General features: G+C 37.0%; 17 protein-coding genes, 2 long non-coding RNA genes, 1 other non-coding gene and 2 pseudogenes across 49 annotated transcripts in view; 11 read left to right on the forward strand and 11 right to left on the reverse strand.

Annotated features, from left to right (window-relative positions):
- The first annotated feature begins 12,305 nt into the window (after positions 1-12,305).
- LOC131314647 (glucosamine inositolphosphorylceramide transferase 1-like) lies at positions 12,306-18,735 on the forward strand. The gene is made up of 4 exons (XM_058343438.1): positions 12,306-12,839; positions 13,850-13,972; positions 16,497-16,664; positions 16,750-18,735. The coding sequence occupies exons 1-4, from the start codon at positions 12,591-12,593 to the stop codon at positions 18,433-18,435; spliced, it is 2,226 nt and encodes a 741-aa protein (XP_058199421.1). The 5' UTR covers positions 12,306-12,590; the 3' UTR covers positions 18,436-18,735.
- A 12,224-nt stretch (positions 18,736-30,959) lies between these two features.
- On the forward strand, positions 30,960-33,107 carry LOC131314652 (uncharacterized). Its single transcript, XR_009196466.1, has 3 exons — positions 30,960-31,359; positions 32,498-32,524; positions 32,960-33,107. It is a non-coding gene; the product is annotated as an uncharacterized LOC131314652 (long non-coding RNA).
- Positions 33,108-37,620: 4,513 nt separating this feature from the next.
- LOC131315397 (small nucleolar RNA snoR100) lies at positions 37,621-37,723 on the forward strand. The gene has a single exon (XR_009196730.1). It is a non-coding gene; the product is annotated as a small nucleolar RNA snoR100 (small nucleolar RNA).
- A 7,029-nt stretch (positions 37,724-44,752) lies between these two features.
- Positions 44,753-53,622, forward strand: LOC131314645 (linoleate 13S-lipoxygenase 2-1, chloroplastic-like). Its single transcript, XM_058343432.1, has 10 exons — positions 44,753-45,106; positions 47,328-47,599; positions 48,487-48,724; positions 49,563-49,886; positions 50,540-50,625; positions 50,957-51,067; positions 51,346-51,647; positions 51,806-52,072; positions 52,415-52,755; positions 52,960-53,622. Exons 1-10 carry the CDS (start codon positions 44,905-44,907, stop codon positions 53,376-53,378), a joined length of 2,562 nt encoding a protein of 853 aa, XP_058199415.1. The 5' UTR covers positions 44,753-44,904; the 3' UTR covers positions 53,379-53,622.
- Positions 53,623-55,517: 1,895 nt separating this feature from the next.
- LOC131314142 (cyanogenic beta-glucosidase-like) lies at positions 55,518-70,652 on the reverse strand (annotated as a pseudogene).
- Positions 70,653-80,792: 10,140 nt separating this feature from the next.
- On the forward strand, positions 80,793-86,668 carry LOC131314651 (cyanogenic beta-glucosidase-like). The gene is made up of 6 exons (XM_058343444.1): positions 80,793-81,041; positions 81,455-81,524; positions 84,084-84,142; positions 84,936-84,996; positions 85,404-85,481; positions 86,577-86,668. Exons 1-6 carry the CDS (start codon positions 80,850-80,852, stop codon positions 86,666-86,668), a joined length of 552 nt encoding a protein of 183 aa, XP_058199427.1. The 5' UTR covers positions 80,793-80,849.
- A 10,063-nt stretch (positions 86,669-96,731) lies between these two features.
- Positions 96,732-106,079, forward strand: LOC131314644 (linoleate 13S-lipoxygenase 2-1, chloroplastic-like). Its single transcript, XM_058343431.1, has 10 exons — positions 96,732-97,190; positions 99,769-100,040; positions 100,937-101,174; positions 102,005-102,328; positions 103,192-103,277; positions 103,604-103,714; positions 103,991-104,292; positions 104,451-104,717; positions 105,060-105,400; positions 105,607-106,079. The coding sequence occupies exons 1-10, from the start codon at positions 96,845-96,847 to the stop codon at positions 106,023-106,025; spliced, it is 2,706 nt and encodes a 901-aa protein (XP_058199414.1). The 5' UTR covers positions 96,732-96,844; the 3' UTR covers positions 106,026-106,079.
- Positions 106,080-106,445: 366 nt separating this feature from the next.
- LOC131314648 (beta-glucosidase 24-like) lies at positions 106,446-114,064 on the reverse strand. Of its 3 annotated transcripts, XM_058343439.1 has the most exons (13): positions 113,836-114,064; positions 112,445-112,514; positions 112,211-112,269; positions 110,858-110,933; positions 110,431-110,508; positions 110,073-110,160; positions 109,701-109,956; positions 109,490-109,605; positions 109,122-109,339; positions 108,549-108,580; positions 108,129-108,231; positions 107,349-107,463; positions 106,446-106,760 (listed from the first exon to the last, which is right to left on the reverse strand). In XM_058343439.1, the coding sequence occupies exons 1-13, from the start codon at positions 114,034-114,036 to the stop codon at positions 106,577-106,579; spliced, it is 1,596 nt and encodes a 531-aa protein (XP_058199422.1). In that variant the 5' UTR covers positions 114,037-114,064; the 3' UTR covers positions 106,446-106,576. The 3 variants fall into 3 exon arrangements, 2 of the variants coding, with proteins under 2 accessions (XP_058199422.1, XP_058199423.1); XR_009196465.1 differs by lacking the exon at positions 108,129-108,231 and having other exon boundaries at positions 106,524-106,760; positions 113,836-114,054; XM_058343440.1 differs by lacking the exons at positions 108,129-108,231; positions 108,549-108,580 and having other exon boundaries at positions 113,836-114,054.
- Positions 114,065-125,267: 11,203 nt separating this feature from the next.
- Positions 125,268-145,147, forward strand: LOC131314646 (uncharacterized). 4 transcript variants are annotated; one of them, XM_058343435.1, is made up of 18 exons: positions 126,885-126,950; positions 127,019-127,200; positions 127,362-127,554; positions 127,666-127,851; positions 131,631-131,810; positions 132,956-133,364; positions 133,583-133,701; positions 133,825-133,902; positions 134,799-134,936; positions 136,073-136,117; positions 140,679-140,845; positions 141,030-141,108; positions 141,178-141,263; positions 141,698-141,827; positions 141,912-142,044; positions 143,041-143,207; positions 143,726-143,918; positions 144,237-145,147. In XM_058343435.1, exons 3-18 carry the CDS (start codon positions 127,378-127,380, stop codon positions 144,440-144,442), a joined length of 2,493 nt encoding a protein of 830 aa, XP_058199418.1. In that variant the 5' UTR covers positions 126,885-126,950; positions 127,019-127,200; positions 127,362-127,377; the 3' UTR covers positions 144,443-145,147. The 4 variants fall into 4 exon arrangements, with proteins under 4 accessions (XP_058199419.1, XP_058199418.1, XP_058199420.1 ...); XM_058343437.1 differs by lacking the exon at positions 126,885-126,950 and adding an exon at positions 127,250-127,279 and having other exon boundaries at positions 126,998-127,105; positions 127,404-127,554; XM_058343436.1 differs by lacking the exons at positions 126,885-126,950; positions 127,019-127,200 and adding an exon at positions 125,268-125,402.
- Positions 145,148-148,516: 3,369 nt separating this feature from the next.
- On the reverse strand, positions 148,517-150,171 carry LOC131313620 (uncharacterized). Its single transcript, XR_009196250.1, has 3 exons — positions 149,774-150,171; positions 149,540-149,582; positions 148,517-148,854 (listed from the first exon to the last, which is right to left on the reverse strand). It is a non-coding gene; the product is annotated as an uncharacterized LOC131313620 (long non-coding RNA).
- Positions 150,172-150,830: 659 nt separating this feature from the next.
- On the forward strand, positions 150,831-161,601 carry LOC131315000 (5'-3' exoribonuclease 3-like). 5 transcript variants are annotated; one of them, XM_058344023.1, is made up of 23 exons: positions 150,831-151,592; positions 152,718-152,823; positions 153,663-153,739; positions 153,843-154,034; positions 154,140-154,259; positions 154,379-154,447; positions 154,579-154,704; positions 154,791-154,961; positions 155,048-155,125; positions 155,690-155,839; positions 155,977-156,040; positions 156,104-156,138; positions 156,607-156,702; positions 156,821-156,916; positions 157,015-157,085; positions 157,169-157,297; positions 157,402-157,478; positions 157,579-157,619; positions 157,762-157,836; positions 157,944-158,098; positions 158,205-158,285; positions 158,356-158,431; positions 160,719-161,601. In XM_058344023.1, the coding sequence occupies exons 1-23, from the start codon at positions 151,383-151,385 to the stop codon at positions 161,535-161,537; spliced, it is 3,114 nt and encodes a 1,037-aa protein (XP_058200006.1). In that variant the 5' UTR covers positions 150,831-151,382; the 3' UTR covers positions 161,538-161,601. The 5 variants fall into 5 exon arrangements, with proteins under 5 accessions (XP_058200006.1, XP_058200003.1, XP_058200005.1 ...); XM_058344020.1 differs by having other exon boundaries at positions 155,690-155,843; positions 155,984-156,138; XM_058344022.1 differs by having other exon boundaries at positions 155,690-155,843; positions 155,987-156,138.
- Positions 161,602-162,071: 470 nt separating this feature from the next.
- On the reverse strand, positions 162,072-183,383 carry LOC131315001 (beta-glucosidase 12-like). Of its 12 annotated transcripts, none has more exons than XM_058344025.1 (13): positions 166,054-166,613; positions 165,866-165,935; positions 165,438-165,496; positions 165,222-165,297; positions 165,004-165,081; positions 164,365-164,452; positions 163,808-164,024; positions 163,609-163,724; positions 163,272-163,495; positions 163,149-163,180; positions 162,939-163,041; positions 162,507-162,615; positions 162,072-162,377 (listed from the first exon to the last, which is right to left on the reverse strand). In XM_058344025.1, exons 1-13 carry the CDS (start codon positions 166,306-166,308, stop codon positions 162,209-162,211), a joined length of 1,596 nt encoding a protein of 531 aa, XP_058200008.1. In that variant the 5' UTR covers positions 166,309-166,613; the 3' UTR covers positions 162,072-162,208. The 12 variants fall into 12 exon arrangements, with proteins under 12 accessions (XP_058200008.1, XP_058200007.1, XP_058200010.1 ...); XM_058344024.1 differs by having other exon boundaries at positions 163,808-164,060; positions 166,054-166,612; XM_058344033.1 differs by lacking the exon at positions 166,054-166,613 and adding an exon at positions 183,038-183,383 and having other exon boundaries at positions 162,073-162,377; positions 163,808-164,060.
- Positions 169,754-176,616, reverse strand: LOC131315004 (cell division control protein 2 homolog). Its single transcript, XM_058344042.1, has 8 exons — positions 176,525-176,616; positions 172,123-172,147; positions 171,858-172,042; positions 171,617-171,731; positions 170,868-171,041; positions 170,629-170,792; positions 170,198-170,285; positions 169,754-170,055 (listed from the first exon to the last, which is right to left on the reverse strand). Exons 2-8 carry the CDS (start codon positions 172,129-172,131, stop codon positions 169,927-169,929), a joined length of 864 nt encoding a protein of 287 aa, XP_058200025.1. The 5' UTR covers positions 172,132-172,147; positions 176,525-176,616; the 3' UTR covers positions 169,754-169,926.
- LOC131315415 (small nucleolar RNA snoR100) lies at positions 175,577-175,707 on the reverse strand (annotated as a pseudogene).
- On the forward strand, positions 182,770-198,038 carry LOC131315003 (F-box/LRR-repeat protein At3g58900-like). 5 transcript variants are annotated; one of them, XM_058344038.1, is made up of 6 exons: positions 182,801-183,001; positions 183,072-183,155; positions 184,518-185,480; positions 185,588-185,731; positions 197,059-197,334; positions 197,738-198,038. In XM_058344038.1, exons 2-6 carry the CDS (start codon positions 183,120-183,122, stop codon positions 197,786-197,788), a joined length of 1,470 nt encoding a protein of 489 aa, XP_058200021.1. In that variant the 5' UTR covers positions 182,801-183,001; positions 183,072-183,119; the 3' UTR covers positions 197,789-198,038. The 5 variants fall into 5 exon arrangements, with proteins under 5 accessions (XP_058200022.1, XP_058200023.1, XP_058200020.1 ...); XM_058344039.1 differs by lacking the exon at positions 197,738-198,038 and having other exon boundaries at positions 182,770-183,001; positions 197,059-197,590; XM_058344040.1 differs by lacking the exon at positions 197,738-198,038 and having other exon boundaries at positions 182,800-183,001; positions 185,588-185,766; positions 197,059-197,590.
- A 1,129-nt stretch (positions 198,039-199,167) lies between these two features.
- LOC131313667 (uncharacterized) lies at positions 199,168-209,498 on the reverse strand. The gene is made up of 3 exons (XM_058342109.1): positions 209,301-209,498; positions 203,143-203,357; positions 199,168-201,296 (listed from the first exon to the last, which is right to left on the reverse strand). Exons 1-3 carry the CDS (start codon positions 209,377-209,379, stop codon positions 201,240-201,242), a joined length of 351 nt encoding a protein of 116 aa, XP_058198092.1. The 5' UTR covers positions 209,380-209,498; the 3' UTR covers positions 199,168-201,239.
- Positions 209,499-216,811: 7,313 nt separating this feature from the next.
- Positions 216,812-221,708, reverse strand: LOC131313783 (uncharacterized). The gene is made up of 3 exons (XM_058342293.1): positions 221,322-221,708; positions 220,719-221,229; positions 216,812-218,308 (listed from the first exon to the last, which is right to left on the reverse strand). The coding sequence occupies exons 1-3, from the start codon at positions 221,678-221,680 to the stop codon at positions 217,421-217,423; spliced, it is 1,758 nt and encodes a 585-aa protein (XP_058198276.1). The 5' UTR covers positions 221,681-221,708; the 3' UTR covers positions 216,812-217,420.
- A 3,748-nt stretch (positions 221,709-225,456) lies between these two features.
- On the reverse strand, positions 225,457-232,174 carry LOC131313617 (enoyl-[acyl-carrier-protein] reductase [NADH], chloroplastic-like). 3 transcript variants are annotated; one of them, XM_058342019.1, is made up of 13 exons: positions 232,042-232,174; positions 230,218-230,531; positions 229,289-229,398; positions 229,129-229,184; positions 228,956-229,040; positions 228,828-228,875; positions 228,004-228,078; positions 227,778-227,889; positions 227,615-227,666; positions 227,461-227,512; positions 227,300-227,357; positions 226,110-226,208; positions 225,457-225,864 (listed from the first exon to the last, which is right to left on the reverse strand). In XM_058342019.1, the coding sequence occupies exons 2-13, from the start codon at positions 230,492-230,494 to the stop codon at positions 225,710-225,712; spliced, it is 1,179 nt and encodes a 392-aa protein (XP_058198002.1). In that variant the 5' UTR covers positions 230,495-230,531; positions 232,042-232,174; the 3' UTR covers positions 225,457-225,709. The 3 variants fall into 3 exon arrangements, with proteins under 3 accessions (XP_058198002.1, XP_058198001.1, XP_058198003.1); XM_058342018.1 differs by having other exon boundaries at positions 231,913-232,064; XM_058342020.1 differs by lacking the exon at positions 232,042-232,174 and adding an exon at positions 231,909-231,927.
- A 14,531-nt stretch (positions 232,175-246,705) lies between these two features.
- Positions 246,706-249,960, forward strand: LOC131313188 (protein NRT1/ PTR FAMILY 7.1-like). The gene is made up of 6 exons (XM_058341356.1): positions 246,706-246,761; positions 247,019-247,078; positions 247,672-247,801; positions 247,939-248,156; positions 248,262-248,821; positions 248,978-249,960. The coding sequence occupies exons 2-6, from the start codon at positions 247,040-247,042 to the stop codon at positions 249,846-249,848; spliced, it is 1,818 nt and encodes a 605-aa protein (XP_058197339.1). The 5' UTR covers positions 246,706-246,761; positions 247,019-247,039; the 3' UTR covers positions 249,849-249,960.
- Positions 249,961-252,189: 2,229 nt separating this feature from the next.
- On the reverse strand, positions 252,190-257,494 carry LOC131313559 (zinc finger CCCH domain-containing protein 14-like). Its single transcript, XM_058341932.1, has 3 exons — positions 257,183-257,494; positions 256,484-256,544; positions 252,190-253,150 (listed from the first exon to the last, which is right to left on the reverse strand). The coding sequence occupies exons 1-3, from the start codon at positions 257,262-257,264 to the stop codon at positions 252,361-252,363; spliced, it is 933 nt and encodes a 310-aa protein (XP_058197915.1). The 5' UTR covers positions 257,265-257,494; the 3' UTR covers positions 252,190-252,360.
- A 9,207-nt stretch (positions 257,495-266,701) lies between these two features.
- LOC131313551 (nucleolar complex-associated protein 2) lies at positions 266,702-275,093 on the reverse strand. 4 transcript variants are annotated; one of them, XR_009196237.1, is made up of 13 exons: positions 274,896-275,093; positions 274,557-274,741; positions 273,117-273,188; positions 272,467-273,027; positions 271,676-271,978; positions 270,722-271,048; positions 270,160-270,366; positions 269,850-269,936; positions 268,793-268,887; positions 268,567-268,701; positions 267,497-267,775; positions 267,293-267,379; positions 266,702-267,216 (listed from the first exon to the last, which is right to left on the reverse strand). XR_009196237.1 is itself a non-coding variant. In XM_058341920.1 (13 exons), the coding sequence occupies exons 1-11, from the start codon at positions 274,912-274,914 to the stop codon at positions 267,502-267,504; spliced, it is 2,265 nt and encodes a 754-aa protein (XP_058197903.1). In that variant the 5' UTR covers positions 274,915-275,093; the 3' UTR covers positions 266,702-266,816; positions 267,351-267,379; positions 267,497-267,501. The 4 variants fall into 4 exon arrangements, 3 of the variants coding, with proteins under 3 accessions (XP_058197903.1, XP_058197902.1, XP_058197901.1); XM_058341920.1 differs by having other exon boundaries at positions 266,702-266,816; positions 267,351-267,379; XM_058341919.1 differs by lacking the exon at positions 267,293-267,379 and having other exon boundaries at positions 266,702-266,958.
- Positions 275,094-281,990: 6,897 nt separating this feature from the next.
- LOC131315019 (delta(12)-fatty-acid desaturase FAD2-like) overlaps positions 281,991-284,478 on the forward strand; it is a 5,141-nt gene continuing 2,653 nt past the window's right edge. The window contains exon 1 of the mRNA XM_058344061.1: positions 281,991-282,149. The gene's annotated coding sequence lies outside the window, so the exon portion shown is untranslated. The remainder of the gene's footprint in view (positions 282,150-284,478) is intronic.

Genomic DNA, 284,478 nt, shown 5'->3' on the forward strand with positions numbered 1-284,478 from the left:
TTCTAAAATGAGATTAACTTATTGACGAAGCCTCCGTGAACACCGCTCAATCTTGCGCGTCCATTTTGGTTTTGGATAGTCCAGATTTTAATGAAATATTTCCGGGAAAAAGTTTAACATCCGGACCGTCCAAAGCCGAAACAGACGCCTGTAAATATGCCTTGTTTTGTATGGCATTTTGAAAAAAAAAAAATTCAACTCAAAAAACACTCATTTTGTTTCTCCACTCTAGTCATTATTCTCATTTCTCTCTTTATTTTTCTCAACTCATTACCCCTATTTCCAATTATTACACTAATTTCTCTCTTTACTCATTATCCAAAAACCAAACTAAATTTTTTTTTTAAAACACCATCCAAATTAGGAATAAGTTTTTCTGTTCTAAAATTACCCGGGCCGTAACATGTTGTCTTTTCTTATTTCATTTCATTGAGCCCCACAACTTGTAGTATTCTACTACTACTTTAGAGTTGTGGCAGTATTTCTCATCAATTTATAATACTATAAGTCCGGCCCCCATGGAGATGCTGTTTTTAAGGTATCAGAGTAGGCAATGCCTAATTGTCGTTTCCAATTGGACTTTCCTTTGGCCATTAAAAGATGTGAATCGTGCATAGCACCGGTTGGCGGTCAACTTGTTTTCAGCATAGCAACATGCTCCTACAAATTAACAAAAGGTTCTGATCATCTCGCTCAATTGATCGAGTATTCTTTAATTTGTTGAAGATATATAGGATATTAGTCACTTTAATTTGTTAAATGTCCATCCATAAGTTCAAACTTGATCAGCATGCCCTATATTCAGGCCTGCAACTGAGCCAAATTTTGAAGTGTTCGAATTCATCAGATAGTTTACAATTTGTATTGTGGTGTTCGAACTCGGTTCGTTTACTACGAGTTGAGCGCTACATATATAAGAGTCGAGTTATAACAAACTCGTTTACTAAACGAGCTTAAAGCTTGAGCTTGAATTGTTTACTAACGTCGAGCCTCGAGCTGCTCTCCAACAGCCTGCTTTGATTGTGGCCCTGGCTCATTATATGTAAATTTGCTAGCTTCAATAATTCACTCTTATTTGAAATTTTCTCTCCAAGAATATTACAGTCCTCTGAATCAAGAAAACTTGCTTACAACGGTGGCACCACATCATAATGACCAAAACGTTAGACGTAGTCACAATAGATAGATAATGGTGTTCTCCCTTTATATATTACATGCAATAGATAATGCGATAAGCATCGAATTCTTTTAGGTTTGAATCTTTGGTTTCTAAGTTTAATCGAACCAAATGCAGTTGTGTAGGTTTGGCCTAATTTGGTTTTGGTTGAAAACTCTTGAAAGCACAAGACAAGTGTTTGGTTCCTGATTGGCTGATTATTATTATTATTTTTTTGATAAGCTCCTGATTGGCTGATTTACCAAAATAGCAGACCAAACTGATACATACTCATCCTTTTGGGGCCAAAATGGTCATTTGCATCTGTCATATATTGACCAAAAAAATGAAAAACATTTAATGAAGAAATCTTCTCGTTGTTGTAGATCTCACATAATTCATGTAATATTTGATCTTTCGTTATTTAATGAATATAATACTTCTACGGCTAGGCATAAAATTAGAAACTAAAAAAAGAAAAACTTTGAATGCATCAAAGTGAGTTCCACCACATTTGCATTTTGAGGGTCTACAAATGCAAGTTGACCATTGGACACATTTGTATTTTCTTTTGGAGAGAAACTTATTCACGGTTCCACGCAATTTCAGTCATCTGTTTTGGCAATTAATGGTCCGGATTTTAAAAAAACTATTCGCGCTAAGAGTTAAACTCTCCTAGCAAATAATTTTTTTCAAAATCCGGACCGTTGAAAACACATTTGGACGCGCGTGATCGAGCGCCGTAAATTATTTTCACAGCCTTGCCATAAAAAAGTTTTTCTCTTTCTTTTGTCAATATATGCATCAAAGTGAGATCCTAAGTGTTTTTTTTTTTTTTGAAACGGCAAAAATATTATTAATGAAAAACTTGACAGGACCTTTGATTAATCACTTATTTATGATATGATGCATCAGAAGTTTATCTTCATTCGCTTTGTGGATTGTAAACTCATAGAGTCACATTCTCCTTTCCATGGCAACCTTCAACCTAATTTCAGTAGTTTGGCTGGTTGGGCCCCGAGCATGCATGAACCTTGCTCATATATATATATGTGTGTGTGTGTATCTACTTAGGTTCGGACCAACTTATGCGTACTTCAATTAATTCTGTGGGTTCAATCCCACCCCACTCCTGATGTTAGTTTTCCTTGGAGATCCAATATCTTTTTTTTTTTTTAAAGGTGACATGCATGGAAATTTATGTCTCTTTAAAAAGTTAGTTTTTGATTTTCTATCTTATATACCATTCAATTTTCACTTTGCATACTATTTTACTCAATTATGATGGTTAGTCTATGAATATTTGAGTACTTATTTGTTTGACTTTATACAAGGAAAACTAATACGAGCAAAGGGATAATAAGGTACGCAATGACGCAAGTTGAGCATAATGCTATTCAACTCATGTATGTACGTACTCGGATTCAAGTACGGAGATTTTCCTCTGTCAACACCAAAAAAAGAAAAAAAACGGGAGTATAAATTGTACTATAACTAGGCGCACATCACCCTGTAGTACATTGTCGTAAGATGGGACCCCTTGTTCCTAATATTACGGAAGTGATCCAGATATATCAAACGGCGGTTCCGGACCTATTTGTGTCTGGAATCGTGTTTGTGAACTTTTTCAATATAGAATTCTAGGCGTGGCGTAATTAGGCGGAAGGAAAAGGGTGGTCAATCGTCACAGTCTAGCCATACAGTTTTAGCGTAGTTATTAACTGCTTTGGTATTGTTTTTTTTATTAATAATTATGGTAGCAACAAGTAATAGAAGTTGCAATTTCTTACGGTATTAATTAAAGAAAAAGGAAATGATACAAAACTAGTATGTCTAGTTATGCTGTGCTCGATCTGATCCTGAAAAGTTAGGGAAGAAATATAAAAGAAACTGAAAGATGTTCATGTGTTCTTTTTGGAGAAGCCTATATGCATGATATATACACCACCACAAAAGACATTTATAAATGGATAAACAACTCGTACTTTGTTTCACAAAATGAAAAGCTACGTGACTATAAACTGCCTAATATTTGAAACAAAATGCCGAGCAAAAAAAATACTTGAAACAAAATGTGATTTGTTTAATTTACACTTTACACATTTAATGTCTGATGAATCTGATTTTTTCTCTGACATAACTAACTGTTAGTTCTATGAGATGAAGAGTTCTAATTATCGGTGTTGACTCGGGAGTGGGAAGTATGGAGAGCCGGAGAGGAATTGATCCCTTCACCACACACAAGGGGGGGGGGGGGGGGCGGCGCGGTGCGGGGGGTCACTTAATAATCTACCTTCTTTCACAGATTCTATATATGCATGCATATAACTATTAGAATAACTCATGGGCTAGCTAAAGATGAACATGTCTTATGTAAAATATCAGGTAGGTTGAAGCCCAATGATGGATGCGGGATTTGTCTTGAAACTAATGGATGATCAATACCACTCTTCTTCTTCTTTTTTATCAACAAAAGATGAAATTTTATTAAAAACGGAAAAAGAGGAAGGAGATTCAACAAAAAGTTGGATGATACATCACGAGAGCAAAATCCAAATCACCCCTAGGTCTACAAGGGTCCAAAACAAACAACGATAAAGCTCAACCCAACATCTAAATAAAACAGATAAAAGCCCAAACACCCTAAATCGATTCACCCAAAGACCAACCCACCCAAACCCTAACCACTTCAATCTCCACTGCCTCACAAACCACCGGAAAACCAGCCTCACCGTTAAGCCAAGTTAGCCTCTCCTAGATGTAAAAACCGGCGGCGAAAACCAGCCTACGACCATGAAAATCAAAGCAATCAATGCAAAGGAGAGCAAACCACTACCAATCACAGCAAGCCCCAACGTAGCATTTTTAGCTGCAGAAGTAGTAATTACCCTCGTATAATCAATCTTACTATCTAGTATATATAACACCCAATAGAATTCAACCCCGAGGGGTTGGCAAAGCATGCATGAGAAAACAATAAGCGTTTGACCATGAGATTGCATATTCGAATCCCACAGAGGCCAACCATTCCAAATCTTGGGTCTTTGGAGGTTATACCCGGTTGTTACCTTAGAAGTTCCGAAATTAATCGAGATGCGCGCAAGCTGACTCGGACATCCGGTTACCAAAGTAAAAAGACACCATATAAAATTTGGGGCCCCTAATTTAAAGAAAATTTTGAAGGCCCGAGACGCAAACCTTCATCCTCTAGCTAATTCCCTCATGGATGGGCCTGCAATCATGCAAGTTGCTCTTGGTTATTACTATATTTTTCAAGGATGATGAACAACTCGAACAGTGGAACTTAATTTATAAGCCGATCGAACAACTGTATGCAATTCAAAGACCTTGGACGACAGATAATCTCAAACCTTACGTAGGATTCAGATACATATCTCAATAAATAAATATTTATTTATTGCATATAATTATGTCCTTCATTTATTGGTACGGTCCACTGATCTGGTTGATTTATTTTTTGGATCGTGTCCACTCTGGTTGAATGACGTCACCTACAAGCTAGAAGGATGATTATCCATTTTCCAATATTGCTGTGCTGTTTTTGTTTTTCCATAATCCAAAGTCTTCCATTCCGAATGAATCTTATCATGACGAATTGGAAAAAGTGCAACATTATATACTAAAAATAATAAAGCAAAACTTATTCATTATTCTCGTGTGTTCCTTTAGGATTAAAATTATTATTGTTTTGGCTTTGGTGGGAAAATAACCAAGAAACCCCACGTTAGAAAAAGCAAAAGTGAATTAATGCTATTTGTCAAAAAGCCAAATAAAAAACTGAAATAGTCCAATGAATTATGAATTGAGGCCAATTTGCTTGAAAGATGCACAATAAAGCCGTGCGGACCTTATTTCAACAACATTAATTCTTGTGGTATTGTTTTTCCTTTAGATTAATTAGAAGATATTCTCTTTTTCTTCGAATTCTAAAGAATTAATTAGGACTGGTGGAGGCTTGGACCTTGGTTAGGGAACAAGTAGTGTGAAATCTTAAAGTTGATGAATACCAAACATAGGCTTTATGTTTTTTTTCTAGAAAAAAAACATTCACAGTATAAAGGAATGAATAATAACTTACAAAAGCTAATCTGTCAAAAGTGCGAATTGGAGACTAAAAGGGTGGGCACTTTTAGTTCTTGCTTTAGCCCTAAACATCGAGAAATGATAGGTACACACTCATTAATCATACATTCAATCACAATCCTCTTACATGCATGTGGCTCCCTCCATTACGTAGACTCCATATTCTTATGTGTGGGTCCCACATAAATATGAGAGGGGTGGGTGTGATTGGTCCATGGGTGTGTACCTAGCACTCTTCGTAGACACCACATATTTAACAAATGCATCTTCTATTTGAGCGCATATTTATCGTGTGACGCTTGAATAATCTGTCATAATATTGGAATTATTTAGGCTATAAGTGGTATAAAAAAAAAAAAAGTGGTAAAAAAACCCTTGGTTTGAGCTTTTTGGTGGAATACTTGCAAATTTGCAACTTTAGCTTAAGTTAGGAAGTCGTTGTTCGAAATTACAAATCAAACACCCCAAATCGTTTGCTACCTAAAGCTAAACACCCTTCTAGCCTAATAGCCTTTCACTCCGGAAATTCCTTTTCCTGTGGATCGATCTTGGTCTTACCAAAGTTATTGAACTTATTTTTTGTAAACTACAATCAAAGCCCTATGCTTCAAGCTAATTACTATGAATTACAAGGTAAAGTCGCAAGCGTAACATCGAACCATCGGCAGTAACATCACAAACCAGAGGGTGTTACTTTGATTTTTGTGACCATAAATGTTGACTTCGACTTCAAGGCTGAGAATTCAGGCCTTATAGTCGCAACCCATCACGGCAGCACACTCAAACCTCACGGCCGTGAAGTTTGTTTTTCTAGACAGAGTGTCCAGTAGTTCTGGATTTTCACAGTAATTTGTTTTGTTCTGTTAAACCCTCGTACTAGCTGTATTTTACTCTTTATGCATCAAATGTGTTCCTGCGGTGTACCATAACACCACTTTATATTTACTACTAGAATCTTAGAATATGTACCATTGTTACCCTTATAATTACTTGCAAAGGGTTACAGAATTATGTTTAAAAATCCTTGTGGTTATATAAAGGGGAAGTGCTACAACACACACCTATTATTTGAACGTGTATCATATGCACCCTCATTGAAACACACAAAAATGTTATGATTCCCAAAATGTTATGAATCTATTGCTAAAAAGTTACGAATTATATTGATGAAAAATTACGAATTTTTAGTATAAAAGTTACGATACGAAATAAAATGTTATGAATGACCGGTTCTATAAGTAATTTTTTATGAGATGGTACAATATGAACCACGCAATAGGTGCATATGATACACACCTTAAAGAGGTGTATATTGAAGACTTTCCCTATATAAAGGGGATGATCATAAGGCTTAAAACATTTTATAAACCTCAAATAATAGCCATGTACTATCAAATATTAAAATCCTTAAGTTTAAAGGTGAGCATTTTGCCCTGAAGAGTAATGAAAGTACTATTTTACTCTTATGACTACAACAATCAACATTTAAATCGCAAAATATGTTTCTGGTTAAAAGATAAACCCAAATAATTTAACTTTTCGTCCCAGTTTTGGTTTTCCCAGATCCGGTGGTTTATGGTGGTGGGTAATAACTTTAGTTGTTTTTTTTCGATTCGAGTTCTTGCCCTGAATTGGTATTGTGCTCATCCTGGTCTCATGGGTTGTCGGTTTTACCGGCATTTGCTTTCCCACGTCCAGAGCCTGCTATGACAACAAGAGCTTGTCCCGAGGTGGCGTCCATCGCTCGCGGTAGCGAGAGCTTGCTAATTTAGTTAGTGTTATCTTGCGCAACGAGCTAGTTGACGACGCTTTCAGATAGCAGATTCGTGTGGTAAATTGATGATTTCATCTGTGTTTCATGCTAATGGTTTGAGATGGGTTTTCCTTGGGATGCTCCACTACTCAACCGCGGACAGACCCTATGTTGGCACCTAGTGCCGGTCTACTTCGGTAGTACGCGTTGTAAAGTCTGTTAGCCTATAGTGTTTTTTAAATAGCTCATGTCTTAGATTTTGGTATTTTTGGTTCATTTTTGTTTATTGTAATAAAAATTTTGCCTCTAGGCTTTTGAATAAAATAAATTGCTTGTTGATAAAAAGAAAGCTGAATTAAGGCGTATATGCATCACAATTAGGTAAGCTCCGGAACAAATCACTGTGATCTTTTTGGGCCAGGTTACAAGAGAAAAATCACTTATGAATCTCCTAGTCCAGACATGAATGAACTGCCTCTTGACTGTCTCTTTGCCGATTTGGGTAGGGATGCAAGCCATGCCGTACAAACCACCACCAACCCCCCAAACTCCCCACCCCCCCCCCGGGCGGTAAAACTGGTCATTGAATAAAGTCAGGCTTAATGCTACGGTTTGACCATAGAGAAGTGTAAAGACCCATCTTCAACCTTTCGTCTTCTTGTAAGCATTGAATTCCTGTTCAGATTTGACAAAAACTCAGTTTGGTTTCGGCCTTTTTCTATAGCCAGTACCAAACGTGTCATCAAAGTGTGTGTAATGTGCGCTAAATTTCAAAACTTGTATTAGATAACTCTGACGATTTTGTTTGAAAAGCTTCTTATGACTGCATTTGTTTGGATTAGTTCAAACTTGAAATGAGAGTAGTCGAATAAAAATCAAATTGTCCGTAGTTTTTATTCCATATTTATTTTGTTGGTGAACATGTAAAGTTCACAAAATTTGTGACCATGGCCGTGTCCATGTGAATGGGTTGCCTACGTATCCAATTCATCAAGTCCAAAAAGGAATTGAGAGCAAGTTCAATATTGGAATCAAGTCAATGTAGTTCGATGTTTGAGAACGTTTTTTTGGATCACTAGAAATCGCTTTTGGGCAGTGGAATGGATTTTTTTATTTTTTTTGAGATTAAATTCTTTAAACCTTAGATGAAAAATACACAATTTTCACCACATATTGTGGGCTCCATCGTGCATTTGTTGTAGAGATCTGAACCGTTCATATTGTAGAATTTGCAGTTTAGTGTATCCACGCAAAACATATGCTTGACTGAAGATCGGGTGGTGGAATGGAGAATTAGATTAGAAAATTAATTATATTTACTATATCTAAACAAATTATAGTATATGTGTTTGTTATACGGTTCGGATCAGTTTGGAACCAAAACTGTTAACGCAAATTCATAAACCAAACCATTTAACACGATTTCTGAATTTTAAAAATTAGGACCAAACCACATCACTAAAAAACCAAATCAAACCAATCGGATTGGTTTGGTGGATTCACAGTTTGACGGTTATTTTGCTCACCCCTAGGGTTTTCCTTTGGATGCTCTACTACTAAATTGCGGACAGACCCTATGCTAGCACCTAGTGCTGGTCTGCTTCGGCAGTATACGTCGTAGAGCCTGTAAGCCTATAGTGCTTTTTAAGTAGCTCATGTCTTAGATTTTGGTATTTTTGGTTAATTCTTGTTTATTGTAATAAAATATTTGCGTTCAGGCTTTTGAATAAAATTAATTGCTTCTTGATAAAAAGAAAGTTGAATTAAGGCGGATATGTATCACAATTAGGTAAGCCTCGGAACAAATCACTGTGACCTTTTTGGGCCAGGCTACAAGAGAAAATCCCTTGTGAATCCCCTAGTCCACACATGAATGGATTGCCTCTGACTGGACCGGAGAGGAGAATAGTCGAGTTGCGCGTAATCTGGTCCGGACACCCCTCACCGTCGAGAAAAAACCAACAACATATTTTTGTGCCTTAATAGTTAAGTAAGTGAAGGGAAGCTTATTACAAATGGAGAACTTCAGTTTGATCATCTTTATAGTTTATGTTATCCCAGGGTTTTGAATTCCACCATACCTTTTTTCAACGGAAATTTCGTGGCAAAGAAACCTTAAAATTAAAAACTGTAAACTACGGATCAAGTTGAACTTCCCCTTTTTAAATCGGTTTTGCTATTGTCAGTTCACTGGGCTGATAATAAATACACTAGAAAATAAGAAAAACATGTAATTCTATGTATTTTTTGCACCATTTAATACACATTCACACACTTATTATTGTCAGTCCATTGGGCTGATTTTAAAATTTTCCTTTTAAAATTTAGTTTTCCCACTTGGGCAAAGGAAAAAAACAGCCATTTGCCTAGCACTAGAACCGCGAGTTGAACTTATGACATATTCAGCTCTGTCATCATAAAGTACTAGTAATAGTTTGATCTTTGGTTTTTGGGGTTTTTTAAATTCCATCATGTCATTTTACCCAAAACCTATAACATAAAAAAAGTCAAAAATGCGGATCAAGTTGCGTCCTTTATATTATTAGTATATATATAAACTTGTTTGATAACTGATTGTCTTTTAATTTTGCTACGCTACAACTGTTTGTCTCAGTCAAAAGCCACCATCCCCAAGCAAGGCCTTCGCATCATGGGATTTTCCCAGTTAATAGTAGACTCTCAAATGGGATTTTCCCAAGTTGGTGCCTCAAAACTGCTGCAATACCTTGGCATCCTCATCTCGTACAAATAAAGACAGCCTCAAAACTAGTAAACAAATGCAATTCGCAAACAAAAATCCTTCAATACGTGAGTTGTCCATTTCCCCCACAAAACAAATGACCCAAAACAAAAAACAGTTGACCGTGTGTGGGATTTTGAAAATCAAATCAAAAGTCCAGATATACTACCACAACTTTAAAAACATAGCTCCGGATATAACTACGTACGGAGCTATTTGCTGAATGCGTAACCAACGATATCGAACAGTTCCGAACGCAATTGTCCGGAGTTATGTTTTAAAATTGTGCCGGTAGTTTTGCTCTTTCAAAATATCACAAGGCATGCTTTCTTTTTTTTTCTTTTTCTTGAGAAGATCACTTGACATGGGGACTTGTTTGATTACCATCACCTGATATCTTATTTGCTTTATTTTATTTTTGAATCTAGACACATATGTGGTTAAATTCAAACATAAAATAAGAAAATAAAAGACTCATTAATAAGATAATAAAAACTAGTAACCGAACGAACATACTGGGGAAGATTTCTTCCAGAAATAATTACAAATATTCTCCTATTTTTAACACAACCCCATTAAAATAGCACTAGTACGGCTAAAACCCCTTCAATTGTCTGAGCTGTAAATTACCAGAAATAACCCCAATTTGAAACCCCCAGAAAGTGCTCAGGCCCCGTTCCGGAATGATAAATGGGTTTTGTTAACGTATGCCCCCAGGCATATGATAGAAACTAGTATTCACCTTCATTAATGTTTGTTTGTATGGAAAATCTAAACTTAAAACACTAATCATAAACTCTTCATTAATTATTTTTGAAAGGATCAATTTTTTCCATCTTGGACAAAAATACCCCTAATCAAATGAACGTCCAAAATAGCATTTCCGTTAACCCCAGCTATTTTCGTGGGCCCCGCAACCATTAAGTGCCAAATGAGTGAATAATTAAAAGAAAATAACAAAACGTTAAAGGATCGGAATAGCTGCTCGAGAAGGGGAAAGCAGCTATTGAAGAAGAAGATGAATCTCTCCCAGACTTTTTCTCATCATATTACAACCAACTCTTCTTGCTCTCTTGAATTAATCACAGACAAAAAAATACTGTGAGGGAAGTTGTAAAATTTTGAAATCAAACTCTTTTTTTTTGGGTAAATTATGAACTTTAACTCTGAAATCATACTTCAAAAAGAAGAAGATGATGATGAAGAAGATGAATACAAAAAGTCTGTCACTACTTCATTATGTTTTTCTCTCTCTACTCTACAACACACACATTGACTTTTATTCTCTGAGATTGAATCCATGAAACAACTTCCTTGTGTATTTAGATGACGGAACAACAAAATTGCGACGGAACGGCAACAGGCCTGACAACCATCACAACAGTATATAGAAACAAAACGACGATGACAGCGAGAGGGAAAATGGTGACAAGGTGGGTTGCAGCTGGAGAAGATGGTACTTTAATCTTTAAACCCTAAATCCCAAATCTTTATCAAATCAATAAACAACCAATAAACCGATGATGGGGGACGACGACGGGGAAAGGGAAAACGGCGAGAGTTGATCGCAAAGAATTTGGTGGGGACAAACACTTTTGGGAGAGAAAAAGGAAAATTATTTTTGCTACTAATATGCAGAAAGTTTTTGGAGGAAAATGTGTACTCCTATGTTTGAGTGGGGATATTTTTGTCCAAGATGGGAAAATTTGATCCTTTCAAAAAACAATTAATGAAGAATTTATGGTTAGTGTTTTAAGTTTAGATTTTCCATACAAACAAACATTAATGAAGGTGAATACATAGTCTCTATCATATGCCTGGGGGGCATACGTTAACAAAACCCATGATAAATAAGTACTTATTTTTTAAAAAGGTAATTTCAAGTTCAAAAATCACGTGTTTACGCAAATAATTTTTCGATCACTATGGATCTTGTTTGATAGATTTCATTGAGATCTTTAATACGGTGCAAAAAAAAATTGAAAAATTATTTTTTATTTACATTATTTTTGAGTTTGAAAATTTGAAATAAGTATTTATTTTTTAAGAAGGTGTTCTGAAACGGGGCCTCAAACCCAAACCACACCCACTCTCCTTATTTCCCCACTCGCTCCCCATACACGCCACGTGTAAAAAACACTTTGACTTCTTACACATGTCATGAGCTAAAAGCTTACACATGTCATGAGCTAAAAGCGCGTTTCCCACACACACCTACCCATGGCTGTGCGAAACACAACACAAAATCTTCCGTTCAAGTAATGACAAAGAAATGAAGCGATATTACCCATACAGAGTTTTAGCTAATTCCTTTTCAATTCGGTTAAAAACAGGGTATCCGCGTTAGGATTCGAAAAATTACTATTTTCCTTTTTGATTTGGTTAAAAACAGAACATCAGTGTTAAGATTCAAGAAATTACTATTTTCTTACGGTTTCACATCAAAAATTTAACCCAGTTAAATTGTGTAAATAGCAAACTTACCAACTAATTCGAAGACACCTGTGAGCTGGTGCAATATATATATGTGCATCCATGTGTAACGTTTTTCCTCTCAGAAAACTCCACCGCGGCTTTCCTGTCACCTTAGAGAGAGCGAGAGAGAACGAGGCAACCTGCCGGCGGCCGGCACCTCTGTCACTTGTCAAAACCTATACCCACACCTAGACATCTAGATATATAGTTTGATCTGGTTGCATAAACACACACACACACACACATATCCAGAGAGAGAGAGAGAGAGAGAGAGAGAGAGAGAGAGAAGCAGCTGGTTATGCTGGTTTCAGCACGAGGTGAGATCTTATCGGGCGGAGAAGGGTTTTTACCGTTTTAGCGCAATGGTGGCCGGAGCCGCCGCGAACGGCGGCGGCAGGTGGGGCCAATCCGTGGTCTCGTCAACCCTCGTCTACTTCTTTACCTCTTTTTTGGTGTTGGGATCGTTTGCCGCTCTCTACGGTTGGCTAATCTTCACCCCTCGCGTCCGGTCGACTCTCTCTCCTCTCGGGTGCCGAGAGGACAATGAGGGGTCGTGGTCGATCGGTGTGTTGTCCGGTGACTCGCCCTTTTCCCTCAAACCTATCGAAAGTGTAAGCTGCTTGAATTTTTTTTAAGGGTTTTAGGAGGAACCAAAATTCTCTGTGAATTTTCGGGCATTGCATAAAAATTTTATAACATTAAAAAAAAAAAAAAAAACTCACACAATCTAACTACCCAAAACATCTCGGTATAGAAGTATACCAATTTCTTAGTACAGAGGATCTCGGGTGGTTTTAGGATGTGGGGATTCTCTGGTTTTTTTTATTTTTTATTTTTTTTATATTATACTGTACAATGTAAAGGATTTGGGTGTTTGTGGTGTTTTTTTTTTCGGTGCTCTATTTTGCCTTGTTCTATAACTTTACTTCTGGGTTTTAGGATGTGCGTTCATTGATGTGGACGCGTATATATGTCTCTGTTTTCTGTTCTTGTTTATTCTGTGATTTTCTGTGTTTCAGGATGTGGGTAGTTATTTATACTTGTAATTTAAAAAAAAGGATATTGATGTTTAGGTGTTTATTGATTTTTTGTGCTCTATTTTGCCTTATTCTCCAGATTTTTGTGGGGGGTTTATGTATGGCTTGTAATTCTCTGTAATATTTGGGATTATTCTCTTCATGTTTTTCTGGATGGGTTTTAGAGTGTGTTTCTTGGTGTTATAGGTGTTCTAATATGCCCAATTCTCTCTATTTTTTTCTTCTGCGTTTTAGGATGTGGGTTAAATTGTTCTGGGTTTTTGAAGAGTAAAATTGATAATGGGTGTTACTGGGTTATTGTTGGTCATATGCTCTGCTTTTAAGATCTCAATTATTTTCTTGGTTTCAGGATGTGGGTTTGTGGGCATGACAACATAGATGTCTCTGTTTTAGGATATGGTTTTTTGACCTCTGAATGAAAAAAAAAAGGAAGAGGACATGATATATATATATATATATATATATATATATATATATATATATATATATATATATATATATATATATATATATATATATATATATATATATATATATATATTCAATTTTTCCTGACGTTCTCTCGTGGACTGAATTTGGGGCAGGTGGACGTATGGAGAGATGAAACTGCGGCATGGCCCGTGGCCAATCCTGTACTCACTTGTGCTTCCGTTTCTGATGCTGGTTTCCCTAGTAATTTTGTTGCTGACCCGTTTCTTTATGTTCAGGTAACTCTAATCGCAAGTATTTCTTTCCAATTTCTCGAATTTATGTCTTCTAATGTTCATTCGTGATTCCACTGTCCTTCAGGGCTGAAGAAAATTGGTAGAACTGTTTGAGTTTGACTAGTTCGTTTTATTCGGATATATGTTATCCCTATATGCATTTAACTGTTGAAGTTGCATGGACTGTTCCATGAACAGTGCCATTGAACCTTCTTCCTTCCTTAATAATCTTGCTGTCTCCCTCTGTTTTGCCCTTGATGCGGCCACTTTAGATCTTTTAATCCACTTTGAGCTAATTACCAGTTTTCTTAAAAAAGTAATTAATTCTTTTCGACCTTAAGTTGCGGGCCTTTTAAGAGTTGTTTTTAACACAGATCCTATATTTGTAGGTCCTAAAGATACGGATAAGACAATAACTAGATCTGGTTCAGGAATCCTTGAAAAGAAAAAGAGCATCTGTTTAGGAATTATGAAAGTCATGTTCTTTGAGATGTTTATTCTTCTTCCCGGATGCGATAGTTTAGATGCAAATGCAGCAGTCCCCTCTTCCAGTGTAAGAGAATGGGAAAGTTCTCCATTTCACAGTTGCCCTACCATGTTCCAGAGGGCTACATTTTTTTGGAATTGGTTGGGAAAGGCTTCAAAAGGAAAATTTACCCTTGAGAGAAAGTTGTTGCCCAGATACAAAAATCGTAGACATGTATTTGAAGGGGGATAGCTTCTGCCAGCATCACGCAAAATTTAATACTACCAGGGGGGGCAAAAAAGTTTAGTATGGCTTACTTCATAGATTGTTGAATTGTTTCTCCTCCGTTCTACACACTAACTTTCCTGGGACGCACCCAGAAGGTATGTTAGCCACCAGCAATGTGATGCATAATGTAGTTATTCCAGCTACTATTCAATGCGTATGTTTCCTTCCTCTTTGGAAAATGAGATGAATTTTCTGAATTTAAGGGTTGGAATGATGCAACTGTGATGTGTTTTGACACTTGACAATATTTGAAATGGCACTCCTAAAGTCGATCCTCTTCACCAATTTTTGTCTCTTTGGCCTTGGTACTACTAAGATTCGCAGTTGTTTGAAGTTTGAACTTTGATGGCTTCCTTTTATGTGTGGCTTTCTGAGTTTCCGGATATACGATTTTGGTTTGTGCAATTTTTGTATTTTATAATGATGAAATGAACATAAGAAAGAGGATGATAGTAGACAGTTCAAATCTGACCTTAATGATGGTACTGAACTTAGGTTCACCCCAAATGTTAATGTCGGCTAAATTTGAAAAGAATTCGCCCTTGTTCGGTTTCCATTTTAGTTTTCACTTTCATTTTTGTTTTCAATCATTACTCCTATATCTCCCCAATCATTACCCTTATTTTCAATTATTACTTTAATTTTTTCTCTCTATACCTCTCCAACCATTACCCCTATCTCCCAATTATTACCCTTATTTCTCTCCACAATCGTTACCCAAAAACAAAACCATAACTCCTATCCGAACAAAGTCGTCAACTACTTTTTCAACCTATCTACGCACATATGTGCGGACAATAAATAACGAGGTGATACTTTGGATGGAGGCGTCTCATTTGGGGCTATATTGTATTCTACAATTTCTATCCATAAAACAACTTCATTTTGTTCCTTGACTAAGTACAAGGTTTTTTTTTGTTTTTTTTATTTATAAAACTGCAATTCAGATAACCATAATACAAGTAAACTACCTAATTACAATCAAGAAGATCTAATATAAGTGAAATAGGTTATCATTAAAAAAATAGAAGTTTTTTTTGTGGAAAAAGAATGAGATATAATGTAGGAGTTCTTTTCGTTTTGGTGAATTTCACCTAAGAGTGGGCATTGGTTAGCTTCATTCATGCGATTTTAGGATGTAGAAGTTGGAAATTCAACTAGCATCAAATTCTGGGAACGACTAAGTGCTTTCGGATAGGAATTGATGAATTGTTCTTGGTATCTCTTTCTGGACTTGCAACTGTAAAATTTGATCTGCTAAGGTCGCTCAGTAATTAATATTCGACTTTTGATGCTTTGTATTGGCTGTGGCAGGCTGCCAAGTATTGGGGGCCAAAATTTTGTCAATATAAATCATACTTTCGTCCATATACGATTTAGTATCTCCAGTCTTTCAAGTGATTAACAGCATGGACGCAACCTCCGGGGTCTCTCTCTGTTTTTTTTTTTTTTTCTTAAAGCAAACAACCTCTGTTTTAAGGATCTACATCTTCTTTGGGTTAAGTCAAGGGTCTACTTGGATTGCTGTTTTTCAGAATCTCCAGATTATTTACAACGTTGTTCTGTTTACTACTTCCACTTTGACACCAGATCTATTTTCTATGGCTTGGGGTTATCGAAGTCTTGCTGGATTTTGTGAATCATTCTGTCGAGCTGCATTTACAGTTTTCTCAGTTTTTAGACCCTTGAAAGATGATGATCAGTGTTTCCTAATTAATTTTGTATATGTTCAGCATGTCATTCATCTAACGGATATTTGGCAATATGTTTCAGGGCGATATCCTTTACCTGTTTTTCGAAACAAAGAATTCAATCACCATGCAAGGAGACATTGGAGTTGCAAGAAGTACAGATAATGGAGCGACTTGGCAACAATTGGGCATTGCTTTAGATGAAGATTGGCATCTTTCCTACCCATTTGTTTTTTATTATGACGGCCAAGTAAGATTTGAAATTCCTAAAACACGTTTCGGTTGTCTCGGATAGTTGTCCTGATTCTCTCACTGATTACTTTATTTTCCTAAAGATATACATGATGCCTGAGGGCAGCGCAAAAGGAGAACTCCGTCTTTATCGAGCATTAAACTTTCCTCTTACATGGAAACTGGAGAAGACCATCATGAAGAAGCCCCTCGTTGATTCATTCATCATAAATCACGACGGGAAGTATTGGCTTTTCGGTTCAGATCACAGCGGGATCGGCACCATGAAGAACGGGCAGCTTGAAATCTGGTACAGCATCTCCCCACTTGGTCCTTGGAAACCACATAAGAAAAACCCTATCTACAACACAGACAAGAGCATGGGCGCCCACAATGGCGGCAGACCATTTGTGCACAACGGAAACCTCTATCGCGTTGGCCAAGACTGTGGTGATACATACGGTAAACGTGTACATATTTTCAAAGTTGAAGTTCTTACCGAAGATGAGTTCAGACAAGTTGAAGTTCCATTGGGCTTGGATGAACCCAACAAGGGTCCAAACGCGTGGAATGGGGCCCGCTACCATCACCTAGATGTGCAAAGGCTAAATTCTGGTCAGTGGATCGGGATTATGGATGGGGACCGTGTTCCATCGGGAGATGCATTTCGTCGGTTTATTTTGGGCTGTGCTTCGGTTATCACAGTTTCTGTACTTGTTGTACTTGTGGGTATGATGCTTGGTGCTGTGAAGTGCATTATACCCTTGAGTTGGTGCCCCCATAATAGGGGAAAGAGAAGTGATGTTTTCTTGGATTGGGAGAGACCAAATTTGATTTCTTCAAAACTGAGGCAATTATGTAGTCGCCTGAATATGGTGTGTTCTTTACTTCGTGGAAGGATCAAGCTGAACACTTTTGCCGGAAAGTTGATTCTTGCTTTTATATTTGCCATTGGAGTGATGCTAATGTGCTCAGGGGCGAGTTATATCTACGGTGGAAATGGAGCACAAGAACCCTACCCCTTGAACGGTCACTACTCTCAGTTCACCATGGTAACGATGACTTACGATGCTCGGATGTGGAACCTGAAAATGTATGTGAAGCATTATTCTAGGTGTTCTTCGGTTCGCGAGATTGTTGTGGTTTGGAACAAAGGAATACCTCCCAACGTAAGTGATTTTGATTCCCTAGTGCCGGTTAGGATAAGAGAAGAGAAGAAGAATTCGTTGAACAATCGCTTCAATGTTGATCCTTTGATAAAGACCCGAGCCGTTCTTGAGCTTGATGATGATATCTTGATGACGTGTGATGATGTGGAGAGAGGATTTAGGGTTTGGCGTGATCACCCGGATCGGATCGTTGGGTTTTACCCTCGGCTCGTCAACGGGGGACGACTGAAATACAGAGGTGAGAAATACGCCCGGAGACATAACGGGTATAACGTGATCTTGACCGGGGCAGCTTTTATGGATGGTCAGGTAGCTTTTCAAAGGTATTGGAGCGATGAAGCAAAGTGGGGGAGGCAAGTAGTGGACAAGTACTTTAACTGTGAGGATGTGTTATTGAACTATTTGTATGCAAATTCGAGCTCATCGGAGAAGGTGGTGGAGTATGTGAGACCAGCCTGGGCTATAGATATGTCAAAGTTTTCGGGTGTCGCAATTAGTCGGAACACACATGAGCATTACCGGATCAGAAGCAAATGCCTGGTAAAATTTGCGGAAATGTACGGGAGTTTGACGTGGCGGAAGTCGGCCTTCAATGTGCGGAAGGATGGTTGGGATGTATAGTACAGGTAGATGGATTCTAGCAGCAGGCCAAGTTAACCTGTTTCTTGTTGTGAATCCTTCTGTGCTTTTCTTTCCGGTACAATGTTAGTTTTAATTGTACAATTTTTTTTTTTGTTTCTAAAACTTGGCATTCGGTCTAATGTACCGACTAATTCGGGACCAATCTCAACTTCTGCTAGGGGTCCATTAAAGCCGGGCAAAGCCCTAACTTAATGGGGTCTTTTTTTTTTTTTTTTTCGAGTTTTGTAAGCTTGGCAGGTGAAATGAAAATGCACATTGGCTTCTTTGATATTGCGCTTTCGAGTTTTGTGTTGTGGGTAAGAATGAAATAGACACAAGGGTGAGTTGTTTGGATGAAAAACTATTTGCTCCCAGAGCATTTCTCAATCCGTTTGATAACAATGATAGATGAGTGAGATTCGTAAGGAGATGAGATTAGGATTAAGATTAATAATGAGAAGGGATTGGTAATGAGAGGAGATTAGTAATGAGTATGTTTGAGATGGAATTGAATGATGAGATTATCAATATTATGTTTGTTTGAGGTGGAATTAGAATATCATGTTTGTTTGAAATGTAATTAGATAATGGGATTAGATTGATAGAAGAAATTGATAATGAAAATGTGTTGGGTTGAGATTGGTAATACCATCTCTCTCATAGTATTCATAATACCTCCCAAAGCCCACCTTATTAGTCCCCTGGACTAATAGTTCTAACCCATTTTTGATTACCAAACAAAGGATTTGTAGTCCCTTGGGCTTGGGATTGGTAGTCCAATCGTAAGGGCTAATAAGTTTATCAAACGGGGCCTATGGTCTTTTCCTGGCTTGAGTGCTTATTTAATTATTTTTAATATTTTTTTCTCTTTAGATCTTTAATTGTTTTCCATCTTTTGTGGGTAAATAATTGGACAAAGTCTACTTTCACCCATGTGCGGATATCCTCCTCATGGTTTAAAATTGAGCACATAATGTACCTATGGTTTTGAAAATGTGAGAATAGACCCCTTGCCATCATGTTTTTCATCTATATTAATGGAGATGTATCTCACACGCCTCTAAAATGTAATCTGAGTCGTTCATAATATATTAATTAAATACAGAATATAGCATCTCTGTAAAAAATCATCTCAATCGCAGACACTAATAATCCAATATCTAATTTTTAGTAAATTCAAATTTGAAATTTTAATTTCATAACAAAATCGATTCAACCACGAGCTTTTCATTTTTTGATTGACTTGAATTTTGGCATAGATGTAGTACTCGTTAAAATTTACAATATCAACGGTTTGGATTTAATTTTTGGTATAAGGGATATTGTGGTTAGATTTAAAAAAGAAGAAGAATCAAGGGACATGATGAGGATATATCGGTCTTTTAATGTTGTATCTGTTAATATGGAAGGAAAACATGACGGCAGTGGGTCTATCCACACATTTTCAAAACCACATGCAGGTTATGTGCTTAGTTTTGAACCTTGAGGGGATATCTGCACATGGCGATAACCACAGGAGGTCAAAGTAAACTTTGTCCTAAAAAATTGCTTTTCATCGATTTATGCAAAACCAAAAAATTAGGCGACAGAAACAATTAAGCAATTCCCATCTTAAACCCTATCTAGATTGTCCCTTATTAAAGCATCCATATCTCTGTCAACAAATTAACTTTTGGACTTAAGTATAGAGTTAAACCCACCAAAAGCCCCTTCATCAGCCTCTCCTTTGCTTTCCTTCAAAGTAACATTGCTATGGTTGCTCTTTTTCTTCCACGGGTTAAACATTTATTTAATATGTTTTCATTTTAAACTTTGTTCAAAAATTGAGCTGCCACACCTCCAAAGATAGGGCTGGCTTGGTATCGGCAAGAAAAGCTTGAATTTTTTTTATTGTTGCCGGGCCAATTACGGGTCCAACAAAAATGATTTGAACTGCAAATCATTCTTAAAATATTTTTCTATGGATTCATGAAAATAATTTAGTTCAAACCGATATAGGTAAGGGTTGTTTTAGTATTCGTAAGGCACCCTACGAATTCTGAAGTAACCTTTACCATTATGGGATTGAACTATTTTTTATTTCTAGAACCCATAAAATAGCATTTTAAGAATGACTTGCAGTTTAAATAATCTTTATTGGACCGGTAATGGGTCCCACAAAAATCATCAATTTGTTGCTCATTTGTTGTGCCCCAAACAAGGCTCTTGGCAAAAAAAATTTAATTGAGAAAAGAGTGAGAGTAAACAATATTTTTAATGAAAGAATTTTAATATAGAGAGTCTGGTGCAATAAACATTTTAAAAATGAGTAGCTAAAGTAATAAAGTAGGTTTTTAAGCTGTAATTTGGTCCAAACTTTGAATGGCTTGATGCAGATGCTCTTACCAATTCTCTAGAATTTATAACCAGCATGAAAGAAACCTTAAACCCTTGCATAATCTCCCCCCCATTGGTAAGCCAAAAATCATAGAGACGCTTTCGCACTTTCTATAATTTGTTTATATCTTTTTTTTTATTTCTTACAATTTGTTTGTTTATTATCTATGTAATAACCTTGCTTATTTATGTACGTGCATAAACTTAACGGTCTGGAGTGATCCCTTCAATCCAACGACGGAGATCCCAGGACTGGCCATTTTTTGAAGATCCAAATCAATCTCCTCTTTTCTCTCATGTTTATTCCAAATTTAATTTCACTCACTCACTCACTCTCTCTCTCTCTCTCTCTCTCTCTCTCTCTCTCTCTCTCTCTCTCTCTCTCTCTCTCTCTCTCTCTCAAATCAATACGAAAGCAAGAATTCCATAGATAATGAGGTTCTCTATTAATCCCTTTAGGTAAGTGTTGATTGTGAACTTGAGATGGTCAAATCAACTAGATTTAATTACGATTATGATTTATTCAGTAAGGGAAAAAATATTAAAAATACTATAGCCATCAGGTCTTAGACCATGGATTCATAAAGGTGAAGTATATTTGAAACAACCCCAACTTTTTGGTGATTCAAGTTTGTTTGTGAGGCTGATCAATAGTAGGGAGGGCAATTCATTTAGTTATGGATGGGCTATGAAAAATCATATGCCTAAATGTAGTGTTTAATTGCTGCAATTGTGTTTATTGTGGACGATTGACGATTAGGATTCGCAAATGCTTTCTAATTTTTACATCGGACCTTAAGGATTCACAAATGCCTCCTAATTTCTATTGTGGACGATTGTAGTAACGTTGTATACAATCATAATTTAAGAGATTCAGTTATCGCAAACTTATCATCAAGTTGCGTTGGACATTAGGGTATGTGCAATTCGAGAATGCATTAACATGAGAGAATGCGTCAGTCACTGGTGAAGGTATATAAGGGCCCTGGGTGGCCCCGGCCCCTCCCGACCTTTAAATATTTAGCTCATTTTACATGTAATATAGTTATTATTTATATAATTAGTATAGCAACCTCTGACTTATGATATATTTTGATTTGATCTAGCCAAAAATTTAAATTATTTTATATTGTCATGTAAAATTTTCTCAAATTCTTTCATAGATGAAAATAATTGTTAGAATATAGTATTAGAAGTAATATAGTATTAGTAGTAGTTCCACATTGCTTAGTTTACTTATTTAATATGCGAGTCGTCTATATAAATAAGATTGTTATGTGTTAGGGTTATTTAACACCCTATATACTTTTCCTTCTTTCTCTCACAACATGGTATCAGAGCGGGATCTTAACCTAATCCTAAACCACCACAGTCCTAACCTAAACCCTAGCCTCCGCCCTAACCCTAACCCTAACCTGAATATTCATCACCACAGTCGTAGTGAAGTGTTCGTCGACATGAACAGTAGTGAACAGTGCTCACAGTCGTAAACAGTACCAAAAACCCCTCCACTCTTGTCTGATCTTCAAAACTCAAAATCAGTACCTTCAAAACCCAAAATCAGTGCTCGAAAACCCTAACCTAGCCTACCCAATTGTCGATAGCCCTTCAAAACCCTACCCTGCTGTTGCTGACCTCCAACACAGCATCTTCAAGTGTCGACAAGTCTTGTAGTCTTTTTTTTTTTTTTTGTGTTTTCCAATTCCATTGTTCACTAAAAAAAAAACAGTTTTGCCGACAAAAATAATAGTCGCCAAATGGCTGTTTTTAGTCACCAAAACCTTTCCGCAACTAAATTTTTGGTCGCCACATTGGTCGGCGACACTTTGTCTGGGAAAGTTTTTGCCGACTAAAATTTTTTTGTCGCCAAAGCTTGTTTTTCCCCACAAAACACTTTTGTCGCGAAAAGTATTCACGACTAACTTTAGTCGCCATATGTAGTTAATTCAAACCCCTTCGAAAAATCATATTTACAAACGGCGACCAAACTTTTGGTCGCCAAATCCAACTTTCCCCGACTAAAACGAATTTGTCGCCAAATGTCATGCGAAATAAATAATATTAAAAAAAATTTGAGTGCCACATGGCCCCATCTTTGAACTGTCACGTGGATCATTCTGGATCTTCCACGTGGCACGCGTGGAATAATGCAACTTCATGCCTTTGCCAAGAATCGAACCGCCGACCTCCTATGCCTTATGAGGACGCACAACCATTGGGCTACACGCTTAACTTGTGCTTTATTCCTAAAGATAATATATTTATTACATAAGAAAATAAAATAAAATATATAAAACAATATTTATATAATATAATATATTAAATATTATTTGCGAAAAATTATATATATAATATAGTTATGTTTATTATGATACAATATATAGTAAAAACATGGTTAAATTAATTACATTTATAATTTACCCTTAAATAGTCATAATTAATTTTTAACTTTATGCTCTCATATTAGTGTCATATGACCAAATGAAAAATATATACTTAATTATAAAAGCCCTAGAAAAAATATTAATTATGGCCCTTTAGCATAAAATGATCAGAAATCCTCTTCGTATATTTTTCATTACTGATATAACTATTTTTTTTATTAAAATTCAAAAATTCCTAAGGACCTAATCTAAATTGATACTCCACCATCGCAAGACCCCAACCAAAATCCTTTCTTCTACCAAAAAGGACTCTCTAAAACACTACCTTTGAGTCTTCGACATCTAAAAAAAACTCTAACTTCTAAAAAAAATTAGTCTTGCTTTTTTTTAAAACGCTTCATGGAATGCATTTTTAATTGTAGAGAAGAATATTTATTTTAATTTTAAATGGCTGTGGACATGTGGTTATATGTCTTGCTAATGGACCTGGAAAGCATAAATTAAATTAGTGTTTAATTTTTTTAGTGCCTTAGTAGCATAGGAGGATTTTTTTTTTCATTGGAGTTAAAAATGGAGAAACCATGGCCAGATAGAGATTTGCGAAGTTCTTCATAATTCTTTTTTTTATTTTTTATAATGGGGTTTTATGACGAGAATTTGTGCAATGTACCAATGAGCATCTTAGAAAAACTAAATAACCCACAAACGGCATATTATTTTCATCCGCTCAGGTACATTTTGTAGATGCGCCCTATTTGATTAGATGATGAACGTGGATCTCCTCCTGGCCAGATAGGAGGATTTCCTCCAACCTCAAACACACGACAACCTTTCATTCGCCTAAGCTAGCTCCTTTCTCCTTAATCTGCCTAACCTCTACCTAACGGAAGTTAGGCCAACCCATATTCCACTGTAGGGAAATTAATTCTTTTCACCATTAACTCCAACAATTCAATGTCCCTTTTTTTTCATTCATGAATTAGTTATAAGGCTAGACAATCTTTCTTTGTCTGAAAATATAACAGAGAAAATCTAAAAAGACCAATAAAAAAACACGAAACAACACATATCCAACAGGTGAACGCGAACGGAAAACCTTAAAAAAGAAAAAATTAGAATATCTAATTTGAACGTTCAATCAAATTCAAAAGAGTCCGGAGCAAAAATGTTATTGCCATTTGAATTCCAACAATGTCATGCCGCAATTGAAAAATATTTTCATCGGTGTAGATGAGAAAAATAATATCGGTAACTCATTTTGTAGTGGCTAGAAGTTGGACTATATATGATTCATTGAATAACAAGATTATTCAATCTGATTGATTCTTGTAAAGATTAGCGTAAGAGTTAATTGGATAAATTTTATTAGATTTTTTCTTTTCCATATTTTAAATGAAGGTTTTCTCCATTCATAGGAGCATTTTTTTTTTTTTTTGCTTTGTTGAGAATACATGGAACAAAGACAAACTGAATTTTTTTTTAAAAACAAAGTGTAAGGAGAAAAGTGAGATTTAATTAAGGAGCATTTTTTTTTATTTGCTATGGTAGCATTTAACATTAGATTTAAGGAGTTGCCATTTAAAAAAAAGTGAGATTTAATTAAGGAGTTAATGGTAAAGTACGGGTAAAACTTCGGTTAAGTAGATGGAATAAATATATAAGTTTATTATGATATAATATATAAATTTTCGGCGACAAAATGACCTTTGGTAGCCAAATGGCAGCCTTTTGCCGACTAAAGATGTTTTAGTCGCCAAAGGTTCAGACAAACGGCGACAAAACGAATTTAGTTGTCAATTGGTAGCTTTGTCTGACTAATATTTTTGTTGCCTAATGTTTTTTTTGCCGACTATTGGTTGGTCGCCAATTGTTTGTTTTCAGCGACCAAATTATCGTTGGTAGCCAAATGGTAGCACTTCGCCGACTAAAAATGTTTTAGTCGCCAAAGGTCTACAAAATCGGCGACAAAAAAGAATTTAGTCGCTAAATGTCTACAATCGGCAACCAAAAATATTTTAGTCGCCAAAAGTTGACAATCAACGACAAAAAATAGTTTGGTCGCCGAAAGTTGGTCGCCAAATGTGTTTTTTCTTGTAATGGTTCATGGCTGGTTAGATCTGTTCTCTGGTTCTTCCTATGGTGTGTACTGCAATCTGGTAATCGTCTTTTGACTTCCTATTTGCATTTCTATGCTAACACCAAAAGTTGTTGGTGTTAAACTATTATTAGTATCAGTTGTTGGTAGTTGTTACTGCTCGTTGATTTTGTTGGGTTTTCTTGACTGATTGTTAATTTGGTGCGATGGATTAGTCAAAGTCTGGTTCTACATCTGTTTCTAGTTCCACTATTGTTGGTAGTGTGTCTAGTTCTTCACGGTTTCGAGAGAAACTGTCTATTAACTCCACACCTTTGAATGGTAAAAATTATGCAGTTTGGGCTAAAACAATTGAGGTTTATTATTTGAGTCAAACACAGTATCAATATTTGATTGATGACCCTCCAGCGAAAACGGCCTCTACATATCAGGCATGGAAATCTGAGGATGCCCGAATTCGATCTGAGTTGTGGAATAGTATGGAAGAACATATTGCCAGTACGCTTGTTTTCTTAGATACTGCCAAAAAGGTATGGACACAGGCTCAAGAGATGTATTCTGGTGTTAACAATCTTCATCGGACATATGATCTTCATTAGTCCTTCTTTTCTATATCCCAGGGTGATTTATCTTTGGAGGCTTACTATGCCAAATTTTGTGGTATTTGTGAGGAACTCAATATTTGTGAGCCTATTTCGTCTGACATTCAGGTTATGCGACGCCAGCATGAGCGTATGTAGGTTGCTCGATTCATATCCAGTGCATCCACTAATTTTCGTGGTGTTAGCAATCAGCTCTTAGTATCTCGGAGTGCACCTTCTCTCAGTGAGGTATCTAGTCGTCTTTGTCAATCATCTGTGTCTGAGTCTGTGCCATCTCTTGATCGTTCAGCATTAGCGTCTGTTGTTTCTGGCCTTTCCTTCAGCCGTGGTCGTGGTCGTGATTCTGGGTTTGGGAGGTGGCAGTGATTCTAAGTTGTGTACTTATTGTTGGGGAACCAATCATACTGTGGAGTATTATTATCATCTTCATGGGTTTCCTTAGGCTAATCAGGTTGTTATCTCTTAGGATTCTAGACAGCTTACTCTGCCTTCTGCCGACAATGTGGTGACTATCTCTGTAGAGGAGTACCAGCGTCTCCTGTCAACTCAGCGTCCATCTGTGGGTTCTTCCACCACTGCTATGCTTGCTCAGACAGGACCTCCAAACGGGGAGGAAGATTGGTGGAGGTGTTGAACGTGCTGGTCTATATTCTTTCGCCGCCGTTCATTGGTCGTTGAAATCGTTTGTTGGTCGTTGATCGTTGAATTCATTCGTTGGTCGTTTAAAAGGTTCGTTGGTCATTGAAATCGTTTGTCGGTCGTTGAAATTATTTCGTTGAAGTAATTGAAATCGTTGAAGTTGAAGTTGGTTGGTCGTTGAAATCGTTGGAGTCTTTTCGTTCGTTGAAGTCGTTTGTTGGTCGTGTTATTGAAAGTTGTTCCATTATTTTTAACAAGTTGGTTGTTTTTCGTTATTGCTGTTAGTAGTTGAGGTAATTGTTTCGTCAGTTGATATGTAACAAGCTAGAGAGTCTCGAGCTTGAAAGGGAGTGTTAGACTATAGTATTAGTAGTAGTCCCACATTGCTTAGTTTACTTATTTAATATGTGAGTCGTCTATATAAATATGATTGTTATGTGTTAGGGTTATTTAACACCCTATACATTTTTTCTTATTTCTCTCACAACAATAATCACACATGTACGTTATAGTTGTCAACAATAATGCAAAAGATATTATATCTGATATAATGTATTAAGGTACCACAAAGCTACACCATATATTAAGTACATTTTTGCATGAAAGTACTTATCTTATGTCAGAGCCCCTCAGGCCAAAATTCTGGCTCCGCCATTGCCGTTAGTGCGAGCGAGAAAGGGAGCCGGGAGCGTAAGTGCAAATGTGAAAATGACTTTGTAAAAATATCAAACTGTTAACATTCTCGATAACCCGTTCAGAGGGGCACCTTTTCCACAACAAACTAAAAAAATTCACAGTAAAATACAACAAAGAAATACTGAGTACAAAAATTCAAATATTCTCTATTAGAGCATTTATAGTGGAATAACAAAAACCATAGAGTTGCTAAAACTAATAATGTTTTCTCAAAAAAATGCTCATAGTGGCATAACCAAACTTAACAATCTTTTAGTAACTCATCAAATTTTGGTCATTAGATAATCAAAACCAGTAACCTTTTGTCAATAAAACATTCTCTCTCTTCCATTTCTCTCTCTATCTCTCTCTCTCTCTCTCTCTCTCTCTCTCTCTCTCTCTCTCTCTCTCTCTCTCTCTCTCTCTCTTATATTTTTAAAAAAGTTTTTGTTTTTTTTTGCAAAAAATAGTAAAACTGTTTTTTATTAAAAAATATTTTTTAAAACTGTCTTTTTTTTTTCAAAAACTGTTTTTTAACTTTTTACGAAAAGTGTTTTTTATTTCTAATAACCTATTTTTATCAGTTTAAAAACTATTTTTTAAAAATTATTTTATATGGTGACAAATTTTAAATTTTTATAGGTTGAAAAGGTGATGTGGCAAGTTTTAATTATTCAATTTTGATTATGCTATTGTGGAAATCTACATTGCTAACCTTAGCAATCTCTTAAATGAATAATCAAAAGATGATGTGGCAACTTTTGATTATTCCACTGTGGATGCTCTTAGGCACAATGGCTTTTACTTCAAAAGCTTCAAAACATAAGTACAAAAGTCTAAATATCTATTGCCAATTGTTTTTAGAATTAAGCCTGACAAGTTTATAATCATGAGAAATTATTAGTAAATAGCAGATTGCATGTCAAAAATAAATTTATTGAGTTGATCAGAGAGTACTATAAGCTCTACCGAAAAAAACTCTTGTAGATGAAAGTCAACAAGGCAAATCAAATTTTTCTTTGAAAAGCTAGAAAATACATCAGATGGATTAATCAAATATGCCACAAAAAGTAGCAAATTTGATATTTTCCTCGATGAAACGAGCATTTAGTTCTTGAAGGAGTCCATTGATTTAGTTGAAAACCCATGATAACACAATAAAAAATAAACCCAGTACCCAAAAATTTCAATTCTTCCAAAATCTTTTGAATAGGTGTTAAAAAAAAGTAGGTGATAAAATTCCCGAGGGGCATGTGACCCCCTAGGCCTATGCTCCCTTCGCCCCTACCAAGAAGAACATCGATCTATGACCTCACACAACCAAATTCGCAAACAAATCGAGCACAACTTCGACCAACGTAACACCATATATACAACCAACAAAAAAAAAAAAAAACACCCACATAGAATTAGGAAAGCCCCTCAACAAGGGAGAAAATAGAAAGAAAAAAAAAAAACCTAAATCAAAACAGATTATTAATTAATTTGAATCTATTTTATCCACAAATTTAAAATTTTAATTTATTACATTTAATATATGTCTTCCCGTGTATGAAATGGGAACAGCCATAACATGCATCGAACACAGTCCCAAAAAAGTTACTCCCTCCGTCCCTAAATAAGTGTCCGGCGCGGAAAACTAGGCTTTACAAAATATGCATATTTTTTATTAAAAAATTTAATTTTTTTTTCACATTCTAATTGAACTCATTGCTATTTATTGATTTGTGAAAAAAAATTAATTTTTTTAATGAAACAAATGCATCTTTTTTAAGGTCTAGTTTTGCGCTCCGAACATTTATTTAGGGACGGAGGGAGTAAATTATTTTTTTATCAATTAACGTTGTGGCCGTTTAATACACCATGATGTCTTTTTCCCCCTAGTTGTATGTATTTGATTTGTACTGCGATTAGGAAGATGTTAGACTCAGTTTGAATGACCGTAATCTTCAGTAGAAAAAGGAATGTGATTACTAGGAATCCAATTCCTAGGAATTTTATTGAGTGAGAATAGGAATATGATTACTAGAAATGAAATTCCTAGAAATACAATACCTAAAGTAATTTTATTCAATTGTTTGAATTAATTCAGTAATCATATGCAAAAATCAATTATTTTGAAAATTTATCAAAGTCAATATATATATTTTTTATTGATTGAGTCATGAATCTATGATTCCCATGGGTAAGAGAAGGATAAGATTCTCACTCGATCTGGTAATGTGATTCCCAGTCGAATGTGTCGTCATGAATACAGTCCTATACATGTCTCTCCTAAAAATAACATAAGAATCCTAACAGTGTAGCATCACATTCTTATTCATATATTCCTTCTAAACGTTGGAATCATGAAAGTATGGTGTCCCAGTCATATTATCAATCCTCTTTAAGATTTTTTGTCATCCTTAGTAAATTTTGTTTCATTGGGGTTGAAAAAAAAAAAGGAAATATGTAGGAGTGCAGACTTCTTCCAAAACAACACTCCAAAAAATTATTGAACCGACCTAATTTTCCACGTTCAGTTCAGTTGAGTCTATGGGTCGGTTTCGATTTTTTTCTAATTAAGAACCGACTTACATGGAACTGAAACGATAATGTATGTATTTTGCGCCTTGCTGTCCATCAAACCAACTAGAGAAGTAGATATCTGATACCAATGAGTGTTTTTATTTTATTTTATATGTTTTCATCCCTCAAATTATCACTCATTTTTTTTATACTTTGTTCTCAAACTACCAAAATCACTGACTTTATCCTCCAGCTATTTAGTCAAATTGGTAACGACTTTCTCGAATTTGGACAAAAAATTGGACGTATTATCTTTTTCGTCCCCAAAGTATAGCAAACTACCGATTTGGTCTCCATATAGACATTTGTTCAAATTTTACCATCCAGTGCGTTTATTTCTATTTTCTAAAGTTTCCAACGCAATTTTTTACCATCGAGTGCACGTTTACTTCAAAACTTTTTAAGAATTGAATATATTTTTTACTTTTTGGATTCTTCTCCTCGAAACAAACCAAATAATCCATTAAAAAAATAGCGCAAAAAACTAACATATGCGAAAAAATCCAAATAAAGACAAATATGTAATCCGAATAACTTATTAAGCCAAACCTACGGTTGATTTGGCCTATGTAAACCCCTTGGCTTATTTTATTTTTTATTAAAAAATTGCATTTGTTAGTTTCACATCAATTTTTTTTATGAGTTATTCAAAAAATTTGTATTCTTGGCATGTTGTTATTCTTATTAAATAAAATTTTTAGTTTGTATCATACTTTTTACTTTTTTGATTCCCGTCATCAAACGAACAAATAATTCACAAAAATACGACATAAAATTAACAAATGGAACAGAATCGAATAAAGACAAAAAATAAGTTAAGTGGCACCTAGTATGTAAATCGTTGTCATCAATTTTTTTCAGATAAAATTGAAAAACTCTAAATTACGCATAACAAGTGACTTTTTTTTTTTTCATGAAACGTATGACAAAACCATTCTAGTATCTAAGATTTAAATAGGCATTTTTGTGGACTAGAAACAGTAGACTTTATTGCATTTGTTAGTTTTATCATAAATTTTTGTGGATTATTTGTTCGTTTGATGACAGGAGTTGGGAAAGTAAAGTTATGATACAAACTCAAAATTTATTGAAGAAAATAACATGTCAAGAAGAAAGATTTTTTTGAACAATTCACGAAAATTTGATGTGAAACTATGTAGAGACCCATAATTATTTTTCTCAAATTTTAAATGTTTAATATGTGTTTGGATTATCGAAATATGGATAATGCAGAAGATATGAGTTGGGTCAATGTGAGATGACTTGTAATTCGTGGGAGTTGACGTGATACAATAGGAGTGAAAGGGTGAAAGTGTTATTTGTGCTATATAAGTCAAAAAAAAAAGGGAGCAGGAGATTTTTTTCTCTTTTCCTTTCCTTTCTTTTCTTCTTCTCCGGTGTGTCTCTCGGCTCTCACCTCTCTCACCTTCTCTCTTCGATTTCATCGACCGCGAGTGAGATTTTTGAAAAATCCCAAGTACTAAAGTTGTTCTTTGCGACGAGAGCTTTCTATCCATCCAAGAAAATTCACGATCGGAGCACTTCGAAGTTTCCTCCATATTCGGGCTTGCTTCTAACCTTCAAGGTAGGGATCTCCTACCTTCTTTACATGTCTAAGTGTTAGTTTGATGTACAGGAATCAAGTTTGATCATCTATTTGAGTCTTGAATAAACCTATCGTATGCTGAAAATTTCGTGGGTTCTGGTAATCCGTCTTTTTGGAGCCTTTCTGCTAGGAATTAATTTTTGGTGTCTTCATAACTGTTAAAGTACGTTTTAATACGAAGATTTCGGTACCAAGATCATGCAAAACCGATAATCACACAATTAGTTATGGATTTTTGAACACTGGCTGTTTGCTGGATGCGCGAATCTGTGCGTGGCTGTCTTCTTTTAACTTTCTGGGCATGACGAACATTTTGGGTGACTTTGGGTCATTTACAGGAGGTGCATATTTAAGTTAAGAAGAGATTGGCGTTGGAATCAATTAATTTGGTTAAGTATACAATTTTTGGTGAATTTCTAAAGCTGGGTTGGTTGATAGGTGCGAAAATGATTGCGAAACTGTTTTTCTTTTGATTGTTGGGTTAATCTCCTCTTGTTTTTGAACCTGGGATTTTTACTGAGTGTAGGGCTTGTCGTAGTGCAACTTTTGGCTTTGGTTTCACTATTTTTGGGTTTAAGATGAGAGAGCTATGATTTTTCAATCAATTTTACTTATTTTCGCGTAGAATCTGACAGCACCGGCGGACTTTGGTAAAATAGCCATAACTTCTAGCTCGGGACTCGAAATGATGCACCGTTTGTTTTGTTAGAAACTAGACATATAAAGCTTTCCAACGATGCATCCCATGCATCATGGGTATGTCCGAGCGATAACAGATTTGCACACAAAACTGACCCAAATTCTGCTTTGCACCAGTTTCACTGCTACGCTGAGCTATAATCGCTAGGCCATAGTAAGGTTATCCGAACTCCGTTTTTGATGTATGACCTATGGATCAAAGAAAAAGAAGTATACTTTTCAATGGTTTAAGTGTCGTCCTTGAATTAGCGTTGTTTAATTGGATATAGTCTAATGTAAAGGATTTAACTTTGCCAATTTGACATGTGGGGATACAATGGATTGAATTGAACTTAAACACTTTTAGGGCATTGTATTGAGCATAAATAGAATCATTGAGTATTGTCTAAACATGTTTCCATTTGATTGAATGTTCTAGGAAGTTCGAGTCGTCACGTGGATCGAGGTGAGTGATTTAATACTTAAACACATGGTTTTGAACTTGTTTTTCTTATCGAGCTTATTTGAACATGTTTTATAAATTATGTACTCCATGGATAACAATGAAAGGTGGACTTATTTGTGAAATATTTGCGAATCTATTTAATGGCATTCCCAACGTCCGGTCTTGCTAGGGGACGGCTTAATGGCTAGCAAGGGTGTTTGAGGTTGGTATTTGTTTTGGGATAATGCGTAGACGTCTGGCTTATCCACTACTGGGGACGCCCGGTAGCCTTTGAATTTTGAATAGCGGAATGTGCATTATATTTGGCTTATAGTTTTGAGTTCTTTGTTTTGAAATATTATCAAATTATTTTGCATTGTCCATGGAAGGCATGTGAGTTAAGTATTAATCATTCACACGAGCTTTGGCTTAAGTATTTTCTTTTCCACCTTTCAGGAAGCGACGCGTAGTGTGGCAGGGTGTTTACTTTAGTTTGTAAATTTGTAGGTAAGCACAGCTCTGAGAGGTTTATCCTTTTGGTTTGTAAACCTATGTAAGATTTTGGTTTGTTATCAATAAAAATTAACTTTTGCTTCCGCTGTTATGTTTGGCCCCTTTTGATTATCGCTTGTTTGGATGATATTTGATTTGTGATTTGGCCTTAGTGAGAAATCACTGGCATTTGTCATGATTAAGACCTCAAGGGGCGGGTCAGGGTCGTGACAAACTATCAAGTGCTAATTTTCTTATAAAGACAATAAAATAAGCCAAGTGATTTGGTATATAGGCCAAATCAATCATAGGTGTGGCTAAGTTATTCGAATTATATTTTTGTCTTTATCCTGATTTTTTTTGCTTATTTGTTAGTTTTTGCATTAATTTTTATGGAATATTTGGTTTTTTTTGGAGGAAATTCAAAAAGTGTAAAAAATTATGTTCAATTCTTAAAAAGTTTGAAGTAGACGTGCGGATGGTAAAAAAATTATGTTCAAAACATAAAAAATTTGAAATAAACGAATTGAGTGATGGTACTGTGCAGTGGTGTGCGTAGCACCGTGCTGCGCGGATCTCATCTCGGCAATGAATAGCTCTCGATCATTGGTTGCCGAGATAAGATCTGAACCGTCGGATGCACAATCCGATGGTTCAGAGATGCGTAGCACGGTGTTGTGCACCACCATCCCAAAGTCCGAAGTAAAGGCACATAATGGTGAAATTTGGATAAATATCTAAATTGGTAGTTTGCCAATACTTTGAGGACAAAAAGGTAATAAATCCAAATTTCCCGTCCAAATTCGTGGATACTTTTACCAAATTGCCTGAATAGCATGCAATAAGGTTTGCGGACGAACTAAACCATTTTGATAGTTTGAGGACCAAGCAAGGAGAAGAGATCACACACACACACACACACACACACACATATATATATATATATATATATATATATTGTTTGAGGAATGAAACATAATCCTCCCTCTGTTGGGTCCGTGTTCTCTCTCTGCTCTCTCCCTCGTCGCAGTCCATGGTCGCATAGATCTCTAACAACAACAGGTTTCAAACTTCAACAACAGAACTGCATTAATCATCTCAGAGGCTTTAATTATATGGGAACGTCTACAATACACACCCCTTAAAAGGGTGTACCATATGCACCTATTTTGTGGTTCATTCATAACATTTTAAAGTGTTTCGTAATTTTTGTTCTAGAATTCATAACTTTTCAGTAGTACGATTCGTAACATTTTCATTATGATTCATAACATTTTGGTATATTTCTTAACCTTTATATGATTCGTAACTTTTTAGCAATACGATTTGTAACATTTTTCTATAATTCATAACATTTTAGGGGTGCATTTAAGACACAACACACCTAAATAAAAGGTGTGTATTGTAATCTTTTTCTAATTATATATAGACATCTCAGACTCTCAGTGTTTATCGAGACGTTTGGCATTCCATGGCGCTAAGGAAAATATCCTGCACGGCGGCGGCCGCTCTGAGATCAGCCGCCTACTTCTCTCCTCGCTCTCTACTCCGCCGCCCCTCTACCGCGGGATTATTAGTGCCCTCAATCGACTCCACCAAAAGCCGTTTCTCGGCAAAATACCCATTCAATATTGATCTCCCTTGTTTGGTTCCCATCTCATTTAATCTCATTTTCCTCTTTACACATTTCTCAATACATTTTTCTCTCTATTTCTCTCCACTCATTACATCAAAAATAACTTTCAAAAATGAGAACCAAACAATGTGATTATTTTTGGAAAACTCCCTTACTCCACCGTTGCAAAATCATCACCTCCTCAGGTATATACAACTCGTATTCTCATCTCACTACAAGAAAAATGGTCATTCCTGGCATTTTAATTAATGCCAGAAAAGCCATTATTATCAGCGTTTGTTTAAACAAATGCCGGAAAAAGTCGAGTTTTTCGCCAAAATAATACCACTAAACTATTACCGGCATTTGTTGAAAAAAATGCCGGGAAAAATCTCCGTATAATATAAATATTTTTCATTTTGACCCAACATGGTGGCTAGCGCAGTTGGTAGTCTCACATGTACGCGAGGCAAAGGTTACGAGTTTGAATCTTGGGGCAAGCAATTTCTCCACAAAATTTGCGCCCCACGTGGCGGACACGCAGGCCCGACACGTGGCGCCCATGTGGCATTTTTGTCTTATATGGTATAGTTTTTCCCGGCATTTGTACAAGTGCCGCAAATGAGTCCAACTATTCCCGGCATTTATAGAGACCTTTTCCCGCATTTGTACTTTTACCGACACACTCCTAGACGACATTTGTAATAAATGCCGGTAATACTCTTTACCGGCATTTTTTAAACTTTTAGCGGCATTTATGAAATGCCGGGAAAAGCAAAATTTCTTGTAGTGTCTCTACTATTTGTAGCGAGTCTCATGCCGGCATACGTTTTGGTTTGCAAAAATTAGACATGAATTATCAAACGCCAAATTCCTATTGTTGGAGTATTGGGGGATTTTTTTTTCCTGTAAAATTCAATTCAATAGTAAGACCCCGTTCCGCTATATAAGCCGTTTGGCTTATTATTTTTCTCTTTATTAATTTTTTTTTTTGTATTTGTTAGTTTTTCGTCAATTTTTTTGGGAATTATTACATCGTCATGACAAAAGGAATCTAGAAAGTAAAAAATTACAATCGAAACTTATTTTTTTTGAATAAAAATAAAAATAAGCCTAAGCCAATTTTTTCGTCTTTATTAAAAAAAATTGGATTTCAATCTTAATTTTTTACTTTTAGATTCCTCTCGTAATGACGATGCAATAATCTCCAAAAAATTGACAAAAAACTAACAAATACAAAAAAAAATTGAATAAAAACAAAAAAATAAACTAATTGACTCATTTAGCCGAACGGGGCCTCAGTCCCAAACTCCCAGTAGGTCCGTTTGAACGGTGTTCTCAAAAAATGGGGATACATGTCGTGTATGGTTTCTCCAATTTCATTTATCCCACAAAATATTTTATATATATATATATATATATATATATATATATATATATATATATAAAATATAAAGGGAAAAAGGAGAAATTGATCATACACAGGTTTCTTGTCTATCATGTGTTCTGGTCAAAAAGTATCCCGCAATTATCATATTTACTTTCCGCGTAAAATAAAATATGTATTTGCCTCTTAAACTATCCCGAAAAATATTTACTTTTCCTTTCAACAACCAATTGAACATCCTTCTACCTTCAACTATTAAACCGTTGCACACTAAGGACAATTCATCCCTCCCATCCAAATCTTGGATGGAAAAGCACACCTCTCCCTCTCTCTGTTTGGATTAGTTGAAGGTTATTTTAGACTTTTAACCTAAAAAACTCGCTCTCTTTAAAATCAGCGTACAACAGAAGCCAAGTTCCTCTCTGGGTTTCGGTACCTTCCACCCCTCCCCCATCGCCGATCCTTCCTCAAGCCAGCGCCACGTCGCCACCGTGGATACCTCTTCCTCCTAACGTCGAACCTGCCTCTCATCGTCGATGCCACCATTCCCCTGTATTGCGTCGCTTCCCCTTTGACTCAATTTGTAAGCTTAGCCCATATCACCGCACGCGCTGCCGAGTGGCCAAGCAAGTAGGGCCGGGCTCATGAATAGAGGCCCGTGGCTATGTTTGCACTGGATTGGGTTAGGATGGAGCAATCCCTTCTTTGTCCGAAGAATTATTCTGTGATTTAAGATTCAGAAAACCATCACGGGCTTCAGCAGGTTTTAAATGCCCCAATCGATCTACTATCTCACCGTTGTTGCCGTCGTTCCCCTCTCGATCGTGGGTTTCCTGAATTGTTCGCCTCTGTTGTTGCTTTTTTTTGTGAGTTTCTTCAAGATCGTTTTCTCTAAAATTGAAGTCCCAAATTAAGAGGTTGCTTTCGTTATCTTAAAACGAATAACAGTGGTTGATTTGATAATGATAATATCAACCTACAAAGATGGGTTCGTTCTCAAATGAAAATTCCAAATTTCACATACAATCACCAGTTGCCGAAGTTGGAGTTTTCTCTAATTCGTGCGAGTTACAGCTCTGATGTTGGTATTTGCCGGCTCTGATGTAGGTGTTTATCTGATTTTCAATCTAGTGTTCAGCAATGTGTGGTTCGTTTCTTCTCATTACTTCACTCGCACATCATTCTATGCATAATCATGTCTAAAATCCATTAGGTACACATTGTGAGATAGAGGAAGAAGAGGATAGATACATATACATATATGGTAGGTTAAAAGTCTAAAATAGCCTTCAACTAACCCATATAAGGGGAGGTGGTAGCTTTTCCATCCATGATTTGGATGAGAGAGACGGATTGTCCTTAGTCTGTAATAGTTTAGTAGTTGAAGGGGCAAGAGTGTTCAATTGGTAGTTAAAGAGAGAAAGAGTGTTCAATCAGTAGTTGAAGGGTAAGTAAACATTTTTGGGATAGTTTGGGGGGCAAGTACATATTTTACCCTTCCAAAAAATATGTCTTCTTGCTTCTTTTTTGAAACAACTGATGATGTTAAATACATATTTTGAATTGTCTTATGTCATGAATTGAATAGGTATACCCAAATTTATTTAAATGTAACATATGTTTAGATGAATGAAGCATGGTAATGTGCACATAAATTGAATTGGGTCTCTAGGCCTCTCTGATACCATTTGGCTTTGATTTGGAAGCATGGTTCCACAACAAAATAGGTATAGGGGGCCACTGTTTCAGTGGTATTCTGAGAGCAGTCACTTCGTGCATATTGCTAAAAGTTAGGTCTGTCTCCAATCCTCCTCTGCCCATGCCCCCAATGATTGGGGACTACATGGATTCTATTATTGTTGTATTGTTGTACACGTTTAGAGATGCATATCAATTTTATCTGAATGTACAGAATCATACTCCTTCATACGATACATATTGTACCGCTCTTAGGATTCTGTTTTAAAATAAGACAGAATAAGAGATAGGTAGTGGTTTTTGTTGGAAACTTGGTAAGGAAAAGATAATAATACTTTTGTGCACTGGAAAACAGATTAGAAACTAGTATAATACCCTTGTGTGTAATCGAAACAGAAAAGTCAGATGCTAATCAAAACTGTAAGTAACAAACTAATTATTTCAATGGAAAAACAGATTATACAATAACCGTAAAAAGAAAAATACAACTCACGGATTGCAAACACCGATGAAGAAGAAATAGATCGAGTCCAGCGATGGGTCACTGTGTCCTTAAAGCAGATTTCGCCCTCGCCACGGTGCTCACGATTATGGACGTCCACTCCACTTCCCAGGATGCAACGATCTGTACACACGCAAACGCAGCACTTCGAGTTCATGCCCCACGAACAAAACTATGCAGAACTCTCTCGGACTCTATATGCGAAATGTATGTGTGCTCTGTGGATTTTTCGATGTATGAAATGGCTGGAATAAACCTATATTTATAGGCAAATAAGAATCTGTCCCAAGGGGTATGAAACTTGTTCGAAGGGTCACTAAAGAAATGGGTTGTGTCCGTTCCAAACGAACTGTTGCAATGGTTGGAAATCCAACTGTTGCAACGTTCCATATGCACGCACTAGTTCGGTTCAAACCAAATAGCCACACCTGTTCGTTGGAAATTAAATTGGGCTAGAGTAAAATAACTTTGGCCCAAGCAAGCCAAGGCCAATTTATTTTAATCAAAGCCCAAGCCCGAGCGAGACGGGCGGTTCCTTCCATACCGAACGACCAATTTCGAGACCCGATTTCTTTCACATCTTAAAATGGTTTTATGCCCCAAAGACTACAAACAATCTTTCTAAGAAACCATTTTTCTAACAGTTCCTCTATAATGTATCAAACCGTGAGATCCGTGTAGTATTTTTATGAGATTGGAATTAAATCAATCGTTTGGCTTATAGAATTGTCGAAAATAATGTCACCCCAAGATACAAATCGATTGCTTGGTGTATCTCTGTGTGTCTCTGGGATCTTAGAGAAGCCAAGTGGACACAAGATGTGGTTGCTTGGCACCGTTTTAGAAGAAAATACCATGTTATAGATAGAGGGATATGCCTCTACATATGATAATCATGCACTCACATTGTGGTCAATTGTACACACATGCAGGAAAAAAAAAAGGAAAAAAAAGGAGAGAGAGAGAGAGAGAGAGAGAGAGAGAGAGAGAGAGAGAGAGAGAGGAGAGAGAGAGAGAGAGAGAGAGAGAGAGAGAGAGAGAGAGAGAGAGAGAGAGAGAGAGAGAGAGAGAGAGAGAGAGAGAGAGAGAGAGAGAGGGGTAAAATTTGAAATTAAAAAAAGGGGTTATTTTTGTAAATAGTAAAAAATGGGGTTAAAATAATTTTTGTAAGGAAAAAAAGAATTTTATTGTATATTTGTTTATCGTATTACTTAAAAAATTTAAAAGTATTTTTTTGAAGTAAAAAGTAAAGGAGGTTAACGCCTTTCGTTATCTCCATCTGTTACAAATTGATGGAATTGGATGGTTGGGGCTTTTTTGTTAACGACATGGTAAGTTTAGATGTCTTTTTGTCATTAATTAAAGTTCATATATTTTTTTGTAAAGTTCTTGAAAGTTCAAGGGTTTTTTTGAAAATTTTCCTTTGTTATGCAAGGAATCTTGGTGACGGCTACAAAATAAACGATTCGAATCATCGTTGTGGATCTCAAGTGCATTGAAAAAAAAAATTAGTTTACTTAATTGAATACAGGTAAAAAGCTTAATCGATTCATTCAGTTTTTAGTCATTGTGAGTTCAAGAACGAAAATTCGAACCCAAAATTGGTCCTTGCAAAAAATCAGTTTAACCGAACTGATGAGAGCTAAATCGATTCATTCAATTTTTGGTCCTTGTGAGTTCAGGATCGAAAATTTAAACTACTTGATCAAGTTTTTACCGATACTCAATTGAGCTGACATTTTTTAGTTACTATTAAATAATATTTTAAACAAATTGAGAAATCAATTGTGTGGGTCCTTGAATTGAGTTCCAAACAAACCTTTGTACATACCTATACCAAACTGGGTATTCATAATTTTATCAAAATTTTTTGAAACCATGCATCAAAACACCCAAACACTTCCACAATCACACTCACAATAATATAATTTTGTTTTGAATCGAAGGGTTTAAGTTAGGAAAAGGATTTTCACACTTTCCTTTTAGTTTTCTATACTCTCTTTTTTGTTTTTATCCACATGAATTTACAACATTGTCCTTGAATGTGTGAAAAAATTAATATGATCACCAATGAACCGAATCCTTGACTCTCTCTCTCTCTCTCTCTCTCTCTCTCTCTCTCTCTCTCTCTCTCTCTCTCTCTCTCTCGTTCCTCTAAGACCCAGAACCCTAGCTTATATTTCTACATACGGGTATGTATGGAAAACTAACCAAAACCAACGTTCTCTCCTAAATTATAGCTAATTAGTTAATTAGAATTAGATAGAACGTAACACAATTTATAAAATTACCATCCGGTACCACTATTTTATCCAAAATCAATATCACACCCCAAATATTAGAATCATGACAACAATACCCATAACGCTCGCAAAGTAATTAGTTGGGATCCAATCAAAATACCAATTAATAACGGCAATATGACTAATTAAATAAAGGGAAATTTATATAAATTGTCCTCCTAGTTTCATCTGAGTTTTATTTTCATCCTTCAAGTATCAATTACAACTTTTTTGACCTTCAAGTTTGGTTTTCGTACCAAATTGGTCCAATTTTTGTCAACCAAATTGAACAGAAAAAATCTGATTGATGGCGGTTTGGACGTTGCAGTTCGTACCAAGTTGGTCCAATAGATGGCGTTTGCCCTCAATCTGATTTTTTTCATCCAGTTTGGCTGACAAACGTTATCAATTGGACTAACTTAATACGAAAACCAAACTTGAAGGTCAAAAGAGTTGCAATTGATACTTGGATGACGAAAATGGGACTTGGGTGAAACTAGGAGGACCATTTTTATAAATTTCCCTTAAATAAATGAAAATGCTAGACCGTAATAATTAATCTCCCCACGTTAAGATTACAGATACCCGTTGATTAAAATAAGTTACTAACAGTTCTGTGGTTAACTCCTCAGGCCACATCTTCAACTAAGGGAGTACTATTATCAGGCCATATCTTTCTTTCACCTTCCTTGTTCAAGAATTAATAACAAAGTCGCTTCGCTCGCATGACTGGACTATTACCAGGCCATATCCAGCTTTCCTTGCACATTCAAGTCATCGACTGTGAAGATATATATCTGCCTATACAATTTACCGTTCATTTTCTCGTTAACCTATAGGCCAGCTACGGCCATAATGACTTTAACGGCTAGTATCGAGCTATTACGAGCTAGGTGATTGAAGGTATTGCGTACATAGAGCCATACATCGAGGACTCAGTCAAACAAATACGTGTATCATAGTACTTCTTCAAACGTTAGGAGGATTACATTTTCCTTATCATCTGTCATGGCATACCTAAGTAACTAACGGTATGACCGGCCCATAGGAATTCCATTTCATCAAATCCGAACACAGATGCCCTTTGATATGTAGAAGTCCCGCACGTGTGTATTGTTTGGGACTGATGTGTATTGGACAGTTATGTGTCCGGATCTATGTCAAGACATCTATATGTGTTCGTAAACATTGCTCAGAAAAAGAAAAGAAAAAAGAAACCCAAAGTTGCAATATATAAGACTTGAAGTTCTAACATAAATGATTGGAAAAGTAGATAGGGCTAAATCTCGATGGGGTCGGCTTAGTGGTCAGACATGAGATTTAATGAATTGTTTTCTCTTAAGATCTCAGGTTCGAGACCGATCTTAAATGCCATCAATTATTTTGAAGTCAATTCACACAGAGCAGTACAAAGATTGGGATTCCGCAAGTGAGCAGAGAGATTGGAACCCGAGAATTAGTTGATGTGTGCGTAACCCAGACGCCTGAGTTATATATATATATATAATTAGTAGATGGGGCGGCTAGGTTGATCAAGATGCCAGTATTAATAATCTGTGGCTAAGGTACAAGGAAAGCACGTACGTGGGCATTTTTGTTTTCGTTTACTATCACCAAGGAAAGCCGATTTCCTTGATCCGTTTTGGTTGATAAATGTTTTCGTTTATTCAAACTAATTAACATGGTGCAATTCATATCCATTGACAGTTTTGAGGTTGAAGAATCTAACCTAACAGTCAATACGCTTTGAAGCCAGCGTTGATCGATCAGTGAGAATAATGGTGAAGTACTAGAGAATGTTAGATTCAATGGAACTGCATGTGTGCTTTTCATTTTCAGAATCATTAAAAGGCTTCAACTGGCTATGGGTTTAGTCAATTGGATTGCGTATTGGTGTGGGATATAATTGCTCCGATGGTGATATATATAGCTAGTTGTAGTGCTTGAAATTGGGTATTGATTTATTTTTATTCTCTCTGCAAAAATAACATTTAATACTCATTTATTCCACAACCGATATGGGTACGTACGTATGGAGAGCGCAGAAGACAGACCTAAATTTGACTACAGGTACATAACGTGATTGCTCTATTCAGCACTGAAATAGTGGTCCCCATATACTTCCAAAATTCGAGAAATTAAAGGGACCTTGTTGCATCAAACTATGCCCTATCAAAATGAAAGACATCAGATTGGGAAAAGTAAAATTTGGATATATGTAAATTGGATGGCTATTTTATAAATATAAGTAACTACTCATGCCATTCAATGTTCAAATATGAATGGGGGAACAAAATTCAAAGTATATATACCATTTGATTGTTTAGCTCTCATTGTCTAATCAACTTGAAATTAATTTGGAAGTTTTTTTTTTTTTTGTCAAACGATTACTATTAAGCTAGACGATCAATGCTGGAAAACAAAGTAGCGTCATACAGGAAATAACAAAAGGCCAAGAAAGCCAGCAATTAGGCTCAACTTTTATTCTGCATATATTATCCAATTTTTTTACAATATTCTTATTAGAATGCAAAAACCTCTAATCCATAATTTACAATACAAAATCTAACAAGTAATTGGCTACCAAATACCTCTTTATAACGTGAATACACTCTCTTTTTTTTCTTTCTGAAAATGATAGTCTTTCAGCGTTTTAGTCGTGTGTATATATTCAATTAACGTCAAGGATGATTGGGCACTACAATTAGACCATTCCCTTACCCACGTTTGATTGGAAATTTTTCTCTCAAAATTTTAGCATTACAGAAGTTTTTTTTTTTTTTCTTCTTAACATTGTATACATTAGCGGGAGTTAGTGGAGACTTAATAGATTAGTCCACAAAGGGTTTCAGAAACTATCCATAGTCTTGAATCCCAAACGCCCATGATGGGGCTCAAACCCTGACCTCCCACACGGGAAGGACTAGGAGATGTCATGAAATGGGCTAGAACCCACTAGCGAATAGTCGTATTTCGTATTTCTACGCACCGTATATGAAACTCAAGCTCGTTTTTCTTATTCTTTTTTCCCCCTAAAAACATATTCAACGACAAAACAGTGGGTTTTGATTTTTTTGCTTCAACAAGAAAATGATAGTCGTTGGTTTCGAATAAGACAAAAACTCGTATACACAGTATAAAAATTATGAATTCAATTGATGTTATGAAATTGTGCAAAATATGATGAAATGTCATTCAAAGATCATTTTTGTTGAGCGAAAAAGAATTTTATTAAAGCTCGAAGGGGTACATCGAGAAAGGAATTGACATGCATCACCTCCAAGGCAGTCACCCCCATGCCTTAGAGCAATCATCCCAAAATGTCATACAAAAGTATTATGAAGTAAATATTGTTGTTACAAATTTATAATCATATATTTTGAGCTTTTACATTTCTTATAGGTTTTACACTGCATGTGCACACTAAAATTGAAAAAGACATGCAGATACCTATAGCTATCTTCACATCTGATCAGCAACGACTGCAATTTCATTATCTACTTTTTCAGAGGGGATTGATAATAAGAACATAATAATAATTCTAAATGAGGCTTAATTAAGCAGTTAATTGAACGATGGTGATGCTTATGTGGAGGAAATTGACGAACAACGCTATAGAGCCATGTTGGCCAAGGAGGGAAGGACCGACCTGTATCTTAACGAGGTAGAGTTGTTCGGTTTAGTCTTTTGGCTGCCTTTTAAGAGGGTTTTTGAGGTGTGTTTGCCGGCCTCATGCTAAGTTTGTCTTTTGGATTCTGTGCGGCATTTGACTGGCTGAGAATGTGGTTGCCTTTCTTGTTTTTTTTTTTTTTTTGAACGGCAAAATAGTATTTTATTAGAGAGAGAGGGGAAAGGTATCCAACAAAAATTGGAACCAATGCAAAGGGATAAGCCCAATGCAACACCTGAGGGCCTAAAAGCCCAAATATACAATAAATAATACAGAAAATCCAAAAGGCCTACAAGCCCAAATATAGCAATATAAAACCAACCCATAAAAAAATCCTAAACCTAACGCCTCCTCCCTATTAAGAAAAACAATAGCGTGTACACCAAAAATCAAGAGCATATATTGTCTTGTTTTTGAAATTTCTCTTCGTCAAACATATGAAAGAAGAGTTACCTTGTTTTGGGTAATGTTAGGAAACGAGTAAATTCTAAGCCGTACTACTTTTCCTTTTCATGTCCATTTACAAGTATTCTTCACGTGTAGTAAATGTATAGAGACTAGAACTATGAGAAGAATTGTCCGTAGAGACTAGAACTATGAGAAGAATTGTCCTCTCTCTCTCTCTCTCTCTCTCTCCACCACTCTATATAATCATACCTTGTTCCTCATTCAAGTTCATATCTTTCCCATTCCTAGCCATCCACAATCAACAATCCTAATCCAAAAATCTCTCTCTGATCAAGAAACAGAAGAAGATGAAGAGCCATGTCCAACTCTCCATCAAAGCCATAGCGACTTCTGATGAGAAGTCCACTAGGGTAAAGGCAGTTGTTACGGTCAAAGTGATCGCTGGCGGGTTACTATCGGGCCTTGGGTTAGCCGGTGGGCTCGACAAAATCACTGACTTGATCGATAAATCTCTCTTGTTGGAGCTTGTTAGTGCTGAGCTTGATCCCAGTAAGTAGTTACTTCGCATTTCTAGCAATGTTTTATATTTCTTTCACAATTTTTTTTCCTGTTGATTTAAAACTTTTGTTTTTCTTGCAGAGAACTAACGTTTGATATATTTTTACTTATAGTTCCATACTTTATTTTCTAAGAACTTAATTTCAACCTTATGCAAAATATTACTCCTTCCGACGTCCGTTTTTTATAATCCAGTATTCATTTTTGGCGGTCCTTTAATGAATATCTATTTTGTAAAGTTGGTGGTTTCATTTTGCACATAAAAATAGATTTCATTTAATAAAGTTGGTGAGTAAAAGTGTAATGATAATATCTTTATAGAGGGTAAGTAGAGAAATAACTTTTAGAGTGTAATGATAATATCTGCATAAAAAGTTAAATTTACGAAGTGAGACTTTTAAAAAGGGACGGAAGGAGTATATTGATTTCAACATTTTTGTATTGTAGTAAGTTTTTTGATCGGCATTGTATTGTAGTAAGTTGAGAACAGTATTTAGGTTTTTTGTTGACTTGATAAAAACTAGCATCATTATTCAAAGATAAAAAACACTTAAAAAACCCCCCTAATTTTGTACAAAATCATAGAAGAAAACAATATCGATCACCATTGGAGTTGTTGTCTTTCCATTACATGTACATATATAACCTAGTTACCTAAAGGGTAAAATAGTAAATGACTTATTCTTCTTATTTCGTCTTTTAACCTAATTTGTACAAAATCATAGAAGAAAACAATATCGATCGCCATTGGAGATGTTGTCTTTCCATTACATGAACATATATATGTAACCTAGTTACCTAAAGGGTAAAATAGTAAACGACTTATTCTTCTTAGTTTTGTTTTTTAATATATCTTTGGTTTACCGGGAAAAAAAAAGAAAGGGGTAAAATAGTAAACGACTATAAACCAACTTGGGATGGGTTTGGGGTGTGTTATGAGACGGGGTTACAAAATATCAACCTCATTTCAAACCAAAGAAAAATTACTATTTCTTCCTCAAACCTAAAACCAAACCTAAAAAATATATCAAGGATGGAGACCAGACGGTGGGGATGGGACGTATCTTTGTCTTTAATACTGGAGAAATTGTCTTTTTAAAAAATAATTACTTATTTCCTTTTTCAGAACGGTGCCTTAATAGCTACAGTATTTCTTGTTCAAATGGTAACTTCCAACGAAAACATACATCTCTTGTTGTCCGCTGCTCAAATGGTCCCTATGACCAACTTGTTAAAAGGATGAGAATATACGAGGAAAAGGGCTGCAAATGAATGGTGAAGCTAGAAAAGAAGACTAAGAGAGAAAAGCGAAGGTTTTTTTTTTTTTTTTAATTGGCAAAAAGATTTTATTCAAACTCCGCAAAAGGGGATATTGAGGCAATCACAACTCTAGATACGAAAGAGGTTTGGATCATAGAGAAGGCCTGAAAGAAGAGAAAAAGAAATAAGAAAATATATCCAATAAGAGAAGACCTTGAAGCGAAGTTGCTTGCAATTTTTGATAGGAAGGGATAATACAAGTGAATGATTTTGTTCACCCTTTCTCTCATTGGTCGAAATGGTGTAGGGACTATAGAGATTCTTTTGTCCTTGCACCAAAAAGTGGAATGATAAGGAAGGTAACGTTCACCTAAAGATTAGTTGTTTTTTGTTCGGTAAGAGCAACTATATATATATATTATCTTTTTTGTATTAGGTGTTATTTAGACATTTAAATACTTTAGACTATGTTCATTTTGGGTCCTAAAATCCACCCTCTCTCTCTACGCAGGGTCTCTAATCAATTTTTTCTTCAATTATTACCCTCGTTTCTCTTTTTATCTCTCCACTCATTATCCAAAAAAACCTCCCTCAAAATCCAAACCAAAGAAACTCTCGAATCTTGAAATTTCAAAATTTATTGTTAATAGTTTGGCCCCCCATGTTTAAAAAATTATAGATCCATCCCTGCGCTCACCCTCTTTTAGAGAAGGTGAACAAAATCATTCTCGATAATATGAGGGAAATCAAATTGACGGCTATATGACTTACTAGCATTTAATTGTTAATTTGTTCCATTTACTAGTAATAATTTAAATCACAATTACATGGACCGCATAAAATACATTTATCGATATGACTAACTTAATAAGGTTATGTTTATGCACTTTGAACTTGTTTTTTTTTTAATTTTTTTTTCTAATTATTTTTCCATTTAATCTATTAATTGCAGAGACAGGATTAGAGAAAGAAAACATAAAGGGGTACGCGAGCAAGGTGAGCCAAGATGATGATGAAGTGAAGTACGAATGTGAATTTGAGGTAGGAGAAAATTTTGGGGAGATTGGAGCAGTGTTGGTTGAGAATGAGCACCACACTGAGATGCATCTCAAGACCATTGCATTGGAGGGATTGCTCCATGGGAATCTCATTTTCGATTGCAACTCTTGGGTTTCTCCCAAGTCTGAAGCCAATGTAGACAAGAGAGTTTTTTTCACCGATAAGGTCAGTGTCGACACAGTCAAAAGAATATCGATATATCCGGCCATCTATGCTCCATGCAAAAGAGGGAGTTAGATGACAAAATCGAGTACCGTTGTGGGACCCGCATTGCTGAACTTATAATAATGTAGTATTAACTAGCATAGTATACAATTTCAACGGAACCCATCATATTTAGCTCGCATATAGTCTTATGAGTCCCACAACATTAATTAGCTTAATTAAGTTACAATATTACATTTTGAACAACTACATTGGATCCACGAGATTTAATTGATGATCACCATAAAGAAATTGACAGAAGCGTTTAGTTCCATGAATTAGGTTTGAGATTATATCGAAATGGAACTAACTAGGTGCGAAAAACACTGCTATTCGTTTTGCTTTTTGACGTTATATCAAGCGAAAAAAATAACTTTGATAGCAACGGGTGGACATACTCTAATGTTAGTAATTTTATAACTTTCTTTAATTTATCCATTAATCAAGTCAAAAATCTACTACTTTGAACACATCAAAGTTCCGTTTCAAGTTGGTATGTCTATCGCTTGTGTCCCTACAGCTACGTAATGGTCCTGAGTTATGGAAAGTGAAAGGAGAGAGAGAGAGATGATATACAAGAACGAAAATGAAGTGAAAGAACAATACGATACGAAGAATATTCATACAAAAAAATATATCACCGTCTTCATTCTCTCACTAATTATCTGATAAAACCCACCAAACTAGATTGTAGTCGTAAAAATACCATTCACCGGATTGCTGCTCGGGGTTCTGCAGAACTCCAAATATTCTCTTTAATTGTACTTTTTTAAAAATTAATTAATTAGGAAAGGTTATCAAACGAACTGACCATGTAATATTAATTGTTTTTGTGTTTGTATAAGCAGTCATATTTGCCATCTCAGACGCCAAATGGGTTGAGAAGGTTGAGGGAGAAAGAGTTGGCAATACTCCGAGGGAATGGGCAAGGAGAGAGAAAGAGTTCGGACAGGATTTTCGATTATGATGTGTACAATGACCTTGGTGACCCTGACAGTAACAGTGCACTTAAAAGACCAGTGCTTGGTGGAAAACAGCATCCCTACCCTAGACGTTGCCGAACAGGTCGTCCACGGTGCAAAACAGGTACCGTACATATGAAAGAGAAGATCGTACTGCTATCTGTACATGTGCAATTTACATACCATATATATATGGGTTTTGTGAGACCCACACCGGGTACCATAAAAATTATTCAAACCGCTCATTATTTTTAAAACAATTTTTTATGGAGTCCTGTAAAAAATCAGCTTAACCCGATATCGCTAAAAAAAAAAAAATTCTGAATTTGTAAGAGTAAAACTGAGCAATTAAGTAGTTTCGTCCTCATAAATTCAGAAAAAATCCTTAGCAATATCAGGTTGATCTGATTTTTTACATGGTTCCATAAAAAAAATATTTTAAAAATAATAGACTTTTCGAATCATCTTTGTGAGACCCAAGGTGGACCCCACAAAACTCATATGTACATGATATGTACAAACTCATATGTACCCATAGCTTTACTAATTCAAGGAAGACAGTTTCTTGGGTATATTGATTGTTTTAATATTTTTCTGGACACTTTTAGACGTCGCCAAGAACATTAGTCACGCCAAAAATCATGTCTGTTAGGAGTATATATTTATACTAAAACACATTTCCATTGTGGAAAGCAGAAAAAAGTGAGTTTGAAATTAACCCGGAATCGTCGAGAACATATCTAACTAATATCATACCGTGACATATTTTCTCGACGAGGTTTAACAAGTAATTTGTCACGATTATCAAACTGTGCCGGGTCAGAATCCAGAAATGGGCCAGACAAGACAGTAGGAACCGGAAAGGATAAATTTCATCAAAGTTCCATCAAATTTTTGTGGATGTTTGCAAATTGAGCTAGAATTTAGATCGATCGAATAATTATTTTCCACTATCAATGTAGATCCAATGTCGGAGACGAGGAGCAGCGATGTTTACGTGCCAAGGGACGAGGCATTCTCAACCGTGAAGAGCGTAACGTTTTCGGTGAAGACGCTTTCCTCCGTGCTCCACGCACTTTTACCTTCTCTGGAAACAGCAATTATCGACACAGAGCTTGGATTCCCCTATTTCACAGCCATAGACTCGTTGTTCAATGAAGGGGTTAACCTTCCTTCACTCTCCAACGACAATGGGTTCCTGAGGAATCTCCTGCCCCGGCTGGTCAAGTTCCTTAATGATACAAGGGAAGATATCTTGCGCTTTGAGACTCCAGCCATTATAGAAAGTAAGCATATATAATCCGGCTTTTCTTCAGTCGATCTGGATTTGGATTGGAATGAGCAGTCGCATCCCGGCAATTCGTTCTTTCAGATTTATTAAAGATTCTTAGTTTTTACTAGTTTGGTTATACCGGGTCAAGAGTACTCTTACTGGTAAAAATATTTCAATAAATCTAGACCATTACTAATATAGATAGGAGTCGGGATTGTATAGAATGCTTTCTTTGCATGCAATTCAATAACTGGACTTCAGAGAAGCCATGATGATCTAATTAGAAACTCTTCCAACGTTTGGTGTAGTCCCACATTTGGTGTGATCTCGAGGCAGCGTCACTTGGTTGCTTCAGATGCACGTACGCCTAAGAAGTGATTTGCAACTCTCCCATTCACATCTTTACAAATTTTTTTTTTTGTCCTTATTATTATGAAATTACAACATTATTCTGAGTTGTTCAACTTCTTTATATACATATAAAAAGAACATTTCTAATTTTCCCGAAATAAGGACAAAAAAAGCTAGGACTAGTGCAAATAGTAAAACCAGACCGAAAATCAATTAGCAAATTCTAATTTTGTTTGCTTTTTCTGTAGGCGTGTATATATTATCTTAATTATTTATGGATCGATTACCATTTGATAAATTTTCTTGATTCTGCAGGAGACAAATTTTCTTGGTTCAGGGATGCGGAATTCTCTAGACAGACTCTTGCTGGTCTGAACCCATATAGCATACAATTGGTCACGGTACGTTCCTAAAAAAGTTACAACCATGGTACGCTCCCTGATGTATTACTGCAGGGTTTTTTTTTATATCATTATATTGTTCATGATATGGGAACCTTTTTTTTTCTCATAAAAAAAGAAGTTACAACCTCCGCTATATATCTATTTTTGTTATGCACAAAATATTCACAATAATTTAAAAGATATGAATTACACTTTGTTCCTTTAAACTTTTATACTATATGACTATATATGCCTATAGTTTTAATCTTTTCGATCGATTTACTCCTTTGACTTACTGTGCAATGGGAATGCTCTAAAACGATTTATGCATGATTAATTAATATTGCAGGAATGGCCATTGAAGAGTAAGCTTGATCCTAAGGTCTACGGCAACCCCGACTCATTAATTACCGAAGAGATCATTGAGTGCGAGATCAAAGGGTTCATGACCGTTCAAGAGGTAATTAATAGTATTTATGACTCTGCATATATCTTGCTCTGGATGTGAACTAAAAAGTGAATTTGTACCACATTTCTTCTGAGTTCTGTCTGCCCTATTTTTTTCGTTCAAAAAGAAAATACATTTGCCCGTGCGTAATTTTGATTTGACTCATCAAGATCCTCTGTTACTTGTGAAAGTGCTATTATTATGTCATTCTGATTGATATTTTCCTTCTCTTCGACGTACTTTAAATTAAGATCGAGGATTCTCAAATTATAAGTTTTGGAAAAATGCAGGCCTTGAAACAGAAGAAATTGTTCATGCTAGATTACCATGACCTACTCTTGCCGTATGTGAAAAAAGTGAGGGAGGTCAAAGGGACAACACTTTATGGATCAAGGACGTTGTTCTTCTTAACAGACGAGGGAACCTTGAGGCCGTTAGCGATCGAGCTAACTCGACCGCCCATGGACGGAAAACCGCAGTGGAGGGAAGTGTTCACACCAACATGGAATGCCACAGGGTGCTGGCTATGGAGGCTAGCCAAGACTCATGTCCTTGCTCATGACTCTGGTGTTCACCAGTTAGTAAGTCACTGGTAAGCACCTTTCTCTCTTATTGTGCCTGTTTGAATGGGTCAGATTAGACTTGAGGTTTGGAATAAAATTTCACCATAAAATCCCAGGAGGATCAGTAAAGCTAGACTATAATTGTTTAACCATTTGACATCCATATTTTCTTTGTTGAATTTTGCAGGCTAAGAACTCATTGTGCTACAGAACCGTACATAATTGCCGCTAATCGGCAACTTAGCGTGATCCACCCAATTTTTAGACTACTGCACCCACACTTCCGGTACACAATGGAGATCAATGCTCTTGCCCGAGAAGCCCTTATTAATGCTAATGGCATTATTGAGGCTTCATTTTCACCAGCCAAGTATTCCATGGAGCTTAGCTCAGCTGCTTACGACCTTCAATGGCGATTCGATCACCAGGCACTTCCAGCAGACTTAATTAGCAGGTATCTTTTTTATATGTATAAAGTAGAACATTCAGTTGCTTCGTTTTTGTTTTTAAGAATTTAAGCTTTTAGATGAGTTGATAATTAATACTCTAATATGGTACGAGTGCATACTACGTTTTTAGGCAACTCCTATGCCAATCAAAAAACACAAATTCTAATGGTGTTATTCGTAGTTGTGCTTGTTCTTATTTGAATATGGATTTGACTGGGACTAAGTACCCAAGGGCTATAAACTCTTAATTTCGTTTTTATTGCACTTTCATTTACCAAAAAAAAAAAGGGAAAAAAATATTAATTGTTGAAATCTTGCCACATTTTTTGAATATTGCTCATTTACAGGGGAATGGCCGTGGAGGATCCAACGGCCCCACACGGCTTGAAATTGACAATTGAGGACTACCCTTTCGCAAATGACGGTTTGATCCTTTGGGATGCCATTAAGCAATGGGTTACAGATTATGTGAAACACTACTATCAAGATTCAGCCCTCGTTGAGTCTGACAAAGAGCTTCAAGCATGGTGGACGGAAATCCGAACCGTCGGTCATGCCGACAAAAAGGATGAACCATGGTGGCCGAAGCTCAAAACGGTGGACGATCTTGTTGGAATTCTCACAACCATGATATGGGTTACTTCCGGCCACCATTCCGCCGTCAACTTTGGCCAATACGACTTTGCAGGTTAGCTTCTTTTTTGAAAAAAACATAAATAACTTAAAGGGGTTATTTTATTTTAATATAGAGAAATTCTAAGTACAAAGAAGTTGTGACTCGAAATTATTCAAAAAAAATAAATTAACGGTACAGATTTACTTTGAAGTGCATTTATACCATTGATCGCCTATACAATTTATAATCTCTTTGCCGGATTGCCTATATATGCAGGTTATTTCCCAAACAGGCCTACAATTGCTAGAACCAATGTGCCAACCGAAGAGCCAACCGACGAGGAAATGAAGTTTTTCCTAGCAAAGCCAGAAGTTGCACTCTTGAAATGTTTTCCATCTCAAATTCAAGCCACAAAAGTCATGGCGGTTTTGGACGTACTATCGACCCATTCGCCAGAAGAAGAGTACATCGGTGCAGCGATCGAGGGAGTGTGGGAGGACAATCCCGTCATTAAGGCCGCGTTCGAACGGTTTAGCGGGAAACTAAAAGAGCTTGAAGGAGTGATTGACGCTAGGAATGCAAATAGGAATTTGAACAACAGAAGCGGAGCAGGGGTGGTACCATATGAGCTTTTGAAGCCATTTTCTGTGCCCGGGGTAACTTCAATGGGAGTTCCAAATAGCATCTCAATTTGAAGCTAGAACGAGTGGTTTTTATAAGTTTTTTTTTTTTTTTTTTTGGAGTAATAAATATTGAGACTAGACTTGTCAAAGTGGTCTTGGTTTTGTAAAATTTCCCCTGTTTCCAAGGCCTTCCTGTTTGTTTCTCTTCCTTGTGTACTAGTACTTATTTATCAAAATACTGTAAAAGATTTGATGGGATTTGAATAAGGACAAAATAAGAAAAAGTCCAAAAATCTTAATGGAAATTGAGATTTTTTTACGCTTGTCTATTTCATGACCGGGGAGTTACGTAGGGGATAGAGCAAGGAGTATTAGGAATGTAATGTCCTCGTTGCATAGTCCCAGCAACCACATCTGGTGTTTGGGTTAAACGGATTAGCGGATAGGGATCAGATCCGGTCCATTGAAAGTCCTATCAAGAACCATTTCTGACAATTGAAGTAGTAAACAAGTTTCTATTTTGGCTCCAATTGAAGTAGTAAACAAGTTCCTTCCACTTTCACTCCCGCCCTGTAAACCAAATTTGTCATAAACAAAACAAGAGATCGACAAGCATTTTAATTATATAACACGAAAAAATGCTAACTACAAACGAACGAGTGACGGTCATGTGTTGGTTTGTGAAAAGTGTATGGATGTATGTAAAAGAGGTTTGAGACTCGTTAAAAAGATACATACGTATGAATAGACTATGTTTCGTTACTCAACCTAGCATCTTGAGGTTACCCAATAAGGTTCAAAGCGAACAACTACCACAGACAATAGCTTCTTTTTTTTTGAAACATCAAAAATATTATTAATGAGAAACTCGATAATGGATACATTGAGGGGAATAAAAGAGAGAGAAGAGAGAGCCATAATGAAAACTACACGACAGATCATGTGGAGGTTTTGAAAAGTGTATAGATGGATGTGAAAGAGGTTTGAGGCCTGTTAAAAGACATGTACGTATGTTTCATTACTCGATCTAGCATCTTGTGGTTACCCAATAAGGTTCAAACTACCAGAGACAATAGTTGGAATAAAATATGCACGCGCTCGCTAAGGAGAATAAAAGTGAAGCAATAAAATAAGTTAATTTGAGCTCATCTCGCTTACTTCATTGCTTCCAGAATATTAGAAAGATGATCATGGTAGTACTTGACCCTCAAAGTGTCATTCAGAGCCTCCTTAATCGGTATTGGCCTTGTCAAATCATCTATCTGATCAAAACCTACGGTAATAAAACAAGGGAAAATGACGGCCAATGGCGTGTTTTGATAATTAATATACATCAAAGACGTGCTGAGAATATTTGTTAATGCTAAAAATGTCCTTAGCAGATATTAATTATCAAAACATGTCCTGGACCGTCATTTTCCCATAAAACAATCTAAGCAATATACAAACTCAATATAGGATTTGGGTTAGGGCTTGGCCCAGTTTTTGTTGGTCTCTAGCTAATGTTTGGGTCTCGGATAACATTAGGTTAGTAATTTTTCCTTTCAGCCTTTCCTTGTTCTTTTAAGGGTAAACTATAGTTAACCCTCTCTAACTAAGCCTCGCGTGCACTTTGCCCCCTCTAACTTCTTTTTTTGGCACTCTACCCCCTCTAACTAACTGAAATTCAAACGGTCATAACTTCAAACGGTCATAACTTCTTCGTCCGAAATCGAAAACATGCAAATTATATATCAATTTCGAGGTCTTGAAGTCAGCTTTCTAATGACACCAAAATCACATCACGATTCAAAGCACACAGAAAGTTATGATCAAAAAAATAAAGGCTGGTAGATAGAAAGACCGTTTTAATTATAACTTTTTGTGTGCTTTGAATCGTGATATGATTTTGGTGTCATTAGAAAGCTGACTTCAAGACCTCGAATCGATATACAATTTGCATGTTTTCGATTTCAGACGAAGCAGTTATGACCGTTTGAAGTTATGACTGTTTGAATTTCAGATAGTTAGAGGGGGTTGAGTGTCAAAACAAAAAGTTAGAGGGGGCAAAGTGCATGTGAAGCTTAGTTAGAGGGGGTTAACTGTAGTTTACCTTTCTTTTAATCTTTGTACCTTTCAGAGATTAATAAAATTCTTCTGTTGAGAAAAAAAAAATATACAAACTCAATATGTTATGGAATATTCTACATTGAGATATCAGTTAACGTCCGTACGTTTCTTGAATAAACATTGTGGGTGTAAAAGACTTTAGTTTATTACTCGTGCAATTATCCTTTACTCTGAAAATTGAAGTAAAATCAAGAAATGTGCCCAAAAATGTAGTACTATTATTCGTCTAGGGTTTCACTGTAAAAATATACGCATTATTTTTAAGCGGTGTAAATTTTGAGCACTTTTCTTTATCAATATTTCGGGTACAAAAATACCGGAGTAATATTTTTAAACTTATTTAGTGTGAGAAAAAAATTTCGACATGATAATTAATTACCGTTCTCGGTGATGTAAATACGGGGACTGTTATATTTGTTCTTTATGTACATGAGAAGATTTCGAATCCCTTTTGGATAAACATAAAGCCAATTTGAACCAGCCTGCAATAAAGTCAAAGAAGTTAACATATATACCAAGCAATGTTGTCAATTCCGTTCCTTACCGGATATAAAACGGTACATATAAGTATGTGTTCCGTGCCGCCTCAAATACCAGCTGCCTTTAGAGGAAATATCAAGTCGATCCCCATTTGATTGCCGTTTTCGTAATACATGAAAGATGATGAGTACTGCTGTCGTACTGTTTTGGTTTTCAAATTTTTTTTTGTTTTTAGAACAATTTCGCAAATAACAATTTTGCAACCGATCGAATAGGGCCTAAAAGATTAATAACTTGACCATATAGAACTTCAGTTAATTGTACCTGTGCACCAATGGGGACTCCATCCTTCTCATCTAATAAAGCAAGATACCAAGCTAATTAATAAAGTCCAGATCTAAAATTTCATGTCTAAGCATAACTCTACAACAAACACTCCTGTTTGAGTGTGCACGGTATGCACTACGTACCCTTGAATCACCTTGAAGTCATAAGCTTTTTGCCTATAAAATTCATTACATCGGTAGGCATAATTTTTGTAAAAAAAACCGTAACATTTGCACGTTAGCAAATGACAATTAGTTGATGATGTTGTAGGGGTGAAATACCTCCGAACCTTTTATGGTTAATTCTATTTGAAAGCTCCTGTTTTTACCGAAAGAAAAAGAGAATAGCATCAACCCAAAGTTCGCAACATTTTTATGCTAGGAGATTTTTGCTTGATGTAATAAATCTTTACTGTTCTGAATTTTATACAAATATTAATGAACTTCTATGCGAAACGTTATGGACTCGAGATGATTCAAATGTGTGTATAACGTACACGACCAAATAAAAAGTGTGTGTTGTCGCACTCTCGTGTATCGGTAATTAACTACCAAAAGAACATTAGTTTGGACTTACTTGAGAGGGTGACTAGAGAATCTGTGTCATAGCTTAGGTTGATCAAAGAACTATCATATGGTGCATTTGCTGCGTATTGAGCAGTATAATAGTTTATTCCAAGGAAATCAGTTGATCCTTTCACCATATCTGCTTGCTAAGGTGAAAAATTGGGAAGCCGATTTCCAACTGATAAGTGCCAAAATATACATATTTTGGCCCTCCAAACTACATTTGTTATTCATTTATTTTTGTTAATTAATATTTATTGTGTTCTTTTGTTGTTTGTAGGTGGTTCGAGCTCGTTGTTTGAGATTTTGGATTAAAGCGGAAGATACAAGAAACTTGGGGTCTAAATGCAAAGTGTTTAAAGATGAATTATTAGTTTATTATTTTATGAAGTTCAAGGGTCTTTATGTGATTATACCTTTCAAACCCTATAAAACCTTATTACCCTACTGACTGTCACGGCAGCTTTTGAATAGGAAAAAAAAAAGAAAACTACGTACCTGGAGCAGATCTCTTTCTCACGAACAAAGAGAGACGGGGGCTGCCGTGACGTTTCTTTTGTCCGCAAGAGTTTGCGTACTTTCTTGTTTTTGATACTTTGTTTAATTACTCGCAATCCGGTAATCAGTTTTAATATCTGTTTTTTTTTATGAAAATCGTTCGTTTGTTTTTGTTTGGTTTGAATCTCCTGTTTATTTCCGTATCGAATATTAGAAGCATGATTAATTCTAGAATTTTATTCTTTTTGTTTTTAATAATGAGTGAGTAGTCGTTCAGGTAGGGTCGCGGGGTGATTAGCACACCGTGACTAGTTCGGGCACTGCTTCTTTTATCAAACAATGAAAAAACGATTTTAGATTGAAAAATACTTCCCGCGGACGAACCTAGGCATCGTCAGAGCCCATGTGAACGGGAGAATGGGGGTCCAAAACTCATTCTTCGCTGCGCATGGGTATACGGCGACCATAGGGTCTCGCATCTTGCGGGGTATCTTTTTCGACCTAAAATTAAACGTTTTTAAGAACTTCAAACAGAGCAGGTTAACCCGGATTGGTTACAAGTGCTATGAACCCTACGATTTTACCTCCTTTTAATTTTCTTAAAAAGCACATTCAATTTTCTTGTTTTAGTTAATCTCTCACTCAAATCGGAAAAGGGTGGCTACCTAAGAGCCCATTAAACTAGTTAAGCCCGAGTTTTAAGTTAGCACACATCACCGTCTCTGTGGATTCGATTTCGGACTTACCGGATATTATGCTGCGTCGGTCTCCGCCCTACGCTTGGGGCAACCCATTATTTTAGGACTAGGAATCCGTCAAGCATTTTTGGCGCCGTTGCCGGGGACGGTTACGTGTGTTAAGAATTCGGGTAGTTATTTTTTATTTGTTTTCTTTTCAGTTCTTTATTTTTTTTTTAAATTGTTGAAAAAAAAATGGCCGATTTTGCAAAGTGCTATGGAGGTTATACAAAACAATTTGATTGTTCAGTATCACTTCCTATATTTTATGGTTTGGCCTCAGAAAATCCTTTTTCGCATATTGGTAACCTTGAGAAAGCTTTTGCTAGCGATGAAATGGCTCTTTTACATGTATTCCCAAAATCTTTGCGTGGTCGTGCTCAAAGTTGGTTTATTTTTTTGAGTCCAGGATTGACATGGAGTGAAATTGTCATACAGTTTTTCAAAACTTTCAATCCCTCGTATGAGACTCATATGCTTTTACAAGAACTATCAGATTTCTCTCAACAAGATGATGAGTCTTTGTCACAGTGTTGGGAGCGATTTAAATTTGTTGTATTTTCTTGGTCGAGTTTTAATTGTGAGCTTGGCAGTCTTCTGGTTATCTTTTGCCGTGGTTTAAACCTTAAGCCATGCGAGGTGGATTTTAGGTCCACTGACGAATTCCTGGATAAAGCCCCTGAAGACGCTTGGGATTTCTTAGATGAATTAACCCAAAAGCTCCAATTTTATGAGTTGACTGAAAGTTCTGAGGAAATCAGTTCTGATGGGAGAGAAAAAGAGGAAATAGAGCCGCTTCCAGAGGATATTAATTCTAATGCGAGGGAAAAAGAGGAAATAGAGTCACTTCCTAAGGATTCTGATGTGAGAGAAAAAGAGGAAATAGAGCTGTTTGTTATTTGTGAAAGCTATATGCCTTTTGAGGAGTCATTGCCTATAGTTGCACTGAATAATCAAGTACTCTCAGCTGTAGATTGTGCCACCCCTGCTACTAAATCTCCACTTTCGCAAGAGTTTTTAAATGTGGAGCTGATTGATTTTCTTGGTGTTGATGAATTTAATTTAGTTTATCATCCATATCTTGTGGATTTTGTCAACAATTTGAAAATTGATCTAGTTTTGGCTATACACTTGTTGGAATTTAAATGTTTAAAACGAATTCGGCAAATGTGCTACTCAAAATATCTTATCTTGTGGCATGGCCGAGTTCAATTCTTGATAAAAGGTGTAGAATGGAGTACTATGTTCATTGCCTTAGCTCTTGTTGGCATGATAAATGTTCGGAACCCACGTTTGGCTACATGTGCATATTTTTTTTGATGGTCTGGTATAGCCACCCGTTTCTCGCTTGAGAAATAGGGAGAAAAGTAGTACCCGTGTCTTTCGCGTGAAGAAAGTGGATGATTTTTTGTATTTTATTTTTCTTTCTTACCTTGTTTATTTCTTTTAGTTATTTTTCTTGCTGTTTTGGAGGCTAACATTTTGCAGGTTGTTCGATTCAAGTTGGGGGTATCCCTCACTCTCTAATTTACTCTGCTTAGCCCTCCTTTCCGAGGTGATATCTCTCCTCTCTTTTTTGTTTATGTCCGATCTTTATTTATTTTTATTTTTTTTATGCTTTCAATGCGGACATTGAATAGTTCAAGTTGGGGGGAGGAATCACTTTGTTCTTTATCTTGTTAATAAAAAAAAATTGAAAATTAAAAAAACTTGTTGGATCTTTTCTACTTGAGACTTGAAGATTGCAATGTTTACTTGTTGGTTGCTAGTGTTGAGAATTGTTGGGCATTACTTGAATATGATATTGCATGGTAGTTCTTTTTGCTAACTTGGCGATAGAAATTTATTCTGGCATACATTCTTAGCATCTTTGCACTGCACGTTTCTTGGACCTTGACTGCTTGTGAGTTGTGACTTGAGTGCTTTCAATGGCTAGATTAGTGGAGACTTATGCCATGTGAGCTTTAGCGCCTTACCTTCCTTTGGAGTGGTGTCACACAAATTCTTTTGTTTGTCATTAAAAAAAAAGGGAAGTTTAATTGTTGTCGATCTCATTATCTTTGTCGTCAAGTATTGGGACTTAATGCATGCCTATTATATCTTCTTTTGGGAATGGGAAGTTATATGGTTGTATTGCCCCTAGGAGATTATAGTAGGCCATTTTTGTGCTTTGAGCCGGTTCGTTTCTTTTTCTTAAATACTTATCCTTGCGAGCCACATTGAGCCTCTTGCATGAGCCTTTTTCTTGTTAAACTCCACCAACCATATTGTGTCTCAAGAATGGCAAGTTAATCATATGAGAGTTAATTTTTGAAGAGAATGGAGAAAGCGTATTTGAGAAATGTGCTTGAAATGTGGTGTGTTCTTCCTTATAGCTAAAAAGAAAAAAATTGAGAAAATAAAAAAAATAGAGAAAAAGAAAGAAACGTGTGAATTTCACTGGGGAATTGTGTGAAGGGTGAAAAATAAGAGAGATGTGGCGGAGTTGAAAAGAATGATAAGAGGGTGCACATTGTTACACTTGCCCTATGTTGTTATAGCCGATTCTTGGACACTTCTTTATGATTTATCCTAACCTTTGAAGCACTTTTCCTTACCCAATGATATAACCGAATAAAAGTCCTATTTGATCTTTGGGGCAATGGGTTATGGATCAATGGATAGATAGTCTTTAATGCTTGACATTCCTTTCATGAGATCATGTGTCTACCTTAAAAAGCTTTCTATTCGTGTCTAAGTGTGCTGGGTACTTTGATTCTTTATTGCAAAACTTCCGCCCGCACACATTGAGAGTTTATTAAATGCACCTCGTTTCGAGCGTTTTCTTTTGTTGAGTGCATGCATGGTAAGAATTGAAGTCGAGACTCGGTCCGGAGAAAGTACTTGGTTGTGGTTCACTTGTGGTCCAGGTCTTTACTCGCTCACGCTAAGTTTGGATGCCATGATTAATTTCTATGTTTTGATAGCATCTAGAACTACTGTTGCGTATGCTATATTCTTGGCATTGGCGTATCAATGAGTTGCATTGCAGTTTTTTGGTTCTATGTGGACAGGATTCACGGTGTTTTGTGGGTAATCATTGCTGAAAACCCTCACGAGACTTCACTCGTCCCACCGGGGCTGCCTGGGAGTTTAAAAGAACTATCGGTTTTATTTTGTTTTATTTAGTTGCTTTTGTTTTCTTTGCTCGGGACTAGCAAAGTGTAAGTTAGGGGGTGTGATAAGTGCCAAAATATACATATTTTGGCCCTCCAAACTACATTTGTTATTCATTTATTTTTGTTAATTAATATTTATTGTGTTCTTTTGTTGTTTGTAGGTGGTTCGAGCTCGTTGTTTGAGATTTTGGATTAAAGCGGAAGATACAAGAAACTTGGGGTCTAAATGCAAAGTGTTTAAAGATGAATTATTAGTTTATTATTTTATGAAGTTCAAGGGTCTTTATGTGATTATACCTTTCAAACCCTATAAAACCTTATTACCCTACTGACTGTCACGGCAGCTTTTGAATAGGAAAAAAAAAAGAAAACTACGTACCTGGAGCAGATCTCTTTCTCACGAACAAAGAGAGACGGGGGCTGCCGTGACGTTTCTTTTGTCCGCAAGAGTTTGCGTACTTTCTTGTTTTTGATACTTTGTTCAATTACTCGCAATCCGGTAATCAGTTTTAATATCTGTTTTTTTTTATGAAAATCGTTCGTTTGTTTTTGTTTGGTTTGAATCTCCTGTTTATTTCCGTATCGAATATTAGAAGCATGATTAATTCTAGAATTTTATTCTTTTTGTTTTTAATAATGAGTGAGTAGTCGTTCAGGTAGGGTCGCGGGGTGATTAGCACACCGTGACTAGTTCGGGCACTGCTTCTTTTATCAAACAATGAAAAAACGATTTTAGATTGAAAAATACTTCCCGCGGACGAACCTAGGCATCGTCAGAGCCCATGTGAACGGGAGAATGGGGGTCCAAAACTCATTCTTCGCTGCGCATGGGTATACGGCGACCATAGGGTCTCGCATCTTGCGGGGTATCTTTTTCGACCTAAAATTAAACGTTTTTAAGAACTTCAAACAGAGCAGGTTAACCCGGATTGGTTACAAGTGCTATGAACCCTACGATTTTACCTCCTTTTAATTTTCTTAAAAAGCACATTCAATTTTCTTGTTTTAGTTAATCTCTCACTCAAATCGGAAAAGGGTGGCTACCTAAGAGCCCATTAAACTAGTTAAGCCCGAGTTTTAAGTTAGCACACATCACCGTCTCTGTGGATTCGATTCCGGACTTACCGGATATTATGCTGCGTCGGTCTCCGCCCTACGCTTGGGGCAACCCATTATTTTAGGACTAGGAATCCGTCAAGCACCAACCAATGATCGCATGACAGCTGGATAATCACCTATCGTTAGTGGGTCCATAAACCTGCATTTGATAGGTTTCAGAGTTGAACTCGTATAAGAGAACTTTTTAAATATTTATACAGAGATTATATTTCAAAGATCAAATCTAGTAATAAAATGTGGGAGTATTTTGGTATATAATATGGAGTATTTTGGTATATAATATAAATTGTTAAGGAAAGTACGATTAGACCCTCACCATCCAAGTTTGAAGTCAAAAGATGGCTGTCTGGCCTCAATGTCGAGTGATGAATTGGTTAAGGGCTGTAACCACTTACTCACAAGTGTGATACCAATCTCACCCTTCTGTGATTTCTGCGTAGATTGAGAATAATTATATATGATCTGCAATGGTTCAAAGATGATGAAAGTAGCAGTTTTAATTAAGGTTGGATGCGACCTGATACTTGTCCCGATTAGGGCTCTTACTCGAAACCGAAAAATCGATCGAAACCGAAAAAACCTGACCGGACCGAATTTTTTAAACTGGTTGAATAATTTCGATCTGGTTCTGGTTTATAAAATTTTATAAACCGGAAAAATAATTTCGATCCGGTTTATGTGTTCTAAAAACCGGTTGAAACCGGACCGGTTATATATATAAAAACATAGGGGAGGGGTTGAAGTATGGGTTTTTGGTTGATATTTTGTGGTGTATATTGGTCTAATAAATATATTCATTATATAAAAATTGTTTTTATGGGCTTAATTATGTTTTTATGGGGTTTTTTTAATGTATTGGGCTCAAAATTGATCATTTTTTGTTGGGCCAAAAAAAAGGGTTGAATTATAGATTTTTGGTTGATATTTTATAGGTTGAATTGTAAATTTTTTGATGTGTTGGGCCCAAAATATGGCCCATGAATGAAAACCGGATAAACCGGACCGAAACCGGTTGAGCCGGTCGAAACCAGACCGGTTTATTTCAACCGGTTCCGGTTTCTAAAAATCTCAAACTGGATAACCGGTTTCGACCGAAAAATACACCCAAACCGGTCGAAACCGGACCGGTATCACCCCTAGTCCCGATACTTGTTTACAACGACTACATGAGCAAGGAGTTGGTTGAGTGTTACAATATAAGGCTCCGTTCCAGAATTTCCAGCCGGATAATTCAATTTTAGCCAAGCAGAGCATCGACTGGATGCCATAGCACCAATTACGTACCCACCACCGCTAAAGCTCCATGGCTCATTCATTGTGATCCAATACTTCACTCGATCTCCAAATCTCTTGAAGCAAAGCTCTGCATAGTCTCGAAAGTCATCCCTGTATATATAAACGCACACCATTGTTTTAGAGAATTAAAATCAATTAACACGTCTTATTATGCTATGTAATTTATATGGATCATCGATTAGTTCATTACATGGGCTCTAAATGGGTGAAACTTACACAATATTAGTACTCAAGAAGCCATCATACTCATTTTCTAAGGCCTGGGGAACATCCCAATGAAAGAGGGTCACGTAAGGCTCTATATCTGCAATTATTCGACCAAATGAATAACTATATATCTCAATTTTCAAATGTAAACGTCAGTACTATATACTGTGACCGGTCATATTTTGAATACTGCGTGAGTTGTCTTTAGTCCATGGATGGAATATCGGCTCCTCCAGTCATGTGTTTATCAATACCGAAATGCCAACTCACATGGTATCTTAGACATTGTCACCAAATGTGGGTGTCATAGACTCATAGCATTGCTTGCTAATTAATAGTTTGGAAGATGGTAAAATTAATTTTAACATTAATTACCATTGGCTAGAAGTTCATTTATGAGATTGTTATAGTAAGTAATCCCTTCCTCATTCACTCCTCCCCTAATTTTTCCACCTGCAACACGTAAATTTGTATGACAATCAAAATTAAATGAAACTCGAAAAGAGTACGATTAAGGAAAGAAATGAATGTGGGAGCTAGTTGTATTATTAGCTGATAAAAAATTGTCGGAGTTGATTCTCGAGGGATTAGTTGTTACATTATGGTGATCACATAGGCTCCGTTTGTTTCGAAGTAAAATATTTTCCTCACAATTATTTTACCCACTTTGTGATGTTTGGTTGGATAACATCAAGTAAAACATTTTTGGGTGTAAAATGTTTTACCCCATCCAATGCAAAATGTTTTACTTCTGAAATTCCCGTAAGTTGTTTTTGGAAAATTTATTCCCAGCTTCACGCTTGAATTGCGGGAATTGTATATGTCAGCATCTCTCTCTCTCTCTCTCTCTCTCTCTCTCTCTCTCTCTCTCTCTCTCTCTCTCTCTCTCTCGGAATGAACCAAATTGATTTCGAAAACCACAAGCAAGTTAATTACGTGAATAATCGGACACAATGTAACACAAAACTTGACCCAAATCTTGTTTGGAGTCCCATGCTAATAATCGGAGCCGTTTAATTGTTTAAAATATGTTTCTAAGAACTCTTATTACAAAATCAACTCACTCAGATATTAGTATTGGCTTGATCAATTTAATCAGTTTTTATTCTATCAAATTTTGGGACAAATATCTTAAAAATATGTTTTAAGCAAATTGAACTACTCCGATCATTTGCATATGACTTCAAAATAGGTCCCACACAAGATTTTGTGCCAGACGTTGTGTTATTTATTTTTTCCACGGAATAAACATCTTTTTTGAAGTTTAAACTGATTCAAATTTTTGTTCTGAAAAGTAATTTTCAGATGTCAACCAAACACCGGAAAACAAAAGTAACTAAAATAATTTTAGCAAAATCATTTTACAAGGAAAACATTTTTCATTGTAAAACATTTTACATCAAAACAAACGGAGCCATAATGTAAATAGCGGTACGTGCTATATAAAGCTTCCTAATCGGATCAGATATACATAGCTACATGAATAGATCAAACTTTGTGTCGTAAAAATCAAACTGTTGATGTAATGTCAAACGTAAATAAAAAAAAAAACATTTTAGTTTTCTTAATGTGATTTTTTACTTGAATACTTTTTTTTAAAAGTGCTAAAATTTAAACAGATTCAACCACTATCGTAGGCCCGCACTAGACCAAATTGGACTTTCCAGTATTGATGGGGAATAGTATTTCTCTACAAGTTAAGTTCTAATTTTTTTGGAGAGAGAGAGAGAGAGAGAGAGAGATAGAGAGATTAATCATCTTACGGGGTAGCAGTCTTGACCATGAAATTGAAAAGCGGTATGCATCCAGGTTTAATTGTTTCAAATTTTGCACATCCTCCTGTAAACAAAAATAAGGTAACAAATCAGAATTAATAAAATAAGAAAATATTACAATAATTAAAACCAACTTTCTTGCTTTAAAATATCAGAAACGCGGTTGTCTTCTAAATTTTTGTCTTTTCAAATTTGCCCCAATATACTTTACGTGCTACTAGCATAGAGAGGTTCTAACATTATATTAAGTGATTATTCATTCTATACCCAACAATTATGAAATTGTATATCTAACATCCTCTCTCACGTGCAACTGTGCGCTCTTGAGATCTGTTCGTTAGGCATAGCTTCTTTCATGGACATTTTCATGTTCTGAGTATCATGTATCCTAACATTTTTGTATTTTATATATTGTCTAATTAAGATGTAGTATTCCCTCCATCCCGATTTGTTTGTACAATTTAAGGAATCTAACTTAATAAGAGGACATAATCATTATATTTTGAAATTGTACATGTCATATGATCAATTCAATTAAGAAAGAAGGGTAGAATAGTACTTTTATAGGGGTTTTTTATTTTATTTTATAGGTCTTTCAAAACTGAACAAATTAATAATTTGAAATAACGAGAAGTCAAAAAGGTGATAACAAAATTGGACGGAGGGAGTATCATTTTAGTGTGCAATACATGAGGTTTGAAAAAACAAATGAACTTGTAAGGTCTAAATATGAGGCTTCCTCAGTACCACTGTTTCGAATTGGGGGAAGGTGTTGCGTAGCTAGGGATGGCAATATCGGCAGACCCATTCGAATCCGCTCCGTTCCCCGCCCCGAAAATCTCCGAACTTTGGGGATTCGTTTGGGAATTGGGTAGGGTATGGGGAATTTTTTTTTAAAAATTCGGGGATCGGGTAGGAGACAGGGATAGGTCTGTCCCTGCCCCAAACCCTACCCATCCCCGTTCCCCGTTTGTTACCCGCCCCGTCCCCGAATCCCCGAAATATATATATATATATATATATATATATATATATATATATATATATATATATATATATATATATATATATATATATATATATATATATATATTTATATATATAAAAATAAATAAATAACTTATGTGCTGGAATTAGTTATTTTGTGTTGAAACAATGAATAACAGGTGCTGTTATGTGCTGAAAATTGGTAGTATATGCTAAAATTGTGAAATACAGGTGTAGAAAATGGAGGTGCTATTATGTGCCGCAAATACAGGTGCATGCCAATGTGTGTTGCAGAATTCTGCTGAAGCTTTTTCAGTGATAAATATGGTTGTTCCTGATACCTTACTTTATTTTATTTTGTTGGTTTTTCTAATTCTGTTTGTACTAAACAATCCAAGTCCTTTCGGCCAACCGACAACCTATACTAGTACTATTTCCTCAGCCCTTTTCCCTGGAAAAAAAATACAAAACAATCCAAGTCCTTTCGGCTTTCACATGCTAGTATATGTTGTTAGGTGCTGAAATTGTGAAATATAGGTGCCCGAATTCCGAATCCCAGTTTTGGATCCCCATTCCCCGTTTGGGTCGGGGATGGAGGAAAAAAACAAATCCCCATTGGGGATCGGTTCGGGGATGGGAATGGGGTAAGAGATAATGGGTAGGGGTGGAGGTAGTACCCCCATCCCCGACCCGTCCCCATTGCCATCCCTATGCGTAGCCCCGTGTTGCGCAGCGTGCTATGCACAGCAAAACGCCATTGCCCCCGTCTTGCTCCGACGATTGGAAACATTCACGTCGTAGAGCTCTTCGAATAGAACAAGTGTACCAAAAATTAGCTCGATCGAATATCATTAAGTACCTCATCCAAACATTATTATCTTGAAACGAATGGATCTGAAACACTAAATAAAATCCACTATTTTTTTAGAACACTTAATAATTTCAAGATAATAATGTTCAGATGAGGCACTTAATGATATTTGATTGATCTGATTTTTGGTACACTTGTTCTACTCGTCGAACTCTAATAAGTGAACGTTTCCAATCGTCGAAGCGAGACCGGGGTGGAGACATTTTGCCATGCAGAGCATGCTGCGCAGTACGTTCCCCCAGTCCCCCTATTTCTCGGTGTACCCTTCCAATTAAGCTTCTTCTTTTTTTATTCCAATTAAGCTTTAACAATTGTTTTTCTTTGATGGTAACCAAATTGGCAAGTGGGTCGACTAGAAAAGTTGGAGTATTTGCCGTACCTTGTACCGATGATAGGAATCACTGGCCAGATCTCCGTTGCTATGGTCCTTTATTTTCTCCGTTGCTATGGTCCTTTATTTTCTATGATTTATTGATTAAATTCTTTTGTCGAGGAAAATTGGTCAGATGAAAAAATTATTGCATGATATATATAACTGTATATATGTGTGTATCAGAGAGAGAGAGGGAGAGAGAGAGAGAGAGAGCAGGATGGTTATGAGTAAATGTATCCCATATACTTGGACCTTTACCACCCTCATTTGCCGCACCCTCAACCTGAAAATGAAGTAATAGGAAGTTCTCTGAGATCTGAAAATTATTCGATAGGATCGGTCGATCTGGTTTGAAGCCCACCTTGGCTTCTAGATAGATTAGCTTCTAGATAGATTATTTGAGTTGTTTATTTCGTAAGACTCCTATATCATCGATGGCAACAGGCTTTAATTATTTAAACACTGTAGCAATTAATTATGGACAATAAGCTATAGATTAATGTTAATTTTCTTTTCTTTTTTTTCCCGGATGTTAATTTTCTTAGTATATACAAAATTTGGTAAGACAAGGTGATTTAATGTGCGTTATGTTGATTTAATTCTTCAATTCACCAAAATAAATTGGATAAATATTAGAAGAACAAAAATTGGTTTTGCAATATTGCTTTAAGAAAAAAAAATTGTTTCCTTATCATACCATAAGTGCAAATCTTTGAACCTACTTGCTAGAGAGGAGGGCATAATATGGTATTGTAACATTGTCCAAATTAAAAAAGTACTCATACCTAAGTCACATAATGCATGTGCACGTGTGTGAGCAAGGACACGACCTTAAAACCGTTCATCGAAATATCTCAAATGAATAAAATTTGCGAGAGTAATGATTAAAAGCAGCAACATAGATTTGGCGAACTTAGGATTTGTGTCTACTAGGGGTCTGAATCATGTGTATTTTCATATTCGTAATAAAAAAATATTCTAGGTAGTATATATTTTGCTATTTGCAAGGTCCGAAAAAAGGACGATATTGTGCATATGTGCAGAGCCACCGTTTAGTTTTATACACGCAACCTAAAAAATAATAACTTCAAATTTAGGCATTTTTACTCCAAACATATACAATTTTTTTTTTCAGAAAAAATTTCATTCAAGAGACTTGCAGGACCCAATGCCATAGAATTTTTTTTAATTAACCCAAAAGTTAGTACAATACGTGAGGATGTCTAGAGTTGTCTTAGGATCCCCTGCTAGCATATTTCTAAGCCAAGATGTCTTTGGCCCAATCACATCAAAAGTACACTTAAGTGTCACTGAAGTCACGAGTTCACCTCCTCTTTCAAGAGGAAAATTTTTCAGTGCCGGATGGGTACCACATGATGCCTGCTCGGCGCATCCGAGCCATCCATTGCGTTTTTTGACATCTCGGATTTAGAGAGAGAGAAAATGTTAGGGTGAGGAGAGATGGTTTCAATCCGAGCTGTGAATATGCCGAGCGGGTACCACGTGGGATATATCTACCCGGCACCGAAAAATTTCTCCTTCCAAGGAGCTAAAAGTGTCCTTGATAAGCCGAGGAAGCGGCTCCCCAGCGGAAATGAGGGGGAAAACAGGTGCGATTGAGAATGTGGAGGGCATCATCTGGTTCTGCAATACTAGTAATACTCTCCAGTACTGCTGCATTTGCGATGACTAGGAGGCTCAACCCACTTATAATTACTAGGGAGGATAAAAGGAGGTAAGCTTTTATGTGCCCCTCCCCATCGCCCTCCCAGATATCTCTCCTACTTCGCTAAACAAAGCTCTTACTTCACTTGAGTTTGAGTTAGGTTCCGGTGAGGGATCCCTCATTTTATTAAAATGAGGGACTTCCCTTCCCGATTGAATTTCGATGATCCGAGCCGCTCAAAGTGATCAGAACGTGATTTTAAGGGTCCCCATGAGAAATCAGCAAAAAAAATGACCGGGATGGGCTTCATCCGAGCAGTTTTCATTGAACGGTTCAAAAAAAACTGCTCAGATGATGCCCTTCCCGGTCATTTTTTTTGCTAATTTCTTGCGGGGCCCCTTAAAATTACGTTCTGCACACATTGAACGGTTCAGATTTTCAAAATTTGATCGGGAAATGAAAGTCCCTCATTTTAACAAAATGAGGGATCTCTCACTTGAAAATTCCTCTATATATATATATATCTTCCATTTTGTTTGGATAATAATAACTTGAACTTGTGCCCTTCCTGAGTAGTCAGTGAGTGTTTCCGGAGTCGCGACTCTCCCAGACTATCCACCTCCAATTTGAAAAGCAACAAATCACGACATTCATCGTCCAGCTCGGAAGAATTAGAAAAATAAGGGATTCGTAAGTATCGGAGATAATAATTAGAGTATTCCAGTACTGCAAATTATATATCAATACTATAGTATTATACAATATTAGGTGATCGAAATTAGACCATCCACTCTTTGTTAATTCCATGACTTGAAAGTTCTTTTTAAAAGGTCAATGCCAGCAAGCAATTATCAAGGGATTCTTTTATTACCGGTAATTTCCTATCCCCTGAAGAGGTAATTTTCTCTTCCAATAATCCCTGGGAGAGGAATCGCGGTGCAGTGGGAGTAAAAATTACAATTACAAATTATGAAGTTTTGGTTTAGATATATAGACTCCCACAATGTTACTAAATGATCTGCATGTTGATTAATTTACTATATGAAGTGTTAGTAATTAGAAAGCTAAATCTTTTGGAGGAGAGCCATGCATTATTCTCTCCAATGCATCATTTTTACATTCATAATTCTTATAGGAATGCTAAACCGACCCGTGTTACTACGTACTTTGCAATCATTGTTGACGGAGCTAAGATTTTGTTTGCAGAGGCTCGAATTGAAGACAAAAACAATTCGATATAGTATTAATGAAACCTAGGAAGAGTGTGCGACCGCTAGTATAAGTAATTCACATTAGGACCCTTCAGTTCCATGCAGCTTCGGTTTTATTAAACAAACGGTCTAAACTTTGGCCGCTAGCCCAAGAATATCTCCGGTAGGAAGTTTTAGTCTTCTCAACAAAATACCATCATAAAATCTAGTCCAGATTATTGACTGTTGAAATTGGTAACCGAGACGAGGGACAAGAGAGGATGGGAATAAACTTAAATCCACGTGAAAAACGTATGCTCATTGGTCGCCGTCATATATTTACGGGCACAAATTGCCACCAAACTTCATTTATTGCTATTTATGTACACAACTATACAATAATAATAGTACTACTAGGGTGATGGCCAGATCCAGAATTTTATAATACACTGATTTGGTGGGGATGTTTTGCTCGAGTCAATATCTTCTCGTCACACACGATTACTCATGTGATAAAAACGGGATTCATCACGGTCTTATTTTATGTTTGAACCATTCTTTCAGTAGGTCTGAATGTGTTTAATGTCTATTCAAACAGTCAAGTTGATCAGAGATCGGAAAAAATTTGATCGAATAAGATTTTTTGACTATCTTTTTTTCTTATGACAAATATGATTTTATTCAACTAAATACCAATGTTCGATGAATTTGATTTTTAATCTACAGAGACGTTAAACACATCGAGACTTTCAAAATGAATTGTTCAAGAGCCCTGAGTGGACGTACGGTGTGATTGATGTTTAGGATTAATCGCGCATAATTGAACACCCGAGTTATAGAAAAACTTTGGACAACTAGTCTCACCCATTGTTTATTTATTTTTACATACTTGAGATATGTTGTTTCACGTGGTAGTAGGTAATGGCATGCATTTCATGTTGGTGTACGGAATTCGAGTCCATACGAAATTACGTGAAATTTTGTGACATTTAATATTATAATTTTATATCATGAGTTCTGCCTGGATTTATTGATAGCATACCGATGCTCTAAGTATGTTCTCTCCATCAATCGCCTTAAATTTGCATAAAAAATTACAGCATCAATCTTGCATTTATAACTTTAATTTGTATACCAATTCATAAAATTTGGACATAAAAATTCACAATATTTATTTACAACTTAGAGCATCGGTATGCTATCAAATTTTTTTATTTTCTTTCACTAATAGATTTTTGACAAACGCTTGACTTCATATGCGGATGTTATGAAATCTTTGTACAAATGTTAGGAAGTCAGCCAGGACAAGCTAGCTCATGAGCCAATCATAGGTTGGATCGCTGGGTTTAAGGTGCGTGGTGCACACCGTACACACTGAAATTGATGTGTGTATTGTAATTAACCTTAATTTTCCCATTATAACCCACCATTTCCCAAGAAGCCCTCTCATTAATTTGGTCAAAAATTACTTTTGACCGCATCAAATTGCACTTAGTCGCATTGAATTACACTTGACCGCATCGAATTGCACTTGGCAACATCAAATTACTTTTTGCTGCATCGAAAAACACTTGGCCGCATCAAATTACTTTATGGTCACCCAATTCTTTGCGGCCAAGTGCATTTTGATGCGGCAAAGTAAAATTTGATGTGGCCAAGAGCAATTTTTTGCGGCTAGGAGTAATCATGGCCATGAGTAATTCAATGTGGCCAAGAGTAATTCTTCGCGGCCAAAAGTAATATTTTGCGGTCATGAGTAATTTTTTGCAGCCATGAGTAATTCTTTGCGGCCAATAGTAATTCTTCGCATCAAATTCTTTTTCTTTTTAACTAATAGGTAAGAGAACAAAATTGTTGTTCAATACAACTTAAGTTGTTGGTCTAGATAATTTGGAGTTTCATGATCTGTTTGGAATTGAAGATTGTAGGTTTTTTGTTGGAGCCTTTTGGATAGACAGAGTTTCAAACTTTACTCCTTACTTGGTTATATGTAATATTGAAACTATTTAGTTTTTCTATTTTTCTAGGTCAGTCAAAAATGCTTGACCGATTCCTAGACCTAAAATAATGGGTTGCCCCAAGTGTAGGGCGGAAACCGACGTAGCATAATATCCGGTAAGTCCGGAGTCGAATCCACAGAGACGGTGATGTGTGCTGACTAAAAATTCGGGTTGTTATAATTTAAATAGGCTCTTAGGTAGCCACCCTTTGTCGTTTTGATTGAGAGATTAACTAAAACCTAGAAATTGATAGTACTTTTCAGAAAATTAAAAGGAAAGTACGGTCGTAAGATTCATAGTACTCGCAACCAGTCCGGATTAACCTGCTCCATTCAGTATTCTTAAAACGTTCGATTTTAGTGAGGAAAAGATACCCCGAAAGATGCGAACCCTTATGGTCGCCGTTCACCCATGTGCAGCGAAGAATGAGTTTTGGACCCCCATTTCCCCGTTCACATGGGCTCCGACAATGCCCAGGTTCGTCTACGGAAAGTATTTTTTCAATCTAAAATTGTTTATTTTATTTTAAAAATAAAAGCAGTGTCCAGACTGACCACGGTATTCTAATCACCCTACGACCCTACTGTGGAAACTTTATATCCATCTCAAAACCAATTGGCAATGAGTGGAGAGGTCCCAGATGTTATTAAGTGATCACCCATTCCACTCTCAAGCAATGTGGGATTCTATTTCCTTAACATCCCCCCTCACGTGCAGCCGCATTTGAGATCTGTCACGTGTGGCCACTTTTGGGTCCTATCATCGCGCAGCCTTTTTGCTGGTCTGTCATCGTGGGGTGTGGATTGTTAATTTTAAAATGTGGGGTGGAACGGGCCCTGCTCTGATACCATGTGAAAACTTTATATCCATCTCAAAACCAATTGGCAATGAGTGGAGAGGTCCCAGATGTTATTAAGTGATCACCCATTCCACTCTCAAGCAATGTGGGATTCTATTTCCTTAACACCTACCTATACCACTACTCACTAAACATTATGCATGAAATAAAAGAAACCCTAATTTGAATCATGCTTCTATTACGCAAGATGAAAAACAAACAAGAAATATAAATTAATCAAATTCCAATGAATAACTTTTATAAAGAACAGAACTTAAAAAGAATTACCGGAGTGCGAGTAATTTAACACAGAAGAAAAGTAAAACAATATTCGGAACAAAAACATGGCAGCCACCGTTCTTTGTTTCTCGGCCGCCCCGTTTCTCTATTTCGTCGGTCAAAACCTATCCAAAAGCTGCTGAAAATCAGTTGGGTAACAAAGTTGGTTTTATAGGGATTGAAGGCAATAATTACATAGTGGCCCTTGAACTTCACATAATTAAACATTAGCCATTCAACTTCGAAGGACTTTGCATCTTGATCCAAAACTTCTATAAAATCTTCTTTTTACCCAAATTATTGAAAATCGAGCTCGAGCAACCTATAAACATTAAAACACAGAATAAAAATCAGTTAACAAAAATAAAGGACTAATAAATATAAATTGAAGGGCCAAAATATGTATATTTTGGCATTTATCAGTTAAGAAAACAAATTGGATATGGGTGTCACTTTTGTGTGAGTGGACATTCAAAAAATTAAATTCGAGTTGGAATCCCGTATGTTTATAAATTCTTAATATCTCTGATGCTATCCCTAAATGCAACTAATATAATTAAACAGATTTGGTAACATTTGTTGTGTTAATCTATTTTATGAACTTGGTTAGATGGACTATGTTTGAAACTTATCTTTTTTTTTTGCTCGGCTATGTTTGAAACTTATCTTTAAAATGAAAATTTCCAAGAAGTAGATTTTGTTGGGAGAAAGAAATTTTTTCTAATTCACGGTTATTTGTATTGCTCCTCTTACATGAGGTGGGACCAGAACTCACTTAATGTGAGATGACGTTAAAAAGAACCGTTATATCCACACACAAAACTTTCGAAAAAGTGGGATTTAATACTTCATTTAAACTATGTTTAGAAAGTACTGCGCTGTACCTTTAGGCACGGGCAATTACTAGTCAATAAATAAATAAAGATATTATGTACTCCATAAAATGTTATATGAATTTTTCCATTTGGCCGTTAATATCTTCCTTCGGCTTCCTCGTCCGTAGAGCTTGTGGAATTAATAGAACCAAAAATATTATCGTTGCCTACCGAGCGAGGATGCAATTGTCCAAGAGCATGAGTTGGTTAATGATGTGGATAAGAACATTAATTCCGTATTAATTTGGAAGCAAATATTATGGAGTTCTTTGCCGGGGGGACACCATTCGAATGACAATTGCGCCACATATGAGTCCGTCCGTCAACAGGATAGTTTGGCTCCAATGTTTTAAATAGAGAGGTAGCCGACTGCATAGAGGCCAGGGATAAACAATGATCTGGGTGAGGCCACTGGGCTAGCTAGACTAGAGACCAAGCCTGGTGGTACTGTTACCATCCAAGAGACTTCAAATTCAAGCGCGCTTGGCCAACCAAATCAACTGAAAAAATATTACTAGCTATCTCATTTGGCACAATCCATAATCCTTTTCAAATTTAAAATACTAAAACTTGCTCTATCTCATAAGTCTTTAAAATTTTCAGAATGTTTGAAGAAGTACTTTTATCATTACTATTATATATATATATAAAAGAAGCCTTCTAAGTGCAACAACATGGCATTGCATAACCTAAAATTTCTTATCTCCATTTATGTTTTAACTGTTTTAAAATTCATTCGGTCCATACAATAAGACAACTAAGTATTTGAGAAGGATTTGGTTTGTGAGTCGCTTTTCCTAAAGAAAATATTTGTCCTCACGAGATGACATGCAGCGGGTTACAACAAAGTCCTTACTCAAATTAGTTCTATCTTGTCGTTTATTTGCACAAACGCTAACAGACAGCTCACTGGCACGAATTCATGACTACTTCATAGCATCAATATTCAATTTATCCTAACGTTGTATAGCTTAATTGATAACATCAATTTTGAGTTCCAGAGTTATTTAAGTGAATAATTGGCCAGGTTGGTAGACTGAATAATTGATATCTTGTCTTATAATTAATAACTGGTGATTACACTAATAATATAACACATGTATTTTGCTAACGTATCTTTCTTTATCTTGTGATTAAGAGATAAATCGTTGTTTATTTGAAATGGCGATTCACGTGGTAGTGTGATGGTATATATCCATCTGATATTGTCGGTACGTTGTTGGGCGGAGGAGTATGAATCACACACTAAGACCCCGTTCAATTGTCAGGAAAATACATGAAATTATGAGAAAATCAACTTTTCCATAACTATTGTAGTGTTCAGTAGGCAGGAAAGTAGTAGGAAATTTGTTTTTAAGTTTTCCTGCAAGATTTACTTTCTTACAAAAGTGATCCGGCCAAAAGCATAAGATTCTGTGTCACGGGAAAAGTTTTCTCTAAGGCTCCGTTCAGTTGTCAGGAAAGTGTAGGAAAGGATGGGAAAATCAACTTTCTCATAACTTTTGTAGTGTTTAGTTGCCAGGAAAGTAGTGGAAAAAATGTTCTTAAGTTTTCCTGCGAGATTTACTTTCTTGCAAAAGTAATTCGGCCAAAAGCATAGGATTTTGCGGAAAAGTTTTTTACATTGTGGGACAAAAATAATTGGAGGGCAAGAAAAAAAACGAATGACGCCAATACCAAAAAAAAATACGAATTAGGTTCTTAAAAAGACACTTTGAAATTTACGTAAACAATAACAATTTCGACTACTGTGATGTTTTCTAAGATAATTGTTGTAGAAAAAATTAGTAATTGATTTTTTTTTGGAAGTATTTATTTATCTTGTCATTAGTCTTCAGTTTTGTTTTGTACTTACTAATCATCAGTTTATCAATGAGTTTTTGTTTCGGCAACTAATCAAGCATATTTATTTAACATTTGTTTATTTAGTTATCATCTACTTATTTTTTAAGCTTCATGTTAAGGCTTTGTATTAGATAAAATACATTTTCCGGTATGTGTTAGTTCTCAAAGTTACTTTTAGCCATGGAAAATAAAGAAGTTTCTCATAAATGTCTTTTTCCGACAAATGAACCACTAAACTTTAGTTTTCCTGCAAAAAAAATTTGTCAAATGAACACTCACAGGAAAATAAATTTCTTTTTCCTTTTTTTCACTTTACTTAACTTTTCCTAAGAATAACTTTCCGGTACAACATTCCTGATAACTGAACGGAGTCTATTGTGGAGCCAAAATAATTGGCAGGTAAGAATAAAAGTGAATGACGCTAATACCAAAAAATACGAATTAGGTTCTTAGAAAGACACTTTGAGATTTACGTGAGCAACAACAATTTTGACTACTATAGTGCCTTCTGAGATAATTGTTTTGGAAAAAGATTGGTAGTTTATTTTTTTTGAAAGTATTTATTTATCTTGTCATTGGTCTTCAATTTTGTTTTGTACTAACTAATTGTCAGTCATTGGTCTCAAGCACGGTTGTTTAATATTTATTTATTTAGTTATCATCTACTTATTTTTTAAACTTCATTTGTACGATTGATTATGAGAGAATGTCAATTTAAATGGGGGATTTGCATGACCATTTAGAATATAGCAAATTGAATATGGAATTGCAAGTCGATTTTTTTATTTCATGTTAAGGCTTTGCATTAGATAAAATACATTTTCCGTATGTGTTAGTTTTTTAAATATGATAGCCTATTATTTAGCTCTCAAAGTTACTTTTATTTAAAATTAGCCATGCGAATAAAAATAAAGAAGTTTTTCATAAGTGTCTTTTCCCGATAAATGAACCACTAAACTTTAGTTTTCCTGCAAAAAAAAATTGTCAAATGAACACTCACAGGAAAATAAATTTCTTTTTCCTTTTTTTCACTTTACTTAACTTTTCCTAAGAATAACTTTCCAGTACAATATTCCTAGCAACTGAATAAAGCCTAATGGATTACTGGTATATGAAACTCACTAGAGGAAAAACAAATTTCTATTTCTCTCTCTATCTCTCTAATTCTCTTCTACTCCACTCATACTTAAAACAAATATTTAAAAATTGATTTCTTCTAGACAAATAATTTAACGCAATTAATCTTTTCAAACACTCCAAATTCCATATTTTAATGGTCCTCGTGAGTGACAAAAATAGTAAAATAAAAAAATGTCACCAAATATGCCTATATAGTGTCAAGAGAATCGAACTGCGTGTATTGATTTTTTATGACTTGGCCTTGGTTTTAGGCAAGTTTGGCCGAGTGGGCATGGCACAACTATTAATCGAAGGTCTTGCATATTTTGATATTGAATTTCACGAAGGCCAAAACATTAAAATTTTAAGATTCACAGTGGTTTGTCCGGTCACTAATTACAAGAGATCGACCCGGTGATCGTTTGATATGCTTGCAAATTAGTCCGAATACCTCATTTAGACACGCTATTTGCTGATATTGATTTGGTTTGGTTTTGGCAAGTCTTAAGACGTAACAAAGGAGTCAAAGAAAAGGTTATTTTGTCACAAAAGGCGACGCTTGTGAATGTGATGTTCACGTTTCTTATCTTAAGAATATGAATAAGTTGCTACACAAACTTTCGTTACTTAAATTTGTATATATCTGTACACTATGCACTCCCATACAAGGTTCTCTTACCGTATCGGCTAGAGTATCGGTTTTCTTATTGGAACTGTACGTATTGGTACCGGATAGATATCGGGTACCGTTTCGGATTTAGCGCTATTGCTATTACATATAGTTATAAATCGATTTTTTTTCTCCTGCCTTGCAATTCATCATAAAATAAATTTTTATTAGACAACAAAAATTACACTCTCATTATATAAACCTCTTCTAATTAAAAAAAGATAAAGATAAAAGCTCACATAATTTTAAGTTCACAAAACAAATAAATAAAAGTCATTCTCCAGTTAACTCCTCTCCCAAATAAGGCCTAGGCCAGTCTTTTTCCCTTTTTTTTCTATTGAACAAATACGTACTACTACCTAGAGACACATCACATGTAATAACCCTTTAAAAAGAAGGATAAAAGGGTAATTGGGCCTTGTCTCATTTAGGGTTTCCAAATTTTTATCCCTCCACCAGCAGCTTTCATTCTACTCATGCGTAAACTGCCATCGAGCCCCTCTCTCTCTCTCCAACCAGCCATGGCAAAACAGAATAGGTATAGCGCGCGCTCTCTCTCTCTCTCTCTGATCGCGATCTGATTCTGACCGTGATGCGTCTCTCTCTCTCTCTCTCTCTCTCTCTCTTTGATTGCGATCTGATTCTGATCGGGATGCGTATGATCGCAATCTGATTTGGTTCTAAATGGTACTGGCTGAAATTTCTGGTACCTCCATCTCGTTCGAAATAGGCCGGAATCAACGGTACTCGCCAGTAAGGCCCGGTATCAGAGCCGGGACGGTATTGGAGGTGTAAGTTACCGGTTTTATACAAATTGGGTATGTACCGTACCGGCCGGTACGGAATGAGATTCAGGGGCCGTCCAGCTTTCTTTTTAAACCTTCTTTTTCAAAAAGAATGTAATTTCAAGCAAAAATATAATGAAAATGAAAAATAATTTTTTGATCTTTTTGTACCGTTTAAAAGATCTCAATGAATTCTATCAAATAAGATCCATATTTGTAGAAAAATTATCTGCGTAAATACGTTATTTTTGAGCTTGAAATTACCTTCTTTTTCAAAAATTATTTTTTCCAAGAAACTGAAATGGGGCCTCACAACCTTGCTCCCATATGCACGATTGTATGTTGTTACCTCCTCCGTCCCTATTTAAATGACCACTATTTCATTTTGGATTGTCTCAAATTAAAATATTAGTGTCCATTTTGAAATGAAAAGTTAATTGGTAAAACGGAGGATGATTTTGAAAAGTGGAAGTAAAAGTTGATGTGAAAAATATAAAGTGAAGAATGTTAGAACATGTGTGAACGTTGAGTCCACATCAGATAAACAGAAAAAGAGTTAGACCTTAATATACAATTGAATAACTCACCACTTACAATGCTTAATCTTTTAAGTGGATATGGGCCCCGTTTGATAAACGGATTGGAGGTTGGGATTGGATTGCTAAGGTGATGGTATTAGTAATACTTTATTTGGTTTCCAAAATTGGTCCCGATTGGTAGTCCCATGGGATGAACAATCCGGTCTATACGGGATATTAGCAATACCTCTTGGGACTTGGTATTCGTAGTCTAATTTCAACCCCATCTCATTATCAATTCATTCTTATTACTAATTTCTTCTATCAATCCAATCCCATCATATAATTCTATCTCAAACAAACATGATATTAATAATCTCATCATCTAATCTCATCACAAACAAACATACTTATTGTCAATCCATTCTCATTACCAATCTCAATCATAATATCATCTCCTTACGAATCTCATCAATCTATCACTGTTATCAAACGGGGTCATGGGTCATTCAATGTATATTAGGCCTAAGTAATGTGGTAGACTCTTTACTGTTACTCCCACACAAATTGAGCCTTGAGCACGCAATGGTGGGTCGATGCATTGGACAAACTCCCAATAGAGGATAATTTTGAAAAGTGTAAAGTGGAAAAGTTGATGAAAAAAGTGTAAAGTATATGTGAAAGTTGACTCCTAAAACTGCGTGGTTTTCAAACTGGAATATTTAAAAAAGACGGAGGGAGTATTTGTGTATCTCCAAGTTCTTTATCTCACTTTATTAGTGGCAAAAACAAAGGAAAACAGCAACCAAGCTATAGAAGATTATGACAAAATTGACAGTCGCGTTGATGGAGGCCACTGGTCCACTCGTGGATGTGGCTGGAGGAAGATGGAAGATTCCCACTGGCAGCTAAAGCTCAACGTCCCTTCGTACCACCGCTGCTGCACAAGAATCCACGAACTTGTCACCAAGTCTGATCAGGTTCGGAGGCTTAAAATTCCAGACCTAAAATTCTACCAAAACTTGTAAACAATTAATATATACAAATCAACCCGTGTTGGCTTGCTGTTTTCCATGTGCGCGAAAATTAATGTATAAGTTCCAGAACGGGCATTTTAACCAATAACAATAAAAAATGAAGTACAACATCTCTCTATATATTTTATTTCTTTTAAAAAAACGATCTACAACATCTCTATATTAACCCAACGAAGTTAAAGCGTAGGATTCATAACCAATAGAGCCTACAAGTAGCGATGGGGGTTCGAGCTGATCATTTCTCCTTTGGTTTCGTAATTCGTATAAGCATTTTGAGCCTTTCAGCAATGGTTACGGGCCTTACGGCTAGTACAAAAGGTACTTTTACACCTAGTGATGCCCTCCGCGCTCTCAATCGCTCCTACTACCCTCATGACTTCAGCTGGGGTGCTGCTTCAGCTGCATATCAGGTACTTATAAACTCAAGACTTTATCAACTTGTACGACGTGCCCCTAATTTGTAAGGAAAATTTAATCAAGTTGATCAAACAACGGAAAATGCCTTGTGAAGCGGCATTCCTAGTACATTCCAAAAAAAATAGATTTTTATAAGTTGATGTGTGGTCCATTTTTTATGTCATATTTGATATACTTGATTTGTTGAATGAATGATCTGCTCCGTGTCTTGTGAAAGTAATGAACAACTCAGGACAATAAAAGAGGTGAATTTGCTGTGGGTCGAAAAATGGACTGTGCATTGCTATCCTATTTCGGACTACAAAAAGTCTCAATTCAAACAAAGTTGTTTATAGTTTGTCTGTTTGTTTTTTTATTGTATTTCAATTTGATTTGATATGCTAAATAAATTCAATTTAATTTTCAGGTTGAGGGTGGGGCAAATCTGGGTGGAAAAGGTCCAAGTATATGGGATACATTCACTCATAAATATCCAAGTCTCTCTCTCTCTCTCTGTAATACCCCTAATCTTTAATTATGTTTTAAGTTAATTATGTGATGTGTTTTAGGTTTAATATGTGAGTTATTGGGTTTAATTTGCTAGCTAAAAGAAATTGGAGCATAAGTTGGCATATGGCACACACACACTTAATAATTTTTCTAAGCCTAGCAAAACAAAACTACGGTCTTCCCTTATTCTTATCAAAAAACGTAAAGAGACAGAGAGAGAAAGAGAAGCGGTGAAGAGAAGAAGAAGGGGAAATTAGGGAAAAACCTGTTGGCTTTGAATTGAAGACTTGACTTGGTAATTTATGCTTCTCCTCCTTGATCACATGTTAGGGTATTTGAATTCCATGTCTAAGTGATGAATTTTATGGGTCTTAGTTTAATCACAAGTTAAATTAGGTAGAACTCCTTTAGAAGTTCAAGAACCCTAATTGAATTCCTTGAATTTCATGTTTACATCTTACTTTGATCTATGAATTTGATGTTTCTAGAATAGCTCTACTGTATCTACATGTTTAAGTATGTTTTGTGAAGTTCTAGAGTTGGTTTTGATGTGGATTTTAGGGTTTTACCTCAGAAATTCGTATAGCTTGTGGGTAGGCTATTTAGAGCTCCAACAGAATTGAATCTGCCTTGTTCTTGAGGAATTTTTCTCACCATCTTCCCGGCCTTAATATTTTTTGATATTTTTACTGAAGATGCCTGTATGTGTCTACTTTACTGTGTAAAATTTTCAGAACCTAATTCACAATGTGGAAGAAATTAAAATTCGTTAACCGACCTGCTGTTGTGGTATCTGCAGTGCTGACAGCATCGTCGCACTTTACGGGAACGGCTATAATTTTGAGCTCGGGCGATGAAATTGCAATCCGATTTCTGATTTTGAAACTAGACTCATAGACCTAAAAAATGCATGAAGATTGTGTCTTATTTATTCTTGTGCAAAGTCAGATTTTAGGTTAAAAGTTATGAACCTGCAGATTCTATGACTAATTTTTTAAGGCTAGCTATCTAATTTCATATTCTTACCATAGGACCTTATGTTCATTTAAAATAGGCTTGTTTGACATTCTCTAATAATGTTTTGTTGCCTAATTGTCTTAGGTGGTTCGGGTGACACGTGGATACGAGGTGAGTGATTAATACCCGAAACACATGGTTTGTTATAAGCTTTACGCTTCAATGATGTTTTATAATTTGATATGAACTCCATGGAATATCAATGGAAGGTGGACATGTTTTATATCTATTAATGGCATCCTCCCACGTCCCAGCTTGCTAGGGGACACGTGCTAAAAGGCTAGCAAGGCATGGCTATTAAATCGGATAACGAAAGACGTCTTAACTTATCCACTACCGGGGACGCCTGGTAGACATGAAATGAATAGAGGATGTGCATTACTATGCTATGTTGCTATGAGAAATGATTCATTTTTTTAAATGGTTTTATCATTGTCCATGGAAAGCATGTGAATTGCATATTAATCATTCATACGAGCTTTGGCTTATGAATTTTCCCACCTTTCAGGCAACGGGGAATAGAGCGGTGACATGCAGTCTCCTTTTGGACGTGCTATGTAGATGTAGACTTGTAGATAGAGAGTTGCTCTTGGTGAACACTTTTGACATGTAAATGTGCACAGCTCTGGGTGGTTTGCAATGTAGAGACCCTTGTAAAGACTTCTACTTTTGGCATATGTAATAAAATGGGGTTTTGCTTCCGCTATTCATACTTGTGTCCCTTTTAGTCATTTGCTAATAAGATGTCTAACTTTGAATGGCCTTAGTGATTGAATCACTGGCGCTTTGTTGTGACTAGAGCCTTTAGGGGCGGGCTAGGGTCGTGACACACACACACTCTCTCTCTCTCTCTCTCTCTCTCTCTCTCTCTCTCTCTCTCTCTCTCTCTCTCTCTCTCTCTCTCTCTCTCTCTCTCTCTCTCTCCACATCTTTTTTACAAGGGTATAAATGTATTCTGGATTGTAGGTTTCAATTTTATTCTAGATTACGATTCTGAGTTCGATCACATAGAGAGATGAATAAATCCGATCAAAAAATAAAAATAAAAATGGACGGATAAAATTATTTACTGTAACTCTATAATCCTTTATGATTAATCTACCATAAAATATAGTGATGACATTTTAAAATTTGTCTTTTAGTATGTCTTGTTATGTATAATTTTTACACTAAAAAATAAGTTTTAGAGTGCCATAATAAAAGATTGAGTGCCAAAATCTTTAGCTTAATGTTTACTGTAAAAATTTGTAGTTCAGCTTAGAATCTTAAAGTCGGTCTCAAAATTAAACACCCCAAATCCAACTTCTTTAAAATCAAATTTAAAACATTGCGAACTTCTGAGAAACTCTAAAAATCTCCACATCTGTTCTTGAATTTTTGGTAAACACACTACTAACAGTGATGAGCCCAATGCTAGATTATCAACTCTCAAACGTTCCAATATTTGGGCACCACTACTTAATTATACCATAATTGGGTTCTTGAATTTCAAAGTTTTTGAAGAGTTGGAAGTTAATTACTAATTGCAGATAAAATAACGGACCACAGCACCGGAGACGTGGCGTGCGATTCCTATCATAAGTACAAGGTATGAACCTCACGGGTTGGATCCGGTCCATTTGCTCCGGACTAGTTCGGTCCATTTTGGAGTATCCGAACTGTCCAAAAGTGTTTTGAACGGCTTGAATTTAAAGTGAGTGTTTTTTATTTTTTATTTTTTAAAATACCCCTTTAAATCCAAGCCGTCCAAAGCACTTATGGACGGCTCGGATGCACCAAATGAACCGAATTGGTCGGTACCAAACCAAATGGACGGGATCCGGCCCCATGAAGTCACGGGTTTTGGCTTTTCATTTGCAACTCTTTGTTCAACATCAATAGGAAGATTTTGACAAAAAGATTTAAAAGAGTGTATTGTAAGATTTTCCATGTATGTATATATACTACAAGAGTACATACTATACCGACCAATATCTGGTGGGACACGAGGATGCTGCTCGGCAGTTCTCTGTTGAGAGGGTGCAGAGCGGCCGATTCGGCAGTTCATCTCGGCACGGACGGCTTGGATCGAATTTGAGCGCATACAAATTTGAACCGTTCATGACTCGATTAAGATTCATGCCGACGATTGCCGAGATGAGCGACGCGATCGGCTGCTCTGCGCCGCTCTATAGGAAGATGCTTGGCAGCATCTCCCATTCTAATTTTGGTGACGTAGTACAACATTCGTCAAGAAATTAAACCATATTTGATCTCAACTCACACCTAAAAGGAATCGATTTGTACCACGTTTAGATTATTCTGCGAATAAAGTTTCACAAATTTTTCTACAATTCTAGCTATATGAGCTAATTTATTTATCTTGACCATCTATATTGTAGGATGATGTGGAGAATTTGGATGCGTACCGGTTTTCAATTTCATGGCCAAGAGTGCTACCTCGTAAGATCTCCCAACTCAATTGTACCATTAACTATTTAAACCTTTTGTATAATGAGATTAAATTTTTTACACCATTTGTGTAAACATTTATTTCCTCTAAATCAATTACATTGCGCCCCGTCGTCATGTTTTATTGATTGGAATCACTATTTTGCAACGTGACGCAATATAATTGATTTGGAGGAAACAAATGTTTACACCGGCGGTGTAAAGAATTTATTCTCTTGTATAATTATCCGCTACATTTATGTCACCTCCTATGTGATACGTATATTTGAGTTAATTTTTTTTAAAATATATATGTTTCATTCATTTTATTGTATGTTTAATTAACATAAATTCTTCACTTTCTGAACTATTATGTTATTGGTCATTATTTTGATTATGTACAGTTTTACATGTTTCAGGTGGGAAACTAAGTGGAGGAGTGAATGAGGAAGGGATTAGATACTATAACAATCTCATAAATGATCTTCTAGCCAAAGGTCATTGTTTTCTTTGGATCTCTTCTTCACAATTAATTAGAATTGTTTTATGTGGATGTTTTGAGGTTTGGGTCAAACATTAGGTGTAGTTTTGTAAGTTTGGACCTAGCCCATTGGGGTCCCGTTTCGAAACTTAAAATAAGTACTTATTTTTTAAGAATGCAATTTCAAGCTCAAAAATAATGTGTTAACGCAAATAATTTTTCTACCAATATGGATTTTGTTTAATAGATCTCACCAAGATCTTTAATACGGTGCAAAAAATTAAAAAATTATTTTTCATTTATATTATTTTTGAGTTTAAAAATGTAAAATAAACTGCTTATTTTTTAAGAAGATTTTTGGGACGGAGCTTGGGTGTTCTTTTGGTATCTTGCCAATAGGATTTGTTGTTCTGTTCTTATAAAAAGTGAGGTGAGGGGGCAATTTAGAAGTAGGAGGGTTCTGGTCCCTTCGAGACTATCTCAATGCAGGGTTTATTCTGTTTTAATGGTTTCATTTTATTTGCCCGTTATGGATGAATGAAATTATCTTTTGCCGATCAGAAAAATTAATTAGAATGTCTCGTGTTCATATTTGAAACCGTGCAGGATATATGATGAAAGTCACATCTCTCTCTAACAACTCAATACAAAATCAGAGCATGCCTGATATATAATTAAAATCACTACACACGTTTAGCTTCTTAATTAAAGAGCTACAGTCTGTGGTTCTGGTTTTAGGCGGCAACAGGTTTTCACGGGGTTCAGGGCAGGAGTGGATGATTTTTCGGGTTTGGGGGCATTTTAGGGTTTTGTTGGTCTTTGATCAGCGTTTTGGTCTGGGGTACCTATGGAGATTAAGTAATTTTAATTTTCTTATGCCCTTGTCCTTTTAATCCTATAATTTTCGAATTCGGTGATTAATAAATTTTTTTGCTAATCAAAAAAAAAAAAAAAAGAGCCAGAGTCTGGCTACACGTGCGAGATGTGTCAAGAACATAAATAATGAAGTTATTCCTCCCTCAAATTGCTCAGGCTTTAATTTAAATAAGTTGATAATTAACTATCTAATGATCACTAAGATAATTTAGTTTGTCATATATTATAACTGCAGGTATACAGCCGTACGTAACTCTCTTCCATTGGGATGTTCCCCAGGCCTTAGAAGATGACTATCTTGGCTTCTTAAGTGAGAAAATTGTGTAAGTGATCGACTAGTTCTCATTGATAATTCATATAATTGGCTGCCCCTTTTTTTAGGAGAATAATTGGAAAAGAAGATTCTTGTACAAAACTAATTCGTTATACTGCAAGGGAGGAAAGCAATCACAAAGGAAACCTAAACTCACAATTAAACATTCAGGACCTCACACAGACAAAGCTCATCTCCAACCTCTAAAAGCCATCACCACCCACAATAAGCGAGAGAAAGTCTCACGCATGGGAAGAAAACCAATAAAAAAAAAAAACAGCAAACAACAGATCCACATTTCTAAGTTCAGCCGCCCCAAAATGCCGAACAAGACCCTCAGTGCCGATGCCATCTCTGCCACAAAGGCGGCCAAGACACAGCAAAGATGTATACAAGCTAGTCGTTGCAATATTTTAGGGACTAACCGATTTGTCTATAATGTACAGAGTTGACTTCCGGGATTATACAGAACTTTGCTTCCAAAGACTAGATGTATACAAGCTAGTCGTTGCAATATTTTAATGCTGATGCACAATTTTTCAACTTTTCTATTTTCAATTGGCAAGTCATAAAGGCATATTGGCATTCACCCACTCTTAAATTAGTTCGGCAAAATTAGACTCCATATATTTTTATCCATACTAGCTTCAACATCAAGTACGATAAATAACAGCGAAATTTTATCCATACTTTAATCGGCATTCTTCTTCTTCTTAGATCTCAGGTCCTGTTTTGATAAGGTTCTTATTTTTTAAGTACTTATTTTTTGATTTACGAGACATATCATTCTCTCTCAATACATCACTTTTAATTCGAAAAATAAGTGTACTTATTTGAAAAATAAATACTTATTTCAATCAGTCCCTTGCCATCATCCAAACACCTAACGCAATCCATGGGAGAATATACTCGTTAATTGTGCTGCAGCTATAATCCAATTCACTGAATTAATCATCTATAATCGAGCTCTAGCACTAGCCTAATATTCTAGTCTCTTTTTTTGGTAAACCAACGATGCATTAATAAAACATAATTAAGTGCTTACAATTCTGGGATATTCCATCCCAATCAAATTAATCTGCATAAAAAACAGTAACATTTGTCAACGCATCTGCACAACGTACAGTTTGCTTCGCGATATATATGGTTGATGGAGACAGCTTCAAAGTCTTGCATCAGGTGCCTGCAGTCTAGTAGAAATGTTACCAAGAGGATGGTTTGCCGTATTAGTATCCTTAAGCAGTTGAACAACACCCATTGCGTCCACCTCAATTTCCAGCCTTTGAATATTGTGATCCTTTATTGCGAAAACCATTCCATCCCTTAAGGCCCAAATTTCGGCCTTAATACTGGAAACAGCAGTAATATTCCTATGGAAACCCCCTATCCAATTCCCACAATGATCTCGAATAATTAATGCCTCCAGTAGATGCATTCCCCATAGTTCGATTTAAAGCTCCATCCGTGTTCAACTTCAAATAGTCCAGCCTTGGAGGAACCCATGCATCCCACAAGAATTAATGTCACTCCTTTGGGGGGTGGGATTTATGCTGAACAAGAAAGAAAGAACCATTCCACGGCTTTGCTCGTAATGGTAGCAGCAATTCTAGAGTGGTCCATAGTACTCGAGTTGGAGTTGTGGTAAAAAAGGCGTTGGTTTCTATCAAACCAAATGCGCCACAAAGCAAATAGGAAAACTGTATTCAAAGGGACACCCGAACTGTGAATACCCGCAATTTTTGAGTTAGCAATAATCCACCCAAAAGGATCATTTGATTGGGACCGAAAGGGAAACTGGAAGGAATTCCAAATGGCTGAGGCACGTGCACAATCACGAAGAACATGACAAGCCGATTCTGGGACAGAAGGGCACCATTCGCAGTAGGGAGATGGAGTGACATGACGGAGAAACAGGTTGGTACGGGTGGAGAGACGATCATGGGAAGCAAGCCAAACAAAATGTTGAATGCGATACGTACAAAGGAGAAGCGTAATATTCTAGTCTTCGATATTGGATATCAACTTATCAAGTTCTTTTCTTTTCTTTTCTTTTTTTTTTGGTTAAACAAGGTGCATTGAAAATTAAGAGTTAGACATGGGTCTTGGTATGCTACCCCCATACATTGATAATCAAGTTCTGATTGATTCAGTCTCCCACAATACACGCCAAACTTGCCGGGCAAAAAATACACGCCAAACTTTAGGATCCGGATCTTTTGTAATGATCGTGTGAATTCGGATCTCCTGTAATGATCGTGTGAGCTAAAAAGCTGATGATATAAGTAATCAAACGCAAACAAACAAACAAATAATAAACAAAGGGAGTGAAAAAGTTTCCCCAGCTCATACCGTACTCGCTCTATCTCTACGAAAATGGAGTTTTTTTTTTATAGGCTACGAAAATATAGAGTTATGGTACAGAGTCGCCGTTCAGTTGGTTTTCTTAAAAACGATCCCGTTGTGGTAAGCTTACTTTTTTGTGAGACATGAGAAATTTTTGGTTGCAAATTGTGTATCACGTGGTACTTGTGCAGCGCATTCGAGCCGTCCAAATCGAAACAACCTTCTTCTTTTTTATTTTTTTTCCTTTTTTTAAATCCATTTGGTACCTTTTGTATCCGGACCGTCAATTACATTTTTGAACGGCCCGGATGTGTTGCATGGATACCACGTCAGCAATATCCTATTTGCACTCAAAAATTTCTTGTGAGACGTGGTCTTTTTTTTGCCCTTGGATGGTTTGTTTGTGTGTTGTTACCCTCCTATTAAAACCCTCACAAATCATTAATTGAATTGAAAATCCTTACAGAAGATCCGGATCCCAAACTTTTATCCTATCTCTACAAATGGATTGGCCCACACAGACATAGTTATAATATGAACTTGCCCCCATAATAATGAAAACGAAAACAAAAAAAAGGAGGGACAAAATGATATAAGTTGCACCATAAACAATACTAATAATAGTCAAACCAACGAAAAAACTAACTTAAAAAACATAGGGAAATGTCCACGTACGTAGCACCCAGCAAAATAAATAAAACACTAGAGTAGAAAACGTGATCCATGCCTGGGATAATTCTATTCACAGACTGTGATAAGCCTAGACCGAATTAGATCCACATCCGAGCTTACATAATTCGAATTTGATTTGGAATACTTTATTCGAAAATTCGTATGATTCGAACCGGATACATTCAAAAAAAACATTGCATGCTTAATTTTAATTTGAGAAGGTTAAATGAAACGGGCCGCATTTGATTGTGTCGGTTCAGATTTGTAGTAGTCTGATATTGATTGTTTCCGAATTGAATCGGATTTGGACTCAATTCGGTCCATTGGCGGGCCAGTACTAGGACATCAGGTTTTCTTTCTTACATATGCAATGTAATGTTCTATTCTCTATCACGCCTCCCATAGTATCAACTTTCATATTTGTTATGGGGAAAATTTTAAAAAAAAATCCCTGAACTTTCAGAAACTTTACAAAAAAATTACTTAGACTTTAGCTATTGACAAAAAGGCACCTGAACTTACCATTCCGTTAACAAAAAAGCCTCCGCCGTCCAATTCCGTCAATTTGTAACAGATGAAGTTAATGGAAGGCGTAAACACACAAACAACACCCCCCCCCCCCCCCCCCCCCCCCCCCCCCCCCCCCTTTTTAACTCTTTCATTTTTTAGTAGTAAATAAATAGACAATAAAGTTTTGTTTTTTTTTACTATTTTATCAAAAATTACTTTAACCTCATTATTTATTATTTACTAAAATAACTTTAACCCTCCATTTTTTTTACTAAAATAAAGTTTTCTCTCCCTCTTTTGTTTTTTTAGAAATTCAACCCCACACAACCAATCAACCCCACAACTAACTGCCAAAGCCCTAGCCCCAATTTCGTAAATACTTCAAAAATGGTGGTGAAAGTAATTTTTAAAAAATAGTAAGAAAAAAAATTATTGCATATTTATTCATAACTAAAAAAGGAAAAGTTAAAAGTAATTTTTAAAAGTAAAAAATAAAATGAAGGTAAAAAAAGGTGAGTGATTTTCACACTCTCCTTTTTGATAGCCACTCTCTTTTTTTGATTTTAGTATTGAAAGTGTATGATTTTTTTTTGCTAAAAGACAAATAGGGAGTGTGGTTATCAAAAAGAGAAGTGTGAAAATCATCTTCCCAAAAAAAGTTATTTCAAAATTCTGAAATTGGGGGTAGGGCTTTGGTGGCTAAATGTGGGGTTGATTGGTGATATAGGGTTGAATTTCTGGAAAAAAAAAAAAAGGAAAAAAAAGAAGGGGGAGAGAGAGAGAGAGGGGATAGGTAAAATTTGAAAGTAAAAAAAAAGGGTTATTTTTATAAATAGTAAAAAATGGGGTTAAAATAATTTTTTTAAGGAAAAAAAGAATTTTATTGTATATTCGTTTATCGTATTACTTAAAAAAGTTAAAAGTATTTTTTTGAAGTAAAAAGTAAAGGAGGTTAACGCCTTTCGTTAGCTCCATCTGTTACAAATTGATGGAATTGGACGGTGGGGGCTTTTTGTTAACGAAATGGTAAGTTTAGATGTCTTTTTGTTATTAATTAAAGTTCATATATTTTTTTGTAAGTTTCTTGAAAGTTCAAGGGTTTTTTTGAAAATTTTCCTTTGTTATGCAAGGAATCTTGGTGACGGCTACAAAATAAATGATTCGAATCATCGTTGTGGATCTCAAGTGCATTGAAAGCGACCCAAAATTGGTCTCTACAAAAAAAAATTAGTTTACTTAATTGAATACAGGTAAAAAGCTTAATCGATTCATTCAGTTTTTAGTCATTGTGAGTTCAGGATCGAAAATTCGAACCCAAAATTGGTCCTTGCAAAAAATCAGTTTAATCGAACTGGTGAGAGCTTAATCGATTCATTTGATTTTTGGTCCTTGTGAGTTTAGGATCGAAAATTTGAACTACTTGATCAAGTTTTTACCGATACTCAATTGAGCTGACATTTTCTAGTTACTATTAAATAATATTTTAAACAAATTGAGAAATCAATTGTGTGGGACCTTGAATTGAGTTCCACACAAACCTTTGTACATGCCTATACCAAACTGGGTATTCATAATTTTATCAAAAATTTTTGAAACCATGCACCAAAACACCCAAACACTTCCACAATCACACTCACAATAGATCATATATAACAATTTTGTTTTGAATCAAAGGGTTTAAGTTAGGAAAAGAATTTTCACACTTTCCTTTTAGTTTTCTATACTCTCTTTTTTGTTTTTATCCACATGAATTTACAACATTGTCCTTGAATGTGTGAAAAAATTAATATGATCACCAATGAACCGAATCCTTGACTCTCTCTCTCTCTCTCTCTCTCTCTCTCTCTCTCTCTCTCTCTCTCTCTCTCTCTCTCTCTCAGAACCCTAGCTTATATTTCTACATACGGGTATGTATGGAAAACTAACCAAAACCCACGTTCTCTCCTAAATTATAGCTAATTAGTTAATTAGAATTAGATAGAAAGTAACACAATTTATAAAATTACCATCCGGTACCACTATTTTATCCAAAATCAATCTCACACCCCAAATATTAGAATCGTGACAACAATACCCATAACGCTCGCAAAGTAATTAATTGGGATCCAATCAAAATACCAATTAATAACGGCAATATGACTAATTAAATAAAGGGAAATTTATATAAATTGTCCTCTTAGTTTTATCTGAGTCTCATTTTCATCCTCCAAGTATCAATTACAACTTTTTTGACCTTCAAGTTTGGTTTTCGTACCAAATTGGTCCAATTTATAACTTTTGTCAACCAAATTGAACAGAAAAAATTTGATTGATGGCAGTTTTGACGTTATAGTTCGTACCAAGTTGGTCCAATAGATGGCGTTTGCCCTCAATTTGATTTTTTTCGTCCAGTTTAGCTGACAGATGTTATCAATTGGACCAACTTAGTACGAAAACCAAACTTGAAGGTCAAAAGAGTTGCAATTGATACTTGAATGATGAAAAGGAGACTTGGGTGAAACTAAGAGGACCATTTCTATAAATTTCCCTTAAATAAATGAAAATGCTAGACCGTAACAATTTATCTCTCCACGTGAAGATTACAGATACCCGTTGATTAAAATAAATTACTAACAGTTCTGTGGTTAACTCCTCAGGCCACATCTTCAACTAAGGGAGTACTATTATCAGGCCATATCTTTCTTTCACCTTCCTTGTTCAAGAATTAATAACAAAGTCACGAATAACAAAGTCACTTCGCTCGCATGACTGGACTATTACCAGGCCATATCCAGCTTTCCTTACGCATTCAAGTCATCGACTGTGAAGATATATATCTGCCTATACAATTTACCGTTCATTTTCTCGTTAACCTATAGGCCAGCTACGGCCATAATGACTTTAACGGCTAGTATCGAACTATTACGAGCTAGGTGATTGAAGGTATTGCGTACATAGAGCCATACATCGAGGACTCAGTCAAACAAATACGTGTATCATAGTACTTCTTCAAACGCTAGGAGGATTACATTTTCCTTATCATCTGTCATGGCATACCTAAGTAACTAACGGTATGACCGGCCCATAGGAATTCCATTTCATCAAATCCGAACACAGATGCCCTTTGATATGTATAAGTCCCGCGCGTGTGCATTGTTGGGGACTGATGTGTATTGGACAGTTATGTGTCCGGATCTATGTCCAGACATCTATATGTGTTTGTAAACATTGCTCAAAAAAAGAAAAAAAAAACCCCAAAGTTGCAATATATAAGACTTGAAGTTCTAACATAAATGATTGGAAAAGTAGATGGGGCTAAATCTCGATGGGGTTGGCCTAGTGGTCAAGACATGAGATTTAATGAATTGTTTTCTCTTAAGGTCTCAGGTTCGAGACCGATCTTAAATGCCATCAATTCTTTTGAAGTCAATCCACACAGAGCAGTGAGATTGGGATTCCGCAAGAGAGCAGAGAGATTGGAACCCGAGAATTAGTCGATGTGTGCGTAACCCAGACACCTGAGTTATATATATATATATATATATATATATATATATATATATATAAAATTAGTAGATGGGGCGGCTAGGTTGATCAAGATGCCAGTATTAATAATCTGTGGCTAGGGTACAAGGAAAGCACGTACGTGGGCATTTTTGTTTTCGTTTACTATCTCCAAGGAAAGCCGATTTCCTTGATCCGTTTTGGTTGATAAATGTCTTATCCTTATCTTGAAGAGCTAGTATTGAATTCAAACTAATTAACATGGTGCAATTCATATCCATTGACAGTTTTGAGGTTGAAGAATCTAACCTAACAGTCAATACGCTTTGAAGCCAGCGTTGATCGATCAGTGAGAATAATGGTAAAGTACTACAGAATGTTAGATTCAATGGAACTGCATGTGTGGTTTTCATTTTCAGAATCATTAAAAGGCTTCAACTGGCTATGGGTTTAGTCAATTGGATTGCGTATCGGTGTGGGATATAATTGCTCCGATGGTGATATATATAGCTAGTTGTAGTGCTTGAAGTTGGGTATTGATTTATTTTTATTCTCTCTGCAAAAATAACATTTAATACTCATTTATTCCACAACCGATCTGGGTATGTACGTATGGAGAGCGCAGAAGACAGATCTAAATTTGACTACAGGTACATAACGTGATTGCTCTATTCAGCACTGAAATAGTGATCCCCATATACTTCCAAAATTCGAGAAATTAAAGGGACGTTATTGCATCAAACTATGCCCTATCAAAATGAAAGACATCAGATTGGGAAAGTAAAATTTGGATATATGTATATTGGATGGTTATTAATGGGGGAACAAAATTCAAAGTATATATACCATTTGATTGTTTAGCTCTCATTGTCTAATCAACTTGAAATTAATTTGGAAGTTTTTTTTTTTTTTTTTGTCAAACGATTACTATTAAGCTCAACGCCGGAAAACAAAGTAGCGTCATACAGGAAATAACAAAAGGTCAAGAAAGCCAGCAATTAGGTTCAACTTTTATTCTGCATATATTATCCAATTTTTTTACAATATTCTTATAAGAATGCAAAAACTTCTAATCCATAATTTACAATACAAAATCTTACAAGTAATTGGCTACCAAATACCTCTTTATACAGTGAATACACTCTTTTTTTTTTTCTTTCTGAAAATGGTAGTCTATAACGTTAGGGGTGATTGGGCACTACAATTAAACCATTCCCTTACCCACGTTTGATTGGAAATTTTTCTCTCTCAAAATTTTAGCATTATAGAAGTTTTTTTTTTCCCCCTAACATTGTAACATCAGCGGGAGTTAGTGGAGACTTAATAGACTAGTCCACAGAGGATTTCAGAAACTATTCATAGTCTTGAATCACAAACGCCCATGATGAGGCTCAAACCCTGGCCTCTCACACGGGAAGGACTAGGAGATGTCATGAAATGGGCTAGAACCCATTGGTGAACAGTCATTTTTCGTATTTCTACGCACCATATATGGAACTCAAGCTTGTTTTTCTTATTCGTTTTTCCCCCTAAAAACAGATTCAACGACAAAACAGTGGTTTTTTATTTTTTTGCTTCAACAAGAAAATGATAGTCGTTGGTTTCGAATAAGACAAAAACTCGTATACACAGCATAAAAATTATGAATTCAATTGATGTTATGAAATTGTGCAAAATGTGATGAAACGTCATTCAAAGTTCTTTTTTGTTGAGCGAAAAAGAATTTTATTAAAGTTCGAAGGGGTACATCGAAAAAGGAATTGACATGCATCACCTCCTAGGAAATCACCCCCATGCCTTAGAGCAATCATCCCAAAATGTCATACAAAAGTATTATGAAGAAAATATTGTTGTTACAAATTTATTATAGGTTTATACTGCATGTGCACACTAAAATTGAAAAAGACATGCAGATACCTATAGCTATCTTCAGATCAGCTTAACGACTGCAATTTCATTATCTATTTTTTCAGAGGGGATTGATAATAGGAACATAATAATTATAAATGAGGCTTAAGCAGTTAATTGAGATCTAGATAGGTTGTTTTGAACGATGGTGATGAAAGGGAAGTCGTTAGTTTGACTCATGCTTATGTGGAGGAAATTGACGAACAGCACTATAGAGCCATGTTGGCCAAGGAGCTAGGGAAGGACCGATCGTATATTAACAAGGTAGAGTTGATCGGTTTAGGCCCCGTTCCAAAAATTTTCTTAAAAAATAAGTAGCTTATTTCACATTTTCAAACTCAAAAAAAAATATAAATGAAAAATAATTTTTTAATTTTTTATGCTCCGTATAAAAAATCTTGATGGGATCTATCAAACAAGATCCATATTGGTAGAAAAATTATTTGCATAAATACATTATTTTTAAGCTTGAAATTGCCTTCTTAAAAAATAAGTACTTATTTAAAGTTGCGGAGCGAAGCCTTAGTCTTTTGGCTGCCTTTTAAGAGGGTTTTTGAGGTGTGTTTGCCGGCCTCTTGCCAAGTTTGTCTTTTGGATTCTGAGCGGCATTTGACTGGCTGAGAATGTGGTTGCCTTTCTTGTGTTTTTTTTTTTTATCGGCAAAATAGCATTTTATTAGAGGGAGAGGAAAGGTATCCAACAAAAATTGGAACCAATGCAAAGGGGTGAACCTAATACAACACATGAGGGCCTACAAGCCTAGATATACAATATACAGTACAAAAAATCTAAAGGGCCTACAAGCCCAAATACAGCAATAAAAATCCAACCCATAAAAAAATCCTAAACCTAACGCCTCCTCCCTATTAAGAAAAATAATAGCGTGTACACCAAAAATCAAGAGCGTATATTGTCTTGTTTTTGAAATTTCCCTTCGTCAAACATACGAAAGAAAAGTCAACTTGTTTTTGGGTAATGTTAGGAAACGAGTAAATTCTACGCCGTACTACTTTTCCTTTTCATGTCCATTTACAAGTATTCTTCACGTGTGGTAAATGTATAGAGACTAGAGCTATGAGAAGAGTTGTCCTTAGAGACTAGAACTATGAGAAGAATTGTCCTCTCTCTCTCTCTCTCTCTCTCTCTCTCTCTCTCCACCACTCTATATAATCATACCTTGTTCCTCATTCAAGTTCATATCTTTCCCATTCCTAGCCATCCACAATCAACAATCCTAATCCAAAAATCTCTCTCTGATCAAGAAACAGAAGAAGATGAAGAGCCATGTCCAACTCTCCAGCCACACCACCCAGACCCTAATCCCATTTCACAAACCATTTGTCTACACCTCCGGCGTAACTTTTCCACTCCCCCGTCTAAAACCAGCATGGCGCCAAATCCAAATCAATGAACTCATTAAAAGCAAATCTTTTCCGGGCTCCATCAAAGCCGTAGCGACTTCTGATGAGAAGTCCACTAGGGTTAAGGCAGTTGTTACGGTCAAAGTGATCGCTGGCGGGTTACTATCGGGCCTCGGGTTAGCCGGTGGGCTCGACAAAATCACTGACTTGATCGATAAATCTCTCTTGTTGGAGCTTGTTAGTGCTGAGCTTGATCCCAGTAAGTAGTTACTTCGCATTTCTAGCAATGTTTTATATTTCTTTCACAATTTTTTTTCCTGTTGATTTAAAACTTTTGTTTTTCTTGCAGAGAACTAACGTTTGATATATTTTTACTTATAGTTCCATACTTTATTTTCTAAGAACTTAATTTCAACCTTATGCAAAATATTACTCCTTCCGACGTCCCTTTATTATAATCCAGTATTCATTTTTGACGGTCCTTTAATGAATATCCATTTTGTAAAGTTAGTGGTTTCATTTTGCACATAAAAGTAGATTTCATTTAATAAAGTTGGTGAATAAAGTGTAATGATAATATCTCTATAGAGGGTAAGTAGAGAAATACGGAGTAACTTTTAGAGTGTAATGATGATGTCTGCATAAAAAATTAAATTTACGAAGTGAGACTTTTAAAAATGGACGGAAGGAGTATATTGATTTCAACATTTTTGTATTGTAGTTAGTTTTTTGATCGGCATTGTATTGTAGTAAGTTGAGAACAGTATTTAGGTTTTTTGTTGACTTGATAAAAACTAGCATCATTACTCAAAAATAAAAAACACTTAAAAAAACCCCCTAATTTTGTAAAAAATCATAGAAGAAAACAATATCGATCACCATTGGAGTTGTTGTCTTTCCATTACATGAACATATATACCTAGTTACCTAAAGGGTAAAATAGTAAATGACTTATTCTTCTTAGTTTCGTCTTTTAACCTAATTTTGTACAAAATCATAGAAGAAAACAATATCGATTGCCATTGGAGATGTTGTCTTTCCATTACATGAACATATATATGTAACCCAGTTACCTAAAGGGTAAAATAGTAAACGACTTATTCTTCTTAGTTTTGTTTTTTAATATATCTTTGGTTTACCGGGAAAAAAAAGAAAGGGGTAAAATAGTAAACGACTATAAACCAACTTGGGATGGGTTTGGGGTGTGTTATGGGACGGGGTTACAAAATATCAACCTCATTTCGAACCAAAGAAAAATTACTACTCCCTCCATCCCGCAATGTTTGGCACTTTTGTGCTTTTTGTTGTCCCATAATATTTGGCTTCTTTGAAAAGTCAATAGCAAAATTAGGTGAATTTCCCATTTTACCCTTTTTTTTGCACTCTAAACAACAATCTATTCAAAATTCAAAGAAACAAAAGTACACTTTTCAATTTGGAAGCCACAATTGCCGCCAAAACTTTTTGGTATCCAGCCCAAATTTGAAATTTTTTAAATAGTGTTGAAATTACATAAGGGTAAAATTGGAAAGTTAGTTCATCAATTGTACATCAAAAATTTTCTCTTAAAAGTGGGAATTCCCAAAAGTGCCAAACATTGCGGGACGGAGGGAGTATTTCTTCCTCAAACCTAAAACCAAACCTAAAAAATATATCAAGGACGGAGACGAGACGGTGGGGATGGGACGTATCTTTGTCGTTAATACTGGAGAAATTGTCTTCTTAAAAAATAATTACTTATTTCCTTTTTCGGAACGGCGCCTTAATAGCTACAGTATTTCTTGTTCAAATGGTAACTTCCAACGAAAACATACATCTCTTGTTGTCCGCTGCTCAAATGGTCCCTATGACCAACTTGTTAAAAGGATGAGAATATACGAGGAAAAGGGCTGCAAATGAATGGTGAAGCTAGAAAAGAAGACTAAGAGAGAAAAGCGAAGGTTTTTTTTTTTTTTAATCGGCAAAAAGATTTTATTCAAACTTGGCAAAAAGGTATATTGAGGCGGTCACAACTCTAGATACGAAAGAGGCTTGGATCATAGAGAAGGCCTGAAAGAAGAGAAAAAGAAATAAGAAAATATATCCAATAAGAGAAGACCTTGAAGCGAAGTTGCTTGCAATTTTTGATAGGAAGGGATAATACAAGTGAATGATTTTGTTCACCCTTTCTCTCATTGGTCGAAATGGTGTAGGAACTATAGAGATTCTATTGTCCTTGCACCAAAAAGTGGAATGATAAGGAAGGTAACGTTCACCTAAAGATTAGTTGTTTTTTGTTTGGTAAGAGCAACTATATATATATTATCTTTTTTGTATTAGGTGTTATTTAGACATTTAAATACTTTAGACTATGTTCATTTTGGGTCCTAAAATCCACCCTCTCTCTCTGCGCACGGTCTCTAATCAATTTTTTCTTCAATTATTATCCTCGTTTCTCTTTTTCTCTCTCCACTCATTATCCAAAAAAACCTCCCTCAAAATCCAAACCAAAGAAACTCTCGAATCTTGAAATTTCAAAATTTATTGTTAATAGTTTGGCCCCTCATGTTTAAAAAATTATAGTTCCATCCCTGCGTTCACCCTCTTTTAGAGAAGGTGAACAAAATCATTCTCGATAATATGAGGGAAATCAAATTGACGGCTATATGACTTACTAGCATTTAATTGTTAATTTGTTCCATTTACTAGTAATAATATAAATCACAATTACATGGACCGCATAAAATACATTTATCTATATGACTAACTTAATAAGGTTATGTTTATGCACTTTGAACTTGTTTTTTTTTTTTAAATTTTTTTTCTAATTATTTTTCCATTTAATCTATTAATTGCAGAGACAGGATTACAGAAAGAAAACATAAAGGGGTATGCGAGCAAGGTGAGCCAAGATGATGATGAAGTGAAGTACGAATGGGAATTTGAGGTAGGAGAAAATTTTGGGGAGATTGGAGCAGTGTTGGTTGAGAATGAGCACCACACTGAGATGCATCTCAAGACCATTGCATTGGAGGGATTGCTCCATGGGAATCTCATTTTCAATTGCAACTCTTGGGTTTCTCCCAAGTCTGAAGCCAATGTAGACAAGAGAGTTTTTTTCACCGATAAGGTCAGTGTCGACACATTCAAAAGAATATCGATATATCAGGCCATCTATGCTCCATGCAAAAGAGGAAGTTAGATGACAAGATCGAGTACTGTTGTGGGACCCGCATCACTGAACTTATAATAATGTAGTATTAACTAGCATAGTATACAATTTCAATGGAACCCATCATATTTAGCTCGCATATAGTCTTATGAGTCCCACAACATTAATAAGCTTAATTAAGTTACAATATTACATTTTGAACAACTACATTGGATCCACGAGATTTAATTGATGATCACCATAAAGAAATTGACAGAAGGGTTTAGTTCCATGAATTAGGTTTGAGATTATATCGAAATGGAACTAACTTGGTGCGAAAAGCACTATTATTTGTTTTGCTTTTTGACGTTATATCAAGCGAAAAAAATAACTTTAATTGATAGCAACGGGTGGACTTACTCTAATGTTAGTTATTTTATAACTTTCTTTAATTTATCCATTAATCAAGTCAAAAATCTACTACTTGAACACATCAAAGTTCCGTTTCAAGTTGGTAAGTCTATCTCTTGTGTCCATACAGCTACGTAATCGTCCTGAGTTATGGAAAGTGAAAGGAAGGGGAGAGAGAGAGAGAGAGAGAGAGAGAAGAATGAAAATGATGTGAAAGAATAATACGATACGAAGAATATTCATACAAAAGAATATATCACCGTCTTCATTCTCTCACTAATTATCTGATAAAACCCACCAAACTAGACTATAATTGTAAAAATACCACTCACTGGATTGCTGCTGCTCGGGGTTCTGCAGAACTCCAAATATTCTCTTTAGTTGTACTTTTTTTTAAAATTAATTAGAAAAGGTTATCAAACGAACTAACCATGTAAGTATTGTTTTTGTGTTTGTATAAGCAGTCATATTTGCCATCTCAGACGCCAAATGGGTTGAGAAGTTTGAGGGAGAAAGAGTTGGCAATACTCCGAGGGAATGGGAAAGGAGAGAGAAAGAGTTCGGACAGGATTTACGATTATGATGTGTACAATGACCTTGGTGACCCTGACAGTAGCAGTGCACTTAAAAGACCAGTGCTTGGTGGAAAACAGCATCCCTACCCTAGACGTTGCAGAACAGGTCGTCCACGGTGCAAAACAGGTACGTACATATGAATGAGAAAATCGTAATGCTATCTGTACATATGCAATGTACATACCATATATATATAGGTTTTGTGAGATCCACTTCGGGTACCACAAAGATTATTCGAACTGCTCATTATTTTTAAAATAATTTTTTATGGAGTCTTGTAAAAAACCAACTTAACCCGATATCGCTAAAGATTTTTTTTTTCTGAATTTGTAGGAGCGAAATTGAACAGTTAAGTAGTTTCGTCCTCACAAATTCAAAAAAAATCCTGAGCAATATTAGGTTGATCTGATTTTTTACATGACTCCATAAAAACATATTTTAAAAATAATAGGTGGTTTGAATCATCTTTGTGAGACCCGAGGTAGGCCCCACAAAACTCATATGTACATGATATGTACAAACTCATGTGTACCCATAGCTTTATTAATTCAAGGAAGACAGTTTCTTGGGTATATTGATTGTTTTAATATTTTTTGGACACTTTTAGACGTCGCCAAGAACATTAGTCACACCAAAAATCGTGTCTGTTAGGAGTATATATTAATACTAAAACACATTTCCATTGTGGAAAGCAGAAAAATTGAGTTTGAAACCCGGAATCGTCGAGAACATATCTAACTAATATCATACCTTGACATATTTTCTCGACGAGGTTTAACAAGTAATTTGTCACGATTATCAAACTGTGCCGGGTCAGAATCCAGAAATGGGCCAGACAAGACAGTAGGAACCGGAAAGGATAAATTCCATCAAAGTTCCATCAAATTTTTGTGGATGTTTGCAAATTGAGCTAGAATTTAGATCGATCGAATAATTATTTTCCACTATCAATGTAGATCCAATGTCGGAGACGAGGAGCAGCGATGTTTACGTGCCAAGGGATGAGGCATTCTCAACCGTGAAGAGCGTAACGTTTTCGGTGAAGACGCTTTCCTCCGTGCTCCACGCACTTTTACCTTCTCTGGAAACAGCAATTATCGACACAGAGCTTGGATTCCCCTATTTCACAGCCATAGACTCGTTGTTCAATGAAGGGGTTAACCTTCCTTCACTCTCCAACGACAATGGGTTCCTGAGGAATCTCCTGCCCCGGTTGGTCAAGTTCCTTAATGATACAAGGGAAGATGTCTTGAGCTTTGAGACCCCTGCCATTATAGAAAGTAAGCATATATAATCCGGCTTGTTTTCAGTCGATCTGGATTTGGATTGGAATGAGCAGTCGAATCCCGGCAATTCGCTCTTTCAGATTTATTAAAGATTCTTAGTTTTTACTCCCTCCGTCCCATAATGTTTGTCCGCTCCGCATAACGAGGACGTAAAAATAATATATTTTATGCAAGAAAAATTTAATTTTTTTCAACAATTCACTAGATATCAATGAATTCTTTTAATTTATGAAAAAAATTTGGATTTTTTCTTGAAAGATATGCATTATTTTTAAATCCTCGTTTTGTGGACCGGACAAATATTTTGGGACGGAAAGAGTACTAGTTTGGTTATACCGGGTCAAGAGTACTCTTACTGGTAAAAATATTTCAATAAATCTAGATCATTACAAACATAGATAGGAGCCGGGGTTGTATAGAATGCTCTCTTTGCATGCAATTCAATAACTGGACTTCAGAGAAGCCATGATGATCTAATTAGATACTCTTCCAACATTTGGTGTAGTCCCACATTTGGTGTGATCTCGAGGCAGCGTCACTTGGTTGCTTCAGATGCACGTACGCCTAAGAAGTGATTTGCAACTCTCCCATTCATATCTTTACTTTTTTTTTTTGTCCTTATTAATATGAAATTACAACATTATTCTGAGTTGTTCAACTTCTTTATATACATAAAAAGAACATTTCTAATTTTCCCGAAATAAGGACAAAAAAGCTAGGACTAGTGCAAATAGTAAAACCAGACCGAAAATCAATTACCAAATTCTAATTTTGTTTGCTTTTTCTGTAGGCGTGTATATATTCTCTTAATTATTTACGGATCGATTACCATTTGATGAATTTTCTTGATTCTGCAGGAGACAAATTTTCTTGGTTCAGGGATGCGGAATTCTCTAGACAGACTCTTGCTGGTCTGAACCCATATAGCATACAATTGGTCACGGTACGTTCCTAAAAAAGTTACAACCATGGTACGCTCTCTGATGTATTACTGCAGGGTTTCTTTTTATATCATTATATTGTTCATGATATGGGAACCTTTTTTTTGCTCATAAAAAAAGAAGAAGTTTGCTATATATCTATTTTTGTTATGCACAAAATATTCACAATAATTTAAAAGATATGAATTACACTTTGTTCCTTTAAACTTTTATACTATATGACTATATATGCCTATAGTTTTAATCTTTTCGATCGATTTACTCCTTTGACTTACTGTGCAATGGGAATGCTCTAAAACAATTTATGCATGATTAATTAATATTGCAGGAATGGCCTTTGAAGAGTAAGCTTGATCCTAAGGTCTACGGCAACCCCGACTCATTAATTACCGAAGAGATCATTGAGTGCGAGATCAAAGGGTTCATGACCGTTCAAGAGGTAATTAATAGTATTTATGACTCCATATATCTTGCTCTGGATGTGAACTAAAAAGTGAATTTGTACCACATTTCTTCTGAGTTCTGTCTGCCCTATTTTTTTCCTTCAAAAAGAAAATACATTTGCCCGTACGTAATTTTGATTTGACTCATCAAGATCCTCTGTTACTTGTGAAAGTGCTATTATTATGTCATTCTGATTGATATTTTCCTTCTCTTCGACGTACTTTAAATTAAGATCGAGGATTCTCAAATTATAAGTTTTGGAAAAATGCAGGCCTTGAAACAGAAGAAATTGTTCATGCTAGATTACCATGACCTACTCTTGCCGTATGTGAAAAAAGTGAGGGAGGTCAAAGGGACAACACTTTATGGATCAAGGACGTTGTTCTTCTTAACAGACGAGGGAACCTTGAGGCCGTTAGCGATCGAGCTAACTCGACCGCCCATGGACGGAAAACCGCAGTGGAGGGAAGTGTTCACACCAACATGGAATGCCACAGGGTGCTGGCTATGGAGGCTAGCCAAGACTCATGTCCTTGCTCATGACTCTGGTGTTCACCAGTTAGTAAGTCACTGGTAAGCACCTTTCTCTTTTATTGTGCCTGTTTGAATGGGTCAGATTAGACTTGAGGTTTGAAATAAAGTTTCACCATAAAATCCCAGGAGGATCAGTAAAGCTAGACTTTTATTGTTTAACCATTTGACATCCATATTTTCTTTGTTGAATTTTGCAGGCTAAGAACTCATTGTGCTACAGAACCGTACATAATTGCCGCTAATCGGCAACTTAGCGTAATCCACCCAATTTTTAGACTACTGCACCCACACTTCCGGTACACAATGGAGATCAATGCTCTTGCCCGAGAAGCCCTTATTAATGCTAATGGCATTATTGAGGCTTCATTTTCACCAGCCAAGTATTCCATGGAGCTTAGCTCAGCTGCTTACGACCTTCAATGGCGATTCGACCACCAGGCACTTCCAGCAGACTTAATTAGCAGGTATCTTTTCTATATATATAAAGTAGAACGTTCAGTTGCTTCGTTTTTGTTTTTAAGAATTTAAGCTTTTAGATGAGTTGATAATTAATACTCTAATATGGTACGAGTGCATACTACATTTTTAGGCAACTCCTATGCCAATCAAAAAACACAAATTCTAATGGTGTTATTCGTAGTTGTGCTTGTTCTTATTTGAATATGGATTTGACTGGGACTAAGTACCCAAGGGCTATAAACTCTTAATTTCGTTTTTATTGCACTTTCATTTATCAAAAAAAAAAAGGAAAAAAAATATTAATTGTTGAAATCTTGCCACATTTTTTGAATATTGCTCATTTACAGGGGAATGGCCACGGAGGATCCAACGGCCCCACACGGCTTGAAATTGACAATTGAGGACTACCCTTTCGCAAATGACGGTTTGATCCTTTGGGATGCCATTAAGCAATGGGTTACAGATTATGTGAAACACTACTATCCAGATTCAGCCCTCGTTGAGTCTGACAAAGAGCTTCAAGCATGGTGGACGGAAATCCGAACCGTCGGTCATGCCGACAAAAAGGATGAACCATGGTGGCCGAAGCTCAAAACGGTGGACGATCTTGTTGGAATTCTCACAACCATGATATGGGTTACTTCCGGCCACCATTCCGCCGTCAACTTTGGCCAATACGACTTTGCAGGTTAGCTTCTTTTTTGAAAAAAACATAAATAACTTAAAGGGGTTATTTTTTATTTTAATATAGAGAAATTCTAAGTACAAAGAAGTTGTGACTCGAAATTATTCCAAAAAAATAAATTAACGGTATAGATTTACTTTGAAATGCATTTATACCATTGATTGCCTATACAATTTATAATCTCTTTGCCGGATTGCCTATATATGCAGGTTATTTCCCAAACAGGCCTACAATTGCTAGAACCAATATGCCAACCGAAGAGCCAACCGACGAGGAAATGAAGTTTTTCCTAGCAAAGCCAGAAGTTGCACTCTTGAAATGTTTTCCATCTCAAATTCAAGCCACAAAAGTCATGGCGGTTTTGGACGTATTGTCGACCCATTCGCCAGAAGAAGAGTACATCGGTGCAGCGATCGAGGGAGTGTGGGAGGACAATCCCGTCATTAAGGCCGCGTTCGAACGGTTTAGCGGGAAACTAAAAGAGCTTGTAGGAGTGATTGACGCTAGGAATGCAAATAGGAATTTGAACAACAGAAGCGGAGCAGGGGTGGTACCATATGAGCTTTTGAAGCCATTTTCTGTGCCCGGGGTAACTTCAATGGGAGTTCCAAATAGCATCTCAATTTGAAGCTAGAACGAGTGGTTTTTATAAGTTTTTTTTTTTTTTTTTTGGAGTAATAAATATTGAGACTAGACTTGTCAAAGTGGTCTTGGTTTTGTCAAAATTTCCCCTGTTTCCAAGGCCTTCCTGTTTTCCCCTGTTTCCAAGGCCTTCCTGTTTGTTTCTCTTCCTTGTGTACTAGTACTTATTTATCAAAATACTGTAAAAGATTTGATGGGATTTGAATAATGACAAAATAAGAAAAAGTCCAAAAATCTTAATGGAAATTGAGATTTTTTTACGCTTGTCTATTTCCTGACCGGGGAGTTACGTAGGGGACAGAGGAAGGAGTATTAGGAATGTAATGTCCTCGTTTCATAGTCCCAGCAACCACACCAGGTGTTTGGGTTAAACGGATTAGCGGATCGGGATCAGATCCGGTGCATCGAAAGTCCTATCAAGAACCCTTTCTGACAATTGAAGTAGTAAACAAGTTTCTATTTTGGCTCCAATTGAAACTCGATCGATCCGAAATAGTATTTTCCCTAAAGTTTTGTCAATTACTAGTAAAATAAGTCTCAGACAAGCATTGGTCCCTTATTGAGGAAACTGGTAAACCAGTAGGTAGATAGTTTGGGATATCTCTTGAGTCCATCTTTGTAGTCTGTATAATACATGCCGAAGCGAGAACTATATCCGAATGCCCACTCGAAATTGTCTACCAGAGACCACGCAAAATATCCTTCCACTTTCACTCCCGCCCTGTAAACCAAATTTGTCAAAAACAAAACATGAGATCGACAAGCATTTTAATTATATAACACGAAAAAATGCTAACTACAAACGAACGAGTGACGGTCATGTGTAGGTTTGTGAAAAGTGTATGGATGTATGTAAAAGAGGTTTGAGACTCATTAAAAAGATACGTACGTATGAATAGACTGCGTTTCGTTACTCAATCTAGCATCTTGAGGTTACCCAATAAGGTTCAAAGCAAACAACTACCACAGATAATAGCTTCTTCTTTTTTGAAACAGCAAAAATATTATTAATGAGAAACTTGATAATGGGTACATCGAGGGGAATAAAAGAGAGAGAAGAGAGAGCCATAATGAAAATTACACGACAGATCATGAGGAGGTTTTGAAAAGTGTATAGATGGATGTGAAAGAGGTTTGAGGCCTGTTAAAAGACATGTACGTATGTTTCGTTACTTGATCTAGCATCTTGAGGTTACCCAATAAGGTTCAAACTACCAGAGACAATAGTTGGAATAAAATATGCACGCGCTCGCTAAGGAGAATAAAAGTGAAGCAATAAAATAAGTTAATTTGAGCTCATCTCGCTTACTTCATTGCTTCCAGAATATTAGAAAGATGATCATGGTAGTACTTGACCCTCAAAGTGTCATTCAGAGCCTCCTTAATCGGTATTGGCCTTGTCAAATCATCTATCTGATCAAAACCTACAGTAATAAAACAAGGAAAAATGACGGCCAATGGCGTGTTTTGATAATTAATATACATCAAAAACGTGCTGAGAATATTTGTTAATGCTAAAAATATCCTTAGCAAATATTAATTATCAAAACATGTCCTGGGCCGTCATTTTCCCATAAAACAATCTAAGCAATATACAAACTCAATATAGGATTTGGGGTTTGGGCTTGGCCCAGTTTTTGTTGGTCTCTAGCTAATGTTTGGGTCTCAGATAACATTAGGTTAGTAATTTTTCCTTTCAGCCTTTTCTTGTTCTTTTAATCTTTGTACTAAAATTCTTTTGTTGAGAAAAAAAAATATATACAAACTCAATATGTTATGGAATCTACATTGAGATATCAGTTAACGTCCGTACGTTTATTGAATAAACATTGTGGGTGTAAAAGACTTTAGTTTATTACTCGTGCAATTATCCTTTACTCTGAAAATTGACATAAAATCAAGAAATGTGCCCAAAAAATGTAGTACTATTATTCGTCTAGGGTTTCACTGAAAAAATATACGCATTATTTTTAAGCGGTGTAAATTTTGAGCACTTTTCTTTATCAATATTTCGGGTACAAAAATACCGGAGTAATATTTTTAAACTTATTTAGTGCGAGAAAAAAATTTCGACATGATAATTAATTACCGTTCTCGGTGATGTAAATACGGGGACTGTTATATTTGTTCTTTATGTACATGAGAAGATTTCGAATCCCTTTTGGATAAACATAAAGCCAATTTGAACCAGCCTGCAATAAAGTCAAAGAAGTTAACATATATACCAAGCAATATTGTCAATTCCGTTCCTTACCGGATATAAAACGGTACATATAAGTATGTGTTCTGTACCGCCTCAAATATCAGCTGCCTTTAGAGGAAATATCGAGTCGATCCCTATTTGATTGCCGTTTTCGTAATACATGAAAGATGATGAGTACTAATGGCGTTTTGTTTTGGTTTTCAATTTTATTTTTTTTTTAGAACAATTTCGCAAATTACAATTTTGCAACCGAATAGGGCCTAAACGATTAATAACTTGACCATATAGAACTTCAGTTAATTGTACCTGTGCACCAATGGGGACTCCATCCTTCTCATCTAATAAAGCAAGATACCAAGCTAATTAATAAAGTCCAGATCTAAAATTTCATATCTAAGCATGACTCTACAACAAACACTCCTGTTTGAGTGTGCACGGTATGCACTACGTACCCTTGAATCACCTTGAAGTCATAAGCTTTTTGCCTATAAAATTCATTACATCGGTAGGCATAATTTTTGTATAAAAAACCATAACATTTGCACGTTAGCAAATGACAATTAATTGATGATGTTGTAGGGGTGAAATACCTCCTAACCTTTTATGGTTAATTCTATTTGAAAGCTCCTGTTTTTACCGAAAGAAAAAGAGAATAGCATCAACCAAAAGTTCGCAACATTTTTATGCTAGGAGATTTTTGCTTGATGTAATAAATCTTTACTTATGCAAGTATTAATGAACTTCTATGCAAAACGTTATGGACTCGAGATGATTCAAATGTGTGTTTTCAACGTATATGATTCAAATAAAAAGTGTGTATTGTAGCACTCACGTGTATCGGTATTAATAACTACCAAAAGAACATTAGCTTGGACTTACTTGAGAGGGTGACTAGAGAATCTGTGTCGTAGCTTAGGTTCAAAGAACTATCATATGGTGCATTTGCTGCATATTGAGCAGTATAATAGTTTATTCCAAGGAAATCAATTGATCCTTTCACCATATCTGCTTGCTTAGGTGAAAATTTGGGAAGCCGATTTCCAACCAATGATCGCATGATAGCTGGATAATCACCTATCGTTAGTGGGTCCATAAACCTGCATTAGATAGGTTTCAGAGTTGAACTCGTACAAGAGAACTCTTTCAATATTTATATAGAGATTTTATTTCGAAGATCAAAACTAGTAATAAAATGTGGGAGTATTTTGGTATATAAATTGTTAAGGAAAGTACGATTAGACCCTCACCATCCAAGTTTGAAGTCAAAAGATCGCTGTCTAGCCTCAATGTCGAGTGATGAATTGGTTAAGGGCTCTAACCACTTACTCACAAGTGTGATACCAATCTCACCCATTTGTGATTTCTGCGTAGATTGAGAATAATTATATACTATGATCTGCAATGGTTCAAAGATGATGAAAGTAGCAGTTTTAAGGTTCTAATTAATTAAGATGAGACCTGATACTTGTCCCGATACTTGTTTACAGCGATTGCATGAGCAAGGAGTTGGTTGTGTGTTACAATATAAGGCTCTATTCCAGAATCCCCAGCCAGACAATTCAATTTTAACCAAGCAGAGCATCGACCGGGTGCCATAGCACCAGTTACGTACCCACCACCGCTAAAGCTCCATGGCTCATTCATTGTGATCCAATACTTCACTCGATCTCCAAATCTCTTGAAGCAAAGCTCTGCATAGTCGCGAAAGTCATCCCTGTATATGTATAAGTAAACCATTGTTTTAGAGAATTAATACGCCTTATTATGCTATGTAATTTGTATGGATCAACGATTAGTTCATTACATGGACTCTAAATGGGTGAAACTTACACAATATTAGTACTCAAGAAGCCGCCATACGCATCTTCCAAGGCTTGGGGAACATCCCAATGAAAGAGAGTCACGTAAGGCTCTATATCTGCAATTATTCGACCAAATGAATTACTATATATCTCTATTTCAAATGTAAACCTCGGTACTATGGGGACCATATTTTGAATACCACGTGAGTTGTCTTTTAGTCCATTGGTGGATTATGGCCTCCTCTAGTCATGTGTTTTATCAATATCAGAATGCCAACTCACGTGGTATTCTATACAATATCACCAAATGTGGACATCATAGACTCATAGCATTGCTTGCTAATTAATACTAGTTTGGAAGATAGTAAAATTAATTTTAACATTACCATTGGCTAGAAGTTCATTTATGAGGTTGTTATAGTAAGTAATCCCTTCCTCATTCACTCCACCCCTAATTTTTCCACCTGCAATACGTAAAATTGTGTGACAATCAAAATTTAATGATTCAAAAACAACGATTAAGGAAAGAAATGAACTGTTGATGTAATATCAAACGTTGAACATTATAGCTTTCTTAATGTGATTTTTTACTTGAAACTTTTTTTTTTAAAAAGTGCTCAAAATTAAACAATTTCAATCACTATTGTGAGGCCGCACTAGGCCTACAACAGCCCAAAAGTTTTAGACCAAATTGGATTTTCCAATATTGATGGGGAATAATTTCCCTACAACCTCAAAGATAATCATGACTCAGTAACCTGACTTAAGTTCTAATTTTTTTTTGAAGAGAGAGAGAGAAATTAATCATCTTACGGGGTAGCAGTCTAGACCATGAAATTGAAAAGCGGTATGCATCCAGGTTTAATTGCTTCAAATTTTGCACATCCTCCTGTAAACAAAAATAAGGTAACAAATCAGAATTAATATATAAAGAAAAATAAAAAACATTACTACAATAATTAAAACCAACTTTCTTGCTTTAAAATATCAGAGACGCGGTTGTCTTCTAAATTTTTGTCTTTACAAATTTGCCCCAAGATACTTTACGTGCGTGCTACTAATATAGAGAAGTCGATCTTAACATTATATTAAGTGATCATTCATTCTATACCCAACAATTATGAAATTGTATATCTAAATTCTAAAATCCTCTCTCATGTGCAACCGCTCTTGAGATCTATTAGTTAGGCATAACTTCTTTCATGGATATTTTCATGTTCTGAGTACCATGTATAATAACATTTTTGTATTTTATATATTGACTAATTAAGATGTAGTATTCTCTCCATCTCGATTTGTTTGTACAATTTAAGGAATCTAACTTAATAAGATGACATAATCATTATATTTTGAAATGTACATGTCATATGATCAATTCAATAAAGAAAGAAGGGTAGGATAGTACTTTTATAGTAGGGGGGGGGGGGGGGGGGGGGGGGGGGTTGGGTTCTAGGTCTTTCAAAACTGAACAAATTAATAATTTGAAATAATGAGAAGTCAAAAAGGTGATAAACAAAATGGGACGGAGGGAGTATCATTTTAGTGTGCAATATATGAGGTTTGAAAAAACAAATGAACTTGTATGGTCTAAGTATGACGCTTACTCAGTACCACTGTTTCGAACTGGGGGAAGGTGTTGCGCAGCGTGCTGTGCACAGCAAAACTTCACCGCCCCGGTCTCGCTCCAACGATTGAAAACGTTCACTTCTTAGAGCTTGTCGAGTAGAACAAGTGTACCAAAAATTAGCTCCATCGAATATCATTAAGTGCCTCATCCAAACATTATTATCTTGAAACGAATGAATCTGAAACACTAGATAAAATCTACTATTTTTTTAGAACACTTAATAATTTCAAGATAATAATGTTCAAATGAGGCACTTAATGATATCTGATTGAGTAGATTTTTGGTACACTTATTCTACTCGACAAGCTCTACGAAGTGAACGTTTCTGATCGTTCAGAGCAAGACCGGGGCGGCGACATTTTGTTATGCACAACACACTGCGCAGCACGTTCCCCCAGTCCCCTGTTTTTCGGTGTACCCTTCCAATTAAGCTTCTTCTTCTTCTTTTATTCCAATTAAGCTTTAACAATTGTTTTTCTTTGATGGTAAACAAAATGGCAAAAATGGGTCAACTAGAAAAGTTGGAGTATTTGCCGTACCTTGTACCGATGATAGGAATCACTGGCCAGATCTCCGTTGCTATGGTCCTTTATTTTCTCTGAAATTTAAACAGGCATTCAAGTTTTAGTTTATTCTTTTTATCTAACAACAGAGTGCCATGATTTATTGATTAAATTCTTTTGTCGAGGAAAATTGGTCAGATGAAAAAATTATTGCATGATACATGTATATATGTGTGTATCAGAGAGAGAGAGAGAGAGAGAGAGAGAGACCAGGATGGTTATGAGTAAATGTATCCCATATACTTGGACCTTTACCACGCTCATTTGCCGCACCCTCAACCTGAAAATGAAGTAATAGGAAGTTCTCTGAGATCTGAAAATTATTCGATAGGGTCGGCCGATCCGGTTTGAAGCCCACCTTAGCTTCTAGATAGATTATTCAAATTGTTTATTTTGTAAGACTCCCATATCATCAATGGCATCGGGCTTTAATTATTTAAACAATATAGCAATTAATTATGGACGATAAGCTGTAGATTAATGTTATTTTTCTTAGTATATACAAAATTTGGTAAGACAAGGTGATTTAATGTGCGTTATGGTGATTTAATTCTTCAATTCACCAAAATAAATTGGATAAATATTAGAAGAACAAAAATTGGTTTTGCAATATTGCTTTAAGAAAAAAAAATTGTTTCCTTATCATACCATAAGTGCAAATCTTTGAACCAACTTGCTAGAGAGGAGGGCATAATATGGTATTGTAACATTGTTCAAAAAAGTACTCATACCTAAGTCACATAATGCATGTGCACGTGCGTAAGTGAGGACACGACCTTAAAACCGTTTATCGAAACATCTAAAATGAATAAAATTTGTGAGAGTAACAATTAAAAGCAGCAACATAGATCGAGAATTCAGAGCGATAAGCAAAAGATCCTATTGCATGGATGATTATGTGACTCTAGTTTGCAGTGGCAGACTTAGGATTTGTGTCTACAAGGGGTCTGAATCATGTGTATTTTCATATTCGTAATAAAAAAATATTCTAGTTAGTATATATTTTGCTATTTGCAAGGTCCGAAAAAAGGATGATCGATATTGTGCATTTGTGCAGAGCCACCGTTTAGTTTTATACACGCAACCTAAAAAATAATAACTTCAAATTTAGGCATTTTTACTCCACACATATACAATTTTTTTTTTCAAAAAAAATTTCATTCAAGAGACTTGCCAGACCCAATCCCATAGAATTTTTCTTAATTAACCCAAAAGTTAGTATAATACGTGAGGATGTCTAGAGTTGTCTTAGGACGCCCTGCTAGCATATTCCTGAGCAGAGATGTCTTTGGCCCAATAACATCAAAAGTACACTTAGGTGTCACGGAGGTCATAAGTTCACCTCCTCTTCTGAGGGGAAAATTTTTCAGTGCCGGGTGGGTACCACGTGATGCCTGCTCGGCGCATCCGAGCCGTCCATCGCGTTTTCGGACGGTTTGGATTTGGAGAGAGAGAAAGTGTTAGGGTGAGAGGAGAGAGATGGTTTCAATCCGAGCCGTCTAAACGTGTATTGGACGGTCCTGATGTGCCGAACGGGTACCACGTGGGATATACCTACCCGGCACCGAAAAATTTCTCCTTCCAAGGAGCTAAAAGCGTACCTGATAAGCCGAAGAAGCAGCTCCCCAGCGGAAATGAGGGGGAAAACAGGTGCGATTGAGATTAATGTGGAGTGCATCATCTGGTTCTGAAGTACTAGTAATACTCTCCAGTACTACTGCACTTGCAATGACTAGGAGGCTCAACCCACTCATCAGTAGTTGGGAACATAAAAGGAGGTAAGCTTTTATGCCCCTCCCCATCGCCCTCCTAGATATTTCTCCTCCTTTACTAAACACAGCTCTTACTTCGCTTGAGTTTATTTATATATGTATATCGGAAACTATGATATTAAGATTTAGAGTGTTTTTTTAGATATTTTTTTAGGTGTCTCCGAAACCGTCCGTATATATAGTCTATTATATCTCTTCCATTTTGTTTGGGTAATAGTAACTTGAACTTGTGCCCTTCCTGAGTAATCAGTGAGTGTCTCCGGAGTTCTCTATGGCATTCCTATGTGATACTCCTAACCATTTACATAGCGAAAAATCATGTGGTGGCAATATTATTATTCACTTTTTCTTCAGTGATCAAGTGACAAAGAATGACTCACATTGTATAATGACAATTTTTTATTTGCGAAAAGTACCACGTGCCATATAATACTCTTAGAGTATCCAAAATAATTGGCCCATCAATCCTACTATTTTCATGCACGTGGGAAGTCAGGCTTGTCAACCTGCAGGATTGGGTAGCATGATGTTTATTGTGTTTAATATTGTCATAAGTTGCTTTTCCTTTTTTCACATAAATAAACTTGAATGGGTTGAGCTTGTGTCCCTCCCTAAAGACTCTCCACTTTGTGTACTCTTTCTGTATATATTGAAGATCGAAATTGTTCACTTTGTTAAACTTGCACAAAAAATTGATCATGCAAAGTCATTTTGATCACTTACTGATTATTATCATGATTTGAAACACATTATTCTCTGTACAAACAGTTTGGTAAACTGGACTGGAACTCATTTATCTACAGATATGATCATGCGTTGATCGATATTTGCTACATGATTTTTGAGAAGATCTACATTTTTTTACGAGCATTCAAAAGTGAACGCTTCCGATTATGAAGTTTTGGTTTAGATAGATCGACTCCCAAAATAATGTTACTAAAATTGATCTGTTGATTAATTTACTACTCCATATGAAGTGTTAATGAAACCAAGGAAGAGCGTGCAACCGCTAGTATAAGCAATTCACATCAGGACCCTTCAGTCGCATGCAGCTTCAGTTTTACCAAACGAACGGTCTAAACTTTGGCCGCTTGCCCAAGAATATCTCCGGTAGGAAGTTTTAGTCTTGTCGATAAAATATCATCAAAAAATCCAGACTATTAACTGTCGAAATTGGTAACAGAGATTTGAACAGTTCGATCCGATCAAATACGAGGGACAAGAGGGGATGGGAATTCCAAACTTAAATCCACGTGAAAATGGAGGACTGGTGATGGGATTTGGTCGATGCCAGCTCGTATGCTCATTGGTCGCCGTTAATTGCTACCAAACTTCATTTATTGCTATTTATGTACAACTATACAATAATAGGACTCTGGTCAAAAAAAAAATTACAATAATAGGACTACTAGGGTGATGGGCCAGTTCCAGAATTTTATAATACACTGATTTGGTGGGGATGTTTTGCTCGAGTCATATCTTCTCGTCGCACACGATTACTCATGTGATAAAAACGGGATTCGTCACGGTCTTATTTAATGTTCGAACCATTCTTTTAGTAGGTCTGAATGCGTGTAACGTCCATTCAAACAGTCAAGTTGATCAAAGATCAGTAAAAATTTGGTCAAATCAGATTTTGACTGTCTTGTTTTCTTGTGAGAAATATGATTTTATTCAACTAAATACCAATGTTCGATGAATCTGATTTTTAATTTGCAGAGACGTTAAACATATCGAGACTTTCAAAATGAATTGTTCAAGAGTCCTGTGTGGACGTATGGCGTGATTGATGTTTAGGATTAATCGCGCGTGATCGAACACCTGAGTTATAGAAAAACTTTGGACAACACTAGTCTCACGCACTGTTTTATTTTTACGTACTTGAGATACGGTGTTTCACGTGGTAGTAGGTAATGGCATGCATTTCAAGTTGGTGTACGCAATTCGAGTCCATACGAAATTACGTGACATTTTGTGACATTTAATATTCTTTAATATTATTATTTTATATCATGAGTTCTGCGTGGATTTATTAAACGGAAATTAGTGGTAAGAGTATATGAAAGAAATCGTGATTCAATTACGACAATGACCTATTTTTATATATAGGTAAAGAAATGTTACAATACAAGCCTCTCTTAATTAGGTCATAAGGGAATACATCCCTTAAGCCATCTTAAATTTATAAAACTATTGTTGAATATTTTACAACTTTTGTATCTATTCGTAACATTTCAACATAAATTCGTAGTTTCGAATTCCTAACATTTACCCTGTATGAACTCAATATTGATGTTAAAATATTTTATACAAAACATTATGAGTTTAAGGCGATTGAAGGAGGTGCATCCCCTACATGTACACACCCAGAAAGGAGTGTGTACAGTAGCATATTGTACACACCGAAAAGGGTGCATAATGTAAACACCCAAAAATGCTATGATACACGTACATGATTTGTCTGGATGAGTAAAGTATATTCTCTCCATCAATCGCCTTAAATTTGCATAAAAAATTATAGCATCAGTCTTGCATTCATAACTTTAATTTGTATACCAATTCATAAAATTTGGACATAAAAATTCACAATATTTATTTACAACTTAGAGCATCGGTATGCTATCAAATTTTTTCTTTCATTAATAGATTTTTGACAAACGCTTGACTTCATATGCGGATGTTATGACTCTTTGTACAAATGTTAGGAAGTCAGCCTGGACAAGCTAGCTCATGAGCCAATCATAGGTTGGATCGCTGGGTTTAAGGTGCGTGGTCCACAATTTCCCAAGAAGCCCTCTCATTAATTTGGCCAAAAATTACTTTTGATCGCATCAAATTGCACTTGGTCTCATTGAATTGCACTTAACCGCATCAAATTGCACTTGGCCGCATCAAATTACTTTTGGCCTCATCGAATTGCACTTGGACGGTACAAATTTCACTTGGCCGCATCGAATTGCTCTTGGCCGCGAAGAATTACTCTTAATCACGAAGAATTACTCTTGGCCGCATTGAATTGCACTTGGCCGCTACGAGTTACTCTTGGCCGCATGGAATTGCACTTGGCCGCATCGAATTACTTTATGGTCACGCAATTATTTGCGGCCAAGTACAATTCTATACGGCCAAGTGACATTTGATGCGGTCAAGAGCAATTCTTCGCGGCCACAAGTAATTCTTCACGGCCATGAGTAATTCTTCGCGGCCATGTAATTCTTCGCAGTCATGAGTAATTTTTTGCGGTCAATAGTAATTCTTCGCATCAAATTCTTTTTCTTTTTAAGTAATAGGTAAGAGAACAAAATTGTTATTCAATACAACTTGAGTTTTTTTTTTTTTTTTTTTGATCAGCTATACAACTTGAGTTGTTGGTTTAAATAATTTGGAGTTTCATGATCTGTTTGGGATTGAAGATAGTAGGTTTTTTGTTAGAGCCTTTTGGGTAGACAGAGTTTCAAACTCTACTTCTTACTTGGTTATATGTAATATTGAAACTTTTTTTTTTCTAGGTTAGTTAAGGAAAAAAATTGGATAGGCGTGTCACTTTTGTGTGAGTGGACGTTCAAAAAATTGAATTTGAGTTGGAATCCCGTATGTTTATACATTCTTAATATCTCTGATGCTATCCCTAAATGCAACAACAGCTAGAATTAAACAGATTTGGTAACATTTGTTGTGTTAGTCTATTTTATGAACTTGGTTAGATGGTCTGTGTTTGAAACTTCTTATTCTTAAAATGAAAAATTCTGAGAAGTAGATTTTGTTGGGAGAAAGAAATTTTTTCTAATCTCACCTAATGTGAGATGGCGTTAAAAAGAAACATTATATTCACACACAAAAACTTTCGAAAAAGTGGGGTTTGATACTTCATTTAGACTATGTTTAGAAAGTAAAGGCACGGGCAGAATTACTAGTCAATAAATAAATAAAGATATTACGTACTCCATAAAATGTAATATGAATTTTTCCTTTTGACCGTTAATATCTTCGCCTTCCTCGTCCGTAGAGCTTGTGGAATTAACAGAACCAAAAATATTATCGTTGCCTACCGATCGAGGATGCAATTGTCCAAGAGCATGAGTTGGTTAATGATGTGGATAAGAACATTAATTCCGTATTAATTTGGAAGCAAATTAATATTATGGAGTTCTTTGCAGGGGAGACAAACCATTCGAATGACAATTGCGCCACATATGAGTCCGTCAACCGGATAGGTTGGCTCCAAGGTTTTAAATACTAGTAGAGAGGTAGTCGACTGCATAGCTAGCGGCTAGGGGTAAACAATGATCTGGGTGAGACGCTTGGTCTAGCTAGACTAGAGACCAAGCCCGGTGGTACTCATGTTACCATCCAAGAGACTTGAAATTCAAGCGCGCTTGGCCAACCAAATCAACTGAAAAAATATTACTATCTCATTTGGCACAATCCATAATCCTTTTCAAATTTAAAATACTAAAACTAGCTCTATCTCATAAGTCTTTAAAATTTTCAGAATGTTTGTAGAAGTACCTACCCATATCATTACTATATATGTAGTATTGCAAGCCGTGTTTTCACGAGAAGCCTTCTAAGTGCAATTAACAACATGGCATTGCATAACCTAAAATTTCTTATCTCCATTTATGTTTTAACTGTTTTAAAATCCATTCGGTCCATACAATATGATAACTAAGTATTTGAGAAGGATTTGGTTTGTGAGTCGTTTTTCCTAATTAAACAAAATATTTGTCCCCATCAGATGACGTGCACCGGGTTACAACGAAATCCTAACTCAAATTAGTTCTATCTATCTTTCATTTGCACAAACGCTAACAGACAGCTCATTTACAAAAATTCATAACTACGTCGGCATAGCATCAATATTCAATTAATCCTAGCGTTGTATAGCAATTGATAACATCAATTTTGAGTTCCAGAGTTATTTAAGTGAATAATTGGCCAGTTTGGTAGACTGAATAATTGATATCTTATCTCTTATAATTAATATAACTGGTGATTGCACTAATATAACACAAGTATTTTGCTAACGTATCTTTCTTTATCTTGTGATTAAGAGACAAATCGTCGTTTATTTGAAATGGCGATTCACGTGGTAGTGTGATGGTATCCATCTGATATTGTCGGTACGTACATTATTGTATGATGACATCTCGTGATAATTGGATTTTTAGGCCGAATTTGATCGAATATTTTAAGGTCTCAAGAATTTACGGATGAAGCTTCTCTGAATCGTGAGTGGTTCGTGGCGGCGTTGCCCGTCGTGTTGGCGTTTGGTGGATCTTGTTGCGGCTATGGTGGAGTGCACGTGGAGACCGGCAGTGTTGTGGTTGTCTGCATTGGTGGTGGACGGCGGCGTGGAGTGAGGTCAGGGCCGGCCCAAAAATTTTAAGTGCCCAAGGTCAAATTAAAAAAAGTATGCCCCTAATACTTGACAATTTTACAGCAACGATTAAAATACGAGAAAGCCAAACTAATAAAAAGTTCTACTAATTATTACATACGAACACAAAATACAAAGTTTTCATATAGACAAATATATATTATCTCAACAACGCATGAGTATCCTCTGAATACTATTCGTCTTACATTTTTAGAAGCAAAAGTTCCTCATGACAAATTCCTTCACTTAAAATCCACATCTACGGAAACACAACCTAACAGTTTGTGTGACCACCAATAAAACTTGTTGAGAAAATAAATGAAAATAGTACTACGTTGAGTCTCAAATCATCTACTACATTATGAGAAATAAAAACAGATACATGTATTCTCCTATCGCTCGTAATCAATAGGTGGATCAAGCTCAATTTAAGTGCTTTTACATTTCATATGTACCTAGATCCGATGATTTCAACCACATCAAAAGAGCCCAAAATCCCCAATGCAAACAAATCTAGGGCAAAATACCTCAAATCCAGATTTTAAAAAAAAAGGAAGCTTAATTCTCATAAATTATTGCAGTTAGATCCGATCAAACACGGTATAACAAAACGCACAAAATGAATGAATTGCAGTAAGTGAAGTTAAAATTGTGAGACGTAACGCAAATGCATTGACAACAAGGATCGGCTATTGGTTTGCCCATCATGAGGGAATAGACGAGAAGGTAATTGTTCTTGAAGGAATTGATGGGCTGAGATGTGTTGATCCGATCGTCCTTGTTCTTGCTTGCTCCAGACATGCCACTACGGCCGTGAGGAATCTGAGAAGGTAATTGTTTAGTCAATTTGAGGCTGTAATGGAAAAAACGTGCCAGAGCTTTGGTTTTCTTTTTTTTCGAAAATGGACCAATTAGTTCTCTGATTTACAAAAATGCCGCCGAATTTTTGGGTCATCTGAGTTTTTGGGCCTTTATTTGCATGTTGGATGGGCATTTTTTTGTGGTATTGAACTAAAAAAGAATCCTAGTCAAACCCAGATACTAAAAAAATTAGAGTGCCCTAAAAATTAGACATTTTTAGGGTGCCCAAGGCCTAGGCCTCTTGGGCCTTGGGGTTGGGTCGGCCCTGGTGAGGTGGTGTGTAGGGCTAGGGTAGGTTTTGGCCGAATGATGGATGGCCATGGTGGAGTGTATGCGGTGACCGGCGGTGTTGTGATATCCGAATAAGTTAATTTTTTTTACGAAAACTCTTAAAAATATGTTTTGAAAAGGACACGAAAAAAAAAAAGAACCAGTCGACATTCATTTGGAGAAAGTGAGATTGTTTTTGGCCATCTAAATGTTGCAGATCCAATGTCGGAGACAAGGAGTAGGAGTAGGAATGAAAGGGCTTACATTCTGCTTCCAGAAAATGGGGGTTTGAGGGACATCCTGCCTCGGATCGTCGAGGGCATTTTTTATGCAGGTGGAGATCTGCAGCGCTTTGCGACCCCGGCCATGTTTGAAAGTAAAGCCTAATCTCATAATAGATGCTCCCTCGATCTCTTAGTCTCTCCATATGTTATCTATTTCTCTGCCTAGTTGATGTTTGGTGAGCCCCGGCCATAGTTGGGATAATCGGAGAGTTTGTCCAGTTGTTAGCTTCAGATTCCAAAATTAGTTGAAATGCTTGCAAAATGGCCCGAACATCCGATTATAAAAAAGTTGGCATAAAGTTGTGCATGGAAATATCAAGTAAACCCCTTTAAGTGGGCTATAAGCTCGGGGGCACACAACTTCTATCATTTTGTGAGACATGAGTGGTCCAAACCCAGCCTAACTCATTGAATCAGTAATACAAACAGGATCAAACACGAGAGCATTTTGTTCACTCTGCATTGTTCGCTCTCATCTTGGGTCGGCACAATCTAAATCCTATTTTGTGATTGGAATTGATGATTTTGTTCAAATTCATTTTCTCAAAGATCTAAAAATTCATGTCAATACGATATCATTAAGTATTGATATAATATATATATACAGAAATCTTCAGGTAAAGACTTTAAAATGAGGACCTTATATGCGGACCTCTCATTTCTCGCCTTTCCCGATCAGATTTCGATGATTCGAGCCGCTCAATGTGTTCAGAACGTGATTTTATGGGTATTTGCAAGAAATCGGCAAAAAAAATGACCTGGAAGGGCTTGATTTGAGAAGTTGTTATTTGAACCGTTAGATAGAAAATAAACAAAAACTGCTCGGATGAAGCCTTTCCCGGTCTTTTTTTTTTGCTGATTTCTCGCGGGTTGCCTTAAAATCACGTTCTGAACACATTGAGCGGCTCGGATCATCGAAATTCAATCGGGAAAGGGAGGTCTGCATTTTATTAAAATAATGTAGTCCTTATAAGAAGGGGACTCATATATATATATATATATATATATATATATATATATATATATATATATATATATATACACACACAGTCGGGTTCCGGTAAGGGATCTCGCATTTTTTTAAAATGCGAGACTCCCCTTCCCGATTGAATTTCGATGATCCGAGCCGCTCAAAGTGATCAGAACGTGATTTTAAGGGTCCCCGCGAGAAATCAGCAAAAAAAATGACCGGGAAGGGCTTCATCCGAGCAGTTTTCATTGAACGGTTCAAAAAAAACTGCTCGGATGAAGCCCTTCCCGGTCATTTGTTTTGCTGATTTCTCGCGGGAACCCTTAAAATCACGTTCTGCACACATTGAACGGTTCGGATTTTCAAATTTTGATCGGGAAATGAAAGTCCCTCATTTTAAAAAAATGAGGGATCCCTCACTTGATAATTTGTGTGTGTGTGTGTATATATATATATATATATATATATATATATATATATATATATATAATCTCCAACTCAAGAATTGAATTTTTTGAATCAAGCACTTGTCAATGCTCGAGTAAGCTGATTCTTAGCATAGTTTTTCTACCAATGAATCTCCAACTCAGAGGTTATCAGTAAGGGAAAAAGACGGTTAATAACGTGTTTTGATAATTAATACCAAAGAAAAAAAAAAGGGGGAATGGTCCCCTATTATGCAACAGTTGACTGGGCCGAAAGGGCCGAACCTCTGTAGGGTCATGTTTGTGGAGGAAAATCAACCCCTCTAGGGAAAGTGTGATAACAAAAACAATTTTTCTCCCATACGAAGTTCGTCCTTTCTTTTTTCTCCACGAATTCATCCACAAATGTACTATCCAAACACAACCTATATTTGTTTTGATCACCCCCAAAATGGCCATGGCATCAATGTGGTAGTTAGCTTCCCGTTTAACCTATGCATGAGGTTTTTTTTTTTTTTTTTTTTCCGAACAAGATAATCCCATTTATATAGAATAAAAACAAAGTATAGAGAACCAAAACTCCATCGGTTCGAAAATATAAGGATAACAAAAATACAATGGCGGTGTCAGAATTCAGGAGGAGGGTGAAGAGTCCATAGAATCCAGAGTGGTAAGTTTGTTCCCGCTGCATAGGTAGATGAGGACCAGAAGCTAAGAGCCAGATCAGCCGCACACGCCTTCATCGTCGAGGTTGGAGAGCTTAAAAAAAACGTCACCAAGCCGATTGAAGTCGCAAGCCAAAATCCAGATCTAGTACCCCAGATCTGGTTCCCAAAATCCAAAAATGAAGGAGAGAGAGGGAAACCTTCCTCAACCATCTCTCAGCCATAACAGAAAGAGATTAACCAAGAGGGGATAAGAATCAAAGAAGAAGGCGGGGGAGCCCTTCGCCACCAACACACACTCTTTCTCTCTCTCTAGAACCCTCTCGGGTTCTCACAATAACTCAACCCACTTTATACATGAGTTTCTTCTTATTGATAAAGAGTTTAGCTTCTTCAATCAACCACTATATGTGAAGTTCCAAAATATATATATATATATATATATATACACAAATTATCAAGTGAGGGATCCCTCATTTTAAAAAAATGAGGGACTTTCATTTCCCGATCAAATTTTGAAAATCCGAACCGTTCAATGTGTGCAGAACGTGATTTTAAGGGTCCCCGCGAGAAATCAGCAAAAAAAATGACCGGGAAGGGCTTCATCCGAGCAGTTTTTTTTGAACCGTTCAATGAAAACTGCTCGGATGAAGCCCTTCCCGGTCTTTTTTTTTGCTGATTTCTCGCGGGGACCCTTAAAATCACGTTCTGATCACTTTGAGCGGCTCGGATCATCGAAATTCAATTGGGAAGGAAAGTCCCGCATTTTAAAAAAGTAAGGGATCCCTCACCGGAACCTGACTGTATATATATATATTCAACCATCTATGTGACAAGTCCTATTGTGCTGCGGCATGTGTATATGTATTTTCTTGCAAAAAACATTGGAACAATTAAAAAAAATCAATAAAGAAAGAAGATAAGTTTCAAACCAAAAAAAGTATTTATTTCTTAAATTCTTGATTGAACGTAGTTTACTTTCCATGCAAAATAAAATATATATTTATATTTCTCAAAAAAATGAAAAAAGAAAAAAATTCATGTAGGAGAGAGTGATAAGGAGATAGCTTTCTTTTATTTAGGTAGCTACATTATTTTAGTACTATGTGATATAGATAGATAGATTTACAGATATGTAGATTTATAACTTGTACACTTTTAAAAGTAAATTATAAACTCAAATTTTAATATGTTATTATAATTATTCTATATGTGTATTATCTTATTTATGTTCAAAATAAAAGTTTAGTTGTAAGATTATAAGACCCCGTTCGTTTTGGAATTTTGAATTTGTAGGTAATTAATGAGTGTAGAAAAGAATAGAATAACGATTAAAAATAAGGGTAATGATTGGAGAGAGATATAGAGAAAAATGAGAGTAATGATTGGAGAAAAATAAAAAAATGATTAGAATCTAAATTTCAAAATCCCAAAATGAAAGGGATTTAAGAGAGCATAAAATATTCCTAAAATAAAATAAAATAAACCAAATAGATTGTTTTGGCCAAAAATGGGAGAGCAAAAAACCCGCGAATGGATCTGGCCTAACCCGACCCGAAGGGTCTCAGACGAGCTCGAACCACTATTTCAAGCGGGTGCGAGTTGAAAACTACTGAAAAATTGAGTTTCGATCGGGGTTTGGTTTATTATGCTCCTAACCCGTCGGGTCCAACCGTCCGACTTATCAAAAGTTGTTGCAATGGCTAAGATTTATTTGATTCAAAGATTAAGAGGCATTCTTCCAATTCTATTGAAGTGCCCATCGTTTCCACCTAAAATTACAAGGCTGCCATCAAATCCCTTTTGCCCTAACTAGCCACCACATCCGACGTTGCTCCCTTCTGCTTCCAAATTTTGAAACCCCCTGCGCCGGAATCTCTCTCTCTCTCTCTCTCTCTCTCTCTCTCTCTCTCTCTCTCTCTCTGTCTCTCTCTCTCTCTCTCTCTCTCTCCACCACCACCACCACCACACTCCGACGTTGCTCCCTACCCGAAGCTCGACCACTCCGACGTCGCTCCTGTCCCCATTGACTCCCGCAGTGCTAACCCCCACCTCTACCGAGTAATCCTAAGGCTTCATCTCCCCCCAAGGTTGTGCTCCATTGCCGCCGGAGTCCAACCCTTACGTTTCTCCCTCACCCGTTCTTGCGTCTTTAGTAAAGAGTAAGTGTTCGATCTGGCTTTCGTCGCATTGATTTGGTGTTTGATTTGAGCTCCAGTGAATGTGAATGTGACTGGGGATTATGAGTAGTATTTGATTTGGTTGTGTTAGTTTAGGTCTCATCTCGCCACACCCACCCACCAAAGGTGGAAACCCCGTACCGAAGTCGCCTAACTCCGCAGGCATTTGATTTGGTTGTGTTAGTTTCTGTTTTTTCCGAATTAGTAATCTTGTCTTCTTGCATGCAAACTCCTTTTTTTCCTTCTGGTTTTAGTGCTTTTTGTGTATTGATTTATTGGGAATTTTTGAAATTTTCTCTTGGCTTGCATAGTGGGCTGGCATGAAATCAGTGCAAGGAATTATTATAGGCTAACCACAAGGGTAAGGATTTTGTAATTTGATCAATTTCACCATCTGGTTTAGTTTTTCCCCAGTTACTACATTTATGTTTTTGTTTTTTTATAAGCTATAAAGCTGAACACTATTGTTTTATCTTATGAAAATTTGGTGAACTCTCTTCAAGGTTAGTGCGAAAAGAAGATTGAGAAGAGTTTTGGAGGGTTTCTCTTATGAACGACACTACTATAGGGCTATGGTTTGTGACCACTTTCTCTCTAAGAGGTGTGAAAAATCTGGTGGAAAAGTGAGATTGAATTTGTTACTTCACTATATATAAAAGAAGTACTCTAATTTGGTTAATATTTACAATTACAAATATGTTGATAAAAAAAAATGTTTGGTACTCAGGGTACATCCTTTGCTGATCTCTCATTGTTCTATGTATAGGTACATTTTGTATGTGGAGAGGCAGAGTAATCGATATCATATCACAAAACTTTTCTCTTATAGACTTAAAAATTTGGAACTCCACATTGAAAGAAATGATTTTTTTTTTTCTAGCTGGATACAGTTGCTCTCTATTTGGCAAGCGTTTGACAAAATAGTTGGATACAGTATTTTATTGCAGTTTTCAAACTTGATTGATACAGTTACATGAATTCGTAAAAACTGGAGTTTTAGGTTTTGGTCGCTGCAGTCGGACTGCAGTAGCCAGCACCCTTCTTGCAAGATATGGCAAACTGTAATCTTGAATCTGCGATGGTTTATTTGTTTATAAACTAAGTTCACCTATTTGAATTAGAATTTAAAATTTTCTTTTCCTAATCTGTGTTCACTTGCCAAAAGAACTTACTCACATTTCTGCTCTATGTTGAGTGTATTTCTACTGTTAATTTGCTTCTCTGTGATATGTGATGGTCTTTCTACCCATATATGACGGAATCTCATCTGTCTATTGAAAATATGCTTATGTTTGATGCTGCTGTTTGCTGCTGGATTTAAACTTTGTACTTGGTATTTACTTGAATTCAATAAGCAAATTGATAGTTCTTTGTAGCTAACTTAAAAGTTTAGTCGGGAAAGTGCCGTAAACACGAATAATTCTCTTTCATGCCACCAAAAAAAAGATTACATACTACACACTAATAAATCGATTTAACATTTGAGTCACTAGCAAGTGCCATGGGCCTAAATAATTTCAATCGGAATGGATAGTGCCGTAGGCACAGACAAACTCTTATATATTATATATACTATTTTATACTCCTGATCAGTCCAAAGAAAAACTGAGGCTCCGGAACGTGAAATAAGTATTTATTTTTTAAGAAGACAATTTCAAGTTAAAAAATTATAGATTTATTGAAATCTAAAAATATGCAATATGAATCTTGTTCTCAATTTAATACAGTGCAAAAAAAATCAAAAAATTATTTTTTATTTATATTATTTTTTATTTTAAAAATGTGAAATAAGTACTTATTTTGTAAGAATGTATCGTGGAACGGACTCGTCTTCCTCTTTTTTCCGCCGCACACGCACAGTCGACTGCCCTCTCGCCCGTATAGCGTGTTCTCTCTCTCTCGCATACAGGTAAAATCCTAGCGGTTATTTCTATGTCTGTGATACTTAAAAAAAAAATAGTTAAACCCTAGCCGCAGGCCTGAATCGTCGATACGCATACGCGAAGAGGAACGGTGATTCGTGGGGGGACACAGAGAGAGAAACGAACATCTTCGAAGAAGACAGGCGACTTCTTTTAGTAGCACCTCCATCTATCACTGTTAGTCTAATCACCGTTTTCGCAAACCCATCTTCAATCTATCTACGACCATCGATTCAGGTACACATATCAACAGAAACCTTGATTTGGCCGTGCTCGGTACACTTACGGAGACTTCTTTCGTAGGATTTCAAATGGACCAAATCCGTTCTGTTTAACGTAGATTATCAATTAATGAATTTTACAGTTTATTATGGGTCTAAATTTTTTCCTTTCACAAGGTTTGACGCTTCCGAAATGAAATCCGGGCTCTGGCCTCGCTGCCCAGGACCGGCCTCGGAAGAGGAGAGATTAATGCTCAAGGGTGGAAGGAGCTTTATTTCTTCCCCGCCAGCATTTTCAAATGACGCAAAGAAGTTGCTAATTTGCACCGGAAATACCGTATCTGTCTTCAGCACGTCCACTGGCTTACAGGTGCTCTTACTATTTGTGTTTAATTAAGTAAAACAACTCACTAACAGTCTTGTTACCCAATCCTCTCATCTTTCCATGTGTTTCTTTTCTTTTCTTTTTTCTTTTTTTCAGATCACGGAGTTGGAAGGTCACACAGCGCTCGTATCATCCATCGTAATCGCTCCAGCTTCGACTCCTTCTAGTAAAATCTTGTGCTATTGTTGGACAGCCTCGCTCGATGGCACCATTAGGCATTGGGACTTTTCAGTTCCAGAATTGATGAAGAAGATTGACATTCGCTTTCCAATTTACTCCATGGTAGGTTAGGCTTTTATTTTATTTTATTTTTGTACTGTGTCAAATATGGACAATTTATTTTGTGCGCAATTTTGTTGATTTCGTTCCTACTTGCACTAATTATTACTAAACGAGCACTCGCTAACAATGATAAGTTTGTAAACAACTTAGATCTGAATGGATATTGACATGTAATTCCATTAATTAGTGAAGTAAAATGTTTGAAAACTTTTAATGACGTATGAAAGTAAAGGGTGTTTAGAGTTTTTTGTATTGAATAGAATGAAACCAGGGTTCCGGCTTAACAAAATCGGACCAGCAACATACGAGAGACTTATAAAATCAATCTAGACTAGAGACGTAGGCTCCGTTCCAATTTCTTGGAAAAGGAACTTTTTAAAAAGAAAGGTAATTTCAAGCTCAAAAATCATGTGTTTACGCAAATAATTTTCCTACCAATATGGATCTTTGTTTGATAGATTTCATTGAGATCTTTTAAACGTTGCAAAAAAAATTTGAAAAATTATTTTTCATTTTCATTATATTTGAGCTTGAAATTATCTTATTTTTGAAAAAGAAGGTTTAAAAATAAATCGGAATGGCACCTTATAAAATCAACTCATTGTTATTGAGTCATAACATAATAGCCCTGCAATTTCTTATAAAATCACCTCCATCATGGTAAATCACCTCAGCTCCGCTTAAAGTGAGTTTCTTTGTTTGGTGCGCGACTCAAGGCAAAATTCTTACTATCGATAACTTGATTAGAAGATGGAGAATCATGGTAATTTGGTGTCGTATGTGCAAATGGGATACGGAGACGGTCGATGACCTCCTCCTTCTTTTCCCGGTGGCTTGGGAGCTTTGGCTTTGGTGTTCTCTTGGTTTGGGATTCAATGGGTTGTTTCAAATAGTGTCATGGAACTCTTAATTGCTTGGAAAGGTGCTAGAGTGGGAAAAAGAAGGAAGCATGTTTGGGCTATGATCTCTCTTTGTTTGATGCGGGTGATTTGGTGTGAAAGGAATTCGAGATGCTTTGAGGGAGTTGAAAAGCCTTTATTTAAAATTAATTTTTTTTGTTAAATATCTTGTATAGTTGGGACAAGTATGATTGTTTCCCATCTCTTGACCAATTTTTAGATTGGTTTGAGCTTTTTTAGTCGAATAGGAGTGCAAGTGTATAGGGCCTTTTTGTCTCGTGGCCTTCATTTGTAAATGGGCGGCATCTTGTTGGTAATATAATCTTTTACTTATCAAAAAATAAATAAAAATCACCTCCCATCATTATTGAGGCATAACATCCTTGTATATCTACTTCCTAATTTAAACAAGGAAACTTAGAGACATTTGACTTCTATAATCAATCTAAACCCAAAGAAGACATAATGAAAAGACCAAATACATAATTTGACCCACAAGACGACCCCTATGGCCACGCCCAAAGATCTTGAAATTACAAAAATACCCTTGAACTATGTATATGACCAGCAACATACATAGCCTATAATAATCATAAACAAGACTTCTATTAGAATGAGAGACATCCCCGTATACTGATACATGTAATCCCATACGAGTTTGGCTTGAAACCTAAGTATTTTCCACATGCGAATGCTTCCTTAATCTTGTCCTTTTTTGCCCCCTTTATGGGCTGCATCATTCTCCCGTGGTTGGAGAAAACTTGACCTCGAGTTTCAAAGGGTTGAAGAATGAGAAACTGTGAGGTTATGAATTGCATCCATGGCTTTGTGTGAAACGCTTCGAGATGATGTTGCTCTTTCGTCTTCATTGGCGATAACAAGGAGAACAATGAGATGTTTTCAGTTTCAAATTTTAACTTCTCCGGGATGATGAAATCAATCCTAGGAGCAAAGTGAAAAGAAAGCATATCCTTGAATTGATGTTAAACAATAATCCTAGTATTCTGCATTTCAACTTCCATTGCTTCCATTCCCATTCTATTTTGGGTCACGTGTAGCAATTCTGCTAGGAAATCCTGTTGGCGCCATATAGGAAATTTTAGACAACACCTCTAGACCAGCAGCGTTTGCGTTATCTCCAGCCATCACTAGAATAATTTTTTCTTGGTTTTTAACTTGAGCCTCTTTCGTAACTGTAGCACCTGATTGTAGGGGTTATTTTGAATCCTCAATAAGAGCCCTCCCATTCTTGAATATCTGCCATCTTTCATGTTGGTCCGATTTGGATCTCGTTGCGCTAGTTCTGTCTTGGAACACCGCCTTTCATAAAAAAGTACTATCTCGGAACACACAGGATGTTGATCGTTACCTTCTTCAACTTTGGTACTTTTTTGAGTGTTTTTGACTCATCTTCAAGGCTTTTGGATGTTTCAATTTGCTGATTAGGTTATTTTGTTTGGTCTGATTGTTTTGACTCCTGAACTTGTGACTGCTGAACTTGTTGATGCTCTGCATGTTTCTCTTGCTGATTAACATTGCATTCAGGCTTTTCAACCTCCTTTTGTGGCAATTTAGTTTCAACTTCATCCTCTTCAAGAACAATATGGCAAGCCACTTGTGGTACTTTTATTTTACGGTTTTACCAGATGATGAATTGGAGTCTTTTCTACAAGAATCATTTGGGGATTCATCATGTTGCGTTATGTTGGTCGACTTTCTAAAGCATTGGGTTTAATACTAAACCAACCAAGCTTCTCTATAGTTTTGAAGATAATCTCATCTTGTTGGTTCTCAGAAATACGCCTCTACCAACAATCTCCCAAAACCCACAGACATGTTTCAAAAGGTGATCTCGACAATAGAATATTTTGCTCTGATACCAAATGGATGTACGACAGTAATGGATGTTTAGTGTTTTTTGCATTGAATGAAAGGATTAGGGTTAGGGCTTAGCAAAATAGGAGAAACACAACCAACGTAGGCTGTTCTTGGGGCTGTGAATATTACCGGTGTATAGTACCAGTGATTATATGCCGAAAACTAAGGAAAAAGTAAGATGAAAAAGTGAAGAAAGCGTTTAGGTATCCCACTCAGGGTTAGATTGCATCACACAACCTAAAAGAAGCTTCAAAAGCCTTGCACTTTCTCATAAAACCAACTCTATTATTAGTGAGGCATAACATCCTTATATATAGACTCGATGTCCTAATTTAAATAAGGAATCTCCTAAATATTTGACTTCTAAAATCAATTTAAATCCAAATAAGACATCAAAAATACCAGCCATGGGACCCAGTACAGTCCATGTCCAAAGATCTTGAAATTAAGAAAATACACCTCAACTATAAACGTGACTAGCAGGATACTTAATCTATAATAAGCTTAAACAAGACTCTATTCGGACAGGAGACATCCCTATACATTAATCCCCTTAATCTCGTATATGTTTTGCTTGGAAATACACAATTTCCATATGCGAATGCTTCCTTAATATTGTTCTTTCTTGCTCCCTTTATGCACTGCATCATTTAAATATGGTTGTTTTCCCTCTTTCTTTAACTAGAACATGGAAGGACAAGGGAGAACTGCAAATTGCAGTGATTTGTTGTCTTCCATGCCATATTTGATTTATTTTCAGAGGGTCTTGGGTGGTCCGGCCGGTGTACCCAAGCTCCTATTATCTCTGTACTTCGTGTTATGAGTTAATGAATTTTTTTTTTGCTGTTCAAAAAAAAAAAAAGAGAACAAAAACTTTTGGATATAAATTTCAAACTGCCACGGGTCCAAGGATGCTGCTAGTTTCTAATTGTTTTTTTTTGTGCTCCGTAATTTCTATTATTCATCTACTAAAATGTGCAGTTTTTATTGGGTATTTTTCAGGTAATTCCAAGTTTATTCATACAATCAATGGAGACTCAGGAAAAAACACATGACCTTTTTGCATACGTGTCTACTGCAGAGGCAAATCAACAAGATAAGAAGCCTAATGCTTTACATGGAAAAATTCGGAAGTGTAACTTAACCAAATCTCGTTTAGCTGGTGGAGTTACTTTGGCAGAGGTACATCTTGATATTTAGATGAACACGTAGTTTGCATCTCAACTTTCTGAATATGCAATCATTTGTTGTCTACTGCTTTATATTGTCCTAAATGCCTACGTTTTTTCGAATGCAACTAAATATAAACCAGTAGAGTTATATAGGTGTGGAAGAAGTAAGGGTTATACGGGAACCGATATTGTTGTGGGAAGGTGATTGTGTGAATTGGTATTGCCTATGGATTCGTATAACCTGATGGTTAATGGTAATTAAATCCATGGATTTCCAGATCAAAAAAAAAAAAGAGTTCGGAATGCAGAGTTAATTTTTGTAACGATGTCAAGGCATTAAAATTATGCATGATACTGCTTCGTATTGACCTGAAAATAAAAAATTCTATCTGACACCTATCATTGAGGTCATTGATAAGCGACTTAATAAAATTTAAATTATCCGAAAAAAGGATTTAAATTCATTGAGCTGAATAGATGCACAAGCATGGCTGTACAAAATGATTTTATCAGTTAGCAATTGTTGTAATTTTTTTACTTGCTGTATTATAACTTCTTTAACCTCATCAATGGGGGCTAGACAGTGCACTCTCTTCACAAATTTTGCATATACTTGAGTTGGGCATTTCGTCATTGTGGTATTTATTAAGAGAGAACATTATTTCCGGATGAGGTGGGAGCGATGGGGTTTCCGCCTCCTATTGTGGAGCCCACCGTGCGTTCATTGTGGCAATCTGAACCGTTCATCTTGTAGAGCTCGCAAAATAGTGTATTCATGTAAAAAATCAGCTTTATTGGACATTCATAGGTATAACAAATTTGAAATTTGGTTTATAAAACGGACGGTCAACTATTGACAGAACCCAGGTCGTCCATTTTATGAACCAAAATTCAATTTTTGATATACCTATGAATGTCTGATAAAGCTGATTTTTTGCGTGAATACACTATTTTGCAAGCTCTATAAGATGAATGGATCAGATTATCTCAATGAACGCACGACATAGCCCACAAATGGCGGTGGCGGAAACCCCACGGTTTCTGCCTCATCTGGACGTAACTCACTCATTTATTAATGAAATATTATTCTGATGCTGCAAGCCTAATGACTACATAGTAGAGGAAATCTGAAAAATTGTTTTGATTATTTTGCAGACTCCAAAACCTGAATTTATATCCATCTGTTCCTCTGGGAATTACTTTGGCATCCAAGACAAGCGCAAGATTCGTATATGGAATGTCCCAGCAAAAGATTCTGAACGTCATGACATTAAGAAGATAAGGTTGCATCATACTAAAAAATTGACTACTCTTGCTTTTCATCCAACGAAGAGAATTGTAGCGGCCGGTGATGTAACTGGGAGGATCTTAATTTGGAGGGGTTTTGGTAATAGAGCTTTCTCGTTAAGTGACAAACGAATAAAGGAGGCATTGATGAGCAATGATGATGATAGGCCTGGGGTAAGGGGGGATGATGATGCTGATTCCTGCACCACATGGCATTGGCATTCTGCCGAAGTGAAGATTCTCCTTTTCTCTTCTGACGGAGCTTATCTTTATTCAGGTATGCAGAAGTTCCTCTTTACTGCAGAGACCTGCTTCATTTCATTTTGTAGATGTTACCTATGTGGTCACTGTGTAGTATTATTATATGTGAGATCACTGAGATGTAGAACAGCGGTTGAGTACATATTTCATTCGCCATCTCTCATTGTTTGTTTTTTTGTGGTTTTAAGTTAATCCACAAGTGTTATTTAGCAATACTTCTTTGTTCATGTATAGGTGGAAAGGAAGGAGTTCTTGTGGTCTGGCAATTAGACACAGGGAAGAAGAAATTTCTTCCACGGATTGGATCCCCAATCCAGTTTTTTACCACTTCTCTTGATCCTTCACTTTCTTCTGTAAGATCTTTTCATTCTACTTCAACATAACATTCTGCTATGACTATTCTAGTTCCTATATATGTACATTTCTATAGATATCTGTGTAGATATTCTCGTCCTTATCTGTTTGCATTTCAACAGGTATCTTGTGCAGATAACCAAATTCATCTCCTGAAGATGCCTTCAATGGAAATTTTGAAGTCCATTGCTGGGATCAAGGTTGGTGCCAATCATTTTGTTTTTCTTCTACTGTGGCCTCAGATTTTTATTTTTTAAAGAGAATCAGAGAAGTTATGTTGCTTTTATTTTTGTGTTAGCCTGACTTAGTGACTAAAACCCATGGACATGAGTTTGGATCTGGTTGAATTTAATGACCTGCTATGCTGATGAGGTTAAAGAAATGGAAAAACATCGTATCAGAACAACCTATCTGATGTATATAGGAATTCAATACATAGCCTACTAACCAACGGTACATGGATCCGTGATTTTGTGGAGTACACGTGTTGACATGAGTACGGGTAAGAATCCTTGAGTCCAACACTGCTGTTTCGGAATGACACGGCTGAGGGGTTTTTTTTTTCTTAAAATTTTCATGGAAAAATCCTCAATCTGTTGATGGTACTGTTGAAGTTTCAAATAAATTTGGGAGCCATTTTAGTTGAAGTGCTTGGAATGGAGAGGAATGACGAAGAAACTCGGAAAAAACCCCAACACCTTGAAGTCTTCAAATCCTGACCGTTCGTTGTACTCTATGTTTTTTTTGGCACATGAAAATCAAGTGTTTCTTTAAGATTTGTAAATAGTAAAAATATCTCAAAAATTAGGTGGCATAGCCCCATATCTGTATCCGAATTTGGATCTATTTTCAGGCTTGAGGTGCCTGACCGTTAGATATCCACCTGTATCTGATTACGTGCAGTCTGATCATATTTTCATCTACCCCAACTTATTGCATGTATTAGTTAGGGTCTATTCAAATTGATATGCATTACTGGATATGTATGTCAACATCTTCATTCTGTAGACTTTTGTACTTTCTGCATTTAGCTTCATGCTTCTTGTGTCTTTGGAGGATAAATATCCTCCAGAAGTTTCTTACACCCTATTTTCAGCTTCGCTGTTCAGTCCCAGAGATAAAAGGCTCGTGCAGTGGATTTGCCTTTGATTACACTTCTGGATTAGTTGCTGTATGTGCAGAGAACTACTGCATTCAATTGTACAGCTTGTTTGATGACCGTGAAATTTCTCAGGTGAGCATGTTATTTTGTCAAGTTGATGCTTCATTTAATGACAGGGAACTCCGATCATAGGCGGGTAATTCTGTTTCTGTAGTTTTGTTTTCTTGTCAGTCAAAGAACAGTTGTTCTGAGGAAACAGTTCTCAATTTCTCATGTATGCTGTAAGCATGACCACAATTTTTTTTCGGTGGTTTACTTGTTATGTGCATAAGAGCTTACATTGCTAGGGTTAATTTTTCTTTTGAGTTGCATTATGTCAGTCTTTGTGAAAATTATCAGCCGTCTTTAACTAATAAAATCTTATAATAAACAAACACATAGTCGTAAAAGGCGCGCCTAGCCCCGGGCGTAGCTGTAAGACACATCAAGGCTCACTCTTGGGGTTTGGAGGGGGTCCAGGTGAGGCAACTTGACATAGGCGAGGCCCAGGCGACGAAGGCGCAAGGCGTGCCCCTGGTCAGCCTCTTCCAATTAGCACTAAATTTTATTCTAAAGGGCAAAAATGTAGTTAAGGTCTTAACCTAGGGGCTAAATGACCCTCACAAACCAGTACTCCGCTTCAATCTCTCATCTCTTAAACTAACAACTCATACCAAATGATCTCTTTCAGTCTCTTTTCCAATTATTGGATGATTGTCTTTTTATTGAATTTGACATTTTAGTTCTTCTGTATGCAAGAGTTGTTGTCTTGTTGACTATTTGGCACGTGGTTGTTGATTTTATGGATTTTTTGCATGGTACAAATTCTAAACTTCCATTGTCTTAGTGTTCATTATTTGAAAAACTGGAGTTTGCTATTTTAACTAATTTTTCTTGCCTAAGTGCAACTGGCTTCTAGACCCCAATTGCTCTCGCCCTTAATAACTATGAGGGGAAGCTGCTTGCTGATTTTGTTATTGGGCTTATTGATTCTCCTGGTTATCTAACACACGAAATGGTGGTCAAACCACACCATCTAAACCACATGAATGACACAACAAATTAAAAAGGAAGTTGATTTTGATGTTGCGTGTTTTATGAATACTGAATCTCCTGCGTGATTGATGTTGTGGAGTGGGCTTGGTGGAATTTACTGGCTAACACATGAAATGTTGGTCAAATCCTGTGCCACTTGATTTGTATTGTCTTACCGAACTTATTTTATGCAGGTTCAAATTTGCGAAAGAAACCATCAACCGGGTGATGAACTAACGGTATGACAAGTTCCTTTACTTTTGGCCATTCCAATATTTGCTCTTTGTGGATGAGCAGGCGGGCCCCATCCCTTTTGTTTTGGCTGATTATTTCATTTCTAAGTTGAATCTGCTGCATAAACTGACGTGTCTTAAGTCTTCCCCCCCCCCACACACACACACACACCACCACATCCTCAATTGAATGGATCCCACTGGGAAATCTATTTTCATTTTTTAGCCCTTTTTACATTCTATAATGTATCCTCCTTGCATTCGGAATGGTGGTCCCTATGAAGCACCGACACCTTTAGAGGTCGATGTATTGTAGTGTCGGACACGGGGACGCGTGTCCCATAATTTAATTTAAATTTTTGCATGGGGACACGGCAGGGGTCAAAGTGTAATTTTTTAAATTGGTGGTCAAACTGTAATTTTTTTAAATTTGGGGGCCAAACTGTAATTTTTTAAAATTTGAGGGGGCCAAACTGTAATTTTTCAATAGGGTTGTAAGGTTGTATTGAACATTGGAACTATGGATTTTTCGTTTTGTCCGCATTTTGCCATTTAAACTTGGAAAAAATATAAATAAATATATATATATACCCGTGGCGTGTACCCCGCCGTGTCCGTGTCCCCATTTTTTTAGAATTCCCTTGTCCCTGTGTCCGTGGCCGTGCATCATAGGGTGGTCCAACATTTAGCAAGATTAGGGCATAATAGGTCTTGCTAGCTCTTGTCCGTGGTTTGTCACAAACTAACACTATCTACAAAACCCAAACAACCCACACCAAGCTATGTACATAGTGGACCGCCTCTATCAACCACTATCTCAAAAGTCCTGCCAAAATCAACAAACTTTGTGGGGGTGAGCTATTGTCACGTGCTCACAAGCTCTAGCGTTATATCTATTTAAACTACTAAGTTGGCGAATAGAAAAAAACAATGAAAAAATTTGAACCCAGCCTAAAGAAAAACATAACCAGTTCAAGTACCTTTTAGCAATGACAACACTTTCGTCGCATGCTTTCTAGTAACTTCCATGACAACACTTCCATATCATGTGCATTAGAACATCCATGGCAACACATGATCCCTCATATAGTAATCAACCTCATAAGCGTGCTAGCAAAAGCATTGTTCATTAGAGTGCATAAAAATATTGAAATTTGATGAGATATAAGTTGTGTCAAGGGTACCCACCTCTTCATACAACCGAGTGAGCCAACTCCCACCCTCACCTTTTAAACACGAATCTCCGGCCTCGTTAACACCTAAAACACAATTTCTATTTCGAAGAGGTGTTAATCTCCATTATTCGTAGTGCACGAAAATATCTATCAAATTCTCATATAGAACACCACTTATGTATGGTCGAAATCTCTAACCCTTTCAACAAGTGAAAATATATAGAGGAGCATCAGTGTGAGTTGGGCAATGCATCTAGAGTCTCTATTGAAGTACTTATGTTCTAAAACATAGTATGTTCTAGATAAGTCAAATTTATCTAGAATCAATCCCAAATAAGTCTAGAGTAGCTTATCACAATTAAACTAGACATGACAAGGAACAATCTCACGAAATTTTGTGCTTTTTGAACATAAATAAGACCTCCAAATGATTTTGTCAATTCATTGAATCTGCTGTAACTTACAAGTTTCAGCAATGACACGAATTTGATATTATCACAAAATAGAAATTACAAAGAGATATGATTACGATATTATCACGATACGATTCTATGCCTAAAGTACAAGATGATACTTTCACACCCTCCCTCAAACTCATGATGTGAGCCTAGAGAGCAGTTTGCCAAGGAAGTAACGAAATCGAGCAGTGGTGTGCGTCTTGGTGCAATAGGGGCTGACATATTGCTAAACGGTGCTGCAAAACGTTAATTAGAGGTCCAAAACCGAGTGCCAAAACCTACAAAATTGAGATTTTGCAGCCCCAAACCAAAGTGCCAAAACAGAAGCTGGAACTTTTCCAAACGGAGCCGCAATGAACTGGATGGTGAGGAAAAGTTTTCCAAACAGTACCCAACGGTGCCGAACAGTACCAAACTATGCAGAAAATCTATAAGTGTTGCTGATAACAGATCACGGTGAACAGTGCCGCAGTGAACAGATGGCTGTTGTGTGATGTGAGAGAAGATAGAATGGGTGGGAGGAGGAGAAGATGCAAACAGTGCTGAATAAAGCACAAGAGTGCCGAACAATCAGAAGCCAAACAGATATCAAATGCAGAACAAATGCAAATATCGGAATGGATGCCAAACAAGTTTCAGATGCCAATCAGATGCAGAGTAAATGAGCGAATAAGTTTCAGATGCCAAATAGTTGTAGAGTAGAGGAAGAACTGATTCAAATGCAGATTCAGATGATGTTCAAGAAGAAAGAGAGAGTGCCTTATAGATTTTAGATGCAAAACCAGTGAAACAGAGCCAGAAATAAGAGAGACAGAACGGCGAAATTAGAGAAACATAGCGCGAAATAAGGCGAAAGTGAATAAAACAGAGTGTTTTCAGAGACTAAGTACAGAGATCCAAGAGGAAGGAGAGAGAAAAACAGTGCACAGATGAACAGTGCTACAATGACCGATAACGCGAAAGGGACTGAATCCTTAATCAAAGAGTGCACAACACCGAAACAGATGCCGAACATATTTTAGATGCAGATTTCAGAAGTACCAGAATATCAGAATACCAGATTAGAGAGAGATAGAGATACAAAGGTTTGATGTGACTGCGAATTGTGTATTCTGCTTGCTATGTGACAAAACAGATGAGTGCCCAGCGGACGGCGGTGAGGCATAAGCCATCCCCCGGAGAGCAAATATCCCACAGGGCTAGATCTTATGCTCTGATACCATTTGACAAAATATATGGGAGAGAGAACTGATCTATATTACTGAAATATTGAGACTGAATGGTTACAATGCTAACACAAACTTAAATAGAGAAAAGCTTAGAAATCTATACCTAAAATAGAAGATTACATAGAGATATGATTACAATATTATCACAAAATAGAAATTACAAAGAGATATGATTACGATACTATCACGATACGATTCTATGGCTAAAATACAAGATAATACTTTCACAAAACATTCACCAAAAGTTCAAGCATTGTCCAAATGATCTCCATTTTACTGATACCAAGACACTTCAAACTTCCATCTCTGTGTTTTCCAGAATTTAATCAAGACGAAAACCCAGTCGAGGCAATGCACAAAGTAGGTGAACATTCTTAGGAATTAAAATCTTGGCAGGTACCCTATATCTTTAAAAAGTCACCACAAGCAAACCAACAATATAAATAACCTGAGATTTAACACACATGAAGTTAACACCTTGAAGTACAAACCCTAAAAGTTTCAGGTCATTGGAAATTCACCAAAAATTGAATTCTCAATATTGTTGAGTAATTCCAAAGCCCAAATGACCCTAACATCTTGTAGTTTGAAACGCATAAGGATCCATAACCATATAACCAATTGAGAACACTGAAAATGGACTAAAAATGCAGCTTTTCATGCTGTCTAGAAATTAGGAACTCAAAATACAATTTTGTTTCTAGCTCTTGATCAAACTTCAAGAATACATGAACAAAACTAATCACCAAACAGTATATCATCAACAAATTGAGAGAATTAGGGCAACCTATAGCTTTCCTTAACTTTGAATCATGTCAAAGAAAGAAACCCTAACTCTATATTATAGAACCTAGGAGAGAGGAGAGTCTTGGGGAGATTCTTACGTCTTAGAACCAGCCGTACCCCTTCCTCTTCTTGCTCTTTTTCATCAAGTCACTTTCCTACAATTCAATGTAAATCAAGAACCACTATATTTGTAACATGTCTCTTGTATTCATATCCAAGTGCATTACGTTTTTTTTTTTGGGTAAGTAAATAAGTATATTAGAAACCAGGCGGTAAGGGAATGCCGCCCGTATGCAAAAAAAGGGGATTACAAGAAAGGCCCTATCCTGACCAAAAGTATGAAAAAGATCAAACCAATCTATTAAATGGTCAAGGGAAGGATTACATTCCTCCTTGTCCCAAGTATACAAGCTACTAAACAAAAAGGCCTTGATCATGTCCAAATGGATTAAGCCCCCCTCTCTCTTTGTTTTCTATGTTTCTATAAAAGCTATCCTCGGTTCTATCATTCTTACATAGTCAATATTGTTTATCCATACTTACGTTTCTTTGGGGGATGTTCTAATTTATCTAGATGCTTTTGCATCAATAATTTATCTGTGTTGAAAGTTGACTTCATCTTTCATTCACATCGTTTTTCCTTTGGAAACTAGTTTTCCTATTAGGTTTTAAATTTGTTCAAGGCTCGCGTTTTAATCTGGTTAAACTTATCAAGGACTACAAGATATTTTAGAAGTTTCAATGAGTTCATCATATATAGCTTTAGTTTGATATATCCAGAAAGAAAATGGTCAGTACCAGGATTTTGATCCTTACAACACAATAATAACATTTTTTCACGAGTCATGTTACTACTTACTACACATTCCACCTCAATTGCACTCTGAAAACAAAATCCTTTTGACAATTTGTGATGCAGGTGATGGTGACTTTAGTAGCCCTCTCTCTAGATGGCTGTGTAATGGGCACCGTGGAAACTAGGTTACCAGAAGAAGGCATAGGAGGTCTTGTCAGTCTTAAGTTTTGGACACACGGACAGCAGAACAAAGACTTCAGCTTGTCCACCATCGTATATGAGCCACACCGGTATGGCGTTAGCTTTATGCCTCCAGAAATTGTGATGAGAAGTATTTGGAATGTTTTAATAAATTATGATGCTCCCAGAATATACTGTTACAATAATAGGCTTAACTCTTAAGCATGAGTTCAACTTGCTTGCCACTGTAACAATGCTGAACAGAAGATTTGCTACGCGCTTTTTACTATGCAGAGAGTCTGACATTTCAGCTATTGCTTTCCATCCTTCCAGTCGTATGGCTGTTAGCAGCTCCTATGGTGGTGACTTCAAGGTAATTTGGTTGATTGTATCAGAACTTTTTCATTAAGCTATTTTTTTGCTGATACTTCCAGTTTTTCAGGTTTGGATTTGCCATCATGAGATTAGGCGGAAAGATCAAATGCTGCAGAAAACTGGGTGGACATGCCATGCTGTTGGTTCATACAAGTATGTCTTGCTTTGGTCCTATTCAAAGGCTATGATTTCATATTCCTTGCCAAAGTGGATCAAAAAACATGTAATCTTTTCAAAGATTACAATTGATCTAAAAAAGGGTAAACAGAGAATTGAAACGTTTTGTGAGAAGTCAAGGTGTATGTGGTGAAGATGCCAGAAGTTATATTTATTTCATAATAGGCTTAACAGGATGGTCTCTGTAATCAGGAGAATTACTTTTCAGAGCACTAAACATCACTTAATTGATATCTTGAGGCTACTGTCATAACTTTAACGAAATTTTGAAATGTTTCGCTGGTTTGTTCGTTTTAACACTTCTGGAATATGGATGTAAATATGGTGGCTATGATGGATTTTGTTTAAAACTCGTGTACATGTTTTGCTTACTATTAATCCTGTTATTCAATAAACTGTGTTCCTTCCAGGAAAAAGCCCTTGACAGCTGCTGCGTTTTCTGCTGATGGGTCTGTTCTAGCTGTTGCTGCAGAAACTGTTATTACATTGTGGGATCCCGAAAAGAACGTTCTTGTGGCTGTTGTTGGAGATAGCCTAGAGGTGGTTCTCTGAAAGAGCTCACTGTCAATGCTTTTTTACATGCTTAAGTATGTGGCTTGCATCTAATTTGCTCTCTATTTACAGCCAATTGAGAGCCTGTCATTTCTCGGGAAGTCAGAGCATCTTGTGTCTACAAGTCGAGGTTCAAATCCACTAGTCTCTGTTTGGAGTATGTCAAAGCTTTCTGTTTCTTGGTCATATAAGCTCCATGCAGAAGGTTTGGATCTTTGGATAAATTCTGCTCTTTGTAATCATATTATGAGAAAAACCATATCATGTGAAAGGTGATGAACATGCAAAACAACTTTCCGCACAAATCCCAACCAAAAACGACAGGCCTCGATACATGAGGAAATCGAAAAAATGATAAGCTTAAAGTATTTGTCGGCTTATTGTGACCTTATTCGTGCTTCCTTGACATCAACCAGGCACCTTTTATAGAATTGGAGTCATGTTACTGGTTAAACCTTTATTTGGTATTGGAATAATTAATAAGTTATCTGCCGCTTATTCTCTATCTATGAAGCACCGACACCTCTAGAGGTCGAGGTATCGCAGTATCAGACACGGGGACACCGCGGGGACACGTACGGGACACGCCACGTGGCGTGTCCCATAATTTAATTTGAATTTTTCACGGGGACACCGATGGGGACACGGCAGGGGCCAAACTGCAATTTTTTTAAAAAATTTGGGGGCCAAACTGTAATTTTTGAAAAAATTGAGGGTCAAACTGTAATTTTTAAAAAAAAATTTGGGTGCCAAACTATAATTATTTATTTATTTATATATATAAATAAATATACACGTGGCGTGTCCCCTGCCGTGTCCGTGTCCCCATTTTTTTAGAATTCCCGTGTCCCGGTGTCGGTTTCGGTGTCCGTGTCCGTGTCCATGCATCATAGTTCTCTGTGTTCCTTGGAGAGCTTTACAAGAAATATCAAGGCTTTTAAAATCAATTATCTTATGACCCTACAACGTGCAATGTGTCTGAGTTTGACAATCTTTACAATTTGAGGAAAAATTCGGGTTGTTTAATGTCCTCCTCCACATTCACAGCCACCAGGCCATCGGAAGGAGAGAGTACTCGTAGAGTATTACTACTTTCCATATCTCACCCAAGCATTTCTGTCCCAGTTTCCTTGTGCAATTCTCTCAACACTGGCATTCTTCGATTTTGACACCTTGAGTAATAACATTCGTCTTCATGCAGCTGTAACTTGCTCACTGGATGATTCTTCCTTTGCTGTTCTTGCACGTCTCCCAGAGTCATCTAAACTTACAGAGTCTAATGAAACCACGTTACAAAGTAAAGACGGGGCAATATTGTTATTCAATGTTGGAGACCCTGTTCCTGTGGCTACCTGGTTTGTAGAGAAGGTAAGGAGCCTGCTTATATTCATGTAGTAATCTGGACTTGCTTTACCCAGTCCCATCAACACAATGGGTGCGAATGTGATTTAATCATGCCCCTTATTTTGAGTTGTAAGTGAATGTTAGGGTTTGATTTTCATTGAGCATATTCTTCCGTCATTTGCTGTTATATTTCTTTGTAATAAGTGCGAAGGCATAAAAACCATAAGTTGTGGCGATGCAAATGTCTTTCCAGGACAATTTTATATTGTATTCGTTAATTTCAGTTGTATGTGCTAGAGTTATTTGTTGAACATCTCCAGTTACGTGCGAAGTGAACCGCTAATATAGGGATTCAATTGTTTATTAATAGAGCTGAGGCTAGATGTGGATGACTGAACCTAAAATAGTAATTGATGAATTGAAAATTATATATGCAACTTTTGCTGTAAGTTATTCTGTTATACTTGCATTCCTTTTCAACCAAATCTATTGTAGTAATATGAGTAACACTGTGTATCATAGTCAACATTCTCATATTGCAGTCTAGGGGAGGGGGCCTTTCTTTTCTTCACACAAATCGAGCTTCCTCGGAAGATAAGATTTCCGATGAAAATTCAGCCTCAGTCTTGCTTGCATACCTAAACGGTGATCGTGAATACGTTGTCTTCAACCCCTACGGCGAACAGGAGGGAGGCGTTGCTTACAGGCGCAGTATAGTTGGATTGGAAGAGACTGGTAAGACTCTGACATTTTTCATTGTCTCCAAATTCGTGCATTGTATACCTGGAAAATCTGATTCTGTATGATTGCACATTTTATATTTTTGTTTCTTTCGAACATGCTATAGGGCTGTCAGATATATGAAAAATTAGTTCTATTTTGCTGGGCATTTAGCAAGCAATTGAGAAATGATTACTTTCAGGACTTCGTATTTAACTGAGCAGTTTTTGCACAATATTTCCACGGGAGACAAGAAATGGAAGAATATGATTGCAATCTTTCATTCAGGGAGTTCGTAATTTTTCTTGATCTTTGCCAACATCTGTTGTACAGGACAAATTGGGTATTCTTCAATTTATGGTGAGCTATCAGAGTTTGAATTGAAGAGAAATCAGACTCAACCAGGCCCATTTGTACCATCTGAGAGGCCCTGGGAGACCATATTCAGTGGACCATCTCATAGCCTTCCTCCTCTTACCAAATTATGTTCCTCATTTTTGGAATCTCTGCTTGAGAAGAGAACTGTTGTCGTGGAGTGATTGGGTCCCAGTCTAAAACAACCAGGAAAGCAGTTTCACTGCAGTGAGGTGTGGTGGGTGGATGCATTTCTAGAGTCATTTCTAAGGGGATTTGACACTCACTTCCACTTCCACAGTTACTGAGGGCAGTGAAATGAAATTTTGACTCGGTGTTTTCTTGGAGGCCTGAGGGACAGTACTGGTAAATTCGCACAGGCTGGAATATCATCACAGCTATTTTGAAGATAGAATTAAGGGGAATTTCAAATACCCCCCTGTACCTTCAACAATATTTTTACAATTACATCCTTTGTACTATCGACCAGTGTGCGACATTGGGGGGCTGTGCTTTGTTGTTAAGTAGCAATTCATGAGTTTGGGATAACCAAATCTGGGATGTAAATGCTCAACGGGGGTTGGAACCCGTCGAACTGTGACAAATTAGATCACTTCCGGGGTTGGTTATTGGTTTCATCATGTTTGAGGTCTCTAGTTTAACTTGCCATTTTGCCTTATCATCTGTATCGAGTCTTTCATTTTCTTCTTTTTTTTAGTGGCAATATGTATCGAATCTCACCCATGTGTGATACTTTCAAGATGGGGAAAAGAACATTTTAGACACCGGAGACTCTCATGGCCACAAGGTAGTTTTTGTATGCTCCATCCATCCATTTTTAAGTGTCTTACTTTGTAAATTCAATTTTTTTATGGAGGTATCATCATTGCACTTTAAACGTTGTAATTTTTCCTATTTATTCTCTATGGAGATGTAATTATTACATTTTGATTCACTAACTTTCAAAATGAAATTTACTAGGGGAAAAATAAAAAAATTATCAGTTTTTACTTACTAATTTTACGGAATGGACACTTACTGAGGGACAATTCAGAATGGAATACTGGACACTTGAAAAGGACTGAGTAAGTATTATTTATAGTTGTAGTTTGAAAACGACCACGTGATCTAATTTGCAGCCCCGAAGAGCAATCCTTACGTTGACTCCCTCCATTAAGGCCGAGAGGTACACGTCATTAGCAGCACAGAAAAGTGGTGCCTTCTGTACACTCCTTTCGGGGCCGCTCTATTTCGATACTCAATTATGTAAAAGATCTTGTCGATTGAATATTGTTTAACATAGTTTGATTCATTTATCTTCACAAAAGTTTGCAATATTGGATTTGATCTCGTTTAAACTGGAGTATTTTTATTTTCAAGATTATAAATGTGTTCTGAAATTATCCGAGTGTTCTTAATGTGTTTTCAAGGTTAATGTTATCGAAAAACTATAAAAAGTGAAAGCCATTCATACCATCAAAGTAGGTCTAGTACTAGATAAGACACAAGCTTTTGACACGATTGATCAAACCAGGTCATGTGAGTTTCCAAGAGGAATAGTTCATAGATAGATTTTGGATTCCTAAAACTATAGTAGACGATGCCACTATCTTCGAAAGAAGAAGAGTGAAAGGCCATGCTTCGAAACATGGATTTATTTCTACCCCCTATTATGCTCAGTCGGATGGACATGCTTAATCCACCAAGAAGATCATCAAAAAGGGGATTCAGAGTATTGTTCACAGAAAACCTGATTTTTGGCATAATCTTTCACGTGATGCATTATGCAGGGATGAAGTCAGGATTTTACCTTAGCAGTGACGAAATGTATACTAAACAAATAAAAAGATGCATTACCTCTAAGTACAGAAAATTGAAACTTAATTCCCATTGAGGAGATATGAAATACTTAACTGCCACTAGGTCCACTTTTACAAAAATACATTTACTATTAATGGAAGTGTCACCCTAAGGTTTTAGGGTTTAGGGTACACTAGGATTTAGGTTTAGGCGGTTTCATAGAGCCCTAGAGTTTAGGTTTAGGCACATTCATAGGGGTTTTAGAGTGCACTTTGCTATTACAAGATTTTAGCGGTTTAAGCACTTTCATAGGGTACCCTAGGGGTTAGGCACTTTCAGAGTTTAGGGTTTTAGGCAATCTCGTAGGGTTTCAGTGTTTCATTAATTAGAAAAGATCCGGTGAGAATTACTTTCTATTTTCTACACCGGTAAAAAGCCTGCAAAAAAAAAAAAAAAAGGTTCAAACACATGTCCAATACAAATGGACATCTGCAACAAAGACACAAGAAAACAATCTCAACTAGTAAGAGATGTTACAAGAAAACAATCCAAACGAGATTCTTCTTCTATTGTTGTGGGCTTTTGCTTTTTTTATTCCTAGAGAGAGAAACTCCACCGACAAAAAACAAAAGTTAGAAGTACCATGCTTCTGCATGAAGACCTCTGTCCAGTTTTTCCCTATCGCATTGTTTTCCTAATTAATACGTAATAATGATTGAAATGATTCACATTGTGCAATACAACTTATTGAGAAATAGGGTCATAATAAAAATCATGATAATCAAATATTTGTATACTGCCGATCGAACTAAAAATCATGATAATTAAATGGATCTCAATTGGGTGTACTGTTCAATTTTATTTATTTTTATTTTTACTAAAATAAACATGTTTTCCAATTTGTGTGATCGGTATTTTCTCAATGTAATTTTGGGTTGATTAGTCTAGTCAACAGTTTCTACAAAATCAACTATTTCAATTATTAAAGTAATGTCAAAAGAGTCCTAAAAAGAAAAGCTGAACAGTCCATTTGTTTTTTTAAGGACAGAAGATCATTTGCAATGTACTCCAATAGTAACGCTCCTCCGCTAATGGATCTTTTGTACCCCTAAACTCAAAGGAAGAAACCAAAACGTCAGCAGGGTCGCAAGACTCAAAACCGAATCGATGAAGGGTATTACGGTAAAATTTCCGTACTAAAATCAATAACGTACAATAAAGCTATAGGCTCCACCAAAACACCAACCACACCTGCTTGCATGGCATTGCATGATTGGTAATGAGAGAACAATCACTTTAAAACTATTTTACAACCATTAACCATCAGCACTCGGACGGATGTGGTTTCTCTAGCATTGTTGTACCAAAACAAGAACCTCGGACGAAGCTTAAGGAGGAAGCCATTCTTTATGTACGTACGTACAAATTTGTGTTTCTTCGAGTTGTGCTTGTTGGTACCATTGATGGATACCAATGGTGTACAGATCGGGTTGTGAGGCCAACCGGCCCAACCTCAAAGTCTCACTTGAATGATTCAAACTATTTATTAATTTTAAAATATTTTTTTAAAAGGACTCCGATAAAAATTAGCTCAATCAGATTACTGCAAAAGTTTACCATCTTTTCCTTCAGAATACAGGATCTTGGGTTTCGAATCAAAGAACGGTGTATTTGATCAATCACTTGAAGTTATCTGATTGAGCTAATTGCGAATCAAAAAAAATGGTACGTTGGATCAATCACTTGAAGTTATCTAATGGAGCTAATTTAAAGAGAAGCCAGTTGAAAAAAAAAATAATAAACGGTTTGGATCATTCGTGTAGAACTTCAAAATGAATCCGTAACCGGGTATATATGTACACCATCCGTGCCCTTTCAAACGGTACCTCTAGTATTTTCAGTGTTTAACAGGAGTACTACACTCATGTGTATCCTTCCCTCCTATTTTAGTCTCCCGCATTGGGAAACTTTCTGACCCACCTACAACGGAAGCGTAATGAAATTGATCGAACATGCACACAAGACAACACAAGAGTTTACGTGGTTCGGTTCCAATATCTATTCTAATTTTTTTACGGATAGAAATATTCTATATATACTATATAAAAAATAAAAAATTACAATATGAAATGAAAAATCACCTTCGAGAGCTCCTCACACCGTTGCTATACACAATATTTTTCACTCACTCTCATATTTCTATGTTTTTTTCTCACATCTATTCTCCTCTCAACTCCCGAAGGAGCTGCCCTCTGACACGCACAACACCCGTCTTTTCTTTTTCTCTCTCACCACTCCAACGCACATGCACCCCTTTAAAGTACAGTTGCATTTACACTAAAGCACGAAAGACTCTCCTTTTTTTAGTGGAAGAGTAAGAAATTCCTTTGATAAATATTAGTCTAATACTCGTGCTTAGCACGATTCTGTATGCTCATTGGTTTAATTGGTACTTGGTGTAGGAATGGTTATTTTCATACATTAATGGTAATGTAGTAATAAAAAAACAAAATACAAATCCATATTGAACGAAGATTCAACCATAGAACTTCCAACAATATTTAAGTATCATAGAATCCATCCTTGCATTTCCAAATGGTTTTCCTTTTTCCTTTCTTGACCATTTCTCGAAACCATATTCATTTGTACCACTCTTATTACAAGTTTCATGTGACTCAGCAAGACTGCTATATATTTCCTTTCCAGTTCCAGCTTCTCAGCTGCATGCACGCCTCAAGCAATTACACGAACTATGACTATAGGTTTTCATCTCTTTCTCCAGCCGATCAAACAAATCCTACCACATGAAATTACATCAGATTTGAGTATTTGAAGAAGCATAAAATGGTTACCTAAAAATGCATCCTCCAAATTCGCAACAGCTTTTCTAGATTCGCAACAACTTCAGCTAAATTATAAATGAAAAAAGTTGACTTTAATTATTGGATTGGGCTTGTCAATGTACATTTTAACTATTTCGTAGAGAGAGAGAGAGAGAGAGTGTGTGTGAGGTCATGAGACCAAAGGCATTACAACAAATCAATGACCTCAATGACCCCAACCAAATGTCAATGTAAATGGGAGCCAAACAAGAAGTTTATTTTTGTGCCAAACCTCCATTTATCCTTATCTTCAAATTAAGACAATGCCTTAGAATTACTAAGGCCAAGACCAATCTAAAACCAATTGTTCACTTATTGGGTTCATTATCTACCATTCACAACACCAATCCTAAATAAGGAATGACACTCTCTTGAAAATTTTTGTGACACAATTCTTTTTGAGGATCATGAGAAATCTGAAACTCCATACCAATCTCATCACACACAAACACATATACAGTATTTTCATCACGACAAACTGTCTTTTTGTTTTTTTTCAAAAACTTTTTCGCATATAAAATGAATACAGTATATACAAATGAAAAGCACCAGGAAAAATAGGAAAACGGAAAGAGGAAAAAAACCTGGTCAAGATCATACCTGAGAATACAATTGCAAACTGAAAACCCAATAGTTATGGATCCTGCAAAAAACCAAATCGAAGCAAAAGAAAATTACACAAATCGAAACAAAAGAAGGGAAAAAAGGCCTCTATTATGACAATGGTATATCGACCAAACATGAGAAAACCCTATACAAAATACATCCTGCCAAAAAAATTGACTTAATACAAATTAATTACTACATACAAAGGAATACATGGTGAGAGCTAACCTGAGAAGCGGCTGGCTCATGCTTTGCCTTGGCTGTATCGCAAAAATTTAGGTAACTTGGCTGTGGATGAAAGTTGTCCGCACGGTTAGGAGACGGTGGACGATGATTGATGGGTTAGCTGGGAGTAGCAAAATGGGCAACCTGCAATGGGTGACCTGCGAAGGAAGAACGATCGAGTTGTTTGAGAGAGAGAGAGAGGGATTGGATTCTACCTGTTTTGAACTGCTTAAATCATGGACCAATGTTTTGAACTGCTTAAATCATGGACCAATTATGCTTGAGGAAGCAATCTCTCTGCTCTCCTTGAATCACTCCCTAAATCAGGGAAAATACACTCATGACTTAAGACTTTCTTTGCCTTTGTCCCTAAGTTTCGGCTTTACACCCTAAAATTTCGGGAGAGGCAGTAGTAAAATTTGGAACAAAGTACCATTTGATTAGGTAAATTCCGGAGAACCTAGGATTAACATACAATACCTAAACTACCCTCAGCTCAACACATGCAAGAGCAAACCTTACAAGGGCAATAATGGAATTTCACACTATGTCTTGGCTTACCATGCTAGGTTCTTTTATTACAAGTGTATTGATAATGATTACAATTTATCGTGTACAACTAATATAATTGGTACAAAAACATATTACACATATTATATATAGAGAGACAGATAACAAGTCTAAACTAAATGAAGGATTTGAGTTCAGAGATAAATTTTAGACAGTCAGATGTTAGAGCCGCGCATGCAATTTGTCGATATCCAGTTGTCACATTAGTTCCACAATTGACGATACTTTCCACATAGACAGATCTATGCCAACCTAGCGCGCCTGATGCCACTATAGTAGCTTTTTTTGCACTTTTGGTAGAAAAGCACTGCGTGCATGAAAGAGCCGTATGCAATTAGATGGCCGATAAACCAATGACAACGCAAAATCGATAGAGAAAAAATAGAACCACACCGCAACCATGGTTATTGAACTGCAAAACTACTAACCACCACTCCACCAGGTCCACCACCGCAAAAAGACTAAATCCGCTCACCCCACAACACACAGAAAGATACAGCTGAAAACTTACTATTATAAAACCAACAAAACAAAAACTAGTGCTTCGCAAGAGAACCGCGACCAGCTACAACGAACAACCACTGTCAACGAGCAAACCCAATTCTGATAGGAAACCAACAAACCCCGCCGCAGCAAGACACTGAAGTAAAGAATTCCCACATCAATCCCCAGCCAATTACAGTGATCAAAGGCGACCAAACCGCTGGTCGGAGATGAGTCGATCGGGGCTGCTCTAAACGACGGAGATAAGTCGATCGCCGGAGCGCGGGCTTGAGGGAAGCTTATGCAAGGAGGGAAGGGTTGAGCGACGAGCGCTGGTGAGGCGGCAGCCCCCTCCCCTCAAACCCTAACGGAGAAGTGCCACGAAAGATCTAGAGCCAAGCACAACTCTTTGGGAATGCAAAGCCATATCCACCGAACCATTTCCTATACAGCCAATTAAATTTAAATTCTCTCTGTTTTCATTTTCCAAAAGCCATTTAACGTGGGAAAAAGCCCAACACCCCCGGCCCCCTGATAAAGCGTGAGAGAGAGAGAGAGAATGGGAGTACCATCATTTTACAGATGGTTAGTGAAGAAATATCCAAACACAGTGGCGAATGCCATTGAAGAGGAAGGAGATGAAGCAGGTGGTGGTAGTAGTGTTGTAGATTCAAGATCATCACGGCCGAATCCCAACGGGTTCGAATTTGATAACTTGTATCTGGACATGAACGCGATTATTCACCCTTGTTTTCACCCGGTGGATCATGTGAGTAAAACACCCTTCCTTCCTTTCCCTCCCTATGATCTTCACCTTTTTTTTTTTTTTTTTGTCCTCTAATTTAGTAGTAACAATTAAATTTGCTCTATTGTACTGGCACCGTATATTTGTTTGGATACATGTAAACTAAAGGGCGGTGGCACTTTAAAAGGTTTTTTTTTTTTTTCAGAACTTAATTTTTTTTAAATTCCAGAACGAATTCCCACCACTTATAGTTGGATACTCTCAATATAGTTACACCGCGGCCGTCACTCTTAGAGCATCCGCAATGGGAATAATCAAATTCAATAACCAAAATTTGCCACGTCAGCATTTGATTATCCATTTAGTTCATAATCAAACTTAACAAACTTTACCTCCACATTGGTTATTTTTGCATCCCTATAAAAAAAAACCCCACAATACGCAATGCACCTATGTTCAATTGCAAACGAGTTTTAATCACGCACCCGACCACACCAAATTATTCGTCTAATGTGGGGTGTTTTTTAGTTTTTTAGTTTTGAGTTTGGTTATTGGGTTTTGGTTATCGATAAAAGTTGTTAAGTTTGGTTATGGAATGGATGGAATTTGATTATTTGCTAAAAGACTTGTAACTTTACTTATTACAATATGAACTGTTTTTTTAACATTGTTGTTAAGTTTGTTTATCTATACCAATTTGCTTATTACAAATTACAATGTGGATGCTCTTACATGTCCAATACAGTTATTTAAATTTAATTTGGTGCATAGTGTAAAAGGGGTATCCCTCCGTCCGTCCCACTTTGTCGCGCCTTGTTTATTTTTTGGGACGTTTCAAAAAATTGTCCATATCTCACAATTTGTAATGTTTTTTATGATTTCGAAAATTTTGTTTAAAAAAATAAATTGAGATCTATCAAACAAGATCCATATTAAATATATAAAATATTATAGATTGTGAGATATAAACAATTTTTTGAAACGTCCAAAAAAGAATAGAGTACGGTGAGAATCGGGTATAAATGGTCATAAATATTTCTTTCCTCACGACTCTCGATCCAAGATAAAATTATTGTGTATCCTAATAATTGGAGAATGTTGTGTTCTTCGATGGATTTAATTGTCTTGTTGTGCATTGTCATTTTTCAGCCGACACCTCCCACTACTTTTCAAGAGGTATTCGACAACATACGTGATTACATCGATCACCTTTTTTGCATTGTACGACCTCGGAAGCTCTTGTACATGGCAATTGGTGAGCTCGCTCTTTGTTCCTGTGATATGAGATTGTTTGTTTTCCTCTCACCTTGTAATGAAAACTACTTGTGTTCCTCTATCCAGTGAAGAAAATTTTAAAATTTTTGAAGCAAGAGCAAAAAAATGCTAGCTTTTAAGTTTAATTAAGCCAAATGTTGCCTACAGAATTTACAGTCACAGGCTCACAAACCACGTAGCGACGGCTAATGACCCTATTTTGTTGTTTATATACGATATATATGCACCTCTTGAATCACCTTTGTGGAACAACAACTGCCATTGACAACTTCAGTTTTCTCTATTAACTCATGCATGAGTCGGCGAATTCGTAACATTTCTTTAGAAATCCATAACATTAGCACATGAATTCCTAACAATTGGGTCCCATATTGATTTCATTAATATTTTGGGGTCTCAGATTTTGTTGTAGGGCAAAGAATTAATGAACTCGGTGGGGGACCCGATGTTTGTTTTGAGTTCTTGGATAAGCGGTTATGAATTCAATGGGTGCATACCATACGCTAACTCAACTAGGCTTGATTATTGTACCACTTTCTTGCGGTCAGGAGTCGAGAAATAACGATGCACTTAACGTGAACATTAGGAACAAAATTCACGGGGGATTGATAATAGGAACAAAAACGTTATGTGTTCCTTATGAAATGTATTTTATAATGCATGGAGGATTGATAATAGCATCATGTATCGTATGAGTATTTAACTTATACTCCATTACTTACATTTGGTAGCACATATTTTTTGAGAATTACAAGGAAGATAGTAAAGAGTGATTTTGTAGCTTGAGAACGAAGTTGTGGTATAACAATTTTCATGCAGACGGTGTGGCTCCAAGAGCCAAAATGAATCAACAAAGATCAAGACGGTTCCGCACTTCAAAAGACAACGAAATTGCCGTCAGTTTCCTTAATTGACTCAATACTCACAGATGATATTGTCCGAGTATATGTTGTCTTCCGGTGCATTTGGTGTTTACATTGTCCATCTTTTGTTATCCAGGAGGCCGAGGAAAGGAAGTTGAGAACTGAGTTTGAAATGGCAGGGAAACCGGTGCTTCCCAAACAGGAATCGGAAGTTTCTGATTCCAATATTATCACACCAGGAACGGAATTTATGGATGAATTATCAAAGGATCTCAAATTGTATATTAACCAACGCTTAGAAACTGATGCCGGTTGGAAGAAGATAAAGGTCCAATTTCTGAACCTATGCTCAACTATTTACCTATTTAACACACTTAGACGAGGCATTCTGTGGCACGTTTTCGAAGTGTAAAGTTTTGTGTTACTTGTTTAGGTAATTCTTTCGGATTCGAATGTGCCCGGCGAGGGAGAACACAAAATCACGTCATTTATACGGCTTCAGCGTGCCTCTCCAGGCTATGATCCAAATACACGCCATTGCCTTTATGGCCTGGTAAGAATTTTTTTTCCCCTTAATTTATTTGGTTTTTACAATTGCACATTTATTCTTTTCTTCCCTCCATTTTCAGCTAATTAATTTGAATTTTTTAACCTACATATATGGTCATACAGGATGCGGATCTAATTATGCTGGCGTTGGCTACGCATGAACTCCACTTTTCGATACTGCGGGAGGTATGTGTCTATTGTTATCCATAGTCATTCCTATGGTCTAACGTGATTTTTATTGTTATTTTTCCCTCGTGATGAGGCCCCGGCTCTATGAAGCGAAGTCGCACATCGCCTGCTTAACTCGTTGGTAAATATTGCAGGATATCCAAGAGCAGCAGCCGCATTTAGCAATCGAAACCAGCCTTAATAAAGCAGAACCTAGTTCACTAACATGTAGAGGACCATTGAAACAACAAAATTCAGCTCCAATGAAGCAGCATTATCAGGTATTCTAGACTTCGCACTTGTCTTTTGCTTCCAGCACCGTTTATGCTCAACGTTTTCATTTTTGTTTCCTCCTCTGTTTTTGCAGTTCTTACATATTTGGATACTCAGAGAGTATCTACAGCTTGATCTGACAATATCGGAACATCCTTCTCATGTAAAGATTGATCTCGAGAGATTAATTGATGATTTTATCTTCATTTGCCTCTTCACGGGAAATGATTTTCTACCGCACATGCCTACATTGGAAATTCACGAGGTTCTTTTCTTAAGTTCTCAAAACTAGTATGCATTATTGTGTCATCAAAGTTGAAAAATTAACGAAGTACATTATGTTCTTGGCAGGGTGCCATCGACCTTCTGATGCATGTGTACGTGAAAGAGTTCAAAAATTTGGGTGGATATCTGGTTGACATGCAATGGGTAACTGGGTCTATTTGACTATCTATATATGTCCACACGCACACACACATGCTTAAATAAATATATATGACTGCATTATATATATAATCGGGATGGTTCAAAAGACAACCAAAAAAACACCTAAAAAAACACCCCAAATCTCAATCTCATAGTTCCCCATCAAATTTTTATGATCCGAACCGTTCAATGTGTGTAGAATATGATTTTAAGGTTGCCCGCGAGAAATTAGCAAAAAAAATGACCGGGAAAGGCTTAATTTGAGCAGTTTTTATTTGAACCGTTCAAAACAAAACTGTTCGAAACTGTTCGGATCAAGCCCTTACCGGTCATTTTTTTTGCTGATTTCTAATGAATACCCTTAAAATCACGTTCTGATTACATTGAGCGGCTCGGATCATCAAAATTTGATCGGGAACTATGAGGTGTTTTTTTAGGTGTTTTTTTGGGTGTCCCCGGAACCGCCCCGATATATAATTATGTATGTATGTATGTATGTGTCTTAAAAAATCTATCATAAAGTTGGAAGTCTTTAACAGTACATTGCCGTTGTTTGTCTAATATCAGGCAGGATACGAAAAAGGTCGTTTTGTGAGATTAAAAAGAGTTGAAAAATTCATTCTCTCGATAGGCGCCTATGAGGAAAAGATATTTAAGAAGAGATCGGAAATACAAGACCGCAAGCTCAAAAGGCTCCTTCCTCAATATTCGGATGATGTTAGTATCTCTGATTAGATGCAAACTTACAGATTGATTAATTATTCATGACTGTTATTCATTGACAAAGATAAGCATGCTTCGTTGTTTCTGCAAATTTTGAGTTAAAAGGAAGTTCATGTCCCTTTCCTATTCAGAAAGAAGAAGAACAAGAACAAGAACAAGAAAGAGGTCCCGGCGTGGAACTTCAGCATTGTGCAGCTAAAGGAAAGGCCCCAACCTCTCAAAAAATTGTGATAGAGGCAATTGAGAGCCCCGTATCGTCTAAAGGAACAACCCAGTCCACTAATACATCAGAAGTAGGTGAACCTTTCTGTCATTGACTTATTTCCTGTTATAAGGAAAAAAAGAAATTTCATGCAGCGGTTAAAAACAACAGAAACTTAAACTAAATAGGAGGAAAATGAAAAGTGACGTGAGAAAATGGAGGACAAAAAATTCTTATACAAAAATGGATAAATAAAAGAGAAGAAGAGAAATCCCCTCCGCTCCGCACTAAGTATTTCCTATGATCACTTGTTTTCTACCATGGAAAGAGCTTAACTAATTAGGAAATTGGGGTGCCTAAGATAATATTGCTATAGTCTTGTGTGATTTTATTTTTTTTGCATTGAGCAGTTACAATTGTTGGGCTCGTTACTAGGTTGTGTGTTTAGGAGATGGAAACGAAAATCTAAAAGCTGGGAAAAAAACAATTGCAGTTCTGTTTAAATTGTATTAGGCATTACCACATTATTTGCGTATGATTCATATTCTTGGTGTTCCAGATTCTTCAAAATACCAGGGAGTTGAAAGAAAAGTTGAAGAGTTGCATTCAGGACAGATCAGACCTGTTCAAAAATGGAAATTTCACGGCCAACAGAGTAATACAGCCCTTCAAACTTTCTCTTTTGTTCTCAACTCTTTTAGCCACAGCTGCGGATTTTTTCTTACTGTTTGGAAAACACTTGATCGGAATTGAATGGTTAAATTATTACATAGGTAAAATTGGGGGTCAAAGGCTGGCATGAAAGATACTATATGAAGAAATTTTCTGCAAAGACTAAAGAGGACATTGAAATTACAAGAAAAGCGGTGGTATTGTTGAATCAACTTAATTTTTTCGATGTACTTCAATCAACCAATTTCAGGCTAACCTCATTTTGTATCAACTCGTTTTGGTCAATTATGTGTAGGTTCAAAGATATACGGAAGGACTATGCTGGTCAAGCCTCTACTATTTTTCAGGAGTCCCATCATGGAAGTGGTATCACATTTTTCACTACAATCGTTGCATTCTGCTTCTTTTTTCTCTTTAGTGATGACATCGAAATTGGAACACTACGCTAGGTTTTACCCATACCACTATGGTCCATTTGCTTCTGACTTAAGGGGCCTTTCTCAAGTGAAAGTGAACTTCGATAAAGGGTCACCGTTTAAACCGTTTGACCAACTCATGGGTGTCCTGCCACCTAGAAGGTAAAATTCAGGGCTTTATTTCTTTTTCTTTTTTTTATTCGAAGATTTTGTTTGCATTGTTTCACTAATTTGGTGACGAGATTTCACGAAACGATTATGAATAGTTCTCATGCACTGCCAAGAGTGTATCGGCCATTGATGACAAGTGAGGAGTCCGAGATCATTGATTTTTATCCTACTAGTAAGCCTTTCTTGTGTAGAATTAACTTTAAGCTGTTGAATTTAGGCAATATTCACTCCGTTGATTACTTAGTGTTTTTGTTTATATTTTCGATGAACAGATTTTCAACTTGATGAAGAAGGAAAAAGATTTACCTGGCAGGTTTGTTCATGTTTCTCCTCGCTCAACTCTATGATTATTTGGTAATTTGTTTCATAATATCTGGTCTGAATTTCTGCCCACTAATTGTGTTATGCACATGGAAATCTTAGCAGTACCTGAAAATTTTATTTCTCCTTGGTAGGCAATCTGCAAGCTTCCTTTCATTGACGAAGAACGCCTGTTATTTCAAACCAATAAAGCAGAGGCCGAATTGAGAGTATGAAATCATTTCTCGATGGACCAATACCTACATTGGATCTAACATAAAGATTTATTTGTCGTCGATTTTTTGGACTTGAATTTGGATTTTTCGATGATTTTCAGGATGATGAGGCTGAAAGGAACAGTACTAAAGTTGATATTCTGTTTGTGAGAAGCTCTGAAGAGCAACTTGGATCTCAAATATTCACACTTTATAGAAAACAGCATGAGGGGGGAGAAACTGATACAGCTAAGGAATCCATTGGTGCCGATTTGGGGTAATAAGCTGGTTGCCCTGAGCCTTCTCCAATCCCCACAGGTCTTCAGTCCCTAAATGTATAGACCCTTACATGCCTGGCTAATCTTTTATTCTCCCTTCTCCAGCTGCGGACTTAGTGGTTTTATAAGTCCTTGTAACGAGTACCCATGGGAATGTGATGAGGGAGGTCGAGCAAACAATATTCTGTAAGTCGAACACCGAGCTAAATTACATGTCCTTTCTTTTTCTCTCATGGAGTCGGTCATTTTTATGCAGATTCGTGATGTACGAGTTGCCGAATGAGTGTCAACATATTCCACGCCTCCTTCAGGGCGTAAACATCCCCGAGAAGGTATACTTGCTTCGGATGTTTACATGTTTTTAGTGATCGGTCCATTGAACCTGATCAATCATTGCATTGCATAAGCTTTGTATCTCCTAATAGACCATATCGTAATTCTAGTCCTATTTGCATCTAAACTGTCATCTGGCAATCAATCATATTTTACACATGATGCTGTCGTGCATCATCAATAATTTCGGCTCAGTAAAAGCGAAATCAAGTTTCTAACAGTTTGTTCGTTGGTAAGAAAATAAGAGGATTCATATGTCAGATGCATTTCTTGTTATATACATCAACTAGCGCATGCCCGTGCCTTCAGGCACGGCTCGGACATTTAGCACACCAAATAAATACTGAACATCAAATTCAACCAACTAAGACGCATAGAACAAACTCAAACTCATAAAACTTGATCAAATCAAAAAACACCATCCAAAACACCGATGAAAATAAAAAACAATACACATTAACGAAAATGTGTGCCTCGAGGAGACATCTAAAAGGTAAACATGAAACATGTCAGGTCTAAAAATCTTCAAGACTATTATTGATCCTTTTGAGCTTTGAGGCTTCTCAATCCTAATCCAAAAAGAGAATGATATGTCAATAGAAGCCGAGTTAGTATGCCAAGTCATTTGTTTAAGGGATGATATATAATAACACCGAAAAACTTATTTATAATACTCTGCAACTCATTCCAAAATGATATATTATACAGTACCAAAAATCCCATTCCAACATTTCAATATTTCAATTGGACGGAAGCCTTATTAAACTTAAATTGAGATGCATATAGCAAGTGGGGGTGGTATTATCCCCTCAAAATCAATTGAGATCCACATAAGCTGGTCCGATCACCTTGAGTACATTACAAAGCAAACCAAATTAAATAATCTCTTGATTTATTTTCCTACGGTTAAAAAAAAGAAGCTTATACCAAAATTTATAGCACAAATTGGATGCTTCACATCAGTGCCAACAACTACATGGGACATTCAGTGCATTCGATTGCCACTTTCAATCTGCTTAGAACCTTTTTTTTTTTTTATCAGAATCTGCTTAGAACCATTGAGAATTGGAAAAAGTAATTAAAAGACAATAATGATCAATAGATTGGGCACATTTTAAAATAGTGCTATATATTTAAAATTTGTCGGGTATTTCTACCTGGAGTTAAAATGGCCAGAAATTAAGCTCCATTAACAACTCTAAAGATGATTTCCAATGTTACGGCAACAAAGAGCATAATGCAGCCTATCAAAAAAAATCAAAGAGCATAATGCATGTAATACCAAAATTAGGGTAATGCCTTTCATTCAAGAAAACTCCGGATTCCTTTCAATAAATAAGAAGAAAAAGAAAAGGGCAAGAAAGAATGTAGTTCGTCATATCACCTAAATTGCACAATTTGTAGTCAATTTTCGCTAGAAATCCATGAACAACAAAGAGGATGTACATGCATGAGACATATTTTATAGAAACAATTGGCAACAAAATACAATTAGAAGGAGAACTTCGATTTGAGTAGAGAGAACATACATAGATTAAGAGAGTCGAATTTTGAAATGATACATACAGGATAGGGGAGGAGATGAAAACGTAAAAATAATAGGATATCAGATTTATAGCTTGATATGGCCTTCAAAACACTCAAATTTCATTGCATTGGCAATCCAAAGTCGGAAATATTTGATTGAACCCAATCAAAATTTTCCTTCTTGTGAGACCATACCATGAATTGAAATTCTCCTTCCTGTGAGACCAAAATTTGGTTTATTACCATAATTAGTCAATTAAAAAAAGATATGTATTAGTCGATTACCACCGAGTATTATATTACCATAATCAGTCTCACCAAGTATCAAATTTCCGGAATATTAATGAGAAATTTCTGGAATATTAGCACATTATTAGCAAATTTCCGGAATATTAGTGAAGGGTGGCTAATCATAGCAAAAAAGAAAGGGTTTAGGATAGCTTAATTAATTATAGATATTACCATAATTACTCTCAAATTTACGGAAAATTTTCGTAGAGATTATGATTGATAGCTTATTTAATTATAGATATTACCATAATTACTCTCAAATTTACGGAAAATTTTCGTATCTAATTTCCGGAATATTAGGCATGATTGATTCAAAGTCATGTAAAAGGATTCAAAGGCATGTATTTTCAATCCAACGGTTGAAATTTATGTATCAATCCAACGGTGAAAAATATGTACCGCTCTCCCATATTATATAGATTTCTTTATTGATGTTGTCTGTGACACCTAAACCAAAAATTTTGTCAGACAATAACCGAAGGTGATATAGTGGAAACACAACTGTGGCATGATACCTCGTCGTCAAGGGGGCAAACAACAGCTTCGAGCTCAAGTTGGGATCCCAGGGGGCGTAATGCCTATCCTGTAACACATCGAGGAGCATGTAATTTGGATGAGAATTGGAAATCCTCCTGTTCTGCTCAATTTGAGGACTTCAGAATATCAGATTCAAGTCAAGGATTCAAGTCCTTTGAAAGAGGTCGGACTGCCAATTTCCAGTCATATGGAAACAGTTTAGTGGCTGATAGAAGCGGCGATCAATGGAGACAGAGCAGTTGTGGTCAATTACTTGGAGCTCCTTTCAGCCAGGGCGGGAGGCAGATTAGCGGTAGCGTACGAGGGACGTCGGCGGGTATTCCAAGTCATCATGCCTGGCAACATAATCTATCTCCGCTTCCCGCTCCTTCAATGCAAGGTCAGGGCTGGAGGCAGAGTAGTTTGAGTGTACAAGGGACGTCAGCAGGTAGAACAAGCCATCATGCCTGGCAACATAATCTATCTCCGCCTCCCGCTCCTTCCATGCAAGGTCGGGGCTGGAGACAGGTAGTGCAAGGCCATAACTGGCAACATAATGTACGTCCGCCTAACGCCCCTTCAATGCAAGGTTCTGGCTGGAGGCAGAGCGGTGGTAATGTACGAGGTATGTCAGCGAGGAGTACTACAAGCCAACAAGCCTGGCGACATAATCCAGCTCCGCCTTCCGCCCCTTCAATGCAAGCCCATGGAAGAGGCCAATTTACGTCTAGTGCAGCTCCCAGGGATTGGGAAGTGAGGGATACACCATAGACTTCTTGACACTGAATAATATAAACCGGAAAGTTCTTCACAACGTTAAGGTTTTATTTAAAATATATGGAGCAGTCCGGATCTACTAAGGGATCCCGCACGGCCTTACCGTGCGGGACTCCCCTTTCCCGATCGAATTACGACGATCAGAGCCGCTCAAAGTGATCAAAACGTGATTTTAAGGGTACTCGCGAGAAATCAGCAAAAAAAATGATCGGGAAAGGCTTCATCCGAACAGTTTTTTATTGAACGGTTCAGTAAAAAACTGTTCGGATCAAGCCCTTCCCGATCATTTTTTCTGCCAATTTCTCGCAAGTACTCTTAAAATCACGTTCTGCACACTTTGAGTGGCTCGGATCGTCGCAATTAGATCGGAAAAAGGGAGTCCCGCATGGTAAGCCCGTGCGGGATCCCGAGTGTATATGGAGAACATGGTATATATGTTTTTGTCCTGTTAACTAAACATTGACTCCTGAAGATTAACTTTCCTATCCATAACTACAATTCCGGGTACAAGAGAAGTCAAGAACTGTGAGAAATTGGATCCAGTCATATCGAACATATTCACCTCAGCCGGTGCAAGTTTTGGTTGGAAACTCCCAACCAAATTATTACAGGAAGTGTTGTTTTAATTATTGAGCTGCCTGACCAAATCTTGATTTGGATATTTCTTATTTTTGGAGGAAATTTTTGAACCATTTTGCTGAGAGCTTTGGGTATCTTCTCAACCCATCATTGTAGTCGACATAGGTAAGGCCGAAACGAACTGTGTAACCACTGTACCATTCAAAGTTGTCCATAAGTGACCATGCCAGAAATCCCTTCACATTCACTTCTTCTCTACATGAAAAAATCAAATAAAGAAATCTTAGAAAATTTAACTATTTGGGGTGAAGCCCTGGACATCATTTTTCACGAAAATAGAAATTAATTGTAGGAAATTTACTTGTCAAGGTGAGTAGACCATACTTGATAGCTCTTAGAAGGAAAGAAAGATGGTGATGGTAGTAATATATCCTCTGGTTGTCGACAAGGGCTTCGTCCAGCGATAATGTCGAGTTATTTACTTCATCAATTCCTGCCCAAAAAAAAAAAGCAACGCGGAGTTATTCATCGATGTTAAATGAAGTGGGATGGAATTCTCTTCGGTCCAAGGGAGATAATTGCGTTGAGCCCGAAAAAATCATGTTGATCGAATTATCATAGCCATAGAAACTTCAAATTTGCCTTCCAACAAAGTGAACGGTAACGTGAATTTAAAAATATACCGACCTTTTTTATACAACAAATGTGACGCTTTCCGAATAGAATCCTCTCCGAAATGGAGTAATGTTCTCTATTCAAATAACAAATTTATAACTTATATGGCATTATGAGAAACAAAGGGAAAGATTAAAGTACCATTTTCCGTAATGTAAATCAGTGGATTATTGTAGTTTCTCTTTATATGAAGCAGAAGATCCCAAAGCCCTCTTGGATAAACATACAGCCAATCTGAAGCACCCTGTAACATCATGTTAATTGCGAATATAAAGATGATTACAATTAATTATATCTAACAAAAGTTCAAAGGAAAAAATAAATAAAGTTTACTAAATTTTCACATCATACCTTTTCGCCAATGGCAACGCCATTTCGATCAGCTAAGGTAAAAGAGCAAATTCAATTTAGGTGAGGAAACATTACAAATTCATCGAATAAAGTAGGGAGGATTTGATCGATATCGAGCTTTACTTGTAAGCCTAACTTGAGAATCTGTTGTGTAAGTCACATTTACTCTATTAGAAGGTTGATCAGGTACATGTGCTGCATAACTAGCAGAGTAGTAATTCAATCCAAGAAAGTCAAATGACCCATTTAGCATCTTTGATTGTTCATCCGTGAACTTTGGAAGTCGATTTCCTACAAGCGACTGGATGGAATAAGGGTAGTCGCCAGTCGTCAACGGATCCATAAACCTACAGTACGGGGGGGGGGGGGGGGGGGGGTGGGGGCGTGGGGAGGGGGCAACGATCAAGAAGTCAGGATTTGTACTGCAAGTGGTGGGGCAGCTGCTATGCACTATGCTTACCATCCAAACATGAAATCCAAAGCTCGTAGCACAGCATTATGATCGGGCGTTGAATCCGATAAAGGCACCATCCAACGCGTCACAAGGGTGATTCCGACTTTTCCCTCTTGTGTTGCCTGCACACATCTTGGGTTTTTAAGGCCACAATTTTTCGTACTAAGCTCAAGCAAGACTAATGATCTGGGATTCCGAATGAGACCTGGTATTTCTGCTTGTACAATCTCGCTACTGCAGCATGGGCAAGAAGTTGGTGGTGGGTGACCAAATACGGTTCGGTGCTTGAGTTTCCACCTGTGCAATTCTGTTGTTGCCAAGAACAACGGCCCGGAGCAAACAGACCGTTTTCGTACCCACCGATGCTATAAGTCCATGGTTCGTTTAGAGTAATCCAGTACTTCACCCGATCACCAAATTCCCTGAAGCAAAGGTCTGCGTAGTCACGATAATGTACCCTGTGGCATGCAATATATAAGCATCTAAGGGACTCGGACAGTTGCTTAATTATGTCTTGCAATATGAGCCGTTAGAGAGAGGGGTTCTTATATTTTCATTTTTCGTTCTCAACATTTAGGAGTTCAGTACGCATATTTCCATTGCACAGCTACCTTGAGATAGTATAATCACGCGAAAATGGCTTTAACCTCATTATGGGATATGGCCTAAGTATTCATGTGTGGTTGCACAAAAAAGATGTTTCTACCATGTAATGTGAAGTATCTTTTTACAAGACTGATAAAAATAGTGGAGTAAACTTACACGATTTGAGGATCTAAGAAACCACCGTATTCGTCTTCTAGGGCTTGGGGAAGATCCCAGTGGAAAAGAGTCACAAAGGGCTCTAGGCCTGCAAGAAATATATGAATATGAGTAACTGTAGAACGGAGTAGGGGAAAATGGGGGAACAGAGCAGTCACACGACGGAGTGCAAATAACACCACCACCTCTATCACGATTCACGACTACCAACACTAGTAGAGTTGGCCCGGGGACACCACCGATTCACATGTATCGCATGCAAATATCTACTAAGAAGATGTTGAACAAATTAAGATGAATGTAATGAATTAAGTGAAATGAAACATATTGGAAGTGTTTCTGCACATATATATTGGGTTGTCTCTCCCTCACGTCTCTCATTAAGTGTTGAGTGGATTAGGCCTATCACGGATTTCCAACGCGTCCATGGGACCAGCATCGGGATATATCGTTCTGCGAAAGAGGAGAATATATACAATGGGCCAGCTAGAGCCCCTAATTACAACTAATAGCAACCAACCTAATGCCAAGTCAAAATACCAGTAATACCCTATTTCCTCATTAATCGGGTTGTGCAAGATGGAAACAAGTTCTAATGTAATTTAACAATAGTAATTGAGTACAAATTTAAATCATAACCATTTGCTAGGAGCTCATTTATAAGATTGTTGTAGTATCTTATCCCTTCTTGGTTCACACCTTCACTTAGTTTTCCTCCTACAAGTAGCACAAGTTACAATGGTCAAGCTTAAATTAAGAAGTAGAGAATTCAGAAGAACTTCTCCATTCAAAAGTGCATCTGTGAGAGTTAGAGAACTAAAATGGTTCAAAATTATCTAAGAGAATGTAGCACGTACGTGGTAAAACTCTAGACCACGCAATTGAGAATCGGTATGCATCTAGTCCCATATCCTTCATAATTGCCACATCTTCCTGAGAGGCGAGGTGATGTTAAAGAGACTAGAAACCAGAATGAAGCGTGAGGTTATGTACGTACCTTGTGCTCCATACGGGCACTTGCTAATATACTAACAGTCATAGTTAATTATGTGGTAAATTTAATGGGATTGTACCTTATAGCGATGATAAGAATCGACAGCCACATTTCCATTACTGCCATCCTTTATCTTATCTGCCAGTTTAAATAACCATTATGAAAATTGAATACAAAAGCATAAGCCAAAAATCAGTCGGCACTGAATACACAAGTTTGCCCAAGCAATTTCCTATGTACAACAGTCTAAATCGATTTAATCATCCGAATCATAAAAGGCGTCAAACTAATACTGTTCTTTGGCTTTATAGGAACATTTGTTTCCCAATGCAGTCACCTTATTAATTATAGAGACATCTGTAGTTGCACAGTGTCATTTTGACTCTATCTCACAACGATATATCATTTTAAACCGTTTACACTGCTTTTATAAGATGAGGATGAGTGTGTGTGTGTGTGAGAGAGAGAGAGAGAGAGAGAGAGAGAGAGAGAGAGAGAGAGACTGACTTGGATAAATTTTGGTAAAACAATCCCATATACTTGGGCCTTTACCTCCTTCATTTGCTGCACCTTCCACCTAAGAACAAACCTAGCAATAATGAGTTAATAAGCTACAAATCTATATGTCAATGTGCTTTATTTTTCTGTTATTTCTACATTGTAATACAACACACTTCATGAAATCTGCAATGTACTTGGTAAGCCGAGGATGCTGCCCCAAAGACAAAACCCACCGGAAAACTGCTACGGTTGAGTGAATCAGTCCCATAAGTTGGTGATAAAGCTTCACAATGAAACACAAACAGGTTTACAACAATTAACATTCCCGGGAACAAATGACCTCTAATCCTCATTACTGGGTATTGGTTTAGACATGTGCCTAGGCCTTGCATGATGTATATGTATAGCACATACGCGCAAAGACAGAGACATAAACTCATGCAAAGCATGATCAACCTACTAGTGCAACTCAACAAAAGTGTGTTGGCTTTTGAGGGCTGAGTTGGCTGACACAATGCAGGAAGTAATTCACCGGACTTCTTCACCTCTTATGTGCCTATTCACATTGCATGGTATGACAATTGTTTTCCAATCAACATATACACATACCCATCTATGCAAACCTATATTTTAGTAATACAAGACCAATCCAAAAATTAAAATGAATGTCACCTCATGTCCAGACTTTCTTTTATATCTGCCTCCGATGCTTATTCAATCACCAAATTTGTACAGTAGAGTAACTTTAATTCTTAACTCACCTCTATGTCTTCGATGATTGACTGAGCCTCTACTGAGCAGGTAGTAGAGGTATTGACACCGCTTAAAAAACAAGGAAAAAAGAGTCAACACCTGAGAAACTAGTAGCTCTCAAAGTGAGTAGTGAAATAGACTAAATAGTCCAAGAAGTCATAACCAATATAGATAGGAAAGTGAATGCTGTTATAGATGACATAGGTTAACCAAAAAGCTGTTTTGTGCTTGACTTGTCCAGCATTTAATCTTCTGTTAGCTGTTCTAATCAGCTCATAAACAAGTAGGTTCCATGAATGTATGGAGATAATCCCAGAGTACTGTTTGCCTATTTATACAAAGAACTTGTAGGTATTGTGATTGACCATAGGTAAGTATGCAAAATTTGTATTAACGAATGCAGAAACAAAATGAGGCAGAAGAAAAGTTGCAAGAAACTTCTGCCATTTACACCTAAAGTTAGTAAACAGAATATATTCAAATGTCTTAGATTTCGATATACCTAGGTACTGTAAAAGTAGTGCTTTAGCCTTGAAAAATATCCCTGAACAATTTGCTGGGAGGAAGTACCAGAAGTTCATGTTGTTGACTAGTGTTACATCCGTTCTCTAAACTGAAAGCTTGTGGTTCTTAAGAAACTAGACCTGGTATTAATGCAGAACAAAGTTTCTCAGAAGTTGAGACGTTTCAGATCGAAGATGAGCCTTTCAAAGCAAATCTAGGAACATGGACTAAAAAAATAAATATCAAGCAATGAAGAGCAGCGGAATTTTCGAGTCTAACCAACACATGATTCATATCTCATTTTTTCCTGACAAGCAAAGGAAACAGTGGGTTATTACCCTAACATAGTAACATGCCTTTCAAGAATTCCCCAACTTGAAAGCTCATAAAACTGAAATATCATATGCTATGACTATATCGTTAATGCAAACCGAAATGGTAAAGAAATAAAATGGTCAAAAGTACCTCACAACAAAACTAAAATCAATTTTAACAAAGCAACACCAAACTAGTAAAGAATTGCTAGAAGGTAATTGGAAGATAAGGAATAACATATTATTCGAGGGTGATTCACTTCACTTGTGATAGGCAGTACTATAAAGTAGGTAGTTTTTGCAATTTTAAAAAAAAACTACACTATATAGACTATAAATATTAGTAAAAGAAAAAGGTACTTGCAACATATTGCTATAGAAAATATAACTCAGAAGATATAACAATAAAGTACATAGTAAGAGTTAGGGGTATCTTGTAATAGGTACAAAAAACAAGGAGGAAAACATTGTAATAAACCGTCACTTTACACGTCATCATCCACGTAGATAGTGTGGTCGAGAATGTCCGGGCGCCGCTATTCGCAACACTCTATTTTCTCCCATAGCCCGTTAAAAATTTCCAATTATACTCGACAGTTAGTTACTGAAATTAAAATATATTTTCAGCATCCAATTACCGAAATATAATATTTTTTTCAACAGATATTTACTGAAAATGTATGTTCGGCAGTTGTTTACAGAAAGTTGAACATATTTTCGATATGTAGTTACCGAAATATAATCTTGTTTTCAACAGCAATTTACCGAAATATTTTTTATGATTTTCAACAACCATTTACCGAAATGTAGTGGGCTATAGGAGAAAATAAAGAGTTGCGAATAGCGGCGGCCGTTGAGTACGTATAGCAGGACTCCATATATATATAGAACCATGCTACTGGTACAGACAATCTGTGCACAGATTGTGCACAGATTTTGTGGTGGGGCCCACCACGGGTCCCACACAAATGATCCGAGCCGTTCATTAAATGTAAAATATTTTTTCAAGAGTCCCCATAAAAATTAGCTCAATCTAATACCTATAAGTACTCGATCCAATTATCTAAATTTTCATTCAGATTTCCGGGTAATGAAAAGTTAGATGATTAGATCAAGCACCTATAGATATTGGATTGAGCTGATTTTTTATAGAAACCCTTGAAAACATGTTTTACATTTAATGAACGGTTCGGATCATTTGTGTGGGCCCCACCACAAAATCTGTGCACAATCAGTGCACAGATTGTATGTACCAATAGCATTTCGGATATATATACTCCTAATAACACAACACACCCCTTCTCTTTTATCCTCCAACGCATTATGTCCCAAATTCAGTTATTAATTCACAACTACCCCGCAAATCCAACATAAACACGTATTTCACCGATTTAAATCGAAACTAGAACTTCTAAATTTTTTGGGGCTTTACAGTCGGTTTATTGTCTTTTGGTGAGTATTACGCTTAATGAGGATTTGTCCGCAAGTGGGGAGTTGTCGTTTATCATTTGCGATTTTCCGGATGTATTCCCGAAAAAGTTACCCGGTTTACCACCCAAGCGGGAGATTGAGTTCACAATAGACTTAATTCCGGAACCACCCCTATTTATATACCTTCTTATCGTTTCGCTCCAGCCATGTTGAGAGAATTGAAGGTGCAATTGGAGGAATTGTTAGAACTGGGGTTTATTCTTCCTTGTACATCTCCGTGGGGAGCACTGGCTTTGTCCACCCCTAATTAAGCATGATAACTCGCTACATTTATGCTTTCATTATCGCAAGTTAAACCGCATTGAGCAGAATCTTTAGACCCCGGAATACCTAAGTTCATGAGCTTCTCATATCAAACTACTATTATGTTTTGGCAAGTAACCCTTTTGGACTTATAGGCTCTGTTCAGTTGCCAGGAATGTTGTACAGGAAAGTTATTCTCAGGAAAAATCAAATAAAGTGAAGTAAAAGAAAAAGAAAATTATTTTCCTGTGAGTGTTAATTTGACAAAAGAATTTTGCAAGAATAATTAAGGTTTAATTGTTCATTTGTCAGGAAAAAGAAACTTTCGGGAAAATTTTGTGAGTGTTCACCCATTTTCCTTTTCCTGTGACGCAAAATCCTGTGTTTTTTGCAGGATCACTTTTGCAGGAAAGTAATTCCTGCAGGAAAACTTAAAAACATGTTTCCTACTACTTTCCTGCCAACTGAACACTACAAAAATCATGGGAAAGTTGATTTTCCAATCCTTTCCGGTACTTTCCTGACAACTGAACGGAACCATAGAGACGCAATGAGGTAAAAGAATTCAAACAATGATGAGCAACCAAGATTCGATAAGGACATCAATGATGCAGTAATTCGTGAATTTTTTTGTTGATGTTTTTGTTTTTGTTTTCATACGATAGGAGAACCTACTTTACCCTCATCCCAAGCCAACCAATCACAATGGGTTCAAACTCTTTACAATATGATTTGAATCAGCAACCTCACGCTAAAAAAATATCAACGAGTAAAATACTCGTGAGCCAGAGCTGCTTCTGCTGTTATCCGCCTGTCTGGGTCCAAGCAAAGAAGCCTCTGAAGAAGATCAACTCCACCAGCTTCAAGGTGTCTAGTGACAGATCCAAAATACTGTAGAGACAGCATAAAATTTGGTTGGTTAACCATACTTTGAAGATCCAGATCAACACAAAAAAAAAAGCCCCCATACTTTGAAGATCAAATCCTTTCAAAAATGTTGTATTGTATTGTCAAAAGTGAAACATAAAGTTACCTCAGGCTGTGCCTGAATCACTTCATTGGGAAATCCTGAAAGCGAAGACACTCCTGGCCAAGAATCCTCCGTGGGAGTACCCAACAACCTTTCACATGTGGAGAAAAATAATTACTCCTAGACAGTGTACATCATCAAAATCTAAACAGTAGCAGTTGCAAACAAGGAAAAAGAACATACTTTCTCGATCCCATTTTGTTTAGACTTTTCAAATGAACATGCTATTAATGTAACTAACCTCAAATTTCAAAGCATTCCCTCTTATTGTCAGTAGTAAACATATTTAATAACCACATAAGAGGGTTAGCTTCGGGAATCTAAAATTCTTTCCTCTTTCATTTTTGAAAGATGACAATACTATGAGGCATCTCAAAATGAAATAAAGGACCAATAATAAGTAATAAAGAAGTAAACTTAAAGCACAACAATACCTAAAAATTTCGTCCAAAGCCTCAATTTCAGAAGTCCCATAAAACAAGGGTTCCTTAGTCAGCATCTCAGCAAATATGCAGCCCACTGACCACAAATCAATAGAACTCGAGTACTGACCGGACCCCATTAGGACTTCAGGAGCACGGTAACCAAGTGTTACTACCTAAAGAGCATGATAAAAGTCAATCACAAATTTAAAGACAAAGTAAAGATACAATTGACGTAAATCAACATATACCTCAGGACTAAGGGCAAGATTAGGGCTAACAAAGCCCCTAGCAAGCCCAAAGTCACAGATCTTGATTGCTTCATTTCTCGTATCTACGAGCACATTTTGAGGCTTCAAGTCTCTGTGCCAAACTTTATGGGAGTGGCAGTAAGACACCCCGGAAAGAATCTGCTTCAGAAATTTCTGCATGAAATTGCACTTGAGTTATATATGGTGATGCGTGAAAATGTTGAATGACATTCACAGTATGCATACAAGTAACAATGCCAACCTTCTCTATGGGTAAAGTGGGTTCACACCTATATCGCCAAAGATAAAAGCTTATGGGGGATGAAGGTAGCTCAGGATTCTTCTTGGACTATTAGGAAGGTCTTTGGGTTGAGAGATATTGGTCAGTCTATGATTCTCTACAAAATTGGTAATGGACAGTCCACCTTCTTATGGATTGACAACTGGCATGCTCTTGGGCCACTGTATAAGTGATTTGGGGTTGATATTTTGTATAACGCAGGAAAATCTTTGAAGGCAAAGGTGTCCTCTATTATTCAATCTGGAATGTGGAGATGGCCTAGAGTCCCAAACTCCTGTGAACCTAACTCCTGCTACTGAAATTGAAGACTCTGTAGTTTGGTTGCCCAGCCCTAATGGATCTTACTCTGCTGGGTCTGCGCGGGAAGCACTCAGGCAACAATATCCTAAGCAACAGTGGACAACGGTTGTCTGGGTACTTAAACTCAAAATGAAAGAATTATACTCACCTTGGCTAAAGCTGGGTACTTATCATCATGCCATGCCATGTGAGTATTCAAGTCCATCGGGAGGTACTCCAAAGCCAAGTAAACGGAGTCCTCAGCAACAAATACACGGTCCAACCTATCACCCAACACCAAAATTGAAATAGTTCAACCAACAAGTGTAACTGGAAACTACTCATAAAAGAACAAGCTTATAGTGGGTCAATAATTATCTAAGGAAGGTGCATTGAAGGTCTGACTTTACCTCACAATATTGTCATGTCGAAGATCCAATAACAGTGAGGCTTCTCGAATTACACTCTTTGGAATTTCCCCCTCCTCGGCCAAAGCAATTTTCTTCAAAGCCATAGTTTTTGAAGTCAAGTTGTCTTTGGCCACATAAACTATGGCTTGGGATCCTGGTGGGAGTTCTTCATCTTCAAGAGAATACTGCCAATAGATTTTAAAAAGATAAGAAAGTTGTCCAAATGAATGGGTCAAAAAACAATGAACAAGGAGAATAGGGGTACCCTTTCCATCTTCAGGAAAAAATGCCTGAAACACAAGAACCAAAAATCATAAAGAAGCAGAATCCGCAATTGAAAAGGTAACCAAACATAGGCTCAAACACAACAGACCATCCACAAAACATCCAGAAAATCTAAAAGTAGCAAGATCTTAAGGCCCATCTCCTTTCTCAAGTCCCGAAGGTTTATCATATTGGGAAAAGCACACTCCTAAATATACTAGATGCACACCCATCAAAACCAAGGAACAGATGCTGACCTCCTAAATGTGCTACATCCACACACCAAAATCAAAAGAGTATAGAAATATCAAAGATGGGCAACAAAATCATAAAAACAAGTTTAAGAAGACGGCAAGAAACAGAATTGTAACCGAAAAGGTAAAATTGAAAAATAAATAGAAGATAGGTAAAATTTTCAATCATCGCAAGAACATTATCCGCAGCATTTGTAACTAACAGTGATGGAAACACAAACAACAAACAAATATATATAGCTAGAATAGTCATCTAGAAAGAAATACTTGAGGCCTAGAACACATGAAAGAAAAATGTGCAGTGATCACTCAAAAAAAGGAAATCCATCTCTTGACCATAAGAAAGCATACAATTGAGTTTCTTAATTTCCCTGCCAAAAGAGTAATCACAACAACATACTGTAACAGCTTGCCCGCAATTCCTGGAGATTGTTTCATTGGTTCTTAACAGTGCATTGGCAGTAGAAACTAACTCACATACCCAAATTGCACAATCTAGCATGTAGTTCGAGTTTAGCCAACTTGCACGTCCACTTCACAAATCAACTAAACCCAATAATTAGAAACCTAGGAAAACAAAAATCAACCAACGCAACTGCAGTTTCACAGACATAAATTGTCTTTGTACACAAAATGCATGGACTCGGTGGAATGAACTGCCACTAGCTTCTCTCGTTGTGATACAAAGCAGCGAACACCCTGACTCGCTCTTTGCAGTTTCTTAGTCCCAAAAAGTTTTTAAGTGTTAGGATAAACAAGCAATCTATTACCGAGAATTTAGAAGAATTGGAATTCATAACTGACATGCCTTTTTAGAACCAAAAACTTGATAATGGAATAACCCAAATTCCAGCAAAGTTACATAATAATAGTGAATCAACTCAGTCAAGTTGCCAGTTCAAAATACTGGTAGGTAACTCCAAAAACAATGCGGCAATGTGGCCCTACATATTTGCTAGAATGCTAAAATTATGATCTTAAACTGATAAGAGAAAAGGGCATACAAAACAGACAATAAAAGATGCTAATGCTACATAAAAGGCCGAATCCGCAATTGACAGAATAGTGAAAACCTTGTGCTAATGCAGATACAGAGAAACATCATTATAAAATCCATGGCAAGAGAGGAATTACTATGTATATCTATCAAATCAAGTAGGAGAGAGAGATTACGAAGAGAGATATAACAAAGACTTCAAATCTCAACCGCGGAATGTTTTTCACGAAGATATATATATTCATGACTGAAACCCAGCAACATCAACCATTTGCAACTCAAATAAACCCAAAACATGATAGAGTTTATTTATAAACACAGTAAAATGGCACTATATACACATATCGTACCTCTAAGGTATGTCAACATCAATTGATAAGTCATCTGACCGAAAACTAAACAAAATATCATGAGGACAAACAAATCCGCAATTGACATAATATTGAAAACCTTGAGCTAGTGTTGACGTAGAGAACCATCGTTACAAAATCAATGGCAAGAATCAGATACAAAGATATCCACACGATTAGGAAAGAGAGATTAAGACAGGAACGACTATGTAGAGAGAAATTACAGAGGCAATGGCGTATGTAGAGAGATATTAAAGAGAATTCAAATCTCATCCAAGATTTTTTTTCAGCAAAGATACCCATATGTCAATGACTGAAACCAACCAACATCAATATTTTGCAACTCAAATCAACCAAAACAGGAGAAAGGAAATTTTCTAAACACAGTAAATCGCCATATAAACACATAAAATACCTCTAAGGTATACCTACACGGCTACACGCATTGATAAGCCAGTGACCGAAAACAAAAACGAAAAATCATAAAGAAGCAGCATCTGCAATCAACAGAACCATGAAAACCTTGATTTGATGCAGATGCTGAGAAACATCACAAAATCAATGGCAATAATGAGATGTATGTCTCCATGTTTAAAGACTAGAGAGAGAGAGGAAAAAAATTAAGAGATGAATGATTATGTAGAGATACATTGCAGGGACGATTGCCCACATAGAGAGAGATTACAGAGACTTCAATCTAAACCACGCTTTTTTTTTCCCCTGCAAAGTTACCGAGATTCATGAATGAAACCAAGCTACATCAACTGCGTGCATCTCGAATCAACCAAAATAAGATAGAGGATATGTCCCCACAAACATTCAGAAAACATGAACAGAAAAATAAAACAAAAAATCAGAAGCAAAGAAGCAGAATCAGCAATTGACAGAATAGTGAGTACCTTTAATCTCATGCAGATAAAACAACATTACAAAACCAGGCGCAAGAAGGAGATATTATTTCGTCGGTACGATTTGAGAAAGAGATTAAGAGAGGCTAAGGATAAAGTTACAGAGAAAATTGGCTAAGTGATTACAGAGACTTCAAATCTCAACCGAAGAAATTTAGTTATGTGTTCTTATTTTTATTTGCAAAGAAAAGCATAGACTGAAATTCTGAAACCAAGCTACATCAACTGTATGCAACTCGAATCAATCAAAATAAGATACCTACATATTTCCAAAGTAAAACGGCATATAAACACATGCAAAACCTCTTAAGGTATATCCACACACAATGATTATATGAGAGATTATTGAAAGAAAGGTAAAACAAAAAACATAAGGAAAGAAGCAGAATCTGCTGTTGACAGTGATCTAATGCAACTATGAGGGGGAGAGAGGGAGTATCCACAGAAAAACGCAAACAGAGATTTTGAAACCCTAACCAACATAAAGTATCCACGGTGATCGTATGCGAAACTGAAACACATAAAGTACCTCAAAGGTATGTACACATCCATTGATAAGACATCGACCGAAAACCAAACAAAATATCACAAGTGCAAACAAAATCAGCAATTAACATACTATTGAAAACCTTCAGCTAGTGTTGATATAGAGAAACATCATCATAAAATCAATGGCAAAAATGAACACTATTAGGAAAGAGAGATTAAGAGAGGAAGAACTATATTTGGCAACTCAAATCAATGACTGAAACCAAGCAACATCAATATTTGGCAACTCAAATCAACCAAAACAGGAGAATGGAATTTTCTTAACACAATAAATCAGCATAACAACAACAACAACATAACAGAACCCATCTAGTTCCCAATCTTTGGGGGTATGGGCGGGGGATGATTGGAGACAGACCTAACCTTTAGCAATATATGCACAAAGTGACTGCTCTCAGAATACCATTGAAACAGTGGCCCCCCTAAACCTCCAAGAACTGAGGAACTACAAGAGCCAAATGGCATCAGAGAGGGCAGGCCTAGAGACCCAAATCAATTTATGTGCACATTACCATGCTTCCTTCATTGATAGTCCAGAGCATCGGTATGCACAAAACAGTAAATCAGCATACAAACACATAAAATACCTCTAAGGTAAATCCACACGCATTGATAAGTCATTGACCGAAAACAAAAACAAAAAATCATAAAGAAGAAGAATCCGCAATCGACAGAATCGTGAAAGCCTTGATTTGATGCTGATGCAGATGCAGAGAAACAACATCACAAAATCGATGGCAATAATGAGATGTATGTCTGCATGAGTAAAGACTAGAGAGAGAGAGAGACAAAATTAAGAGATGAATGACTGTAGAGATATATTGCAGGGATGATTGCCTACATTAGGATTACAGAGACTTCAATCTGAACCACTGGATTTTTTTTACGGCAAAGTTACCTAGATTCATTAACAAAACCAAACTACATCAACTGCTAGCATCTCGAATCAACAAAACTAAGATACAGGATATGTCCACATACACATTCAGAAATCACTGACAGAAAAATAAAACAAAAATCAGAAGCAAAGAAGCAGAATCAGCAATTGACCAAACAGGAGTACCTTAATCTCAACAATTTATGAATCACATTGAGGATTCTTAAATACAAAATCAAAAGAAAAAGACGAAAACCTAAAATGCACAACAGTAAAAATTGCAGAAGCAATATCATCGATTAAAACGATCAACAGAGATGAAACAATTACAGACGCATAAATACACGCAAAACGTCCAACAGCTATGAAAACGATTACAGACATTTGGGGGTTTGCAGAGGAAGGCACATGATTTTCGGGGGGAAAAAAAAAACAAACAAACGGAGAGAGAGAGAGAGTGTGCAATACCGTCGACAGAGCTTCTCGCGCGGCTGGAGAGATGAACAATGGCAGGAGAGAGAGAGAGAGACGTATGAAGTGAGAGATGTCTATACATATCGATACAGACGCTGATTTGGGGATGAGTTTGGCGCTAAAAATTTGTGATCTTCTCCAACCAAAATATTGGGCCCCGTTTACTTCATCGGGTCCCGCGTGCCCATTCCGGGTCTCGTACGAATGATCCGAGCTGTTTAATAATTTTTTTTTAAATTGAGTGAGTCCCGTATGATTCAGCTCAATCCAATATGTGTAGATGCTCAAACCAAACTTTCATTTTTTCATTCATATTTCCAGACAATAATTTGAATAAAAAAAATGAAAGTTTGGTTCGAGTACCTACACATATTTGATTAAGCTAATCCTCGCGGGACTCACTCAATTTTTTTTAAAATTATTGAACGGCTCAGATCATTCGTGTGGAGCTCGGAATGGGTCCTGCGTGTCCGTCGGTAGCCCATTAGTATATATATGCTCGGTACGTATAGCACTACTCATATATTTAATTAGTCGGCTATTGTTTGATGGGTTTTGCTAGAAAATGCCCGGTGGGCATCCACATGAGGACAAAAATTATATACTTTTTCCCATCTCTTCACCCCGCGTTAGGGGTCTGACACGGGTCCACTCCTACTATGACGGAAATACCCTCGCTTGGGCTTGGGCAAAAAGTATCCGAACCTATTTTATTTTTTCTTTATTTAATTAATACTAATGTTTATAGGCAGTATCATTTTTCTTTTTTATTTATTTAAAATTATTTTAGTGTTTCAATTTTCAATCCGGTTGAATCGGTGGAAAGATCTTATTTTTTTTATCATTTTATCTTTAATGGTCATTATGAAATTTTGAACTCGTAGAATCAAATATCTCTTGGAGCTAATCAACGAGAGCGCTAAAGTCAAAATTTAATTATGGCCATTTAGGATAAAATGATTAGGAAACTAAAATCTTTCCACTGGTTCAAACGGATTGAAATTTGGAACACTTAATTTTTTAACTATATTTAAATGACAGTTTATCTATTTAAAAATATAGTTAAAAAATTAAGTGTTCCAATTTCAATCCGTTTGAACTAGTGGAAAGATTTTAGTTTTCTAATCATTTTATCCTAAATGGCCATAATTAAATTTTGACTTTAGCGCTCTCGTTGATTAGCCCTAAGAGATATTTGATTCTACGAGTTTAAAATTTCATAATGACCATTAAAGATAAAATGATAAAAAAAAAACAAAATCTTTCCACCAATTCAACCGGATTAAAAATTGAAACACTAATAATTTTAAATAAATAAAAAAGAAAAAAGATACAGCATATAAACATTAGTATTAATTAAATAAAGAAAAAATAAAATAGGTTCGGATATTTTTTGCCCAAGCGGGGGTATTTTCGTCATAGTAGGAGTGACACGGGTCAGACCCCTGACACGGGGTGAAGAGATAGAAAAAAGTAAATAATTTTTGTCTTCTTGTGGATGACCACTAGGCATTTTCTAGCAAAACCCATTTATTCTAAATGGATACATCATCATTACACTTTTACTTACTAACTTTTCAAAATGGAATCTACTTTTAGAAGCAAAATGAAAAATACACCAACTTTTACCCACTAATTTTACAAAATTGACACTTACAAAATGAAATACTGGACTCTAAAATAGGGAGGGGGGAGTATAAGTAAAGGCTGACCAGTAACTGTATAATTTGAGGCTAACCTTTTGAGACACGGGGTGAGACGAATGATTAGCAGATCAACTGTTGCGGGTCGTTACAATTGGTGTCAGAACACAATCCTAATCTACATGGTAGGGGCCACCTCTAGAATCTTGTACGAGCACGTTAACTGTACTGTACAAAACTAAGGGCCTGTTTGACAAAACTGAAAACTGAAACTGAATGCTGAAAAATTAAGTACTGAAAGCTGAATGCTGAATTTTTTAAGCTGAAAAACTGTTTGGTAAACATATTAAATATTGAATTAAAAAAAGATAAATTAATTTTAGTTGTGACTCTCTCTTAATTTACTAATGGTCATAATGTACTTATAATAATGGTAGAATGGTGATTGTGGTGGTGGTGGTGGTGTGTTGGTGGTGATGGAGTGGTGGCGGCTGTGGTGGTGGTGGTGGTGGTGGTGTAATGGTAGTGGTGGTAGTAGAGTGATGGTGTAATGGTGACAGTGAGTGGTGTCGGTAGAGTGATAGTTGTACAATGGTGACATTGTGGTGGCGGCGGTGGTGTGGTAGTGGTGGTGGCAGTGTGGTAATGGTAGTGGTGGTGATGGAGTGATAGGGGAGTGGTGGCGGTGGAGTGGTAGTAAGAGTGGTGGTGGTGAAGTGGTGGTGGTGGTGGTGGAGTGGTGGTGGGAGTAGTTGTGGTGGTGGTATGGTGATTAAATGAAAGAACACAAGAATTCAGCCATAATTAAGTAGCTCAAAGCTACTTATTTTTTTCAACTTTTTAGCCTACATTTTAAGTAGCACTTAATTTGTAAGGAATGTATAATGTCGTTATCAAACCTACTGAATCACTTATTACTTAATTGATTCAGTTTTAAGTGCTGAATTTAAGTTATCAAACAAGTCCTAAGTATCACACCGATCTCACTAAGGGAAGGTTGTTGGGCCAATGCAACAGAGACATTGTAGCCAAGGTTGGGAGATCGCACATTGATAATCCATGGTTAAGCTAATGGTTAGCAGGTCAGTTGAGACGGGTCGTTACAAATAATGTCATGTTGATCAAATTAGACTAAAAAATTTGATCATATCGAACAATCTAACTTTATTGGTTAATTAAATTAGTTTTAAATTATTTCATTGTTTCATCACATTCATCAAATGCTTCCAATTTGATGATTTAACCATTTTAATAAAATTAAATTGTTCATATTGTTAGCTCATTATTGTAAAAATTAAATCACGTAAACATAGTGATTGTAATTATTATTATAATATAATAATGGCATTGTTTGGTAAAAAAAAAAAAAATTTTATTTTTATTTTTTACTACTTTTAACATACGAGAGTCATAACTAAATATGTGTTCAAATATATATGAACATAATCAATAAATTACAACAATAAAAAATATCAATTATTTTTCATAGTTTTAAATTTAATAGTTTAGAAAGTAAAAAAAAAATTCTTAAAAAGCCCAATTTTTAGTCCACCCAAATTGATATTGATCGCATGTGAAAACCCATTAAAGAGAGAAGAGATAGAAACTTAACAAGAGAGTGAGGGATGACTGGTTAGACATATAGCCATTTTTTTAATTAATAAAAAATTGAACAGTTAAGATTAGATTATCTCAAATCCGAGAGAATATACAGAGGGTGCATACGGCACACACTTATTAATGAGTGTGTACCATAAGTCTTCCGATTAATTATTCAAACATTGAACCAAATGTTTCTTATCAATCAACTAGTGCTTACCCGTGCCTACGACACTTACTAGCTAGTAACTCAAATACTAAATAATTCATTGGTGTGTAATCTGTGATCCTCTTCTTAGTGACATGAAAGAGAATTACCCGTGTTTACAGCATTCTTCCAACTATACATTTAAGCTAGCTACAAAAAACTATCAATTTGCTCATAGAGTTCGTACCAATTTCTTTTACTCCTCCAGAAAAGATTAAAGAAGTATGCCGAGTTGGGCTTAATGAAGCAAATAAATACATCCAATAATTTTGTAACTTGAGGGCAATTTTCAATTTTTATTAAAAGTGCTAAACACGAATCTCTTCACATATATCAACTACTTTGAGCATTATTAACCCATTTAGCACTATTAGGAAAGGGGGGAGGGGGGGTTGGGGAATTATTGATTATTGATTCAAGGCTAATACCAAAACTGATTATTGATCCAAGGTTAATACATTCGGAGGATTTTTGACTAAACAGAATATACGAAATTGCCACCAAAATTGTTTCTTTTTCTTTTCAAATTCAACAATTCTACATACTGTATGCATAAGAGATAATCCATATGGGAGCCTCTGTGATTTCGCCGACTGATGGCGTCAATTGGGTTTCTAGAGAGAGAGAGGAGAAGGGGAAAGTGAGAGACTGAGAAAGAATGAGTAAAGCCACGTGGGTAAGTGGGTTTCAAATTTTAAAAGTAGACCTTTTTTCTTTTAAATTATAAGCCCACGATTACACATTATTTACAAAACATGTCATCCATAACTTAATTTGTGAGAATGAAGAGGGAGAAATCTGGGCCGTTAGATTTGTTTGTATGAGTAGATAAAATTTGTGTTTGAGATTAATCTAAACCATTGAAAGAGAATATTTTGTTAGAAATATTCCTAAAGACCCTCGTGTTTTATAAGATAGGTAATGATACAAAACCAAAACACATGTAGCCAAAGTATAATTATAACTCATCTTTGAAGTATGAACCATAAAACACGGCTTGTATGATTTACCGATGGACACCGAACTTGCTAGCGTCACATAATTTATTCTACCGTCAATGCACTTTTTGATCGAGCCACTGATCGAGGAGGAGAAGCTGCTGAAAAAATGGTATAGGTTGTGTACGTGGGAATTGTGGTTGAAGAAAGATAATAAGCAGGGAGAGGTTTTAATTTCTGAAAGGAGAAACAAAAGAGGAAGAAAATATACTCCTTTCGTCTCATCCCACTTTGTTGTGTTCTTATTTTTTTTTAGGATTTTTTTTAAGATGTTCCAAAATGATGTGCTTGTTCAAAAATTTTCAATTTTGGATGTCCATATCACCATTTTATCCCTCATTTCTCCCTCCTAAATTCAAATTTACATTGTTCCAAGAACAAAAGGGGCTAAAGCCATTCTCTTACCTTTGTGCGAGCCAAATGGCCATGTTTAGGTATTCTTTGGTTACCCTTGGTCCAGGAACAGCGAGAAGAAATTTACAAACCCAATAAAGATAAAAGGCGATCTTTTCATGCATGGGGGGTTTACTAAATTTTTCTTTGTGATAGGTAGCCAATAACTGAGAATAAACTACTGATGGTAACTCAAAAGGAGGATCATACACATCAGGAGTAAGCAAAACATTCACTTCAAGGCCTATCGATGAAAGGCCGGTTAAATATGTTACATCAAGGATTGTGGGAGACATTAGCCCACAGGGTAAAATCATTGCATTTGAAGATTTTGAACAAAAACAGGCAGCAGCAGTAACCAAATTAGGGTTCAGCTCAATCGGGAATTGGGAAAGTTCAATGGTTTCCTGAATACCCATATTTTTCCAATCTTCGGGTAAATGGTTTCTCATGCCTTTTACCCAAAGGGTCCAGTGCTCGTTTGCAGATGGCCAAGAACGAAGATATGACCTTGGTTTCTTCTCCCATTCATTTGAAAAGAAAGTGAAGCAAATTAGATTTTCTCTCAATGAAATGACAAGAAAAGTTGACAAAAAGTCATAAGTTGTAAAGGGGGTAAAATTGACACAAAGTCAATGTAATTATAATTTTTTCTTAAATTATGTGAAAATCAAAATAGGCGCAACAAATTAGAATGAAGAGAATAATAAAGAGGGAAAAGAGACATGACACATGTAGGGGGCTCCCCCTGTATAATTTGGGAAAATTAGTTATAAGGACTGCGGATCAAAAAAAAGAAAAAAGTTATAAGGACACTTAATAGTTTTCATTTAGGGAAACGACGCCAGCAAAATAATTTTCAGTTTAGGTTCTTCAATTTTTTAAGTTTTTTAGCCACAAAGGCCAAAACATGTTTAAACACATTCATAGGGTTTTAGGGTGCATTTTCATATTATAGGGTTTTAGTGATTTAGGCATTTTCATAGGGTACCCTAGAGTTTTAGACACTTTCATATATAGGATACTATAGGGTTTCATAAGGTATCTTTGGATTTAAGGCACTTTCGTAGACACATTTATCTTTATATTTAATTGTAAAAGATGTTTATTCTTGAGTTTAAAAAATATAAATATGAGGAATCCTTTAAGTCTCCCTTGCCTAGGCAAATAATGCCCCACCCAACACTGTGGGTATGCAAATCCATTCCACCTACTAGGCCTGGGAGTTAAACAGGATAAACCGAACCAACCGAAAACCCGGCCGACATATACGGTTCGGTTTGGTATAGTGTACCGTTCGGTTTGAGATTTAAAAAAAAAAAAAATTTCGGTTAGGTTAAGGTTCGGTTTCATGTACATATAAGCTGTTAAAGAAATCTTTTCATCTTTAAAGGGTGGCGAAATATTGACCGTCGATCCTAGCCGCACTTCTATTCTCTCACTTCTTCTACGTTCTGAACTTCTGATCCACAGCCAGAGAGAGAGAGAGAGAAAAAAGACGCGGAAGACGAAGACGATAACGATCAAATTCTGGGCTGTGAGTCTGTGACTGTGAATCACTCCTAACTGACTAGAATCTCTACTGCTCAGTGCTCATCTCCCATCATATTCCTAGCTTTCTAGTTTTTGGGTAAGTCATCAAAGATTTGTTCGTTTTTTTGTTTACCTTTTCTTCTTTTTTCTGAAATTGGGTATTACAGTAAACAGTCGACGGTGGAGTAGCACACCTAGACGGAAGCTAGCAACTCATGAACGTGGAGCCGGATATTCCCATATCGAACCGGGTATGGCTCTTCCTGTCTCAGATCTCTCTCTCTCTCTCTCTCTGAATCTCTGAGTCTATGTGGCGGAGCCCTATTCCCTCAGTGACCTCGCCTCACCTCCTATGACCTTTTCTCCTGCTCTCTCCTGCGCTCTAGCCTCAGTGGCTCATCCAAATCTAACCTTGTGTAAATGTATTATGTCCAAAAAATTTACCTTTGGTGAAGTAGAACACATTAAAAAATTTCCTCTATCAAGTTTTTCTGTAGTTTTTGTTTCTTTGCTAAAATGACTAAAATAATACGGAAGAGAGATAATATTGACCTCCAATGGAAAGAAAGTCTTATCTTTACCAGGCAATTTTGTTTTGACAATTTATTTAATTCAGTTGGATGCCACAGTGCTCAAATTCTTAGAGTGGTGGAGGTTGGAGGAACCCCTTGAGGGCAGCGGTGAAGCCAGGATTTGGTCTTGCCCGGAACGAAACCTAGAATCCCACCTCTAGTTTGTTGTCGAATCCGTCTAAGGTGAAGACCCAAACTATAAGATTGGAAGGACTGAATAAACAAAAAAAGATTGTGTGGAAACGCCTTAAATGTTGAATAATACTAAGATAATATTCACATCAAAAATCCTTAGAGAACGGCACAATGTTGGGGGTCCGGTACACTTTTGAGCTTAATTCCCCCCTTGGCTCCTTGGTATCTTAGTCCCTTCTTGAGGGTGGCCAATTTGCTCTAAAATCTCGATTGTGAGAATTTTGTCCCCAATTGGGATGAAGTTTCTCAGACTACTCAAGAAGAAAAGTTACAAAGTAAGAGAAAATCTGGAGACTTTGGTAGCCATCAATTTAGAGATATAGTACTTCTATTTATTAGATATTTTTATGTTTCTGGAGAGGTACAACTCTTGGACACACCGGATGCTGATTCCTGAGTCCACCTAAAATAGGTTGAACCGTTGAAGCCATCAACATAAATTAAGAAAGGTGTTCAAATCTTACTATTATTGTTGCAGAAACACTAAATAGAAGGTGATCCATACAACTACAAAATCAAGAGATTTCACTATGAAACTTGTCTAATATTGTAACAAAAAACAGTAAATCAATCTGAAGAAAATTCAGCAATGACTACACTAACTACATGTGCTGAAGATTATAATACAACCATACATGAATATATTGGTAATTTGGTATACACATACGAGCACTATGTGCTACATTTCCAGGGATTTTCTCCTAAGAACATAAACATCTATACTTTCATGGATGAACCCTTGGATGGTATTCTGTTGTCCTTGTGGTGGTTAGTAACTATGGGGAAACTTATGCACAAAATAGAGTTATTATTTGCTAACATATATGTTTTTTGGTTGAATATCAGGGAATAGACATCAAACCCAATGATCGTCTTACTGAATTGCCGAATGAGATTTTCTCTTTCATTCTCTCATTTTTGAGCATTAGAGACGCTGTCAAGGCAAGGGTATTATCTAGGCGATGTAGACATGTCTTCCCATCCATATTGCATCTTGAATTTGATTTTCATTCGGTGCTTGGAACCAACTACGAGGGAAGGCACTCAAATGAAGATTCAGATATCTCATCGGAGGCCCGGGCTAAGTTTGCGGCAGGAGTCGATCAGTTTTTCGAGATTTACAAAGGTGAAAAAATCAACTCTCTTAGGATCTGTTTTGCCCTTGGAAATGAGCACGCTTGTTATGTTGATCGGTGGATCGCATTTGCAATTAGAAGGAATACTGAAAAGCTTGATCTTGACTTTTCAGCCAATCAAATCAATCCCTTCTATTATTTTCCCGGTCAGCTTCTTCCTGAAACCTTATATGATTTTCCCTGTCAGTTTCTTCCTGAAGCTAATACATCTCAGTTAAAGCATTTGTACCTAAACTCCTGCAATCTAAGGCCAGCTCCTCATCATGTTGGCAGGCTCACCCCTCTAAAAACTCTTGATTTAGAAAACATGGTTCTAGATCAAAGTAGTGCCAAGAGTATTTTCTCTGGTTTTTTGAACCTTGAATGGTTGAGATTAAAGAACATCAGCCTACCCGAGACTTTCTGCATTGATGCTCCATCCCTCCATTTGGAGACGTTGATCTTACATGATTGCTATGGAGTAAAGAAAATAGAGGTCTCCTCCATTGGTCTCACCACATTTGAGTACATTGGCAGAGTAAAAAGTTTCACTTTTCTGAATGTTCCTCAGCTGGAAAAAGTCCATATCCGGTTCATGTGTGCGTACCTGAACGGCACACGATATATGTTCAATGGACTTGCGAATGATCTTCCTCAACTTCAAACACTATCACTAGTTTTGACAACAGTGGAGGTATTGGAAAAGTTTGGAAGATTTCTCTCTTTATTTATTAATTTATCTACTTGTGCATGGAAAATGGAATATTTTACTATTACTAATTTTTTTTCTTTTGTCCTTAGCTCCTTCCAGTGCCTACAAGCATAAGAAGATTCAACCATCTCAAACAATTGGAGTTGTTTGTTGTGAAATCATCAGACTTTAACCTTCTTTCTCTTACTTCACTTCTCAATGCTGCTCCCCTTCTGCAGAAATTCCATGTGTCGGTGAGTCATCAAAATCTTTCCTATGAGGTTATGAGGTATGCTAATATTTGATACAATGATGGGTACTTAGTCGAACCTAAATCTTGCAAGTTTTATTTTGATGCTTTCAAACGTTTTACACAATTCCTTTAAACACCATATTCCCTTTTCATTTTCTTTATCTTAGTTCAATTCAAGTAATATGGGCCCTCTGTACACCTATATTCCTACATGAAACTCAGATATGAATTCTTAAATTTGTTGGCTCGTTATGAATGGTGGCGGTTGGTTGATTTTGTTTATTTATTTTTATTTTATTTTACTCAACAAGGTTTACTTTGATGCAACACTTGGAATGTTTTACCTTTTGTTCCTCAGCCAATGGAGTATGGAGTCTATGGGCGAAGTGTCCAGCTGTTGTTCCCTCCGGTCCATAAATTGTTAAAGCTTCCATAAAAGCCAACTAGGAAATTAAAAGTATGTTTTATATTTATCTTAGAATACCCTTGCATTCCTTTCCAACCAAATAACCTAGAAAATCACACAAACTACACTTCTCCAAAAAACTCGAGCTGTAACATTAATGCAAAATGAAGATGATACCATTTTCATAGGCTTTCCTGGAATCAACCTTAAAAGTAATTCTTTCTATCTCCCCTAACCTCTATCAAAGTTGATCCAAAATCTGTTTACCCTCAACAAAAGATCGTTGAGAAATGATAATGGTATGGCAACACTGGTCTAAATCACGAAAATGGTATCGGGCAACACTGGTCTAAATCCCCCAGACAAAACTTTAGCTGAATTTTTTTTACAAGGTAGTAACTGAACATATTCAGGATGAGGTTCCGTGGTTTGTGTTATTCGCAGATGATATTGTCCTAGTGGATGAAACTGCAGAAGGTGTGAATGCTAAATTAGAAGCCTGGAGAGAAACATTGGAGTCGAAAGGATTTAGGATTAGTAGGAATAAAATTGACTACATGGTTTGTAAGTTTAGTGATACGAGAAGAGCTCACATGGAAGAAGTTAAGATCCAAGACCAGGTTATACCAAAAAAGGAACATTTTAGGTGTCTAGGTTCAATTTTTAGTAATGACGGTGAGATAACAGAGGATGTTACACATAGAATCCAAGTTGGATGGCTGACGTGGAGAGGCGCTTCTGGTGTTTTGTGCAATAGGAGGATACCTACGAAGTTGAAAGAAAATTTTTATTGAAAGCAATGTACGGTTCAGAGTGTTGGGCTACTAAGAAACAACACGTGAATAAGATGAGTGTAGCTGAAATGAGAATGGTGCGGTGGATGTGTGGTAAAACTAGGAAGCTATGATGCACGGATACCGACACGGACATGGACACGGGGACATGAGAATTCTAAAAAAATGGGGACACGGACACGCCACGTGTATATTTATTTATTTATTTATTTATATAAATAAATAAATAATTTTAGTTTGACACCTAGAAATTTTTTAAAAATTACAATTTGGCCGAATTTTTTTTTAAAATTTCAGTTTAACCCCCAATTTTTTTTTAAATTACAGTTTGGCCCCCCAAAATTACAATTTGGCCCCTACCGTATCCCCATCAGTGTCCCTCCTGTGTCCTCAGCCGTGTCCCCCAGTGTCCCCCGTAAAAAATTTAAATTAAATTATGGGACACACCACGTGGCGTGTCCCGTACGTGTCTCCGCCGTGTCCCGACACTGCGAAACTACAACCTCTAGAAGTGTTGGTGCTTCATAGCTAGGAAGGATAGAGTTAGAAATGAAAACATTCGGGCAATGGTCGGGATCGCGCCGATAGAAGACAAGCTAAGAGAAAATCGATTAAGATGGTACGACTATAGATATCGACAACCGATAGATGCAGTTGTTAGAAAGAGCGACATGTTCGTTGTAGATAATAGTGCTAGGGGTAGGGGTAGGGGTAGACCCAAATTGACCTTAGACGCTGTAATCAGGAAGGATATGCCCATATATTAGTGAACAAGTAGCACTCGACAGAGCTCAATGGCGTAACAAGATTCATGTAGCCGATCCCAATTGATTGGGACTCGAGGCTTGGTTTGGTTTGTAACCAAACTAATTGCTTGTGTTAAGAGCTTGCCCCACATCGGTTAAAGGTTACCTCCAAAAACTAAAATATGAGTCTGGGCGGCCCCTCCACTCATTGCTAATTGGTTTTGAGTTGGATGCTTTAACATGGTATCAGAGCCAGGTGTTGGAAGGTTTTTGGCAAGATTCCGTGTTTCGTTTGTGGTCATTCCCCCTTTGTTTGTGCCAAGAGTGAACCTCGTTTAATTGTGATTGTTATCGTATTGATTCGTTGTTTACCACACCACGTGCAAGTCGGGGGTTGCACGTGCGGGGAGTGTAAAGAGCTTGTCCCACATTGGTTAAATTGTACCTCCGAAACCTAGTATATGAGCCTCTCTCATTGCCAATTGGTTTTGAGTAGGATGCTTTAAAAGCTTGTAATACCCAATTTTTGAAGAATTTTGCTTTTGAAGACAATGAAGAGTCAAACATATAGAAGCTACATTAATACAAAGCATTTAAAACTCCATTTTCAAAGAATTGTTGGAAATCCTTGATCAAACCACGGTTGAAAATATCCCGACAATCTTGAATGGCAGCCTCAGTAAAGCCATGTAGCCCCAGAGATTTATCCTTTTCATGAACAAAGACAGCATCTTTAATTGCCAAACCATCAAACAGTCTTCCCAATCGAACCATCGTTAATGACCCCTCCCGTAGAATTCAAACAAGTACAAAACAGAAAAGATTAGATGACCAATTCGATGCTTGCTATCCACAATTACCCCAATTCCTACCTAGAGCCTGTCAGTGAACTTCTTTTGCCCTTTTCCCATATGCATTCTTATGGAACATTGCTGTTTTATTATCCCCTTCTTGCCACTTTGTGTTTCTCGACTTCAGGAAAAAACCTTCCCTGGAAACATATTTTCGGATTTAAGCTTTAACCCCGCAGGTCTGCCAGCTCCCGCCTAATAGAATTGTCAAGTTCTCCTCTAGGCTGTTACTATCCAGCTCATCAACTGTTCTAATGAGCTCACTCTTCAACTCTTTGAATTTCCCAAAGAAGTCCTTTTTGCAAACCTTTAACTTCCTTTTTCTTTTTTGGTAAATTAAATTTTATTTCACAAAAACCAAAGGATTACAACCAAAGAGCCAGGGGCGTAACCTTGAGAAATAAAAAGTAACAGTAACAAGCCAATCATCAAGCAAAAGAAACCTGCTAAAACAAACTCCTAAAGGACTACTCAACAGAAGAAAGAACCCCTACCAAAACGGGAAAACACAAAAAAGCAACCAAGCAGTAGACAAACCAGAATCTCACAGCACAAACTACTGCCTAACTCCTCTACTTCTTGGCTTCATAATGTTTGTTGAAATATTCCAGGTAGTAAACCCTCTTTCAATGGCAGAAATACCTCATGCTGTTCAGTAGCCTCATTACTGAAATGTGAGCATTTATATAACACCAGCCCAAACCTTGCTTGAATAATCACAAGATTAGAAGAGATGTTTCATGGGATTCAGGAGCTTGATGACACTAAACACTGAGAATCTACCTGCATTCCCCATTCCAGAAGTTTATCTCTGGTAAACAATCTCTGAAGTGGCATAACCAAAGAATAAAAGATCATTTTGAAACATGTTTAAACCCAATGACAGAAGACCCTGGCACTTAAGGTCTAGCATTCCTTATTGCATTCCAAGCAGGTTTGATAGGAAAACAACCATTACCAGTAGCAGCCCAAATGACATTATCATTTTGAATAGAATTTGGCTTGAACATAGCAGGGTATGCCTCATGAGCCATTATATACTGAATAGTGTACTTCTCTGCATAGGCCAATTCCATTAATCTTTGCAAATAATGGAGGAAACTGTTAAGTAAAGAACTACCCAAATTTCTCACATTATTCTCACCAAAAAGCTTACGAAGGGGACCAATAGGGTGCCAATTGCCAAGCCATGGTCTGAGATCCATCCCAACAATATACTTGATAAGATGATGAACCAACTCCGAAAATTTAAACAGTTTCCTCAGAGTCCATGACCAGTCCTGAGGCAAGCACATACTCCTTAAGTCCGTATGCATTTCTGCTTAATCACATGACATAAGAATGGATCCACTTTACCGACACGAGGAATCATTTTTTAAACTAATAGCCCAAAGTTGTCTCAACATTGTGGCTTTGCCGCTTTGTTCCAAATCTTAAGAGGATTGAAACCCAACCCCTTTCATCTTTAAGAGAACAAACCCAATCCCACTGAACTTTAGCCCGGTACTTTGAAGAGAAACTCTAGGCCATTGGAAGGCTTTCTATACGCACTCAATCTCCTTCAAAATTTCTTGAGGAAATGAAAATGGAACACCACTAAACCTGCATGGTCCACCAAACTGACAGGATATTTCGGGCCTTTCCTCCATAAGAAAGGATTTTATTAGTTCAGCTCTGAAACTCTCAACAGGATCCTCTCTTTAAGCTGCAGTCAGTCATTATAAGTCAAAATAGAAAAGATGACTGGAACCCCTAATTATTTGACAAGGTAACCTGCGGAATAGGCAAATAGATGACAGGATCCTTAGCCTTGTAGACTCTTACCCCGAATAGAAAATTGCCCTTTTTTTACAGGTTTGGTTGCGGACTAGACCTTAGTTGCAGGATCCTCCTATCGGGGGTGGCAAATCAGCCCCAGAACCTCACTCTTGGGCCATAGTAACCTCGCTCTCATCTAGAAAGAAACACATTTGCCACTAGGATAGAACTACCAAGAAAGAGAAATATGCAACCAACATAAGAAACTACTAAAACATTCTCGCAAATTTACTGGAGTACGTAGTATGAACATAAAGTTTACTTTTGTTTAACAGAAAAACTTTTGCAGTTGACACCAGCCAAGGCAATTACAAATTTGATTCATGTTTTAGCGTATGTACTGGCACTGACAAAAGAAGAATAAGTGTGTATCTTTACTTATTTATTTATTTGCAATTATATATGTATGCGCTCCCAAACATAGATTCTCTTATATCCTTTTGCTCCACCGTCCCCGCCTGTTCACCAGGTAACTAAGAACTAGAAACCTTATAAGACTCATCTAAAGCTTCCTTGCTAATGGCAAGAGACTGAAGGTCAACACCACAAACGGTCAAAAGGAAAACAAGTCATCAGCAAAAGCTTAAATTACTTAATTCCAAGCTCTAGCATTTGGGATGAAAAATAAAATGCCTAGAATTAATTTTTTGTTGTAAAATGGGGAAAAATAAAACCCCTTCCATCACCAGAAGAAACAAAAACTTGGGAGATTGGATCTCCTGGCCTCAACCCCCTTTCCCCTTTGAAGTACCCATCCAAACCGCCATCAATCACCACAAATAAACTAGGAGTAGACACACAGGTTTTAATCCACTTAATAATTTGCTGAGGGAAACCATGGAATCCTTTACCTCAAAAATAAAGAACTGATAATTGAGTCATAGGCCTTAATGAGGTCAATGTTAATTGCACGGCTGACAGCTAACTCATCCCTAGGACAGCTCCTTGCCAAATCTTACATGAGCAAGACATTATAAGCAATTGATCTGCCCTTTACAAAGATTGGGATTGACTCCGCCTGGTTTGTGCTTAGAGCCTTATCTTTATTCTCCCTAGCCGGTCCCAAGCCCGGATAAAAGAGGAGGGTTGTGCATTAGGTAGCTGACAGTTAGCATGTAAAAAAACCTGTCAGATCTCCATGACATGAAACCAACTATGATAACGAAACATGCTAGGGCGTTCCCTTTAAGCGACGCGTTGTGCCTGCCTTTGGGTGCTTCGAAAAATGAGCAAGGGGCGCCACACCGGCGCCCGGGTGTGATGATAAGTGAGCAAGGGTTCCCGTGTGTGCCTGGACAAGCACGGGTAAAGAAGCTAGCCCAGGATTATAGGATTCGTTTAGCAACTTGGAATATAGGGACATTAACGGGTAAGACTAGGGAGCTAGTTGACACCATGCTTAGGAGGAAGATTAGTATAGCTTGTCTTCAGGAAACTAAGTGGGTAGGGGAGAAAGCTAGGGAAATAGAGAACACAGGTTATAAGCTCTACTATACGGGTAAGAATAGACATAGAAATGGAGTAGGTATCGTAGTAGATAAACACCTGAAAGATTCGGTAGTTACAGTCACGAGGAAAGGAGATCGGATTATTTTAGTTAAGCTTGTGATCGGAGGGAGCATAGTTAATATTATTAGTGCTTACGCACCCCAAGTAGGTTTGGATGATCTCACTAAAGAGCAATTCTGGGAGCAGATGGATGACGTCGTTCAAGATATACCTTTTGGGGAGAAGCTATTTATAGGAGGCGATTTCAATGGCCATGTGGGAGTGCATAAGCAAGGGTATGAGAAGGTACATGGTGGCTTTGGTTTTGGTGACCTTAACGAAGGTGGTCGGAGGATTTTAGATTTTGCAGTAGCTTTTGACCTTATAGTGGGAAATACCCTCTATAGGAAGCGAGAAGAGTATTTAATTACCTTTAAGAGCGGAGCCAATAGAAGCCAAATTGACTACTTTCTCGCTAGTGGTGCGGACTGCTTGACATGTAAGGATTGTAAGGTTATTCCAGGAGAGTGTCTAGTGGCACAGCATAGACTTTTGGTGTTAGATATTAGTCTCAAGGGGAATATTAGAAGGAGGAAGGAAACTAGATGTCCACGAATTAAATGGTGGGGCCTAAGAGAGAAGAAACTATAGGTATTCAAGAAAAAAATGTCTCAAGAAGTACAGTAGGGAGTGGAAGGAGATAGTGACAATATGTGGAATACCATAGCTGACGGTATTAGAAGAATATCGAGAGAAGTTCTCGGGGAGTCGAAGGGAAAATGTCCAATTTCTAATGAGACATGGTGGTTGAATGACGAGGTTCAAACCAAGGTAAAAGCTAAGAATGCGTGCTTTAAAAAGTGGCAAAAGGACCGGAATGAGGAAAATTTTCAGAGTTATAAGCAAGCTAGTAAGGAAGCTAAGAAAGCTGTTAGGGATGCGAAGTTGAAAGCTTATGAGAATTTCTACGCTAGACTCGATAATAAAGATGGAGAAAATGTTATTTATAAACTTGCCAAGTTGCGAGAAAGGAGAGCTAAAGATGTTTCTCAAGTTAAGTGTATAAAAGATATTGATTCGGTGGTGTTGGTAAAAGACGAAGCGATCAGGGATAGATGGAAATCGTATTTCGAGAAGTTGTTAAATGAGAAACATGAAGGAGGCTTTGGTGGGGAGGAAGAGTATGTACCTAGCGAGAATATAGAATATGAATTTTACCGGAGAAAACAAAAGTTCGAAGTGGTCAAAGCTTTGAAAAGGATGAAACCGGGTAAGGCCTTAGGACCAGATGGTATCCCTATTGAAGCGTGGAAAAGTTTAGGTGACCTGGGGGTGACTTGGTTGACAAAGTTATTTAACAAGATTATTATGACGAGGAAGATGCCCGATGAATGGAGAAGGAGCACTCTAGTACCTATCTATAAGAATAAAGGGGATATCCAAAGCTATAACAACTATAGAGGTATTAAATTGATGAGTCATACGATGAAGTTGTGGGAAAGAGTTATTGAGCATCGCTTGAGGATGGTAACTACGATGTCAGAGAAACAGTTTGGGTTCATGCCCGGAAGTTCAACCATGAAAGCTATCTACTTATTAAGGAGAATGGTAGAAAAACATAGAGCAAAGAAGAAGGATCTCCATATGGTTTTCATAGACTTAGAAAAGGCTTATGATAGGATGCCTAGAGATATCATATGGTGGGTTCTGGAGAGAAAGGGAGTGATCAAAAGGTATATCGAGGTAATTAGAGACATGTATGAAGGTGCCGTCACTACCATTCGATCACCAGTAGGGGAAACGAGTGAATTTTCAATCACTGTAGGATTGCATCAAGAGTCAGCCTTGAGCCCGTACCTTTTGCCTTAGTTATGGATGAATTGACTACACAATTTCAGGAGGATATCCCATGGTGTATGGTGTTTGCAGATGACATTGTCCTCGTAGATGAAACCGCTAGAGGTGTTAATACGAAATTAGAAATTTGGAGGGAAGCATTAAAATCAAAGGGTTTTCGAATAAGTAGGAGTAAAACTGAATATATGGTGTGCAAGTTTAGTGATACAAGCAGTGCGCACGAAGAAAGAGTGATGATCCTAGACCAAGAGATACCTAAGAGTGATCATTTTAGATACTTAGGATCAATCATTAGTAGAGATGGAGAGATTGCCGATGATGTGACCCATAAGATTCAAATGGGGTGGCTCAAGTGGAGGAGCGCTACTGGTGTACTGTGTGACAAGAGGGTATCCATAAAATTGAAGGAAAAATTCTATGGAACTGCCATTAGACCAGCGATACTTTACGGGACAGAATGTTGGCCTATTAAAAAGCAACAGGTGAACAAGATGAGTGTAGCAGAAGCGGGAATGTTGAGATGGATGTGTAATAAGACTAGAAGAGACATGATTAGAAATGAAACGGTTCGTGAGATGGTAGGTGTAGCACCCATAGAATAGAAGTTGTGGGAAAATAGGCTAAGATGGTTTGGACATGTCTACCGTAGACCAGGAGACGCAGTAGTTAAGAGAGCAGATAAGATAGCTTTGGGTAGCAATGCTACGGGGAGGGGTAGACCTAAATTGACATTAGATGCTGTGGTACGCAACGATATGAGTATAATGGCTCTTGACAGAGCTCAATGGAGGAAAAGGATTCATGTAGCTGACCCCAAGTGATTGGGACTTATGGCTCGGTTTGGTTTGGTATAAAACCAACTGCCTTATAGAGCCTTTAAACGAAGGGCTGCCAGTTACAGGAAGTAAGGTCAGGGCAGTGGGCAGTGCCATTTGAGCAAAAAACCAGTACAGAAAAGCAATTGCACAGCAAGCACCGACTCATTTCCCACCACCCCCCGGTTATGGGAAAAAGCAGTGTGGAAATCATCTGGGCCTACAGCCGTGTCACCTTTTGTAGAAAACACAAGAGGAACTTTTACTCATCATCATACAATCGGCAGCATTCACCTGGTCCTGGCTGGCAGCCGTCTCCTCAATCATATTCCCATGGTTATCACGAATAGAGAGGATCTTATTCCTCTTCCTATTAACAGCTATTCTTCTATGAAATATTTGGTATGTTGATCCCCTAAGCCCAGCCGTCTTACCCTTGACTTTTGTTTTTTGAGAAGATTCCTCAGCACTACTGAGCTTGACATGCTCCAGAAGAACTTATGTTTCCTACACCAATATTGTAATTGCATGGCTGTATACCTATATTGTATCCAATCACAATATTGTTTTATTTTATACACTACCTCTCTTGCCCTCCTTTGGCCCCCAGGAGGGCCTATCCTCCAATTACTCAAGCAGTCTTACTTCTCCCAATCACATCAAAAAAAGAAGTTACAAGATAACCACCTTGATACAATTATAACCAGAAACACCCTTCGAATAAAACCATTCCTAGCCAACTCCATGTCAATATTTCTGGGAACAACATCTGAAGTAGAAAGAATGCCTCGAGTACCCATCTCTTCAGACACCCCCGACTCCTCGACAGCCCCATTCAAGACTTCTTCCCCAGTTAGATTCAGCTATCAGCCTCATCTGGACTCTGGAGCATCAAATCTGTTTGCGGAAACCTCAAATAACTATTCTGAACAGGACTAGAGCTTACCCTTGAGTTTGTGGGCAAAGCCTCATTTGAAGAGTCCTGATTCTTATTAAGACCATTCCCATCTTTATACTCAGATAGAGCAGCATCACCCTTTGACTTGATGACCAAACCTGCTCCTGTCCGGCGGGGAAAAAGAGAACCCCCAGCTTGAACAAGCCCAACTTGGCAATGAGAGTCACCATGCCCAAAGACCCTACCTTTTGAGAACTTAAGGAGCTTCCAAGAACATTTAACACCAATTTCCATTGAATTACCATTGTCAAATTGAAACAGGAAAACAGGAATTCACATCCACCCTAGACAAATTCTGGCGTAACTGAGTTACCTGCAAGATTCCATTGTGGAATCTACATCAAGGGCCTACCAATAGCAATAGCAATATAATTAAGCCCTTTTTAAAACCATAGTTCTAGGGGAACATTGTAAAACTGAACCCAGACAGGAATGTTTGACAGCTGTTCCTTTTCAAAACATATTTGAGGTTCCCGATTGTTTGATGATCACAAGTCTGCCTGCAAAATGGCATGGCCTAAGATCAATTACTTTTCTAAAAGCCTGATCACTCTTTAACAAGAAGGGAACAATCCCTGTTCAGTGGACAATACGTCCAGTTATCCCAACTTTTCCCCAATCTTAACAATTTTTTGTCAAGAAAATGGCCCACAACACAATTTCCCACTTCTGAATACCACACTCCTCAACCTTAGCGTAGTTAGGGAGATTGAGACCATGTCCTCAACATTAGGAGGAAAATACTGGAAAGTTGTATTGTTAGGAGTAGCAGAATTATTAGCTAACAAATCTTTAACTTCTCTTTGACTAACTTGAGTTCGTTTATTACACTTTGTGGGTACTTGGTAGGCCACCGCCACGTGGCCTACCCAGTGCCGGCCTCTGGCATACCACCTCCGCGAGGCCGTCCGAAGGCCTCACGCTCTGGGCACCTACCTCCTCCAAATTATCAGAACCACAAGACATACACAGTTACCTGACTTTGTGTTTTTGTTTTTATTCTGTTTTTCCTGTGAGGAAGCTGGTCTTGCATTGATAGCAGCAAGTATCCCGTGTTTGACTCTTGGTTTGGTGCCATCTATTTTTCAGCGCACAATTCTGCATGCTGGACTAAAATAAGTAGGTGCTAGGGTTTGTGTGAGCCTGAATTCTATTACAATTTCTTTCGTGCACCCTTGCGTTAAATTAATCAACTTTGATGTAGATGTGTTGTCTAGATTAGCTTGGATATGGAAACATTTGGGAAAAAAAACAAAAAACAAAAATGGTGAGAAACATTTAAAACACATGGAGATATTCGCAAATAAATGATACATGCTAATGCATTTGCAACAAGTAAATAATTGAACATTTTGAGACCTATGCATCTCTTTCCATGAAGGTAAACATGTAGGAAGTTAGCTCATAAGCAAAAGGTATAGATTCTCATGTCAAGTGGTTTTTTCTTGGTTGGTAGTTAGCTTTAGTCTTCATTTTGCAAGATTTATGGCCTGTTTTTCCCAGTTTTTATTTCCTGTCCTTATGGTTGCGCTGTTGTTATGAGAAGTCGTACATTACTTAGGAAATATTACCGAAGTTTGTGTGTTTGGTGGCAGTTATATTGGGGGAGATTTACAGGTCCAAGAAGAGAGCAGTTGTACTCTAAACATGTGCATTTTCAACTGAAAGAAGTTGAAGTGCATGGATTTCTTGGGAGCTCGGATGAGATGGAGCTTGCTATTTATTTGCTTAATAATGCTGTCTCACTTGAACGAATGATTCTGAGCCCGCAAAGGAGATTGTACCACGGAGGTGGAAAGTGGACGAGCTCTACATGCTATTCGTTTCGATGGGAACCAAAGCAGGCTTATGACTTGCTCATAAAAGAAAAGGTCAATTCACATACAAAATTAATTGTGTCGTGACTCCTGTCTATGCTACAATACTTGCTTGCATGAGTCAACATTTTGTGAAAATAGTCCTTATATAGGGCTCGTCTTTAAATTTATTTTAGCTGGATACTAGTTTATGATGTGAGATTAGTGACATGATGGTATTGTACAGAACTAAGTTGTGTACCACCAGAATTGGATATTTATATTTGGGTTTCATTCAATATAAACTTACGTACTCATTTGATTTCTGATAGTTACTGTATATTAGACTATTAGTACTGAACTTCTGGAAGAATACAACCTTCCTCTACTGTACCACATTTCCCAATTCATGTACCAATTACACACACACTCTCTCTCTCTCTCTCTCTCTCTCTCTCTCTCGTGTATTCTTATGCAGAAAATCTTCACTGATGTTTGCGTTGATAGAGAGGTTTCATATATTGCTTAGCAGGATCAAGGATCATGACTTTCTTCTCCCTCTATCTCACTATGTAAACGGCAAAGGAATTGGCGCTATAGTCTATAGCAGAGAACGACATGGAGTTCATATGCATAGGGAGTAATCGCTTGCTATAGTTGAATACGATATGGGGTCCTATGGATCATATGCATAGGACGCAAGTTTGATTCCGTCTTCTTTGATTTCTAATATGTTTCTCTGTTTCTTTCCACATACCTCTGTTAACAAAAACAAATCAAAACCGCTCTCCTTCATTTTCCCCACAAAATAAAACTTATCACTATCATTCAGTTGAGCATCATAAACTTCATCATCGCTGTCCGTACTCTCTGGTTCGCTTGGAATTTAACTAGTTATCTCATTCTCGAGCCGTGCAGCTTCAGCAAGCAGTGATTTTAGAGAGGGCAGATCCCCATGGTGCATCGTCTTTTTCAAGACAGCCAACTTGCCCTCACAATAATCGGAGAGAGAGAGTAAACGGAGATTCTTTTCCAGTTAGTTTTCGTTCTTTCCGTTAACAGGGCAAAGACAAGATCTGACTTAGGGGTGGGCATCGTGTTCGTGTTGTGTCATCTTGTGTTTGTGTCAGAATTCTCTCAATCCTAACCTGACTTGTTTAGCTTTTCATGTTATCGTATCGTGTCATATTCGTGTATCGTGTCAAAAATAGCCGACCCTAACCCGCTAACTTCATGTTGTGTTATCATGTCCTTCCACAAAATTCTCGTGTCGTGTTCGTGTTAGAGTACTCTCAACCTTAACCCGACCTGTTTAGCTCTTTTTGTTATTGTGTCGGGTCATATTCATTTTTCGTGTCAGAAATAGCTAATCTTAACCCGCTAACTTCGTGTTGTGTCGGAAATTCAATCTGACTGTATTAACAGATGTCATCTTTTGGTTGGTTTGGGGTACCACGTATGCATGCCCCGTAGTACCCTATTTGCAACTAAAAATTTCTCAGTCACCAAGGAGGACACATGGCAAGCATGCAAGGAGCTCAAGGCCTTTACTTACATGTGAAGAAAGGTTGTGATTGGCCGAAATTGCCAACATTCTTGCCTCTTGGATCTACTCAAAGACATTCCTTGTGCCTCTTCCATTTTTGGCAAAACCGAGAGGCCCTTGGCCCCACCAAATCATGAGCTTTTCGTGCTTTTCAAGACCACAAGCTGCTCAAGCAGCTCAGGCCTTAAGGAGTGGTCATGTCAGCCGAATTCTTGGAGTACTGCAAGATGAGTTTTGAGAGCTCAGCTGCTTAAGCAGCTCAGGTCTTGGTACTTACTTTTCAGGGTAAAATGGAACTTAGGGCAAAAGTTACGAGCTAATAATTAATCCATTTGAAATTTACCTGAAAGGCGTAGAATACATTGCACTAAAATACAATAATTTCTTTAGGTTGCTTTATCAGAAAGACAATTGGAATATCCTACGTTACCATCTTTTAGTGAATCCTAGCAGAAACAAGAAACATTAGATTGAAAGGAAATCCTCCACAACACACAATGAAGAACGAGAAACAAGTAGCCAGAGGGAAGATAATGGCATGACCAAAAACTACATCAGTGATGCAGCAGAAGGCGGATTTAGCCTAAATTACTGAATGGAGAGTGACACCGAGGGACAGTAACTTCAGTCACTCCTTCCAGCATCTGTATAGCCTTCCTCATTGTGGGCCTTAACGACGGGTCTTCTTGGATGCACCAAAGTGCAACCAAAACAAACCTATCAAAATTATTTCTGTCATTCAAGGCCTCCATGTCATCTCCAACCAGAGCATGTAATGTACCTTCCTCATAGCAGTCATAAGCCCAATCAGTTAGAATTGCAGTTTTCCCACTCATCTCCAAGTCTACATTTTTCCGGCAACATATGATTTCTAAAAGCAGGACACCAAAACTGTAGACATCGACTTTCACAGAGATTGGCATGTTTCTGAACCATTCAGGTGCAACATACCCTTTTGTTCCCCTAATAGCAGTGTGTGTATGGCTCTGACCCATCATCAGAAGTTTTGCCAAACCAAAATCAGAAATCCTAGCATGATAATAATTGTCAAGGAGTATATTCTGAGTCTTTATATCACAGTGAATGATCTGTGTACTGCACTCCTCATGTAAGTATAAGAGTCCTCTCGCAATTCCCATAGTTATTTCGGTTCTATGGTTCCAACTACGTTTTGTTTCTCCAAAAAGGAAGGTTGCTAATGTGCCATTACTCAGGTACTCAGAGACCAGAAGTCGGTGTGGTCCCTCGTTGCAATATCCAAGCAGGCGAGCAAGATTCTTGTGATGAGTTTGGCCTATCACATTCACTTCAGCTTTTAATTCCTTCTCACCCACTTGAACCATTCTGTCCAACTTCTTGACAGCAACAAGATCTCCTCAATCTTCATTTCTCCTTTATAGACAATCCCAAAAGCTCCCCTTCCTAATTCCTCCTTGAATCCACCGGTAGCTTCCACGAGCTCTTTGTACCTAAAACAATGCAAATTGGTGTCCACAATTTCTTCAGTCGGTGGAATTCTCGCTTGTTGCTTATTGTAAATGAAGACAAATGCCAAACAAATAGCAGCAACTAAGACCGAACTAACCAATAGCATAGATCCAGCAATCACTTAAGTACCTTCATTCTTCTTCTTGGGCTCTGGAATGGGAAACTTATTTTCCCCAACTTTAACAAACGCCTTACTTCTTTCACTATTGTCTACTCTGCCATTTGAGAGTGGCAGTTTTTTCTTCCAACAGGTCTCGTTTCTAAAAATGGAAACAGCGCACATGCAATCATGCAAGCATGAATTTCTACACTCCCCTTCACCATAAGGTCTTAACAGCTCGCAATCAGAAAATGGCCAGTCAGAGTTTGGTGACTCTACCATATCATATGCTACCCCAAGTCCATCTTCACAGCCAAATGTGAAGTTTGGTTTGCAGCTTCCATATTCATCATACGGATCAAGTAAAGTATACCCGCTTGGGCATTCACATTTTGGCCTGTTTCCCTTTGTTTCGAGTCTACAAAGACTGTTATACCCACAAGTTCCGCTTCCTGCAAGTGCATAACTTGCTGTGCATATATTATCTGGTTCAGACCAAATGACAGACCAGCTTTCATTCCCAGCGGTGTTATTCTTCGGATGGTAATACTGTGTGAGTACTCCATCGAAATTGAGAGTCACTCTTTGCTAGAAAACGGCGTTGGACACTATGGCTCCCTGTGAAAGAATAAACTTCCCACCATTTTCTCTCAGTACATAAATGAAGCCTGATTCGTTAAAGACCAGTCGGGTACCAGAATTCGAAGAATTAACATCATCGTCTGTACCAGTTCTGTAATAAGGTTCATTCAGTTAGGTAATAGGGATGTTTATGGTCTTGAGCACCGGATTTCCACTGTCAAGGAGACTCAGACGAAACCTTCCTGAGCTGAAATTTGTTTCTGTTCAAGTCCGCCTCCCTTTTCTATAATTTGCGTTGGCAACAAGGTATCTGTAGGATACCTGTATTGGAAATAAGACTTTAAGATGATATTAAAATATTCAAGAAAATGCGCAGCGCCTGTGTAAAACATTAGTAGAATCAAAGATGGTGCAATAAAGCTAAACAAAATATATGGAAACATGAAATAATTATGGAAAGAGGCATGGCAATATCAAACAAAAACTCATATGTAAACTATTGTCTGGAATAGCACTGCTATAGACTGGTGAAAGTGTTTTCTGGACTGTAAATGACAAGGCTGGCTAACTGTAAGTCATCTGGATAACTATATCCCTATGTACAAATCTTCATAAGCTTTTGCCTATATATATTGCACCAAGTTGTATCTACTAGAGCTCAATGGTCCACCAATCAAATGCACTGGCCCAAGGTTTTAAATGAAGGCCATTACGTAATGGGGTTTAGGGCCCCCAATACCGTTTTTTACTTGCGTATCGACCGAGATATGGCCATATCACCGATCCGTTACGTTTCCTAATAATGCAATTTAAAACCCTGCACTAGCCACTATGAAGTATGAACTACTATATGTAATTAACCATCGATCAATTAAAGATTTGTATTTCGAAATACTATGATATCAACAACCTGAAGCTCCCCCATGACTCCTGAGAGTTTTCATCTTATAGCAAAGTTTCCAGTATCATTCATGTAGCCAGTAGCTACTCCACCACTGAGAGGTTAAGAAATCCACAACTGTTCACCTTGAACTGGTAAGTTGCAGCCCTGTGTCAGTTAACACAAGCTTTGAACCAACTGGAACAGGGTTACCTTCATCGGCATACCAGATTTTGGTTTTCTCAGGTATCTTGTCGTACCATATCGAAAGCAAGAAGAGATTTTCGTCGACTTTTCGAAACCCAAATGCGAAGTTTCCTGATGGAGAAAGCCAGGGAGAGGACCCCTCATTTGCAGAAAGAGATGAACCAAGATTCACAACACCTCTGGATTGAGCAACAATTGAAAGAGGCAGCAGAAGTAGGAGCATTAGAAGATGAGAAAGGGCATATGCCATAGCTAGAACCAGAGAGAGACTGGAAACGTCAAAAAGGAAATAGAGTTCAATAGAAGAAAAGTTGCTATCATCATTAATGGAGATAAAAGAGAAAAGGGTGGGGTAAGACTTCTTATTAGTTGCGTAAGAAGCACGGCTACAGATACAACACAACGCACATACTCGGATATGGAAAATCAAACTAAACCAAACATAGCCTAGTCCCAACCAATTGGGGTCTACTACACTACATGTAACTGTTTTTTTCTATTAAGCACTGTCTAAGGCATTGTGTTCCGCGATATTCCAAAAAAAGAAAAGAAAAAAAAACCTAGATCCTTGTCCTTGATATGAGCTACCTGTGGTCACAAGACCGCAACTAGTAATTTTGCAAAGATCGAACAAGAAGAGTGATAACGAATACATCTTCAGATAATGAGACAACCCTATATGCCTTGTCTGTTCTAAAATGTCAATTTGTGCTGCTCACTGTATGTTCATAGGTGGAGTTAGGTACACACAGCAAAACAAGAGCCACATGAAGTCTCTCTTGCAATTACTTTCATGACCAACTGGAGACCACTTAGAATTATGACAATCACTGTAACTCTTCTTCTGGGACTTTCTCGTCAAAAAATCTCTGTAGTTTGAAATTTACTCTCAGCATTGTAGGAAAAACAGTGCAGAAAACAATAATGGAATTCACTATTTTCTGAAAAATTACGAATTCATGGAATTACAAAAAGAACACAAAATTACATAATATGAAATATAACTGTAAAAGAGTATCTGAAACGCAAACAGAGACCCGTGTTTTACACAGTGCCCTTAAGACAAATTCGCCGCCTCACCGGTGTTGGAGGTTGAATCGGTGTTTGTCTCTCAGGGTTTACTCGGTTCCCACTCAGTCCCCGGAGTATTGCTCTAGACTGCCCATCGAACCAACTTGTATCTCTACTCTCTTTCTCGAGAGAACAAATGTAGATTGCAGAAGAAGAAGTGAAGCTTGGTTTTTGGTGTGTTGAAACAAAGACAGAGACTGCCTTTATATAGCCGAAAGGGGAGCCTGCTCAATCAATACCAGAATTGAATAGGGAGCCTTTCCATTCAATAGGGGGACTTCAATACATTCAAAAGGGAAATCAATTTCTGGAAAAAAAAAAAAAAAAAACTGATACAACTATTAATCATTATGGGTTTATTCTGCGCATTCAACCCACCCACTTCGAGAGACAATTTATCATTCATCCCTCAATGGAATTTATTCATTCCTTCACTGGTTTAAACCCCTTAATAAGGAATATCTAAAACCCGCTTGAGCCCAACTCACGCAGTGTGGGTCCCACTTTAATTTTTGGGTCAGAACCCACCAAATACTTGTTAGCAAAAATCATTAGTGTTAGTGTAATTAGTGTCAAAAGTCAGAATTAGTTAAGAGTTAGTTAGCTTGTTAAGGTAGCTAGTTAGCTGAGCTGTCTCGGCTCTCGTTTCTGTTGAAATTCTGTTGTAACAAGTAGTGGCACAGCTGGCAGTTAGTGAGGGGGCTTATATACTCATATTAGGGCCTTGATGTATTTCATTCGGTGGAAAAACAAATTGGGAGAGGGAGAATATTTTCAGACTTGAGTTGTGTTCTTGATTTCTTGATTCTTGTATCAATTCTGTAAATTTCCATATGGTATCAAAGCCGTATCAAGACGAAAGTCTTCGATCGTGATTTCCTTCTGCACTTTTCGGTATTTCTGCTGTTCGTTCTTTGTGTTCTTGCGATCTTGATTCGATTTCTTCGATGACGAGTGCTACTACTGTGACGATTCCACCTACGCTTGCGTTTCTCGTGTCCAATTTTCATTCGCTGGTGCCGATCAAGCTTGATTGCTCCAATTTTCTTCTTTGGAAGACACAGGTGGAAAATGTTTTGAACGCTAATGGCTACCTTGGTTATATCGATGGTACAGTGGTATGTCCATCTGCTCAGATTCGAAATTCTTCTGAAGAACTGGTAACGAATCCTGCATATACACTTTGGATGCTTATTGATTCGCAACTATTAGCTTGTTTGACTGCATCATTGTCCCAAACAACTCTTCCGTATGTGTTAGGGTTACATCGTAGTTTCGAAGTTTGGGCGTCTTTGAACAGTCGATACAATTCCATGACTACTACTCATATTCATGATTTACGGTCTAAGCTGTATAGTCTCACCAAGACCTCCACGATGGAATCGTATATTGATACAATCAAAACCTATGCTCAAAAATTAGCTGCTGCCGGTAATCCTTTATCAGATGAGGATCTTGTCTTTCACACTTTACATGGCTTGTCTCCTGCTTTCAATGGTTTTAAAACTGGAATTAGAACCAGTGGAAATACAAAACTCACGTTTGATGCCCTGGTCACTATGTTGAGTGGTGAAGATTTACAGATGACACAAGATCCTTCTATGCATGTTGAGAATAACACTGTCTTGGTTGCAACACAGTCAAATCCTAATTCCAATATTAGTAATGTCATACCATCACCAATTGCTAGTGTTTCTTTGCCGCAACCTCCGTACAATCCTTCTTCCCAAATTTTGCCACAACCTCAGTTCAATTCTTCCTCACAAAATATCCAACCTCAACTGTTTTCACCCTCCCCTTCTTACTTGCCTTCTCAACAATTTCTTCAGCCTCAGTTGAACCAGTTTAACAGAGGCAGAGGGGGGAGAGGTCCTCGTTTCCCTAGGGATCCTTGTGGTATTTGTGGGAAAAGCAATCATGTAACACAATTCTGTTATTATCGTGGCCAGTTCCCTTCATTTGCACAACCTTTCTCTTCAAATTCATGGATACAAAATGCTTCTACTTTTGCTCAAAACCAATGGCCTCAGTCTACTCAATGGACTCAACCAAACCCTATGCCACCTGCTAACCAGTGGAGAGGTTCTCCATCTAGCTCTATGCCATCTGCTTCTTATCCATTCAATGGTATGCAGTCACAAGGGATGTTTGTGCCTACTTTTGAACAAGTACAGCCATTTGGATTTCGGTCAATGGCACCTCAAACTGGTACATCATCAGGGCCTTTTGGTAATCCACTTCAATCTGGTTTCCCAAGTGTCTCACCAGGGATGTCTGGCAACTCAATTCAATCTGGTTTTCCAAGTATTGCACAAGCCAATGTTGCTGGATATGCTATGTCTGCTTCTGATGCTACACCTGCTAGTTATTCAGTTCCCATGATGAGTTCAGGATGCCAAACTTTTGGGGTTCCATCTGGTGGTATTCAAGGCCATCCATGGTATTTTGACAGTGGTGCCACATCTCACATCACAAACAATTTGCAGAACATTACTCATCCTCAATCTACCTGTATGGCTGGTGGAGTTCAAGTGGGAAATGGATCTCAACTGCCAATAACTCATTCTGGTTCAGGTGTGTTACCTACACCTAATGCTAATTTTAGATTGTCACAAATTCTTCACACTCCTACTATCACTCATAATCTTCTTTCTGTTCAACAATTCTCCAAAGATAATAATTGTAAACTTATCTTTGATTCAAATGGTCTTGTCATTCAGGACAAGAGGTCTCATCAGATTCTCTACAAGGGGCCTTGCAGCAAGGGTCTTTATCCTCTATTGAACTTCTCTAAATGCTTCCCATATGGTTCAAACTCTACAGCTTTAGTAAGCACTGCTAATCCCACTATGCTATGGCATAATAAGCTTGGTCATCCAAGCACTCCTTTGTTTCAATCTTTAATAAAGCAGTTCGAATTACCTGTTTCAAATCCTGTTCATTTAGAGTGTAAAGCTTGTCATATGGCTAAGAGTCACAAGTTGCCTTTCTCTTTGTCTCAGTCTACTACTTCTTCTCCTTTTGAACTTGTTCATATGGATGTTTGGGGGCCATCTCCTATCCCCTCTCATAAAGGTTTTCGCTATTATTTGCTTGTGATTGATGACTTTACAAGATACACTTGGATGTTTCCTCTACATTACAAGTCTGAGGTGAAGCATACAATAGCTCATTTTAAAGCATATGTCACAACTCAGTTTAAAACTTCAATTCAAACTGTTAGAAGTGATAATGGGGGGGAATTTATCAATCATTTTCTGTTACATTTGTTCTTGACCAATGGTGTTATTCATCAAACTACTTGTCCTCACACACCAGAACAAAATGGTGTGGTTGAACGTAAACATAGACATCTCATTGAGACTACTATTGCTTTGTTATTGCAATCTGGTCTTCCTACTAAATTCTGGCTTGAGGCCCTTACCACTGCTGTTTACTTAGCAAACAGGTTGCCTCATTCAGCTTTGCATTTTCAAGTGCCTTATTGTCTTTTATTCAATACTTCTCCTGACTATTCAGCTTTAAAACCCTTTGGTTGTAGTTGTTTTCCTTGGTTGAAACCTTATGTTCCTAATAAACTTACTCCTAAGTCTATTCATTGTGTCTTTTTGGGATATTGTCCTGCCACAAAAGGTTATAGATGTCTAGATCCTGTTACTTTCAAGGTTTATACATCAAGACATGTAAAGTTTATGGAGGATGATTTTCCTTATTCTTCTCTCATAACTTTCTCTTCTTCTTCTTCTACTGTCACATCCTCTACTCAATTTCAGGTTCCTCTTACTGATTTCAGTGATCTTACCTTTTCTGTTCCTGTTTCTCATACCACTCTTGATCCTCAATCCGTTTCAACTTCTACACCTTCTCAGTCTATCTTCCCTGTTTCTGTTTCTCCTGCGTCTCTTGCCACTTCAGCTATTGCTTCTCCTCCTCCACTACCTCGTTCTGATATTCCTATTCTCACACCAATTTCTGAATCCCATTCTTCTCCTGCTTCTTCTTCTAATTCTGATCCTTCTTCCCTTTCTTCTCTTCCTACTTCTCATCAAATGGTGACACGATCTAAAAATGGCATTACCAAACCTCAACATTTTTATGGTTTCAATGTGGTAAACACACCTGTTACTGCTTGTAGTTTAAATACTGAGCCTTTTTACTTTTCTGAGGCTGTCAAACACTCAGTTTGGCAGCAAGCTATGGCAGAAGAGTATGCAGCTCTTGTTAAACAAGGTACTTGGAGTCTTGTTCCTCCACCTTCTCATGCCAATATCATTGGTTGTCAGTGGATTTACAAGATTAAAAGGCATTCAGATGGTAGTGTAGCACGGTATAAAGCCAGACTTGTAGCAAATGGTAATCAGCAGTATGAAGGTCTTGATTTTTCAGAAACTTTTAGTCCTGTCATTAAACAACCTACTCTAAGAGTAGTGTTTACCTTGGCTGTTCATAATCATTGGAAAATCAGACAATTGGATGTGTCAAATGCCTTTTTGCATGGAGTGATTGAGGAAGAGGTGTATATGAGGCAGCCTCTTGGTTATAAGGATACAACTTATCCACAGCATGTTTGTAAGCTTAACAAAGCTTTGTATGGTCTACGACAAGCTCCAAGGGCATGGTTCTCTATGTTTTCCACTTTCCTCCTCAGTCAGGGGTTTCATTCTAGCAAAGCTGATTCTTCTCTTTTTATTTCTAAGTCTGATCATGGCATCACTTTAGTTCTTGTCTATGTGGATGACATTGTTATTACCGGAGATGATAACAAGTATATACAGGACCTTATCTCCATTCTTGGTACCAGATTTGTGATGAAAGACTTAGGTGAACTGAGTTATTTTCTTGGCTTAGAGGTTCTCAGATATGGTCAGAGTCTCCTTCTTTCTCAAACTAAGTATGCTCAAGATTTGTTACACAAAGCTGGGATGCAAGAATGTAAACCCAGTCCTTCCCCTTCTTCTGTGAAACCTGCCATACTGGATCCTGATTTGCCTATGACTAATCCACATTGGTATAGAACTGTGGTTGGATCTTTACAGTATTTAACCTTGACAAGACCAGAAATTGCTTTCGCTGTTAATGTTGCCTGTCAACATATGCATCAACCAAAGGAGAGTAATTACATTGCTGTTAAGAGAATTCTTAGGTATCTCAAAGGCAGTTTACATCAGGGCTTGTGTTTTGTTCCTGGTCCGTTGCATCTCACTGCCTTTTCAGACGCTGATTGGGCTGGTGATCATCAAGATAGGAGATCCACCACAGGATTCTGTGTATATTTGGGCTCCAATCTCATTTCTTGGTGTGCCAAGAAACAACATACTGTCGCTCGTTCTTCCACAGAAGCTGAGTACAGGGCATTGGCTCAGACTGCAGCTGACATCACATGGTTGCATCAATTACTTCTTGATTTGGGTATAACTCCTGCTCTTCCTCACATTATTTGGTGTGATAATCAGTCGGCTATTGCATTAGCTTCAAATCCTATCTTTCATGCACGGACTAAGCATGTAGAGGTCGATTATCATTTCATTCGGGAAAAGGTTCTGAGCAAAATGATTTCAGTTCAACATGTTGGAACTCTGGGTCAGACAGCAGACATTTTTACCAAGGCCTTATCGGCTGATCGTTTTCAGTTCTTGAAGCACAAACTCATGGTCGTGGACACTCCCATGAGTTTGCGAGGGGCTGTTAGCAAAAATCATTAGTGTTAGTGTAATTAGTGTCAAAAGTCAGAATTAGTTAAGAGTTAGTTAGCTTGTTAAGGTAGCTAGTTAGCTGAGCTGTCTCGGCTCTCGTTTCTGTTGAAATTCTGTTGTAACAAGTAGTGGCACAGCTGGCAGTTAGTGAGGGGGCTTATATACTCATATTAGGGCCTTGATGTATTTCATTCGGTGGAAAAACAAATTGGGAGAGGGAGAATATTTTCAGACTTGAGTTGTGTTCTTGATTTCTTGATTCTTGTATCAATTCTGTAAATTTCCATAATACTGTTTGGTCAAATTCCATTTTCCAAACAAGCATTACTAGCAGTCTTTTTTTGCTAAGCATCGGTCCCTCAGATTAGTTAGTTGATCTACTTGGGTCGGACGAGTACTAGATAAAAAAAAACTTGCATGCATTTTTGCAATAGCGCTCAAAGAAGGAAAACAAAGAATCAGAAGGGGACTTACTTTGTGCATTGTGATGATTCAGCTGGAGCAATGCAAAAGCAAATACCTTGAACAACAGCAGCATGCAGCAGAAGAACATGATTGTCGGTGGTGCAATGACGACGCCGGGCTCTACTCCAGCTGGAGCCCTGCTCGGCGTCCCCCATTGCACCACTAACAACCACGTCTTTATAATAAGGAAAATTACATGTGTTCCAATAATTCCTTTACTCCTGAGTCCAATTTCTAGTCTTTGTAGCCCTTAAATAGAAGTTGGCTATTACGTCATCAGTACTCAGTAGCTCTTGCAAGAATAAGAATCAACAAAAGCAAATGAAGTATTCTTTGACAAGAATCCAATTCAATTGAGATTGACGGATGTGAAATTTTGGTTCCATTCCTGTTCGGACAAGTCACTTTTCTTAGAGCATCTCCGACCTAATTCTTCCTTTTAAACGATAAAAATATCACTCATTATTTAAAAATGAATTTGAAGAATGTTACTGTTCACTCATACTCCGATCACAATTCTCTTTCTCTATCTCTATTACTCTAGCAAATAACATATTAAAAACCCGACAACCTCTCACTTTCCCTCCGTAATTTTAAATACTGAAATTCCGCCCCTAACCAATAAATTCGAGATTGGACTTATGTCGAAGATATTATTATTAAGTTTTTAAAGGAACTAATTTTATCAGTATTGGATCATAATTCTGAAAGTTACATACATCACTTCTCTTTGTGTAGATATGGAGACGAACACATTCTACGTTATTAGGAAGAGTCTCCATATGTAGAGAATCAAGTCTGAATCTTTATTTTGAAGAACGTACACGAATGAAGCATGATCAGAGAGCAAGAGTTACCCATTTCGAAATTTGAAGAATGATTTTGAAGAAATGAAAGTAATCCGATCGAAGTACTAGTATGATTCTTCTTTCTCTTCTTTTCTCCCCCTCCAGAGAAACTTTAAGGTCGGAATGCGTTGTACAGGATCTGTCTAGAGAAGAATCTCAATTCCTTTTGTTTGTTTTCTATTCTACACTCTTTTCCATTTTGAACCTTTTTTGTGGGAAAAGGTGTGATGTTTAGCTATTTGGTGGTCTTTGTCAAAGGAAAAGGAAAGGAATAGGTGCTCCTTTCATGTTCGATCTCCAGTCCATGCATTGCAGCATTTGATAAAGGGGTCACTTTATTTGCAGGTTAAGCTTCCTCCATACCCCAACTCTCCTAGTTTGTTTATGGAGAAATTTTTCAGTGCCGGGTGGGTACTACTAATGTGGTGCCCGCTCAGCGCATCCGGATCGTCCAAAAGTGATTTATTCACTGTAACAGAGTGAATAGATTATTTTTAATCTGAATCGTCCAAAACACTTATGGACAGTCTGGATGCGCCGAGCAGGCACCACGTGGTACTCACCCAGCACTGAAAAATTTCTCTTGTTTATGGGTCTCATTTTGAGTCCATATAGATAGTGCCGGCCCCGACGTTTGGGTTGTCCAAGCCCGATCTTAAACTTGGTTGCCCACTTGTTATTAAGTCATAAAAAAAAATCAAGATTATATCGTGCTTTTAGTTTGAATTCTATTAATAAATGAAAATTAAAATAAAATTCTGGTTATAGTACTTTATGATTTCATGATCTGATTCAAAAAAAAAATGATGGGTTTCTATTTATTTTTAACTTTCAGTTATTTATTTTGATCATTGTTCAAAATTTAATGATAAAATGAAAAAGAAACATTATGGACTAGCTCGCAAAAATACAAATTTGACTTTAAAAATGATTAACTTTTTCATTGAAGTTTTTTAAATTAGTGCATGACTACCTGTGTATGTATGCAAATAACCTTTGTGAGTCCTTTGTATGCACTAGTATGTACATATGCATGTGTGTGTGTGTATATATATATATTATATTTGCATACATAACTCTGTGAGTATGAGAGTAGTTTTTTCTTTTTTTTAGGAGTGTGACAATAATTGTTGATGTAGAGGAAGTATTTCCCAAAATTATGGATGACAACAAGAAGAATTTTTGTATGGTACGCCAAAGTGTTTTAGCGTGGTATCTCAAAAATGAGTTGTGCTATGTTTTCCAGATTAGTGGTGGAATGACAAGTATTTCATTGTATCACTTTTGAGATACCATACATTTGTGGTGTACTCCAACAACAAATACCCTTTCATTTCATGGACAAATTGTAAAGAGAGAGAGAGAGGTGGGTGAGAATTACTCATTCCAAGCTACTCCGGATTGTTCCACGTCATCAACTGCAAAATTGCCCTGAGCGGAAAAACGATTTCTCAATGCTCAGCACAAGAATTGAACCTTGGCGCATTATCCGTGCGAAAACTTAAGCATGGCCTACTAACCAGCAGACCAGATGCATCATTCATGCTAGGATTGCGTCGAAATATTAATATATCTAGATATATATTTATGTGGAAATTTTTTTTTTTGGTTGCCCTAGTCCGGGGGTTATCCAAGCCCAAAGACTTGCGGGGCTTACTCCGGAGCCGGCCCTGCATATAGATGACCTGAAAAGGCCATAGATCTCATTCTCATCGAAAGAAAGAAAGAATATCTCATGGGAAATCATTTCGTGCATTGGGAGAAAGAGAAAATGTCCACTTATTCTGTCTCCAGCATTTTCTTCCATAATATTTGAGATACATTTCCCCGCCAGCTCCTCCTAAACCGCGATAACCTTTAAAATATCGCAAAAAAAACAATACTAGACCAAGTGTGGTTGGTTCGGTACTCTCTTTTATAAGGGTGAGGACCTGATTAGCTCGAGTCCTCAGGAAGGAGGTGTTTGGTTCTCATTGTAACCATTACGATTAATCCCTAACATCCTATCTCATTTAAAAAAGATCGTACCAAGAATATGAGGCTCCCGCTCACCAAAAAATCTGAGAGATAATATATGTTGTTAGGATCGATACAACCTATATATCCTCTCTTTTTTCAAGAGAATGATTTTTCACTCGAATAAACATCACGAGAGACAGGTGCAAACAACACTCAGTCATCAAAACTTGTAAGCCCAATTAAGTTGAAAATTAACTACGTACATTGCCTGAAAAAAAATCATCACATCAGGTTAAGAGCAGAAGGAATTAATTTGATACAAAAATTTGTAAAGAAAGACTACAATACACCCCCCTTATATGGATATGTATCATATGCACCCTCCAAAATGTTATGAATTATAGAGAAAATGTTACGAATTCTATTGCTAAAAAGTTACGAATCGTATAAAGGTTACGAGATACCCCAAAATGTTATGAATCATAACGAAAATGTCACGAACCGTACCACTGAAAGGTTATGAATTTTAGAACAAAAATTATGAAACACACTAAAATGTTATGAATTAATCATAAAATAGATGCATATGGTACACCCTTTTAAGAAGTGTGTATTGTAGACTTTCCCAAACTTTTGTATAGATCAAACCCTCCTTCCTATCTAATCAACAATCAAAAACAGCCCACAAAAATATGAGTAATAAGAGAAATTTGGTTTCTCCTTCTTCTTCGCATTAACTGAACTGATCGAAGTCAAAACAAGAGTAGTACACTATCTAGCTACTTGTTCTGGCTAGGATTTGCGTCGCTTTTTGGTGCATCCTTTAGACTTGCCTTCACATATTTTCCAGGCCCTTTCATTTCTCCACCTCTCAATTTGCTTGGATCAAAAGAAACTGATGAAGTGACAGAGAGAATCCATCTTCTCGACATGGTCTTTTCTCTGAGAACTGTTTCTCTCACGTAATGATGAAGATCATACTGTGAAGAACATATGACCAAATGAATAAAACTTAAGGTAAAGAGCAGAACAAACAAGGGTTTGTGAATGTTTGTCATATTGGTGTGTTTGGTGCCAAAGAAAATAAAAGAAAAATGGGCAGTCGGTCTAAGGATGGTGTGGAGTGGGCTCCTTGGAGATCTCTTTTAAAGAAAGGTGGCAATGCATGTTTGCCACTTGTTGCTTGTGCTTTATGCCTGACCTGACACATGATCATGTGGAATGTCTAAACTATTAGAATTAATAATACTATACTTCTGCACTCATGGAATATTAATTTGAGTAACCCCAATCGATCAATAGTAGTAAATTAAATATGAGAAATAGTGTATATATATTTTTCTCCTCTTCGCAAAAATTATTTCCCTTAATGATAATAATAGTTCTATGGTCCGAACACATTTATTCATCTTCTTTAGGCACCGTCTACCACCTCGAATGCAATGGGGCTGAAAGTTCTACAATCCTTTCCTTGTCCAAAGTCGAGTTTTAGTACTCGTCAAGCCCACTTCTACAGTCATAGAATATTAATTTGCTAATAATTCTATGGTCCAAGCACATTTAATATTCGTCTTCTTCAGGCACGGTCTACCGCCTCAAATGCAATGGCCAGGTCTGAAAGTTTTACAATCCTTTCATTAATATCCAAAGTTGAGTTTTTGTATTCAAATGACTGGTCTGATCACTTAATTTGTCATAGATAGATTTTTGTTAATTTGTTTTTATCAAGTGTCACATACAAATCGATAAAATTGATATCTTTAAGTGCAATTAAGTTAATAGGTTCAATTTTGGAAGTGGCTTATCGATCATGATCATGTGCTGCTGACTTGACCATACAATAATTCTCTATGCATGGACTACTAAACAACAAGTGTGATCATGTGACTTATCACGTGTCACCAAATAATTCATCACCTTCTTTGGTACGTAGTACTTGTGTAATTAAATCTTTAAACAGGTTGTTATCTGAAATTATAAGAGTTAAACAAACAGCTCACAGCTCAAAAGTTAGCTGTTAAAGCAGCCTGGTTTTCCGTACCCACGATTACCCCTCAATCTTTTCTTTTACAGGAAAAGGAAAATTCACGTGATTTTCTCTCAGCTGGGCGATGGCCCATGATTTTAACTTACCTTAATTAATTGCCTGTTACTGGGCAACAAAAATTAGTTCATGTAATGTACTTCCTTTTAACACGAACACGGACAAAATTCAAATCATAAATCCGTCATTGATTAAGTGATTTGCAGGCCGAGTACCACATCAACTTGACATGGTACTGATCCGAAAGTCATATTGGATGATTAACTGTACTTCGGTGCCTATTTACAACAAACTTATTTTGGTTTATAATGCAAAACCACTATACTCAGATTTGTAATGCAGTGTACTGAGAGATTCATCATTTAGTTGGATTGAAGAGAGAACATGGATTAATTAAACAACTTGCAAGAATATGGGGAAAATGGAAAATTCCAAGTGTACTTTTCTCTTTTTAAATGGGGGAATTAAGAGGTCGGCCCCAAAAATTAGGTTCGGGTCTAATTTAGTCTCGCCCAAAACAAGGAGAATTTAGAGGCCGGCCCCAAAAATTAAGCTCGGGCCTAATTTAATCCTGCCCAAAATATTATGTACCCGATATAGTCTCGGCGCATCATTTTGGACAAAAATACCCCTCGCGGGCCAAAACACACATCCCGGGTCCAAAAAACATGTTGCGGGTCAAGGCCGGCCTCTAATTTTCTATTTTAAATATGTTCATTAGATGACTAATTAGGTTGGACTTAATGGTGCAGCACATGCATGGTCATTAACAAGATTTAAGCAGGCCGCATGGCCCATGGGCTTGTACATAGAAATGCTAAGGGATTAGAAGTTCGTTTTAATTTGGGACAATCACGGGCCGGTCGGTCTTCTTAACTTCTAAAGACAAGGTCATTTTTTTTTTGGATCAAAAATAAGAAGATTGTATTGATAAATACCCAACGATACTTACAAAATGTAGATCATCACAAAAAAAATTTGAACAAAGCCAAACTAATCGTTTAACAAATACAAAACAAATAAATCACAAGGCAATCCATGTCTTTCATTCTAACCTTGGTATGGTTTGACGCAACAGTGACACTTTTAACTGCCTAACATCTAATTAGGAGTCTCAAACGAGAAAAAGTGCAAAGTTAAGGATAAAAGACACCAAATACCCAGACGATCAGATACACTCCAACCAAGTATGAACGCACCAATGAATTCCTAAGAACTACAGATTTGCCAAGCTACCGCGAGTTACCCCGCCAAAGACATCGCATAGGAATAGAACATTGAAGCATAGATATCGTTGTGAAGCAACTTCGATTGCGAGAAACCAATCTATATACAAAATTCGTCCAAAGACGAAACTAACAACTCTCATAACGAGAGACAAAACTCTCACATATCAAACGACAAGTCATTGATATGGAGAGACGGAAGGAAAATAAAATAGGAAAAAACAAATAAATAGAGTCGGAATAGTACCATGACCTTCCCCTCCCACCGCCGCTCACGGGTATGGAACCCACGGGGAGAGGGGATGGGAGAAGAGGAGTTGTGGTCATGTTTGAAGGAGGGAGGAATTGAAGGATATATTCTCACTCTTGTGAACTATTTTTACTCAGTCAAATTAATTATTAATTTATCTAGTGTGTTAGTTATCCGGACAATTGATTATCGAAACAGATAGTGAAATATTGAGCGATAAAACAGAACGGTGGGTGTAACACCGCCGGAGTGAGATCTTGTTGGTAGTTGGTACGTTGTAATTGGATGATCAGCTTATGGCCCTGGGACTATATTCTATACTACCTTGTCTTGCGTATAAACAACTTATTTGGATGAATACAGGAATGAAGCTAAATATTATTAAAGTGTGACTTTGTGAAGAAGAGACCGATTTTTCCCAATACAAACCAATCGACTGTCTTCTCCCCAAAGTAATTAAGACTCTTATTTTCCTTACTTTTTATTAAAAGAAGGATCGAAACTTAGAAATGAAAAAGAATGTCATTTCAATGAGACATTGTTAACCACTTAATTAGCTTTATAAAGTAAGATTTGACATGTAGACCTCATATTTTTTTTAAAAAGATTCATAAATATTTAGGAATCAAGTGCTTAAGGTGATTTAGATCTCATTGACTATATGCATTGTAGGTCCTGATTTTGAAGATATAATATTTTTTTAAAAGTACCATAACTAAAAAGTGAGGAATAGTTATGTACCACTCATTTATGGATAAGAACTAGAGCTGCTTGCGATCTAAATCGAATCAGATTCCTATGTACTATATTCAAAGTTGGTTTGGCTTAATAAGCTAATTGGCATAAAAAAATGATGAATAAAAAATTGAGAAAAATATTACACGAAATAACAAAATTGCTAAAAAAAATTAAATAAAGACAAAAAAAAGTAAGCTAACTTTTTTATTATGGAGTACTACATTATACATTTAGAAAAAGAGAGTACCGATCGAAGAAAATAATTCTGTTCACCTCCCTTAAGAGAGGTAACATTAATTATTATCTCTGTAATTGGTGAAAATTGTGTAGAGTCTACAGAATCATTACTTTTTCGATAATAATGAGATTATGGTGGAACGCTCTTTAAAAGAGGATGAACAAAATTATTCTCTTCCATTGCATGCCAGTTGTCTAAAAAAGAATGACAAATAGAATCATGTTTAACAATTTTCTAGAGCATAGTCAATGGTGGGGCACAAAATTCTTAGTCCATCAAACAAAAATAACAATATACAGCAACGACTGCCACGTCATTGTACAAAATACACAACATAACAATGACACACTCTCTCTCTCTCTCTCTCTCGTAATTTTGTTCTTTTCTGCTCCCTCTATCTACTATCCCAGTTTTCACAAAAGAAGAAAAACCACATGTGGATGAGCCTAAGCACTACGCAGTCTTCTCCTGCAAAACCCTAAAAAAATTTGCTCTAACCAGTAATAATTCCCAACGAGAAAATGTTACCTGTGGAGCCCTACTAACTCAGTGCTGCAATGGAGAAGTTGTCGAACATTCGTTTCGTTTACAGCCACACATTTGTATATAGGTCGGTAACTCTCAATATGCGAAGGCTCCAAAGGGACGGTAAGTGTCTGACGCATAACTCAAGAGCATTAAATAATATTCAGGTGCGATGTCATCGAATAATGTAGAAGTCGACTAGTGTCCAATAAAGAGCCGCCACCTCAGTCAAATTTGTCCAAAATTTGGTCCAAATAGTAGTGCTTGTCACCAAATAAATGCTACCACTAATTTTCTAGCATCACCTCTTTGAACGTTTCCTTGGCCGCCCTGAATCCACCACTGGCGGCGGCTCGCGACCTTCCCTCCGCCCCCTCTTCCCTCTTCCAACATCCCTCCCCACCGGTGACTTACTCGGCGGCCTTCCCTTCTTTCCTCGACCATTATTCCGCCCACTCTCTCCTCTCCTCTTCTTCTCCTTTTCTGTTTCACCACCACCACCACCACCATCCTCAATATTACTACTATCCTCTTCCACTTCCTTCGATGGAGTTTTCTTCTTCTCCTTCTCCGAATAACCCGACCCAACCCGGCCCGACCTCCTACTCAACTCCGGCCTCTCCTTCACTGGCTGCTTCTTGGAAGACTTCTCCTCCACTGCCTTGTTACCCATTGAAACCCGGTTTGAATGTGGTTTCGCCTCCGATCGATCCAACTTGGGTCCCACCTTGTTGGACCTGAGATGGAGTGAAACGGGTTCTTTCTTACTTGGTTCGGATTTTTGGGGAACTGGGTTAGTACCTGGTTGCCGTGAAACTAGTTGTTTCTTACCCGGTTCAGATTTTGGGGGCACTGGGTTGTTACCGGGTTGCCTCAACTTTGTATCTGGTTTGTCGGTTCTGCAATGAACCGGGTCAGGTTGTTTTGGTTCGGGGTCGGGTTTTGGAGTCGGAGCGGTTGTGGGCATGTGTTTGGTGAGGACTTGGCGGAGTTCGAGGGCGGCGACATGGTGGGGGTTGGTGGTTGGGAAGAAGATGATGGCGTTGGTGTAGAGGAGGAGGAGGTCGCGAAAGAATTTGTGGTGGGAATTTTTTTTGTTGTTGTTGAGGTAAAAGCCTCTGTCCAATCTGGATTGAACCGTTTGGAGGTCCATATGTTGCCGGATCATCTTCTTGTAGCTATCTGTCTCCTGCACTCACATAAGAACAGTGTCATTTCTTACCCATATAATTTTTTCAAAATGATAAGATATTAATATGTTCATAGGTAAAATTATCACGACAAGTTAATGTCGTTCCATCGACTTTAGTCGTATTCGGTTTTGCAATTTGCAGAAGTATAGTCTCACTTTTTATTCTAGAAAAAACCGTTTAGAAAGTTTTAAATTTTTACTACAGGTTCTCCCATAGCTTTTACACACGCTTACGCGTGACAGTGAGGTGACCTCAAGAGTTTGTTGGTAAGAAAAATCGAACCTGAAATCTTATGTAAAAGCAAATTTCTAAGTTTTGGATCAAGACCACCCGACAAACCCCTAACAACTCTAACAAATCTGTAATTTCAACATACGTATGTACCCTGAAAAGGTTATTTCAGTTGCCTTCCAAAACAATTTTCCCTTACGGAATTCCAAACTACATTGAAAGTTTACCAGGTTTACGTAAAACGTATCCTACGTGTTAAAGTTGTACACCCTTAGATACGCAACAAGATAGAACACATAGACGTTGAAGCTCCCTTGTGTTTGGAGCCCGGTTTGTTCCATTACGTGGTACAATGGATATATTCAAAATTTCCCTCCTCATACCCAATCTACTATACAAGGGGTTATAAATATCATCAGCTGAAGGACACGGCTCTCTGAGATGCTGGGGCCATATTAATTTGTCACACCTGAACCACACTCCTCTCTCATACATGTGGATCCCTAACGGATCCTTAGCATATATTATAAAATTTTCACACATGCATGTGAGAGATGTGTGGTTGGGATGTAACACATTGTCACATTGATGTGTTCCTATCATTTCCCTTTCTAAAGTTGTCGATCTAAATTGCATGATGTTGTCCGGAACATGTAGGTCTCACAGAGTGTTCTAAATGGCGGCCGCCTAGGCGCTCGGCAGTAGGTCGGCGCTATGATTTCACCTTCGGCGAATAGGGAGATTTGGCAAAGCTTGGCGGCCGACTTGGCGGAACTTGGTGGCTAAGGGAGATTTGGCGGAGCTAGGCGGCCGTCTTGGCGGAGCTTGATTGTCATACAAATATTTGAAAAAAAAAACCACTGAATCTCTCGGCGACGTCTAGGCGCTGGCGGCGGGTCGCCGCCCGACTAGCGCCGAGCGCCATTTAGAACAATGGTCTCACCCCATATTACTTGGATGAATCAGATTATTCTGTTTGTAGAATCTCATTTATTCACACACAAAAAATTATTTTGCTCAGATATCATTAAATACTTTATACTTGATCCAATTATGTCTTTTTTTATTGTCTATCAAATATGTTTGCATCAAGTACTTACTAATATCCGATCAAAATAATTTTTTCCTATCAATGAGCAAACATCGTGTCCTGTAATGTGAATAGCTCGAATTACCCAATAAATTGGCATGGGACCACATGAACAAGCTACACTATTCTGTCAAAGGTACAAATCCGTTCGGTAACTTTCAATCCAAGCCATCAATTGCATGTGTGGATGGCTCAGATGTGCAGCACGGGTACCATGTCAGCTATACTCAATTTGCACCCAAAAATTTCTCCCCAAATGGACAGCTGACAAGAAACTGTGTTTCTAGGGAAACGGTTCATGTAGATCATAGGGACATGCTCATCTCCGTACCCCAATCTCTCAAAGCTAAGACTGCCTCATTCGAAACTTAACCTATATTGTTACTCTCGTAGACAACGCATTAAAAAAATACTATCTTTGTATCATGTTGACTTGATCGATTCACATTTGTTTTTTGATCTATAAAATGAAAAATCAATTAGCCAAAAAAAAGAGGTCAATTTCATCAAATCAAAGACAATTTCTTATCCGATCAAGTGAAATTTTTTTTGTTAAAATATCTTTTTACGAGATGAACTATTTGGCTTGATATTATTGTAAACCTGTGTTGGTTTTACAAAATTGAGGTCAATTTATCTTGTAAAGCAAAAAATAAATATTTTAAAAATAAAAAATTTAGCAAAACAGAGCCTGTGATATGAGTTGAGCTTGTCTTAACGTGTCCTTTGCTTCCCTAACACCACGTGCATGTTTCAAATTACTGTAACACCTTTGTATAACTAGCACTCAATATACTTATAGTGAATGAGCTGGCGGACTCCCATTGGGCCATTTAAAGATAGGTACAAGTAAATCTCTAGTTAGGAAAAGAGAAATTTCTAAGTGAATGATTTTTTATGGAACTAATCGCGACCGTTCAAAAGTATTTTAGACGGTCCAGATATTAATAAAAAAAAAATTAAAGAAGAGTTATTAAAATTCAGACTGTACAAAACACTTTTGGACGATCGCGATTGATTACTGCAGTAAGCAGTGAACAAGTTACTCCTTTCAGGAAAATAAAATACTCTAGTTTTGAAAATACCTGGCTCCGAAGCCGGCGCTCGAAAAGCGACCCGTTTTTGTGCGACCGGAGCATCACGAGGATCTTGATCAACGGTTGAGATTTAATCGCGATCTCTTTCGCGTGCACGAGTTTCCCACCCTCCGCCTCGTCCTCGCCGCTGCTCCGACGTCGTTTCTTCTTCCTCGGGCTCTCCACCTCATCAATAATAATATTATTATTATTTTCCTCTTTTGTCCCCTCTTCCAAACTTAACGAACATTTCTCGACCGGCTTCACCTCTTCCCGAACCGGTACCGGTTCAGACCTTTCCGGTTCATCTCCGTTTTGTTCCCGGTTTTCACCTTTCTGATACGACGTCGTATTCGACTCGTTGAACGACTGGTCGTCGTCGCCGGAGCCCGATCTTTCCCGCCGAGAATTCCCCTCCGGTTCTCCATGGTCCGGTAGATCTGTCCCTCCTGTTTTCAACGTTTCTTCTGTTCTCTGTTCGCGCTCTTCTTCCAATCTCTTCACCTTCAATTCCAACAACCTGTACATACACAGATCACCAACAAAACCTCTCAGATCTCAGCACAAAAACTCACGATCTCGAATTATTCTGTTAATTAGAATAATTTTTACTCGATCGAGACGTCGTGCCGCTCCACCTCGCGTCTCAACTCGGCGACCCGGAGCTTCTTCAACTCGTCAACCAAGGCGTCATCGCCGCCGCCGTCGACGGCGGAGAATCGGCGGAGGAGATCGTTGTACCGTTGCTTACAGTTGGGAGGACTGTACACGGCGGCGGCGCGAAGGTGGTGGTGGTGGTGAGAGGCGGAGGAGGCGCGTTTCTGGAGTTCCGTGGCGACGGAGTCCCAGCTCTTCGCGCCGTGACGACTCACCGCGCACGCTAGCAGGAGCTCCTCCAACGTGCCCCATGGGTGGTGCTCTGTTCCTTCCTCGTCTTCGTCCTGGTTCATTTCTTTCCCTCTCCTCGCCATGGTTTTTGTTTCTATATCTCACGTTCTATATATATTTCTCTGTGTATACATATGTATGTATTTTTGGTTTTACTATTTCGTTCAAATATTTGATCGGTCTTGCTATGGTCAGTCCACTGAACTGACGATAAGCACACTAGAAAATAAGAAAAACACATATTTTTGTGTTCTTTTTATACCTTTTAATATATATTCATACATTCATTATTGTCAGTCTACTGGGTTGATTTTAAAATTTTTTATATTTGATTAGGGTTTTAATGTCTTTGGTCTTCATTTTTTTTTTACTATTTTCTTGTTGCTCGGTTGGTTCGTTATCTACGTATTATCGTTCCTTCTATGTTTAATCCTAATGAGAGAGAGAGAGAGAGAGAGAGAGAGAACTAACAACTTGGTTCTTTTGTTTTTTAACTGTAATTTGGGTTCTACTTGGTACTAAAAGGTTCTCTAGCTAGTTTGTCTAAACGTGGGTGTTTTAGATTATCCTTGTAAAGAAAATTTAAGTACTTATTTTGTATTCATATTTAAGGCTATTTTTAGATCTTGGATCTGTATGTGCTACTGGAGTTTAAAAGGTACTCCGTAAAATGAAAATACTTGGAAATTATATAGATTTATTATAGACAAAACCTACTCTCTCTTTTTCATTTCTTTGATTGATTTGGAATTTTCCTAGAGCAAAGAAACTATACCTTCGGACTTAATTTTCATTTCTTTGATTGATTTTTGTATCCCGTACGTAGAGTTAAAGAAATTAACCTTTTACCATATAATTTAGGTTATCTTTATATCTTGGATCTGTATGTGGGACTGGATTGAAGCGGACAGGTGAAATGGAAAGATCGGAAAATGAAACTAATCGCAAAAGCTATTCTTTTTTATTTCTTGATTTGTTTCTTATTTGTTAATTTGGTCATGAATAAATTATTTTTTTCTAGTCACCTATGGAACTGAATATGCATCGACTTTTACTATCAATTTCCTCAAGGAGCGTTTGGGAGCCAGTTTTTTTTTCCCTAAAGATTTTAAATTTTATGCTGTGAATTACTATAAGTTTAAAATTATTATCCTAAGAGATATGTGAAAGTGTAGACGATACATACAGAATAGATTTTAAAAATAGTTGTGGTTGGAGGTATAATGTGAAGAATATATTACAATGTATTTTTTTCGGGGCAGTTTTGAGGACACTTAAAACATCTCATAGTTTTCAATCAAATTTTAATAATCCGAGCCGCTCAATGCGATTAGAACATGAATTTTATGAGTGTCCGCGAGAAATCAGGAAAAAAAATGACCGAAAAGGGCTTGATCTGAGCAGTTTTTAGCTCAAATTTGATGAACGTTTCAATTAAAAACTGCTCAAAACAAGCACTTGCTTATCATATTTTTTGCTAATTTCTAGCTGGCACCCTTAAAATCACATTCTATACACATTGAACGGTTTGAATCATAAAAATTTGATCGGGAACTATGAAATTGAGATTTGGAATGTTTTTTTAAGTATCCCTGGAACAGCCCCAATTTTTTTGACCATATTGCCATCGCGTAAGATTTGTTAATAATTACCGAAGGTTAGGGCTGCAAACGAACCGAGCCATTCGCGAGCGGCTCGCAACTCAGCTCGTTAGTGGCTCGTTCAAGCTTGGCTTGGAAGTTAAACGAACAAGCTCGAGCCGATTTTTTCAGCTCGTTTTGTAAACGAGCCGAGCTCGAGCTAGGATAAGCTCGGCTCGAGTCGGCTCGCAAGCCGGGGTATATACACTTAAGTTAAAGATTTTTATTATTATTTCATAATTTGTTCTTTTTGTTTTCAGTTTCCAATCAACCAAGGGAGGTGAGAGCACACGCACACCAGCACACCATCCCTGCATAAGAAAATGAAAGATATATACCTTCACAATCAAAATATTTTTGGTTGTATTACGTCTATGCGATGATATATATACATTTTTCATTGGTCCGTCGAGGCTCGTGAACAAGCTCGAGCTCGACTCGTTAAGTTTTCATTGAGCTCGTGTTCGTTAAAAACTTAATAAACAAGCTTGAACATAGTAAAACTCGGCTCGGCTTGTTTGCAGCCCTACCGAAAGGTAGTAATTTTCAAAAAATGTTGGGGTTAAAGTTAAGGGAAAATGACGGCCCAAGACGTGTTTGGATAATTAATACCCGACAGGAATATTTTCAGTATTAACAAATGTTCTTAACTTATCTTTAGAAAATATTAATTATCTAAACACGTCATTAGCCGTCATTTTCCCTAAAGTTAAAGAAGTTTTTTGGGTATACGTAAAAGAACCATTTTATTTTTTGCGCTCATTTTAACTTGGACTTGCTTTTAAATATTTTTGTTCATCACGTGCCTTCTGGGCCGGCCTCACGTCGTCCTGGGCTTCATCACTTCCTAGCCCATCCTGCAAATATTATGACCCAATTCCCGTGCATGAATCATTTGGCCTTATTGGCCCAATACTACTGCATTCCCGGCCGGTCCAGATTACTGGAAAGTAATTCCCACGAAGTCCAACGCGGGGAATTAATTCCCACCAAGGATAGGCGCCAATTTTTTATTTTTCTGTATTTACAAAGTTTAAAATGCCATAACTTCTATTATATATGACCGTTTTGCGTAAAATTTATATTTTTAGAACCTAATCAACGAGATCTATAAAACAAGACTTATGTTGAATATAAAAATAGAGTTTTAGGCACTTTCATAGAGTTTTAGAGTACACTTAGATTCATAAGATTTTTAGTGTTCTAGTAGTTTAAGCACTTTCATAGTCTTAGGGTGCACTTAGTTTCATAGAATTTTAGCGGTGTAGGCGCTTTCATAGAATTTATGATTTTAGGCACTTTCATGGGGTTTCCAAAAATTATTAATGACTGATCTACATACCATTTGATTAGTGGAAGAGGGGACAAAGAATTTGATTTGAATGGAGCGGTGGGACTTGGCGGTGCATTTCCGGATAAACATGAAGCGCCCGGGAAGAGGTGCTACTAAACAGGAGCGGCCGGTAGATTGCTTATAATATCTCCTGGGCTTGAACTCAATCAAAGCTCAATTTGGCAAACGTTGTTGATACAGAAAACTAACTGCCGGTCTAAAAAATGGATCCAGACCCGTGTTAATTTGTGGGTCGGTGCATGTTCTTTAACAGTTCCCAATCTCACTTGGACATGCGTCAGAGTCCGGATACAGGACCGGCCCTGGGCATAAGCCCACCGGGAGGGCGCCCTGGGCCTCCTGTTTTCAGCCCAACTGTAGGCCCCAAAATCTCGAAATATATTAAATATTATGTATAGACAACTTTCTGCAGATAGGCTAGTGTAGCTCTGATGGTAAGTTCTCTACTATCTAACCACAAGTACGCGAGTTCGAACCCCACTCCTTCCTTTTTTTTCAGAGACAATTGTTCAAGTTTTCCCAAAAAAAAATGGTTTAAGACTGCCTTTTTCAAGACTCAAACACGCAACGTAACGGACGAGGACCTATTCTTCGCATACCTACCATTTTAATTTTTTTATCCCACAACTAATATATATAGAAAAGATAAGAGGCCCCATTTTCTCACTCTGCCTAGGACCTCAAAAATCTCAGGACCATATATATACACGTTCTACTTTTGCAGCGCAAATGTCACCTTGTGTTGGCACCATCAAAAACGCTTCAAGAGTCCAAATAGAGCAGAAAGCCACAATACCCTACTTCCCATAGCAGCCATGTTTAGAACGAGATCCCAGGGGGGAGAGAATAAAATGCACTGCACAAATTACTGAATTCCTGCACTCTCAGTTACTTTTATCCAGTTGGAAGTTCATTATTTCGAATCACATAAAGAGCACATAAAGGAAAACCATACAGAAATATCTATTTCCGCAATCTGATCAAATTAAGTAAAGATGATGTCTCTAACAAAGGAACAGATGCTCTCAGGAAAAAATGGGGGCCTGCTGGCCAAACCATTCTCGGCGATGACCATTTTGTTTCAACCTACCTACCTAAAGACGCCAATGCTGTTACCTCTAATGCTTGTCCGTTGGAATGTCGAGGGTTTTTATTATAGGACTATCGACTGCCATACCCATTGCATTCAGACCATTGTCAACAAATATGACAGCACCAGTTATGGCAGAAGCCAACGGAGATGCCAGGAAGGCAGCAGTGTTCCCCACCTCATCTGTTTCATATGAGTTATAACGGGTGAGACAAATCGAAGACGGAAAAACTAAGAAGGAATATTAGGTTTGTTTGGATCATGGATTTGAGGAGGAATTTACCAAGGGAAGAACAAGGAGAGGAAAACCAAAAGAAACAAATTTATCTTCTCCGTTTTATTATTTACTCATCGTTTCTATTTATTCTCTCTCCCAATCAAGGAAAAAGGAACAATAACGTAATTACAGCAATATGTTCTGAGTTTACCTGCAGATAGTTCTTTTTGCAGGGGGGCATTGGCTATTGAGTATTCAATCATTGTATCAATGAATCCGATGGCTCTTGCAGCACGGCTCCTCAATGGACCTGATAAATTTCATTTGCCAGTCAAAAGAGAGAAGATTGAATAACACAGAAAGCATTTGAATGTTCATATACGAAATAAGTAAGATTTTTGCCCCCACCACCTTGTGATAAGGGAATTAAAGGAATAATGTCGATTGAATTTGCAAAGTGCTTGTGGCAAATAAGAGAACCCTAGAGGAAGAAACTGGTTGTTTGGGAGCACTCTATGAAGCACAGACACCTCTAAAGGTTGAAGAATCGCAGTGTCAGGACACGGGGACACGGGGACACCGCGGGACACCGCGGAGATACGTCCGGGACACGCCACGTGGCGTGTCCCATATTTTAATATTAAATTTTGAGGGGGACACCGCTGGGGACACGGCGGGACACCGCTGGGGACACGGCAGGACACCGCTGGGGACACGGCGGGGACACCGATGGGGACACGGCAGGGGCCAAAATGCAATTTTTTTAAAATTTTTGGGGGCCAAACTGTAATTTTTGAAAAAATTGGGGGTCAAACTGTAATTTTTTTAAAAAAAATTTGGGGCCAAATTATTATTATTTTAAAAATTTCTGGGTGCTAAACTATAATTAATTAATTATTTATATATAAATAAATAAATAAATATACACGTGGCGTGTCCCCTGCCGTGTCCGTGTCCCCATTTTTTTAGAATTCCCGTGTCCCGGTGTCGGTTTCGGTGTCCGTGTCCGTATCCGTGTCCGTGTCCGTGCATCATAGGGAGCACTTACAAGATCTAAAAATAGAATGTAATTCGTGCTTGTGGAAAATAAGAGACGCTAGAGGAAGATACATATAATATGTAGGTTTCTAAGGATTCAAAAACTTGATGTAAGAAATCTACGTAATTTTCCTTTTTAGAAATCATGTAATCGACTAATTGTATATAGGAGAATTAGAAAGCGTAGCCCTCACCATGGTGGTAAATGAAGAGAGTCAAGTTAAGACCCTAAAACAAAATTGCAACTAATACCTCCTTTATTCAGGTTCAACATCATTCGAAGTTCCACAACCCTAGTTCTTTTTACTTTTTTGTTTTGGGGAATGAAACTAAGACAAATAGAGATGATGAGGGTCAAGTTACCGGCAGATATTGCATTGACCCTAATTTTATGCTTTCTTCCCGCTTCAAAAGCAAGCATCTGAAGAATGAGATTGATATATGCAGTTAAAAACAAAATACTGGGGGAGCTACAGAGAATGAGGTCAATCAAATGCTTCGGTACTAATTAAAGGAGAACTTACTCTCGTATCACTCTCCAGTGCTGCTTTGGCTGAACTCATACCTCCTCCATATCTGCGCATGTTTAGAAATAAGGACACTCTCAGTCAAGTGCGATATTGTTGAAGGAAAATTGAAGTATGGAAAGAACATATGGCCAGAACAAAAACACAGTACCCTGGAATGATCCTTTCAGAAGCAATGTATGTTAGAGAAACTGAGGAACCACCTGCGATAACAACCTAACCTTAAGTTCCGCCATGTCTTGCCATATAGGAAACGGAGAGATACAAAAGACGAAAAGACACCATGTATTAGATTCTCAGATTGAGAAGCATACCTGGGTTCATGATTGGAATAAAATGTTTCAGCAGAGATAGATAGGAATAACTTGATGCAGATATTGCTGCCAGATATCCCTTCCTGGATGTCTCCAACAGAGGTTTAGTGACCTATGTTCAAGATTTGCCCCTAAATTAATAAGTAAGAAGATGGATGGTGTGTGTATCTATATTTTCCACCCGACGTATATAATTATCGATACATGCAATGACAAAAAACCATACCTCTGGCCCATTTGCAAGTGAGTGCACCAGAATGTCAATGCTTCCAAAATCCTGTTTCACACATTCTGCAACTTCCTGTGATATATTTTAGAAAACAAAGAGTTGATCATTGAAAACTCGTAAGTCAAATGTGAAAATGTCTGGAAACAAAAAAAACCCTCGATTCAACTTGACTTGATCACGAGAACATCAACATTGAAACAAATTGTCAGACCACTACTAGTCATGAGGGCGAAAAAACACAAACCATTACTCCCATCAATTTAAGATGCTGAAGGGCTGTACAATGTATAATCAGACCTTTGATTTTTGCAAAAGGTGGCACAAGTCAACTACTCAAATTCTTAAGTCTTGGAAGATGAGCCTTTACAGCAACACAGTTGCACCAAGCCGCATCCTTATAAAGGACCTGAACTACAAGTACAAACTGCAAAGCTTCAGCAGTCTTCCTTTATAGAAAAGGAAAGCTTCTGCTTCGCATTATGACTCAAGGGTCCAGCAGCTGTGCATGGAATTTCTGGACCTCTGGTAAATAATAGTAACTGGTCACTCAGAAAGAAATCGAACTACAGAATACAAACTATAAAACTGCTGCTTCTTTCATCAGGGATAGGACAGATCCCGTAGACGTGCATAGAGTTTTTTGGTCATTATTAGGAGGCACAGGGTATGTAGGAGAATTGTACAACACAAACTTTACAATTATCTGACCAGCGGGTACTGGGATAGTGGGATGCAGGAGAAATATGCAACACATAGTTTACAGTCATCCACCACTAATTGACTTGCACATGCATCCCAAAAAAGTGGAGCAAAGAACATACCTGAACAGTCCAATTAGATGATCCTGCATACCGCTTATTTGCTTTTATCTGCGTGGAGCCACAATAACAATTATGGCAGGCATACTCAAAGAACATATACTCAATGAAATGGTTACACTTTTGCTTACATCTTCAGGTACATCTTCAGGATTGTCAAAGACTGCATCCAGAGCATATACTTTTGTAATCTTCATCAAAGAACCATCAGGTAACCTGAAACATTTAAATTGACATTTGTAAAAGCTGACACTCAGGAAACTGCCCATGCTTGTGTTATAGAAAACTGAGTTCCAAATCTTACACCCGTGATTCATCAAACTTCCCACGTCGTAAGCTGGTCTCAAACATGTTTAAAGCCTGCAAACAAGTTTTCAATTAAAGACCACCCAATTTGAAGAAGGCAGAGAAATCTAGCAGAAGGCCTAAAAACGACCACCGTTAAGGTTAGCCAATCCACTTACAGGAACCCAGGTGCCAACTAGGATTTCAGCACCTGCAGCAGCGAGAGATTTTGCAATAGCCCAGCCGTATCCGTTGTCATCAGCTATACCAGCGATAAATGCCCTTTTACCTATGAAGAAGATATTCAGTTTTGGTTGATCAAGTGATCGACTACAACCGCCATAATGTGCTATCAGGTGACAAATATGACACAAGGAAGCAACTATGAGTCATCCAGTCAGGCATTTATTTGTTTTAGATTCTTAAAAAAAATCCTGAAAATCGGGAAAATTTATGTCGGAGTCGGAATCAGACATCAAACTTGAAGATGCTCTCACAAAGTAGTTCAGAGATGTGACACGCCAAAGTTATACACATAATGACGGGGAATGCTTCTAGTAGACTAGTAGTGTTTGTTTTACTAATGACATATGAAGCAAGTCAAAAAGCCATAACAAACTAAAATAGTCCTGCTCTGTTGCACCATCAACAAAAAAGGGGCAAAAGGAAGGGATATTTTCTGTCATGCTGTGAACTTCACAAGACTAGAAAAATGTCAAACATCCAATGGCTAATACGACAAAGGCTTGGAAACAAACCAACAACTTCTCAATTTAATTTTAACAGTTGTATACGTTACTCGTTGGAGAATATGACGAAACAAAGATGCCGCTTTGAGTTTTACCTATAAATGTCGCATGGATATATGGAAAATCATTGATCACTTGATCAGATCTGATTTAAGTTGTGCTTTAGCAGCAAACACAAGGAAGAAAAGTCAAATCAACAAATGTATCGCAGTCACGTCAGCAAAGAAAATTTCTATCCTAATATTGTACTCATGTAGACAGTGTGATCCGTCCTTTCATGCCTTCCATGAAAGACGCCTTACTACCGAACCCAGTAATATGAGCATCTGCGTGAAAAGAAGGAAATACACGAGTCTAACCTTTCAAATCGATTGGCAACCCGGACGAAGGCTTGTTCTCACCAGATCCAGACATAGCTTTTGCAGGAAACTTCTCAAATTTAGCAGGAGAAGACATAAAATTGCGACGAAAACTTTGTACAGATGATATATGACAAGTGCTAGCAAGCTTAGCCCATGATGTCCCTTTGTTATGAGCACCAACACTTGCTACACCAGCCTTGAAAATTCTGCATGTGGAAGAAATGGAGGGCCTTGCAGCAGTGATGTGCATAGCAGAAGAAGCAGTTGCCGCCATTCTCAGAGAATGAAACTGCAAGGAAGAAAATAAAAACCTGTGCAATACAACAGAATCAGTTGCTAACAAAACTGAGGAAGACACTAAAACTAGAGCATTTAATCAGCCAGCTTTCAAGATTTGGGACCACAAATGAAAGAAACTCCACTAAATTTGAGCAATGAGCATAACTTAGGTAATTAGTTTGGGATCCATTTGGTAGACCAAGACTATGATGGGATGTCGATTACAAGCATTTTCCACTATTTCAGCCTCAAGTAGGGTATGTTACAATAAAAACAAAACGATCTATAGTCAAAATAGTAGCACCCTTAACATTTGAAGCCCTCCTTACTACACCCAATATGCAATCTTGTACTCAGTCCCGTAACATAATCATTAGAAATGACTCCCATTGACTGAGCTAAAAAAAAGAAAGGACTACCATTACCAATACCATTCTCACTTTCTCAATCATAGATGTCATATTTGATGTTTTAGGTAATTTGGTCTCTGGATGAAGTATATTCTACAATTTTTTCCAACACACGCTCACTGTTCGCTCTTCGCGCTTCATCACTTAGGCTCCAGGTGCCCTTGGAACTTCAATGCGCCTCAGGCCTTTTAAAACACTGAAATAGACTTGAGACCCCCACTAAGTTCTAAATTGTTTAGCTTGAAACAACCATGCTTCAGGATCGCTACAGTCAAAGTACCAATTTTTTCTCCTTAAAAAAGAATGCCACCTAAATTGTTTTGTTAAAATCATCTCTGCCTCCTCAACTAGATTTTGAGCTCGTCCCTGACTATAACTTTTGAATAGGGTAACAGATTCCCAATACGAATCTTCTTCCAAGCATCTCAAATCCCTGAGCACAATCCCAAATGAATTTTCTCTATTTATCTCTCAGCACTCATTACTCTCAAAAACCTCCCTCAAAACCCAAAACCCAAACCGAACAGATTGGGTCTACTTTGGATAACCAAATCACCCCAATCATACTCTACTTTGGGTCTCTGTTTCAAGAACCCATTTTGAATCTCTAAATGCGAAGACTCCTTTACAAACTTCAGTTTCCTCTATATCTTGTTGTGCCCTTCATTTGTTCCCTACAAGTATACTTTAAAATATACAGATTCACTTGTCACAATATCTACCATTAAAAAGATATTGATGACACTTTCAAAACGAGATCAAGATTGCACATACATATCCCATATATAAATATATACGAAAAGTTCAACAAAATTAATAAAGCGCGAATTTTGAAGAGATGAGATTGGTTACATTATCCTATCTTTCCCTCGCTGGCTTATGTCAGCAACGAAACACAGTATAAAACATGCACAAATCAACATACAAAACATATGCTAGTAATTAAGCTAAAAAGGAAACAACTAAAAGGTGAAGCACAAATACAACGGAAATGGACACCTACGGACTCAAATTTGTACTGAAAACAGAAACCCAGATGTGAATGCAGTGGGCTTCGGGGTTACAGCAGAGATCAGAAGAAATGGAAGCACGTCTACAGAGAGAGAGAGAGAGAGAGAGAGAGAGAAGTAACCTCTGTCTCTGTGAAAACGAACGCGCCAATGTTATTCGTCAGCTGGGTTTTTCTTCGGCGAAGAAACCTAGAAAATGGGTTTAGGTTGGATAGAGTGGGTTTTTCTTCTGCAGCAGCTTAGCAATGCAGGAATTTTTTTTTTTTTTTTAAGTATTTTACACAGTGAAACCTCAACAACCAAGGATTTTTTTTTTTTTTTTTTTTACAAAGATGTAATTGGTTGATTTGGTATTTTGGTTTAATAAGAATATCCGTGAACTGGTTTTAAAAAAAAAAAAAAAAAGGATTTTTTTCTACAGAAAGTCTAAAGAAACCGACGGGCACACAATGGGCCCCGCATGGATGATTCGAGCTGTTCTATTATAACCAGCTAAAAAATGGGTTATATCTTTGAATCCGTAATGAATTTCATATCGAATATAGATCTTGTTTAATAGATCTCAATTAGTTCTATAATACAATACTTTTGAAATCACGTAAAACATTATAAATTGGAAGATATAATCGATTGAAAAATGGCATGAACTCCAAAAAATGACTATTAAATCCTGATGGAGGAAGTAATTTTTGAAAAAAAAAACGAGCGAGCCCTTGTAAATTAGCTTAATCCGATATGTGTAGGTGTTCGATCCAATATTTTATTTCTTTTTTCTTTTTTTGGATTCGTGAAAAATGGAAGATAAAATTGAGCACCTACACATATTAGATTGAGCTGATTTTTCACAGAACAATCATTTTTTTTTAAATATTGAACGGCTTGGATCTGTGCTATACCTTGAGTGAGTCTTACGTGCCCGTTAGTAGCTCCTGTCGGTGTGCTCCATCGGTATGTGTAGCAGAGTCCTTTTTTTAAGGTATTTTACATAGTGAAACCTTAACTACCAAGGTACAAGGGTTAGTAGCCTAGCCATTGAGGTAGGTATGCTACATTTATTTACGGTACTTCTTTAAACGGACCTAGACCTTGTTCGTGTTGAGATTTTAAATTTGAATTTGTAAGTAATGAGTATAGAAAAAAATAGGGTAATAACTAAAAATAGAGTTAATGATTAGATAAAGATAGAAAAAATAAAATAAAAAAATAAAAAAAAGAGATAATAATGATTGAATTCTAAATTTAAAATCCTTAAATGAACGAAGTCCTAATGACTTCAGCAAAGGTAAACATAAAGAAATACTCCGTTTGAGGCAGGAGTACTTTCTCAATCATACATCCCTCTCTTCTCTCTCCTCTAGCAAATCAAACCAAGTAAATGCTCAATCAAACGAAGTAAATGTTCTTCACTCTGAGTACTTTCTCAACCATACATCCCTCTCTTCTCTCCCTTCTAGCAAATAAAACCAAGTAAAAAATGCTCCTCTCTCCTCCAAGAAACAATGGGACAAATTAGTTGTTTAAAGAAAAGCACTTCTAGTGAAGGTTTTTTTTTTTGGTATAACTCTAGGGTAAACAATCCCAATCAATTCCGAATAAAAAGCATTAGCAATACAACTAGGAATGCTATGATAGATATAAAAATCTCTCATCGAAATTAGCGCATCACTTGTTAACGTAGCTGCGGATTGATTTGTTTCTCGGTGGATATGTTTAAAGGACACTTTCTCAAAGTACTCTATTAGGGACTTGCAATCGAACAACATATTTCCAAGTGGACGACTCGGATCGACCGTCCGGTGGCTGAAGACGGCCTGGCGCGACCTTCGATTTATTTTCTGTATGTTACCGTCGGTACCAATATCATTTCTGTCTTTACATTCTGATTTGTTTCAGCTCACCATTTTTGACTTCTGCTCTTTGCCATTAATACTCCTGAGCGTTGCAAAAACTTGTTTTCGGCTCAACGGATTGCTCCTTGCATTTATTGAAGATCAAACTTGCTGCTAGAGGATTTCATCTCAACGGAAAAAGCTTTCAACGGTTCAAATGTTGTTGAAGCTATAAAAAGGAGAGGTCCGGTAGAGGAATACTCACCAAGCTACATACACCAGATTACTCAGAGAAATTACAAGAGCAATATTCCTCGTCTTCTATGTACACTTCTTTTTTCATACAATTACTTTGAGAGATTTGTGAGCAAAATTGTTTTATCTACTCTTTGAGAAGTGTTATAATTGTGAGCTACGTACAAACTTCATTATATTTTGAGAGATTAGAGTTGTAATTAATACTCCATCAATTGTAAGAGAGTGTTTAGGTGCTAAACACTTGAGAGATTACAACCAAGATAGGTGATTATCTTGGTGATCGAGGTTCTTTCTTAGGACTTCACTAGCTCCTTAGGAAAGCTAGTGGTTGTAATCTATTCGAAAAATAGTAGAAACTCAAGTCGAAGCTTGAGAAGTGAACTAGGCCGTCTTGCCGGACCACTATACATTCGGTGTCAAATTTCTCTATCCCTACTCTTTACTTTCCACGTTCATTTTTGTTAATTGCTTATTGCTTTATATTGTTGCTCAGAGATAAATTTTTAATTGGGCATTATTATTAGCAACACTATTCAACCCCCTCCCCCTCCTCTAGGTTGCTTTTTGGGTAATTAGATAAATTTTTATCATTGATCAGTTGGAGAGAACCCCCAAGGCATCCGTTTCTACTTCCAACTTTTTAAACGGTTTTGCTAACCTCCGCCCACTAGGTGGAGGATAATATGCCAACAATTTCAAACAAATTCGGGTATCAATACATATCTCACGGATAATAATACATTTTTAAAAAATATCAATATATTTTTCTTGAATATCAATGTACATTTTTACATATTATCTTCCGGCCTAAGGCGGAGATTAGCATATTACTTTTTTAAAACCATATCCCTTTTAGCAAAACTCAGCCCATCCCGTAAGGCCCACAATTCCGCCATAGGGCTAGAGGTTGCCACGATATTCCTGTGGAACCCTCCAAGCCATCTGCCATGTTCATCACGAATTAAGCCCTCCCGTTGAAGCTTTGCCAGTACTTAGCTGGATAGCTCCGTTGGTATTGAGTTTAACAAAAGGAGCCCGATGGGTAGTCCAACCAACTAGCACCACAAGAAAACATGTAATTGGTGACGAAAAAATTTCGTCTTCAAAGATCAGATTTCGTTGCCAGATAAATTAGCAACGAAAAAATTCGTCGCCTAAATTTGTCGGTGAAGGTTAGTCGCAAAAGAGCTTGTGACGAAAAAAAATCCATCGCCTATTTTTCCTTTTGGTGATGAATTTTAGAGGACCATTGGCAACGAAAAATTTCATCACCAAACGTAACAATTTGGCGACAAAATTTGATTTTTGACTATGAAAGCCAAAAATCAAATTTCGTCGCTAATGCGGTTTTTTATATGGAAAAAGATTTCAATTTTTGCGCCTCCTTTGAGCCTGGGCTTTTTGACTAACCAAACTCATGCGCGCGCACAATCGACCAACTACACTAGACATACTTTTTGGAATATATTGGGAATATCTAATACATAACTTATATGTTCAATATTTATTTTTAGTATTTTTTGATTTCATTTCTATAAAATGTGATAACTAAAAGGAGATCTATTAATTCTTTTATTTGTTATGTTTTTAATTAACTTTAAAACATAAAATTTATTTATTAAACCTCATTATCTCGCTGTACAGAATTAGTATTGGTGCAAATTAATCATCTGGTACCATTACCATTAATATACACGGTAAGCAAAAAAAATTAACTTACAATTGATTGTTTTGACAAAATAATCGAAATCCATCTATATTAGGACTTGGGTTTGGAAAAATAAGAAAAAATTGACCCGTTAAAAGCGGATTACTATTTTTTTTTTCAATTTGTTTTGTCTACTAGTTTTGTAAGTGAAATTATGGTTAAAAAATTAAGTGCTCCAATTTTCAATCTATTTGAACCTGTGTGAAGATTTTATTTTTTAAATTATTTTATCCTAAAGGGTAAAAAAAAATGGCTCTAAAGCTTTCAATAAGAGCCCTAAGAGAGTCTTAGAACTAATAAATAAAGTAGATTGACGAAAAAAATTCGTGTAACAAAATTAGCGACGAAAAAAAAATCGCCACCAATTAATCCTTATGGTGACGAAAAATTCGTCATGATTGTAACAAAATTAGGGACAAAATATTTCATCGCCAAAGGTTTAATTTCGTCGCGATTGTAACAAAATTGGTGACGAAAATTTTTCGTCGCCAATTTGGTACATTTGGCGACGAAAAATTTATTACATCTGGCAACGAAATTGCTTTCATCGCCAATGTGTACTATTTGCGACGAAAACCAATTGAGTCACCATTTTTCATCACCTATTACTTGGTTTCTTGTAGTGTAGGATGTCACTCCTGTGGGGATCCAACTGCTGCGGTACAGTGTAAAACCACTCCAAAGCTTTGTTTTTAATGGCCTTAGCAGCTATGTAAGTGCTTGGGGAGCTCGAGTTGGAATTGGGTTCAGAGAGACGTTGGTTGCGGTCATTCCAAATGTGCCAAATGGCAACGAGGAAGATAACGTTCTAGGGAACACCGAAGGGTCAGGAGATTTGAGCTTTGGTATTCAAACAAATCCAGTCAAGTGAATTTTCGGTTTGACTAGTGTTGGAAGGAGGATAGAAAGCAGTCCAGATTTCTTTGGCACGAACACAATCGCAAAGAGCATGGCAAGTTGTTTCAGGCATCTGATGGCACCACTCACAAAGGGGGGTGGGAATGATGTGGCAACGAAACAAATTGTTACAGGGGCGAGGCTCTCGGGGCAGGACTATGAATAGCCTCTGAACCTTCCATGTGTTAACTCTAACACTTCCTACTAATCTCCGCTGATGTGTACAATGTTAGCAAAAATAAAAAATTAGTTGTTTAAAGATGAATAGAGGAAATAACTAGTTGTGCTGTAGTTCCCGTTGAAAAATGAATAGCTAAAATGATTTTGTTTAGGTACGTATTCTGGCTAAAAGAATTTTCTAAGCTGGTGTACATGCACTAATGATGGAAGCCAATATTTTACTACTACGTATTTAAAAAGAAGAAATTCAATACCCATCTTCTTTACAATCACTCCTTAATTAATTAACATCCATGATGTCATCGCACATTAAGTTTCTCATTTTGTAATTACATAAAATCATAAATGCTCCATTATGACCTTATTATTTATTAGTAACTTTCTCTTTCCACCGGTCCAATTTTTAACGCCCATTTTGTGTGGGCCTATATGTATGTGAGAGGTTGTGTTTGGTGTCGTATTTGAATTGTTGTGTATGTAGCACTTTTGTAAACTTAAATTGCTCATCGTATAAAATCAAATGAAATCTGTTTACATACATATCGATGTTTGGTATTTTAAAGCATATTTTTTGTCTACAACTTCTTGTCTTTAGCCAATTTGTTTCCACTAAACTTGTCTATTTTAGTTCAGTGTAACTAATTATCTACTCATTTTAATTTAGTAGAAACAACTTGTCTGTTTTGCTCATATTATTTGTCTACAATTTTATGCCTTTAGCCAATTTATCACTAAACCTGTCCATTTAGTTTAGTGAAAATGACTTGTCTATATGTTAAGAGAAACGACTTGTCTACTCATTTTAGTTTACAAGAAACTTCACCTATTTTTCAAAAGCGTCCAATGCACGTGGATCCCACATGATAGATATACATCCATATCCATTGAACAGTGAATTTGCGCACTTTAATCTATGTCCATAGCATTTTTTATCCCAAAATTTAGGTGCTTCCAAGTCTGAGGAGGGTGTAAGTTTCAGGGTTTTGATAGCCATAAGAAACAGATTGAGCTTTCAAATTTTTGTTGGACTGAGCCATGGTGGGGCCAATTTTCATGACACGAGAACTAGGCCTCCAACGGGCCTATGTCGGGCTCTCGATTCTCCAATTTTTCGGGGGTAAATTTCATTGACCTCCCCTGAAGTTTCTAACACAAACAGATACCTCCCCTGAGGTTTCTGAAATGACTCTGCCCTCCCTTTCTTTTACTGAAAATATACATACTCCCCCCTCCATCCAAGTAACGTTAGTTAAAAGAAAATATACATACTCCCCCCGCCATCCAAGTAACGTTAGAAATTTGACGGAAGTTCCAAGACATGCTGATGTCATGGTGTCCTTACTTTGAATATACTACTAATTAACAATGCCCCCAACCCTTCAATAGTCTTCATTCTCATAAGCATAAATACTTGCAATATTAATTCATATATTTTCAACCAACTATGTAGAGCACATTAAAAGTAACTTTTCTCTCTAATTTTTTACAATAAGTGTTTTCTGCATGCCAAAATTGAATTTCTTCTTCTTCTTCTTTTTGAAATTGAACAAAATTTAGTTAAACTTCAATGAAAGCTTTGAAAATTTATGTTTTTATGTGATTGCAACATCAAAAAGAAAGTCCAAATTTTTCACGGAAGCTAGCTCGAAATATTTGATTTTAGGTGCATTTTCCTCTGGAACGAACCTTGTCAATGATCGAACTTAAAGATATGAACTAAAGGTCATTTGATGAATAATTGAGAACAAATGAAAGTGATATGGAAAGAATGAAGTAATGAGAACTTCTTCTTCTTCTTCTTTTGATAAATGGCCTTCAACGTAAAAATCTGAACCACATAACACTAAAAAGTTTTATTTTTTAACATTGTAGTACATAGACATCTAGCTTACAGTGGTTTTGAATTTTGTTTTATCAATTTTTCTAAGTGAATTTGATTGACATATTCTCAGATAAAGAAAACTCAATAAAGTTAAAAAAATTAAACAAATGCATCAATTTTCAAAAGTAAAATTACCAAGGTCTCAGATTTGTGATTTTCATAGTATTGGTAAATTATTTTGATAGTTCGGTAAATTATTGATAGAAAAAACTCGTTGAAAGAACGCTGAGTTTCATTTTTTATAAATTGGTAAATTATTTTTGTTACATGTTGATGGATGATTAACGTTAGAACATGTGAATTACTAATTTCCATCCCTTTTAGTCTGGGATATTATGATTTTCAAGAGATGGTTGGGTCTAAAATTTTATTTAAAAAAAGAAGAAGGAAAAGATGTATTAGAATCAACAAAAAGTAGAATCCTAGAAAGCCCAAACAAGCTGAGTAATGTATTTTTTTATTTTTGTGCATAATTTTGGCTTTAATATAAACTTGATTCATTTTTTTTAAAATTTCATTGATCATTTTGTTTGAGAAAAATAGGAGAAACAAAACAAAAAAAAAGACAAAATAACAACAATAACAAGAAAAATACGCCAAATGGTTTTCAAGTGGATTCAAATCCCAAAATGAAATAGATGAATTGTGATTTCAAGAACCAAGTCCATTTAATTTATTTACTTTGTTAGAAGGGTATTTTGGTACTTTTCTTGCAAATGTTAACGCCATCCATGTCAAACTAACAGCAAGGGGGTCTGTTGATAATGTCAGTTAAAGCAGGGGAGGGCAGTGTTGTTTCAGAAACCTCGGGAGAGGTATCTGTCTATGTTAGAAACCTCAGGGGAGTTCAGTAAAATTTTCCCATTTTTCGGAAAAAACTGACAAAAAGATACAGAAAGAATATGGGTCTATAGAGAGGCTGGTGCTGGCATATGGGATCAGTCACGGATCCCACCAAGATGATCGAATCGCTGAATTATGAAGCAAAATTATATATTTCGTAAAAATCTTTACTGATATTTGATTGAGCTAAATTTTTTAGAAAAATTTTAAACAAAACATTTTGAACAAAATGAGCGAAATTGCCAACAAAGGGAATGCGACTTATTTGAGCTTTACAACGAAGGCCCGAAAAACTTTGAACATCATCAACATCCTTGAACTTTGATTTCGCTTACAAGCCCTGCGCTTGCTTGGACCAGTCTTATGATGACCTCCATTCTTAGGACGAAATGGTTAAAATGAATAAAAGCTGGAGAGAGAGAGAGAGAGAGAGAGAGAGAGAGAGAGAGAGAGAGAGAGAGAGAGAGAGAGAGAGATGGCCACTTAATCCAGGCCTCTTTCATCGTCGTTGGTCCTTTTGACATAACATTCTCGGCCGCCTCCGGTCCAGTAGGAAAGAAAGCGGTAGCCAGTGACGGGATAGTCATGAATTATTAGAAGTGAATATGACATTGCATGTAAAGCTCTTCAGACACCTTACTACAAAAACGGATAAAAGGTGAGGTCTCTAACTAACGACTCTATGACGGTCTGATCTGTTGTGGATTAGGGTTTGATTTGGGGTTTAGGCTGGATTTTTGGCCCTTTGGTGTTGAGCTGTAATTTTTTTATCTGGGCTTATAAGCCTTTGTCATTATATGTTTTTACTTGTTTGATATGGGTATTTTAGACCCATGGCTGTTACGGGCTTGACCCGTTTCTCGGGCTTCGGCTCTTTAGGTGTTGTTCAACCTTTGGTTGGATTCCCCTCCCCTCTTCCTCCACTTGATGTACTCTATCAAGTTTTTTGATAAATTTTTGCCGTTTCAAAAAAAAAAATGTTACGAAGATTTCCATTGATCCACTTTCCACAATTCTACAATCCCCCACCTTAGCTTATGCAACAAACAATATCAACAGTGAATTTATGCCCTACACAATGAGTATGTCTCATGTTTTTTTTTTTTGGGAGGGGGCCTCAAATCCTTCCTTCATGCATGACAGTGTAAAGAAGGAGTCAACTACGTACACTCCGTTTCACTGGCGAGTATGTCTCATTCGAAAATGACCCTTTTTAGGTTTGATTTTCAACATCAGTGACATACACAGCGTAATATGGACCTGTGCTTATCAAACTTTCTTAATTTGCTTTCCTTAAATTCAAGTTCACTTATTATAATAGGTCCCTTCATAAGTCCTCCCTCACATACACCTGCCTCTGATAAAAGTAAAAACTTTGATGAAAAATAATTAAATAATACAGTTGGTCAAGCTGCTGTTCTGAATAATTTCTCGTGTTTTTAGGGTGAGTTTCGCGTAACTAAAAATATTCAGGAGCTTTTTGACGGTCTTTTTATTATTGCTTTCTCTTAATTTTTATAAGATTTGTGTCAAATTTTTACACCATTTTTTTCATCTCGAATAAGAGTAATCAGAAAAGTCTAAAAACATGAACCAAAATTGAAAAAAAAAAAAATGCTCCATACAAACCCCAAAAAAAATAGTGGGAGAAAATCTAGCTTTTTATAATTCCTCTTGAAAATGACATTTCTCAGATGTGTGATTTGATTGGGAGGAGAAACAGTGTGAGAAAACAGACCATTCCATAATGAAATACGAAATCAAATATGCTCCACTTATATTATTCCTTTTTCCACAAATGGGTACACGATTAAGTGTCTGTACCAATTGATTCACTCCTTGAAATTCGACTAGACTCGATTGTAGTTTGCTTTGGGAGTGACGAGTTTTGGTTGGCTAAAACAACCCACGTGACCACCGAAGGTGGTAGCCTCGTTGGTTGGACCTCTCTCTTTCCACAGGCATGGCTCGGTTTCGAGTCGTGCAAGTGGACATGTGATTGGGAAATTTGTGCTCTCACTAACGTCTACCTAGGTGGTGACGGTCTATTCTCACGAACAGTAATTATGGCTTAACCGAACATTTTACTAGCAGAAAAAAAGACAACCCAAGTGATTAGAAAAACACTATATATGGATAATATTTTTACAAGTAAAGTTTAGTACAGTATTTACCGAGAAAAAAAAAAGGTTTACAGTATTTGTCACATCCCAAATTCAAAGCTGAACATTTGGATAAACAAAAGAGAATAGGGCTCATATATATATGACTGGCTATGAATCAGAAAATCTTCGTCCCTAACCATCTAATCATGATGACAAAATTGATAAAATAATCATGCTATAAAACTCCACCAAAAACTACACATGTAGGCTTCAGAATATAGCAATGATGGTCTACCTAACCTAGCATGGCTTTTCATGCAGTTTGTGCATGTACTATTTGCTCTCTCTCTCTCTCTCTCAATCCATTCATTTTTTTTTTTTTTTTTGATCTGCCTCAATCCATTCATTGACTCATCCAAGTTCTTTCCTGGAACAGAAAGTCTACGGTTACCAATCGGGAAATCCCGATCGGAATCCCGAGGCCCCGTCGGGCACTCTCCAGCCACCGGATGGCCGATCCGATCCGTTCAATAATTCTATAAAAAAAACCGAGTGGGCTCGCGTGAGAATAAATGCCATCCGACATGTGTAAATGGCCGATCCAAGCACTCCTTTTTTGGCCGATCCAAACACAAAAATGGAGTACTTGGATCGGCCACTTACACACGTCGGATGCCATTTATTCTAGCGCAAGCTCACTCGGTTTTTTTTTTAGAATTATTGGACGGATCGGATCGGCCGTCTAGTGGCCGGAGCGTTCCTGGCAGGGCGTCGGGATGCCGATCGGGAAATCCCGATCGGTAACTGTAGACTTACTCTTCGTGGAATATGATGAATTAAGGCCAAGGCCATAACATTTTTACGGGTCTGTGTCATGCACACTCACACCTGCAAGTTGCAAGAATCGAGGGATGGGGTTTTGTCATATATATTTTCTTCGTCTCAATTTAATAATTTTTAATTTTATTTTAATTGAATAAAAAATTAATTATATCTTTAAAGTGGTTATGAATTATATATATATCAAATATGAATCTTGTTTGATAGATCTCGATTAGTTCTATAATACAATGTTTTTAAAATCACATAAAATATTATAAATTACTTACAAGATATAATCAATTGAAAAGTTACACAAACTCCCAAAATAAACTATTAAATTAGGACGGAGAGAGTAATTTTTTATAACTCGATATCTGATCTAATGAATTTATTCCCTCCGTACCAATTTATTTATCTATTTTTGAGGTTTATGTCAATTTATAATTACTTATATCTCTCAATATAAATCTTCAAAAATATGTAATAGCTAGGGATATTTTTTCATAGTTCTCAATTAATTCTATAATTCAAAATTTTTAAAATTATGAAAAACATTGTAGTTTGAAAAATATAAGTAATTAAAAAATGACAAAGACATAAAAAAATGAACAAATAAAATGAGACGAGTATTATATGTTACCTCAATAAGTAATATGACTTGAGGGCCTGCTCCCACTCTGGACAAGGGTCATGCACTATGGGAATGGAGTGCACGTGGGTGGAATCCACCCAAATCTCATGGTTGTGATCTGTATTATTCAGGTTGTAAAGTTTGCTAAAGATCAAGATAATTCGACATCAATAGTCACATGATCAAAATATGTTGTCCGGACTATCCGTTTCTCTATAAGAAATGTTGTTTGATCGATCAAAGGGAGTACTACTCGCATCCGATAAATTTAAGATTTTTTCCTGTTTTACTCAACGAATTTTACAAATTAAATGGTTCTAATCAATCGATGAGAACACACTACACTACCTACAGTGGCGCCGCATGTGTCCGGATTAGGGGTGTGCAAAAAACCCGAGCCCCAACGACCAGACCCGAAGGGTTTCGGGCGGGGCCGAACATGTGATTCGGTCGGGTATGGGTACACTTTTTCAAAAAAATCAGTTTTTTGTTCGGGGCTCGGGGTGCTGTTTTTTCTTACCCGACCCGACCAAAAAAAATCGGTTACGCGGACGGTTATCCCCCCCTCCTTCGGTTCGGGTTCGGGTCCCAAAAAAACGATAACCGACCGGTTGGGGTCGGGGCCGAACCCGACCCGTGCACACCCCTACGTCCGGATTATGTTAGCCAAGTTCAAAGGCTAGTAATTAAGGCCACGTGTCAACCATGAGGCTAGTCCACCTCAGCATTGGATTTGGTTTTTTCCTGAGGCAATTGGAAGTTGAAATTTGAAACGTTCAAACCGTCGTGGAAAGAAAAAACTGGATCTTTATCAGGAATCAGTTCCTTAAATCCTGATAAGATTATCGTTAATGGCTGAACACCCTTAAATAATCGTGTGTAATACACATATAATCTGTACTTAGTCTGCAAGTGCAGAAGATTAATGCATGCCTGCATGATCTTCTTCTCTTTCTGTGGTGTGGAGTGAGGTCTATAACCATTGCTTTGAACATTGAGGAAGAAGAGAGAAGTTGGTTTTGTGTAGTGGAGTTTACTAGTGTTTTAGACATAAATGACAAAAGGTTTCGCCGGATTTTCCAGCGTCCCGGTGGTGAGTCCAGTGATCTTCAGGTCTGCATTGCCACTTATCGATACTCGTTCTTTGCCATCACCGGAATCGGGCTTCATTCCGAATCTGACTACCACTGAGCAGTCCCTTCAGAGGTTGGAAACCGTAGCCCACCTTGTTTGTGTTTCACATGCAAAGATAGCAGTAATTGGTCACAAAAGAAAAATAAAGAATTGATTGTTTTGCGCAATTTTCACTACATTTATTTATGTGTGTGCGCTTGTGTGTGTGCCATTGCTCCTCAATGTGCTTGTGTAATGGTTATTGGCTTTATTTTTTTTTTTTGGCAAAAAGAATTTTATTAATCGTTGAAACAATGTTACAACGATTAAAAGGATCCAAAGTGTACGGCATCACTTCAAGGAGAAACTGACGTTCCAACCAGGTTGGCACCCTAGCTCTCAACAATCATTTGCCACAAAGGACCCAAAAGTTGTTGAGATACCAACCAAACATACAAAACAAGCAAATAAAGAAAATACAAATACAGACTATTGGCCAAGTTATTGGCTTGATTGTTTTCAATGTGAGAAATGGCAATTTTATTGTGACAACTGTATAGAAATAAGGGTGTTGACTAGTATCATGCTGTGCTGCTACCTTTTTTCTACTGATTTAACTGTTCTGTTACAATGGAGCTTTTGCAATTCTTAAAATTGAAATCTGTACAGAAATATGCATTTTTCAGAAATCTCTGCTCAGGGGGCACATTGCTAGTATATAATTCAACTTGTCCGGTAACAAATTGCGCCTTATAAAATCATTAAGGGCAGAGTGCCGAAAGCCCTTCAACCTTAGTAGGAAATTGTTTGCACATTTTTGTATTCTTGGCTATGCACATGAGCCCACCTTGTCCCTTTCTTAAGTATATGTGATATGTGATGTCTTTCTTGTATTAGAATATCTTTGTTGTTGACATTTAGTAGTTTTTTTATCACTTGCATTTTATGATTGGCCTTGATCTGTTCATATTTCGATTTCGGGAATGCATAGGATAGGACCATGTTTTCCATTTTTTGTCTCAAGAGTCTAAGCTAACTGATAGATCCCCTACCTCCTCCTTCGGTTTCAGACACCCTATATAGTCAAGTGCATATCCTCCTTTGAAAGTTGGTCTTTTGGTTGTTCAAATGAAAGAACCGAGAATTGTACTTTTTATCTACTTGGCAAGTGTTTTTCCGTATGGATTAACCATCTCTAAATCAGTGACAGGCCTTATAAAGAGACAAAAATGAAGAATTACTGCAAAGCAATCACTCTGATTACTGGTTTATTAATTGACCTTTATCAGTGCTTATTGCAGCTTGTGAGTAGATAATTTATCTCTATGAGATAGGAAAAGAGGTATATAAGTTTGATAAACGATCAACAAGAAGATCTCTTACAAGCATCAAGAAGTTTAGCAAACTTGTGGCCTGTGGTATTCTGTACATTTGAATACAGTCTACATCTTTTGTCTTTAGGTGCATGTATACATGTCAACACAGTGTCGTTGAACGTGTGGATGGTGCACTAAATGGTTGTAAATTTGCAATTGCGTTCTCTTTTTGTTGGTTGATAGCAACCCTTGATAACTTGCACAAAACCAATTGAAGAAGATGCTGACTCTTCATCAATAGATAATCGTTTGATGATAGATTAGCATGCGAAGTCAGAGTTTTCCGGTGCTATTTTGGGCAGTCATTGGTCCATACTGTGTAAGTAAGGGTAAGGGTAATCTTATGAAGATGCCGAAAACAAAAGATGCGAATGTTTGCCAAAAACTTTAGGAGACGTAAACTTACATACGGTTGTCAGCACAGTATCTTGATGAATGAATTTGTCATGCTTTTGTTTTTTGTTTTTTTCATGCCGAAAGCATTTATGCTGAAAATTGAGCCATTGAAGTAAACTTGTTCTTCTTCCTCTGCTAGAAGAAAAGCTGAAGAAACATTGAGATAGAACAAAAGATGAAATATGTTGCGTGACTTTGTTTTATATACAAGTGAAATTTGAAGTTACAAGAAAATGGAATACAACAAAATGTGAAGTATTCTAGATCAAAAAAAAATGTTTTGCGATTACGCAGATAGGATAATAATGAAGAGGGCAACAAAGAATATACGAAATACTTCTATTTTGGCATATTCCTACAAAACAGTTCATGCCTGCACATGATGGTTTGTGACATGCGTACTTGTAAGTCATGAAATTTATAATCCGAAAGCAAGATTGAGAACAACTATTCAGTAATTACCCAAAACTTGGGGAAGAAAAACAGTTAAGCATGGGAGGATATCATTTTCAGATGGTAATCAATTCCCACTCAGAGCTATTGAATGTATCGACGACCCAATTCGTGGCTCATACTCTAGCTTACAAGCCTCCCCTTCGTTCCTTCCACAAGTATTTTCTATTTTCTGCGATGAATATTTGTGCTTACGTCAGTAAAGATAATTTTGACAATGACCCTGCGTCCCCTTCTCTTTGTATGATTTTCCTATATATTCACCTCCCTCGCACACAATTTTCTCTATCTTCTCCCTTCCAACATTCTTTCAGCACCGGTTTTCTGGTTTCCTTCCTTATTTTTCCCAGTGAGTTTCTTCTTTGGAAGCATTACTTGTGTTCTCTAGTTTTTTGGGAGTACAAGTACATATCGTGGACTTTAACTTCACGGTCCACTTCTGTAATGCTAAACTTTTCTATTATGCCTTCGTTGTTGTATGTGTCTTGTATATGACAAGCATGGCCTTCAAAATATTTTCATGTGCTTAGAAAATTGTATGATGAGATGCTATAGCTTTGTAACCATTTCATAACTAACTGCTATGTTTTGCTTCTTAAATTGCAGAGGAAACCTCATTTGGATCCAATGGACTCAGTTAATGCCTCCAAAAAGATTGCGCCAAAGGTTGGGAAACTAACAATATTAACCTTTAAAATCAAACATGAAAAGAAATTTTTTTCACAATGATTTTGGACTATCCGATTACTACGATAAAATTCAACATTATATTGCCGGATTGGGGACCACGAAGTGTGGCTGATTTGGACTACCCAGTTAGTAGTCTCCTTAGGTCTCCATTGTCAAAAGAGTGTGCCAAATGTTCTGTTAAAGGACTGCTGGGACTAAAATCTATGATATGAACATGTACCTGTGCCTTTTCTGGTCATTTATAGTTCTGATCATAATTTATTTTCCTAGGGGATTCCTTACAGTTTACAAATCAACTAGAAATGACAACATCTTGGTGCCTTGTACATTATTCGGATCCTTTCTCTGATGACTAAAAGAAAAAGGTTCTGAAATATGGGGTTGTTTTCTTGGGATGTCCTATTGATGCACATCAGACTTGTATTATCAAGTATTTGATTAGGAGATGTCTTGTTCTTGTATAATCAGCAGTTTTGTATAAAGAAACTGTGGAATTGTTAAGAAAGTTGTATGCATTAGAATTAAAAACTTTTTCAAGGTTCTTAGCGACGATTTGATTCTTGAAACAGACTGGAGCAGACAATGGCAACCCCATAAACTATGGCGACAATAGGCAGAAGACGATCAGATCCCTTAGCATTGGTGACTGCATTAAGAGAAAGAGCACGGGAGGCTGGAACTCTGCAATGGTATTGCTAGGTGAGTCACTTGCATTCATCCTTTATTCTAGAACTAAATTCCTCTTTGATTTTTATCTTTTGTTTTTTAAGGTTGAGAAGTTGCTATTGGAGTGTGTTTTCAGTAACAGAATTTTATTCTCCTGTCACCTGGTGCAGCAAATCAAGGCCTAGCAACACTAGCTTTTTTCGGTGTTGGTGTGAACTTGGTCTTATTCTTAACACGAGTCCTCGGACAAGACAATGCCAGTGCAGCCAATAATGTCAGCAAGTGGACCGGAACTGTCTACTTGTTCTCACTGGTTGGAGCATTCCTAAGCGATTCCTACTGGGGCCGTTACCTCACCTGTGCCATTTTTCAACTAATCTTCGTATCGGTAGTTATTCTAAGTACCAGATTCAATAATCTGCATTGCTTTCAACAATGTTCATTCGGCTTCTGATATCGTAGAATTGCTAACAAACTTATGTACTTTGATCAGGGTTTGGTTCTATTATCTCTGGCGTCTTGGCTTTTCTTGATCAAGCCTGAAGGTTGTGGCGATGGGGAACAAGTTTGCATGCCCGTTTCTTTGATCGGCACTGCCTTATTTTACTTGGCTACCTACTTAGTGGCCTTTGGATACGGGGGGCATCAACCCACCATAGCGACCTTCGGATCTGACCAATTCGACGAGGCAAATCCCAAAGAGAGGAGTTCCAAAGCAGCTTTCTTCTGCTACTTCTACTTTGCACTAAACGTGGGGTCTCTCTTTTCAAACACTTTCTTGGTCTATTATGAAGACAATGGGAAATGGACAATGGGGTTCTGGTTATCCACAGGATCTGCCGTTATAGCCCTCGTGTCTTTTCTGTTAGGATCACCTGGATATCGGTACATTAAACCGTGTGGCAACCCTTTGCCACGCGTCGCTCAGGTGTTTGTTGCGGCTGCTAGGAAATGGCATGTGGTTCCGGCTGATGAGTGTCAGTTGTATGAGGTGGAAGGGTCGGAGTCCGCGATTAAAGGGAGCAGGAAGATTCTTCACAGCAGTGAATTTGGGTGAGTATTCAAATATCTGATGACTTCCTGTTTTCTACTTATTTTTTCTTTGATTGTACATATAAATTATTTCATTTCTTTTTATCGACGAGAAGTGCATCGAATTAAGAAATAGAATGGTTTATTTGATGCTTGTGTTTCCTTGGACATGTTCAGGTGTTTGGACAAGGCAGCAACCTCCACAGAGGAGGATCAGATCGGCCCGATAAACCCATGGAGACTCTGCACTATAACTCAAGTCGAAGAAGCCAAATGCATCATAAAAATGCTCCCCATTTGGCTCTGCACCATCATATACTCGGTCATCTTCACCCAAATGGCTTCCCTCTTCGTTGAGCAAGGTGCAGTGATGAACTCCCACATTGGAACTACCAACTTCCATCTCCCTGCAGCAAGCATGTCCGCTTTCGACATCTGCAGCGTCCTCATCTTCACCGGCATTTACCGCCAAATCCTGGTCCCACTAGCCGGCAGACTCAGCGGAAACCCCAAGGGCTTAACCGAACTTCAACGAATGGGAATCGGACTTGTCATTGGAATGCTAGCTATGGTTGCAGCCGGAGTCACAGAACTAGCAAGGCTTAAGCATGCGATCCCCGGTAAAAATTCCAGCTCTCTAAGCATATTTTGGCAAATCCCACAGTACGTGCTCGTGGGGGCATCGGAGGTTTTCATGTACATAGGCCAGTTGGAGTTCTTTAATGGGCAAGCGCCCGATGGGATAAAGAGTTTTGGTAGCTCGCTTTGCATGGCATCGATTTCTCTAGGGAATTACGTTAGTAGCATGCTTGTGAATATGGTCATGTCAGTAACGGCAAGAGGGGGTAGTCCCGGTTGGATACCGGAGGATCTGAATAGGGGACACATGGACCGGTTTTACTTTCTTATCGCGGTGCTGACTGCAGCTGATTTAGTGGTGTATGTCTATTGTGCTAAATGGTACAAGTGTATCAATGTGGAGGAAAACAGCAAGGTGGGAATTCAGAATGATGGAGATGCAGATGAAGGAATGCTGAGTAGAGTTTGAACTTGCTTTTTTGGAATAATCAGGTTTTAGAATTATGCATTCTCTTTTCATGGTTGGATTTGAATGATAATAAGGTTGCCATATATGCAGAGTTCTTATCTGGTTTAATGAGTTCTCAGTTAAGTGATTTGATTACGTCACAAAAACTGATCTTCAACGAGCTTTTAATGAACGAATTCGAGTAACTTGGTTTGTTTATCAGTCGTAGATAGAAGTGTCTCTTGGATGGTTTAGAGGCTTCAGGAAATAAGGAAGAAATGACAAACCCTTTTGCAGTGACGCACTGTGAATCCTTCTTTAAAGCTGCACGTTTGCGTGGGTTCTCTCATGCGCGAGAAACATTTGATAACTTTTTCATATAGGAGAGGTTGGTTATCTAACTAGTCATTGCAGTTCTTCTTGTCAAAATTATCGAACATAATGCAACTTTTCAAGGCTACTTGTGCTTCATAGCTAAGTCTATTGAGAGATCATCACATCAACAAGAATTGGAATACACGAAGAGTATTACTAGAACACCAAGAAAAAGAGAATTCAAATCTCGGGAGATATGTAATATTTTGTTAGTACATTATTGGAGTTATACTGACACCAAGGTTTTATATTGTGGTACCGGTGTAACATATATTGGCCAATATCAAACAGTATCGACTGGTGCATAAGTAAATACTGTATCACATGTCCAAGCCTCATTACATTACGGTTCATGATACTGTCGAGGTCAACAAACCTCACTCAATTGAATTAATGTTTCTCGATCAGCATCATTTGAAATCTCACTAGAGGGCCTAAATTCTCTCCATTTCCAAGCACATTTGACCCCCGGCCACCTTATTCGATTTTAAGTAGTTGATCTCTCACTATCTAAAATTCTAGTTCCGACTTTCTCACATTGTTCGGACTGCGCGTGTCCTTCAAACAACTAAAAGAAACCAAGCTTGACATGTGCAACCTTTCTCGCATTGTGTTGGCATGGATTCTCCCATCAACCAAAAAGAATCCAAGCCTGTTATTCGAAGGCAGGGCCGATAGAAGAATGGGCCTTCAAGTCATTAGAAACGAAAATGCTAGTCTAGTGTGGGTTAGTGATTTAATGTAAGCACGATATTGAACTTTTGGTAAAATGGTATAATTTTGTTCTGAAGCATTTTCTCTAAAATGTCAAAACATGGGGTGCTAGTAATAAGGGACACAACCATTGAACTTTAAAAAGTTTTAAACTTCCCAAGAAATATACCCTTCCATTCAAATTAGGTTTGTCATTTTGATTCTTGAAAGAAGGACAAAATGGGAAACACAGAGATATTTATACTTTGATTTTCGAAAATGGACGAACAATTTGGGACATCAAAAAGATAAAAATGTCGAATAGAGAATGAGATGAAGTAAAAAAAAAAAAAATTTATCAAGAGATGGAAGAAGTATTTGATATCGTGCGAAATGAAATAGTAGGTCCTATTAGGGGGGAGACAGAGAGTTTTGGTGCGTAGTTGGACAAGAGAAAAATGCTAGAGACATAGGTAAACCAACATTTTGCAAACACTCACATTGGATAGGAAACCGACACACATTGCACAATGTGTAGGTCCCTTATCCAATGTGAATATGTGTTTGGTGCATAAGTAATTGTGTCAATAGCGTTAGTGTTGACAAGAACTTGGTGAAGGAGATAAACTTTAGAGAGGTATTGTTAAAACGCCTTTGGCAGGTATTTTAGCACACAATAGGAGATTCTAATGTCGAACTTGCTTGCAGTAGCAGTCTTTGATCATGAACTAAATATGTACGGAAACACCATCTGTTCGACTCCTGTTTTGCTGGGTCTACGGTGGCAGGCTGCTCATCCCGCATAGAGATAGTGACTAGTCTTTTTTTTTTTTTTGATCCAAATACTGACTAGTCTTTGATCATGAACTAAATACATACGGAAATACCATCTGTTCAACTCCCATTTTGCTGGGTCTACGGTGGCAGGATGCTCATATATCAAACACTACCGCAGGTAAATACCCGTTATACTGCCCAACATTGGTCCGAATTGTGCTTTCTGGAGTATTTTGGTATCACGTTTTTCAATTGTGTATGTTCTTACCGTAAAAGCATTCAACTCAAAACCAATTGACAATAAGTGAAAAGACCGCCCAAGCTCATACTAGTTCTGGAGATTATAATTAACCAATGTCCTTTAACCATCTCTGCACGTTTGACCCCTGAACAGCTAAAGGCACAAGGATCCCTACCATTGGGATCATAAAGACCACTTAAGGCACAAGGAGCATGTGAGTACCTAAATGTCAGGGGGAGCATATTTAGGGTCCTTTTAATCTTCCAAACATAGCAGTAAAAGAACAATCCAAACAGAGATCCTTCATATTCAAAACTAGGAAAAGCTCAGTCTACCCTCTCATAAAACGACCAAAACAACAATCCAACTAGAGGTCTCATACCAAGAGCCTGTTCTAAAGAAAATAGGAAGGAGAATGTCAAAGAAACGCCAACAACAAAATTAAGATTACACCCCCGACTTACGCAGCTCGTCAGCTCCATGAGCAAAGTGGCACCTATCCCCAAAGGTACAAGACCCATTAGCAAAGTTCTCACAAAGCTTCGTCTTGAAGTTGCTACTAGCAGGACCGAATCCCTGCCCGCCAGCATTCTTCATAGGAGGTGGCGGTGGCCCACCGGCTGAACCAATGTTCACTATAAGCTCACGTACCATCGCACTTGCTTGCTTGATCTGATCAAATGTTCCTTCCAGCTCAATGTTCCTTAAATTTGGATCCGACTCATGATCCCTAATGGAAAGCTTTGCCCCAGTCACACGGCAGATTTGTTTAGAGTTGACTCCACCTTTTCCAATTATGCCGCCGGCGAGCGAAGCATCAACACTGATCTTAGCAGTGGCAGAGGCACCAAAGCTGGCAGCGGCTCCAAGAGCTGCTGGTGGTGCTGCTGGCGGAAGTTCCATCCGACCATGACCACCAAACCTACCTCCCATGGGTCCCATGGCACGAGGATCTTCAAAAGATGATGGAATTCCTCGTTTGCCTAGTTCCCACTCGCCATGTGCGAAATGGCATTTGTCACCAAACCTGCAGCCTTCTGCTGTGTTGTATTTGTTGCAAATACGAGTTTTTACAGCTGTGGGAGATGAACCTTCTGAAAAGGGCGGTGGGATAGCCGGATTTCTGCCAGCTGATGGAAGAGCCGGGCTGCCGCCCAGCATCTGAGTCACGGCTTTAATGCCACCAGGAACGTAGTGCAAGAAATGGCAGCTCTCACCAAACTGGCATCCAGCAGTGCTGCATGAAGGTAAAAAACAGAACAGTTGGAACGGATGCACTGAAACTGGAGTAATATGATATCAAAGTTCAAAGACTCATTAAGACCGACAATCATTTACCGTTACCAAAACAACCCAATCTCATAAACTAGTAGATGATCAAACATCAAATTGCTGATAATAATAGTTGCCAATGCCATATGAGAACAAATCAAAGACCACCACACCAAAAATCAGAAAACTAGGATACTTTAAAAGACAACACGTATTCGTCTCGTTGTTAATGAGTATAGACGTGACAGATGTGTCCTGCCAGTTACTACTTGCTAGCACCGACACTAAAGCTCAAACAACAAACAATGAACTACGACCAAGATCTATGAGTCTATGACAATGGGATGATAGTCAAAAGGGGGGAAGGGGGAGGGGGGGAATAGCCTTACCTTGAATCAAATTTGACTATAGCCCTAGATTCAAATTAGAATTCAATTTTTTATGACAAGTTTAGAGTTTAGTTGACGAAGATACAAAAACTACTTGAAACAGGGATAAAAGGGCGATTATGTTCACTTGTGAATGACGGTCCAAATTGCAAAACTGTATGAGCTACGAGGTTACCAGTGTTTCAAATGAAATTACAGGATCAAAATAAAAAATGGGTCAAAACATTAATAAGAAAGAGGTCAAACTTGAACAGTGACAACTATGTAATCTCAACAAGCCTAGCTTGTCATCTCAAGTAAGGCAAGTGACATGCACAAGTGTAGGTTCCCTGCACAAGAACATGGGGTGCAAGTCTAGGCTAATGAAGGAGGCAGCGCAGTGAGAGTAAAAATAAAAAATGTGCATTGCGAAGAATAATTAGCCAGGGTATTAGCTTTTTATGGTAACACAGAATAGTTACTATATCAAGAATCAAATTACGAATCTCAGTCCTCATTTTGCAACTTGTAAAATCGAGAACACAAAAAATAAGGTCAAACTAGGGAAAAAAAATTTATGTTAACCTATTCACTTGCCTGAAAGAAATCAAAACAAAGTGATATTGATACATCACAAATAGTTTGTAGATAACAACATGATAATGATGTCTGCGAGTCCAAATCCCCTTACCAATCCTTCATTGAAGATAAAAGAGAATAAATTTCTGCTATTGAGAAAATTAATTTTTGCTATTGAGAAATGAAACGAGAAACCTCGTACACAACGATCTAAACACTTTTGAAAGGTGCCTTAAACTTCGTATTCAGAAATTTTAAAAAAGGCAGGGTAGTCACTGAGTCCAACAGATATGACTCATACCCTATGAAACCATTGCTTCACCAAATGGCAACAAATAAAGCACGAGAATAATTTACTTTTAGTCTTATACATTCTTGGAAGATTGAGACATTTCTCTTAAAATTTTGATAACCGACAAACTTCTACTAAAGGTGTAAAATGAATTTTGACTTCAAGGGCGCGAAATGCATTCAAAATATTGACTTCAATAATTATAGCATGCTACATAATTTACAAAACAAATTAAAAGAACATCTACAGGTGAAAACAAACTTCTCGCACATGTATCAAGGTACATTTCTCATCTTTCAACAGATTATTGATAGATTAATTTAAGAAATTGCATTTTAGAAAGTTGAATAGAAAACTAAATCAGTGATCTTTAGACCAGAAAACATTTTGAACACCAACTAATCCAGTAAGATTCATTGAAGTGGATGGAAGAAAGCAGGCAGGCTAAACTTTGAATCACTGTAGTGGAGAAAGATAGGTTAACCACTAAGATTGTGTGAAACCACAAAAGCAAAAGTCACAAATTAAAGTGGTATTTAGATGAAAAGAGAGAAGTGGACGAGCAGAAAAGAACCAGATTCCCCACATCTCCACTTGTGAGAGAAGGGACTCATGCTAGCAGGCAAGGAGGTGAAAACTCTTTATTTTTGGCCTTTCACCAAGCACAGAGTGCACACTATTACTTGCTTGATTGGAGACTAGGGGCCAGTGACTAGCCTCATGAGACCACCAAAGGTTTCAAAAGGCTCGTAAGAGAGAAAGGGACTGTCAACGAGCATAAAGGTGTAAACCTCCTTAATAAGACAGAAGGTCGAGTAGAGGAACTAAACTAAGTGAAAAGGGTTACTTCCCCAATGGGGAAAAGGAACATGATACATGGCTCACCCCACCTTGGTCCAACAACCTGCAAGTAGCAACCACTACTGATAGAGTGATAGTGCACTCCAATACTCAAACAGACAACAGTGACATTACAGGGACGTAGGGGTGTTGAAATGATTCAGTTATCACTTGGTACCAAGCTCAAACATGAATAGTAAACAGATAATAACAATTGACCAGCGTAAACAGCCTAAATAACAAGTTCCAAAACACTAAATGCCTATTGCCTATAAGTTCTTTAACTCACATTCATACTTATAAATAAATACAATGGTACCAAATCCATCTTACCTTTTCTTAGTCACATGCAAGCTATTCGATAAGAAACAGTTTAAAGGAGAAAGGTAAAAGAAAATATATAAATATACTGACGTAAATTATTAAAGGATTCCGTTTAAATGCAGCAAAACAACTGAATGCATATAGTTGAACATAATTTCATCCAGGTAAACAAAGAACGATTGCTAATCAATCTGCTTGGAACTTGAGACCTTGGAGTGTTGTTCCATAGCACGAAAGACCATTTACGATTCAAGTAAATAAAAAGTAAAAAGATAAACAAAAACAATATAATGAGAAAAAGTTATAGAAAGTCGAATGAAAAAGAAGACTAAGGTTTTCGGAACCAATATGTGATTAAGAACAGCTGCATAGCTCCAACCATTTCCATGTTAAAGATACAGCCCATGAGTGGCATATTCAAACTGTATTGTCAGTCGCTTCACTAATTTCATTCAGACTTCTTTGCAGATGCAATAAGGGTAGAGATAATAAGAAGCAAATAACCTGCACAATTTTAGTGTCTATTAAAGGGTTTAAATTGCTTATAATCAATTATAAATGAAAATTTCCATCCCATTCTGCTTCTTTCGGACTATGAACATCCCAGAAAGTAATTTTGCTTCTCGTTCAGCTTCTTTTGGACTATATATAGCCCAGCAAGTATATTAATACAATAGTCTTTGGTAGATCAACCAGTTCTGTTCAATAGTCCTCATTACCATGATTAAATGGATTGTATGACCTGTATCACAGCTTTAGACATCCAATTCATTAGTCCGGATCACATTAATTATGTGCAATTGTATAAAGCATTTTATCTTCCGATTGACATGAAGAATAACAGTATATAAGAATTGCATTGAAGTATTTATCTTAGATAGGTTAGGATTTGAACCTGAAAAATTTTGTGCATGGCTTCGATTTGCTTCCTATACCAGTTGGAAAGGACTCCATTTCTGTTGCACAACATTAATTATATTCTCTCAGTTAAAATTCCAGTAAGTTATTAATCTTGAAAATTTCCACAATACCGATAAACCAAGTCTTTTACCATTGTAAACCAAGCTCTAACCAAACCGAACCGAGCCTTACGTCCCAGATTGTAAACCAAGCTCTACATTATTAAAAATACAAATATATCCACTTCGCTATAACAACAAAGTTACAAACAAAACCCCCCATCAACAAACTTTTTTTTAGCAGGGATCTTGATTCTTCAAACTGTGTCGTTCACATTATACTTTTTTCCGATAACTTAGGTGTCTGGGCCAGCTTATGCGCAACTCAACTAATCCTAGGGGACCAACAATAATTAAACACCACCAACGGCCAATATTATTCAAGAATGACCTTTTTACCGAGAAAATTCTTACCAGTGCAATAAAATCTCAATAAGAATGTTATCCTTCCAACAAAAAACCTATTCCCAATCATATTGCCCTTCAAACAAAAAACCTAATCAATAGATTCAAGATAATGCCGTCAAGTTAATGCAATTGTGTTACACAATGACGTCCGATACTATGAGCCGTTTCGTACTCAAGTCGTAGATACAACATATAGAGAGTAGTAAAAGGAAGAATAAAATTCGAACCTCGCTTAGGTTTCTTGAAACCGCCATTGCCATTGAAGGCAGCGTCTGGCCTGCCTCTCTTTCGAGCAGCTCCGAAATCCATCGCACCACAGAAATTAACGTGAGAGAGAGAGAGAGAGAGAATAAGACGAGGAAAGAGAGAGAGAGAGAGAGAGAGAAGGGATCGAAACCCTAGAAGGTAAAACCCTGGAGATGTGGATGGGGGAGAGGAACTAGGGTTAGCGGGAGGCGAACGGGAAGCAGTGGAGAGGAAGAAAGGAGAGAGAGAAAGAAATAAGCGCGGATTTGAAGAGGAGAATTAAATGCGGTTGATAATTACTATATCGAGGCTTAGATTTGATTTGATAATTTCACGTGACACGTGGGGTGATGGTAGCTTCTACTTAACGAAGGTGAGATCTAGCGCTGTTGGACTATTTTCTTGCTAACAGTTATTGGGCCTCGTTCAGCCCAAAAAAAGCCCAATGTTTTAAAGGGTGTTTCCGGTAGTGAAAAATTTGTAAATTTTTAGTTGTGGTTGAGAAGTTGTTAGGAATTTTCGGTAGTGAATAAGTTGTTGAGAAATATCAAGTTATTTCCGGTAATGAATAAGCTGTTGATAGGTTTGTGAGTAGAGTTACGTAACAAAAACAATTTTTGTTGACGACTTTTTTGTTAGTGGAAACAAGATGGTAAAATATTGAAACTTTTTTATAAGTGAAAACGAGATGGTAAAATGCGTTAAATTTTTAGTATTTTTTGTTAGTAGAAATAGGGCCTAATTAAGTGGTGTTTATACACTATTAAATCACAGTCGGTCTTAAGTTAAAGCTCGCCGTTTTAGGCCTCAAAAGATTTACAATGAATTTTGGAGGCCCCTTCCATTTGGTACCTTCTATAATATTCTAGCAAAATGAGTCCATCTTTAATTTTCGCTTTAAACTCCAAAAAATCAGGACCAGCCATGTGTCCTGGCGAAGAAATATATGGCATTTCGACATTTTCTAAAATCGATCGAGGTGCTTTATTGCCTTTCTCTCTGACATTCTCTAAAGTGTCCAATCCTATTTTTGGCATTGCCATTTTTACTTCAACGTACCGCTAGAGATACTCTTATGATGATCGATCAAAGAGGTTGAGCTTCAAAATATATATCGCAGGAAACAAATTGGCATATGGTAATATGAAATTTTACTCAATACAAATGACTTCAAATAGAAAATAACATAACATTAGTTGATCAGGTGGAGTGATCATGAATTTATAACCAAAGAAATAAATAGAAAAAGTCCTGACCCAAATCGCAAGCATAAGGAAGAAATTAAAGAAAATCTTGTCCCCCATCACTAGAATATTGATATCAAGAAATTTATTTGCTCCATTAAAATTGAAGTCGCCGAATTTGCTTCTCTCTCTTCACGAGTGCCTTTTTATCTCTCTTGCATACCGCAGTCCACATCCATTGCATAAAGTCTGCATAAAAATAATATATATATATATATATATATTAAAAAAGGATCCCTATTAAATGTTACAGAAACATATTGTGACAAGCTTATGTTAGTGTTAATCACCGCTCAGTAGGTGAAAGATAATATTCATATAATGTCAAACAAGCTACGTACTCCAATTTTAATATCAATACTCTTTTATTTTTTGTAATAACTATGATTTTTTATACACATGCTGACATACATAAGAAGAAAAATAAACAGACCAATAGCGAGTGGAATTACTGTTTATAAAGAATGTTTATAACTATATATGTGACGTCGACGGACAGCGCATTGGTACATGTAAGGACTAGTGTATCTGCTTTATGCCAATGGTAAGAGAATCGCATTCACATATATATCATGAGAATTACAAGAACAAGATACTTGTATAGAAACTTTATATACATTTCAAAATTAATTCGCAATGAGTGGAAAGATCCCAAATATTATTTAGTGAGATTACCCATTTCACTCCTGGGATTCTAAATCTTTTACCACTATTTAAACGGTTGATGTGATTCACGTGAAAAACATATCAAAGTTCTAAATCTTTTAACACTATTTTTCCGGTAACCACCACATGGTACACAGTTTTTAGCCTGACCCTTGTTTATTTTTTGGCTATAGATGTCTCACCCAATCTCTGGAGTACCAATCCCGTCGTCTACTAGCTAAGGTCCAAATTAAAAATAGGGCAAGACCCCGGATGAACTGATGGACTAACTCTATAAGAGTTTTTAACACTCATGAGGTTTCAAATTATCTAGAGACCTAGGAGAAAGCAGACTCTTCGCTAAGTCTGAGGCCTTAGACATCAGGAATGATAAAGTTACATATATTGATGTTTGCACAATTTCTAAATGTAGACACATTATTATTCTTGCAGTAAATCTGAAAGAGTATAAATTCTATCCACCTTAGGTGGAAATCATGGGTTTTTCACCACCACCAATTGTGGGCCCCGTCGTGTATTTTTTTTAGCAATCTGAATCGTTCATCTTGTAGAGTTCGCAGAGTAGTATATTTTCACAAAAAACCAACTTTATCAAACATGGAAAGTTATATAAAAAATTGAATTTTGTTTTACAAAATCAACGGTAGATAAGTTTAAAGTTAAACAATCTATGACCGTCTATTTTATAAACTAAAATTTAATTTTTGATGCACCTATTGATATTCGATAAACATGATTTTTTGAGTCAACATACTACTCTGCGGACCCTACAAGATGAGCGGTTCAAATTCCTGAAAAAATCACACGATGGGATCCGCAATGAGTGGTGGAAACCCCATAGTTTCCACCTAAGGTGGAAAGAATTTAAACTCAATCTGAAATAGATCGAAATAGTGAAATGATGAAGGAACTTACTTTTGGTCCATCTGGTCCTTTCCTCCACAGAGGAGTGTCAGTCTTTTGACATATTTTACATTTCCGCTGCTGCTGCAGCATCACAGAATTACGAGAAATACTATTCCAATTGTTGCTTAGCATATTCAATACTGGCAATGGCCATGGCCTGTGGTTGATCAACTTTCTGGAAAACCCATTTCTCTCAAGTCCTTCTCCTGCATTTTGCAGTATCCCACTATTCTCCATACCCTGTTCAAATAGAAAATAATAATGGTAAAGCAAACATGCCCCTATATATATGTGAGTGTGTAAAACGGCAATAACCGGTTGAGAGCGGCAAGCAACTGTGTATAAATATCATTGAGAGAGAGAGAGAGAGTGTGTGTGTGTGTGTGTGTAAGGCCTTGATGATATTTATATTCCTACCTTACCTTATGTTCAATGTCTGGTCTTGTGGGTTACCTTTGGGTGGTTGGCTAAGTTCACTTAGGGTCGACGGTTCAATTCTTATTCACCATGCCACTAACTTACTATTTCTCTACCATATATTGTATAAATTCCTTGTCTTGTTATTTCTTACATGTTAGGAAGTGAACGTCGCACGTAATTAGCTTAATATGGAATTCATAGCATGTGTGGCTCAGATTATCGGCTGAAACAGTGACGAGCCCAATGAAGCGGACTGAAGAGAATCTCATCCAAGAGCATTTTTTTGTCAGTCGATAAAGTTAAATGGGGACAACGTTTGTATATACACACAATCCCGTGTTGTCTCCAAATCTAGCGAATAGCAATATATATGTACATACAGAATACTACCATATACTTTTGTTGTCAATTCGCAAATATACCTGGTGGTGAAATCTAGGTGTGTTGATATTGTTGGAGAAGTTTTGGGGTATGACCACTTGAGTAGGAGCTTCTTGGTTTTCCTCAGGTAACCCTAATCTCAGGGTGAGATCAACCTCATGATCAGCACTAGCATCATTGTTATTATAACTCCATGTTGATGATAATCTGTTTTGAAACCTGAAAAAACCTGAACCCTCCATTTTCTTTGGTGGGAGTGAGGATTAACAGTAATTAATCTGCTAGAAAGAAGGGGAAAAAAAGTTTTATATCAACATGCAAAAATAAAAAATAAATGAATTATATCACATCTAAATAATAAAGCAGAGTGGATCGATTTTCAAGCAATACAAATGAGAACAACCACTAGCTACCATCGACCAATTGTTTTGTACGAAAGGTTGTAGTCACGCGTGTTCAGAGTTTAAAAAATGAATAATTTGTTTTTTTCCGATTCGGAAAAAAAAAAAACCCAATGAAATGACTTTCTTTCCCAAATCTAGCTAGTACGTACCTCTCTCCCCTCATTGTTTTGACACTGTATATAATCACTATGTTTCCTACCAAAACCGAATCACTATTGCAAGTCGGTTGACGATAGTCGATATATACAAGAAGTAAGGGTAAACATAATACTATTGGTAGGAGTCTATTTGGCACGAGCATTCTGCTAGTATAATTCAAACCAAAGCACATATAGGTGTAAACATATATGTACACAAGGCTTGCTATGAAGACGACCATGTAGGATTTTACTTGAGGCTGACGACATATACATGCAACGTATAAAATTGAAAATTGTACGTCATTAGGGTGGTATTAATTAACCTTGTTGAAAAATAGAATAAAACACTTTACGGCGCCGCACCAAGATAATTTGAAATTATTCACAACTAATACTGCAGCAAAAATGGAATGTATTTAAAGTTTAGAGTGACCTTTGGTAATAACATTATTCCTACGTACGGATGTTTATTGTTTATTTTGCCAGGCTGTCCACCTATCTGTCTCCAAGTTGTTGTTTTAAAAGAGTGACGTTGAGTCTCTCAGTCATAGGATTCGTTCTATTTCTAAATAGGAATGTCTTCTTGAGCAAGAGCCAGTACCTGGCTCCTGAAATTACTGTCTTTATACCTATGGAAGATACTAAGTTCATTTTCCTGATAAATGAGTGAAATAGGGTAAAGATAAAAAAGGGGCACACAAGCTACTATAGTGAGATCAAAACAATTGTCTATGGGACAAAGCTATTGCATGGAAGAGAGAGTTAGCCTCTACCTATTTGGTTTCTTCTAAATTTTTATTTATTTTTTAGTTCATTTCCCATGTTGTAATTCATCTTTTGTGAATTTTTTGATTTTGTTGAAACCTTTTCTTGTTCTTCTAGACAAGAAGAATCCAAAAACTATACATAAACCAAATCTAAAGAGAGTTCAAATAAGCCAAAATTTTCAGCTTATTTTTGCCTTTATTAAAATCAAGAATGATTAAAATAGCAGTTTCCAAATTTAGTCATTACCCTTTAAACTTTTTGAATTCTTCTCTTGTCGAGACAAACTGAGAACACTAATATGTAGAAAAGAATTTTAATCTTTTTTACTAAAAATAAATTTGAGTATAAAAAAGTTTAAGATCGACAACCGTGCCCGAGGTGTGTACCTACATGTGTTTCGGTGTTTTAGCTAGAAACACAAATCCCTCTGATCAAAAGAAAAACAAAAAAAAATCCTGAAAACGTACATTGCCATTGTTTTGTTGAAGCCATGCATGAAGATCAACCCCACTTATATATATGCTTTTCATAACTAGCTATACTTAATACTTTTATACAAACCCCATGCACTTCTCTACCAACAAGCAAGTGTGTGTGTGTGTGTGTGAGAGAGAGAGAGAGAGAGAGAGAGAGAGAGAGAGACTTACTTCTTAGTTCTTAGATATGCAAAAGCTATTAGTCGGTAGAGCACAAGCAATATAAGTTGAAGAGGGTGAGAGAAGGGTATTTATACCTGAGTAGTATAGGGCTGCAATGGAGTGCATGCGCAGAAAAGGGAAAGCATTTGCACCTTATTTGGGTATGCTGAGATAATCCATAGCTGGATTTTCAATTTTAGCCCTTATATATGATCTAATTAATCAGATCACCGATTTTTTAGGGGTAATTCATTGGATACCAAATTATGCCAACATATAATTTCCCCACACATATTTAAAAACGATAAAGCTTAATTTCCATATATTCGAATTATCTAGTCTCTTGTCAAAAATACAATGGAATTTTGGCAAGAAATTATCATATTTTGTAAACGATAGCAATATAATTTTTTTCCCAAACTATAAACATCAACATTGTTTCTCTCCTATGTGAAATTTTCTGAATAGATTTCTTTCTTTAATTGTTGTTTCTTGTCGTCTATGAAATAAATGTGACCCCCTGGCCCTATGTTGGCCATACTTCAGAATGTTGTTGTCCCTAAGCGCCCAGGTCCTACGTTCGGAAAGCCTTTAATTTCAACAGGAACATACTATAGATTGGTCCAATATCCAATTGGCTCCTCGCTACTATGAATTAGCTATATATAATATATAGTAGAAAAAATTGTTTCCACAATGACAAGATCATTTGGACCTACTACGGTGTGGATATGTATGTCGTACGTTATTGTGTTCTTTGAAAACAGAACTTAAAATCCAAACTAGAAAACGAAATAGATGAAGAAAAGTTCTAGCACGTTATAATTGTTTTCTTTACTAATAAAAACAAAACAAATAATTCAAGATTTGTAAACCATAATAGTCACTTTTCAATTGACGGCCAATTAAATGATTATGTGTGAACTTCATTGTGCACCACGCAACTAACAAACTCTTCACATTTATGTGAGTCTGCTAACCCCATAATATCCTAATTTCTATCCATCATAGAAATTAAGGTGTGTGTGATCTGGCAAAAGAGAATCTGGCAGTGATTTAACATTAAACCTCTAGCCACTAAATTTTCATTTCAGTATTTTAGTACGTGTTTTTTTTAATTTTTGTTGAATTTGCATTAAATTTTTTGGATTAGTTATTCGTCTTTACGAGATAAATCTAAAAGAAAAAAAACTAAGACGAAAAGCAAAGAAACAAAAGTTCACTGAAGACAAAAAGTTTAAAATAACTGTCTTTTAATTAGTATCTTTAGGGTCATCTAATCTGAACTTTTTTCAACTTAGGTCGATAATTTTTTTACTTTCTGATTCCTCTCATCTAGACCAATGATTAATGATTCCTCTCGTCTCTAGACCAATGATCAATTACGAAAAATTTGAAGAAAATTTTGCAATTTCAAAAAAAAAAAAAAAAACTAAACTAAATATCACTAAAAAAAATCACTTACTACCAAATTGTCTTTAAGAATAATTAATTTAGTCCAAACTCAACGTAAGTTTGGTTATGGATGAAATAGGGGTGATGTTAATGTGACAAACTTTGGTTTTAATAATAGTCTATCTATACTTTCACATGGCACTTTTGTGTTTTATTAATTATTACTAACATAGAAAACAGTAAATATTTCAAGGGTAAAGGTGGTTATGATCTGGCAATTAAATGATTTAAATTTAAAAGCTCTAAATCACCAAAAAAAACTTAGAACTAAATACGTTGATTATGGATCCGAGGAATAGTTGCTCTCGATCATTTGATGCCATCACGAAGCCAAAAAAAAAAAACATCTGAATTAGGTCCATTCAACTAGGGTTACAACTTACCACACACACTCTCAACTTACCACACTCTCTCTCTCTCTCTCTCTCTCTCTCTCTCTCTCAAAATTGAAATTGAAATTAATCTATTTTAAGGTAATTAAATAATACTCTTCGATATACTATTGTGACCTGACCTCTAGGTTGGCTAAAACTTTAACAAAATTCAACATTTTCATTAGCTAGTGTAGTGTACGTAAGTGGTTTTATTTTCGTGCTTAATAAGAACTAAAATTTTGACGGTTCATATTCCTTTTAAGAAAGATTCAACAGAGTCTCATCGAATATTGTGACTATTCTTTCTGAAATTCGACCATAGTACTTTTTGTCACGAGACAATTTTAATTTTCATGAACGTTAACGGTTAGATACTCCTATAATGTACTTTTGCAATTAGAATTTCACTAAAATAAGAAGATAGTATATGCTAGTAGAATTCTTACTATAAGACATTGTCACCTAGTAACTCTAATAGAGTAACACCATGAGTGACTATAAATTGGATAATTAGTTTATCAAAACTACAAAGGCAATGCCCGTAGTTTTAGTAAAAAAAATAATAGTTAATTGTCTCATTGTATGTCTATTTGTCTGCCTACCTGCATGTCTCCCTGTCATGACTTATACTATTTTCGGAAATTCTAAAATTCTAATCGCAAAGAAGATTTTGCAGGGAACCATGCAAGGAAAAATGTGATTGGACTCATTTCGGATCCCACAAAAATCTAAAAAATAATCCATAAATTTTTTAATATTAAACATTGTCAAGAAGTTAAAAATTTTGCTAAAGGCCAAAAATAAGCTTAGAAAAATGACATCCCGAAATTCGAAAGGTCATTTGGCCAGAGATTGCACTGGTGACTAGAATTATTACAAAGAGTATCAAGTCTATCAACTCAAATCCGGAACCTCCCAACTCTCAACTGTGGGGGACGTGACCATGAAGAACGAGGATATTGGATGATGGGATTTTACAGAAGACTCAAGAATTGCACAAGTTTTGAAGCAGAGCACACGTAAAGAGCATCCCTGCTCCCATTTTACCTTCACAGGGAGAAAATTGGAGGGATGAGAAAGCCCAAAGCTAGTTAGAGGGAGAGGAATTGCTTTCTGCCCTCTCTTTCCCTTTTCTCTATTAGGAAAGTAGGTTCAAGTCAACTGGCTTGCTACAGCCGATCAAAAAAAAAAAAAAAAACTGGCTTGCTACAAGCTGGGCTCATGGGCTGCACTGCTAATTTCCCTGTTCCATAGTCGTCAGCTCGTTCTTGACAAATCCAATCGGGTGTTCATAATCTGGAGTAAAAAGATTTGTACCTTTACATGCCTGTACCAAAATCCGATGCCTTACCGCTTGGCTATACTCCATACGGCCTGTTAAAGGGTTGGTTGGCCCGCCTAACAGATGATGAGATTCCCGAGCAATTTGTGGGAGATCTACAACGGACTGCAAATCATTATTGGCATGACATGAAAGATGTTCAAGTGGAGACTGATTCACAAATTGCAGCATCCCTAATCAAGGAAGGTCCACCACCTAACTCCCCACATAGAACCATGGTGAAGAGTGCAAGAACAATCAATCATACACTACAACAATGCTACGTACACTCCTACCGACCACATGTGTCGACCCCATGCATTATTCCTCGAGACGAGGTTCCAGGAATGCTTGCAGCGTATGCGGCTGGAGTGGCTTTTGAAAGGGGATCACTCCCTTAGTTCTTTCAGTTTTATGATCTGTTTCTTTTGACTTCCTGTTGCACCCTAAAAAACCCCAGTCCTAGCCATTTGTTCACCGCTTCTTTAGAACGTAATTCAACTCATCATTTTAGCAGAAAAGCTTAACAAAGTACTTCGTCTTTTTTCAACACGAGACTTTAGTCGTTCTCAGACATTTTCGTAGAATTCGTATTTGAAGCTTTACATGTACACACTATCATGTGAAAAAAGACCAACTTGTTAGATGCAGTCCAAGACTAGAGTGTTTGCATTGCAAGTTTGCGGATAATTTACCAAGAAAAAGGAAAATGGTTTGAAAACCGCCACACACACAAAAAAAACCCGGGTTCATTTTCCAACTGACATAGCAGCGGGGAAGATAGAAAGCAAGCATTCTTTCTTCAATCATTGATAATAAGTCAGAAGTCGCGGTTTGTTTGTCTTCAATCAGAAGGAGAAGTACATCTGATATCCCTAAACTGCTGATATCAAACCTTCTCAGCAGGACGACTTCTTACAAGACTCATTAGTGGCAGGGAGCTATGATTTCTTTCTAATCTTAAAGAAGACTCGAAGACACTCAACACTCTGAATGAAGACGCTGTGTTCCTTCAATCATTTCTTTTTTCCTCCACATATCTGCATAACGGAGAAAAATATGAGAGAGAACATGTTGATATTCTCAAAGGGCTCCCGTTGACCAGCTAGCTCTGAGCTCTAGTGGCATTTCACCCCAACTCTTTTTCACTACGGCTCCACCTAACCGACGAGTTGCCGGCTGGTTGTTCAACAGAGACAATCCATAATCTAAACACAACACACAAAAAAGACAAGCAATACAAAATCTATAAGTGGCCTGAACTGATTATGCATAACGTCATAATTACTATGCGTAACCTTCATAATTACTATGCGTAACCTCTATAAGTGGCCTGAACTGATTATGCATAACGTCATAATTACTATGCGTAACCTCCTAGCAAAAAATAAACAAACACAACATCAATGACAATTAAAACAAATACTCCCTCCTTTCTTTGTCGTTTCCAACAGTCGTGTCCTTTAATCAGGTCAACAAATATTGTGTAAAAACCCAAAAAAATTCCATTAGTGAACCAATTGTATTCAGTTCCTGTAGACAATATGATAGAGGGATAGAGGGACAACCACCACATACCATTTTTAATGTGCCTTCTTCCTCTTCTTCGATTTTTTGGCATGAAATTGAGCTTTCTTTTTTGATGGCTCCACAGATAGTTTCCTTTTCTTGCTTCTCTTTTTTGGAGACACCGGCTCGTCCTCAACACCTGGCCCAACTGGGGGACTGTCTTCGTCTTCATCTTCATCTGAACTAATAATCAAGTCCTCAACCACATCTTCGTCAAATGCTGCCTCTTCTGGTGACTCCTTTCGTCTCTTCTTTTTCTTCTTTTCCTCCACTTTAGGATTCTTATTCCTACAAAAGCAATAATAAGCACAGTTGGACATAAAACAAGTTGTGAGCACATGAATCTATGAACACAAGGACATTCACAAACTCAAATTTCATCAATTTTACTACGAAGTGAACATTTTTACACTAGCAGGAATCCATTAAATTTGTCAAATTTAAAAACTTAACGAATCTATGGAACTCACACTACTCTAGTAACAAAATACACAGCATTATGAGTTTTATGATTGCATTCAACGATGTCTCTTACTAAGAAATTGCTAACCTCATTGCCAATGGTATTGAACTTATCTTTCCCGTTATATGTGATCGAGCAACAATTAAAATAGGAAATTGATTTTCACACTCCCTTTTTTCATATCCACCCTCCTTTTTTTGTCTTTTAGCAAAAAATATACACTTCAACGCTAAAAAACAAAAAAAAGGAGTGTTGATATCAAAAAGGGGAGGGTGAAAACCACTCCCCTTAAAATAACAATATTCTTGATGTGGAGATACTCTTTTGTGAATCAGGAGATATTAATGCTATGTGCCCAAAATTGTTAACCATGAAGTGCATCATGAAGATTCCCTCTTACTATGATGAGTCGATGATTTGGGTAATTGGCATCGATGATTGGGTAATTGGCACACATCCACAATGAATTTGATTCGTAAGGGCAGTTTTCGGGTAAGAATCCTGATTTTTTAGTATTGTTCATATGTTCTCCAAAATGACAAGCAGCATAGCTTATAATAAGCAAGAAACACAAGAGACGAAGGAGAAAGGGATCAGGATAATGTAACAACTATACTTGGAATCACTTCCGGGCAACCATGAGGAACTACTAAAAACAGCAACGCCTTCTCCATTGGTAATCTCATCATCATCATCATCATTTTCTGATATCTTACTTCCAAAGACAGACGCCTTTGCTCCCACAAGAACACTGGAAAATATAACCCATTAACAAAAGACTACTACATATTATAAAATGGGAAAAAAATTAAAAAATTTGGCATATAAGATTGGCGATGAACCTGGATTCCATCAGCAAGTCATTTCTTTGCTGTGCCCTTTGGTGTAGAGTTGCAACATGCTGCGACAGAGGGCTTATCCCCAACTTTTTCTCATCCTATGAAGTACGGAAATTCAGTTATATAGTAAGAACTAGAAAATTGAACATCAAATTAAGCAACCACAGTATTAAGCAGCTATCCGAAACTAAGACAAAATCCTCATATGTTTAAGCACTTCATCGGTTTGGCTCATCAATATTATCCACCTGGCATCAACTAAACAGCAATTCATGTTTTAGTTGATTAAAAATTTCCCCAAGTATACCTTACATGATTAGTTATCTGAAATGAATAACCAGCCAATATCCCACTTCAAAGAATTCGGCATGGTAGTAAAAGAACGCAGTCTCACCCACAAACCAATTTTCTGACCATTGTTTGATACAAGAAATTATGATCTCATCTCAAACGTTCACCAACTTGAAACAATCAAACCAATAAATTTAATCAAACTGGTAATGGCATACTACAGTTTCCTTCCTTTAGCCACACAGGACTTAGTTATACTCCACGTTAAATGTCGACCCACCAATCAGAACTCGACAACATTTTCAAAATGGCAAAACGAATAATTCAAAAAAAAAGGAAATGAAAAAGAATTGTTTAATGGGTTGAGGCAAGATTTCTGACTTGGATATTCTAGTTCATCTAAAGATATACAGCTAATCAGACATCCAGCTTTGCATTTAGTGAAATGCAATTGATAATGAAAAAGAAGTTAATAGGGCTGCTATGACTGGTGACATGGTTTTTAATGAATAAGATCTATAACTATTTTGTTCTGCCCACCAATCAGACATAAGGACAAGTGTACTATGAAAACACAACAGAAGCACAAACTAAACCAGCCAAACCAATTACTCATAATTTCAAGCTTTATGAATCTGCCAATTAGCTCTCCCACTCCATGACAAGGTTTGCGTACAAAAACAGCCTACCAAAACGGCTATTTGAGAAAGTCAACAAATAAAAACAAAATAAAACCAGAAAAGAAAAGAGGAATCATGGATATGCGAACCTCAAGAAAAGATGCAGCTGCAGGATCATTTGGTAAAAATGAAACTGATATCCGTTTTTTATTTGTAAACTCAGCATTGGCCTCAATCTGTAACATGAAACTGCTGAAACATCAGTAGTGCTATCTACAATCTTCAGACATATGATATATGATTAATTCATCTACGAAAAATCAGAAACATAAGGCGTAACGAAACAAAACACTTTTCTTTATATAATCCTTTTCTCCAACTCTTAACAAATCCAGTTTTTGGTACATATCTACCGTAAGCAGCCTCTCAAGTCATACATGATCCCACTTAAGAATATACCTGACGAATAAGCTCCCTCATTTCTCGACGAAACCTCTCGACTTTTGCAGATTTGCAGAAGTTACGCAACCGCAAAGCAGGAAGAAAAGACAACTCAAAGAAAGCAACAGAGTAACTCCACTGAGCCAAATGTTCGGCAAGCTCTTCAACCACAGAAAAAACGCATGCCTCTTGAAACGCTCTTGTCTTTAGGGTTGCTTTACTCACCTGACATCATGCAATTCACCATAAGCGCATTAAATACAACAATAGACTTGAAACACTGCAATTTATAGGGATAGAAAATGATACTCCCTCTGTCCCTCAATATTGGCACAGTTGGGGAATCCTACTATTTAACAAGACAAAATGATTAAACTTAAAAGTTGCACCTTTCCAACAATTCCATTCAGTCACCTATTATGAGTTCAAAATTTGGATTCAAAACTCAAAAGGGAAGGGTACCACGGCAATAATGTCAAAATTTTGTCCATTGACATTCCAAAGTGAGCAAATATTATGGGACGTCCCAAAATAGAAAAATATACTAAAACTACGGAACAGATGGAGCACTGAGTACTACCTTCAATATGGTACGTAGATCAACTGCTTTGCCAACACCTTCAGTAGGTCTATTCAATTCTTTCATCTCTAGCATGTCTAAAAGGAGCAGAGAAACGGGTATAAATGTCCCACTGGAAGCAGCAATTCGATTGAGCATCCTCGCACAGCGCAATCTGAGGGGAAAATACCGAGCAGTTGGAACTAAACGGGCAACCCCAGATATTATTTGAGTCAGTGGATAAGCAAGTGGCTGGAAATCTGCCTCCGAACTATAGGCACAGATAGCTCCAGTCCAAAGCTCAAGGCAATTCATATACTTCCATTCATAAACTTTCCGAAATGCTTCCTAAAATAGTCCAGACGATAGTCAGGATCATATGAACCAACACTTTATTTATAGCGATGCAATACAGCAAAGTAGCTACTAGTGTAGCTTTTGTTTACGTAAAGACACTTAGGTTGCATGCTCACATCTTCAAAACTGAAGCGTCCATTGACTAACTAGATCACCACACAACCATTTAAAGAAGTGACGCTTAACACCAAAGTTCAAAATATAAGAGTGCTATTTTTTCGATAGGTGTAGGTAGTATAAATTTCATCAATAGGTTGCAACCCCATGTAAATGGCCACCTTCAGATAACCTTTACAAAGCAGGGGAAAAAAACAGTAAAAATAAATTAAAAATAAAGGCTTTGAGACACAAAAAAGCCTACAAGGGTCACCAATGCAATAATTCCACGGAATCAACACTTCGCCAAGAGTTCGACAGTGCTTTAGAATATAGACCATGTATCCAATTCCAGCTACACAAAATCGACAAGAGTTCTTTTCAACCTCTGACAATTATTTCAAACGTTGAACGATAACAATAAAAAGACCAACCACATAATTCAACACTGATTCAGAACACCCCGGGATGAATGAAAGTACATGTGCCCAGCCGAAAAACAAGGAGAATCGAGATTGTTACCTTAGTTTTCATCGTAAGAGCGTCCCGCAAAATCGTTGCCAATTGCCGTATGAAAACAAAAGCATGTTGATATGCAGCTGGTAGGTCCACTCCAAACAGTTCAGTGACACAATTCCCAAGAAAATGAATGTGCTGTAATTTTGTGGCATTCACAAATTGGCAGCTCAAGACATAGGCTTTGTATATCCCTCTAAAGCATTCATCTAAGCAATCAGAGCCGAGCCGAATACAAATATCTCGTATAAATAAAAAGGAGCCAACAGGTAGTGCACCTCCCCCTGTACCCCAGAAATGAATAACAACCTGAGAAGTCAAAATAATGGATTTCAAATTTAGTAACTTGAATGATATTAGTAAATAAATGGCTACACTACTCACCAAGACCCAATGTGCAAGAACAAACTGAATCCTCCCTATAAATTTCGAAAGGCAAAATTGAGGCAGGGGTTTTAAGTTTTGATCTCATGATTCTTTTTTTTTTTCGTTTCTCTGAATTCTAAAAAGTTCTTTCACATAAGCACATTGATCATATTCTACTTACCATATCGCTTGGCTAAAACGTTTGCAACTTCATAATATATACAGTAAATAATAAAATAACAAAAATTCCAACTAGATTTTGGCACTAAAGCTGTACCTAAGAGAAGCAGCAAACACGGGAACCACAAGTTTGGATTAACGAGGTATATCAATTCAATATTCATTGAAACTGTACTTTCCACAGAAAATCATCTCAAGGCATTCAAATAAACAAAGATAATTAAATTAAAAAATTACAACTGAAAGCCTACCTTAATATATCTCCTCAAGAGGCTGGGGAAAGCAGCCAAAAACATTGATGAACATCTAAGACGCCTTATCGTGAAAGATATCATTTCGGTGTCAGTCATCTGGTTCAAGACATGAAGAGCATTTCCAAGATAAGACTTCACCAAGTGGCTGTAGTTCTTCCACTGCTTGGTGCTAAGTAAATCTGTAACTGTTTCCTTCTTTCCTCCAAATGTTGGGAGCTTTAACAATGCTCGAAGAATTCCATCCATTTCACTTAAAACAAACAACAGTATTTTGTTGAACACGCTGCTAGACATGATACTTAGCTTTGTAGAAGACTCGTCCCCTCCATCATCACCATAATGGCAAGCACTGTGAAAAGCTTTCATGAGGGAACGAACTGCCCCTAATTTCATATTTTCACGGATTGCATCACACCAAGAGTCAACCATTGCACTAGTTATAACCTTTTTATATTGCTTATCTTCCTTTTCTGCGATACTGGCCTGGCGTTCTATATCATGTCCGTCAGTTTCTTTGTCCTTTTGCATTTCGTCATCTATCTCTGTCTCAACATCCTCCTGTACAAAGTTAGAAAAAGATAGAATGAAGTTGACAAGACCTGTGGGCTCGTAGAACCATTAGGAACATGAAGAAGCTACAAACTCACATCAACGTCCTCATCATTGAATTCAAGAAGCTCCTTATCATGCTCTTTCAAGAACCGAAAGAACTCCGGGTCCTGCATAAAACAGTTGTTAGGCCTCCATTGAAATAATAAGAGCAGGGCAGCTTCTAGGATAAACTCACATAACAAAATGAGGAGTGCACATCCAAATAAAAATAAAGTTGTTTTAAGCTGAAATTGAAAAAAACAAAAACTGCACTGTAAAAGGCGCAAATGGTCATGTGGAACTGTTGCCTTATGGATATCTGGCATATCAGAATATTAAAACTTAAACCAAGTAGCTTATTTTTAAATGGTCACAGTTGCCGTGAGATTTCTTGTTCAACAAGACAAGAACATTATTCAATACAGCCTTAACTTTGTATATTTGGCTACCTTTTTGCACGTCTAGATGGAATTATCGTGTCCTAGTTGGACACCAATTAAGCTAGTCCTTCTCAGTAAGCTCTTCTTTTTTTTTATGGTCAACAATCATTGAGAATGGATATTAATCACAATGGGCATGTGCAGTTAAGAATTTAACAGAACCTCTAGTTGAATACAAGTAAAAGTAAAATGTACCTAAAATGCATCTACAATACGAATTAGTATGAAATCCATAGCCTCGACTAACTTTGTGGACGTTCAGGTTGAGATTTTACAATTTGGAATACCAAACAGGCTTACAGGGGAGTAGGGGACATTGATCACTTTTATCCAGTAGCAGCTCTAGACTTACAGAGACCTCGGGCCAAACATTGTAATTCGGCTGTTTTATTTGGTCCTTGGATAGCTGCGGCCTTCAGCAATAAGCAATGGTTTGAAACTTTCAGGGGTTGGGGTGTACAATAAGCATCCTTTTCTTGTTCTGCCTTTAGTCACATAAAGAAAAACAATACTTTTCCGGTTCGTCACCAAAACAAAAAAACTAAAAAAGGGAAAAATAAAAACATACATTACACTAGAAAACCACAAAAATGCAGATTTCCAGCTTCTTTCAGTCATCACCCAATTTTTTCCAAATAAATCAATATCTTTTTCTCATTCTTACTGATGGAACCAGAAAGTAAAAACAAAAATAAACAAAATACTCCCAAACAAAATCGCTTTTTAGGCACCCAAGTACAACCTAAGTGCCTAATAATTTCGCCCTGTTCTTACCCTAAGCTTGTAGTTCATCTCTAGCTATCTAACAAACTAGTCATAAGATTAACAACATTTTTGGTTCTGATAACTCGGTTTCTGAGCGAGCCTACGCACATCTTGACTAATCCTAGGAGCATAAGACTTAACATCATCACGTAACATCATACACAGGAAATTACTTATAATTCTTACTAGTAAATGGTTATTAACAGCTTAATGTCAAACAGAACATCTTGATATTTGCAATGCAAAACAAGGAAATTCCAAAACTTGATACAGTGTACAATAAATCATCACCTTTTCTGCAAGTCTTTGCAATTCCTGCACGTGCTCTCTAGCTTTCTGCCGAGACCCCATCTTATTGCTTTTATCTTCTTCTTCCTCTTCCTCTTCCTCAACAACTTCATCACTCAACTCCTCATAATCAACAACGTCGTTCTTTGACTTGTTTTTTACATCGGCATCCTTCTTTAACTTCTTGCCTGATAATAAAATCAATTGATCACATCAATAGCAACAGCGTATGTATACAAAATGTATCTATGTACGAGAAGCAAACCAAAAACGCATACACAGAGAGAGAGAGAGAGAGAGAGAGAGAGAGAGAGAGAGAGAGAGAGAGAGAGAGAAGCATGCCTTTGCCTTTGGCTCCCATGGCGACGCGGGAAAATGAACAACGTCGACGACGACTGTGGCGATGATAATACCCTGCTCACTGTTCTAAAACCCTAGGAATTTTCCTCTGTTCGAACCGGGTTAATTGCGCCACTATTCCCCTGAACTGTACTCATATTACTTATTTCATCCCTAAACTATGAATCTGGTTTGTTGAGTCCCTATTGTATATCCGATTATTGTGTATTTATAGTCAAATTGATTATCAGTTACTTTTATGGAAGGAAATATTATTTTTCTTCTCAGCAAAAGTCAGGATCGTTAATTGTAGTTAGTAATGACTTCTCAAAAAATAAAGTATATTAGTGAGATTTGAACTCCTGTCAAATGCACGAGATTATATGGTGACAACCACTTGCCTACAACTTCAACCGTGGACAGAAATACCTAATACATGGCAAGTAGAGCCAATCAGATTTTTAAGCTAATGCGAAATATGACAAAGTCCATTTGCCCCTTTTGAAGTTCTTAGTATTCTAAACCTAAATTTATGAAGATTTGATGACCTAAATCATTAATTCTTAGGCTCTGTTTGGAAATTATGGAAAAGAAAGGAAAATTAAAAAAAAAATTCCTTCCATTGTTTGGTTGGAAGAGAAAAAAAGAAGAAAATAAAAATTTTAAATTTAGTGAATAGTAATTTTTCTCTTCTATTTTCCTCCATTTTTCTTTTCCTTTCCTTTATTTTTTTTTCCATATGTTCCAAACAGAGCCTTAACTACTACTTTCCTAGACGAATAAGAACGCCAATTCTTTTAAGGCTCAATTTTTCCTATTTTATGTGTGGTGAAGGACTTTCTAAAGACCTAACAAAATGAAAAATCTTACCGTAAAATAGAACATTGATTGTAATTACATTAAAAAAAAAATTAAAAGACCACATTCGTAGATTTTGCTTTAGGCCTCCACAACTGTTGAATCAACCCGGTGCATGATGATCGAGTGCCAAACAGTTAGACCCCACGTGGCCGAGCCATGTCACCTGGTGTCCAGATGCAACCAAGTTGGCTGTTGAATAAGAATGATTGGTGAAAAAGTATAGATCTCAGCACAAAACTAACCCAATCAGCATTATTAAAAAATGCAATGATTCAGTAAACCCTATACTATTTTCACCGATCGGAGGGAGGATAACGTTCATCCTCCTCCAAGAACGCTGAGGAAAAAGTTATTTTCCCTGTTGAGTTATCCCGGATTCGACCAATACCAATACAGTCGCCCCGACCTCACGTCCTTATGCCAGCCATTCTACGGGCTGGACTAACCAGCTGCAGGCTTCCACGCCCGTTCCAGCGGCCGACTCATCGTGATCTAGTTGGGCCGATGAGGGATTCAAGTCTATGAAATTAAACCACTTCGCCAGTCAGACCCAAAGTTCCTCTGGTTTGGCCCACTAGACTTGCAAGATCACACGAATGAAAAACCATCTAAAAATAAAGCCCAAAGGGAAGACAGAAGCAAAAGGAAAACCAAAAACATGCGAAATTTTCAGTGCCGGGTGGGTAACACGTGGTGCCGCTCGGCGCATCCGAGTCGTCCAAAATACTTTTGGACATTCCAAATTAAAAATAATCTCCTAACAGTATTACCACTAAGAGATTATTTTTAATCCGAAACACTTTTGAACGGTCTTAATGTGCCGAACGGACACCACGTCAGCCGTACCCACCTGCCATTGAAAGATTTGTCCAAAAACATAAGCAACAAACTAACTTCCACAAATGGAAGATAAAGACAGAGGCCAAGACAACTAGCAGAAGTGAAAGAAACACATAATAGTCAGAATCACTCAGAAATATGGTCAGTAGACAGCCACCTTTAAATTTGTTTATTGGTACTTATGGAACCATATCTACTTTCACAAGCACGTCCAAAACATCATTAAAGAGATTGCACATGTTTTTGTTCTTGTTCTTGTTTTGATAGTGACAGTGGCAAACACAATTTTCAAATATTTTTACTACATCGAATTAATCTGAAAAATTCTATGAAATTGGCACATTTAAAAGTCTCTTGGGTCGAACACAAATCAAAATTTTGTATGTATGTGTTGGAAAAAAAAAATTCTCAAAATCCCAAGTTATCAATAATTTTTACAGCCAGCGCAAAATAAAGAAATCTGTTTGTGGGGCAAAAATCCACAAATTTACAAATTATTGAGTTAAGGGCCCTCTTGATATTCCTAAAAAAGAAATAGTCTAGTTTTGGCTATGCTAGAAAATGTAAATATTTACCACTACTTATAAGCAAAAGTAAGGATAATTTCTTTTGAATACCTCATATCGATAGACATTATTATCATATTATATAGTAATAAAACAGTAGTATCACGGATAAGTTCTTTTTGAGTACTTTGCATTGATAGGAGATATCAAGATGATCACGTACTTTGCAGATATTTCAAACTATGAGACATAAGCGGTAAGCCCTTCATCCTTTCTTTCTTACCAATCTGTCAATTTTAACTTCTAGCTAAATTTAGAAAATCATTCTACAAGCACACACGAACAAATAAATTCTTGAAAACCGGAGTAATTTCTTGCAATGTACAATTGTTGAGAAACCTACATTTTTCTATGATCAGTACTAAACACACTCATTTACTGTGTTTTTATGCAAGAATCTTTAAATATTAAACGAGAGAGAGATCTTAAAAAAAGATTCACAATTAAGATATTATGAACACAGGAGGGTTTGGTTAGTTTATTCAGATTTTATGTATAGAGATGAGACAAGGCCTAAAAACCGACTATATACAGTTAAAAAGATACTATTTCTTTTGGTCTTTTTTTTTTATTTTTATATTGGAGGAGACAAAACCGAGAGAATATACAGACCACCACGGAATACGAGGGGTGCATGTGATTTGATTAATTTTGAGTATCTCTTGTTGAAACCATCGCCATTTTGAGTATCTAATGTTGAAAGCAGGCTGTGCTAGGAATAAAAAAAATGAGAAAAAAAAGACCCTTAAAGTGTATATGAACGGCTCAGATTCTTTGTTCGTTTTCTTTGCACTTAGCACAGTGAATCTGAGCCGTTCATGTACACTTTAAAAGTCTTTTCTTTGTTCATTTTCTTTACACTTAGCATTTCTTCTGCCGGAATAGGATCAGGAAATGTTCGTAATTAATAGGAATGAGTATGGACCGGATTGATTCGATTTTATAGTAAACCAAAAACCAAACCATTACATACGGATTATGCATTTGGAGAATCAAACCAATCCAAAAAAAGCGTAGAATCAAACCAATCCAAACCATTAGACTAAGATTCGGTTTCGAATCACGGTTTACTTGAAATTAAGATATCATCTTCGTAAACTATTTAAAGTACTTAAAATTGCGGAGATTTACTAAGAATTAGTTTTTATTTATAGAAAAATTTATGAATTAATTGAGCTGTGGAATCAATATTCACTAAATAGAGCATTATATATCTATATACTATGTGCTTTTGAGATTATAGGAATGAGTTATGATATCTAAAAATTTATACTAAATAATTTTGGTAGCAAATGAATAATGAATAAGACGGTGGATTAAATAAATTATTAATTTAGAAAATTAGTTTACTATAATTTTCATGTATACTTGGTGTATCTAGATTAAATGAGTTATACGTATATATATTATATCTATATACGAATTGGATCTATTTGGAACCGAAACCATTAACATAAATTCACAGACCAAATCATTTAAAGCGGTTTCTAAATTTTTTAAATCGAAACCAAACTACACTACTGAAAAATCTAACCAAACCATTCAGTTTGGATTGGATTCACGATTTGAAGGACTTTTCACTCACTCCTAATAATTAAGGCCCGTCTGTTAATCGTATGCCGATAATGTGGATAATCAAAAGAATGTGCAAAAATCAGTACCCAATCTAATCTATTTATCGATCTACCAATATTCTATAGGAGTGTATTTAGGCCTACCAATCCTCCAAACTTTCGTCCCTAATTTTTTAGAGTTTTTATTTATTTTTAATAATTTACAAAAAATAGGAGAGAGAAAGAGAGGGAGAGGGAGGACGTGGGTGTGTGAGAGAGAGAGAGAGAGAGAGAGAGAGAGAGAGAGAGACGTGGGGGGAGAGAAGGGGAGAGAGAGGATATTGGGAGTGATGATTGTAGGGGGAGGAGTTTGAGATTTAAGTAGGAGTACATAAGTAATGATAAATAAAGGAAATTGAATTTTACACTCTTTTTTTGACATTTACACTTCTTTTTTTAGATTTTAGTGTTGAAAGTGTATGTAATTTTTTTGCTAAAAGACAAAAAAAGAGTGTAGCTGTCAAAAAATGGAGTGTAGAATTTAATTTCCTAAATAAATATTATATATACTTTTTAGTTTTTGTCTTTTTAAGACCTATATCGATGTTTTTTTTTTCTAAGTTATATTTTTTTATAAATCAGAGTTGTGTTCGTCCAATGCATGAGACAAACCTATATTGATGAGTTTTTTAAATTATATTTTTTATCAATCAGAGTTGTATTTGTTTGACACACAAGACATTAAAAAAATTCACATTGACGTTTTTTTTCTATCAACTAACGGTGTACCCGTTTGATACACAGAAGCAAATGTGCATGTTTTGCCTTCAAAAGCATCCAAATCCCCAATCCTAATTTTTTAGATTTTTATTTTTTTTTGAGAGAGAGTAATTGAGAGAGGGCAACGTGGGGGTTGAATATGAAAAAAAATTATTCTATACTCCTAACACACTGTCACATGGTACTCAAAATTTATTTTTCACACACGTATGTCTTTTAGTGTATAAAATGAGACCAATACTAGCGTGCATCGAATACGAGACCAAAAAAAATATTAAACTATATTTTTAAGCAACTAGCGTTGTACCCGTTCGATATACGAGGCCGAATTAAATTTTTTTATCTCGTGCTTCGAACAGGCACAAACACTAGTTCCCAAATAGGACAATCTGGTATTAAATCCATCGGCTATCTCTCTCTAAAACGTACTTGTTTTAGTTTGTGGGTCTATGGTACATTTCTGTGTAAATTTTACACATGCATGAACCAGTACTCGTAGGTCTAAAAAGTAAATGGCCGTCCAAATATAACAGTTTACTACTTAAAATGACACAGTAGAAATGACCGTCCACATTATACAGTATATATTAATCTACTGAGGTTGCGTTGTTATGAACTTAACTTAAACGGGGCGGTTTCGGAAACATCTAAAAAAATACCTCAAATCTCAATCTCTTAGTTTTCGATCAAATTTTGATAATCCGAACCACTCAATGTGTTCAGAACGTGATTTTAAGGGTACTCAGTTGAAATCGGCAAAAAAAAATGACATGAAAGAGTTTGATTTGAACGGTTTTTTACTGAACCGTTCAATAGGTTCAATAAAAAAAACTCTTCGGATGAAGCCCTTTCCGGTCTTTTTTTTTGCTGATTTCTTGGAAATACCCTTAAAAACATGTTTTGATTACATTGAACGGCTCGAATCATCGAAATTCGATCGGAATTTTGAGGTGTTCTTTTAGATTTTTTTTAGGTGTCTTCGTAACCGTTCCGTAACTTAAATCTGTGAATTTTGTCTGTGACTTAAATTGTAAACGCAGACTGAGTTTACAATTTCCAAGATATTTATTTTTGAAGTTTTTAGCACATTCTACATTGTGATTTCTACAGCTGGGATAATCTCCCCTCCATTTCACATCCCTCTATACCCTCTAAACTGATCTTTTTGTAGTTTTTTTTTTAAGAAAAGAAAGTCTTTGGTTTTCTTGACTGAATATCCATAAGTATCTGAACAAATTATAGAGAAATGATATTAGCACTCCAAAAATTGATGCAGACACTCCAAAATCAGTGTAACTCCAAAGCCAATTTCTTTTGTTTTTTGGAGTGCCTGCATCAATTTTTGAAGTGCCAATATCATTTCCCAAATTATATTATTGTGTTTGATAATTCAACAGTTTAGGCTTAAAATTTCATAGACCGTCCTTTGTTTTTTTCCACATGTTTATCAATGACTAAGCAAGCCAATCTACTGAAATGTGCTCCTCTAGAACTTACGATTTGAAAATTTCAGATCATCATTGTGAACCAAAATGGGCCTATTAAGCGATAATGCGGAGAGGTAGGGAGGAATTGGGCACATCAGAAGATCTCTCCCTAAAGGCCTCCAAGCCAGTGGAGCAGGATCACTGAATGACTCATCGTTAGCCTAAGCAGAGTCACGTAAGTGTGCTTGAGTGTGAGTGCAAATGTAAGTTTGAAAACGCCTTTCGAAAATATCTCACTGTTTTTATAGGATTTGATTTGGTGATAAATGGGAAAACTTTGCTGCCAACTGTGACGTGCGTATATGCCGTGTACATATTGATAGGATTTAAGGCAAAAATTAAAGCTTATTCTTTGTATAATACATTGTTCCTTAAAAACATTTTAAGAAAGAAGATTGTCTCCGTAGAAAACATAGATTTTTTTATCAATAATTATGCAATTGAAAAAAATAATTTATCTGATATTTCACAAAAAACAATGTCTTTCGTCCAGTAAATAGACGAAAAATACAAAATTAGACTAAGTAAATGTCAATTTAAAAAGTTAAGGATGAGATTGGTTTAATTGAAAGATTCACACATCTTCCAATCCATTTTAAATGTCCTCTACGAGAAGTTTAACTTTTTAACGGGTAAGGCTGCGTTCTCTTAAACTTAATTTAAATTTGAAAGTTGTCCTTATTTAATTTTTTCGTATTTGATAATTTTGCGCCAAACTTTTGTAGGTTATTGATTCGTCTTTGACGATAGGAATCGAAAAAGTAATTTTTTTTACTTTTATTCAAATACTTTTAAAAAATAACCACTTTTTTTTTAAAAAATGACATTTTTTGAGAGGAAGGAAAACAAAACACTAAAAATTAGCCAAAAAAGATCACAGCCGTTCAAGTACTGACTTCCTAAGTTTCATCCCAATCAAGAGGCGACGCGTGATGGCAGCAGGAGATTGTTACGTTTAAGCGTGCATGTTGGGTTGTCCCCACCTAGTATTGCTTGTTTCTTAACGGAGCTAGCGCTTAAATAGAGAGATTCTGTGTGAACCCAAGTGCCTCAGAAAAAACAAAGAGAGAAAGGGGAGAGACCGAGCAACTGAGAGGAGAGAGAGAGAAAGGTTCTCTCAGAAGTGGGTTCAAGGGAGGTGAGAGAAAACTCATCTGAATCTTCCTTGAGGTACCCTTCTGATATATTTATCAACCTGAAATCACCAGCATTTTATATGTATGTGTATATGTGCATATATTGCCATCTCTGTACTATTCCTCTGTTTTATTTTAGCCATTGAAATTGAACCTGCATTGTTGTTCCATTGACAGATCTGTAGATCAATCTCATGTTTTTCCCCAAATGGATTTGATTTCTTGAAGTTTCAGTTAAAATGCCATTGATTCCTGTGCATATTCTCGACCAAAATTCTGAAAGCGAATAATCTATGAAATACTCGTTCCTTGATTTTCTCAAGTGATTTTTTTTTTTGTTGGTTCGATGGTCAAGCGTCTGGCCCAACTTACACGCACCTCAACTGTTCTCCCTCCGGTCTGATCCTCCCTGGCCTGTCAAAGACAGATCCATTCATGTCGGGACTAGGAGATTGACTAGGGGATTCACAACAGATTTCTCTTGTGGCCCACTAGCCCGGCGAATGATTTTCCTTTATACAAAATGGGGTGTATGGAAACAACCATGCATCTTGCATGTGGGTCCTAAACTTTGGGGGAAATGCATGTTTTGTGGAGTGAGAGTTTGGTTTGTTTTTGCTTTAGCTTTTTTTTGGGTCACACGGCTCTCTGCTTTTTTGATAGTATTTTCCCGGAAAATTTGCTCAGGATCTTTGAAATCCTTTTCTTTCTCAGAACTTTCTTTTTAAAAGTTCTACCTTTTCGTTCTTTCAGTCCTTGATTTTTTGGGTGCATTTTCAACGTCATTAGTTGTCATCATGATTGTCATTATTGGAACGAGATTTTTTGAATTAAATTCACATCTTGATCAAGATCTTGTATTTATTGAGACAATCCAAATTTAATGTGGGTCTTAAATTTAATAAGTAGACAAGAATGTGATTTTTAGGTGGGGAAATGTGAGAGAAGAATATGAAGGTAAAGAAGCTAAATTTATTTGTTTGTTTTCCCTTGTGTAACGAGTTGGAAGCTAAATTTATGGAACTCTGCTACAGGTACAGCACTTGCTGCACACCAGCCATGCACAGATCCGTTTTGCGCTCGTCTCGGGTGGCTAAATTTTGAAGCAAAGTTGGATGTTTCGTAAACACCCTTTCCAATGTCGGATTGAGGTGATTTTTTACAGAGACCATAAACGACGCATTTGGAACAAAATGAGCGGCTCCGATCATCTTTGCAAGACTCGAGATGAGCGCAAAACGGATCTGTGCATGACTGCTGTGTAGCAAATGCTGTACATGTAGCTTTTCTGAAATTTATGCGATTTTGGAGTAGTAGCATTGGTTAAAATGAGAAAATTACAATGGCCATCCCTATAGTTTCACCACGTTCCAAATTGCCGGACCTTTTTTTTAATTGTAATTTTGACCGTTGATTTTGCTTCAGGGCACTTTAGTTCAAGGAAAAGTACACGCAACCGTTTTCTAAGGGCAAAATCGTAAAGGAGTTCTGTTATGGATCCCATTAAGACCCATCCTCCCTAAATTTTTGGTCTGGTATTTTTTACTTTTGAATTTTTTTTATAGTTTTTTGTCGTAATTTTTGAATGAATCATTCCTTTCGATAAGAGGAATAAAAATGTGGACCAAAGTTAGAAAAAAATTTATATAATACAACAATGCTGACAAAAATACCACCTGTTTTGTTATTTATTCGTTTTTAATGTTTCTTTATTGTCATAAATTTTACTAGTTAGACTCATCTCCTCAAGATGAATGACTAATACAAAAAATATAACAGGAATCTAACAAAAATTCAAAATAGACCAACAGAAATACCAAAATAAAAATTGATCCATTTATAAACACCCCATTCATCTTCTTCCTCATGCCACCTCAACAAGAATCCACCGCCACAATGCCATAACCACCAGAAAACAAAAAAATTCTTCCTCACACGGCCACATCAACAAGAATCCACCGACACAATGCCACCACCACCAACTCCATCTGCCGCCACCAACCATCTGCCGCCTCCATTTGCCACCCCAATGTCAGCGCTATTTACCGATGGAGGGTTACTCTGCCACCTCAGCAGGCTAACAGCAAAATTAGAAGTTAAAATCGTAGCAATTGACACGAGAGGGATAAAATTGGGAATTGGGTGAAACTAGAGGGACCAAAGTTTTAATTTTCCCGGAAGAGAGCAATTCATTTCTCTTTTCTTTTTTTGGGTGGGGGGTTCAAATTCACTTGTTTAAATGGCATAACCATTTAATTTTGATTAAAAAAAATGGCATAATCATTTAATGCGCTTTAATGTGAAAAACAGCAGAATGCGTTTTGCTTATGTAATCATGAAAGAAAATACCCAAAACCCTGCTA

Source organism: Rhododendron vialii, chromosome 13a, assembly GCF_030253575.1.
Source record: "Rhododendron vialii isolate Sample 1 chromosome 13a, ASM3025357v1".
In the NCBI taxonomy this organism is placed as follows: domain Eukaryota; kingdom Viridiplantae; phylum Streptophyta; class Magnoliopsida; order Ericales; family Ericaceae; genus Rhododendron; species Rhododendron vialii.

What these genes read in the sequence shown, in the direction of transcription:
- LOC131314647 (XM_058343438.1), top strand. Translation starts at nt 12,591, where the DNA reads ATGGTGGCCGGAGCCGCCGCGAACGGCGGCGGCAGGTGGGGCCAATCC. An exon ending in ACCCGTTTCTTTATGTTCAG is followed by an intron (nt 13,973 to 16,496) that starts GTAACTCTAATC and finishes AATATGTTTCAG; the next exon opens with GGCGATATCCTTTACCTGTT. An exon ending in TTTTTTATTATGACGGCCAA is followed by an intron (nt 16,665 to 16,749) that starts GTAAGATTTGAA and finishes ATTTTCCTAAAG; the next exon opens with ATATACATGATGCCTGAGGG.
- LOC131314651 (XM_058343444.1), top strand. Translation starts at nt 80,850, where the DNA reads ATGGGGGTTCGAGCTGATCATTTCTCCTTTGGTTTCGTAATTCGTATA. An exon ending in ATTCACTCATAAATATCCAA is followed by an intron (nt 81,525 to 84,083) that starts GTCTCTCTCTCT and finishes TACTAATTGCAG; the next exon opens with ATAAAATAACGGACCACAGC. An exon ending in ATGGCCAAGAGTGCTACCTC is followed by an intron (nt 84,997 to 85,403) that starts GTAAGATCTCCC and finishes TACATGTTTCAG; the next exon opens with GTGGGAAACTAAGTGGAGGA.
- LOC131313783 (XM_058342293.1), bottom strand. Translation starts at nt 221,680, where the DNA reads ATGGCGAGGAGAGGGAAAGAAATGAACCAGGACGAAGACGAGGAAGGA. An exon ending in CGGCACGACGTCTCGATCGA is followed by an intron (nt 221,230 to 221,321) that starts GTAAAAATTATT and finishes GTGTATGTACAG; the next exon opens with GTTGTTGGAATTGAAGGTGA. An exon ending in AGCGCCGGCTTCGGAGCCAG is followed by an intron (nt 218,309 to 220,718) that starts GTATTTTCAAAA and finishes ATGTGAGTGCAG; the next exon opens with GAGACAGATAGCTACAAGAA.
- LOC131314648 (XM_058343439.1), bottom strand. Translation starts at nt 114,036, where the DNA reads ATGGGGAGGGGCATAAAAGCTTACCTCCTTTTATGTTCCCAACTACTG. An exon ending in CTGCTTCTTCGGCTTATCAG is followed by an intron (nt 112,515 to 113,835) that starts GTACGCTTTTAG and finishes CTTCATTTTCAG; the next exon opens with GTTGAGGGTGCGGCAAATGA. An exon ending in TTCTTGAGTACTAATATTGT is followed by an intron (nt 109,957 to 110,072) that starts GTAAGTTTCACC and finishes ATACATATACAG; the next exon opens with GGATGACTTTCGCGACTATG.
- LOC131313617 (XM_058342019.1), bottom strand. Translation starts at nt 230,494, where the DNA reads ATGGCGGCAACTGCTTCTTCTGCTATGCACATCACTGCTGCAAGGCCC. An exon ending in AAGTTTGATGAATCACGGGT is followed by an intron (nt 229,041 to 229,128) that starts GTAAGATTTGGA and finishes TAAATGTTTCAG; the next exon opens with GTTACCTGATGGTTCTTTGA. An exon ending in CACTGGAGAGTGATACGAGA is followed by an intron (nt 227,358 to 227,460) that starts GTAAGTTCTCCT and finishes CTCATTCTTCAG; the next exon opens with ATGCTTGCTTTTGAAGCGGG.
- LOC131313188 (XM_058341356.1), top strand. Translation starts at nt 247,040, where the DNA reads ATGGACTCAGTTAATGCCTCCAAAAAGATTGCGCCAAAG. An exon ending in CTCTGCAATGGTATTGCTAG is followed by an intron (nt 247,802 to 247,938) that starts GTGAGTCACTTG and finishes CACCTGGTGCAG; the next exon opens with CAAATCAAGGCCTAGCAACA. An exon ending in TTCAACTAATCTTCGTATCG is followed by an intron (nt 248,157 to 248,261) that starts GTAGTTATTCTA and finishes TACTTTGATCAG; the next exon opens with GGTTTGGTTCTATTATCTCT.
- LOC131314644 (XM_058343431.1), top strand. Translation starts at nt 96,845, where the DNA reads ATGAAGAGCCATGTCCAACTCTCCAGCCACACCACCCAGACCCTAATC. An exon ending in CACCAGTTAGTAAGTCACTG is followed by an intron (nt 104,293 to 104,450) that starts GTAAGCACCTTT and finishes TGAATTTTGCAG; the next exon opens with GCTAAGAACTCATTGTGCTA. An exon ending in TGGCCAATACGACTTTGCAG is followed by an intron (nt 105,401 to 105,606) that starts GTTAGCTTCTTT and finishes CTATATATGCAG; the next exon opens with GTTATTTCCCAAACAGGCCT.
- LOC131313559 (XM_058341932.1), bottom strand. Translation starts at nt 257,264, where the DNA reads ATGGATTTCGGAGCTGCTCGAAAGAGAGGCAGGCCAGACGCTGCCTTC. An exon ending in TTTCAAGAAACCTAAGCGAG is followed by an intron (nt 256,545 to 257,182) that starts GTTCGAATTTTA and finishes GTTGTGCAACAG; the next exon opens with AAATGGAGTCCTTTCCAACT. An exon ending in CCATGCACAAAATTTTTCAG is followed by an intron (nt 253,151 to 256,483) that starts GTTCAAATCCTA and finishes ACCTTCATGCAG; the next exon opens with CACTGCTGGATGCCAGTTTG.
- LOC131314645 (XM_058343432.1), top strand. Translation starts at nt 44,905, where the DNA reads ATGAAGAGCCATGTCCAACTCTCCATCAAAGCCATAGCGACTTCTGAT. An exon ending in ATAGCATACAATTGGTCACG is followed by an intron (nt 50,626 to 50,956) that starts GTACGTTCCTAA and finishes TTAATATTGCAG; the next exon opens with GAATGGCCATTGAAGAGTAA. An exon ending in GGTTCATGACCGTTCAAGAG is followed by an intron (nt 51,068 to 51,345) that starts GTAATTAATAGT and finishes GGAAAAATGCAG; the next exon opens with GCCTTGAAACAGAAGAAATT.
- LOC131315000 (XM_058344018.1), top strand. Translation starts at nt 151,383, where the DNA reads ATGGGAGTACCATCATTTTACAGATGGTTAGTGAAGAAATATCCAAAC. An exon ending in CAATGAAGCAGCATTATCAG is followed by an intron (nt 154,705 to 154,790) that starts GTATTCTAGACT and finishes CTGTTTTTGCAG; the next exon opens with TTCTTACATATTTGGATACT. An exon ending in AAATTACAAGAAAAGCGGTG is followed by an intron (nt 156,917 to 157,014) that starts GTATTGTTGAAT and finishes AATTATGTGTAG; the next exon opens with GTTCAAAGATATACGGAAGG.
- LOC131313667 (XM_058342109.1), bottom strand. Translation starts at nt 209,379, where the DNA reads ATGTTCTTCTGCTGCATGCTGCTGTTGTTCAAGGTATTTGCTTTTGCA. An exon ending in GAATCATCACAATGCACAAA is followed by an intron (nt 203,358 to 209,300) that starts GTAAGTCCCCTT and finishes TTGATTGAGCAG; the next exon opens with GCTCCCCTTTCGGCTATATA. An exon ending in CGATTCAACCTCCAACACCG is followed by an intron (nt 201,297 to 203,142) that starts GTGAGGCGGCGA and finishes TTTCCAATACAG; the next exon opens with GTATCCTACAGATACCTTGT.
- LOC131313551 (XM_058341919.1), bottom strand. An exon ending in ATCTACGTACCATATTGAAG is followed by an intron (nt 270,367 to 270,721) that starts GTAGTACTCAGT and finishes GCATGATGTCAG; the next exon opens with GTGAGTAAAGCAACCCTAAA. An exon ending in GACTTGCTGATGGAATCCAG is followed by an intron (nt 268,702 to 268,792) that starts GTTCATCGCCAA and finishes TATATTTTCCAG; the next exon opens with TGTTCTTGTGGGAGCAAAGG.
- LOC131314646 (XM_058343434.1), top strand. Translation starts at nt 127,315, where the DNA reads ATGAATTTTACAGTTTATTATGGGTCTAAATTTTTTCCTTTCACAAGG. An exon ending in CGGAGCTTATCTTTATTCAG is followed by an intron (nt 133,365 to 133,582) that starts GTATGCAGAAGT and finishes GTTCATGTATAG; the next exon opens with GTGGAAAGGAAGGAGTTCTT. An exon ending in AGTCCATTGCTGGGATCAAG is followed by an intron (nt 133,903 to 134,798) that starts GTTGGTGCCAAT and finishes CCCTATTTTCAG; the next exon opens with CTTCGCTGTTCAGTCCCAGA.
- LOC131315003 (XM_058344037.1), top strand. Translation starts at nt 183,120, where the DNA reads ATGAACGTGGAGCCGGATATTCCCATATCGAACCGG. An exon ending in TAGTTTTGACAACAGTGGAG is followed by an intron (nt 185,481 to 185,587) that starts GTATTGGAAAAG and finishes TTTTGTCCTTAG; the next exon opens with CTCCTTCCAGTGCCTACAAG. An exon ending in ATCAAAATCTTTCCTATGAG is followed by an intron (nt 185,759 to 197,058) that starts GTTATGAGGTAT and finishes GTTTGGTGGCAG; the next exon opens with TTATATTGGGGGAGATTTAC.
- LOC131315001 (XM_058344024.1), bottom strand. Translation starts at nt 166,308, where the DNA reads ATGCTTTGCATGAGTTTATGTCTCTGTCTTTGCGCGTATGTGCTATAC. An exon ending in TTGGATTTCATGTTTGGATG is followed by an intron (nt 163,496 to 163,608) that starts GTAAGCATAGTG and finishes CCCGTACTGTAG; the next exon opens with GTTTATGGATCCGTTGACGA. An exon ending in GCGTTGCCATTGGCGAAAAG is followed by an intron (nt 163,042 to 163,148) that starts GTATGATGTGAA and finishes ATGATGTTACAG; the next exon opens with GGTGCTTCAGATTGGCTGTA.
- LOC131315004 (XM_058344042.1), bottom strand. An exon ending in CGACATGACAATATTGTGAG is followed by an intron (nt 171,732 to 171,857) that starts GTAAAGTCAGAC and finishes GTTGGGTGATAG; the next exon opens with GTTGGACCGTGTATTTGTTG. An exon ending in TGATTCAGGCACAGCCTGAG is followed by an intron (nt 170,056 to 170,197) that starts GTAACTTTATGT and finishes CTGTCTCTACAG; the next exon opens with TATTTTGGATCTGTCACTAG.